This window comes from Coregonus clupeaformis, chromosome 1 (genome assembly GCF_020615455.1).
Source record: "Coregonus clupeaformis isolate EN_2021a chromosome 1, ASM2061545v1, whole genome shotgun sequence".
NCBI lineage: Eukaryota > Metazoa > Chordata > Actinopteri > Salmoniformes > Salmonidae > Coregonus > Coregonus clupeaformis.
The window spans coordinates 66,984,375-67,243,666 of NC_059192.1; the positions used below are offsets into that span (position 1 = coordinate 66,984,375).

Genomic DNA, 259,292 nt, shown 5'->3' on the forward strand with positions numbered 1-259,292 from the left:
TCCAGTCCCTGCTGAAGAGAAACACTCCCACAACAGGATGCTGCCACCGCCGTGCTTTACTGTAGGCATGGTGTTCTTTAGGTGGAAAGATGTATTGGGTTTTCGCCAGACATATCGTTTTGCGTTCAGGCCAAAAAGTTCAATTTTGGTCTCATCTGACCACAGCACCTTTTGTCACTTGGCCTCGGAATCTACAATGTGCTTTTTGGCAAAGCTCAAACAAGACTTGATGTTGCCTTTTTTGAGGAGTGGTTCTTTTCTTGCCACCCTCCCATAGAGGCCATATTTGTGAAGCGCTTGTGATATTGTGGTCACATGCACACATTGACCAGTCTTTGCCATAAAGGCCTGAAGCTCCTTCAAAGTCGCCATTGGCTTCTTGGTAGCCTCTCTGATCAGTCTCCTCCTTGCCCGGTCATCCAGTTTGCAGGGAAGGCCTGATCTATGCAGGGTCTGGGTGGTGCCATACGCCTTCCACTTCTTAATAATGGTCTTAACTGTGCTCCGAGGGATAGACAAAGCCTTTGAAATCGTTTTATATCCATCCCCTGACTTGTGCCTTTCCACAACTTTATCTCGTAGATCTTTTGAAAGCACCTTTCCGGCCATAGTGGATTCTTTGCTTTGAATTGCACTACTGCTTTTATTCTGAACTAATCAGTCAGGTCACTACAACTGATCACAGATGGAAGCCAATTAGCTTGATTTTTGATCTGGAAGGTGGTTGGTTATACCTCAGTTTGCAATTGCAATTCTAAGGGGGGTGGGGGAATTGTAAAAGTTATGTAGATTTTTTTTCCCACTTGGATATTGTGGGTTACTGTGTGTAAATAAAGCCGGAAAAAGTCAGATTTTATGTGTTTTCATTTCAGGCTGTAAGGCAACAAAAGGTGAACATTTTGAAAGGGGGTGGTGACTTTCTATACCCACTGTAGCCAAAATGTTTGCCTTGGGGTAAGTTGAGCCAATGACAATGGGGTAAGTGTTTTCTTCCCAGGCGTAATGCAAGGGCTGGGATATGAGGTTAAAAGTTTTTTTTTTTTTTAAGTACAAAGTGTTTGTTAGGTGTTTAGCCTGTGTTAAAAGATGCTTAAAATGATTAAAAGACAAACAAGTGATTGTGATTGTGTTGAATTGTGTTTGGGAAATAAAGATAGACATAGTTTTAATAAAGTATTGGTATTATTTCATTCAGTACTGACATTTAGTAGTCGTCTTAATATACGCTGTCCCGCAGCTCAAATTACCCCATACCCGAGGTAAATTGTGCCAAGAGACCACTTTTTTTGGACAAACTATGCTTTCAAAACTGAAATATTGGAATAAATTCTGATTATTTCCAGGGATACACAACATCCTGAAATATATGTAGATATCTTTGTTAGAAAGAATACTATACTGTATGTCCCTTGATGGAATGATGCTGAATGTAAAAAATTGCTCAACTTACACCCCCTAAGTAGAGACTATTTCCCTACATTAGGCTATACTTAATTCTTACAGAGTGCCATATCCATTCTGTAGATTTCATTTATCGCTCAGTGTTTGGAAACATAGCTCCCTAGGCTACTGAATAGACCTCCTGTGAAAAAGGGAAATTAAAATAATGTAAATCATGTCTGAGGAAGATAAAACAATTTTTAAAATGTCAATTTACTCCTCATTATTCATACTGTTGCGTTTGTTTATTCTTCTAAAATTAGATTTGGTTCTTTCATTAACTTCTGATTCATCCTGACCTGAAAAATATCTCCCCATATCTCCCTTCTCACTGCCTGAATACCTCTCCCCCCGCAATAACGTCTTGCCTAATGCTTCCGAAGAATTCTAAATGGTCTTATTAGTAATAAACATTTTGTATTGACTGATAATCTGCAGATTATAATTCATTTGATTAATAGTGCAAAGTAATAAGACAGTTGGTTCTTCCACATTAATGGTTTATCATGTGAGTTCTTTGCATGTTTGATGTAATAAAAAAAGATGGGACTCTCCGACTTACGTCTCCTCCATTTTTGGTGGAACAGACACAAATGCTTGAAGAGCATCATTTCAAAATGTAGGCCTACATCTCTGTGCTGTTTGGGACTTTCTTGAGTCATGTTGGGATGACTACCCTTGTAAAATAAATATGTACTTTGTTCAACTAAAGCATTGTGGAAAGGTTTATCTGCTTTTTTTTGTTTTTTGGACGGTCTAGAGCTGTGGTGGTCATGACATTTTGGCAGCCGGTAACTGTCATGCAAATAACTGCCAATGTCACGGTAATTGACCGTTAATTAACATAAACATGTTTAGCATCTCCGGGCTTCCACACATAGCATACAAGCCACCTTTGGAACATCTACATTTTAAATATGGCCTATATCATCACAATAAATCCATTATTTATTTTAGGCAGGTCTAAGTAAACATAATATCAAGAAAATGTAGCCTATTTCAGAACAACAGAATAATAGCATATTCTAAGTCATCCTTATGTGTCACGCCCTGGCTCTGGGGACACTTGTCTGTTGAGCCAGGGTGTGAGTTTCATTTGTTTTTCTAGTAGTTGTATTTCTAGGTTGGCCAGAGTGGTTCCCAATCAGAGGCAACGAGTGTCAGCTGTTGCTGGTTGTCTCTGATTGGGAACCATATTTAGACAGGCTGTTTTCCCACAGTGGTTGTGGGATCTTGTTCCAGTGTGGTTTGTGTTTAGACCGTGGACGTCACGTTATCGTTTTGTTGTTTTGTTCGGTTATTCACTAATAAAGAGTATGTTTGCCTTCAACGCTGCGCCTTGGTCCTCCTCTGTTCCCGACGATCGTGACAGAAGATCCCACCAGAACTGGACCAAGCAGCGGGTCCAGGAGCCATCGCCAGGGAAATCTCTGGCGGATATCCAGCGCCCTCGACTGGGTCAAGCCGGGTGAGCAAGAGAGGGGCTTGACGTGGAAGCAGAAGGGCGAAAGGCTGGCGAGAAGTATGGAGACCTGGTCCACGGGTAGGAGAGAAGCCCAGAAATTTTTTAGGGGGGGACTAACGCCGTGGACGACGGGGCAGCAGGAGACCGCGATAGAGCGGCCCAGCGGGTTGGCAGAGGAGGCCGCCAGGTTACGGGGGCCACTGGTCAAAGAGGGGAAGGAAGGTGTAGAGGCACGGCGAGAGGTACTGGGGTGTGTTACCAGTCCGGTCCGGCCCGTTCCAGATCATTGCGTAGGGCCAGTGGTGTGTGTCCCCAGTACGGTCCGGTCTGTTCCTGCTCCCCGCACCAAGCCAATGGTGCGCGTCGCCAGCCCGGCCCGTCCTGTTCCTGCTCCCGCACCAAGCCAATGGTGCGCGTCGCCAGCTCGGCCCTGCCTGTTCCTGCTCCCCGCACCAAGCCTATGGTGCGCGTCGCCAGCCCGGCCCGGCCTGTTCCTGCTCCCCGCACCAGGCCAATGGTGTGCGACGCCAGCCCGGTCCGGCCCGCTCCTGCCCCCCGCACCAAGCCTATGGTGCGCGTCGCCAGCCCGGCCCGGCCTGTTCCTGCTCCCCGCACCAGGCCAATGGTGCGCGTCGCCAGCCCGGTCCGGCCCGCTCCTGCTCCCCGCACCAAGCCAATGGTGCGCGTCGCCAGCCCGGTCCGGCCCGGCTCCTGCTCCCGCACCAAGCCAATGGTGCGCGCCGCCAGCCCGGTCCGTCCGGCTCCTGCTCCCCACACCAAGCCAGTGGTGTGGCGTCGCCAGTCCGGCACGGCCCGTGCCTGTTCCCCACACCAAGCCAGTGGTGTGCGTGCGCCAGTCCGGCACGGCCCGTGCCTGTTCCACCGGTGCCTGGTCCGGCACCGGTCAGCTGCTTCACGCCGAGCTAGAGCAATCCGCTCCACCAGTGTGCAGTCCAGCTCCGACAGCGGGCCAGACCGACCAGGGGTACTTTGGGGGTTGGAGAGGGGTAGGGATCAGGCCCGAGCCGGATCCGCCGCCAAGGCGGAGTGCCCACCCGGTCCCTCCCCTGTGGTATTTAGTTGGCACGGTCGGGGTCCGCGCCTTTAGCGGGGGGGTACTGTCACGCCCTGGCTCTGGGGACACTTGTATGTTGAGCCAGGGTGTGAGTTTCATTTGTTTTTCTAGTAGTTGTATTTCTAGGTTGGCCAGAGTGGATCCCAATCAGAGGCAACGAGTGTCAGCTGTTGCTGGTTGTCTCTGATTGGGAACCATATTTAGACAGGCTGTTTTCCCACAGTGGTTGTGGGATCTTGTTCCAGTGTGGTTTGTGTTTAGACCGTGGACGTCACGTTATCGTTTTTGTTGTTTTGTTCGGTTATTCACTAATAAAGAGTATGTTTGCCTTCAACGCTGCGCCTTGGTCCTCCTCTGTTCCCGACGATCGTGACATTATGTTTGGCCCTGATCTGGCTATGCCATATGGGTGTGGGCTACACTAGTTAATTTAGCAGATAAGATTTGATTATAATTCTCGAGGCATTATTTTATTTTATAGTAAGAAGAATACAATTGAACAAAGCTGAATAAAATAGAAAGGATATTTTTCCCAAATGATTCTGTGTTGAGCGGTTAACAAAGTGATTTTTAATTTTTATTTATTTAACCTTTATTTAAAGAGGCAAGTCAGTTAAGAACTAATTCTTATTTACAATGTCGGCCTACCCCAGCCAAACCCGGACGACGCTGGGCCAATTGTGTGCCGCCCTATGGGACTCCCAATCACGTCCGGATTGTGATACAGCCTGGAAAAGAGGTCCTCTTACATGCTTAATTTATAGTTATTTATGCAACTTTAGTTGTGATACAAACCTTAGGCTATACACTGAGTGGACAAAACATTATGAAGTAGACTGACCAGGTGAATCCAGGTGAAAGCCATGATCTCTTATTGATATCACTTGTTAAATCCACTTCAATTAGTGTAGATGAAGGGGAGGAGACAGGTTAAAGAAGGATTTTTAAGCCTGTAGACAATTGAGACATGGATTGTGTATGTGTGCCATTCAGAGGGTGAATGGGCAAGAAAAAATATTTAAGTGCCTTTGAACAGGGTATGGTAGTAGGTACCAGATGCAGCGGTTTGTGTCAAGAACTGCAACGCTGCGCTCAACAGTTTCCCGTGTGTATGAAGAATGGTCCACCACCCAAAGGACATCCAGCCAACTTGACACAACTGTGGGAAGCATTGGAGTTAACATGGGCCAGCATCCCTGTGGAACGCTTTCAACACCTTGTAGAGTCCATACTCCAACGAATTGATGCTGTTCTGAGGGCAAAAGGGGTGGTGCAACTCAATATTAGGAAGGTTTTCTTCATGTTTTATATACTCTGTGTATGTTTAGATTTTTAATACATTCTAAGGCTGGATGATGCGACTCTAATGATGATTTGAAAAAAGTTGCATGAAAGGCAGATGCTCTGCTCTGTTTCTTGCGCAGGTGGGACACACTTCATCAGTCTCTCATTCACAATTTGACAAGCTTTTGATAATAATCTCACCCATCACACTATTCTCAATTTAATCTGGTCTTTATATATATAGCCTACTAATATATGTGTATGAAGGTAAAATAGAGACATAAGTGTACAAGAATGTAAAGTATGATTTGCACATGTAAAATATGAGTTGCACCTGTATAATCAGTTTTGTAGTTGAACAAAATTTATTTTGAGAATAAATGCAACAACACTCGCAAGCACATAATGTGATGTGTGAATAAATACAACAACACTTGCAAACATGTAACTTGAAGTAACATGTAATCTTCATCTTTGAATCAAAACTACATTTGCCGATGTCGAATCTGTGCGCTCTGAGTTTTGTCACTAATTTAGCGATTAACCTCTGCCAAAAGTTTTGTAGTTCTGTGCTTGTAAGAGCTGCTCTGCAAGCAAGCAGCAGAGAAAACATTACAGCTCTGGTGGGCAGGGTTTTTTCTTCTGACCAATCAGGTGAGGTGTTGTCATTCTGGAACGTGCTTTCACGTTTCACAGGGTTCTGATCTGGAAGCATGTAGTGTACAAGAATGTAAAGTATGATTTGCACATGTAAAATATGAGTTGCACCTGTATAATCAGTTTTATAGATCAAGTTTGTTAAAATTACTAGCTAAATTATATTCACAGAATTTGAAAGCTACAGCAAAGCGTTGGTGAGGAAGAATTAAAATGAGTGTTTCCACATACCATAACCGCTACAATGCTGATGCTAGATAGGTAGCCTCTTTTCTATTGAAATTACATGGCTGGTTAGCTAGCTAGCTAGTGTCGTAGAAATTCACCACTAAGGACTCAAATTCAAAGTAAACAAAGCATTCTTTATTATCACGGCCGGAGAGGTTCACAAACTCAATACAAGCTTGATGAAAACTCTGAAAAGGGCGTTCCCTTTCAGTCCTTATATACTGCTACACTGACAAGCTATATAAGCATGATTTACATTATTAATTATTAACGTTGGTTCCTGCATGTGACTGACTGATACCTCATGAGGCTTCTTCTCTCAAAGCTGAGACCTTGAAACTGAGATACTCCCTTTGGTTCCCAGAGCAATGTTGTACTGCCAAATTGCTTATCGGTGATAGTGTGGATTTAGTCAATCAGTCACTAGCATGAACCCAACCAAGTTGGTTATTAGAAAAGCAGCATTGTGCTAAACATACGATCTGATACACACAGAGACATTTCCATCCCTTTATCACTCTGTGATAACTATTGTTAAATTTTAAGCTAAGCATTCAATTATTGCTTAAACTATCAAAACATTTCTATTAAAAGTAAAACCAGACACTTTATCCTTTCAAACCCTTCATTCTGGGTTGTACAATCTAACTAGTAACTGATCCTTATTCCATAGCCCTTTCCCTTGTAAAACCATTGCAGTAGAATGGTTTAACTTAAGACCTTCATTTCATACTGTTACACACATGATTTATTACACAATTGCATTCATTTAAATTCTATCATCATGAGTAGGGTCTTCATTGAGTTCCTTATAGTCCTCATTATCTTCATTATTCTCATTAGCAAATGGCATTTCTTTAAGGCAAATCAAACTAACAGTCTCTCCTGCAGTTTCAGAAGCAAACATAATAGTTGCTGAGACAAAAGAAGAGCACAGAGCCGTAATATGCCACTTAGCAGACGCTTTTATCCAAAGCGACTTACAGTCATGCGTGCATACATTTTCTTTGTGTATGGGTGGTCCCGGGGATCGAACCCACTACCCTGGCGTTACAAGCGCCATGCTCTACCAGCTGAGCTACAGAGGACCACAGAGCCTTACGACACAAAATCAATGTTATCACACACAAGGACAATTACTCCCAACATGGCCCATTTTGCAAGGTTCACAGACTATGATTCAAACATAGTTGACAGCCAAGCTGTCACCTCCCACTCGTTATCTTCATTGCCAGAGTAGTTTCTAGCGGTTTCTGTTAATGACATTTCAGCTGGAGCTTTTTACTTTCTCTACCTCCTTCGGGTTCCTAAGAGAGTGACAGCAAAATACTTGAAAAGAAAAAGAAGTATTAGTAATGCGTTAAGCTATGCATAATCATATATGGCAAAAACCGAAGTTTGATAACATGACGATTCCCACTCTCCCTTAGCCTGACTCTATACCTTTGGGATACTGTTCTGCTGGGGTCCACAAAAATGAAGGCTCTAAAAACACCAACTCATGCTTTTACCCAGGCTTCCCCGTCAGGCTACAGGTGTACGAGAGGTGTTCGCACGCCATATCACCCTCACTTCGCCCTCTATTTGCATGCTATGTGCAGTCAGCTAGTATAATTATTGTTTTCCCAATCAAGCCCTTCTCCCTCATGAGTCTAGGATGTACAATGAATCTCTGTGGCTAGGCAGGTCGTGTTATCGTCCCAGCCCAAGTCCAGAATCTTTGTACTCCTCCACATATCTCCTGGTCTTCTTATCAGTCAGGAGAAACCTTGAGATTAGGAAGTGCACATTCTTGCAGCCTGCCGCAGTCCACTAGTTTCAGAGACAGGCCCCCTTTGTACTTTGCCTCCAGCCACAAAAACATTTGCACATCAATCATTGCATCTAACCAATAAAACATTAATTACTACTTCTAGACCACTTAAATAGTTATAAACATACTAAAACGTGCTCAAGTTAATTAGTCAGTTTCCAACAATCCCTCATCTGGAACAATGATCACTCACAGGTTCCACGCCACCTAGAAAACATATTGGCTTGAACACAGGGAAGAGAGAGAATACATGTTTAATAATTTCACACCACCCTTGATGAGAATGAGATTGGGGCAAGGACCACAAAGCCCCTACTATCAATGTCCCAATTATGGTTAGCCCAAGCTACAATCTACTGGGTTTATTGAAAACCTCCCTCTCGGAAGACACAAAAAAATAAGGTTTCCCTTGGAGGAACCCTCCCTAGACTCACTGGATTCAGAAACCACCTGCAGGATGAGCAGCGCACCCTCCCCTCACTTAGTGCTCTCCTCACAGTTTAGAGTTAGCGCCCTGTCTCTCCTTTTTGCCTTTCCAAATCATAATTAGAACTATAGATAAATTATCCAACCCATATTTGGAATGACAGTCCCTAGTACTTCACGTTGAGTCTATCACTCAAATTTAAGACCCTCAACTTAGCACACACCGACACTGACAGAATGTACAATTCCATACGGGAAATACATATACAGTATGTACTAACATTGACATACAGTATATTCATCTTATATTTCTAGCATTAACTTTTCTCATCACGGCCTCCATTTGTCCTTGTCTTACACTGTCGCGAATCAAAGAATTTTTTTTTTTTGTCACATGCGCCGAACACAACAGGTGTAGACCTTACCGTGAAATGCTTATTTACAAGCCCTTAACCAACAATGCAGTTCAAGAAATAGAGTTAAGAAAATATTAACTAAATAAACTAAAGTAAAACATAAAATAAAAAGTAACACAATAAAATAACAATAACGAGGCTATATACAGGGGGTAATTTGTACATGTAGGTAGGGGTAAAATGACTATGCATAAATAATAAACAGTGAGGGGGGGTCAAAGTAAATAGTCCGGGTGGCTATTTTATTAATTGTTCAGCAGTCTTATGGCTTGGGGGTAGAAGCTGTTAAGGAGTCTTTTGGACCTAGACTTGGCGCTCCGGTACCGCTTGCCATGCGGTAGCAGAGAGAACAGTCTATGACTTGGGTGACTGGAGTCTTTGACTATTTTTTGGGCCTTCCTCTGACACCGCCTAGTATATAGGTCCTGGATGGCAGGAAGCTTGGCCCCAGTGACGTACTGGGCCGTACGCACTACCCTCTGTAGCACCTTACGGTCGGATGCCGAGTAGTTGCCATACCAGGCGGTGATGCAACCGGTCAGGATGCTCTCGATGGTGCAGCTGGGGACCCATGCTAAATCTTTTCAGTCTCCTGAGGAGGAAAAGGTGTTGTCGTGCCCTCTTCACGACTGTCTTGGTGTGTTTGGACAATGATAGTTTGTTGGTGATGTGGACTCCAAGGAACTTGAAACTCTCGACCTGCTCCACTACAGCCCCGTCGATGTTAATGGGGCCCTCCTTTTCCTATAGTCCACGATCAGCTCAGTTGTCTTGCTCACATTGAGGGAGAGGTTGTTGTCCTGGCACCACACTGCCAGGTCTCTGACCTCCTCCCTATAGGCTGCCTCATCGTTGTCGGTGAACAGGCCTACAACTGCTGTGTCGTCAGCAAACTTAATGATGGTGTTGGAGTCATGCTTGGCCACGCAGTTGGGGATGTACAGGGAGTACAGGAGTGGACTAAGCATGCACCCCTGAGGGGCCCCAGTGTTGAGGATCAGCGTGGCAGATGTGTTGTTGCCTACCCTTACCACCTGGGTGCGGCCCGTCAGGAAGTCCAGGATCCAGCTGCAGAGGGAGGTGTTTAGTCCCAGGGTCCTTGGCTTAGTGATGAGCTTTGTGGGCACTATGGTGTTGAACGCTGAGCTGTAGTCAATGAACAGCATTCTCACATAGGTATTCCTTTTGTCCAGGTGGGAAAGGGCAGTGTGGAGTGCGATTGAGATTGCGTGATCTGTGGATCTATTGGGACGGTATGCGAATTGGAGTGGGTCTATGGTTTCCTGGATGATGAGGTTGATGTGAGTCATGACCAGCCTTTCAAAGCACTTCATGGCTACCGACATGAGTGCTACGGGGCGGTAGTCATTTAGGCAGGTTACCTTCGCTTTCTTGGTCACAAGGACTATGGTGGTATGCTCGAAACATGTAGGTATTACAGACTCATTCAGGGAGAGGTTGAAAATGACAGTGAAGACACTTGCCAGTTGGTTCGCGCATGCTCTGAGTACACATCCTGGTAATCCGTCTTGTGAATGTTGACCTGTTTAAAGGTCTTGCTCACATCGGCTACGAAGAGTGTGATCACACAGTCGTCCGGAACAGCTGGTGTTCTCATGCATGCTTCAGTGTTGCTTGCCTCGAAGCTAGCATAAAAGGCATTTAGCTCATCTGGTAGGCTCGCGTCACTGGGAAGCTCGCAGTTGGGTTTCCCTTTGTAGTCCGTAATAGTTTGCAAGCCCTGCCACATCCGATGAGCGTCAGAGCCGGTGTAGTAGGATTCAATCTTAGTCCTGTAATGATGCTTTGCCTGTTTGATGGTTCGTCTGAGGGTATAGCGGGATTTCTTATAAGTGTCCAGATTAGTGTCCCACTCCTTGAAAGTGGCAGCTCTAGCCTTTAGCTTGATGCGAATGTTGCCTGTAATCCAAGGCTTCTGCTTGGGATATGTACACACGGTCACTGTGGGGATGACGTCGTCGATGCACTTATTGATGAAGCTGGTGACTGAGGTGGTATACTATGAATCCCCAAACATATTCCAGTCTGTGCTAGCAAAACAGTCCTGTAGCGTAGCATCTGCGTCATCTGACCACTTCCGTATTGAGCGAGTCACTGGTACTTCCTGCTTTAGTTTTTGCTTGTAAGCAGGAATCAGGAGGATAGAATTATGGTCAGATTTGTCAAATGGAGCGCTTTGCACCCGTCTCTGTGTGTGCACTAAAGGTGATCTAGAGTTTTTTTCCCCTGTGGTTGCACATGTGACATGCTGGTAGAAATGAGGTAAAACGGATTTAAGTTTGCCTGCATTAAAGTCCCCGGCCACTAGGAGCGCCGCTTCTGGATGAATATTTTCTTGTTTGCTTATGGCATTGTACAGCTCATTGAGTGCGGTCTTAATGCCAGCATCAGTTTGTGGTGGTAAATAGACGGCTACGAATAATATAGATGAAAACTCTCTTGGTAGATAGTGTGGTCTACAGCTTATCATGAGTTACTCTACCTCAGGTGAGCTATACCTTGAGACTTCTTTAATATTAGACATCGCACACCAGCTGTTATTGACAAATAGACACACACCTCCACCCCTCATCTTACCAGACGTAGCTGTTCTGTCCTGCCGATGCAGTTTTTAATGTCCCGTTGGTAGGATAATCTTGAACGGAGATAATTCAGTTCATTTTCCAATGATTGCACGTAGGCCAATGGAACGGATGGTAGAGGCGAGTTACCCACTCGCCGACTAATTCTCACAAGGCACCTCAATCTCCACCCCCCTGTATTTCCGTATTTTCTTCACACTAATTATGGCGATTTGGGCCTGTTCTCTGGGAAGCAGTATATCCTTCGCGTTGGACTCATTAAATAAAAAATATTCGTCCAGTACGAGGTGAGTAATCGCTGTTCTGATATCCAGAAGCAGTACGAGGTGAGTAATCGCTGTTCTGATATCCAGAAGCTCTTTTCGGTCATAAGAGACGGTAGCAGCAACATTATGTACAAACAATCAATGTCCAGGGAATAATCTGATTTTCCCAAGCAGACTAATCACCCTGAGCCGCCACCACCATCCTTTACGGTCCATTTTCCGACCAGTGCACCAGCATTATGAGAGAAGTTTGGACATGATCTCTCTCCATGAACACCATTGTTTCAGCCGGTTAGAGGCTCACACTGTTCTCTGTCAAATTATCCCTTCCATGCATCTAGATGCCATCTGTGGTCACCTTCGCCATAACCTCAAGAGAGGACATTTTTTACATTTTAGCAGATACATTATTATTTATTATTTTTTTTCATACTGAATTGAACCCACAACCCTGGCGTTGCAAACACCATGCTCTACCAACTGAGCTACATCCCTGCCGGCCATTCCCTCCCCTACCCTGTCGCGGCCGGCTAAGACAGAGCCTGGATTCGAACCAGGACCTCTAGTGGCACAGCTAACACTGTGATGCAGTACCTTAGACCACTGCGCCACTCGGGAGGACAGACCAGAATAACAGTTTAGGGCATTTCTGATTCAGGAAATCCAGCCAAACTATTCACTGTATGACTAATTATTACATTCCCAATATTCTTAATCAAAATGTCAAAGAGAATAACAACACACTATTGAAACCATTTTTCAAATTGGCTTATACTCCCTTATCATTTTGCGACCTCACCGCAGAGTTACAGGGTCAGGGAGTTAGAGGGCTAACCCTTAGGGAGAATTCCTGACCATACAGCAGACCCAATCTGGTGAGATTTGTACTGAAGCAAGACAAAAACAAAACAAACAAAACAACAACAGCAATACACTTCTTCATATTTATCAGCATTTACATATTACACTTAAATCTCACCCAATGTCTCTAGCCTTTCTAGCGAGGGTGATCAGGCCTCACCAGAAAGTCAGGACAGAAGTCATTCAACACCATTAAGTGAGTGTTCTTTCCCTTTTCTTTCCCTGTCCTTCAGACTAATTATTTAAAGACATTTCAAACATTTCAAACATTCTGGGTTTTTCAGTGCATTTCTTTTCAGGAGAACTCACATTTGTGCAACTAAAATTCGGAATATAGATACTTCAGAACATTTCATTTGTGTGCCCTTTAATGTGCACCCTTTCTAACCCATGAAGAACCTCCTAAAACCAAATAAAAAGATCCCACACAATAAATCAGACACTGTATTAACATCACTAACAAATATTCATAACAGGTGGGTTGTGTGTGTGTGTGCTGACTTTTGTGGTAAAACGTAGGGCAAAAACAAACAAATGGAAATCCAGTCAAACTATTCACTGTATGACTAATTATTACATTCCCAATATTCTTCATTAAAATTTCTAAGACACATGTCAAAGACAATAACAACACACTGTTGAAACAATTTTTCAAATTGGCTTATACTCCCTTATCACTTAATTGGGACCTCCCTTTACGGACAGATCTGGGTACCTTTATACTTAATAGAACTGCAGAATTTCACTAACTGCTCTTCCCAAGGCAATGGCCTCGGGAACATTTCAAAGGGAGAGATAGGGACACCCCATCCTCTCCTAAAAGAGAAACTAAACATTTTGTTAGTTTTCACTTTGCCAAATCTTAATCAGCAGCAAAAAGGTTTTAGTTACAGACAAAACAAAACATGATAACTTCTGTTCACAGGGAGGCCACTGTCCTCCCTCCACTCTTTTGTGTTTTAATCCACCCCAACGTTTACTGTATATACTATTACCAGTCTCCGTTGGATATTCACTATTTGCTTCACACTCATGAATGTCTACTATTTTAAGATTCATATGCACTAAATCTGGACAGATCTACTCATTAACAACATTTTCTAAGGTAATTTTAGGTTTGGTAACCCCAATACTGACGCTTGACACAATTGCTTTTTTAAACTCTACAATTACAATTGTTTCTTTAACTCTACAAACAATTACTCACATTCTAATTACAATTGTTTCTTTAATTCTACAAACAATTGATAATCGGCAATACTGTAGTTGTTGTAAAATACAGTCGTATCTCCCGTCCATATCAATGTTGTATTTTGTGTCTTAGTAATTACATTCTTTCTTTTATAATACAGGAGTTTAGATATGAATTCTTCACAAACTCCTCCTTCACACTAGTGTTCTATTCATACAATAATAGTAATAGTAATCTCTCCTTTCATATCTTCACACATCACAGAAACGTTATCAATCAAAGTCCACACAGAACTTTCTTAGGTATTCACATTCACACCACCAGCAACGATCAGCACAGCGCAGCCAACATGAGAGGTACCAATGATCATGTTCTTACTCTAACTTTTTAATGGTCCTGTCAATGCCTCACTACCTGTAAATGGCCGGTGGTGGTGGACAGAACCCCTATATAACGTTACCAATCGAAGTCCATACAGAACTTTGTGCAGTTCACACAGAACTTGCTTAGGCATTCACACACACACACACATTCCCTTCCTAATTACACGCATACACATCACACACCATTCACACAGAATGCCTACACAGAACATTTGTTCAGTTCACACAGAACTTTCTTAGGTATTCATTCAGACAATCACACACCATGCACATACACTCAAGACACTATTTCCCGCTTATTGTTGCATCTTTACGAAGTTCACACAGAACCTTCGCCTAGTTCACACAGAACTTGAATCTCTTCTTAAACACCATTACTTCATTTAAATGGACTTTCTGAAATCAGTTGAGCTGTCTTTCTAGGTTTCGTGGATGTTGTGTTTCCTCCCGGAGTGTGTCCGGCAGTGGTCTGTTACAGGCGGGTCCTCGTCCTCTTTGGTGAGATGGGAATCTCCCTCTTACGCCTTCTGAAGAATGCGCCACCGGTGTTCCCTCGCAGGCCTTCACTGCTGGATCACGCCGAAAAGATCAAACATCCTGTTACGTGACGCCAGAATTGTCGTGGAAATTCACCACTAAGGACTCAAATTCAAAGTAAATGAAGCAATCTTTATTATCACGGCCGGAGAGGTTCACAAACTCAATACAAGCCTGATGAAAAGGGTTCCCTTTCAGTCCTTATATACTGCTACACAGACAGTTATATAAGCATGATTTACATTATTCATTAACGTTGGTTCCTGCATGTGACTGACTGATACCTCACGAGGCTTCTTCTCTCAGAGCTGAGACCTTGAAACTGAGATACTCCTTTGGTTCCCAGAGCAATGTTCTGGGCGTACTGCCAAATTGCTTATCAGTGATAGTGTGGTTTCCTCCCATATACAATCAATCAGTCACTCGCATGAACCCAACCAAGTTGGTTATTAGAAAAGCAGCATTGTGCTAAACATACGATCTGATACACACAGAGAAAATGTCCATTACACTAGCATTAGAGCCTTCTGGCTAGCCTGTATCTAGAGGTTCTTATGTCGTGTAACAGAGCAATAGGTCTAGCTACGTAGTTGAGACTAACATTAGTTTAGAAAATAATTGTTTGCTCCGTGTATATCTGGTGTGTAGTTGGTTGGCTTTGTTAGTTAGCAAGCTGAGATCTCTGCTCAAGTTGGATAAAGTTAGCTAGCTTGCTAATAATGTTTTGAGAAAAACAGGCTAGCTCCTTGCAGAATCAAGACAGGAGAGGATGGGGAAGAAGATTTGATTGCTTCATCTGACTGATGCAATGCCCAGACGAGATGAGACCTAACTGCTACAGAGATAAAAAGGTGAGCTCTCTCAGATTCTATCTTGATTAGATAGCTAGATGTCAATGTTTGAACCAATGCAATTATATTCATTTTATTGGCTTGCTATATGAGCAGCTTTTTCTGAAAATGTTTATCTGATATAGCTAGTTAGTTGTTGTGGTTCTAGTGTGCCGGGGGCCAGGGTCAACTTGTCTTATCTAGACCCGTATTCACAAAGTGTCTGAACATTTACATAACAATGGCTAACTGTGAACTTTAACACCTTTACATTTTAGTCATTTAGCATACGCTCTTATCCAGAGCATTCATCTTAAGATAGCTAGGTGGGATAACCACATGCTGTATCAAAGTCATAGTAAGTAAATTTTTCCTCAATAAAGTAGCTATCAGCAAAGTCAGAGCTAGTACAGGGGGAAAAAGTAAAGTGTGAGTGTTAGTTCATGAAAGGTGTATTTTATGAGTGTTTTCTTTTTTTGGGGGGGGGGGGGCCAGCCAACAGCGATTTGCAGTAGTCCAGAAGGGAGATGACAAGGGCCTGGATTAGGACCTGCAGCACTTCCTGTGTGAGGTAGGGTCGTACTCTACTAATGTTGTAGAGCATGAACCTGCAGGAGCGAGTTACTGTTTTGAAGTTTTCAGAGAATGACAGGGTGTTCTCCATGGTCACGCCATGGTTCTTTGCACTCTGGGAGGGTAACACCGTGGAGTTGTCAACCATGATGGAAAGGTCTTGGAGTGGGCAGGCCTTCCCCGGGAGGAAGAGTAGCTCTGTCTTGTCGAGGTTGAGCTTGAGGTGGTGGGCCGACATCCAAGCTGAGATATCTGCCAGACACACAGAGATGCTTGTTGCCACCAGGGTGTCAGAAGGGGGAAGGAGAAAAGTAGTTAAGTGTCATCCACATAGTAATGATAGGAGAGACCATGTGAGGATATGACAGAGCGGCCTGCGAGGTAGGATGCAATCCAAGAGTGTGCAGAGCCTGACACGCCCAGCACTGAGAGGGTGGAGAAGAGGATCTGATGGTTCGCGGTGTCGAAGGCAACAGATAGATCTAGGAGGATGAGAACATAGGAGAGAGAGTCAGCTTTGGCAGTGCGGAGAGCCTCCATGACACAGAGAAGAGCAGTCTCGGTTGAGTGACCCGACTTGAAGCCTGACTGGTTAGGGTCAAGAATATCGTTCTGAAGTCAGAGCTTTGTGGTTTGGAATCTCCGTGCCACTTACATTCGTGGGCGCCTAGCCTACTTCGGCTTCAAGAGGCTTTGTGAGTTTCAGCTATCAATCACACTGTCTGTATGAATAACTCTTTCAGATCATCTTACACCATGTGCATTTCCCCCCTGTGTTTGCAATCTCTTTCACACTGGCAAAACAACCAGAGAAAGCACAGCACACTAACAAGGGTCTAACAATGTCTTGATGAGTTTCTGTGCTACTCCAAGATCACGCGGTAGATCCATGAACATTCTTCTTCACCAAGCCAATTATCTTCAGTTATCGTCACAGCCGTGTATATCCCCCCTCATGCCACTCCACTGGACTTTGTGCAAACTGGAAACCGCATATCCTGAGGCCACATTTATTGTAGCAGGGGATTTTAAAAAAGCAAAAAAATGCTACCGAAGTTCTATCAACACACTGCCTGTAGTACTTGCGCTTTAAAAACTATTGACTATTGTTACTCTCCCTTCCGGGATGGCTACAAGGCCCTCCGCCGCTCTCCGTTCGGCAAATCAGATCACGACTCCATTCTGCTCCTCCCTTCCTGTAGGCAGAAACTCAAACAGGAAGGTCTATTCAACGCTGGTCTGACCAATCGGAATCCATGCTTCAAGATTGTTTTGATCATGCGGACTGGGATAGGTTCCGGGTTGCCTCTGCCCTATCCCATCTGGACAAGAGGAATACCTATGTAAGAATGCTGTTCTTTGACTACAGCTCAGCCTTCAACACCATAGTACCCTCCAGGTTCATCATTAAGCTCGGGGCCCTAGGTCTGAATCCCGCCCTGTGCAACTGGGTCCTGGACTTCCTGATGGGCCGCCCCCAGGTGGTGAAGGTAGGAAACAACACCTCCACTACGCTGATCCTCAACACAGGGGCCCCACAAGGGTGCGTGCTCAGCCCCCTCCTGTACTCCCTGTTCACCCATTACTGCTTGGCCACACACACCTCCAACTCAATCATCAGATTACCAACAATGACAAGAAAGCCTACAGAGAGGAGGTGATGGCCCTGGCAGAGTGGTGCCAGGAAAATGACCTCTCCCTCAACGTCAACAAAATGAAGGAGATGATCGTGGACTTCAGGAAGCAGTTGAGGGAGCACGCTCCCATCCACATTGACGGGCCGCAGTGGAGAAAGTGAAAAGCTTCCTCGGTGTACACATGGCTCATTCATCACAAAACCCACTGATATTGCCAATTACTTTAATGATTTTTTTTATTGGCAAGATTAGCAAACTTAGGCATGACATGCCAGCAACAAACGCTGACACTACACATCCAAGTATAACGGATCAAATTATGAAAGACATGCATTGTAATTTTGAATTCCGTAAAGTGAGTGTGGAAGAAGTGAAAAAATGATTGTTGTCTATCAACAATGACAAGCCACCGGGGTCTGACAACTTGGATGGAAAATTACTGAGGATAATAGCGGACGATATTGCCACTCCTTTTTGCCATATCTTCAATCTAAGCCTATAAAGTGTGTGCCCTCAGGCCTGGAGGGAAGTAAAAGTAATTCCGCTACCCAACAACAGTAAAGCCCCCTTTACTGGCACAAATAGCCGACCAATCAGCCTGTTACCAACCCTTAGTAAACTTTTGGAAAAAATTGTGTTTGACCAGATACAATGCTATTTTACTATAAACAAATTGACAACAGACTTTCATCATGCTTATAGGGAAGGACATTCAACAAGCATGGCACTTACACAAATGACTGATGATTGGCTGAGAGAAATTGATGATGAAAAGATTGTGGGAGCTATTTTGTTAGACTTCAGTGCGGCTTTTGACATTATCGATCATAGTCTGCTGATGGAAGAATGTATGTGTTATGGCTTTACACCCCTGCTATATTGTGGATAAAGAGTTACCTGTCTAACAGAACACAGAGGGTGTTATTTAATGGTAGAATCAGGATTTCCCCAGGGCAGCTATCTAGGCCCCTTACTTTTTTCAGTCTTAACTAATGACATGCCACTGGCCTTGAGTAAAGCCAGTGTGTTTATGTATGCAGATGACTCAACATTATACACGCCAGCTACTACAGCGAGTGAAATCACTGCAGCACTTAACAAAGAGCTGCAGTTAGTTTCAGAATGGGTGGCAAGGAATAAGTTAGTCCTAAATATTTCAAAAACTAAAAGCATTCTATTTGGTACAAATGATTCACTAAACCCTAAACCTCAATTAAATCTTGTAATAAATAATGTGGAAATTGAGCAAGTTGATGTGACTAAACTGCTTGGAGTAACCCTGGATTGTAAACTGTCGTGGTCAAAACATGTTGATACAACAGTAGCTAAGATGGGGAGAAGTCTGTCCATAATAAAGCGTTGCTCTGCCTTTTTAACAACACTATCAACAAGGCAGGTCATACAGGCTCTAGTTTTGTCGCATCTGGACTACTGTTAAGTCGTGTGGTCAGGTGCCACAAAGAGGGACCTCAGAAAATTACAATTGGCTCAGAACAGGGCCGCACAGCTGGCCCTTAAATGTACACGGAGAGCTAACATTAATAATATACATGTAAATCTCTCAAGGCTCAAAGTGGAGGAGAGATTGACTTCATCACTACTTGTTTTTGTAATAAGTGTTGACATGTTGAATGCACCAAGGTGTCTGTTTTAACTACTAGCACACAGCTCGGACACCCATGCATACACCACAAGACATGCCACCAAAGTTCTCTTCACAATCCCCAAGTCAAGAACAGACTATGGGAGGCGAACAGTACTAAATAGAGCCATGGCTACATGGAACTCTATTCCACATCAGGTAACTGATGCAAGCAGTAGAATCAGATAAAAAAAACAGATAAAAATACACCTTATGGAACAGCGGGGACTGTGAAGAGACATACACACAGGCACAGACACACATACATATGATAAGACACGCACTCTACACACACGTACACATTTTGTATTGTAAATATGTGATAGTGGAGTAGTGGCCTTAGGGATCACACTAAATGTATTGGGTAAAGTGTTATGAAATGTAATGTCATATATTTTAAATTGTATATAACTGCCTTAATGTTGCTGGACCCAAGGAAGAGTAGCTGCTGCCTTGGAAGCAGCTAATGGGGATCCTTAATAAATACAAATACTCAAGTGTTTCCATTATTTTGGCAGTTACCCATAGTTGTACAAATACAAATACTGACACTCTGAAATGGTCCAGGAGGCTGAAGAAATTCAGCTTGGCCCCTAAGACCCTCATAAACTTTACAGATGCACCATTGACAGCATCCTGTCAGCCTGTATCACCGCCTGGTACGGCAACTGCACCGTCCGCAACCGCAGGGCTCTCCAGAGGGTGGTGCGGTCTGCCCAACGCATCACCGGGGGCACACTGCCTGCCCTCCAGGACATCTACAGTACCCGATGTCACAGGAAGGCCAAAAAGATCATCAAGGACATCAACCACCCGAGCCACGGCCTGTTCACCCCGCTATCATCCAGAAGGTCAGTACAGGTGCATCAAAGCTGGGACCGAGAGACTGAAACACAGCTTCTATCTCAAGGCCATCAGACTGATAAATATCCATCACTGGGTGGAGCCCTGCCCTGAACTTAGTCACTGTCACTAGCTGGCTACCACCCGGTTACTCTACCATGCACCTTAGAGGCTGCTGCCCTATGTACATAGACATGGAACACTAGTCACTTTAATAATAGAACACTGATCACTTTAATAATGTTTACATACTGTTTTACTAATTTCATATGTATACAGTGTATTCTAGTCAAGGCCATCCTATTCAACTATTGCTGTATGTATACTATTCTATCCTACGCATTCTACAGATATACTAAATATTCTATCCACATGCTGTCCATTAATGTCTATACATCCCATATATATATATATATTATTCCAAAATGGATTAAATAGTATTTTTTCCCCTCATCAATCTACACACAAACCCCATACTGACAAAACGAAGTGTTATGAATGTGGAAAAAGTAAAGGTGTCTGAATACTTTCCGAATGCACTGTATATACAGTTGAAGTCAGAAGTTAAAAGTTGAGGTCATTAAAACTTGTTTTTCAACCACACCACAAATGTCTTGTTAACAAACTATAGTTTTGGCAAGTCTGTTAGGACATCTACTTTGTGCATGACACAAGTAATTTTTCCAACAATTGTTTACAGACAGATTATTTCACTTATAATTCACTGTATCACAATTCTAGTGGGTCAGAAGTTTAAATACACTGAGATGACACTGACTTTAAACAGCTTGGAAAATTCCAGAAAGTGATGCCATGGCTTTAGAAGCTTCTGATAGTCTAATTGACATCATTTGAGTCAATTGGAGGTGTACCTGTGGATGTATTTCAAGGCCTACCTTCAAACTCAGTGCCTCTTTGCTTGACATCATGGGAAAATGAAAAGAAATCAGCCAAGACCTCAGAAAAACAATTGTAGACCTTGTGAAGATGCTGGAGGAAACAGGTACAAAAGTATCTATATCCACAGTAAAACGAGTCCTATATCGACATTACCTGAAAGGCCGCTCAGCAAGGAAGAAGCCACTGCTCCAAAACCGCCATAAAAAAGCCAGACTACGGTTTGCAACTGCACATGGGGACAAAGATCGTACTTTTTCGAGAAATGTCCTCTGGTCTGATGAAACAAAAATAGAACTGTTTGGCCATAATGACCATCGTTATGCTTGGAGGAAAAAGGGGAAGGCTTGCAAGCCGAAGAACACCATCTCAACCATGAAGCACGAAGGTGGCAGCATCATACTGTGGGGGTGCTTTGCTGCAAGAGGGACTGGTGCACTTCACAAAATAGATGGCATCTTGAGGAAGGAAAATTATATGGATATATTGAAGCAACATCTCAAGACATCAGTCAGGAAGTTAAAGCTTGGTCGCAAATGAGTCTTCCAAATGGACAATGACCCCAAGCATACTTCCAAAGTTGTGACAAAATGGCTTAAGGACAACAAAGTCAAGGTATTGGAGTGGCCATCACAAAGCCCTGACCTCAAACCTATAGAAAATGTGTGTGTGAGCAAGGAGGCCTACAAATCTGACTCAGTTACACCAGCTCTGTCAGGAGGAATGGGCCAAAATTCACCCAATTTATTGTGGGAAGCTTGTGGAAGGCTACCCGAAACGTTTGACCCAAGTTAAACAATTTAAAGGCAATGCTACCAAATACTAATTGAGTGATGAAATAAATAAAAGCTGAAATAAATCATCCTCTCTACTACTATTCTGACATTTCACATTCTTAAAATAAAGTGGTGATCCTAACTGACCTAAAACAGGAAATTTTTACAAGGATTAAATGTCAGGAATTGTGAAAAACTGAGTTGAAATGTATTTGGCTAAGGTGTATGTAAACTTCCGACTTCAACTGTACATGGACTATCTGAGTTAACCTTGTATCATTGACCTTTTTATTTTTGTCTCTATGCACACTCACAGGGCCCTTCACACAGACACACTCACTCTATCATCTGCTCCCTCAAACATAACATGCACATACATTTATACATGCACACACATTTATACTGACACGCACACCCATTCACATACAAGCTGCTGCTACTCTGTTTATCTTATATCGTGATGCCTATCACCTTATCCCTATACATATCTACTTCCATCACTCCAGTATCCCTGCACATTGTAAATATGGTATTGGAACTGACCCTGTATATAGTATGCTTACTTACTTACTTACTGTGTTCTTCATATTTTTTCTTGATTATTGCATCATTGGGTTTTGAGTTTGCAAGAAAGGCATTTCACTGGACTTGTGCATGTGAAATTAAAACGTGAAACTTTTCCTGGGAGGGGGAGTGGTGTATCCAGGGAGGAAACTAATATTCTACAATTTTATTTGTGGTCTTATGCTGCCATCTATTGTATGTATTTAGCAATTGCAGTACATACCTGTTTTTAAACAACGTGTTGATAAGACCATCAAAAAGTTTCTATACCTATGGTCACTGAATAAAGTGTATATCCTTACTGAAGTAGTAATTACTAAGAATTGCAAAATATAAAATATTTGCTAGTTCATTATCACTCATAACCATAAAATAACCAATTATAGCATAACAATAAAACTGACGGGCCATATGCATAAACCAAAAACAACATACATTTAGTAAATTATTTTTAAAAAACGATTTATTTAGATGGTTAACATTATCTGCCAAAATAACACCCCTTTAACATATAAACACAGACACTGGACACAGACACTGAAAATTCATTTTTTAAATAAATCTGGTAGCTCTCAAAAGAGCCTTTGCTTTGCTGAGCAGTTCATTTTCACAAGTGTGCTGCCTGCCATGCCATCAGAAGAGTAGAACTGTGAAATGAATGAAAAGTTATTAAGTTATTGTCACGTTTTCACATAGAGGCCTAGTTCAAATCACAACATTTTAAACACAAACAAGGCAAATGGTAGCAGAGAAATAGTAAGCTGGTTAAATAAGACTGCTCTTAAAACTTTTAGACTGCCATTGTTTTGAGGAAAAAGGGACATGTCTGTCTATTTCGCCAAATATCTACACCATTTTAATCAGGATAACCTACAGTGCATTTGGAAAAGTATTCAGACCCCTTGACTTTTCCCACATTTTATTACATCTGGCCACTCTATCGTAAAGGCCTGATTGATGGAGTGCTGCAGAGATGGTTGTCCTTCTGGAAGGTTCTCCCATCTCCACAGAGGAACTCTGGAGCTCTGTCAGAGTGACCATCGGGTTCTTGGTCACCTCCCTGACCAAGGCCCTTCTCCCCCGATTGCTCCGTTTGGCCGGGCGGCCAGCTCTAGGAAGTCTTGGTGGTTCAAAATGTATTCCATTTAAGAATGATGGAGTCCACTGTGTTCTTGGGAACCTTCAATGCTGCAGACATTTTTTGGTACCCTTCCTCAGATCTGTGCCTCGACACAATCCTGTATCAGAGCTCTACGGACAATTCCTTTGACCTCAATGTTATTTGGAATTTTATTTGGATCCCCATTAGCTGTTGCAAAAGCAGCAGCTACTCTTCCTGGGGTCCACACAAAACATCAAACATGACATAATCCAGAACATTAATAGACAAGAACAGAACTACATAAATTTTTTAAAAAGGCACACGTAGCCTACATGTCAATACATACACACAAACTATCAAGGTCAAATAGGGGAGAGGCGTTGTGCAGTAAGGTGTTGCTTTATCAGGGGTTTTTTTAAACCAGGTTTGCTGTTCATTTGAGCAATATTTAATAATGGCTCTATATAATATTGTACGCTTTCTTGAATTTGTTCTGGATTTGGGGTCTGTGAAAAGACCCCTGGTGGCATGTCTGGTGGGATAAGTGTGTCAGAGCTGTGTGTAAGTTGACTCCGCAAACAATTTGGGATTTAACACATTGTTTCTTATAAAAAGAAGAAGTAATGCAGTCAGTCTCTCATCAACTCTTAGCCACGAGAAACTGGCATGCATAGTACACTGCTCAAAAAAATAAAGGGAACACTTAAACAACACAATGTAACTCCAAGTCAATCACACTTCTGTGAAATCAAACTGTCCACTTAGGAAGCAACACTGATTGACAATACATTTCACATGCTGTTGTGCAAATGGAATAGACAACAGGTGGAAATTATAGGCAATTAGCAAGACACCCCCAGTAAAGGACTGGTTTTGCAGGTGGTGACCACAGACCACTTCTCAGTTCCTATGCTTCCTGGCTGTTTTGGTCACTTTTGAATGCTGGCGGTGCTTTCACTCTAGTGGTAGCATGAGACGGAGTCTACAACCCACACAAGTGGCTTAGGTAGTGCAGCTCATCCAGGATGGCACATCAATGCGAGCTGTGGCAAGAAGGTTTGCTGTGTCTGTCAGCGTAGTGTCCAGAGCATGGAGGCGCTACCAGGAGACAGGCCAGTACATCAGGAGACGTGGAGGAGGCCGTAGGAGGGCAACAACCCAGCAGCAGGACTGCTACCTCCGCCTTTGTGCAAGGAGGAGCAGGAAGAGCACTGCCAGAGCCCTGCAAAATGACCTTCAGCAGGCCACAAATGTGCATGTGTCTGCTCAAACGGTCAGAAACAGACTCCATGAGGGTGGTATGAGGGCCCGACGTCCACAGGTGGGGGTTGTGCTTACAGCCCAACACCATGCAGGACGTTTGGCATTTGCCAGAGAACACCAAGATTGGCAAATTCGCCACTGGCGCCCTGTGCTCTTCACAGATGAAAGCAGGTTCACACTGAGCACGTGACAGACGTGACAGAGTCTGGAGACGCCGTGGAGAACGTTCTGCTGCCTGCAACATCCTCCAGCATGACCGGTATGGCGGTGGGTCAGTCATGGTGTGGGGTGGCATTTCTTTGGGGGGCCGCACAGCCCTCCATGTGCTCGCCAGAGGTAGCCTGACTGCCATTAGGTACCGAGATGAGATCCTCAGACCCCTTGTGAGACCATATGCTGGTGCAGTTGGCCCTGGATTCCTCCTAATGCAAGACAATGCTAGACCTCATGTGGCTGGAGTGTGTCAGCAGTTCCTGCAAGAGGAAGGCATTGATGCTATGGACCGCCTGTTCCCCAGACCTGAATCCAATTGAGCACATCTGGGACATCATGTCTCGCTCCATCCACCAACGCCACGTTGGACCACAGACTGTCCAGGAGTTGGCGGATGCTTTAGTCCAGGTCTGGGAGGAGATCCCTCAGGAGACCATCCGCCACCTCATCAGGAGCATGCCCAGGCGTTGTAGGGAGGTCATACAGGCACGTGGAGGCCACACACACACAACTGAGCCTCATTTTGACTTGTTTTAAGGACATTACATCAACACCAAGTAATAATTAGTCTCCTCAACTTGTTCAACAGCCACACCATTCATTACCAGATTCAGCTGAGGTCTAGAACTTAGGGAATGATTTGTACCAAATACAATGTTCTTAGTTTTAGAGATATTCAGGACCAGTTTATTACTGGCCACCCATTCCAAAACAGACTGCAACTCTTTGTTAAGGGTTTCAGTGACTTCATTAGCTGTGGCTGCTGACGCTTATATGGTTGAATCATCAGTATACATGGACACACATGCTTTGTTTAATGCCAGTGGCAGGTCATTGGTAAAAATAGAAAAGAGTAGAGGGCCTAGAGAGCTGCCCTGCAGTACACCACACTTTACATGTTTGACATTAGAGAAGCTTCCATTAAAGAAAACCCTTTGAGTTCTATTAGATAGATAGCTCTGAATCCACGATATGGCAGTGGATGAAAAGCCATAACACAAACATTTTTTTAACAACAGGTTATGGTCAATAATATCAAAGGCTGCACTGAAATCTAACAGTACAGCTCCCACAATCTTCTTATTATCAATTTCTTTCAACCAATTATTAGTCATTTGTGTCAGTGCAGTACATGTTGAGTGCCCTTCTCTATAAGCATGCTAAAAGTCTGTTGTTAATTTGTTTACAGAGAAATTGCATTGTATTTGGTCAAACACAATGTTTTCCAACAGTTTGTTAAGAGCTGGCAGCAAGCTTATACGTCTGCTGTTAGAACCAGTAAAGGCTGCTTTACCATTCTTGGGTAGCGGAATTACTTTGGCTTCCCTCCAGGCCTGAGGACAAAGACTTTCCTCTAGACTCAGATTAAAGACATGACAGATAGGAGTGGCTATTGAGTCAGCTACCATCCTCAGTAGCTTTCCATCTAAGTTGTCAATGTCAGGAGGTTTGTCATTACTGATCAATAACAATTTTTATACCTCTCCCACACTAACTTTACAAAATTCAAACTTGCAATGCTTTTCTGTCATTATTTGTTTTTTTTATGCATGAATTTGATGGCTCACTGTTCATTGTTGGCATTTCCTGCCTAAGTTTGCCCACTTTGCCAATGAAGTAATCATTAAAATAATTGGCAACATCAAAAGGTTTTGTGATGAATAAGCCATTTGATTCGATGAAAGATGGAGTTGAATTTGTCTTTCTGCCCATAATTTCATTTTACACCAAAGTTATGTTTTCCATCATTCTTTGTATCATTGATCTTGGCTTCATAATACAGTTTCAAAATCTTTTTGTTGAGTTTAGTCACACAATTTCTCAATTTGCACTAAGTCAGCCGGTCAGGTGTGCAGCCAGACTTATTAGCCACTCCCTTTGCCCAATCTCTTTCAACCATACATTTTTTCAATTCCTCATCAATCCATGGAGCCTTAACAGTTCTAACAGTTTCTTAACAGGTGCAAGTTTATCAATAATTGGAAGAAGCAATTTCATAAGTTCATCAAGTACAGCGTCTGGATGCTCCTTATTAATCACATCAGACCAACAAATATTTTTAACATCATCCACATAAGAGTCACAGCAAATTTTTTGTATGATCTCTTATACACTATTTTAGGCCCAGCTTTCCTGGATATCACCACTATATTGTGATCAATGCATCCAATAGGTACAGATTCAGCTTTAGAACAAAGTTCTACAGTATTAATAAAAATGTGATTGATACATGTGGATGATCTTGTTCATGTAGTGTTTGTTAACACCCTGGTAGGTTGATTTATAACCTGAACCAGATTACAGGCACTGATTACAGTTTGAAGCTTCCTCTTGAGCGGACCGCTTGATGAAAACCAGTTATATTCAGGTCCCCAAGAAAGTAGACCTCTGTTTACATCACATACACTATCAAATATTTCACACATATTATTTCGGATACTGACTGTTAGCACTTGGTGGCCTATAGCAACACCCCTAAAGAAAAGGCTTTAGTTATGCCAAGTGAACCTGCAACCACAACACTTCAATAACACTTGACATAAGAACTTCTAAGCATTACAGGGATGTGGGCCTGTCACCTGGGCCGGTGGGGGGTTTTCCAGTCCTGTGGGCGTGCTCCACCTCAATCTTCCTGGGGTCCATCTTCAATTTCTCAGAGATAATTTCCCTCACTTTGTCCTGAGACTCCGTCCAGGTCTCATGTAGAGATTCTGCGATTCCGTCCACAACCATGTTGTTCCACCTTGGTTGTCCCTCTGATTTCTCCGTCATTGTTATCATGGATTCACACACAGAACTGATATCCTCTCTCAATGATTTACAGATTTATGTCGTCATTTATCCGTTCTCCTGTTTCAACTCATCGAGCTGACCCTGGGAGAACTGCAAACTGTTCTTCAGGTCCTGGACCTCTTTGGTCAGGTTGTCCATTTATTTATTAGTTACTCCACCAGTATTTGGACAAAACACTGTTTTCTTGTTGTTGCAACAACTCTTTTTGTTTGTTTAAAAGATCCTTCACCTGTGATATAGAGACACCACTGTCCTCAACGGTACTCCCGCCAGTTTTGGTCTTTGTCATGGTAGCTAGCAACATAGGTTACGCTGTTACTCCTCGCAGTTCCAGACAGGGCAGGTCACAGGGAATATTGAAAACAATAACAAACAGCAAAGATCTAGACAGCCACAAACCCGGGACAATCTGTGGTCCCAGCCACAGTGGCTAACTGCATCGCGGGCTGCATTCAAGCCCTCAAGAAAACCCAGCTAGCTTGATAGGCAGCAAGCTAGGCTAGCTGCTACACCAAATAGCTCCTCAGACCCGGCCTTGGTCGGCAGGATCACCGGACAGAGAGTAGCAGTCCCAGCAACTGATGCCAACTGCATTGCGGGACCAAACTCAAAAGTTAGCTAACTAATAAGAAACTTTTCAATTCACTTTCAAAACAACAAACTTTCCAAAACAAACCGAGCTCTCACTCGTTCCTGGTTCAACAGGAAGTGTGATCTTATGTGAAGTTAAGACATCGCTTTAACACTATGTCAGTGGTTCTTCCAACACCAGTCCACAAGATAGGCAGGAAGACATTCCGACCCAGCTTCAATGAGACCAGAAATTCCTTGATTGACTTGCAGCCTGTAAGCTTAAATAGTGGATAGGCATAGGGAGATTGATGGGGAAATTAGATGATAGCATGTGTAAACCTTGAATGAAAGGAACAGCATTCCAAAATCTGTTATGCATAACTGCAATATCCAAGACATTAAGTAGGTTTCCATCCAATTTGCGACAGATCTTAATGCGAATGTTCTACCGGAGATGTGTTTTAGCAGATAAAAGGCTGTGCACGATGACGTAGTGCACATAAAAATAACTTTAATGGGTTTCCATCACATTTTCAACGCTACTGATGGTTTTGTCAAAAAAACTGTTGAGTTTTATAGCAAATGTGCCCACTCTGGTCTTGGCACATGCACTCTAGCTGACAGCTCGCACATACAGTGGGGGTAGACCATCTACAGTTGTGGTCAAAAGTTTTGAGAATGACACAAGTACTGGTCTTCACAAAGTTTGCTGCTTCAGTGATTTTAGATATTTTTGTCAGATGTTACTATGGTATGCTGAAATATAATTACAAGCATTCCATAAGTGTCAAAGGCTTTTATTGACAATTACATTAAGTTTATGCAAAGAGTGAATATTTGCAGTGTTGACCCTTCTTTTTCAAGACCTCTGCAATCCACCCTGGCACGCTGTCAATTAACTTCTGGGCCACATCCTGACTGATGGCAGGCCATTCTTGCATAAGTTTGTCAGAATTTGTGGGTTTTTGTTTGTCCACCCGCTTCTTGAGGATTGACCACAAGTTCTCAATGGGATTAAGGTCTGGGGAGTTTCCTGGCCATGGACCCAAAATTTCAATGTTTTGTTCCCCGAGCCACTTAGTTATCACTTTTGCCATATATATATTTTTTTCACCTTTATTTAACCAGGTAAGCCAGTTGAGAACAAGTTCTCATTTACAACTGCGACCTGGCCAAGATAAAGCAAAGCAGTGCGATAAAAACAACAACACAGAGTTACATATGGGGTAAAACAAAACAAAGTCAAAAATACAACAGAAAATATATATACAGTGTGTTCAAATGTAGCAAATTATGGAGGTAAGGCAATAAATAGGCCATAGTGCAAAATAATTACAATTCATATTAACACTGGAATGATAGATGTGCAAGAGGATGTGCAAATAGAGATACTGGGGTGCAAATGAGCAAAATAAATAACAATATGGGGATGAGGTAGTTGGGTGGGTACAGGTTCAGTGATCGGTAAGGTGCTCTGACAGCTGATGCTTAAAGTTAGTGAGGGAGATAAGAGTCTCCAGCTTCAGAGATTTTTGCAATTCGTTCCAGTCATTGGCAGCAGAGAACTGGAAGGAATGGTGGCCAAAGGCGGTGTTGGCTTTGGGGATGACCAGTGAGATATACCTGCTGGAGTGCATACTACGGGTGGGTGTTGCTATGGTGACCAATGAGCTAAGATAAGGCAGGGATTTGCCTAGCAGTGATTTATAGATGACCTGGAGCCAGTGGGTTTGGCGACGAATATATAGTGAGGGCCAGCCAACGAGAGCATACAGGTCACAATGGTGGGTAGTATATGGGGCTTTGGTGACAAAACAGATGGCACTGTGATAGACTACATCCAATTTGCTGAGTAGAGTGTTGGAGGCTATTTTGTAAATGACATCGCCGAAGTCAAGGATCGGTAGGTTTGTTAACACAGTGTCCAATGAAGGGCCAGATGTATACAAAATGGTGTTGTCTGCGTAGTGGTGGATCTGAGAGTCACCAGCAGCAAGAGCGACATCATTGATATACACGGAGAAAAGAGTCGGCCCAAGAATTGAACCCTGTGGCACCCCCATAGAGACTACCATAGGTCCAGACAACAGGCCCTCTGATTTGACACATTGAACTCTATCTGAGAAGTAGTTGGTGAACCAGGCAAGGCAGTCATTTGAGAAACCAAGGCTATTTAGTCTGCCAATAAGAATGCGGTGGTTGACAGAGTCGAAAGCCTTGGCCAGGTCGATGAAGACGGCTGCACAGTACTGTCTATTATCGATCGCGGTTATAATATCGTTTAGGACCTTGAGCGTGGCTGAGGTGCACCCATGACTAGCTCGGAAACCGGATTGCATAGCGGAGAATGTACGGTGGGATTCAAAATGGTCGGTGATCTGTTTGTTAACTTGGCTTTCAAAAACTTTCGAAAGGCAGGGCAGGATGGATATAGGTCTGTAACATTTTGGATCTAGAGTGTCACCCCCTTTGAAGAGGGGGATGACCGCGGCAGCTTTCCAATCTCTGGGGATCTCAGACGTTACGAAAGAGAGGTTGAACAGGCTAGTAATAGGGGTTGCGACAATTTCGGTGGCTAGTTTTAGAAAGAAAAGGGTCCAGATTGTCTAGTCCAGATGATTTGTAGGGGTCCAGATTTTGCAGCTCTTTCAGAACATCAGCTGTCTGAATGTGTGAAGGAGAAGCGGGGGGGCATGGGCAAGTTGCAGCTGAGGGTGCAGAGCTGGTGGCCGGGGTAGTGGTAGCCAGGTGGAAAGCATGGCCAGCCGTAGCAAAATGCTTGTTGAAATTCTCGATTATTGTAGATTTATCGGTGGTGATAGTGTTTCCTAGCCTCAGTGCAGTGGGCAGCTGGGAGGAGGTGCTCTTATTCTCCATGGACTTTACAGTGTCCCAAAACATTTTGGAGTTAGTGCTACAGGATGCAAATTTCTGTTTGAAAAAGCTAGCCTTTGCTTTCCTAACTGCTTGTGTATATTGGTTCCTAACTTCCCTGAAAAGTTGCATATCGCGGGGGCTGTTCGATGCTAATGCAGTACGCCACAGGATGTTTTTGTGCTGGTCAAGGGCAGTCAAGTCTGAGGAGAACCAGGGGCTATATCGGTTCTTAGTTCTGTATTTTTTGAATGGGGCATGTTTATTTAAGATTGAGAGGAAATTACTTTTAAAGAACAACCAGGCATCCTCTACTGACGGAATGAGATCGATTTCCATCCAGGATACCTGGGCCAGGTCAATTAGGAAGGCCTGCTCCCTAAAGTGTTTTAGGGAGCGTTTGACAGTGATGAGGGGTGGTCGTTTGACCGCGGACCCGTTACGGACGCAGGCAATAAGGCAGTGATCGCTGAGATCCTGGTTGAAGACAGCGGAGGTGTATTTAGAGGGTAAGTTAGTCAGGATGATATCTATTAGGGTGCCCATGTTTACGGATTTAGGGTTGTACCTGGTAGGTTCGTTGATAATTTGTGTGAGATTTAGGGCATCCAGTTTGGATTGTAGGATGGCCGGGGTGTTAAGCATATCCCAATTTAGGTCACCAAGCAGTACGAACTTTGAGGATAAATGGGGTCAATCAATTCACATATGGTGTCCAGGGCACAGCTGGGGGCTGAGGGGGGTCTGTAGCAAGCGGCAACAGTGAGATACTTATTTCTGGAAAGGTGGATTTTTAGAAGTAGAAGCTCAAACTGTTTGGGCACAGACCTGGATAGGCTAACTCCACCCCCTTTGGCAGTTCTATCTAGACGGAAAATGTTGTAGTTGGGGATGGAAATTTCAGAATTTTTGGTGGCCTTCCTAAGCCAGGATTCAGACACTGCTAGAACATCAGGGTTGGCGGAGTGTGCTAACACAGTGAATAACTCAAACTTAGGAAGGAGGCTTCTGATGTTAACGTGCAGAAAACCAAGGCTTTTACGGTTACAGAAGTCAACAAATGATAGCTCCTGGGGAGAAGGAGTGATACTGGGGACTGTAGGGCCTGGGTTAGCCTCTACATCACCAGAGGAACAGAGGAGGACTAGAATAAGGATACGGCTAAAGGCTTTAAGAACTGGTCTTCTAGTGCATTGGGTACAGAGAATAAAGGGGCCGTTGTAGAATAGATTCAGGGCATTATGTACAGACAAGGATATGGAAGGATATGAGTACAGTGGAGGTAAACCTAAGCGTTGGGTAACAATGAAAGAGATGGCATCACTGGAGGCACCAATTGAGCCGGTCTCGGTGTTGTTAGGCTATGGTTCAACCCAGCACTCAGAGAAACAACACGACAAAGGGAGTGGAAGAAACAAAAATATTTAATCAAAGTTAAAATTGTCTTAGTCCAAAAACAACTGAAGTAAAGGAACAGAGTGGGCTAGTCGGCTCCGGAGGAAGGAGAGGCTGAGGCAGGCAGGCAGGCAGGCAGGCAGGCAGACCGACAGGCAGGAAGGCAGGCAGGTTGGGAGATATGTCCGAAACTAAAGACAAAACAAACGACAGGTTAAGGAGAGTGGAGAGCCAGGCTGAAGACAAAGACAAAATAACTTTACTGGTGAGCCAAGTTACCGCTCTGGTAAGAACAACGATCTGGCGCCGGTGGAGAGCCATGCCCAGGAATAAGTAGTGCAGGTTGATGAGAGAATAGGATGCAGCTGTGTAGGCAGGAATCACTGGAAACAACCCGCAGCTGCACAGGAGAGGCAGATCCTGAGCACGCCCCTGATCCACTCCAGACACACCCACATAAAGGGGACAAACACACATACAGATACAACAGAAAAAGAGGGGACAAAACAAGGAGGAAGGGAAACAGAAAAGGGAGAGACAAGCTGCCCACATAACAGTACCCCCCTCAATGGTCGCCACCTGGCGACCCACCAGGCCTGTCAGGGTTGTCGTGATGGAAGTCCGTGATCAGCTGAGGATCCAACACAAAACGCTTAGGGACCCAAGACCTCTCCTCTGGTCCATAACCTTCCCAATCGACTAGGTATTGGAGACCCCTACCCCGCCTCCGAGAGTCCAGGAGCCTACTGACGGTGTAGGCCGGATGGTCGTCAATGAGGCGAACAGGTGGAGGTGGATCAGCCGGCGGACACAAAAGGCTGGAGGACACAGGTTTCAGTTGGGAGACGTGGAAAGTAGGGTGTATCTTCATGGCTGAAGGCAACTTCAAACGAACCGCAGCGGGGTTAATGATGGACTCCACCACAAACGGACCCAGGTACCGAGGAGACAGCTTGCGTGATTTGGTACGAAGAGGTACGTTCTTAGATGACAGCCAAACCTCTTGACCAGGATGAAACACAGGTGCGGGAGTCCTGCTCCTATCCGCTGTTGTCTTGTTCCTGTCGGTGGTCCGAAGCAATGCTTCCCGAGCGTCGCTCCACACTCTCTGGCAGCGGCGGAGGTTCTCCTGAACCGAAGGAACAGCCAATTCCTTCTCCTGAGCAGGAAACAGAGGGGGTTGATAACCCATGGTAACCTCGAAGGGTGAAAGACCGGTGGCAGAGGCGGTGAGGGAGTTGTGGGCGTACTCTATCCAGGGCAGATGTTTGGCCCAGGATGATGGATGTTGAGCAGCCACACAACGAAGGGTTGCTTCGAGGTTTTGGTTGGCTCTTTCTGTTTGACCGTTGGTCTGGGGATGAAACCCTGAGGACAGACTAACGGAAGCACCCAAAGCAGAACAGAAAACCTTCCAAACACGGGAAGTAAACTGTGGGCCTCTATCAGATACGATGTCCACAGGTATTCCATGGGGACGGAATACATGTTGGACTAGGAGGTCCGCTGTCTCACTGGCAGACGGTAATTTTGGTAATGCTATATAGTGGACAGATTTAGAGAATCTGTCCACAATGGTAAGTATAGTATCATTACCTTCAGACTTGGGTAGGCCGGTGACAAAATCCATGGCAATGTGGGACCAGGGACGGCTGGGAACTGGGAGGGGTAGCAGCAGCCCCGACGGGGACTGATGGGAGGCTTTGCCCCGAGCACAGGTTGAACAGGCTGCCACAAAAGCCCGAACGTCAGTTTCCATTGAAGGCCACCAAAAATGTCTCCTAAGCAGCGTCAACGTGCGTCTCATCCCAGGGTGACCAGCAAAACGGGAGGTGTGAATCCACTGCAACACCTGAGACCGGACCGTCTCGGGAACAAAGAGTAGGTTGGGAGGTCCATCACCCGGTCCCGGGTCCGTGGCAAGTGCAGTCTTCACAAGAGACTCGATCTCCCACTGAACAGCCGCCACGACGCATGAGGAAGGCAGGACTGCCTCAGGCTCGCTGGTCTCCGAAGGGTCAGCAAACTGGCGGGACAAAGCATCTGGTTTAACATTTCTTGACCCCGGTCTGTATGTAAGAATAAAGTTAAACCTACTAAAAAACAGGGCCCATCTGGCTTGGCGTGAGTTGAGTCTCTTAGTGGCTTGGATGTAAGCCAAGTTTTTGTGGTCAGTCCAGACCACAAACGGCAGTTCAGCTCCATCCAGCCAGTGCCGCCATTCTTCCAGTGCAAGCTTGACCGCCAGCAGTTCCCGGTTTCCAACGTCGTAATTCCGTTCTGTGGGTGACAATTTCTTGGAGAAAAAAGCACAGGGGTGAAGCTTTTGGTCAGTGGGGGAGCGCTGGGAGAGGACTGCTCCCACACCTGAGTCCGACGCGTCCACCTCCACAACAAACTGCAGAGAGGTATTGGGGTGTATCAACACGGGGGAGGTGGAAAACAGTTCCTTCAAAACCCCTACCGCCTGCTCCGCCTCAGGGGACCACCGAAAAGGGACTTTAGGAGATGTGAGTCTTGTAAGGGGTGCCACCACTCTACTAAAACCCTTAATGAATCTACGGTAGAAGTTAGCAAAGCCCAAAAATCGTTGAAGTTGCTTACGGGTGGTGGGTGTGGGCCATTCCGTCACTGCCCGGATCTTCTCGGGGTCCGCCTTCACCTGCCCGCTCTCAATTATGAATCCAAGGAACGATGTAGACTGTTTGTGGAACTCACACTTCTCTGCTTTGACGTACAGCTTGTTCTCCAAGAGCCGTTGAAGGACTTGACGGACGTGTGACTCATGCTCCTCGGGTGACTTGGAAAAACAAGAATATCATCCAGGTATACAAAGACAAAACGGTTCAAAAATCCCTAAGAACATCGTTCACCATGGCTTGGAAAACCGCAGGGGCATTTGAAAGCCCAAAGGGCATGACCAAATACTCAAAATGTCCCAGTGGAGTGTTGAAAGCGGTTTTCCACTCATCTCCCTTTCGGATTCGGACAAGGTGATAAGCATTCCTGAGGTCGAGCTTGGAAAACACTGTGGCGCCATGCAGAGGTTCAAAAGCTGAGTTGATGAGTGGAAGGGGATACTTGTTTTTAACAGTTATGTTGTTTAAACCCCTGAAATCGATACAGGGGCGTAACGACTTGTCCTTCTTTTCCACGAAAAAGAAACCTGCACCCAAAGGAGACGACGAGGGACGGATTATGCCCGAGACCAGAGAATCACCAATGTACTGCTCCATTGCCTCTCTTTCCGGTCGGGACAGATTGTATAACCGACTAGAGGGCAAGGGAGCACCAGGAAGCAGTTCAATAGGGCAATCATAAGGCCTATGTGGTGGTAGAGACAGAGCCTTGTCCTTACTGAAAACCTCCGCTAAGTCATGGTATTCTTTGGGGACAGATGACAGATCAAGAGGAGCTGAGGGAGGAGTTGGGTTACACTTAGTGGGGGGAACCGCTGACCTCAGGCACTCGGAATGGCAGTTAGTGCTCCAACTGAGAATGGTGTGACGTGTCCAATCAATTTGTGGGTTGTGAAGAGCCAACCAGGGGAAGCCAAGGATTAGGGAGGTGGCTGAGCCAGACATAACTCTTAGCTGAATGCTTTCACAATGATTGCCAGAAATCACTAGGGAAACGGGGGTGGTTTGATGAGTTATCTCCGCGAGGAGGCGCCCATCAAGGGCTGTGACCCGAATGGGGGTAGGTAGTGGCTCCATGGGGATACGAGCTTGTGTAACGAACTGGTGGCTAATAAAGTTATCTTCTGCACCTGAGTCTATGAGAGCTGAGAGTGGCAGGGAATGACTCTGGAAACGTAAGGTTACAGGTACTTGTAATCGGGGAATGATGGGTTCAGGATCTAACTCTGGGCTCGCAAGTAGACCCACCGTTACGAGCGAGCCTTGTCTTTTGGCCGCTTAGGGCATGTAGCCAGAATGTGTGTGGCGTCTCCACAGTACAGGCACTCACCCGCCTGGAGGCGCCGTTGCCGCTCTGCTGGAGGTAGTCGAGCTCGACCCACTTGCATAGGTTCCTCCTCTGTGCTCGGGATGGAATCAGGAACAAGAAGCTGCCGACTCCGGAGAGGCGAGACTCGAGTGGTTGAAGGCTGGGGAACTCGTCCTCCTAGATGTGGCCGATCGCCTCTCTCCCGACGCCTCTCCCGCAACCGATTGTCTAGCTTGATGGACAGGGAAACGAGAGAATGTAAATCATGTGGCTCATCACGAGCAGCCAGTTCATCCTTAATGGCTTCATTCAAACCGTTTAGAAATGCTCCTTGAAGTGCCACATTGTTCCACTTGGAGTCCGCTGCCAACGTCCAGAACTCAATAGAGTACTCTGCCACACTGTTAGAACCCTGCCTCAAATTAAAAAGTATCTTGGAGGAATTACCCACATGGTCAGGATGGTCAAAAACAGTCTTCAATTTAGCAGAGAAATCAGCAAAAGTCAATCCAGTCAAAGTTTGATCTGAGCACACAGCCTCAGCCCAAACCAGAGCTTTCCCTCTTAACAGCCCCAGAACATAATGTACCTTAGATGAATCAGTAGAAAACGACAGTGGTCTCTGCCGAAAAATCAAGTCACACTGAAGCAAAAATCCCCGGCACTTGTCCAATTCTCCATTGAACGGTTCAGGCGACGTGACAGGGGGTTCCCGACGGAACGAAGCCTGCCTAGTGTCCGAGGAAACAACTTGGGGTGCATCAAACTGGGGGTCAGAGAGAGATGGAGAACTGATAACAGACAATTTAGAGACGTGTGTAGTTAACTGAGTCACCTGGTTCAGCAGTTGATGATTATCTTCCACAAGAGTCCGAATCAACTGGTCATGCTGTCCTAGTAACGTTCCTTGAGCCTGGATAGCTTGTTGGAAGCTGTCTTTGTTTGCCCCGTGCTGTTTCTCTGTTGGGTCCATGGCCAGATCGTTCTGTTAGGCTATGGTTCAACCCAGCACTCAGAGAAACAACACGACAAAGGGAGTGGAAGAAACAAAAATATTTAATCAAAGTTAAAATTGTCTTAGTCCAAAAACAACTGAAGTAAAGGAACAGAGTGGGCTAGTCGGCTCCGGAGGAAGGAGAGGCTGAGGCAGGCAGGCAGGCAGGCAGGCAGGCAGGCAGACCGACAGGCAGGAAGGCAGGCAGGTTGGGAGATATGTCCGAAACTAAAGACAAAACAAACGACAGGTTAAGGAGAGTGGAGAGCCAGGCTGAAGACAAAGACAAAATAACTTTACTGGTGAGCCAAGTTACCGCTCTGGTAAGAACAACGATCTGGCGCCGGTGGAGAGCCATGCCCAGGAATAAGTAGTGCAGGTTGATGAGAGAATAGGATGCAGCTGCGTAGGCAGGAATCACTGGAAACAACCCGCAGCTGCACAGGAGAGGCAGATCCTGAGCACGCCCCCTGATCCACTCCAGACACACCCACATAAAGGGGACAAACACACATACAGATACAACAGAAAAAGAGGGGACAAAACAAGGAGGAAGGGAAACAGAAAAGGGAGAGACAAGCTGCCCACATAACAGGTGTATATGGGGGATGGAACAAAGGAACTATTTGAGGCAGTTTGAGAGGGACTTGGGGTTCTACAGTGAAATTGCATAATAAGAACTAACTGGAACAGCAATAGGCAAGGCATATTGACATGGGAGAGAGGCATAAAGCAATCACAGGTGTTATTAGAGAGAGCTAAGACAATCACTGGTAATGGCAATACAGTTTGGGCTGAGGCTAAACAGATAAACAGGACAGGGTACCGTGTAAAGGAACAGTCCAGCAGGCATCAGCTGTGCAGCTGAGTGATCATAAGGTCCAGTGAACAGCAATATGTGAGTCCGAGAGCAGTTTGAATTGGTACTACAGTACAGCGATCAGGAAGCACGGCTGTCGTTTGCGTGTGCTAGCGGGTCGGGGCTAGCAGGTCAGGGCTAGCAGATGGATCTTCGTGGTCGTCGCAACGGGAAGCCTGTTGAAACCAGACGATTACTTCGGCAAACCAATCGTGATGGATCGGCGGGGCTCCGTGTCGACTCTAGGAGGTCCCGTCCGGTTGACAGAGAGGTAGATAGCCGGGAGATGTGCCTGACTCAAGGCTAGCTCAAGGCTGATTAGCCAACAACAACGTTCATTTGGTTGCAGCTAGCTAGTTGCGATTATCCAGTGTTAAAGATCCAGTGATTCAGTGATTCCAGCAGAAAATCCGATAGGTTCTGGGTCGATAACGCGCTGTGCAGACAGTGCAGACTGGCCGATAATAGTCCAGGCTAGAGCTGGCTGGTAGGTAGTGCAGGCCACGGACAATGGTGAAAAACCACTAACTGTGGCTAATAGCAAGTAGCTAGTTAGCTGGCTACTCCCGTCCGGTAGACAGAGAGGTAGATAGCCGGGATATGGGCCTGCTCGAGGCTAGCTCAAGGCTAACTGATGCTTGTTCGGGGGCAGTGGTGATTATCCTACAGCAACATCCATTTGACATCCATTCGGTTGCGGCTAGCTAGTTGCGATCCGGTGTTAAGGTCCAGTGATTCAGTTATTCCGGCAGAAAATCCGATGTTCTGGGTGAAAACCGCTAACGGTGGCTAATAGCAAGTAGCTAGTTAGCTGGCTGCCTAGTTTCAACTGGAGATTCTAGATAAAGGTGAGTAAATAATAGAATCCGTTCTACATTGAGTGAGACGGGTTGCAGGAAAGTATATTTAGTAGAAGGATGAAAAATGTGATAGGGAAATATATACGTAAAATACTAAAATCAGGCTATTTAAATGGACACACAAGAGAACATGACCGCACTGCTACGCCATCTTGGAATACAATCAGATGGCAAGGTGCTCCATCATGCTGTAAAAGGCATTGTTCGTCACCAAACTGTTCTTGGATGGTTGGGAGAAGTTGCTCTCGGAGGATGTGTTGGTACCATTCTTTATTCATGGCTGTATTCTTAGGCAAAATTGTGAGTGAAGCCCACTCCCTTGGCTGAGAAGCAACCCCACACATGAATGGTCTCAGGATGCTTTACTGTTGGCATGACACAGGGCTGATGGTAGCGCTAACATTGTCTTCTCCAGACAAGCTTTTTTCCCGGATGCCTCAAACAATCAGAAAGGGGATTCATCAGAGAAAATTACTTAACCGCAGTCCTCAGCAGTCCAATCCATGTACCTTTTGCAGAATATCAGTCTGTCCCTGATGTTTTTCCTGGAGAGAAGTGGCTTCCTCGCTGCCCTTCTTGACACCAGGCCATCCTCCAAAAGTATTTGCCTCACTGTGCATGCAGATACACTCACACCTGCCTGCTGCCATTCCTGAGCAAGCTCTGCACTGGTGGTGCCCCGATCCTGCAGCTGAATCAACTTTAGGAGACGGTCCTGGCGCTTGTTGGACTTTCTTGGGCGCCCTGAAGCCTTTTTCACAACAATTGAACCTCTCTCCTTCAAGTTTTTGATGATCCGATAAATGGTTGATTTAGGTGCAATCTTACTAGCAGCAATATCCTTGCCTGTGAAGCCCTTTTTGTGCAAAGTAATGATGACGGCACGTGTTTCCTTGCAGGTAACCATGGTTAACAGAGGAAGAACAATGATTTCAAGCACCACACTCCTTTTAAAGCTTCCAGTCTGTTATTCTAACTCAATCAGCATGACAGAGTGATCTCCAGCCTTGTCCTCGCCAACACTCTCACCTGTGTTTACGAGAGAATCACTGACATGATGGCAGCTGGTCCTTTTGTGGCAGGGCTGAAATGCAGTGGAAATGTTTTTTTGGGATTAAGTTCATTTTCATGGCAAAGATGGACTTTGCAATTAATTGCAATTCATCTGATCACTCTTCATAACATTCTGGAGTATATGCAAATTGCCATCATAAAAACTGAGGCAGCAGACTTTGTGAAAATTAATATGTGTGTCATTTTCAAAACTTTTGACCATGACTGAACGAAAATATAAACGCAACATGCAACACTTTTTACGTTTTACTAAGTTACAGTTCATATTAGGAAATCAGTCAATTGAAATAAATTCATTAGGCCCTAATCTATTGATTTCACATCTTGGCAGGGGTGCAGCCATGGGTGGACCTTGGAGGGCATAGGCCCACCCACTGGGGAGCCAGGCCCAGTCAATCAGAATTAGTTTTTCCCCACAAAAGGGCTTTATTACAGACAGAAATACTCCTCAGGAAACGTGGTTAATGTTGTGTAAATAAACCTATGAGCCCCAGCCTCAAATGAATGGAAGATGTAGGCATAAAACAGGGATTGGGTGTTGATTGATGTAAATGGCTATAAAGTATACAAATTAAAGTGTGCGAGATGGAATTGTCAGTGTGCCTCCATGCTTTGCACAAGTCCTCATATTCTAAAATCAAAGGATTTCTCAAAAACAGGCTGGGACAAACATGGTTGAGTACCTGCACCAGGCGGAGGTGACCAGACCCTACCCATTTGTGTTGGCTCTTGGGGACAGCTCACAGGTATTTACAGTCATTAGTGGACAGGCATTGGAGCAAGGTACACTGCTTTGGGCACTGGATCTGTGCTTCAAGTCCTATTATGTGTTTGATATCACCTTTCCCAAACTGTGTACCCCAGCATGGGAATTCCTACAGACCACAGTGTATCAGGTGCCAGCAACAGAATCCCTCGCAGTAAGACTGTAGTGAGCATGTCTTTGTTCCACTGAACAATAGTGAATAAGTATCTGCTCTTGTATGTAGTGTGAGAAGTGACAGGAGAACGCACAACCCTCCGGCTGATGTGTTCCTGTGAATTAATAGATCAGTGGATGGATGAGCCACGAGTGTCTCATTCCAATGCTAATATGCTCTTAAGGCACTATTTATAGCTCTGTTAAATTGACTTTTTATGCATTTATTCCTGCTTCTTCCCTACAGTACGGTATGTGGCTCGTTTGCCTTTAGTTCAACTACTGGAGCGTGTTCTGGTATGCTTTCATTCTATCACATTTTATTTTAAATACAAATTTTACATTTTGGGGATTGTGAAAGTGCTTTATGAATGAAATACAGTAATTACTTAAGTAATGAGTCATTAGTCCATTTCCTTAGTAGTGACCATCAATGTAGTATTTTACACTTGTTCTCTGTGTAACAATGTATGAACCCGACCCAAATGTAGACCATTATTGTATGGCAAAATGGTATGATGTGTGTGCTGTCACCTAAGATAGCTGAAGTGATTAGTTCTGGCACTGTCTGATAGACAGATCTGTGTTAATACCACTTAAGACAGACATTTTCGCACGCACGCTTTCTTTTTCTCAGATTGCAATCAGAGTGTGCACATCAAGTTCAGCTGAGGCTTTAGTCTGATGTTTGGACTGTTTGGTTCATGAAATAATATTTTAAAAAAGTATAATTAATCCTATCTTGTGAAATAATACAGACAATAGGGCTTTGTCTCAATGTAATATTTAAAAAATGTATATATTGTTGTACATGGTGGACAATTCTCTGACGTGATGTTCTGAAATGCAGACAGTACAAATTCATTATTTAAAATTCAACATTATATCTTGATTGTTTGGGGAAGGGAGGGGTGGGATGGTAGAGAAGGAAAATATATGCAAGCAAAATGTAAATTAGGATGACACTGAAAATAACACAAGGATTACATAAAGAATGTCTCAGCTGCTGGGTCAATCCCCCAACCCAATGTGCTGGGTTTATGTCACAACCCAACACACTGGGTTGTTTTAACCCAGCAAAACAGTGAGGGAAAAAAGTATTTGATCCCATGCTGATTTTGTACTTTTGTCCACTGACAAAAACATGATCAGTCTATAATTTTAATGGTAGGTGTATTTGAACAGTGAGAGACAGAATAACAACAAAAAAATCCAGAAAAACACATGTCAAAAATGTTATAAATTGATTTGCATTATAATGAGGGAAATACGTATTTGACCCCTCTGCAAAACATGACTTAGTACTTGGTGGCAAAACCCTTGTTGGCAATCACAGAGGTCAGACGTTTCTTGTAGTTGGCCACCAGGTTTGCACACATCTCAGGAGGGATTTTGTTCCACTCCTCTTTGCAGATCTTCTCCAAGTCATTAAGGTTTCGAGGCTGACGTTTGGCAACTTGAACCTTCAGCTCCCTCCACAGATTTTCTATGGGATTAAGGTCTGGAGACTGGCTAGGCCACTCCAGGACCTTAATGTGCTTCTTCTTGAGCCACTCCTTTGTTGCCTTGGCCGTGTGTTTTGGGTCATTGTCATGCTGGAATACCCATCCACGACCCATTTTCAATGCCCTAGCTGAGGGAAGGAGGTTCTCACCCAAGATTTGACGGTACATGGCCCAGTCCATCGTCCCTTTGATGCAGTGAAGTTGTCCTGTCCCCTTAGCAGAAAACCCCCCCCAAAGAATAATGTTTCCACCTCCATGTTTGACGGTGGGGATGGTGTTCTTGGGGTCATAGGCAGCATTCCTCCTCCTCCAAACACGGCGAGTTGAGGCCAAAGAGTTCCATTTTGGTCTCATCTGACCACAACACTTTCACCCAGTTCTCCTCTGAATCATTCAGATGTTCATTGGCAAACTTCAGACGGGCCTGTATATGTGCTTTCTTGAGCAGGAGGACCTTGCGGGCGCTGCAGGATTTCAGTCCTTCACGGCGTAGTGTGTTCCCAATTGTTTTCTTGGTGACTATGGTCCCAGCTGCCTTGAGATCATTGACAAGATCCTCCCGTGTAGTTCTGGGCTGATTCCTCACCGTTCTCATTATCATTGCAACTCCACGAGGTGAAATCTTGCATGGAGCCCCAGACCGAGGGAGATTGACAGTTATTTTGTGTTTCTTCCATTTGCGAATAATCACACCAACTGTTGTCACCTTCTCACCAAGCTGCTTGGCGATGGTCTTGTCGCCCATTCCGGCCTTGTGTAGGTCTACAATCTTGTCCCTGACATCCTTGGAGAGCTCTTTGGTCTTGGCCATGGTGGAGAGTTTGGAATCTGATTGATTGATTGCTTCTGTGGACAGGTGTCTTTTATACAGGTAACAAACTGAGATTAGGAGCACTCCCTTTAAGAGTGTGCTCCTAATCTCAGCTCGTTACCTGTATAAAAGACACCTGGGAGCCAGAAATCTTTCTGATTGAGAGGGGGTCAAATACTTATTTCCCTCATTAAATGCAAATCAATTTATAACATTTTTGACATGCGTTTTTCTGGATTTTTTGTTGTTGTTATTCTGTCTCTCACTGTTCAAATAAACCTACCATTAAAATTATAGACTGATAATTTCTTTGTCAGTGGGCAAACGCACAAAATCAGCAGGGGATCAAATACTTTTTTCCCTCACTGTATAGTCTAATTTACCCAGCAGTTGGGTCAAGCGCTCAACCCAAGGCACTGGGTTAGAAGCACAACCCAAACCCACCGGGTTGATTTAATCCAATGCTTTGTTTCTCCAATATTGACCCAGCACTGGGTTTTCAAAATTACACAAATTAGATTATTTTTAAACCAGTATTTTTTTTGAGTACCAATTTTGGAAAAAATTATATTATTTGCCATATTAGGCATAACTCAATTTCTACCCTTTAAGATGCCAAACTATAAATTGTTTTCAGTATCCTAATTTGGTTTGTTTTGTGTTTTCAAATTGTTTCAGTGCATGCATTCAACAACCTTTGGACGAAGGACTTCAACAGGGCCGCCATCTCCAAAGTTCACTCAAAAAGGCAATAGTTCTGAACTGTGTTTGATTTAATTTTTTATTGTTTTAATTATAAAAACGTTTTAAAATTATCTTTTAAACTTCCATTGGTTGAAATATATTGCTCAGTTATCAATTGGCTCATGTAAATAATTATGTAGTTGTCCCTTTAAACATCCTAAGGTCAACATCCCCATAGTGTTCACATTTCTCTCATGTACAGCACCAGTCAAAAGTTTGGACACACCTACTCATTAAAGGGTTTTTCTTTATTTTTACTATTTTTAACATTGTAGAATAATAGTGAAGACATCAAAACTATGAAATAACACATATGGAATCATGTTGTAACCAAAAAAAGTGTTAAACAAATCAAAATATATTTTATATTTGAGATTCTTCAAATAGCCACCCTTTGCCTTGATGACAGCTTTACACACTATTGGCATTCTCTCAACCAGCTTCATGAGGTAGTCACCTGGAATGCATTACAATTAACAGGTGTGAATTTGTGGAATTTATTTCCTTCTTAATGCATTTGAGCCAATCAGTTGTATTGTGACAAGAGGAGGGGGTCTCCCTACTCTGGAACACTCTCTAACACATACAGTGGGGGAAAAAAGTATTTAGTCAGCCACCAATTGTGCAAGTTCTCCCACTTAAAAAGATGAGAGAGGCCTGTAATTTTCATCATAGGTACAGGTCAACTATGACAGACAAAATGAGAAGAAAAAAAATCCAGAAAATCACATTGTAGGATTTTTAATGAATTTATTTGCAAATTATGGTGGAAAATAAGTATTTGGTCAATAACAAAAGTTTCTCAATACTTTGTTATATACCCTTTGTTGGCAATGACACAGGTCAAACGTTTTCTGTAAGTCTTCACAAGGTTTTCACACACTGTTGCTGGTATTTTGGCCCATTCCTCCATGCAGATCTCCTCTAGAGCAGTGATGTTTTGGGGCTGTCGCTGGGCAACACAGACTTTCAACTCCCGCCAAAGATTTTCTATGGGGTTGAGATCTGGAGACTGGCTAGGCCACTCCAGGACCTTGAAATGCTTCTTACGAAGCCACTCCTTCGTTTGTTTGGGATCATTGTCATGCTGAAAGACCCAGCCACGTTTCATCTTCAATGCCCTTGCTGATGGAAGGAGGTTTTCACTCAAAATCTCACGATATATGGCCCCATTCATTCTTTCCTTTACACGGATCAGTCAGTCCTGGTCCCTTTGCAGAAAAAACAGCCCCCAAAGCATGATGTTTCCACCCCCATGCTTCACAGTAGGTATGGTGTTCTTTGGATGCAACTCAGCATTCTTTGTCCTCCAAACACAACGAGTTGAGTTTTTACCAAAAAGTTATATTTTGGTTTCATCTGACCATATGACATTCTCCCAATCCTCTTCTGGATCATCCAAATGCACTCTAGCAAACTTCAGACGGGCCTGGACATGTACTGGCTTAAGCAGGGGGACACGTCTGGCACTGCAGGATTTGAGTCCCTGGCGGCGTAGTGTGTTACTGATGGTAGGCTTTGTTACTTTGGTCCCAGCTCTCTGCGGGTCATTCACTAGGTCCCACCGTGTGGTTCTGGGATTTTTGCTCACCGTTCTTGTGATCATTTTGACCCCACGGGGTGAGATCTTGCGTGGAGCCCCAGATCGAGGGAGATTATCAGTGGTCTTGTATGTCTTCCATTTCCTAATAATTGCTCCCACAGTTGATTTCTTCAAACCAAGCTGCTTACCTATTGTAGATTCAGTCTTCCCAGCCTGGTGCAGGTCTACAATTTTGTTTCTGGTGTCCTTTGACAGCTCTTTGGTCTTGGCCATAGTGGAGTTTGGAGTGTGACTGTTTGAGGTTGTGGACAGGTGTCTTTTATACTGATAACAAGTTCAAACAGGTGCCATTAATACAGGTAACGAGTGGAGGACAGAGGAGCCTCTTAAAGAAGAAGTTACAGGTCTGTGAGAGCCAGAAATCTTGCTTGTTTGTAGGTGACCAAATACTTATTTTCCACCATAATTTGCAAATAAATTCATTAAAAATCCTACAATGTGATTTTCTGGATTTCTTTTCCTCAATTTGTCTGTCATAGTTGACGTGTACCTATGATGAAAATTACAGGCCTCTCTCATCTTTTTAAGTGGGAGAACTTGCACAATTGGTGGCTGACTAAATATTTTTTTTCACCACTGTATATATATATATATATATATATATATATATATATATATAAATATTATTTATAGCATCCGTGGACCACTGAAAAAAAACCTGTAAATAAAAGCACAACTTCGGCACTGGAATGTGAGATTAATGCTGTTGTTATTATAGGAAAATGTATGAAGAAATATATATAAATTGGTATTGTTCTCAACCGTTGTCTCTTTCATTTTTACATTAGATAACACATACCTATTTTGCTATCTGGAAGTAGCCTTAAGTGGTATTATTAACAGAAAACTTTTCTAAATGTAGATTTTTCATACTATTTTGAAAAGTACAGTGATTGCACACATGCTATGCATAATAGTAGTTATTTATATCCTATTAAGGAAATACAAGAGTTATAAAGACTGCACATGCCACTTCTGCCATGTGTTCCCATTTGCTGCTGGTTTAGAACAGGCCTGCCCTAAAATGGCCAACAAATTGTTCCATTCTGATGTATAGGGGCTCTCTAACATCAGCCTATCTAGTATTCTATATGTATGGTTTTCGACCAGAAAACACACAAACATCTTACCTGTTGAGGCAACCAATGTTAACTCTTGAAGCTTCTTCCTCAACCTTGTATTCACACTATTGGTATGCACAGCCTCTTCTACAGGTGCAGCTCAATAAATTAGAATATTGTGGAAAAGTTAAGTAATTTAAATAATTCAATTCACAAAGTGAAACTCATATCGTGGATTAATTACACAAAAAGTGAAATAGTTCAAGCCTGTATTTGTTTTAATCTTGATGATTACGGCTTACAGCTCATGAAAACCCCAAATTCAGTATCTCAGAAAATTAGAATATGACATAAGACCAGTGAAAAAAGGAAATTTAATACAGACATTTCGGCCTTCTGAAAAGTATGTTCTTGTACATGCAGTCAGTACTTGGTTGGGGCTCCTTTTGCATGATTCACTGAATCTATGCGGCGTGGCATGGAGTTCATCAGCCTGTGGCACTGCTGAGGTGTTATGGAAGCCCAGGTTGCTTCGATAACGGCCTTCAGCTCGTCTGCATTGTTGGGTCTCGTGTCTCATCTTCCTCTTTGTGGGGCTCTATTTTCTTATAACTGGATGTGATGCCTAGCTTAGAAAGAATGCATTAATGATTAAACATAATGGGTTTGTACTGTACTGATATAAATTGTTTCACATAGCAAGCTGTGATTCATGTGAGGAACGTTGGGGAGTAGGGGGAGATAAGAACTTGTGTCTCACATACACGAACACTGCCTCTTTGTTAAACTGCGCTCAAGGACGTGTACTGCAAAAAGGTGCTGACTCTACAAGTTGTGATGATAACAACTTATGCCTGGCAACAGTGTGCAACAGTGAAGCGCCAAGGGGCTAGGACCAGCCTGTGCGCCAACGATAGGCTGAATAAGTCTAAACCACGCTCAGTCTCTACTCTGATTGGCCAGCAGGGAGCGGGAACTATCTCTGTCAGAGTATTTGAAGAAGAACTTAGAACAATGGATCAGTTCTCTGAGTGCCCTGCGTGGTATTTCAGTGGACCCGTATATACGAACATCATATTTACCATTGAAGTGTTTTGCATTAATTAAAATACTAGTCTATTTTAGAAGACGTGTATTGACCTCTTTTGTTCCTAATACCAGATTTGAATTGACGCAACTTAACATCTTCCTCTATGGGGTTCAGATCAGGCGAGTTTGCTGGCCAATCAAGCACAGTAATCCCATGGTCATTGAACCAGGTATTGGTACCTTTGGCAGTGTGGGCAGGTGCCAAGTCCTGCTGGAAAATGAAATCAGCATCTCTATAAAGCTTGTCAGCAGAAGGAAGCATGAAGTGCTCTAACATTTCCTGGTAGACGGCTGAGTTGACTTTGGACTTGATGAAACACAGTGGACCAACACCAGAAGATGACATGGCTCCCCAAATCATCACTGACTGTGGAAACTTCACACTGGACTTCAAGCAACTTGGATTCTGTGCCTCTCCACTCTTCCTCCACACTCTGAGACCTTGATTGCCAAATGAAATGCAAAATTTACTTTAATCTGAAAAGAGGACTTTGGACCACTGAGTGACAGACCAGTTATTTTTCTCCTTAGCCCAGGTAAGACGCTTCTGACGTTGCCTCTGGCGTGTGGTGCCAGGACAACAACCTCTCCCTCAACGTGACCAAGACAAAGGAGATGATTGTGGACTACAGGAAAAAAAAGAGGACTGAGCACGCCCCCATTCTCATCGACGGGGCTGTAGTGGAACAGGTTGAGAGCTTCAAGTTCCTTGGTGTCCACATCACCAACGAACTATCATGGTCCAAGCACACCAAGACAGTCGTGAAGAGGGCACGACAAAGCCTATTCCCCTCAGGAGACTAAAAGATTTGGCATGGGTCCTCAGATCCTCAAAAATTCTACAGCTGCACCATCGAGAGCATCCTGACTGGTTGCATCACCGCCTGGTATGGCAACTGCTTGGCCTCTGACCGCAAGGCACTACAGAGGGTAGTGCGTACGGCCCAGTACATCACTGGGGCAAAGCTCCCTGCCATCCAAGACCTCTATACCAGGCGGTGTCAGAGGAAGGCCCTCAAAATTGTCAAAGACTCCAGCCACCCTAGTCATAGACTGTTCTCTCTGCTACCGCGACGGCAAGCGGTACCGGAGTGCCAAGTCTAGGTCCAAAAGACTTCTCAACAGCTTCTACCCACAAGCCATAAGACTCTGAACAGCTAATCATGGCTACCCGGACTATTTGCACTGCCCCCCACCCCATCCTTTTACGCTGCTGCTACTCTGTTAAGTATTTATGCATAGTCACTTTAACTCTACCCACATGTACATATTACCTCAACTACCTCAACTAGCCGGTGCCCCGCACATTGACTCTGCACCGTTACCCCCTGTATATATAGCCTCCCTACTGTCACTTTATTTTACTTCTGCTCTTTGTTTTTCTCAACACTTTTTTTTTTTTTTTTTTTTTTTTTTGTTGTTGTTTTATTCTTACTTTTTTGTTTAAAATAAACGCACTGTTGGTTAAGGGCTGTAAGTAAGCATTTCACTGTAATGTCTGCACTTGTTGTATTCGGCGCATGTGACCAATAAAATTTGATTTGATTTGATTTGATTTGAGGAGTGGCTTGACACGAGGAATGCGACAGTTATAGCCCATTTCCTGGATATGTCTGTGCGTGGTGGCTCTTGATGCACTGAGTCCTGCCTCAGTCCACTCCTTGTGAAGCTCCCCCACATTTTTGAATGGCCTTTGCTTGACAATCCTCTCAAGGCTCCGCTTATCCCTGTTGCTTGTGCACCTTTTCCTGCACACTTCTTCCTTCCACTCTACTTTCCATGAATATGCTTGGATACAGCACTCTGAACAGCCAGCTTCTTTAGCAATGATCTTTTGAGGCTTTCCCTCCTTGTGGAGGGGGTTGATGACTGTCTTCTGCACAACTCCTGAGTGGCGCAGTGGTCTAAGGCACTGCATCGCAGTGCTAACTGTGCCACTAGATCCTGGTTCGAATCCAGGCTCTGTCGCAGCCGGCCGCGACCGGGAGACTCATGGGCGGCGCACAATTGGCCCAGCGTCGTCCAGGGTAGGGGAGGGAATGGCCGGCAGGGATGTAGCTCAGTTGATAGAGCATGGCGTTTGCAACGCCAGGGTTGTGGGTTCGTTTCCCACGGGGGGCCAGTATTTAAAAAAATATGTATTCACTAACTGTAAGTCGCTCTGGATAAGAGCGTCTGCTAAATGACTAAAATGTAAAATGTAAATGTAAAAACTGTCAAGTCAGCAGTCTTCCCCATGATTGTGAAGCCTACTGAACTGGACTGAGAGACCATTTAAAGGCTCAGGAAACCTTTGCAGGTGTTTTGAGTTAGTTAGCTGATTAGTGTGACACCTTGAGTCTACAATATTGAACTTTTTCACAATATTCTAATTTTCTGAGATACTGAATTTGGGGTTTTCATGAGCTGTAAGCCGTAATCATTTAGATTTTAGTCATTTAGCAGACGCTCTTATCCAGAGCGACTTACAGTTAGTGAGTGCATACATTTTTTTCCCATCAAGATTAAAACAAATACAGGCTTGAACTATTTCAATTTTTGTGTAATTAATCCATGATATGAGTTTCATTTTGTCAATTGAATTATTGAAATTACTTAACTTTTCCACAATATTGTAATTTATTGAGCTGCACCTGTACATACTCTGCCACAGTGTCATTGACCATCCATCCACATTACCGTATTTAGTCAAATCAAATCAAATTTTATTGGCCACATGCGCCGAATACAACAGGTGCAGACATTACAGTGAAATGCTTACTTACAGCCCTTAACCAACAGTGCATTTATTTTTAAAAATAAAACAACAACAAAAAAAGTGTTGAGTAAAAAAAGAGCAGAAGTAAAATAAAATAACAGTAGGGAGGCTATATATACAGGGGGGTACCGGTGCAGAGTCAATGTGCGGGGGCACCGGCTAGTTGAAGTAGTTGAAGTAATATGTACATGTGGGTAGAGTTAAAGTGACTATGCATAAATAATTAACAGAGTAGCAGCAGCGTAAAAGGATGGGGTGGGGGGGGGGGGGGGGGGGGGAGTGCAAATAGTCCGGGTAGCCATGATTAGCTGTTCAGGAGTCTTATGGCTTGGGGGTAGAAGCTGTTGAGAAGTCTTTTGGACCTAGACTTGGCACTCCGGTACCACTTGCCGTGCGGTAGCAGAGAGAACAGTCTATGACTAGGGTGGCTGGAGTCTTTGACAATTTTGAGGGCCTTCCTCTGACACCGCCTGGTATAGAGATCCTGGATGGCAGGAAGCTTGGCCCCAGTGATGTACTGGGCCGTACGCACTACCCTCTGTAGTGCCTTGCGGTCGGAGGCCAAGCAGTTGCCATACCAGGCAGTGATGCAACCAGTCAGGATGCTCTCGATGGTGCAGCTGTATAATTTTTTGAGGATCTGAGGACCCATGCCAAATCTTTTCAGTCTCCTGAGGGGGAATAGGCTTTGTCGTGCCCTCTTCACGACTGTCTTGGTGTGTTTGGACCATGATCGTTGGTGATGTGGACACCAAGGAACTTGAAGCTCTCAACCTGTTCCACTACAGCCCCGTCGATGAGAATGGGGGCGTGCTCAGTCCTCTTTTTTTTTCCTGTAGTCCACAATCATCTCCTTTGTCTTGGTCACGTTGAGGGAGAGGTTGTTATCCTGGCACCACACGGCCAGGTCTCTGACCTCCTCCCTATAGGCTGTCTCATCGTTGTCGGTGATCAGGCCTACCACTGTTGTGTCGTCGGCAAACTTAATGATGGTGTTGGAGTCGTGCCTGGCCATGCAGTCATGGGTGAACAGGGAGTACAGGAGGGGACTGAGCACGCACCCCTGAGGGGCCCCTGTGTTGAGGATCAGTGTGGCAGATGTGTTGTTACCTACCCTTACCACCTGGGGGCGGCCCGTCAGGAAGTCCAGGATCCAGTTGCAGATGGAGGTGTTTAGTCCCAGGATCCTTAGCTTAGTGATGAGCTTTGAGGACACTATGGTGTTGAATGCTGAGCTGTAGTCAATGAATAGCATTCTCACGTAGGTGTTCCTCTTGTCCAGGTGGGAAAGGGCAGTGTGGAGTGCAATAGAGATGGCATCATCTGTGGATCTGTTGGGGCGGTATGCAAATTGGAGTGGGTCTAGGGTTTCTGGGATAATGCTGTTGATGTGAGCCATGACCAGCCTTTCAAAGCACTTCATGGCTACAGAAGTCAGTGCTACGGGTCGGTAGTCATTTAGGCAGGTTATCTTAGAGTCCTTGGGCAAGGGGACTATGGTGGTCTGCTTGAAACATGTTGTTATTACAGACTCAGTCAGGGACATGTTGAAAATGTCAGTGAAGACACTTGCCAGTTGGTCAGCACATGCTCGGAGGACACGTCCTGGTAATCCGTCTGGCCCTGCGGCCTTGTGAATGTTGACCTGCTTAAAAGTTTTACTCACATCGGCTATGGAGAGCGTGATCACATAGTCATCCGGACCAGCTGGTGCTCTCATGCATGCTTCAGTGTTGCTTGCCTCGAAGCGAGCATAGAAGTGGTTTAGCTCGTCTGGAAGTCTTGTGTCACTGGGCAGCTCGCGGCTGTGCTTCCCTTTGTAGTCTGTAATAGTTTTCAAGCCCTGCCACAACCGACGAGCGTCAGAGCCAGTGTAGTATGATTCAATCTTAGTCCTGTATTGACTCTTTGCCTGTTTGATGGTTCATCGGAGGGCATAGCGGGATTTCTTATAAGCGTCCGGGTTAGAGTCCCGCTCCTTGAAAGCGGCAGCTCTACCCTTTAGCTCAGTGCGGATGTTTCCTGTAATCCATGGCTTCTGGTATGTACGTATGGTCACTGTGGGGACGTCATCATCGATGCACTTATTGATGAAGCCAGTGACTGATGTGGTGTACTCCTCAATGCTGTCTGAAGAATCCCGGAACATGTTCCAGTCTGTGCTAGCAAAACAGTCCTGTAGCTTAGCATCTGCGTCATCTGACCACTTTTTTATTAACCGAGTCACTGGTGCTTCCTGCTTTAGTTTTTGCTTATAAGCAGGAATCAGGAGGATAGCGTTATGGTAAGATTTGCCAAATGGAGGGAGAGCTTTGTATGCGTCTCTGTGTGTGGAGTAAAGGTGGTCAAGAGTTTTTTTTCCTCTGGTTGCACATTTAACATGCTGGTAGAAATTAGGTAGAACGGATTTAAGTTTCCCTGCATTAAAGTCCCCGGCCACTAGGAGCGCTGCATCTGGATGAGTGTTTTCCTGTTGATTTATGGCCTTATACAGCTCATTCAGTGCAATCTTAATGCCAGCATTGGTTTGTGGTGGCAAATAGACAGCTATGAAAAATATAGATGAAAACTCTCTTGGTAAATAGTGTGGTCTACAGCTTATCATAAGATACTCTACCTCAGGCGAGCAAAACCTTGAGACTTCCTTAGTATTTGATTTTGTGCACCAGCTGTTGTTTACAAATATACACAGACCGCCACCCCTCGTCTTACCGGAGTCAGCCGTTCTATCCTGCCGATGTAGCGTATAGCCCGCTAGCTGTATGTTGTCCATGTCGTCGTTCAGTCACGACTCGGTGAAACATAAAATATTACAGTTTTTAATGTCCCGTTGGTAGGATAACCGTAATCTTAGGTCATCCAATTTGTTCTCCAATGATTGAAGATTGGCTAATAGGATTGATGGGAGCGGCAGTTTACTCGCTCGCCATCGGATCCTTACAAGGCACCCCGACCTACGTCCACGATATCTCCGTCTCTTCCTCATGCGAATGACGGGGATTTGGGCCTTGTCGGGTGTCTGTAGGATATCCTTCGCGGCCGCCTCGTTGAAGAAAAAATGTTCGTCCAATACGAGATGAGTAATCGCTGTCCTGATATCCAGAAGCTCTTTTTGGTTATAAGAGACGATGGCAGAAACATTATGTACAAAATAAATTACAAATAACGCGGAAAAACACACATAATAGTACAATTGGTTAGAGGGCTGTAAAATGGCAGCCATCTTCTCCGGCGCCGTTCGTACTGTTCACCAATTGTCAGCCACCAATTGTGCACGTTCTCCCACAATTGGAGAGAGGCCTGTAATTTTCATCATAGGTACACGTCAACTATGAGAGACAAAATGAGGAAAAAAAATCCAGAAAATCACATTGTAGGATCTTTAATGAATTTATTTGCAAATTATGGTGGAAAATAAGTATTTGGTCAATAACAAAAGTTTCTCAATACTTTGTTATATACCCTTTGTTGGCAATGACACAGGTCAAACGTTTTCTGTAAGTCTTCACAAGGTTTTCACACACTGTTGCTGGTATTTTGGCCCATTCCTCCATGCAGATCTCCTCTAGAGCAGTGATGTTTTGGGGCTGTCGCTGGGCAACACAGACTTTCAACTCCCGCCAAAGATTTTCTATGGGGTTGAGATCTGGAGACTGGCTAGGCCACTCCTGGACCTTGAAATGCTTCTTACGAAGCCACTCCTTCGTTGCCCGGGCGGTGTGTTTGGGATCATTGTCATGCTGAAAGACTCAGCCACGTTTCATCTTCAATGCCCTTGCTGATGGAAGGAGGTTTTCACTCAAAATCTCACGATACATGGCCCCATTCATTCTTTCCTTTACACGGATCAGTCGTACTGGTCCCTTTGCAGAAAAACAGCCCCAAAGCATGATGTTTCCACCCCCATGCTTCACAGTAGGTATGGTGTTCTTTGGATGCAACTCAGCATTCTTTGTCCTCCAAACACGACGAGTTGAGTTTTTACCAAAAAGTTATATTTTGGTTTCATCTGAACATATGACATTCTCCCAATCCTCTTCTGGATCATCCAAATGCACTCTAGCAAACTTCAGACGGGCCTGGACATGTACTGGCTTAAGCAGGGGGACACGTCTGGCACTGCAGGATTTGAGTCCCTGGCGGCATAGTGTGTTACTGATGGTAGGCTTTGTTACTTTGGTCCCAGCTCTCTGTAGGTCATTCACTAGGTCCCCCCGTGTGGTTCTGGGATTTTTGCTCACCGTTCTTGTGATAATTTTGACCCCACGGGGTGAGATCTTGCGTGGAGCCCCAGATCGAGGGAGATTATCAGTGGTCTTGTATGTCTTCCATTTCCAAATAATTGCTCCCACAGTTGATTTCTTCAAACCAAGCTGCTTACCTATTGCAGATTCAGTCTTCCCAGCCTGGTGCAGGTCTACAATTTTGTTTCTGGTGTCCTTTGACAGCTCTTTGGTCTTGGCCATAGTGGAGTTTGGAGTGTGACTGTTTGAGGTTGTGGACAGGTGTCTTTTATACTGATAACAAGTTCAAACAGGTGCCATTAATACAGGTAACGAGTGGAGGACAGAGGAGCCTCTTAAAGAAGAAGTTACAGGTCTGTGAGAGACAGCAAATCTGGCTTGTTTGTAGGTGACCAAATACTTATTTTCCACCATCATTTGCAAATAAATTCATAAAAAATCCTACAATGTGATTTTCTGGATTTTTTTTTCTCAATTTGTCTGTCATAGTTGACGTGTACCTATGATGAAGATTACAGGCCTCTCTCATCTTTTTAAGTGGGAGAACTTGCACAATTGGTGGCTGACTAAATACTTTTTTCCCCCACTGTACCTATTGAACTGTTACCTCCAACTGTTTGATCAAAAGTGAGTTTAGTAACTGTAACTTAGGGCAGAAACACTGAACCTCAACAAACCAATACCAGATGGGAAGAGGTGAATTAACAGGGTTTACGCAGCCCTAAATCTGTCCACTGTAAGCAGATCATTAATTATTGTGAGGAGTTTTTGTATATGGGGCAATGAGTAGGGCTGTGGCGGTCACGAAATTGTCAGCTGGTGATTGTCAAGCAAATAACTGCCGGTCTCATGGTAATTGACTGTTAATTAACTTAAACACATTTAGCATCTCCTGGCTTCCACGCACAGCCTACAAGCTACTGATGCAGACCTTTGGAACATCTACATTTAAAAAAGTCTAATAAATCCATGTAATATAAAGAAACATGATATGAAGAAAATGTAGTCTATTTCAGAAGAACAGAAAAGCATACTGAGTTGCCCTTATGTTAGGTCCTGATCTGGCTATGCCATATGGCTGGGGGCTACACTAGTTCATTTAGCAGACAAGATTTGCTTAGAATTCTGTGGCATTATTTTATATTATAAAGAATACAATTGAACAAAGCTGAATAAAATAGAAAGGATATTTTCTCCAAACGATGAGGGAGTGCGCACATGCGGCTATTCTGTGTTGAGTGGTTAACAAAGAAATAGGTACTCCTATATGCTTAATTTAGAGTTATTAATGTAACTTTAGTTGATCTACAAACGTTGGGCTATATGTTTTGATTTTTGATACACTAAGGATTTGAAAAAAGTCACTTGAAAGGCATGAGCTCTGCTTTGTTTTTTTTTGCGCAGACTGTACACACTTCATCAGTCTCTCATTCACAATTTGACAAGCACTTGATAATGCCTCGAATTTCCGGCGGCATCCCCTTTGTGTGGACGTAATGCACCCTAAAAAAATTCATGCCTTTTGCGGCCAGTGGCCGTTGTGCCCTGGGCTAAATGTAATAATTATAATTTCCTTCTCCCAGAGTGCTGCGTGCTCCAAAGCACCTCTTACTCACATGGCTCTCCATCACGTGATCGGGTCTTTATCACAGGCTACAAGTGAAGACAAACACATCAGGGAAGCAACTGCGCCCGTCCTTATCCAATTCTGAGGTACATATTGGAAGAACTGTCCACATTTACTTTTCGTCAGCCAACAAGATGAGTGGGACTAATGAACAGCAAAAGCAAAAGTTGACCTATTCTATTCTGTGCAATAAATAAATATTCCAAACATATCAAAGACAGTTGTGGGATGCGATAGATCCCAAATTAATACAACCACTAGCATCCCAAAAACTTTTTTACGCAATGAGGCTGACGCAACAGATCAGAACGTTTAGCTTAAAATGTTAATAAACTATTAGGCTATTTGTGATAAACATATAGGCCTATGGGCTAAGCTACGAGGTGCGCGACTATGATCCGAAAAAGTAGCCAAAAAAGGTATTGTTTCTTGCCTTAAGCTGGGCATCATTCACAAGTGATAATATATAATTCACAAGGGATAGGCTAATATTGTCACCCATCAGACTATTCTTGATTTAATCTTGTCTTTACATACACTAAATAATATATGTGTGAAATTTGTTTTGATTTAGAATGGACCATTATCATGCATCTGTCTCGAAACAGGGGCGAGGGAAAAAATACATGTAATCTATGCACTTAAATAGAGAATGGAGGACGCTTTTCCCGTGGTTAATTTTCATGCCTGCCAGGTAGGCAAAGTGTTTGATTAGATTTTCGATTACATTTGCATTGATAGAGTGACAATAGAGTGCTGAGTACCAGGCAGTTAGTAAGTTTGGTAGGCTACTAATGACCATCAGCAGCATCAGAGCTTGGAGAAGCCTAATCACCGTGACTAAACGGTCACGTGGAATTTGACTGCCTTCATGACTCATGACCGCCAGTGTGGCAGTAATACGGTCACCGCAACAGCCCTAGCAATGAGTGTCGAATTTAGTAAAGATAAAAATGAAATGCTATTTTGATACATGAGGCTTATTTGATCTAATAGAAGTTTCGTAATACTTAGGTTGTTACGAGTGTACAGATATACAGTGCCTTCGGAAAGTATTCGGACCCCTTGACTTTTTCCACATTTTGTTTTGTTACAGCCTTCTTCTAAAATTGATTTTTTTTTTTATATACTCAATCTACACACAATACTCCATAATGACAAACAAAAAACAGAAGAAATGTTTGCTAATTTATATATAAAAAGGAAATATCACATTTACATAAGTATTCAGACCCTTTACTCAGTACTTTGTTGGAGCACCTTTGGCAGTGATTACAGCCTCAAGGCTTCTTGGCATACCTGTATTTGGCGAGATTCTCCCATTCTTCTCTGCAGATCCTCTCAAGCTCTGTCAGGTTGAATGGGGAGCGTCGCTGCCCAGCTAATTTCAGGTCTCTCCAGAGATATTTGATAGGGTTCAAGTCCGAGCTCTGGCTGGGCCACTCAAGGACATTCAGAGACTTGTCCCAAAGCCTCTCCTGTGTTGTCTTGGCTGTGTGCTTAGGGTCGTTGTCCTGTTGGAAGGTGAACCTTTTCCCCAGTCAGAGGTCCTGAGCGCTCTGGAGCAGGTTTCCATCAAGGATCTCTCTGTACTTTGCTCCGTGCATCTTTCCCTCGATCCTGACTAGTCTCCCAGTCCCTGCCGCTGAAAAACATCCCCACATCATGATGCTGTCACCACCATGCTTCACCATAGGGACGGTGCCAGATTTCCTCCAGACGTGACGCTTGGTAATCAGGCCAAAGAGTTCAATCTTGGTTTCATCAGACCAGATAATCATGTTTCTCAAGGTCTGAGAGTCCTTTGGGTGCCTTTTGGCAAACTCCAAGCGGGCTGTCATGTGCCTTTTACTGAGGAGTGGCTTCCGTCTGGCCGCTCTACCATAAAGGCCTGATTGGTGGAGTGCTGCAGAGATGGTTGTCCTTCTGGAAGGTTCTCCCATCGCCACAGAGGAACTCTGGAGCTCTGTCAGAGTGACCATCGGGATCTTGGTCACCTCCCTGACCAAGGCCCTTCTCCCCCGATTGCTGTTTAGCCAGGTGGCCAGCTCTAGGAAGAGTCTTGGTGGTTCCAAACTTCTACATAATAAATTATACAAATTCAACTTCAATATCTACACATCAAAGTCAAAACCAAATACAAATTATATATCTCACTAACTTTTACCAAGACGGGTTAAGTTTTGTTTCTTGGTGCTAATCGTCAGAGATTCTACCTGCTCATTTGACCTATCAGTGGTTCTTGCCTGTAGGCCCCTCTCACCCTCGAAAATGTCTTTCTCCCCCTCTTCGCTCCACTGCCTGACAACAGTAATCACACTTCATCCCTAAAGATAACATACTCTAACTGTATGCATGCATGCACTCCCACACTCACAAGTTTTCAAGTCATGCTGAGATAGACTAACAGACCGATTTTCATGCAATGTGTCTTTATTAAGAATGTGCCTTGGAAGGATACAAGTATTTCTAGTGCCAGGTTTTCTTATCCATGTGATTTTGGTTGTACTTCTATACAATTGTCATACATCAATGAAAATCAACAACATGCCAATATCCACAGAGATTATAGTAGCCAATGGTAATACAAAGACTGCAAAGGCTAATTAACAAAGACTAGCAGACTACCTCTCCTGTCCACATTATAAGAGCTATAATGTTAACTCATAACAACTATGAAGACTCCACAATATATACGTTATCTTATCTGCAGAATAATATCAACTCTTGATAACAATTTTAACATCTAAATACTAACAGACGGGAAAAATGCCTAATACATTAATCAATACAGAAATTTTGCAGTAGGGTAGAAATTGCTGTTGATGGACTTTGAGGTCAAGGCATAGTAGTATCTAAATTAAAAGGTAGTCTCAGAGATGACAGATGCGTTAAGTAAACAGCGTAGTGGGTAAATTTCTGCAACAACTAAAGAGCGTTGAAGCGTGAGGCTCAACTTCTCTGCTGTTTTAGTTCTTTGGCTACCACTAACAGCCTAGAAACTAACCTGTGCACATGTGCAGATACTGTGTGTGACTGTGTGAGAGCGAAGCCTTGCATCTTGCTCATCTCAATGTTTGCGGTGCTGCTTGTGGCAACTTCCTTTCGTCTACCTTTAACTTAAAGTTCCAATTTAAGAGAATTACCAATCAAAAGTGTTTGGGCAACAGGAGTTGTGGGAATGAAAGGTAGATACTAATCAGAAATTAGGCTTGGATTAAAGGGTAGGTTCACTTTTTTTAATCCATCAATTTATTCACTTAATTGTGCCGTTGTTGATTGAACATTTTAAGTGCAGGGTAAAACATTTCTTTATTTTAGCCACCGCTAAACAAAAAAACTATAGGAGTAACAGGGGCATAATTTGCATGTTCGAAATTTGTGGATAAATCACTTCACGTAACTTCAAACCAAATCATTAAACACGTTACCATCCACAGTTACGACAGTAAAGTCATACCGTATTTAAAAAAAAAAAATCACTACAGCTGTGATGGAAACAGGAAGTTTCGGTACAATTTTATAAATGCAGACAGATAATAGGTTCGTTCGATGTGGTGGGATCTTTTTGTGTCGGTAAAATTAAATATGCGGTGGTAATACCTTATACAAATATTGATATAATAACCATCATATCGAAGTAAACTTGGAGTCACGTGATGATATGGTGTGTGGTCCTCCCACTACAACTCGGGGAAACCATGCAGTTTATTAGGCTACAGATTAAATAAACTATGAACTTCATAGGGTGGTGAAAGTTCACGGTGATGAGAATGACACCCCTTCCCAATAAATAGAGGGTCTTTTTCTGGTGACATGATGATCGATGCTTGACTGTCGTTTGAAAAATAAAAAATATTCTCGCTCTTATCCATAATAATCTCATGTAGAATAGCCTATCTGCACAGTCTACCTGCACTGTATGTGCGAGCTGTTGGCTAGAGCGCACATGCCAAGACCAGAGTAGGCACATTAGCTATTAAATGCAACAGTTTGTGACAAAAACTATCGGTAGAGTTAAAAATGCGATGGAAACACATTGAATTAAGCTTTAAAAATTAAATTGCGTACACTACATCATCACACACTGATTTTTATCCGCAGAAAGTCCGTGAAAAATCTGTCACCAAATGGTTGGAAACCTAGCTACTGACTTCATTTCAGTTGATTTGGCCACACCATTTTTACCATCAACAATGCCCCTTTTGCTTCCATTGTTTTCTGGTTAGCAGTGGCTAAAGTTAGCTGTGGCTATTTAAACAAATCTGAACCCTGCACATCAATTCCTGGATCAATCGGCAACACAATTAAGTGAATAAATCAATGCAAATGTCAAGTGAACTGAACCTTCCCTTTAATGTCCACCACTAGATACCCAGCATGGGGATCAGATACCCACTTGATTAAATCAGAAAGATAACAGATTATGTTCTCTGGGTCCCCATACACTAGATACCCAGGGTTCTTACCGTATTGCCAGTATCACCAAACTGAAGACTGGCAATTCATTTTATTGTGACCAGCCACAGCAGTGCAGTGACTATGTCATTTGGTAACCAAATAGCTATGCATGGACACACACCACGACCATCTGTCATCGACAGCGCCGTACTTCAAAAGCATAATCAGCATCAGATTATGAAACTTGTGGTTTAAAATCTGATTTTGCAAATGATCCTTTTTTACAAACATTATCAATAAGGTACAAGAAATAGCGTTTCACTGATTCACAATGACAGAACTTTAACAACTCATTGATGTTGTAAATAACCTGTTATGGTGGTTTGTTTTGAGGTTTTTCCACTTCTCGTCAGCAATGCTCTCATTCATTAACAGTCTAAAAGGCCCATCCTCAGTGTGGAAAATGGATATAAAGTAACTGAATTACATATTTTGTGTTCCTCCTGCCACCAATTTCGCATCCATTTCACCTTATTTTCAGGTCCTAAGCCAAACACATGGAGATATATATTGCGGTCACCAAAAGCTTTTAAGCACAATGGCACATCTTTCTTTTTTGGGCACAATTGTGTCCTTTACTTGGACTTTGCTTCGTGCCCAATAAATATTTATCCCTTCCATCTTCTCAGCAGTCAAGGGTGTTGGTGAGCGTCATTCCCTCCTGCCCTCGCTCTTAAATACAAAATGGCTAACAGTAGCCTGAAAGACAGGAAGGATATACACTGACTGAAACCAGAATATAAGCCTATTCAGAAATGAATGGGGAATTCTTCCTCAGAAATTAATTTATTCTTTGAGTTTCCAATGCAAGGCAAATCCCTCAAGCACCTTCATATACCGATGGGATTTTATGCCAAGCTGAATTTCTGATGTGTCTTTTCGTCAGGGCAATGAAGGATGGACTTAGCAGACATTTTGTTGGCCTCCAATGTGGTAGGTAGTCAAGCTGTGAAGCAATCCTCCCAGTTTATCTCACATTGATCACATCTCCTTTAAACAATCTCTTCAGTTGTTGTTGTCATCCTTTCTCAATACATCTCGTTTTGGTCTGTCTCTCTGATCATGGCCAGTGGTTGAGGTAATGGCGCCTTGTGAAGGACAGTGTTCAGTGTTGGTCAGAATACAAAGTAAGGAATTAGTCTGATCGTCTGTTTCCCCACTGCATGATTCATCATTGGAGAAGCCCAGACCAGTTTGTAGCAGAAGCGTCTTGCATATTGGTTTTTCATTAACAAAGGATTAGATAATATCAATTATAAAAGGTACGTAATATCAGGTGTATAATATTCATAGCATGTCCAGGTAATGACTACACAGTAAGAGAAGGTAAAAAGGAACCTTCAGCTAGATAGATCCTGTTTCCGGATATCCAACTGTTAGATCCTGTTTCACGGCAAGACGATACTCAGGATTTCACATTTACTAAAAAAAAGAAGGAACACATCAGCAGTTAGTCGAGCAATTTTTCATTCTGCCAGCTCAATATGTAAGTAGAAGCAAACAGAGCTACAGAGAACAGTTACATAATGTATAAAAAACGGCCACCGGCCCTTTAACTCCAGTTGCGTGTACAATATGCTAGTTTTAGTTCCAGTCGCTGCTCTCAGCGAGTTCATTAGGACATCTCTTTGGCTTAATAAGACCCGATGGGATGGAACTTTTTAAACATTCGAAAACAGCCAAAGTACTGTTGTTAAGCATTTTATTGAACTTTAGTGAACTAAACAATCCCACATGGGTAATTTCATTTGACTGAGCGACCCCGTTTACGGCTGTGTGAGTATGTTTGGAGTGAGCCAGTGGACACACACAAAAGTCCTGGGCCCAGTCTCCCAAAAGCATCTTAAGGCTAAGTATATTGTTAGAGCCTACGTAGGAGCATCATTAAATCTCTGAGCTGTTTACCAAAACTATTGTTACCAAAGCTGCACTTACATTTTTGTTATTTAGCAGACGCTCTTATCCAGAGCGATTTACAGGAGCAATTAGGATTAAGGGCCTTGCTCAAGGGCACATACAGATTTTTCACCTAGTCGGCTTGTGATTCCAAGCAGCGACCTTTCAGTTACTGGCCCAAAGCTCTTAACCGCTAGGCGTCCCACTTGAAAACGCTTGTTATTTACCGACTGCCTCAGACTGCTAAGTGAGTCGTTAGATGCATTTTTGCTCTTTCGCGTCACTTTATACACAGAAGATCTCCGCTAAACATAGAATCAAGCTGTTTATCTGTCTCTCTGTCAACATGACCACCGATAACTTCGGAACGAAGTTGACTACAAATACAAAGTTGCCAATGTCTTTGCAATTGTTACGAGCAAAGGATAAAGATAAGTGTCCAATGAAAACCGAGATAACTGCCTTAAAAAATAAACAGTATAGGCTACATAAGCGTATATATTAACATTTTTGTTTAAATCAATTTCATGTTCAGTCAACTGAGTTCTATTTAACTAAATGTAGGCTACACTTTCTGTAATCTTGGCCTCAACATATTTCATGATCTGCCAAATCTGTGATTTTGTGCATTAGAATAAGCCACCTCAATATTTGCAGCCATGTAGGTGATAACATCTCTCGGAGCTGATCCATCATCAGTATTGTGAAATAATTATAATGTTAAGGTAAGATTTGAATGGAGAAAGCTGATCGGAGAGCAGCGCTGCCTTTCCATCCTATCAGTATCGACACATGCTCCAACGACACACTTAGCGAACGTTCTTTCTGCGTGAAGTTTTGGGAAGCATGTTACATTTCCGGAAGTTGTCGGAACGATGTATCGTTAAAACACTCGTAAGCCTAAGTTCCATTACTATAGGCAAACTGGGCCCTGTTTGATGACTCTAAAATGCAGCCTTCCTTCCTCCCTGTAGATCAGGGCTGTCAAACTCATTCCATGGAGGACAGTGTCTGCTCATTTTTGTTATTGCCTTTTAGTTAGTCTCCAATGAAGACCTAGACGACCACATGAGGGGAGTTCCTAACTAATGAGTGATCTTAATTTATCAATCAAGTACAAGGGAGGGGTGTAAACCCGCAGACACTTGGCCATTCATGGAATGAGTTTGACACCTGTGCTGTAAATGACCAATGATATTTAAGTGATTGGATGATTAGATAAGTGAAATCAAAGTGATCGCCCTATTGCTTCTGTGAAGGACATCAAACCCTCATAAGTCCCATAGGCCCCTGAGACCAAGTCCATGCATTAGCTCTGGGAGCTAACACAAGTCTTCAGGTCTCAGGCATGGTTACTCATCACACAAGCGTAATTAACAGAACCCTTTTTGCTACACTTTCACTAATCCAAATCAGACCTCAAGGAAGGAAGGAGGATTGCATTTCAAGTCATCGAACAGTGCCAGCCAAGGGATTTATTGTAAAGGCTTTGAGATTTCTGGCAGGATTCTTTAAATGAATAGAGCAGGGCCCGTATTCATAGTCTTGAGAAGGAGTGCTGATCTAGGATCAGTTGTCTTAAAGATCAAAGACAAAACAGATTCTCGATCAGCACTCCTACTCCGACTCTTTATGAATACAAGCCAACAGAGGTTGGCCAACTGTGATACTCACTCGCCAGGTTTACGATGCAGGCAATGATGATGACTGTCCCTCCTATCAGTGACACTGTAGAGAGCATCCTGGCGACACGACCCAATCGGCGGGCTCCATCCAGGTTGCCCTGCTCCAGACTGTTCTTGGACTAGGAGAGGAGGAAGGAAGAGGTTGGTTAGTTATGGACTGCTTAAAGGGCCAGTGCAGTCAAAAACATTATTTTCCTGTGTTTTATATACACTACATGACCAAAAGTATGTAGACACCTGTCCGTCGAACATCTCATTCCATTATCATGGGCATTAATATGGAGTTTAACTGACTTGTTGGAAAGGTGGTATGCTATGACGGTGCCACGTTGAAAGTCACTGAGCTCTTCAGTAAGGCCATTCTACTGCAAATGTTTGTGTGCATGGCTGTGTGCTTGATTTTACACCCTTCAGCAACGGGTATGGCTGAAATAGACAAATCCACTAATTTGAAGGGGTGTCCACATACAGTTGTATATACAGCGCATTCGGAAAGTATTCAGACCCTTTATTCTGAAATTGATTAAATTGTTTTTTTCCTTAATCTACACACAATGCCCCATAATGACAAAGCAAAAACAGGTCTTTAAAAATGTATGCAAATAAAAAACAAATTACTGAAATATCACATTTACATAAGTATTCAGACCCTTTACTCAGTACTTTGTTGAAGTACCTTTGACAGTGATTACAGCCTCGATTATTCTTGGGTATGACGCTACAAGCTTGGCACACCTGTATTTGGGGAGTTCCTCCCATTCTTCTCTGCAGATCCTCTCAAGCTCTGTCAGTTTGGATGGGGAGCGTTGCTGCACAGCTATTTTCAGGTCTCTCCAGAGATGTTAGATCCGGTTCAAGTCCGGCCTCTGGCTGGGCCACTCAAGGACATTCAGAGACTTGTCCCGAAGCCACTCCTGCGATGTCTTGGCTGTGGGCTTAGGTTCATTGTCCTGTTGGAAGGCGAACCTTTGCCCCATTCTGAGGTCCTGAGCGCTCTGGAGCAGGTTTTCATCAAGGATCTCTGTACTCTGCTCCGCTCATCGTTCCTTCGATCCGGACTAGTCTCCCAGTCCCTGCTTCTGAAAAACAGCCCCACAGCATGATGCTGCCACAACCATGCTTCACCGTAGGGATGGGCCAAGTTTCCTCCAGACGTGACTCTTGGCATTCAGGCCAAAGAGTTCAACCTTGGTGTCATCAGACCAGGGAATCTTGTTTCTCATGGTCTGAGAGTCCTTTAGGTGCCTTTTGGCAAACTCCAAGCGGGCTGACATATGCCTTTCCCTGAGGAGTGGCTTCCGTCTGGCCACACTAACAAAGACCTGATTGGTAGAGTGCTGCAGAGATGGTTGTCCTTCTGGAAGGTTCTCCCATCTCCACAGAGGAACTCTGGAGCTCTGTCAGAGAGACCATCGGGTTCTTGGTCACCTCCCTTACCAAGGCACTTCTCCCCCGATTGCTCAGTTTGGCCGGGCGGCCAGCTCTAGGAAGAGTCTTGGTGGTTCCAAACTTAAGAATAATGGAGGCCACTGTGTTCTTGGGGACCTTCAATGCTGCAGAATTTTTTTGGTACCTTCCCCAGATCTGTGCCTCGACACGATCCTGTCTTGGAGCTCTACGGACAATTCCTTCGACCTCATGGCTTGGGTTTTGCTCTGACATGCACTGTCAACTGTGGGTTCCTTATATAGACAGGTGTGTGCCTTTCCAAAACATGATCAATCAATTGAATTTACCTCAGGTAGACCCCAATCAAGTTGTAGAAACATCTCAAGTATGATCAATGGAAACAGGATGCACCGGAGCTCAATTTCGAGTTTCATAGCAAAGGGTCTGAATACTTGTGTAATAAGGTATCCCTTTTTTTACGTTTGCAAAAAATTCTAAAAACCAGTTTTCGCTTTGTCGTTATGGGGTATTGAGTGTAGATTGATGAGGATAAAAAAATTGTTTAATCAATTTTAGAATAAGGCTGTAACGTAACAAAATGTGGAAAAAGGGAAGGGGTCTGAATACTGTATATTTCCACACTATGAGGTTGGAATAATATCGTGAAATTGTGAAAATGAATGATAATGCCCTTTTAGTGTAAGAGCTGTTTGAAAAGACCACCTGACATTTCAGCCTGTTTTGGTGGGATGGAGTTGTGGCTTTCCATGGTGACCATGCTGTAAATTAGTTAATAGACCAATAAGAAAAATGATTCCAAACCTCTGCCAATAACAGCTATTTTCCAGCTTTCACCTGCCCACTCAGACCACTCCCAGATAGCTCTAGTAAACAACTTGCTTGAGAAATTGCACTTTGCTGAGAAGCTATTTTTGTTTCTTTTTGACCAGAAAGGTACTTAATTGTTACCCAGAAATGGTTTGATAGAGATTAAAACAGATGCATTGGACCTTTAAAACTAACAGCACAAGGTATTCTGAAGCCAAACACAAAGCTGGTAGCCTGGTCCCAGATCGGTTTGTGTGCTCTTGCCAACTCCTATGGTCATGAAATAGCATGACAATGACCAGAGGTTGGCTATACAGCACAAACAGATCTGGGACCAGGCTACAAAGCTGGTGCTAACCGTCAATAACAACACTGCAGTCTAAGACGAATAGAAGTAGTTTCTGATGAATATGAAACCACAAGCATAAAGGCAACGGTCTTCAAAGCTCTACTAAAAATAGTATTTAGCAAACATTGCACAACATTGTAGATACTTTGACACAAAAATGTGACAGAAAGAGGAACAGTGGTTTAGCGGTAATCCTGCAGTTCAATCCCCGGTCCTGCCACTCCCTTACCGTGCTATATCCTTCTTACCAATCTACATTTCTAACCTGTCAAAAGAAAGAGGCTTACCATAACAGAGTAGACAAACCCCACAATGTTGATTGGCCAGACAGGGCAGAAGCAAGCCAGCACGGCCAGTATTAGGTAGTCTTTGGGCTTGGCTCTGTCGATGGGCGGGTTGGTGGCAATGCTGGAGTGGCGTGAGATGGAGGGCCGCGGGGAGAAGGCGGTGTAGCCGATGGAACCGGCACGACTCCCCTTCCGGGTCTTGCTGTTGTGGGGGTGATGGGAGTAAGAAATGGACTGCTGCCTTCTGGGCGGTGAGGAGATGACTGGGGAGGTGGTGTCAGCAGGGGCTGGGAGGATACCATTACCTAGAGAGGGGGGGGGATGAAAAGCATCAGTAAACGATTGAACTAGTGTCCCCTGAGCACTAGTAGGCCAGAATCGTAAGTTAAATGGATTTGACATTCCCCAAACCAACCGTCCAAGCAAGCGTATGCAGCACAACTGTCCTGGATTCCGCAGGCACACCATTAACTTAAATGAGTCCGAGCATAAAAAGCTTGGGCTGTGTGGTCTAGTGGTTAGTGCCGCAGACCCTGGCACAAAATACCAGAATCGGCATGGGGTCGAATCCGACCCAGTGCCCTTCTGACTTGCAACTCTCCTTACTTTCCTGTCTTCTCTCCACTATCCTATGCACCAATAAAATATGTAAGGAGTGGGACTGCGCCACTGCCTAAAAATGTTCTCAGGCTTACTGTTCTCCATTTTCTCGTTGATCACAATGACCAGTTCCCCTGCCTTGGTTTGGCTCAGGCAGGGCCCAAAGCTGGTGGTGGTGCTATGGATCTCTTGTTCCTCCATCTCTGGTGGGGACTTGACAGTCACAGCGATGATGGGAGCTTGGCTTGACAACGATGCATCTTGGTCCAATAGTGACGGCTGTTCCTCGCATGGCCAAATGGCGGTGGCTGGGTTCATGTTTGTATTCAGAGCCATGTTGATAACAAAGGACTTTGCTTGTGGGCTTCTGCTTACCTTCTATACACCTGGGGGGTAGACAAAAAGGTTGAACAATGACAAACAAAACCTGCTTACCAACTATTGTTTACACTCTGTTCAGAGCAATTTGGGATTTTACTTATTGAATCCATACTCACTGGCATATGAGCGCACAGTATAATCATAACCTCCTTTAGTATCCCCGGGGACTTGGGGTCTGACCAGAAATTCTGACCAGTTCTTTTCAATGCTCCGCTTATGTAATAGTACATTTAACAGGAAAGGCTATGAGGCCAAACAGCTATTTTAAACAACGATCTGGACCTTTGCAGCTCAGGGGAGAATTATCCCAAAAAAATAAACAAATGTAAAAATGTATAATAAAAAAATGTAGGCATCAATTTATTATTCAATACAAAAAGGTATAAAAAGGCAGATGGGTCACGTTTTATTTTAAAGAATGCTAATAATATTATTGGCAAAAGGGTTTTGTGCAGGTGTGCACAGACCTGCTAGTATTTCTTGATGTGTACATAACCACTATCTGAGCACAATGGGGCATATGATTGCAGGCTATTTAGCACAGAATAATGGGACAAAAAATTAAAATAGGTAACATAAGGTTACAGGGACAAAGCCACAGGGAAGAGTGGAGACATATGGAAGGAGTGAAAGGGGAGGGGGATTATACATCTACAATTATGGGCTATAGCCTTGGACACACGTAACCTATTTGAAGGAATAGGCGAAATATAAAAAGCAAACGTTTACCAAAGGCAATGACTGTGGCAAAAAATAAAAATAAAATAAAAACACGATGCACATGCAGCAATGTAGGCTTGCATGAAAACATTAAAAAAAACGGGATAGGACACAAGTAGCCAAATTCTCAATTCAAAGCGGTTATCACGACCTATTGGCATTCTACACAAGCATATTTAGGATAACAGCATAAGCAAATTGCCGATGGTGAAATATTATAAACTCACCTTTAATCCAACTGATTCTTCAAAATACCCGAAATGACCCGTGATTTTGCATGACAGTATTTTCATAAGCGAACCAATTGCATTCAGCGATTAATTATTCGTTACAGCCTTCAGTATGGCTGCATGCGCAACTCTTTAGTATGTTCCCCAAATACGCGCATCTCTTTTGTATTATTCTGGAAGACGTGTACAGTACAGTACTGAATTACGTGATGGAGCGCCCTTTCGAAGTGCTGCGCCTCGGGGGTGGGGAGGGTGCAGAGAATGTGGATCAGATAAGAGGGGGAACGCGTGAAATGAATACACTGAAATCAACCCAGCCTTCGTGCAGTGGGAGGGATGGATGGACGGCGCAGCATCCGACAGAAACGCATCCTTTCTCCCCCCACTCGAGCGCTGAAACATTAATTTAATTTCCGAATGCCACATTTACGTGATAAAACGATTGCCAACTGTTTATTTCAACACCTTCCCATATTAAGGTAGGTGTAATAATTAGGGTTATCAAAATGGAGATATCCTTCCACGTGTTCTGCTACTGTCATATTTCACCAATGGTCATATTATTTCGAAGTGTTGTTGGCTATACATTTTTACAAGTAAGCCACATCATTGAACAACAACACATACCATTAATATGGCAAATCGATAAAAGTAGAGACGTTTATTGAACGGCAATATTGCGCCATCGGCTGGAATAGCGCAAATACTACAAAAACATATTAAAATAAAACAAGAACAAATATCACATTCTCGTGAAATATAATAAAAAGTAATCCTAGTAAACGCTTGCAGACCTACTCATATAAGAGGTGTACACACACACATACAGTGGGGAGAACAAGTATTTGATACACTGCCGATTTTGCAGGTTTTCCTACTTACAAAGCATGTAGAGGTCTGTCATTTTTATCATAGGTACACTTCAACTGTGAGAGACGGAATCTAAAGCAAAAATCCAGAAAATCACATTGTATGATTTTTAAGTAATTCATTTGCATTTTATTGCATGACATAAGTATTTGATCACCTACCAACCAGTAAGAATTCCGGCTCTCACAGACCTGTTAGTTTTTCTTTAAGAAGCCCTCCTGTTCTCCACTCATTACCTGTTTGAACTCGTTACCTGTATAAAAGACACCTGTCCACACACTCAAACAGACAGACTCCAACCTCTCCACAATGGCCAAGACCAGAGAGCTGTGTAAGGACATCAGGGATAAAATTGTAGACCTGCACAAGGCTGGGATGGGCTACAGGACAATAGGCAAGCAGCTTGGTGAGAAGGCAACAACTGTTGGCGCAATTATTAGAAAATGGAAGAAGTTCAAGATGACGGTCAAACAGTTGAAGTGTACCTATGATAAAAATTACAGACCTCTACATGCTTTGTAAGTAGGAAAACCTGCAAAATCGGCAGTGTATCAAATACTTGTTCTCCCCACTGTATCACCTCATACAGTTCTAAATGCAGAGTCAGAGTGGTATATAATCATTACAGAAAATGTAACAAAAACATTTTTTAAAATGGTTACAGAGAAAATAAAATGGCAAAATATTGGAAGGCCAGGAAGAGCAGACAAAGACCAGATAGCAGAATCACTTCCCCATCATGCTGAGAATGTTGGCCTGTGAATGAAAAGAGAAAACAGTCAGGCACCATCAAAGCCTTGTTTAAGGCTTTATTCTTTAAATGGACCAAGAGGACACCTGAAGCCTAATGGCCAAACGATAGTTAACGCCTGGGTTGTAATCATTAGTGTAATGTACACTGTAGCAAAACGCTTCGCAGTGGAAAACGAAAACAAGCGTTCAGGTAGTCCCTCACGTTTTGGACCGTTTGTTTCAGTTTTATTCCTAGTGAATACAACCCTGGGCATATCTTACACCTGGGCCATTCAAGTCTGCTACAGCAGTGTTTTAAGGTGTTCCACAAATACTCCAGAGAACATTGGGTTTTCAATCCATTGGGTTATCACTACAATTCATGCTTAAAAATCCATCAAAAGGACTTCCCAGCTAACAACAAACATTCCCACAACTTTAGAGAACGTTCCCTTAAGTCTCAATAGGTCATTACCTAATGGTTTCATAGGAATGTTCCAGTGCTGTGCAAGGACTGTTTCCAAGAAACCATTCCCTAAATATCAAACAGAACCTACCCAGAACGTGGTTACCATGTTCTCAGAATATTCAGTATTAATGTTCTAGATATGCCTCATTGGAACTTTGCAAGAATATTCCAGTGTAGTTTTCTGAGGGTTAGGATAATATTTCATCAACATCACACCAAACACACACAGAACATGGTTTCCATGTTCTCAGAATATAAGATATTAATGCTCTAGACACGTTTCATGGGAACGTTGCAAAAACATTCCTGTGTCCAAAGACGTTTAAAACATAGGATGTTCTGTCATGGTCCCCTGGATGTTTTTGTCTAGTTCCCAGTTTGTTCCGGGGACATCCCTAAAGACGTTTTTAGGCCATCGCCTGATGGTCCCAAAGAAATGTCACCCCCCCCAAAAAAAAATGACTTGTTTCTTCACACACCACACCTTGTTACTATTGCCGAGCACATTAGGGCCCTAATTGGTGAACCACGGATCCATTTACAGCTCTTTGTCAGTTGGCAAGGTTACGGACACCCACACCCAAACACAAACAGTGCTTTTACCATACAATGTTTTCAACTTACACACTTGACATACATCATTCCATTGTGCATGTTCATTTATTCAGTAATTATTATTCAACATGTCCTCACCTGGGATTTGAACTCGCAACCTCTTGGTTCACAGCATTCCGATCTTCCTGCTATGCCACCATGTCTGTGTCTAGTTGTCTAATGTTGGTGGTGCATATTCCTCCGTTTTAATGTTACTCCTTTTTATTGAGTGTACTTTTAACAGAGCTGAGATTTACTTTGAATTGCAAAGTGTACCAATATAGGTGAAATCAGTTATTGACACAGACATGGTGGCGTAGCAGAAAAATACTTGTTTTAGAGATTACTAATGTTACGGTCCCCAAAACAACAATATTTTTTTATACATGTAATTTAAAATACTGTAGAGTTTCATTCATTCCTATGGAGGACTGCTCCTACTGGGGAGTGCCAATTTGGCCGACTGGTGGCTTCAAAGCATCGCAAAGGCCAATACATAGCATCAGCAACCCAATGTTGAAAGCACTGTTTGTGTGTGTGTCCCTAACCTTGCCAACAGACAGAGCTGTGAATGGATCACTGGTTCACCAATCAGGGCCTTGATGGGCCCGGCAACAGTAACATGGGGTAATGTGTAATGAAACAAGTTTTTCTATTGGAACCATCAGGTGACACCCAAATATCTTCTTTAGGGACATCCCCGGAAGAATCCGCAAACTAGACAAAAACCTCCATGGGGCAATGACAGAATGCCCTATGCTTTAAACGTCCTTGGACACAGGAATGTTATTGCAACGTTCTAATAAAATGTGTCTAGAACATTATCTCATATTTGGAGAACATGGCTACCATGTTCTGTGTATGTTTGGTATGATGTTGATGGAATAACCCTAGCCCTCAGAAAACTGGACACGAATGTTCTTGCAACGTCTCATGAAACGTGCCTAGAAAATTAAAATGGGATATTTTGAGAACAATTTTGTTTGACATTAAAGGGATTCTCCGGTACTTTTGTATACTTTTTAGCCAATAGTTCTGAAAGTAGAGCTCACGAGGCAAAAGTGGTTCCAGAAAATTGCGTACTACGTCATATGTGCAGATATATTGCACAATGTTATTGCTCTCGCTCTGCTCTGGGTGAATCATGTGCATCTTGCTAGCTGTCACTCATATGGCTGAAGCTCATTGGTTGAACTCTACTTGCTAGGGGGCTGGCCCACGTGTGGGGAAAATGGAGCAGCACAGCATCCAGAAAAACAGTTGCATTCAAACTAGGGATTTTGTGGCCAATTGAAGTAAAACAGTAATTCAGCCCATGGATTATGCATGTATGAACTACACATTGACACATCCTGCCCAAAGCGGGACGTTTCAAAAATACTTAGCATTTATTTAAGAAAATGTGCTCCTAACTCTAACACCAAAACATGCTAAATAGGTTCTCAGAAGGTTTTTGCTAACATTGCTCTAATGTTCCCATAACTAACGGAAAACTGAACACTCAAACATCAGGGGAACATTACAAAAACCGTCTCTGTCCCTAGAATTGTTAGCTGAGATAGCAGCGACGCCCGGCAGCATTAGACTGAATTCTACAATAGATTTCTCACCATTTCTCTTATTTACTGAAGACTGACTGGAGCATAAGCCATGTTCATACCCTGACACTATCAGTAAGACTTCCTGTTCACAAGTGTTGGGGCATTTTATTTTTTTAAGTGTTACATTTTGTTGCAAACATCTATACAATGTTACATTTTCAAACCAAAACATCAAAAGGCAAGACAACGGAATGATTGTTTTTTCAGATTACCATACCACAATGAAAGATGAGAAAAGAGTATAGAGACTACACCAGATCTATTCTATGGACTCTGCTTGTCAGTCTTACTTTAATGAAGGAGGAGAGTCTTTTGGCTGTGATTCCCTCGATTTTGGTTAGATCCTCCAGCTGGAATAGAGAGGGATATTGGCATTAGAACCAGAATGAATGAAATGCAAGTTAATTGTATGTACAGTGCATTCGGAAAGTATTCAGACCCCTTGTCTTTTTCCACATTTTGTTACGTTACAGCATTATTCTTAAAATGGATTAAATAAAACATTTGTCAATCTATAAATAATACCCCATAATGAAAGCGAAAACAGGTTTCTAGAAATGTTTGCAAATGTATTAAAAATAAAAAGCAGAAATACCTTATTTACATACGTATTCAGACCCTTTGCGATTAGACTCGAAATTGAGCTCATGTGCACCCTGTTTCCATTGATCATCCTTGAGATGTTTCTACAACTTGATTGGAGTCCACCTGTGATAAATTCAATTGATTGGACATTATTTGGAAAGGCACACACCTGTCTATAGAAAAGGTCCCAAAGTTGACAGTGCGTGTCAGAGCAAAAACCAAGCCATGAGGTTGAAGGAATTGTCCGTAGAGCTCCGAGACAGGATTGTGTTGAGGCACAGATCTGGGGAAGGGTACGAAAAAATTTCTGCAGCATTGAAGGTCCCCAAGAACACAGTGGCCTCATTCTTAAATGGAAGAAGTTTGAAACCACCAGGACTCTTCCTAGAGCTGGCTGCCCGGCCAAACTGAGCAATCGGGGGGAGAAGGGCCTTGGTCAGGGAGGTGACAATGGTCACTCTGACAGAGCTCCAGACTTCCTCTGTGGAGATGGGAGAACCTTCCAGAAGGACAACCATCTCTGCAGCACCCAACCAAATCAGGCCTTTATGGTAGAGTGGCCAGACGGAAACAACTCCTCAGTAAAAGGCACCTAAAGGACTCTCAGACCACAAGAAACAAGATTCTCTGGTCTGATGAAAACAAGAGTGAACTCTTTGGCCTGAATGCCAAGCATCACGTCTAGAGGAAACCTGGCACCATCCTTACGGTGAAACATGGTATTGGCAGCATCATGCTGTGGGGTTGTTTTTCAGAAGCAGGGACTGGGAGACTAGTCAGGATCGTGGGAAAGATGAACGGAGCAAAGTACAGAGAGATCCTTGATGAAAACCTGCTCCACAGCGCTCAGGACCTCAGACTGGGGCGAAGGTTCACCTTCCAACAGGACAACAACCCTAAGCACACAGCCAAGACAACGCAGGAGTGGCTTCGGGACAAGTCTCTGAATGTCCTTGAGTGGCCCAGCCAGAGCCCTGACTTGAACTCGATCGAACATCTCTGGAGAGACCTGAAAATAGCTGTGCAGCGACGCTCCCCATCCAACCTGACAGAGCTTGAGAGGATCTGCAGAGAAGAATCTCCCCAAATACAGGTGTGCCAAGCTTGTAGCATCATACCCAGGAAGATTCGAGGCTGTAATCGCTGCCAAAGGAGCTTCAACAAAGTACTGAGTAAAGGGTCTGAATACTAATGTAAATGTCATATTTCCTTTTTTATACATTTGTAAAATATGGTTTTTGATTTGTCATTATGGGTTATTGTGTGTAGATTGAGGGGGAAAAAAACAATTTAATAAATGTTCAAATAAGGCTGTAGCGTAACAAAATGTGGAAAAAGTCAAGGGGTCTGAATACTGTGTGTGTGTGTGTTCGGAAAGTATTCTGACCCCTTGACTTTTTCAACTCGTGACTTTTATTGAAAATAGCTATGATCCGCTTTATATCTTAATGTAATGACATGAAAAACATTTGCTGATTATTTTCAATGACTTATCAATAGCTGTAGCAAGTTGTCCAGTGTAGGAAATCCTCACTGGTATGCTAGTTGATAGAAAGACCCATTACCAGAATGCTGACAACATTTGCACAAAATAATAGCGAAAGCACAGACGCTGTTAGCTAAATGCTAACGGGCGAAAACGAACAATCTAATTGCAAAGACAGGCATATCCAGCTCATAAAGTTATACAAGCATAGCTAGTAGCTACCAAATATTATTTTCTGTGAGTGTGGACATTTACAAGCGAAAGTGAACAAGATAAATTGTGCAAATGAACAAAGTTGTAATGCATGCTTTTCTGAAGGAAGAGCAGCATGTGTACACGGAGCAGAGAGGGGAAGAACGGAGGAGAAAAAAAAATGCTAGTACGAAGCACAGGGGAAAAAATGGGCAACTGTACAGATAACTAATCCACAGGTCTTTGACTTCTGGCAGAAAGCCATTCTAAGATATGATGGAACATTTTTTGTAGTGAATTGCATACAAGTGTAACTTCACCTCATGTGCGCAGCACACAGAGACTTGCCAAAAGATATAGAACGCTTTGGACTCACCAGCTCCCGCTTTCTCCCGTTGTGCAATTTACAATCAAACACGTGACTCCCTCAACAATTCTGGGGAACTAAGGTAAGCTTTATAATGTAAAATAATGTGACAAGTGAAATGAAGAACGCAATCTGCTTCATCTCCTAAGGGATTGCACAAGTTGACTGCAGATATTAACTTAAAAGGATCTACAAATATTCAAATGTATTGAAAAACATCAAATAAATAGTTTGGACGGTATTGAAAAACCATCCCGTGGCTTTTTCTAAATACCCCGGTATATGGTATTTACGGTATACAGCCGAAGCCTAGTGACAGTAACCAAAGGATAATCAAAAACCTGTGTGTACACACCCAAAAGATACAATGCTTATCTAGAGGCAACACAAGTGTAAATCAAGTAAAACAAACAGCTTGTGACAGCAAGTAAGCACGACATTCTCAAAACCCCTTTGGTTCCATTGCACTTAAATGTATATTAAACCTAGGACTCACATGCCACAAAATGCCCCATGCAATGCCCCTTATAACTATTGTCTGATCCGTTTATGTTGTGTTTGAACCGTCTGTGATGCTGGTGTCACTGGTATTAGATGTTCTTACTTTTTACAGTGTAACTGGGTGCCTTGAAAGGACGGCGCTTCAAATAAAATGCCTTGTTATCATTCTGATGAAGGCCAAGATGGCAAGATGGCCGAAACATTGGTCTCAATAAAGGATTTGGCAAGAGCTACGCCTGTTCCCCCCCACTATCATTAAAAACATTTAAACAAAAATTGTCTAGCTGTAAAAGCCTAAACTTAATATGGGCCCAAACAACACAGACCTGGGTGAACGCTCCTTGAATCTCCCTCCAGCCCAGGATGAGCTTGGCCTTCTTGTCCCCAATCTGCTGCAGGCCCTTCAGGTCTTTGAGGGACCCGGAGTTGAGCACCTGCAGGATCTTGTGTCGGGACTGGTCCAGCACCGACTTGTCCAAGTGAGACTCCCAGCCGGCGTCCTTCACATTCTCTTTTCCCTCCGGGACCTGAGAGCGAGAGAAGGTGGAGGACAGAATGAAAGAGACATGTATATATCAGTAATTTTTTTAACCTACATATTACAGTGCACACTGACAAGGGACAAAGGGTTGAGAACAGCTGTTTAATATTGCATTGTGAGAGATAATGTTATGTGGCTTTGTTCCAATAGTCACACTAGCATTACCACTTAGCATCAATCAATGTATTGGGTGTGCATGCTAAGAGGTAGGCTAGTGTGGTTATTGGAATGAAGCCAGTTTCATTTTACATAGTCAAACATTGATGCCGTTGCTGACCTCACTCTGCTCCAGATTCTTCTTGAAGCAGACAGACGGCTTTTTGACCACCGGACACTGCTGGAGAGGTTGTAGCTGGGACACTGAGGGAAAAATAGATATTGTTACACACACACACACACACCACATAGTAGATTCCTTTCCTTACAATACTACATACAGGACAAAGCATAGACCCTGGCTATTTACAGAGCAGCAAATTAAACATTTATATAATAAGTGCTATATGAACGTGCCAGAAAACGTGCTTAAGCGAAAGACATGGTAAGATGCTCATTGGAAATGCACTGCTGCCAGACCCCAAGGTGCTGAAGTGGCTAAAGATTGTATTAGTCATCATTATTTGATTGGTTTGGGTTTTGGCAGATTAATAGGCAGACTGAATGGTCATATCAAGTTTCCGCTCTAATCAATAGCCTTACTGTTTTACAAGACATTGCGCCATACGATATCAAATATTGACAGTTAAAAGGGATAGTTAAGCCTATTTTTTTAGGATTGGGTGAGTTGTCTACATGCCAGTTGTGACGGCATCCACAAAAATAACCCTTACAAAACTTTGCTTGAAGTTACTTTGAGGCGATGTTTTGGCATGAAATGCAGACAATGCATTTTGAATCCCAGCTTTTTTGGAATGGGGATACTAACCGTTAGCCAGTGGTACCTGGAGTTAAGTAAATAATATATTATCGTATATTGTCACTATGGGCATAAAAAGGTAAGGTGAATTTCAGCCAATCACGTTAAAAAAAAGATTAACCATACATTTAAAATTGGCAGGGTCATGTTCATTAGGCACTAAACGGAAGAAAGCGGACTAAAAGAGGGAGGGACTACCTGAAATTAATAAGAAATGCTATTTTTCAGTTTCCGTTAAGAAACATTTTAAGCTGTTTTCAATTGTGTGCCCTAATAAACACGACCCAGATGTGTTAGAGAGGTTAGGGTTAGAGAGGTTCCTGGGGTAAAAGCGCCGGATTAGTGGGTAGGTGGGCTCACTGACCTTGTAGAGGCAGCACAACGGCCTGCTGTTTTTTGGGTTTGGCTGCCGTGGACTGTTTTCTGTGTAGTGGGGGTAGATACGTCCTGAAGAGGGGCGAGTCTCCCGATGACCCACTGTCCGAGCTGTTGTGAGAGGCGCCATTTCCTGCCACTTTGAGCACCTTGGCTTTACTTTCAAACTCCTTCTGCTTCTCTTTCAGCTCCTGCACACACAGCAGTTCACCAGTGAGTTTTGTAGCCATATAATTACATATTAGAACTAACAGGATCTCTGTGATTGTGGGACAATGCACATTAAATCAACATTTCTGTAAATGTGCCAGATTTAGTCCAGCCAGCTAATCTTCCTATTTACTGTGTAGGTGTTTCAGTATTTAGAATTCACTATTTGAATTTCATGAAACTTTCGGAGGTGGCTACTGACCATTCCTTTGGATTCCTCATGTCTAACTATTGTTTAAAAAAAAGTATAGTCCAAATCGGATGTTAGGTACCATATTTATTGAATATTATATGAATTTGAGGTATTTGAGGTAGATATGTACATGAAGGCAGGGTAGTGACTAGGCATCAGGATAGATAATACTAAGAGTTAAATAAAGAACAGAGTAGCAGCAGCATATAATGCGTGTAAAAGTGTGTGTGTTTGTGTTGTGTCAGTATGTGTGGGTTTGTGTCAGTGTAGTGTGTGTATATAGTGTGTCACCCCCTCCTCCAAAACTTCACCTCTGGCAGGCGTTTCAGGTCACTCACGACCAAAACCTACCGTCAACTGAAAAGATTCTTCCCTCGGGTTGTGGCCCTCACCAACCGGCCCATAGAGACTAAAGGACTATGCACTCTATGCGGCACACCGCATCAAGCCATCTCTGAACTGTACACAAAATAACTGGACTATACTGCATTGGCACTCTGCTCATCTCTGTAATTTTAGATAGTGCCTTCAGAAAGTATTCACACCCCTTGACTTTTTCCACATTTTGTTGTGTTACAATGTGAATTTTAAATGGATTACATTTAGATTATCTCACTGGCCTACACACATTACCCCATAATGTCAAAGTGGAATTATGTTTTTAGAATTTTTTACAAATTAATTAAAAATGAAAAGCTGAAATGTCTTGAGTCAATAAGTATTCAACCCCTTTGTTATGGCAAGCCTAAATAAGTTCAGGAGTAAACATCTGCTTAACAAGTCACATAAAAAGTTGCATGGACTCACTGTGTGCAATACAGTGTTTAACATGATTTTATAATGACTACCTCATCTCTGTACCCCACACTTACAATTATCTGTAAGGTTCCTCAGTCGAGCAGTGAATTCAACCACAAAGACCAGGGAGGTCTTCCAATGCCTCGCAAAGAGCAGCACAGTTTTGGTAGATGGGTAAAAATAAAAAAAGCAGACATTGAATATCCCTTTGAGCATGGTGAAGTTATTAATTACACTTTAGATGGTGTATCAATACACCCAGTCATTACAAAGATACAGGCGTCCTTCCTAACTCAGTTGCCAGAGAGGACGGAAACCGCTCAGGAATTTCACCATGAGGCCAATGTTGACTTTAAAACAGTTAGAGTTTAATGGCTGTGATAGGAGAAAGCTGAGGATAGATCAACAACATTGTAGTTACTCCACAATACTAACCTAAACGACAGAGTGAAAATGAAGCCTGTACAGAATAAACATATTTCAAAACATGCATCCTTTTTGCTATAGAATAATGTGCAAATATTGTACAATCCAGGTGTGCAAAGCACTTAGATACTTACCCAGAAAGACTTACAGCTGTAATCGCTTCCGAGGGTGATTTTAACATGTATTGACTCGGGTGCGTCTTTATTTGTACTATTTTTACATTGTAGTGCTCAGCATATGTGGGAACTCCTTCAAGACTGTTGGAAAAGCATTCCAGGTGAAGCTGGTTAAGAGAATGCCAAGAGTGTGCAAAGCTGTCATCAAGGCAAAGGGTGGCTATTTGAAGAACCTCAATATTTATATAAATATAAAATGTTGATTTGTTTAACACTTTCTTGGTTACTACATGATTCCATATGTGTTATTTCATAGTTTATGTCTTCACTATTATTCTACAATGTAGAAAATAGTAAAAAGAAAGAAAAACCCTTGAATGAGTAGGTGTGTCCAAACTTATGACTGGTACTGTATGTATTGAACATTTAAGCTATGGCAAATAGGGAATAGGCCATTTGGCATGTCGCCCTGCTGTGTGCTCACTGCGCTGCGCTGTTGGGTACTGCAAGACTCCGGCGTTGCAGTCAAGTTCAAATATGCTAAACCATAGTTTGTGAAATCACGACGTGGTCACCATCGACGAGGACTGTCAAACATCATCGATAGACGATGCAATTGTAAAAATCACCCAACCCTAATTCCATCTAGACAGTACCCCATCACCGACTGAAGTTGCATCTCTGGCAGCCTTTCCAAATAGTTAATATTTTCTTTTTGAATTACTTGTAAACTTCATACTTTTTATTAGTTCCAATAGGCCTTGAGTGTTGTTGGATGGTTGCTTTGACAATCGCTGAGGCTTTATTTGTCTGTTAACTTTGAAAACACTATTTCAGATGCAGCAGGTTTAGCTACTTATCTAGCCATCATTGCTAACGTTAGCACCAAAGATACAGGCTGAGAGATTAGGATTCCTTAATGATTTGCCTTTAAATTTCATAATAAATATGTTCTTCTAACAGGCCTACATGTTGTTTGGACTGTTTAAGACAGTCGCTAAGATGAAACTTGGCTGTTATTGTTGCAAACACTATTATTTAGGATGTAGCATGCGAAATAGATACAGTAATGCATAAGTATTCAGACCCTTTACTCAGTACTTTGTTGAAGCACCTTTGGCAGTGATTACAGCCTCGATTCTTCTTGGGTATGACACTACAAGCTTGGCACACCTGTATTTGGTGAGTTTCTCCCATTCTTCTCTGCAGATCCTCTCAAGCTCTGTCAGGTTGGATGGGGAGCGTCGCTGCACAGCTATTTTCAGGTCTCTCCAGAGATGTTAGATCGGGTTCAAGTCCAGGCTCTGGCTGGGCCACTCAAGGACCTTCAGAGACTTGTCCTGAAGCCACTCCTGCGTTGTCCTGTTGGAAGGTGAACCTTCGCCCCAGTCGGAGGTCCCGAGCGATCTGGAGCAGATTTTCATCAAGGATCTCTCTGTACTTTGCTCCGTTCATCTTTCCCTCATTCCTGACTAGTCTCCCAGTCCCTGAAAAACATCCCCACAGCATGATGCTGCCACCTCCATGCTTCACCGTAGGGATGGTGCCAGGTTTCCTCCAGACGTGAGACTTGGCATTCAGGCCAAAGAGTTCAATCTTGGTTTCATCAGACCAGAGAATCTTGTTTCTCATGGTGTGAGAGTCTTTAGGTGCCTTTTGGCAAAGTCCAAGCAGGCTGTCATGTGCCTTTTACTGAGGAGTGGCATCCGTCTGGCCACTCTACCATAAAGGCCTGATTGGTGGAGTGCTGCAGAGATGGGAGAACCTTCCAGAAGGACAACCATCTCCACAGAGGAACTCTGGAGTTCTGTCAGAGTAACCATCGGGTTCTAGGTCATCTCCCTGACCAAGGCCCTTCTCCCCCGATTGCTCAGTTTGGCCAGGCGGCCAGCTCTAGGAAGAGTCTTGGTGGTTCCAAACTTCTTCTATTTAAGAATGATTGAGGCCACTGTGTTCTTGGGGACCTTCAATGCTGCAGAAATGTTTTGGTCCCCTTCCCCAGATCTGGGCCTCGACACATCCTGTCTCGGAACGCTTCAGACAATTCCTCCGACCTCATGGCTTGGTTTTTGCTCTGACATGCACTGTCAACTGTGGGACCTTATATAGACAGGTGTGCCTTTCCAAATCATGTCCAATCAATTGAATTTACCACAGGTGGACTCCAATCAAGTTGTAGAATCATCTCAAGGATGATCAATGGAAACAGGATGCACCTGAGCTCAATTTCGAGTCTCATAGCAAAGGGTCTGAATACTTATGTAAATAAGTTTTCTATTTTTTATAAATGTGCAAACATTTATGGGGTATTGTGTGTAGATTGATGAGGAAAAACCTTTATTTAATCAATTTTAGAATAAGGCTGTAACGTAACAAAATGTGGAAAAAGTAAAGGGGTCTGAATACTTTCCGAATGCATTGTTTACTAACAGCATAATATCTGGTTATAAAGTGGTGGAATTGTCCTTTAATGATAAGGTGTGTAAGGGAGTTTGTTTTTCCACAAGCCTTTTTCAAATGGCAAATTAATGAAACTGTAAACACATTGGCTAGCTAGCACACTAGAGCCAGCTAGCACACTGAACAACTAAATCAAATGTTTATAGCTATTATCTGTCTAAACTGAAAAACCCTTGCTCGAGTTGCGATGTGATTTGCAGCTGAAGTTTTTTGTAAAAAAATGTAAAGTAGACTAATGATTCTGATGAAAATATGCTCCTGGCCTTATTCCAAAACGGCATCTTGCGGCTGGAACACATACAAATGGGGTCCGACATTATTGACACGCTTGATAAAGAAGAGCAAAAATGACTGTGTAAAATAATTCAAATACGTAGCTAGTGGGAAATTACATTATTTTATACTAATACGATTGCTCAGAGAAAGACATTTTGTTAAACAAGTAATTTAAAAAAATCTAAAAAAGGCAGGTGTCAAAATTATTGACACCCCTGTTTTCAATACCTCACCTTACGAGGATAATGGCACAGAGCCATTTTCTAAAATGTATTATGAGTTGGAGAACATATTGGGAAGGACCTCCATACAGAAGAATCCTTCCAGATCCTTGATATCCTTCGTCTGCGCTTATGGACTACCCTCTTCAATTCAAACCACAGCTTTTCAATGGGTTTCAAGTTCAGAGACTGAGATGGCAAATGTTGATTTTGTGGCCAATTAACCATTTCTTTGTGGATTTTGATGTGTGCTTGGGGTTATTTGGGCAGCTACAAAGCAGATTCCACCTGCCCCACTGTTCAGTTTATCTGCCCCGGGCCATCAGCAACCGTTAATGTCAACCCCTGCATGGTATGTCCTTGTATGTAACAATGTCACACAGATAATTTAATACAGACAAAGCTTTTTCATTGTTAAAATAGGCATACCATCCCCCCCAAAATGAAGACTCACACAAGTGATCGAATACTAACGTCCGTCCAGATATTCAAATAACCGTGCCCATCCCTAGTTAGAATGCTAATATTCAGTGTCTCATGACAGTTCGGTCCTATTAACTAGGAAATCAGCTTGTACACTATTCTGAGTGTGTGTGTGCGCGCGTGTGCGTATATGCTCTGTGATAAAGGGTGCATGCTCTTTACCTGGATCTCTCTGTGCATGTTGAGTCTTTCCTTTACTGGGGTGCCCATCAACAGCTTCTCCAGAGCCATCAGCCGGTTCAATATAGATGGGTCTGTGGGGCTGAGAAAGAGATGAGAGAGAGAGCGAGAGATAAGCAGGGGAAAGGGACAATGAGAAATGTGGGACTAAGCTCAGATAGAAGGGAGCTTACAAATTTGCTCAGTAAGGAGACAAAAAAAGAGAAAGAGCCCATGCCTAGTAGTAGAATGACATTGTTGTGAGTACAGTAACACACAAAAGGCATAGAAAATACAGATTTGTCTCTTTCTATAAGGGTCGCCAACAGGCACAGCAGTCAGTGGGGTGTTTGTTACAGGGAGATAATTCCTTTCAGCACCAGCTACCAAATCCTGGCCTACTGCACTGAGGCCAAAACCTGTTAAGATGCTTTCAGAGACAGAGGATAGATACAGATGGATTTACAGTCATGTGAAAAAGTAAGTACATCCCCGGAAAGTGGTCTTTTTATTTGGACACATGGATAATTGAGCTAAATTTCAACCATATTCATTGATAAAGGTAACCCAATTTAACAAATCACAAAAATGCAATTTCCTTTTGCGGAAAAAGTTAGTACACCACTACCTTTACCATCACATAAAATGGCTAAAATTAGAAATCAGGTGCACCAAAACAGGTGCAAATTATTAGAAAGTCAGAGTAACTTGAGAGGGTCCAGCCTTCCATAAAGATTAGAAACTTGGTCTGTTTGGTTTTAACCATATGGGTGTGTGGTAACAGAAAAATATTATTGATGCCCATGAGTCTGGGAGGGGTTACAATTCAATTTCCAAGCAATTCGAAGTACATCATTCCACTGTCCGACGGAACATCTACAAATGAAGAAAATTCCAGACCACTGGCAATCTAGCTAGGACAGGTCGTCCCACCAAATTCTGCCCAAGAGCTGACCGAAAGATGCTCATAGAAGTCTAAGAACCCCAGGGTAACATCAAGGGATGTACAGACCTCTCTTGCCACAATCAATGTCGAAGTGCATGAGTCAACTGTCAGAAAGAGACTACACAAACTTGGCCTACATGGGAGATCAGGAAGGAAGAAGCCTCTGCTCTCAAAAAATTATATCAAGACACGACTGACGTTTGCCAGACAACACCTGGGTAAAGACCAAAACTACTGGAACAATGTGCTCTGGACAGATGAGTCAAAGGTGGAGTTGTTTGGTCGCAATGCCAGATGCCATGTTTGGCGAAAACGAAACACTACCTTTGAACAGAAGAACATCATACCAACCATAAAGCATGGAGGCGGTGGCATTATAGTTTGGTGCTGCTTTGCTGCCTCAGGAGCTGGCCAACTTGCCATCATTGAGTCAACCATGAATTCCATATTTTACCAGATAATTCTTGAGGAGATTGTGGCCATCTGTCAAAAAGCTGAAGCTGAATCGAACATGGATCTTGCAACAACAGGACAATGATCCAAAACACACAAGCAAAGCTACAACAGAATGGCTCAGAAAGAAGAAATGGCGGGTTATGGAATGGCCGAGTCAAAGTCCAGATCTCAATCCTGTCTAAATGCTGTCGGGGGACTTGAAGCGGGCCGTGCAAAGCCCTCGAACATGACACAGTTGAAGCAGTACTGTAAAAAAGAGTGGGCAAAAATTCCTTCCAGTTGATGTAAGCGACTGATAGACAGTTACAAGAAACGGCTACATCAAGTTATTTCATCCAAATGGGGCAACACCCACTATTGAAGCTATGGGTGTACTTATTTTTTCCGCACTATGGAATTGCATTTCTGTAGATTTTTCATGAATAAATTATTGCAAAGTAGAATCTTTGTGTCATTTGTTAAATTAGTTTACCTTTATCTGTCAATAGTGTTGAAGCGAAGATTACATATCCATCTGTCCAAATATGTACAAAGAAAACTTTCCAAGGGGGGGTACTTACTTTTTCACATGACTAACTAATCTGTTTCATGGTAGTGACAGTGAGTATGTTTATATGCACACTAATAATTCGATATTAAACTGATTATGGCAGATTATGCAGTAGTCCTGTAAACACCTTAATGTGCTTATCTTATTCGGCGTAAGGTCAAAATCGACCTAAGCATACGCCGATTAAAACACCTGGTTTCCTGAGATATATCTTTCGAATTATTAAGACATGTAAACATCTTAAAATCGGCGTTCCAGCAGTGTATTTGATCTGCGCATGTGCTAGTACCAGCCGAGCGAGCCTCCCTCTTTAGCACGAGGGAAGTGTGTTCGGAACAACTGAATGTATGCGTCTTAGAAGTAGTTTTCACATACAAACTACATGTTACGAACTCAGAATCAAATATGCTTCCCAAAAATAACATGTTAGCTGTGGTAGAACGTTAATTTTGATTGGCAATTTTCTGCATTTATCAGACTGCCATCATGTAGCCTGATTTCAGATGTGTCCATGTAAACAGGGTTATTAGTTCTTCTTGCAAAGCATGTAAACGTTTTAATCGAACTATTATATTAAATCTGACTATGCACACAATAATATGATTATGTGGATGTAACCGCACTCAATAACACTTTGACATATTCCAACATTATAAAGTCAACCTTCTTACAACTAGCTACTTCAAAACTGTTATGTTATTAAGCTTTCAACATACAGTAAATATACCAGTCAAAAGTTTGGACACCTACTCATTCAAGGTTCTCTTTTATTTTTACTATTTTCAAAACTATGAAATAACACATATGGAATCATGTTGTAACCAATAAAGTGTTAAAACAAATCAAATTATGTTTTAGATTTTAGATTCTTCAAAGTAGCCACCCTTTGCCTTGATGACAGCTTTGCACACTCTTGGTATTCTCTCAACCAGCTTCACCTGGAATGCTTTTCCAACAGTCTTGAAGGAGTTCCCACATATGCTGAGCACTTGTTGGCTGCTTTTCCTTCACTCTACGGTCCAACTCATCCCAAACCATCTCCAATTGGGTTGAGGTCGGGTGATTGTGGAGGCCAGGTCATCTGATGCAGCACTCCATCACTCTACTTCTTGGTCAAATAGCCCTTACACAGCCTGGAGGTGTGTTGGGTCATTGTCCTGTTGAAAAACAAATGATAGTCCCACTAAGCCCAAAAGGGATGGCGTCCTTTAGTAGTGGTTTCTTTGCAGCAATTCCACCATGAAGGCCTGATTCACGCAGTCTCCTCTGAACAGTTGATGTTGAGATGTGTGTTACTTGAAGCATTTATTTGGGCTGCAATTTCTGAGTCTGGTAAATAATAAACTTATCCTCTGCTGCAGAGGTAACTCTGGCTCTTCCATTCCGGTGGTGGTCCTCATGAGCGCCAGTTTCATCATAGCGCTTGATGGTTTTTGTGACTGAATGATAGTGGGACTAAGCCCAAACCAGATGGGATGGCGTATCGCTGCAGAATGCTGTGGTAGCCATGCTGGTTAAGATTGCCTTGAATTCTAAATAAATCACAGACAGTGTCACCAGCAAAGCATCCCCACACCAACACCTCCATACTTCACGGTGGGAACCACACATGTGGAGATCATCAATTCACCTATTCTGCGTCTCACAAAGACACGGCGGTTGGAACGAAAAATCTCAAATTTGGACTCATCAGACCAAAGCACAGATTTCCACCGGTCTAATGTCCTTTGCTCGTGTTTCTTGGCCCAAGCAAGTCTCTTCTTCTTATTGGTGTCCTTTAGTAGTGGTTTCTTTGCAGCAATCGACCATGAAGGCCTGATTCACGCAGTCTCCTCTGAACAGTTGATGTTGAGATGTGTGTTACTTGAACTCTGTGAAGCATTTATTAGGGCTGCAATTTCTGAGGCTGGTAACTGTAATGAACTTATCCTCTGCAGCAGAGGTAACTCTGGGTCTTCCTTTCCTGTGGCGGTCCTCATGAGAGCCAGTTTCATCATAGCACTTGATGGTTTTTGCGACTGCACTTGAAGATACTTTCAAAGTTCTTGAAATTGTCCGTATTGACTGACCTTCATGTCTTAAAGTAATGATGGATTGTAATTTCTCTTTGCTTATTTGAGCTGTTCTTGCCATAATATTGACTTGGTCTTTTACCAAATAGGGCTATCTTCTGTATACCACCCCTACCTTGTCACAACACAACTGATTGGCTCAAACGCATTAAGGAAAGAAATTCCACAAATTACCTTTTAACAAGGCACACCTGAAATGCATTACAGGTGACTACCTCATGAAGCTGGTTGAGAGAATGCCAAAAGTGTGCAAAGCTGTCATCAAGGCAAAGGGTGGCTACTTTGATTTCTTTAACACTTTTTTGGTTACTACATGATTCCATATGTATTATTTAATAGTTTCAATTTCTTCACTATTATTCTACAATGTAGAATAATAGTAAAAATTAAGAAAAACCCTTGAATGAGTAGGTGTGTCCAAACTTTGGACTGGTACTGTATATAACACCTTGATTAAACAAGGAAATTACTTAGCTAAAGGCAAAGGAACATTTATTTATTTATTTTTGTCATTTAGCAGACGCTCTTATCCAGAGCGACTTACAGGAGCAATTAGGGTTAAGTGCCTTGCTTAAGGGCACATCGACAGATTTTTCACCTAGTCGGCTCGGGGATTAGAACCAGCGACCTTTCAGTTACTGGCACAACACTCTTACCCACTAAGCTACCTGCCGCCCCACAATTACATATTAGTTATGGTGAACTGGGTCAGGAGTGTAAATTAAGGATGCACTGATATGGACATTGAGCCAATATTGATCATTTCTTGGCCATAATGACCAACACTGACACCAATATGTTTTTCTATAATTCTCGGCTAATACGGAAATGAAGACTGATATATTGTGCAACCCTATTTGCACAACTAGGTTTTCTATAGTTTATGTTGCTATAGTTAATTTTTTGTGTAGGGAAGCTATAGATTGTGTTCAATAGGGAAGGTATCCAACCTGTGCAGCTGTGCAGGCTCCTCCTGGTCGGTCTTCTTCACATTTTTTAGCTTCTTTTTCTGGGGCTCACCAGACCGCCCAGCCTCCTGCTCCTCCCTGGATCTCTTCACTGTAGCACAGAAGGGAGGGGACATCAATGACATTACATATAAAAATTAATGTTGCAAAATCCTGGGGCCTCATTTACAACCACTGCGTTAAATTTAACACCAAGACTGCGCATGCACAAAAAACATTGAGATTTAGTAACTTGGCGCACGCCAAACATACCCATTTCCCGTTATAAAATCAGACCTGTCGTAAAAACTTGCGCGTTATCGAGATTATAACTCGCCCATAATTCACCTTTTATAGTGACAATATTGCCATTATTTGCTGTACATTTTGGACCTACTGGAATTAGGCCAAGACAGTATCTAAAGGAAATAGCAATAGCGAACTTGATCAAATGTCTTTGGGAAGTGTTTCTGAAAGACCAAAACAATTGCAAATTGTTGTGGACTTTTAAACAGATCGTTTGAATGCAATAATGGTTTGCATTCACTTTTTCCCAAACCTAAATATGCTGCACTGCCTGCAAATTCTGAAACATTTTCCAAAGAAAAATCAGAGTAAACTACAGTAGGCCTACACACTTCAATGCAAAAGATCAACTGTCTGTTCACCTGTATGTTATAAACCCCCCTCCCTGTTGGATGCATATAGCAAAAACTATAAATTATAATAGCCTATCTAATAGGCCCAATTAAATGAGATGTGCATGGTCAAATGTTGTATGGCTACTACGGGAATATAAACTCAACCGTCACAACATGACCAGAAATGGTGAAGAATTTATTCTGCAATGGTTATGATATATGTATTATGCTTATAAATTAAATAATTGTCTACTCGAGAAACTTGACATTACAATATTCATACGTAGGTCTAGCTTACAAACATCAATGGAAAGGGTGAAACTTCTACTCAACGTTAAACTGCGCTTCGGATCGCATAGAGCAAAATAATTGAAATAGCTTATCTATTTACTACCGTGACGTGGGTCCAATTAAATGAGAGATGGGACGAATGGTAGCCTATACTAACTTGTTGTAGGCCAATAGGCTACTTCTCGAGTAGTCTATGAAACCACTACAGTCAGAAAAGGTGAGGAATATATTCTGCAATGATCATGGAAATTAAATAATAGGAAATATGCCTATTTCTAATTATTTTTTAATGCAAAGACAAGAAAAATTAAGTTTCACTCTTCTCACTAACGGCAAATGTTTCTCACTAACGTCAAGTTCAGTTTTTATAAATGTCAATTTTCTCAAAGTTCCCAGGTTTTTCTGAAATCTTGGTAAGAGGGTTCCCTCCTGGCTTATTCCCTCCGGTTTCTGGGAATCATCCAACTGGGATTTCTGAAGAACCTTTGAACAGTTTCCGTAATACATTATAGCTTACTAGTGTTGCACAGTACTCTGTAAATTCTGTATAAATACAAACTGTTCCGTACTAGAATTTGTTACGTTCGGTACTTTTTTCAAATGTGTCTCACTTGATTGAGAGGATCAAGTCTAAATGAGTGCAGCCCCTTTAAAGCGCGAAGAGCAAAGTGCCTGCTCCATTTACTCATTCATTGCTAGAGTTGTCTGGGCTGCATTGTTAGCTCCCCACTCATGCTGCACAGAAGTTAACACACTTGAATAATGCAACATGGCATGTAGAAATGTTGAAACTGTTCATTACTGTTGGCAAAACAATGTCCATACAGGCTAGAACACTTTTACAATGCAAGATGATCCCGGTAGCTTCCAGCTTTAATTGTAGGCCAACTTTCCTTGCAAGCTTACAGCAGAATTCACTAAAACCTCGATCAATTCTTAGTCTACCTCGACTCACGTCTGGCTTCTACTAGATTCCATAAGCACAGTCAGATTCCACAGCCACATTCTGCCTCGCTAATGAGCCATTACTTTCTTAAAGAGACTGCACACACTTTTATAAAAGAGAATGCTTCTATGCAAATGTTGTTGATCAGTACAATAAAACAATATGTTCTAGCAGTTGCCAATATAAGAAGTCCTAAATGGACATATCATTTTTCAAATGTAATGATACTGAACACAAAAGATGTCCAACGATTGAACAAACAGAGCCAAGTTTATCTGTCTGGATCAAGTGTCATTCTGTGACTTTGGCTAATACGCCTTTTTTGTTGTTGTAGTATCGAGTATCGTGACGTATCGAGATACTAAACCTGGTATCGAACTCAATATTCTGGTATCGTGACAACATTACAGCTTACATATAAACAGCAGGTAGAATTACAGTGATCCCTGCAATGCACATGAATTATTTAAACATAGTTAAACTAACTGAATCACAAATGATACATAAACAATTAAGAACTTCCAGGAAAAAGTGGTGAATCATTTTGGCTCCAAAATCTATAAATCGTGCTGTGCCATATTACTTGCTGTCTGCAATGAATGCTCCCATAATATGAAGACCTCCGACATTCATCACCCTTTCTCACCTTGTACAGACGGCATGGTCACCGTCTCCCGCACGAAGGGCTTGTTGACAATCTGCTTGGACTTTGCGGCAAAGTTGAGTGCTGTGAAGGTCTCAAAGTAGTATGTGTACTCGGGCGCGATGTTGGTGATCATGACCGAGTGGGCCGAGCCACCCAGCGAGTCCTGCAGAAGCCGCGTCAGCTTGCTGTCGCGGTAGGGCACACGCCCACCGCCGGCCACGTTGAGCGAGTCCACCACCTTGCTGAGGGTGAAGAGGGAGAGGTTGATGGCGCCGCTCTCCTTGAGGCGGATGCCCTTGTTGCCCGTACGCCGGTTGTCCTCCGAGCCGGCCAGGTCCACGAGATAGAGCTTGCCTGTCTGCTGCCGGTGCGGGGGGTTGCGCTGGGTCCGCACCACCTGGGGAGAGGGAGAAGGAATTATTAACTTTTATTTATTCAGGGGAGTCCAATTGAGACCAGGGGTCTCATTTTCAATAGTGCCCTGAGGACATAAAAGAAAAGATAAAACTACAACATAGAATAAGAAGATACAATAACAAGTACATTAGAACATCAAACATCACAGCAATCATAAGTAAATCAATCAAAACAATTGCACACCTCGAACTCATTTGTCAAAGTTTTAAACTGCTCTAGTGGCACAAGGAAATCCAAACGTAATGAATTTTGTAAGTGATTTCAAAAATGTGGAGCGTTAAAACTAAAAGCAGATTTACCTAGTTAGGTGGAGACCTGAGGAACCTCAAGAGTTAAGCAACCCTGTGAACGGGTTTGGTATCTCATGTTTTTATTCTTTAAGAACTAAGTTAGGTAAGTGGGAAGCTTGTATAGTATAGCCTGGTAAACAAAAAGGTAGTAATTAATTGATCTACAGGTCTTTAAATGAGAACAAGCCAACCTTTTGATACAGGATGCAGTGAGGAGTATTATAAAAGTGTCACCTGTGATAAAGCGAAGGGTGCTATGGTAGAAAGCATCAAGGTTTAATAGTAGTGGCTGCTGCAATCTGGTAAATGGTGTCAACATAGTCAAGAACTGGCAGGAAAGTTGACTGTACAATCTGCTTCCTGCTATTTAGCAAGAGGCAAGATCTAGTTCTAAAAAAGAAGCCCACTTTAACATCTTAGCTTTTTAACTAGCTCATCCATATGTTTTTTTAAACATTAAATCTTTGTCAATCCAAATGGCCAGATATTTATAGGCGGGAACCCGATCGATGGGAGAACCATCCAATGAATAAATATGTAGTCCATCAAAAAAATTGAGAATTAGAGAACATACAGTGCCTTCAGAAAGTATTCATACCCCTTGACTTTTTCCACATTTTGTTGTGTTAAAGCCTGAATTTAAAAATGGATTAAATAGAGATTGTGTCACTTGCATACACACAATACCCCATAATGTCAAAGTGGAATTATGGGGCACTCTGTTCACAACGTTGACATCAGCAAACTGCTCGCCCACACGATGCCACACTGCCAAATTCTCTAAAACGACATTGGAGGCGACTTATGGTGGAGAAATTAACATTACATTCTGGCAACAGCTCTGGTGGACATTCCTGCAATCAGCATGCCAATTGCACGCTCCCTCAAAACTTGAGACATCTGTGGCATTGTGTTGTGTTACAAAACTGCACATTTTGTCTAGCAATGATCAACAACCAACTTGACAGAGCTTGAAGAATATTAAAAAGAAAATGATTGTACAATCCAGGTGTCCAAAGCTTTTAGAGACTTACCCAGAAAGACTCACAGCTGTAATCACTGCCAAAGGGGGTTTGAATACTTATCTAAATCAAGAGTCATATTTTTCATACATTTTTAAAAACAAATATTATAATTTTTCTTCCACTTTCAGAGTATTCTGTCAAGGGGTGTGAATACTTTCTGAAGGCACTGTATATTTAGTCTTGTCCGCATTAAGGACAAGTTTTAAACCAACTAGGGCTTTCTGTAAGGTAACAAAGTCAGATCACAGCTCTAATATAGCCTGGTCAACAGTTGAGGCAATGGCATACATAAGTGTCATCTGAATACAGATTAATATTACAAGTTAACAGATAGACCAATATTATTTATATAATTAGTGAAGAGAACACATCCCAATACCGACCCCAGCACTTGAGTCATTTTCTATTAAAAAGGTATCTTTACTTTTACTCAAGTATGATAAATGGGTACTTTTTCCCAACACTGCTCTTTCGCGGGTAGCAATGTATAAACCTGGCAATGCTTCAACCGCAAAATACTTGCGGCTTGGTAGCTGATATATTTGGGGTCAATTGTGTTTAGCAGCTTTTTGAAACCAGGCTTTTTCACTGTATAGATGGGGACCATATATTTTGCTATGTGATAGGTCACCACATCTTATATCCTTCCACCTCAAACTTTTCTTGTCATATGGAATGACGTTTGAAAATGATGCAGCTATGGTATATTTAAGCAATAAGGCCAGAGGAGGTGTGGTATATGGCCAATATACCACGGCTAAGGGCTGTTCTTATGCATCTTAAGTGTCTGGACACAGCCCTTAGCCGTATATCACAAACCCCTGAGGAGCCTTATTGCTATTATAAACTGGTTACCAACGTAATTAGAGCAGTATAACTAAATGTTTTGTCATACCCGTGGTATACGGTCTGATATACCATGGCTTTCAGCCAATCAGAATTCAGGGCTCAAACCACCCAGTTTTAATGTCTTTTACCAGACGTTTTGGGAGTGGGACAACTGGAAGCATCAGCATCGCATAGTTTCACCCATTCCACTGAGTGTTTCTGTCTCAGGTGCTGGAAGAGGTTAGTTATGCTGCCACATTTCGTAGCAATTGTCTTTCGACACACTTTGCACAGGACATTGATTTGCTGAACATCTGACCTCTCAAACCCGAACCACTTCCATATGACAGAACAAACATTGATACCATTTCTGGGAATTATTTCATTCTCACAAGTGGCTGAGCTGGCTTCCTCATTGTCCATTTTGGTAGAATGCCTGTTGCTACACTTCATTGGCATGGTAACAACTTGGGAAAGGCTGTCCAGGATTGTGATTTGTGGACAACTTTTGTGCATGTGCTGTGACACCGTTGGGGCATGGTTCGGTTCACTATGGGCTGACAGAGGGCAAGATGCCACATTTGCCAACGTTATAACGTAACCCCTCGTAAAAACAACAAAACCTCGATTCTTGTGATACAGTCATTTGGCATATTGCACAAAAACAAATTTGAATTAATCAAATTCAATTGATATATCGCCCAGCCCTAGTATCATGTGACAGAGGAAAATATCAGTTAGAAATTAAGTCAGAAAGAGGGGAGATGCATCAACTAGCATGGGTTATTAATATGACTAGGATTATGCCTTTGGCTCCTGGACAATAAAATAACGTTGATTTGAAAACTAATATAACATGAGAAAAATTCTGGTTTCAATGGCATATTAGCCTAAGTGCTTATAAACTAATTCCCTCAACATTTCTATGGTCGTATTTTGGCTAGGCTACTTTGAAACGAGGTAAGACATGCTTAATAAAATGACATAAAACGTCCAGGTTTTAAACAATTAAGTTAATCGTTAAATAGGCCTAGTTTTTGTGTTGTTATGTGTTAACATTAAGACTACGTTACCCAGCAAGCTATGCGAGGGTAGGGGAGATGAAGTATGCCTTGCATGGCTACACAAGGATATTGCTAGCTGAAGTATCTGTTTTTTTAAAAGTAGTTAAACCTACACCCCGGTTTGTCATTATACAAGGAACAAACATAAGTTTCAAAATGCTGAGCGCCTCCGCTCAGATTCAAGGTGGGTGATGTGTGGTGCGCAACAGGCACTCTCCTTCACTCTCCAGTCTTGTGACCATTTGATCTGAACGAACTGTGCCTCGAGTATGTCGACAGAATCAAGCCTTTACACGTTAAATGTTAATTATCCTTCATTATATTTGTCAAACATATTTATGTAATTAAAAGTCTCATTAAAGTTTGTCTACATTTTCTGCCGCCTTCCTCATGTCAGCATTGGTTTGGACATGAGGCTGTAGCCAATATGCACATAGGCTTTTTTATTTATGTACGCCTAAATGAACAATAGATTAATATTATTCCAATGTTTGTCTCTCTGATCAAATTCTGATCGGAGTATTCGTTTGATATTGTGATTGATGTTCGATTTTTTGTTACTTGTTCTGGACAGGATGAGACAAGTGTTAATGTCAAGCCCTGATGCGCTCTTGAAAATTGTGTAAATAAAATTAAGTTATCAGAGGCAACTCTCATCTGGCTATAGGCTACCTGCTGAACAGGGCTTACAATAGATTTTATTTTGATTCTTCAGGTTCACCATCAGCAATAGTTTTGGTAGTTTTGCTTTAGGCTAAACAATCAGTGTATACGGTAATCTTGAGATATACAGGGTAAAATTGATAATTTCATAACTGAGGACATAATCACTTTGAGAAGCAAAAGCGGGAGGAGAAAAGAAGCTCACTAAAAACTTCCAAACGGCCAAAACCATTTGATTTTGAGATGGGGTGAAATCCAAAGTTGTGCTACATACACACACAGTATTCAATGGCTATGTCATAGATACTTTTTTTTTTACAATAAACATTGATACATTACTAGCCCAAACACTTAATCTGCAAAAATGACAAGGGTATTTAAAGTTGAGGCGAGTTGGTTTAGTTATCAGCCGAGTTAGATTTAGCTCAGTACAAATATCTCTCAGCCAATCTGATACTGGCATCAACCAATCCAGATTAAAAATCACCCAATATTAATAATTCAGATTTAGCATAGACCGTAATTCAGACAATTTGCTTACAGCACAAGGCAGAGCGATAAATTCCCACTAGAGTCAGTTGGGCATTATTACCAAGGCCCACATTTAGAATTAGACATTCAAATTGAGGAGGAAAAGAGGAAGGGGAAAATTGGGAGAAGGATAAATGTATGGAAGGAGTATGGAGGGAAAGAGGAAGGGAGGGTGGGGAATCATTTCGTGCTCTATGGCTCTGCTACAGAGATCTCTAAATCTTTGTTCAGACTGCAAAATATGAGTTGCCTTATTCACTAGCCACACTGACTGTTATTAAGGACAGAGGTCTGTACCTCCCCGAGAGTGTCCCAACAGGCATAGCAGCAGCAACCAGAGGGGTGTTACAAGGAGATAATTGTTTTCAGCAACCCCATCCTGGTCTACAGCACTGAGGCCAAGACCTGTTAAGATACTTTATGTAATCTATCTATCCATCTATCTATGTCATGTTATGTATCTAATACTAAGTAATTCATGGGAAACCTGTATCTAAAATATAAACTATGGGAGTCAGTGTGTGTAGAAACCTTGATGAGCAGAATGGCGTGGCTGCGGCTGGAGCGCTGGTTGAGCTTGGTGGAGGCCGTGGTGCGGTTGAGGCTGGCAGGGATGAAGTGAAAGTGGAAGTCTGAGAAGGAGGAGAGGGGCGTGTGGGTCAGGCCCGGGATGAGGATGTTCCTGTCCTTGTCCTCCCGGATGGGCAGATCCTGAGCACTGGGGGACAACAGGTCCAGCACCTGGGACAGGGAAGGAGGCAGGGACAGACCATGAGATGTCAAAACACTGCCATAAAAAGTCTCAATAGAATAAACCCAAATCATTGAGTCAACATTCGTTTCACCTTCTATTCCCTGTGTCCTCCTCTCTCTTCGCCTCATTCTCAAAAATGCATTGGAGAGGATCTAAGGTCCCTCCCCTCTGACTTTCTCCTCTGATGTGTTTTAAGGAGGCGAAGAGAGGGGGCGAGGAACAACGAATTGATGAAGGACATATTTGCAAACACATGAAAGCACTCACGATGCATCACAATAAATACCTGCAACAATTATAACCAAACAAAACAGCTAAGCATATTTCATAAAACATCAGACCACCCAGTCCTACCTTCTCGTTGTATATTTCCAGGTAAGACATGCCGATGCTGTAGTCCCAGCCTTCGTCCTCCCTCTCCTTGGCTTTCACCAGGTTGAAGACACCTCGGACCGCCCGTGGGATCACCCCTGGCTGCTCCTGACTGCCCAGCATAGTGTGGGTCTTCCCTGGTTGAGGAGGTAGAGAAGCAGGCTGTTGGTGCTGGCTGGTGGATAATGGAGCTTGCTAGCATGCTTCCAGATATAAAATATTGCAGCTAACCACTAATGTTTAGCCATTACTGATCATGCAAATTAGAGTAGTGGTTTTCAACCCGTGATCCGTAGACAGTACCAAATGCATTTATTTAAAAAAATAGATTTCCCCCCCCCATTTGTAATAACATGCCTTTAATGTTACATTCACTGCTAAAACAGACTCGAAATTTAAAGGAAAAGGTTGGGAACCTCTGCATTAGAGTATACACAAAGCTGCACATATGTACATCGCTGATGAGCATTAGAGCAGATCTAGAAACATCAATGATATATGCCCTGTGTAGCTCAGTTGGTAGAGCATGGCGCTTGCAACGCCAGGGTTGTGGGTTCGATTCCCACGGGGGGCCAGTATGAAAAAATTTATGCACTCACTAACTGTAAGTCGCTTTGGATAAGAGCATCTGCTAAATGACTCAAATGTAAATGTTATAGAAGAGCAAAAAATGCAGTGGAAGGCCGTATAGGGCCAATCTTATGAGTGTGAAAGTACTGATGCTTAACCTGAAATCAGCCTGTGGCAGCAACTCATTGACAGTACCTTTCATCGCCCTCAAAAGGAATACATAAAGGAGAGCCCTTTGACATACCAGCTCCTGTTGGGCCGTAGGCAAAGACGCTGGCGTTCTGTCCTTTCAGTATGTGGGGTAGAATGGGCTTCACTGAGGATAGGAACACCTCCTGTTGAGTTGTCTCCTCACTGTGGAAGACGTCAAACCTGAAACCACCACAGAATTTTAAGGGACAGTCAGTGGGACATGTTGCTTGTGGTATTTTGGGCTAGATACCAACACACACACACACACACAGGAACTAACATGGGACCACACAGAAGTGAAAGGAAGCAAGTGATCCATCTGGTCCCCCTCTTCTATGTTAAACCACATTTGGTTTTTAAGCAAGTATGAAAATATATTGGCATGTGATTACTAAAGGTTGAAATTGTATCATGCAAAAAGCCACCGACTGGTATTGCAGAGTCTCTGTGGCGTTCCTCCAGTTGATTATCTCCAGTGTCTCCGTATCCAGTCTTCTGACGCAGGCCCCCTCGCCCTTCTCGTCCTGCTTGTGCATATAGGGCCGTAGGCGCACGGCAACCCGAACCCTGGATGTCTGTTTGGTTCCTTTCACAACCTCAGCCACGCGCTGGGCCGCCATGTCTATGAAACAATAAATGCCCTTTGCTTAGCTAGAAAATGATAAGGAGAGTCGAATAAAGTATTCACACCACCAGTAGCTAGCTAAACGGGCGAATAGTAAAACACGGTCGGCCAGCTAACGTTAGCTAGCAAACAAGCTTGAAGCACATAGGGTGGTAGACCGCTGGCTATCTTTGTTATTAGATGACGTTAGCCAGTTCAGTTGTCGAGAAACTAGAGCGAATAAAATACTCAACCTTACCGATAGTTTACTCCGGTTCTCTATAAAATGTGGTTTGTATAAAAAGTTCAAGATGTTTGCTCAAATAAATGATGCCAGACTTGTTTGCTAAAAAGGACTTAAACGATCGTAAAATGGCCTTCCGCCCAATATTTTCAAAAGATAGAGCGCAGGGGCTGTAACCAAACTGAGCCAATCGACACTTCTTCTTTAGTGGGGTTTATCGGCGGTTGGCAACCAATCGACACTCTTGGTCGTATGACGTAAACTTCCCCCACCACTTCCTCATCCCCAAAATTAAATATAAAAAATCCCGTAAATGTTGCAATGTACAAGTAAGCAATATAACATAATGTTGGCCGATATGAATATTGTTACCTGAAATCATGAAGCTTGGAAATGAATAATAATGTTTGGGTGCATGGGTTCCTTACGCCCCGCCCACACTGTCTGAGTCTCGTTTCTCCAGAAAATGGCGCTGTGTTTACGTCTGTGTGTCTTTCATCTGCTTAGTTTTGAATGTTTAGACTTTTGATGCATTTATCAATTACTAACCGGTAAGATAATTTGCGTTGTCTACCAGATCTATCTGCGGAAACAAACTGACCATTGGATTAAGGTATCTAACGCAATATCTTGCAATAGTTTCTTACAGTGACAATTCCAATGCATGTTCCTGCTAACTAACGTAGTTAGCTAGCTGACTAAACTCCACTCCCTGGTGAAGGAAGTTTATGATGAACTCCACCAACGGAGTGAAGCAGAGACCAGGCTTTGTGGAATTCAGCTCCGACTACATCGATTCGCCCAAGGTACTTTAAACATGTTTAATTCTGAAAAGCTTAACTTGTACCAATATTTGTCCTCATTGTAGTTGCATGGCTTTGTTTGTTTGCTGAAATCCATACTTTTTCAATAATTGTTTGCTCATTGCTGTTGATCTAAGATGGCAACTCAGCGCAAATGCGCATGTGCCAATTGAATCTCAACAAGGAAACCAGTCCGTGGTTGTATTTGATTAACGTTTATTGAAAAAGTATGGATTTCAGCAAACAAAGAAAGGCACGCAACTACAGAGGACAAGCATAGGTACAAGGTAAGTGTTTCATAATTCAATTATTTTTACGTATTGACCTTCGACTACAATTGATTTGCCTGACTTGAATTCCACAAAGCCTGGTCATCAGAAACTTATTCACCATGGAGTGCAATTTAGTCAGCTAGCATACAGTTGACTTAGTTAGCTGACTTTATTAACATGTAACGTTGATGTGTAGCTAGCCTAATAGAGGCAAGACAAACATATTTTCACGATTTCACTAATGTCATCCAAATTAATCAATCATAGCATATTTTTGGGCTCATTCAGTAGTTTTTACCTGATTAAGTAGAATTCTGTCCAAATTAATAATCGATATGCTGAAATACATTGTGATATGTTGAAGACCAAGACATAAAATACTCCTATACACATGTCAGATGTGTGCTCAGATGACTTGTATTTTGCTAATATTTGCAAAGCGGTCACTCCAGACTGAAATTGATTAGCTTGCTTTACTGTAATTAATAGTGTGCGCGCAAATTAATCACTCACATCGATATTGTATTGAAATCAACGGAACTTGGAAAATACCCGCGGCAACATTTCCAGTTTAAACTCTTTGATTACTTTGATCAAAACCTCAAATAAACTTGGGTATACTACATATACCAGTCGATAGATGAGGACCTGTAGTAGCCATTTATCAACGTATATCTCTGTGAGAAAATGTTTTCGGTAGAAAGAAGAAGAAAATAAAAATAAACAATGCTTTTTCTGACTGGATAATTTCAACAAATCACCCCCTCACATCGGTTTTAAAAAGCTACAGGGTTTAGGAGGAGCTCAGACGTTTAGGAGGAGCGCCCACATTTTTTCTTGCCACTGTGGTCTGAAAATAACAGCTGCGTTCTAAATCCCTCTACGGACTGGCACATATGAGAAACTGATACTAAACCAAAGATATTGATCTGTTTTAAGCAATCGTTTTTGTTAGCTTGTGATGACTATCAACTTTTATACTAACATTACCAATCTAAGGTAAAAAGGATGTGTATTTCCTGTAATTCTTGTGTGGTGAAACGTTTGTCTGTGTAATGTAGTAAAATGTTCTGTCCACCATGGAGAAATTAGCATAATATAAAATAATTAATAATGTCAAAATAATCAATATTTCGATATAGGATGATAGTAAATGAAGCACATTAACATATTTTTACAACAATTACATCTACAATGCCTTCAGAAAGTATTCACACCCCTTGACTTTTTCCATATACAGGATCCCCTGTAGCTCAGTTGGTAGAGCATGGTGCTTGCACTCACTAACTGTAAGTCGCTCTGGATAAGAGTGTCTGTTAAATGACCAAAATGTAAATGTAAAATGTTGTTACAACCTGAATTTTAAAATGGATTAAATTGAGTTTTTTGTCACTGGCCTACACACAATACTCCATAATGTCAAAGTGGAATTATGTTTTTGGACATTTTTACTAATTAATTGAAAATGAAAAGCTGAAATGTCTTGAGTCAATAAGTATTCAACCCCTTTGTTATGGCAAGCCTAAATATGTTCAGGATTAAAAATGTGCTTAACAAGTCATAAGTTGCATGGACTCACTCTGTGTACAATAATAGTGTTTAACATTATTTTTTAATGACTACCTCATGTCTGTATCCCACACATACAATTATCTTTAAGGTCCCTCAGTTGAGCAGTGAATTTCAAACACAGATTCGACCACAAAGACCAGGGAGGTTTTCCAATGCCTCGCGAAGAAGGGCATCTGTTGGTAGCTGAGTGAAAAAAAAAAAAAAATGCAGATCTTGAATATTCCTTTGAGCATGGTGAAGTTATTAATTACACTTTGGATAGGTGTATCAAAACACCCAGTCATTACAAAGATACAGGCGTCCTTCCTAACTCAGTTGCCAGAGAGGAAGGAAACCGCTCAGGGATTTCACCATGAGGCCAATGGTGACTTTAAATCAGTTACAGAGTTGAATGGCTGTGATAGGGGAAAACAGAGGATGGATTAACTACATAAAAATAAAAAAATAAAATAAATTGGTCATTTAGCAGACGCTCTTATCCAGAGCGACTTACAGGAGCAATTAGGGTTAAGTGCCTTGCTCAAGGGCACATCGACAGATTTTTCACCTAGTCGGCTTGGGGATTAGAACCAGCGACCTTTCGGTTACTGGTACAACGCTCTTAACCACTAAGCTACCTGCCGCCCAATTACATTGTAGTTACATTGTAGTTACTCCACAATACTAACATAAATGACAGAGTGAAAAGAAGGAAGGCTGTACAGAATAAAAATATTCCAAAACATGCATCCTGTTTGCAACAAGTAATCATAGCAAGTAATACTATAAAAATGTGGCAAAGCAATTAACTTTTTTGTCCTGAATACAAAGTGTTATGTTTGGGGAAAATACAACACATTACTGAGTACTGCTCTCCATATTTTCAAGCATAGTGGTGGCTGCATCATGTTATGGGTATACTTGTAATCATTAAGGTTTTTCAGGATTAAAAAAAAAACGGAATGGAGCTAAGCAAAGGCAAAATCCTAGAGGAAAACCTGGTTCAGTCTGCTTTCCACCAGACACTGGGAAATTCATTAATTTTTCAGCAGGACAATAACCTTAAACACAAGGCCAAATCTACGCTGGAGTTTCTTACAAATAAGACAGTGAATGTTCCTGAGTGGCCAAGTTACAGTTTTGACTTAAATCTATGGCAATTTGACCGAGCTTGAAGAATTTTAAAAAGAATAATGGGCAAATGTTGCACAATCCAGGTGTGGAAAGCTCTTAGAGACTTATCCAGAAAGACTTACAGCTGTAATCGCTGCCAAGTGTGCTTTTTCCTTTTGCAAACATTTCTAAAAACATGTTTTCACTTAATCTTTATGGGGTATTGTGTGTAGATGGGTGAGTAAAAACAATTTTGAGTTCAGGCTGTAACACAACAAAATGTGAAATAAGTCAAGGGGTACCTTCTGAAGGCACTTTATTTCTTATTACTTTAACCATGGAGACATATTAAAAGTGTTCCTAAACAGAATTTAACCAGGCACTGTAGACTAGAGCTTCCATAGGGACTGCGGAGCTGGCTGAATGTTCGGCGTCCATGTAATAGCTAGGCTATTTTTCGGACCCGAAATTGCGCCATAAGCTGTGTTGAAAGACATTTTCTCAACATAGATCATGTTTTTTTTTTATATGCATGTCTTCTGTCCTAGGAGTGGGTTTGTAGCAAACATTACTGTTACTGGTGCTAACATGTAACTCAACTCAAACTCTCTCTAGCATAGTAGCAACATCAAGATAATGCAGGCTGCAGAGGCTACTACAGACTCCTCACTGAGAGAGGGAATAGAGGCGCTCGGAGTGGGGGACACTGAGAAAACCACTGGTAGGGAAGAGGAAGGTGAGAAAAACAAAGACGGGACAGATGTGGCAGCTGCAAAAGCAGAGGAGATCAAATCAGAGGATCCAAAAGGTAGGCCCCTCTGGGGTAACGCTAACTACACATTCACAACTTTATGGGAAGAAAGAAGCCTCTACCTAGCTAGCTGTTTAAGTCCTAAGTGTCCTCAATGGGCTCTATTTTCAGATGGTGTTAAGCCAGCACAATTGTCAAACGCACGCTCGTTTGCAATTTTGACCTGTTAAAGCCCGCGCTCTTCTGTTTTCAAGCCCTAGCACCAGGATTGGTAATTTACCTGTCTTATATGAGCTCGCTTGCGCTGAGGTGGGAGGGGAGGGGTGTCAATATCTGAGATGTGTCCTTAAAAAGGTGCGTCAAAGTGCCAATTTCAGTATGCGCTGGTGGGGATATTTAAGACTAACCGAAAGCTGATCTTAGTGGTTGGTTAAGGCATGGATTTTGACAACAAAAGTGTAGCCTATCCAGCAGTGACGACACTGCCCATATGCACATGGAACAAGATATGTGCTTTTTGTGGCCGTAAACCTCGTATTTAGAAACATAAAAAACGTATCTTTTTTGTTTTTCATAGCCTCCTCTCAACGAAGGCAGTTTTTTTGTCATGCCCAACGCATTCGCCAAATAGTCAAGACTATCGATAAAGGGTTTTGCTCGTGAGACCACTTTGAAATAAATCTTAATCACCAAAGCTTTATTCAAAGATACATTTTGGTAGCAGCAAAACAGTGAGCGGACATCCCCTTTTTATCTATGTAGGCTATTACATTATATTAGCCAGCTCCTGTTATTATTTTGGATGTGTGTAAAAAAATAAAATAAATACTCTTATGTAGGCTGTATGCCCATCATGGAACGAGAGATGAGATAATCTGGTGACACTCCTATTTAGAAACATTTTGTTATTTCCTGTAACAATTGCTTGTTTTTTTGTTTGATAAAAAAAAGCTCTTAGTAGGCTACCCTTACCCAACTATAACGAAAGCTGGTTCAACAGCAATGTGTCTGTCTTATCCTGGCCATGCATTAGCCAAGTAGCCTATCCATAAATGTTTTCTAAATGGTCTACTCGTGAGACTTTTTTGCCGACATCCTTTTGCATTATTCACAATTCACATAGGCCTACCTGCAGTGCATACTCCATTCAGCTTGAATCCATCCCCATTTCCAAAGAGCGCCTCTTGTCCGGCTACCAAAGACGCGAAGGCCTAGGATATATCTTGCTTATTGAGAACATGCCTCACACATACAATACCATTTACGGGAGACTAGTATTTTTTATTTGAGAAGTGCAATGCGTGAAGGCCTATACTCGTTGAAGCCAGTTACAACAATGTTGACTGTCAACACTCCAAACATATTGAGCAAACACTGTTCTTGTAAAAAAAAAAAATTCCGCTATCACTCGTTACTGTAGCCTATGCTATTTAACCCCTTACACTCGTGGGAATTGGCTAAATTGAGATCTTTCTTTCAGAAGAAATATGGAAATGCATAACCATGGTAGCAATTAAAAGGGAACAGTTTGGCGATTATGTGACAGTTATTAGACAAAAGTTGAGGACACAACAGTTCACCTGCCAGAAGACTGAATCCAAACATTACACTATTGATTTTATGTGCGTTTTACATTTATACTGTACTTTTCACCGCATATTGTGTTGATAAAGAAATCTGAAAATACTCTAGATACATTCAGTAGCATAAGAATATTCCTGGAAAACTTTGGGTAGGTGCAACATAAGACAAATATTGCAAGATTTTGAGTGTGTACGGTTTAAGTAATTTCAATGCACCTTTATGATTCAAAGAAGAGTCTTCAACTATAAGGTGCTTTTTTGACCTCTCCTAGCTGTGCGGTTGAGGAAGTATAGAAAGCACACTTGTAGATGTTTTGTTTGGAACACAGCCCTGCATCTCCGCCTTTACACAATTTACTGTTGTTGTTTACCCAATCCAAAAATGGTCCATTATAAATTGCAATCTGGGTCAGGTGGGTATAATTTGAAAGCTTGTTCTATTGCCAACATGACTAGCTAAATTATAAAATACGATATTACAGTGTTAGGCTTTCACTAGGTAATTCAGAGAAGCAGATCGTAATTTTGGTGAGCATAGAATGGAGTCATGAGTGCATTCAGATGCGTGTTCCGCAGCTAATTTTCTTCACAATACAACAAATATAACCTAATTCTGTTCAAAACAACCCAGGATATAATGCCATGTCAGCTTGTAACTGTACATCAAACATAGTGATCATAAACGTTGACACTGTATATTACATTAGTTTTATGATTATGGAAATGTGAAGTGCACATTTAGACTCACAGATGTTTGGCTTGCTTGTATGACATCAAAGCTGTATTTATTATAATCCTCAACGTCTCATCCTTCAAAATACATAGATTCCTTGTAATATTACAGCATTTCACTCACTCAGACAACAAAACGTTTGCTAAAGTTGCCCAATTAGCGGGAGGGATGGGGGCAACCTCTTGTTCAGAACGGCTGTCAGTCAAAACCCATACAGAGCTGTGAAGCGGAGAATCTGTACAGCCACTGCGTTCCAATTTAGCCACTTATCAGTGTCAAAATCTGCCATTTTCAACCCGTATACTGTTATGAGTGTAAAGGGCTACTAATCTGTAGTATCAATCCACAATAGACTAGGACGAGAATATTCCGTGCCCTCAGCCGAATTGGCGTTCATGACCATCAATAACCTACAGACCTTCAGACAAACGCATGCAGTATTAAGCCATGGAACGCCTTGATTGACCAGTGAGTGGCCAAGCCCTTGTCACAACTACAACTTGTTTATTCACTAAGACCCAGCATTTCGTGTCACTGTCAGCAATTGCGCTCATAATAACGGCTGTGAAAATAGCACAAATATCTCTGGCACACCCCCAGACCTATAGCACTACCGCCAGCACTTAGATTAACCATAGCATTAGTATTGTTAAAACATAGAGCCTCTTGTCTATTGCCATAGACATCCCGCGAGCAAATACAAAACATACCTGGGTCTTTCTTGAATTGCGGTGTCATTTGGGCATGGCATTTTGAAAAAAATGAACTTGTTATGTTTTATTTGTAATATATTTGGGTACATCTTCCCATTTTTAAATCAACTAATATGGCAGCTTAATGGCTTTAAATGTATCATTATAATAACATTGTGCCACCAGTAGGAGTAGTAACACCAATGACGGTAACACCAATGTCAAATTTGAGGTCATTGAGGATTTTCTTAAATGGCCACAAATGCTAAGGTCATTAACCCTTTAATCATATCACTTTAGTAAATTATTTTCAATCATTTAGCTCACAATGTAATTTCCCTTCATTTAAATTGAGTAACACCAATGACACTTTGTATTTAGACACACCAAATTATCAATGGAATCCTCTAATTTGACATAATAAAAGGTTGCGATTTAGCGAATAATTTTATTTAATCTAGGCCCCTACCTCGATAACAGTTTGCCACTGGAGGGGATGGTCAATGTCCTTGTATATCTTTCTAAAGAGTGATAACGGTAACATCAATGAAATTAAACTTAGGGACACATTATATTTGTAAAAAACATGCATTTTAATAGCCTTCTTTGTTTTATTGATCTACAGTATACAATATATTAAAGACGTCCTCCAGCGATTTAACCTTTACTGTTGAAAAGCGATATACCAAGTATAAATACAGTAAAGTACACACACTAAAGGTATAAAAATAGTTTTATATTTTAGTCATTTAGCAGACGCTCTTATCCAGGGCGACTTACAGTTAGTGAGTGCATACATTTTCATACTGCACCCCCCACCCCACCCCACCCCCCACCGTGGGAAACGAACCCACAACCATGGCATTGCAAGCGCCATGCTCTACCAACTGAGCTACAGGGGAGTTTTGAGCAAAATAATGTTTTTTGGACACAACTGTAAACTTCTAGGAGTAGGGCATTCAAGGAGTTGGTCTGATGGGAATCCTTGATGCCATCGGCCTCCCCCTTGCTTGAGGAACAATAGAGGAGCAATAAAGAACAAAAGAGGAAAGGGCCACCCCCCCACTTGTGCTATGTCCTGACTTACCTGGACCACCTATTGAGATGTGCCTTTTAAGTAAATCAGGTGTTAAAAGGAGACTAGAGTGCCACTTTAGGCCTACCTTTGTTTACTTTCTAGCATTCAAAATAATAGATGGATATCTCTTAATCCCAAAAAACATGTCGCTACAACTCTACTGGGTCACTACTGGGACAAGCCAATTTGCTTTCCTTAAGTACTTTAAACAATGCATAAACATAACGTTTTGCCATATTAACGGAGACAGAAAAACAACATCAATGCATTTGAGACACATGTTAATGTAGTTTAAAAATATATCTCTTTAGGTTTTAGTACTTTGGTACTATAATTAAAAAGGAAAGAAAATAAATAAATCGATGACATAACAAATCACCATTGTAGACCCTTGGTTATGTGGGAGGTATTTTTTTAATTGCAGAGAAGTAAAATAAAATAAAAACGAGCTTCCGATTTTGACGCACAAAACCATTCACAACAAGTCTGATTAGTGGTCCCCCCCACTTTTCATGAAATATTTGCATAACGTCACAAACGCTGCTGACAAAGCGAATACAATACCCCATAATGACAAAGCGAAAACTGGTTTTTAGAAATACTGTATTTACATATTTGGAGAGGCACACACCTGTCTATATAAGGTCCCACAGTTGACAGTGCATGTCAGAGCAAAAACCAAGCCATGAGATCGGAGGAATTGTCTGTAGAGTTCCGAGACAGGATGTGTCGAGGCACAGATCTGGGGAAGGGTACCAAAACATTTCTGCAGCATTGAAGGTCCCCAAGAACACAGTGGCCTCCATCATTCTTAAATGGAAGAAGTTTGGAACCACCAAGACTCTTCCTAGAGCTGACTGCCCGGCCAAACTGAGCAATAAAGGGAGAAGGGCCTTGGTCAGGGAGGTAAGGAAGAACCCGGTGGTCACTCTGACAGAGCTCCAGAGTTCCTCTATGGAGATGGGAGAACCTTGCAGAAGGACAACTATCTCTGCAGCACTCCACCAATCAGGCCTTTATGGTAGAGTGGCCAGACGGTAGCCACTCTTTAGTAAAAGGCACATGACAGCCCGCTTTGAGTTTGCCAAAAGGCACCTAAAGGACTCTCAGACCATGAGAAACAAGATTCTCTGGTCTGATGAAACCAATATTGAACTCTTTGGCCTGAATGCCAAGTCTCACATCTGGAGGAAACCTGGCACCATCCCTACGGTGAAGCATGGTGGTGGCAGCATCATGCTGTGGGGATGTTTTTCAGCGGCAGGGACTGGGAGATTCTTCAAGAATGGAGCCGGAGAATAAAATAATTTGTAATTTATGATGTACATAATGTTTCTGCCACCAAAAAGAGCTTCTAGATATCAGGACAGAGATTACTCGCCTCGTATTGGACTAAGATTATTTATTCAACGAGTCGGACGCGAAGCATATTCTACAGACACCCGACAAAGCCCAAATCCGAGACAGAGATATCGTGGATGTAGGTCGGGGTGCCTTGTAAGGATCCTACGGCGAGCGAGTAAACTGCCTCTTCCATCAATCCTATTAGCCAATGTTCAATCATTTGAAAATAAATTGGATGACCTAAGATTAAGGTTATCCTACCAACGTGACATTAAAAACTGTAATGGCTGAACAATGACATGGATAACATACAGCTGGCTGGATATACACTACATCAGCAGGATAGAACGGCTGACTCCGGTAAGAGAAGGGGTGGCGGTCTGTGTATATTTGTAAACAACAGCTGGTGTATAAAGTCTAATATTAAGGAAGTCTCGGGGTTTTGCCCGCCTGAGGGTAGAGTATCACATGATAAGCTGTAGACCACACTATTTACCAAGAGTGTTTTAATCAAAAATTTTCATAGCTGTCTATTTACCATCGCAAACCGATGCTGGCACTAAGATTGCACTCAATGAGCTGTATAAGGCCATAAGCAAACAGGAAAACGCTCATCCAGAGGCAGCGTTCCTAGTGGACGGGGACTTTAATGCAGGGAAACTTAAATCCGTTCTACCTAATTTCTACCAGCATGTTAAATGTGCAACCAGAGGGAAAAAAACTCTAGACCACCTTTACTCCACACACAGAGACGCATACAAAGCTCTCCCTCGCCCTCCATTTGGCAAATCTGACCATAATTCTATCCTCCTGATTCCTGCGTATAAGTAAAAACTAAAGCAGCACCAGTGACTCGGTTAATAAGGAAGTGGTCAAATGACGCAGATGCTAAGCTACAGGACTGTTTTGCTAGCACAGACTGGAATATGTTCCGGGATTCTTCCGATAGCATTGAGGAGTACATCATATCAGTCACTGGCTTCATCAATAAGTGCATCGATGACATCATCCCCACAGTGACCATACGTACATACCCCAACCAGAAGCCATGGATTACAGGCAACATCCGCACTGAGCTAAAGGATAGAGCTGCCGCTTTCAAGGAGCGGGACTCTAACCCGGACGCTTGTAAGAAATCCCGCTATGCCCTCCGACGAACCATCAAACAGGCAAAGAGTCAATACAGGACAAAGATTGAATCGTACTACATCGGCTCCGACTCTCGTCAGATGTGGCAGGGCTTAAAAACTATTACAGACTACAAAGGGAAGCACAGCCGCGAGCTGCCCAGTGACCCAAGCCTCCCAGACGAGCTAAATCACTTCTATGCTCGCTTTGAAGCAAGCAACACTGAAGCATGCATGAGAGCATCAGCTGTTCCAGATGACTATGTGATCACGCTCTCCGTAGCCAATGTGCGTAATACTTTTAAGCAGGTCAACATTCACAAGGCCGCAGGGCCAGACGGATTACCAGGACGTGTACTCCGAGCATGCGCTGACCAACTGGCAAGTGTCTTCACTGACATTTCCAACATGTCCCTGACTGAGTCTGTAATACCAACATGTTTCAAGCAGAACACCATAGTCCCTGTGCCCAAGGAAGCAAAGGTAACCTGCCTAAATGACTACCGACCCGTAGCACACACGTCTGTAGCCATGAAGTGCTTTGAAAGGCTGGTCATGGCTCACATCAACACCATTATCCCAGAAACCCTTGACCCACTCCAATTTGCATACCGCCACAACAGATCCACAGATGATGCAATCTCTATTGCACTCCACACTGCCCTTTCCCACCTGGACGAGAGGAACACCTACGTGAGAATGCTATTCATTGACTACAGCTCAGCGTTCAACACCATAGTGCCCTCAAAGCTCATCACTAAGGACCCTGGGACTAAACACCTCCCTCTGCGACTGGATCCTGGACTTCCTGACGGGCCGCCCCCAGGTGGTAAGGGTAGGTAACAACGTATGCTGCTGCTACTCTGTTTATTGTCTATGCATAGTCACTTTAACTCTACCCACATGTACATATCGACTAACCGGTGCCCCCGCACATTGACTCTGTACCGGTACCCCCTGTATATAACCTCAATACTGTTATTTGATTTTACTGCTGCTATTTAATTTTAAAACTGCTTGGTTAAGGGCTTGTAAGTAAGCATTTCACTGTAAGGTCTACACCTGTTGTATTCGGCGCATGTGGCAAATGAAATTGTATTTGATTTAGTCAGGATCGAGGGAAAGATTAACAGAACAAAGTACAGATAGATCCTTGATGAAAACCTGCTCCAGAGCGCTCTGGACCTCAGACTGGGGCGAAGGTTCACCTTCCAACAGGACAACGACCCTAAGAACACAGCCAAGACAACGCAGGAGTGGCATTGGGACAAGTCTCTGGGACAATGTCCTTGAGTGGCCCAGCCAGAGCTCGTACTTGAACCCGATCTAACATTTCTGGAGAGACCTGAAAATAGCTGTGCAGCGACACTCCCCATCCAGCCTGACCGTGCTTAAGAGGATCTGCAGAGAAGAATGGGAGAAACTCCCCAAATACAGGTGTGCCAAGCTTGTAGCGTCATACCCAATAAGAATTGAGGCTGTAATCACTGCCAAAGTTGCTTCAACAAAGTACTGAGTAAAGGGTCTGAATACTTATGTAAATGTGATATTTCAGTAATTTTTTAAAAATTATAATTTATAAACCTATTTTTGCTTTGTCATTATGTGGTATTTTGTGTAGATTGATGAGGGGAAAAAACTATTTTAATACATTTTAGAATAAGGATGTAACGTAACAAAATGTGGAATCGATGTGCCCTTAAGCAAGGCACTTAACCCTAATTGCTCCTGTAAGTCGCTCTGGATAAGAGCGTCTGCTAAATGACTAAAATGTAAAATGTAAATGTGGAAAAATTCAAAGGGTCTGAATACTTTCCGTGACACGTAGTATTTAAATGTTTATTACATATACACTGTATGTCCCTTATGTCATAATATACTGTATGTTACCTTATATGTTCATATATTTACATTTACATTTTAGTCATTTAGCAGACGCTCTTATCCGGAGCAACTTACAGGTAGTGAGTGCATACATTATTATTTTTGAAATTTTTTCATTGTAGAATAATAGTGAAGACATCAAAACTCTGAAATAACACATATGGAATCATGTAGTAACCAAAAAAGTGTTAAACAAATCAAAATATATTTTAGATTCTTCAAATAGACACCCTTTGCCTTGATGACAGCTTTGCACACTCTTGGCATTCTCTCAACCAGCTTCACCTGGAATGCTTTTCCAAAAGTGTTGAAGGAGTTCACACATATGCTGAGCACTTGTTGGCTGCTTTTCCTTCACTTTACAGTCCAACTCATCCCAAAACTTCTCAATTGAGTTGAGGTCAGGTGATTGTGGAGGCCAAGTAATCTGATGCAGCACTCCATCACTCTCCTTATTGGTCAAATAGCCCTTACACAGCCTGGAGGTGTGTTTTGGGTCATTGTCCTGTTGAAAAATAAATGATAGTCCCATTACGCGCAAACCAGATGGGATGGCGTATCGCTGCAGAATGCTGTGGTAGCCATGCTGGTTAAGTGTGCCTAAATAAATCACAGTGTCACCAGCAAAGCACCTCCACACCATCACACCTCCTCCTCCATGCTTCACGGTGGGAACCACACATGCCGGAGTACCGTTGTCGAGGACAGTGGTGTGTCTCTATCACACGTGAAGGATCTTTTAAACAAACAAAAATAGTTCTACAAGCTGTTGTTACAACAACAAGAAAAAGGCTTGAAGTGCTTCGTCCAAATACTGGTGGATTGGACTAATAAAAGAATGGACGACCTGACCAGAGAGGTCCAGGACCTAAAGAACAGTTTGCAGTTCTCCCAGGGGGTCAGCTCGATGAGTTGAAACAGGAGAACGGCAAGATTACAGCAATCTGTAAGTCATCAAGGCGTAACAACATGGTTGTGGACGGAATTGCAGAATCTCCACGAGACCTGGACGGAGTCTGAGGACAAAGTGAGAGAAATTATCTCTGAGAAATTGAAGATGGACCACAGGAAGATTGAGGTGGAGCGCGCCCACAGTACGGGAAAACCCACCACCGGCACAGGTGACAGGCCCAGGCCGATAGTGGTCAAGTTACTGAGGTTCAAGGACAAATGAGCTGTTCTGGAAAGAGCCAAGCACTTGAGAGGAACATAAATCTTTCTCAACAAGGATTATCCTGAAGCTGTGCGCCAGAAGAGGAAATAACTTATCCCAGCCATGAACGCTGCCAGAGCGCGTGGGGACATTGCTTACATCCGCTATGACAGGCTCATTGTCCACCCTCCCTCCCAAAAGCCTGGAAGGGATGAGAGAGCCTTCAACCCCGCAGCGCGCACACACACACACCAATTTGATTAATGGACTGCTGAATGTATATTTATTTATCTTGCTATTATGTCTATCTCTGATAAGCTACCCAGGAAAGGGCTGGAAATAGCCCATATTAATATATTTAGCCTTAGAAATAAGGTTCATGAAATAAATACAGTGGGGAGAACAAGTATTGATACACTGACGATTTTGCAGGTTTTCCTACTTACAAAGCATGTAGAGGTCTGTAATTTTTATTATAGGTACACCTCAACTGTGAGAGACGGAATCTAAAACAAAAATCATTGTATGATTTTTAAGTAATTAATTAGCATTTTATTGCATGACGTAAGTATTTGATACATCAGAAAAGCAGAACTTAATATTTGGTACAGAAACCTTTGTTTGCAATTACAGAGATCATACGTTTCCTGTAGGTCTTGACCAGGTTTGCACACACTGCAGCAGGGATTTTGGCCCACTCCTCCATACAGACCTTCTCCAGATCCTTCAGGTTTCGGGGCTGTCGCTGGGCAATACGGACTTTCAGCTCCCTCCAAAGATTTTCTATTGGGTTCAGGTCTGGAGACTGGCTAGGCCACTCCAGGACCTTGAGATGCTTCTTACAGAGCCACTCCTTAGTTGCCCTGGCTGTGTGTTTCGGGTCGTTGTCATGCTGGAAGACCCAGCCACGACCCATCTTCAATGCTCTTACTGAGGGAAGGAGGTTGTTGGCCAAGATCTCGCGATACATGGCCCCATCCATCCTCCCCTCAATACGGTGCAGTCGTCCTGTCCCCTTTGCAGAAAAGCATCCCCAAAGAATGATGTTTCCACCTCCATGCTTCACGGTTGGGATGGTGTTCTTGGGGTTGTACTCATCCTTCTTCTTCCTCCAAACACGGCGAGTGGAGTTTAGACCAAAAAGCTATATTTTTGTCTCATCAGACCACATGACCTTCTCCCATTCCTCCTCTGGGTCATCCAGATGGTCATTGGCAAACTTCAGACGGGCCTGGACATGCGATGGCTTGAGCAGGGGGACCTTGCGTGCGCTGCAGGATTTTAATCCATGACGGCGTAGTGTGTTACTAATGGTTTTCTTTGAGACTGTGGTCCCAGCTCTCTTCAGGTCATTGACCAGGTCCTGCCCTGTAGTTCTGGGCAGATCCCTCACCTTCCTCATGATCACTGATGCCCCACGAGGTGAGATCTTGCATGGAGCCCCAGACCGAGGGTGATTGACCGTCATCTTGAACTTCTTCCATTTTCTAATAATTGCGCCAACAGTTGTTGCCTTCTCACCAAGCTGCTTGCCTATTGTCCTGTAGCCCATCCCAGCCTTGTGCAGGTCTACAATTTTATCCCTGATGTCCTTACACAGCTCTCTGGTCTTGGCCATTGTGGAGAGGTTGGAGTCTGTTTGATTGAGTGTGTGGACAGGTGTCTTTTATACAGGTAACGAGTTCAAACAGGTGCAGTTAATACAGGTAATGAGTGGAGAAGAGCTGTGAGAGCCGGAATTCTTACTGGTTGGTAGGTGATCAAATACTTATGTCATGCAATAAAATGCAAATGAATTACTTAAAAATCATACAATGTGATTTTCTGGATTTTTGTTTTAGATTCCGTCTCTCACAGTGTACCTATGATAAAAATGACAGACCTCTACATGCTTTGTAAGTAGGAAAACCTGCAAAATCGGCAGTGTATCAAATACTTGTTCTCCCCACTGTAACATGCTAACATCAGATATCATTCATATATTAGCCATTTCTGAGACTCACTTAGATAATTCATTTGATGATACAGCAGTAGCAATACAAGAATATAACATCTATAGAAGAGACAGCAATTCTTATGGGGGAGGTGTTACTGTATATATTCAGAGCCATATCCCTGTAATGCTTAGAGAAGATCTTATGTCAAGTGTTATTGAAGTGTTGTGGTTGCAGGTTCACTTACCACATCTAAAGCCTTTTCTTTTGGGGTTTTGCTATAGGCCGCCATGTGCGAACAGTCCGTATCTAAATAATATGTGTGAAATGCTTTATAGTGTATAGAACTTTTTTCTAAAGCTGTATCCGTACCCATTGGATGCTATATCCAAGAAAGCCAAAGTTCCAACAGCTGGGCCTAAGATAGTGTATATGAGATCATACAAAATGTTTTGATGTGGATGATGTAAAACATATTTGTTGGTCTGATGTGATTAATAAGGAGCATCTAGACGCTGCACTTTGATGAATTTATGAAATTGCTTCTTCCAATTATTGATCAACATGCACCTGTTAGGAAACTGACTGTTAGAACTTTTAAGGCTCCATGGATTGATGAGGAATTGAAAAACTGTGGTTGAAAGAGATGGGGCAAAAAGAGTGGCTAATAAGTCTGGCTCCACATCTGACTGGTTGACTTACTGCAAATTGAGAAATGATGTGACTAAACTCAACGAAAAGAAGAAGAAACTGTATTATTCAGCCAAGATCAATGATATAAAGAATGATGGGGGGAAAAAAACTTTTGAGTACTTTAAATGAAATTATGGGGCAGAAAGACAAATGCAACTCCATCTTTCATTGAATCAGATGGCTTATTCATCACAAAACCATTTGATGTTGCCAATTTATTTTAATTATTACTTCATTGGCAAAGTGGGAAAACTTAGGCAGGAAATGCCAACAATGAACAGTGAGCCATCATATTCATGCATAAAAAAAAAAAAAATAAGAAAGAAAAGCATTGCAAGTTTGAATTTTGTAAAGTTAGTGTGGGAGAGGTGGAATAATTATTGTTATCGATCAATAATGACAAACCTCCTGGCATTGACAACTTAGATGGAAAGCTACTGAGGATGGTAGCTGACTGTATAGCCACTCCTATCTGTCATATCTTTAATCTGAGCTAGAGGAAAGTCTTTGTCCTCAGGCCTGGAGGGAAGCCAAAGTAATTCGGCAACCCGAGAATGGTAAAGCAGCCTTTACTGGTTCTAACAGCAGACGTATTAAGCTTGCTGCCAGCTCTTCGCAAACTGTTGGAAAACATTGTTTGACCAAATACAATGCTATTTCTCTGTAAACAAATTTAACAACATACTTTTAGCATGCTTATAGAGAAGGGCACTCAACATGTACTGTAAGTCGCTCTGGATAAGAGCGTCTGCTAAATGACTAAAATGTAAATGTAAATGTACTGCAGCCTTTGATATTATTGACCATAACCTGTTGTTGAGAACTTGTGTTACAGTGAGGGAAAAAAGTATTTGATCCCCTGCTGATTTTGTATGTTTGCCCACTGACAAAGAAATGATCAGTCTATAATTTTAATGGTAGGTTTATTTGAACAGTGAGAGACAGAATAACAACAAAAAAATTCAGAAAAACGCATGTAAACATTTTTATAAATTGATTTGCATTTTAATGAGGGAAATAAGTATTTGACCCCCTCTCAATCAGAAAGATTTCTGGCTCCCAGGTGTCTTTTATACAGGTAACGAGCTGAGATTAGGAGCACACTCTTAAAGGGAGTGCTCCTAATCTCAGCTTGTTACTTGTATAAAAGAAACCTGGGAGTTGTGATCATCATCCACAGAAGCAATCAATCAATCAGATTCCAAACTCTCCACCATGGCCAAGACCAAAGAGCTCTCCAAGGATGTCAGGGACAAGATTGTAGACCTACACAAGGCTGGAATGGGCTACAAGACCATCGCCAAGCAGCTTGGTGAGAAGGTGACAACAGTTGGTGCGATTATTCGCAAATGGAAGAAACACAAAATAACTGTCAATCTCCCTCGGCCTGGGGCTCCATGCAAGATCTCACCTCGTGGAGTTGCAATGATCATGAGAACGGTGAGGAATCAGCCCAGAACTACACGGTAGGATCTTGTCAATGATCTCAAGGCAGCTGGGAAAAGCAAAGGAAACTGCAAAGGAAACTGAACTAAATGACTATCGCTCCGTAGCACTCACCTCTGTCATCATGAAGTGCTTTGAGAGACTAGTCATGGATCATATCACCTCTACCTTACCTGTCACCCTAGACCCACTTCAATTTGCTTACCGCCCCAATAGATCCACAGACGATGCAATTGCCATCACACTGCCTTATCCCATCTGGACAAGAGGAATACCTATGTAAGAATGCTGTTCATTGACTATAGCTCAGCATTTAACACCATAGTACCTTCCAAGCTCATCATTAAGCTCAAGGCCCTGGGTCTGAACCCCACCCTGTGCAACTGGGTCCTGGACTTCCTGACGGGCCGCCCCCAGATGGTGAAGGTAGGAAACAACATCTCCACTTCGCTGATCCTCAACACTGGGGCCCAAAAGGGTGCGTGCTCAGCCCCCTCCTGTACTCCCTGTTCACCCATGACTGCGTGGCCAAGCACGCCTCAACTCAATCATCAAGTTTGCAGACAACACAACAGTAGTAGGCTTGATTACCAACAATGACAAGACAGCCTACAGGGAGGAGGTGAGGGCTCTTGGAGTGTGGTGCCAGGAAAATAACCTCTCACTCAACGTCAACAAAACAAAGATGATTGTGGACTTCAGGAAACAGCAGATGGTGAACCCCCTATCCACATCGACGGGACTGCAGTGGAGAAGGTGGAAAGCTTCAAGTTCCTTGGCGTACACATCACAGACAAACTGAAATGGTCCACCCACGCAGACAGTGTGGTGAAGAAGGCGCAACAGAGCCTCTTCAACCTCAGGAGGCTGAATAAATTTGGCTTGGCACCTAAAACCCACACAACTTTTACAGATGCACAATTGAGAGCATCCTGTCGGGCTGTATCACCGACTGGTACGGCAACTGCACTGCCCGCAACCACAGGGCTCTCCAGAGGGTGGTGCGGTTTGCCAAATGCATTACAGAGGGCAAACTACCCGCCCTCCAGGACACCTACAGCACCCGATGTCACAGGAAGGCCAAAAAGATAATCAAGGACATCAACCACCCGAGCCACTGCCTGTTCCCCCGCTATCATCCAGAAGGCGAGGTCAGTACAGGTGCATCAAAGCTGGGATCGAGAGAATGAAAAACAGCTTCTATCTCAGGGCCATCAGACTGTTAAATAGCCATCACTAGCACATTAGAGGCTGCTGCTGCCTATTGAAATCACTGGCCACTTTAAGAAATGAAACACTAGTCACTTAAATAATGTTTACATATCTTGCACTACTCATCTCATGTATATACTGTATTCTATAATATTCTACTGTATCTTAGTCCATGCCGGTCTGTCAAGGCTTGTCCATATATGTATATATTCTTCAATTCCATTCTATACTTAGATTTGTGTGTATTGGGTATATGTTGTGAAATTGTTCGATTTTACTTCACTGTCGGAGCTAGAAGCACAAGCATTTCACTACACCCGCAATAACATCTGCTAAACACATGTATGTGACAAATAAAATTGTATTTTATTTTATTTTATTTTATTCAATGGTTGTAAAGATGGGGAGAGGTCTGTCCGTAAGAAAGAGATGCTCTACTTTTTTGACACCACACTCCAAAAAGCAAGTTCTGCAGGCTCTAGTTTTGTCTAATCTTGATTATTGTCCAGTCGTGTGGTCCAGTGCTGCAAGGAAATACCTAGTTAAGCTGCAGCTGGCCCAAAACAGAGCGGCACGTCTTGCTCTTCATTCATCATAATCAGAGGGCTGATATAAATACTATGCATACCAGTCTCTCTTGGCTAAGAGTTGAGGAGACTGACTGCATCACTTAATCTTTTTACAAGAAACATTAATGTGTTAAATCCCAAATTGTTTGCATAGTCAACTTAAACACAGCTCTGACACACACACTTACCCCACCAGACATGCCACCAGGGGTCTTTTCACAGTCCCCAAATCAGAACAAATTCAAGAAAGCGTACAGTATTATATAGAGCCATTTATTGCATGGAACAGACAAAGCAACACCTCACGGCACAACGCCTCTCCCCTATTTGACCTAGATAGTTTGTGTGTATGTATTGATATGTAGGCTACGTGTGCCTTTAAAAATGTATGTAGTTATGTCCTTGAGCTGTTCTTGTCTATTAATGTTCTGTATGTTTCATGTTTTGTGTGGACCCCAGGAAGAGTAGTTGCTGCTTTTGCAACAGCTAATGGGGATCCTAATAAAATACCAAAATATTCTGCGTCTCACAAAGACACGGCGGTTGGAACCAAAAATCTCACATTTGGACTCATCAGACCAAAGGACACCTTCCACCTGTCGAATGTCCATTGCTCGTGTTTCTTGGGCCAAGCCAAGTCTCTTCTTCTTATTGGTGTCCTTTTAGTAGTGGTTTCTTTGCAGCAATTCGACTATGAAGGCCTGATTCACGCAGTCTCCTCTGAACAGTTGATGTTGAGATGCGTCTGTTACTTGAACTCTGAAGCATTTATTTGGGCTGCAATCTGAGGTGCAGTTATTATTCTAATGAACTTATCCTCTGCAGCAGAGGTAACTCTGGGTCTTCCTTTCCTGTGGCGGTCCTCATGAGAGCCAGTTTCATCATAGTGCTTGATGGTTTTTGCGACTACACTTGAAGAAACTTTCAAAATTCTTGAAATGTTCCGTATTGACTGACCTTCGTGTCTTAAAGTAATGATGGACTGTTGTTTCTCTTTGATTATTTGACCTGTTCTTGCCATAATATTCCACCCCTACCTTGTCACAACACAACTGATTGGCTCAAACCCATTAAGAAGTAAATAAATTCCACAAATTAACTTTTAAGAAGGCACACCTGTTAATTGAAATGCATTCCAGGTGACTACCTCATGAAGCTGGTTGAGAGAATGCCAAGAGTGTACAAAGCTGTCATCAAGGCAAAGAGTGGCTACTTTGAAGAATCTCAAATATGAAATATATTTTAATTTGTTTAACTCTTTTTTTATTTACTACATGATTCCATATTAGTTATTTCATAGTTTTGACGTCTTCACTATTATTCTACAATGTAGAAAATAGTAAAAATAAAGATAAACCCTGGAATGAGTATGTGTGTCCAAACTTTTGACTGGTGCTGTATGTTTCGGGAGCATTATTTCAGTGATACTTGTAGTTATGGTAATAAAACATTATAACAAATGACACAAAAAAACAAAAACTTAATTTAATTCTATTCATTTTTTCTTAAATTTTTTCTTTCCTTTTGTTGCATCCGGGAAGCGCTCCATGACAGCATCTGTGGCGGGAAAGCAACAAATATAAGATAAAGAGCACATAGAACAGTTAGGGTTTGGGGTCTTAAAATTAAATAATAATAATGTGAAAAGTTTATCAGATTTAGTTTAATAAGAAATCCTTGACCATGTAATGCCCTATTTGTAATGATTGATAGGTAAATTCAATTAAGGGATAGTTCACTTTTTTACACCTTATAGTCAGTCAGATGGTTCCTTACACTGAAACTAGTCTATGGGCCAGGAGAAACTGTAATCCATGATTTACAGTTGTTTAAATAGCCAGTATTAACTTGAGGGGATTTAAGCCACCAACATTGAACTTTGACAAATTGCACCCATCACCCCCATAGTTTTTTTTGTTAGCCATCTGACTATAAGGTGTAAAAAACTTAACTATCCCTTTAACATCCTTCAATTTATTGAATTGAAATTGACCCCAACCGTGTTATGGTGTATTACCTTTTTTAATGGGATACTGCGAGATTTTGATATTTAGGTTGTTTTTCTGCTTGCCCAGAGTCAGATGAAACCATGAATAAACAATGTGTCTCTGCGTGCAGTTTGGAGATTATTGAAGTTAGCATATCGTTAGCTTAGCACAATTGCTAGAAATCTTCCAGTATATTAACCAGCAGATCACAACGTTGTATCTGTGTCAATGGCGCTGCCCATGTGTTCACAGATGCCATAATGAGACAGATACAATGCTGCGATCTCTATACATCTCTATGCGACAACAGGACAGAGCATGAGGAAGTGGATAGAATCTTGTTTCTTTTGATTATTAGTCAAATTAACAAATGTATAAAATATTGATTACTATGTATAGCTTCATAAGACTGTAAATGACACACCACCCAGCTTTGGAGTTGTTGAAGGTCTGTTTTTGAGAGGAGCTGGCTACTGTGGGAGACTTGCAGTACCGTAATTGCGCTAAGCTAACTATGTGCTAACTTCAATAATCTCCAAACTGCACGCTGAGACATAAAAATGGCTTCCATGAGTTTGTCTGACTCTGAGAAAAACAACCTAAATCTTGCAGAATCCCTTTAAGCCATGTCAGTGTCTGGAATAATATTCACCATTCTTTCTGCCATGAGTCATTTATAAGTCATATTATTTTTACATTTTACATTTTAGTTATTTAGCAGGCACTCTTATCCAGAGCGACTTACAGTTAGTGAGTGCATACATTTTAAAAACAATATCATGACGATACCCGCACACTGTCAAATGCTCATTTGCAATCGATGATTAAAACGTACTCACCAATTATTGCGGTCACGTTTTCAGGATCTAATCTGTCTTTTTTCTCCCCATCTTCTCCCCTTATAGTTTTGCCACCTACAATTGTTCCAAAAAAAAGTTCAACGTGTCAAATAATTATCCAAAGGCATAATGCCACAGCCCGATTATTTCAATTTGAGTTAGGTCTGAAGATGACTCTGGCTTAGCTGTACAACGCTACAAATATTACATACATATAACGATTGTCCCATAGAATTAGAATGGCTAGAACGGTGTTGGTTTAAGTGAACAGCAAGTAGACACTTTTTCACAGACAATGTATCTCCGACCCAACACCTGTTATCCTTATACAGTGCATTCGGATAATATTCAGACCCCTTGACTTTTTCCACATTTTGTTACGTTACAGCCTTATTCTAAAATGGATTCAATTGTTTTTTTCCCTCATCAATCTACACATAATACCCCATAATGACAAAGCAAAAACAGGTTTTTAGAAATGTTTGCAAATTTGACGAACTGACGCGTTGGAAAGGTTGCATCCTATGACGGTGCCACGTTGAAAGTCACTGAGCTCTTCAGTACGGGCCATTCTACTGCCAATGTTTGTCTATGGAGATTACATGGCTGTGTGCCTGATTTTATCCACCTGTCAGCAACAGGTGTGGCTGAAATAGCCGAATCCACTAATTTGAAGGGGTGTCCACATACTTTTGGTGATGTAGTGTAGCTCAGGCACTAGGAAGCTCTCTCATCCATTTACAGTTGAAGTCGGAAGTTTACATACACCTTAGCCAAATACGTTTAAACTCAGTTTTTCACAATTCCTGACATTTAATCCTAGTAAAAATTCCCTGTCTTAGGTCAGTTAGGATCACCACTTTATTTTAAGAATGTGAAATGTCAGAATAATAGTAGAGAGAATGATTTACTTCAGCTTTTATTTCTTTCATCACATTCCCAGTGGGTCAGAAGTTTACATACACTCAATTAGTATTTGGTAGCATTGCCTTTAAATTGTTTAACTTGGGTCAAACGTTTCGGGTAGCCTTCCACAAGCTTCCCACAATAAGTTGGGTGAATTTTGGCCCATTCCTCCTGACAGAGATGGTGTAATTGAGTCAAGTTTATAGGCCTCCTTGCTCGCACACGCTTTTTCAGTTCTGCCCACACATTTTCTATAGGATTGAGGTCAGTGCTTTGTGATGGCCACTCCAATACCTTGACTTTGTTGTCCTTAAGCCATTTTGCCACAACTTTGGAAGTATGCTTGGGGTCATTGTCCATTTGGAAGACCCATTTGTGAACAAGCTTTAACTTCCTGACTGATGTCTTGAGATGTTGCTTCAATATATCCACATAATTTTCCTTCTTCATGATGCCATCTATTTTGTGAAGTGCACCAGTCCCTCCTGCAGCAAAGCACCCCCACAGCATGATGCTGCCACCCCCGTGCTTCACGGTTGGGATGGTGTTATTCGGCTTGCAAGCGTCCCCCCTTTTTCCTCCAAACATAACAATGGTCATTATAGCCAAACAGTTCTATTTTTGTTTCATCAGACCAGAGGACATTTCTCCAAAAAGTACGATCTTTGACCCATGTGCAGTTTCAAACCGTAGTCTGGCTTTTTTATGGCGGGTTTGGAGCAGTGGCTTCTTCCTTGCTGAGCGGCCTTTCAGGTTATGTCGATATAGGACTATTTTTACTGTGGATATAGATAATTTTGTACTTGTTTCCTCCAGCATCTTCACAAGGTCCTTTGCTGTTGTTCTGGGATTGATTTGCACTTTTCACACCAAAGTACGTTAATCTCCAGGAGACAGAACGCGTCTCCTTCCTGAGAGGTATGACGGCTGCGTGGTCCCATGGTGTTTATACTTGCGTACTATTGTTTGTACAGATGAATGTGGTACCTTCAGGCGTTTGGAAATTGCTCCCAAGGATGAACCAGACTTGTGGAGGTCTACAATTTTTTTCTGAGGTCTTGGCTGATTTCTTTTGATTTTCCCATGATGTCAAGCAAAGAGGCACTGAGTTTGAAGGTAGGCCTTGAATTACATCCACAGGTACACCTCCAATTGACTTAAATGATGTCAATTAGCCTATCAGAAACTTCTAAAGCCATGACATCATTTTCTGGAATTTTCCAAGCTGTTTAAAGGCACAGTCAACTTAGTGTATGTACACTTCTGACCCACTGGAATTGTGATACAGTGAATTATAAGTGAAATAATCTGTAAACAATTGTTGGAAAAATTACTTGTCATGTACAAAGTAGATGTCCTAACCGACTTGCCAAAACTATAGTTTGTTAACAAGAAATGTGTGAAGTGGTTGAAAAACAAGTTTTAATGTATGTAAACTTCTGACTTCAACTGTATATGCAGAGGATGCAGTCTTATACTCAGCTGGCCCCTCCTCAGATTGTGTTAAACGCTCTACAACAAAGCTTTCTTTGCCCTTGTTCTGAACACCTCCAAAACAAAGGTCATGTGGTTCAGTAAGAAGAAAGCAAAAACCCCTCTTTTCAGTTCACTGTAGCTAGCGACTGGAACGAGCTGCAAAAAACACAAACTGGACAGTTCTATCTCCATCTCTACATTCAAAGACTCAATCATGGACACTCTTATTGACACTTGTGGCAGCTTCGCGTGATGTATTGTCGTGTCTACCTTTTTGCCCTTCGTACTGTTGTCTGTGCCAAAAAATGTTTTACCATATTTGTGCTGCTACCATGTTGTGCTGCTAGTCTGTTGTCATGTTGTGTTGCTACCATGCTGCGTTGTCATGTGTTGCTGCCATGTTGTGTTGTCTTAGTTCTCTCTTTATTTAGTGTTGTGGTGTCTCTTGTCGTGATGTGTGTGTTCCTACATTTCAATTTTTATTCCCAGCCCCCATCCCCGCAGGAGGCCTTTTGCCTCTTGGTAGGCCGTAAAATAAGAATTTGGTCTTAATTGACTTGCCTAGTTAAATAAAGTTTAAATAAAAATATTAGCACCCAGGCCAGGAGCTAGTACTTTGATGCACAGCATTTGGCCATCATAACTGTTGATAAATGCTACTTGTAGCCATCAATGAGCTTGTTGCACTTTTCTACTGGCAATTTGCCCACTCTTCACCTGTGTTTGAGGGGTGCTTTAGTTTAGAGTCTAGACCAACTGCTGTCTTCAGATCTTGCCATAGGTTTTCGATGGGATTCAGATCTGGACTCATTGCTGGCCACTCCAGAACAGTCCAGAATTTCTTCCTTAACCTTTCCTAGATGCTTTTTGATGTGTGTTTGGGGTTGTTTTCCTGATGAAAGACCCACAACCTTCGACAGAGACCCAGGTTTTGGACACTGGGTTGAACATTGGACTCCAAAACACCTTGATAATCTGCTGATTTCATGATACCTTGCACATTCAAGGCCTTCCACACCAGAGGCTGCAAAGAAACCCCACTGCATTATCGAACCTCTGCCATGTTTGATTCTTTGAATGCTTAATTAGGTCGTCGGAAAACCTAGCTCTGATCTGCATTGCCAAAGAACTCTAATTTTGGTTAATCTGTCCACAGAACAATTTCCCAGGATTTATGCTTGTTTAGGAGGGTTTTTGCAAAGTGCAATCAGACTTTCTTGTCTCTCTTTCAGGTGGTCGCTTAAATTCATTGTAGCCTTCATACACTGAACAAAAATATAAATGCAACATGCAACAATTTCAAAGATTTTACTGAGATACAAGGAAATCAGTCAATTGAAATACATTTATTAGGCTCTAATCTATTAATTTTACATGACTGGGAATACAGTATGGATTTCACGACTGGGAATACAGATATGCATCTGTTGGTCACAGATACCTTAAAGAAAAAGTGGGGGCGTGGATCAGAAAACCAGTCAGTATCTGGTTTGACCACCAGAGCGACATCTCCTTCGCAAAGAGTTGATCAGGCTGTTGATTGTGGCCTGTGGAATGTTGTCCCACTCCTCAATGGTTGTGCGAAGTTGCTGGATATTGGCGGGAACTGGAACACAGTGTCGTACACGTTGATCCAGAGCATCATGCTCAAATGGGTGACATGTCTGGTGAGTATGCAGAACTGGGAAATTTTCAGCTGCCAGGAATTGTGTACAGATCCTTGCGACATTGGGCTGTGCATTATCATGCTGAAACATGAGGTGATGGCGGCGGATGAATGGCACGACAGTGGGCTTCAGGATCTCGTCACGGTATCTCTTTGCTTTCAAATTGCAATCAATAAAATGCAATTGTGTTCGTTGTCCATAGCTTATGCCTGCCCATACCATAACCCCACCGCTACCATGGGGCACTCTGTTCACAACGTTGACATCAGCAAACCGCTCGCACACACACGTCTGCCATCTGCCTGGTACAGTTGAAACTGGGATTCATCCGTGAAGAGCACACTTCTCCAGCGTGCCAGTGGCCATCGAAGGTGAGCATTTGCCCACTGAAGTCAGTTATGACACCGAACTGCAGTCAGGTCAAGACACTGGTGAGGACGACGAGCACACAGATGAGCTTCCTTGAGACAGTTTCTGATAGTTTGTGCAGAAATTCTTCGGTTGTGCAAACCCACAGATCATCAGCTGTCCGGTTGGCTGGTCTCAGACAATTCTGCAGGTGAAGAAGCTGGATGTAGAGATCCTGGACTGGCGTGGTTACACATGGTCTGCGGTTGTGAGGCCGGTTGGACGTACTGCCAAATTCTCCAAAATGACGTTGGAGGTGGCTTATGGTAGAGAAATGAACATTAAATTATCTGGCAATGGCTCTGGTGGACATTCCTGCAGTCAGCATGCCAATTGCACGCCCCTCAACCTGAGACGTGGCATTGTGTTGTGTGACAAAACTGCATATTTTAGTGACCTTTTATAGTCCTCAGCACAAGGTGCACCTGTGTAATGATCATGCTGTTTAATCAGCTTATTGATATGCCACACCTGTCAGATGGATGGATTATCTTGGCAAAGGAGAAGTTCTCACTCACTAACAGGGATGTAAACACATTTGTACACAAAATTTGAGAGAAAAGCTTTATGGGTACGGAACATTTCGGGGATCTTTTATTTCAGCTCATGAAACATGGGACCAACACTTTACATGTTGCGTTTTTTATTTTTGTTCAGTGTACATAGGGCCTATGCAAGCATACGAATTATGGATTAATAGTAATTAACTTGTAATTTACTCATCGATCTCTTTACTGTTCCCTTGCACAATTCACGCATCACCACTGCCATCTCCACTGGCCTCTCTGTCTGATTCATCTGTTTTTTTCCAGATGGAGACAAAGGTGGAGATGCGATGGAAGGAGAGGGGCAGAAGGGGGAGATGCAAGCAGACAGCAAGATGGAGGGAGGCGATAGAAAGCAGGTGGAGCGAGAGTGGGAAATCACCTATAGCGATGACGAAATCGAGGACCCCAAAAACTGGATGCCCCCTCCCGACGAAATCAAAAGACTGTATGAGCTCCTTTCAAAAGGGGAGAAGCTGGAACTGAACTTTGTGCCCTTTCCTCGAAGACCGCCTACACCTGAGAGGACCCCCTCACCCGAGAGAGATGATGAGGACGAGGCGGCAAAAGAGAGGGAGAGGGAGGATAGAGAGCGCAAGTGAGTTGTGTATTTGTTTATATCTAAGGTTGGTTATGTTCCCTTCTAGCTCTGGTCCAGGAGGACTACAGTAAACAGAGTTGTGTTCATTGTGGTACGCAACGGAAAACCAAAATGAGTGTTTCTTATTGGACAAGTCTAGGGGCTCTATTTTCGGCTGCCTCTGAGGCGCTAGTGTCAAACACACTTTAGTTTGCAATTTCGTCATGTAAAAACTGGCCCACTGGCATTTTCCACCCCTTACGCCAGGTTCGGCAATTTACCTTTCTAACGTCAGCTCGCTTGCGCCGAGGCTGGAGGAGTGGAAATATGAGGTGTGTCCTTAACGTGTGGCAATATGCCAATTTCAGTCAGCGCAACTATGGATATTTAAGACCGACCAAAAGCTGGTCTTAGCGGTAACGCAATTGGTTATGGCATTGATTTTGTCAGCGGAGGCGTACAGTAGGCTTATGTATATCACCAATGTTTTATTAAAATATCACGAGCAGCAAAACAGTCAGACATTTCCCTTTATTATTTAGATTGGACATTATTTTCGTCCAGCTTCTGTGAAAAGTTTGGACTCATTATGTGCGATGCCCAATGCATGAAATGTATTAGTGACTAGGGAAGCGTGTTTATGAACATCAAGTTATTTAACAATGACTTATTGTTTTTCGTTTATCATTTTGTCAAAAAATGCATCTTCCACTTTCCTCTGAATCGCGGGAATTCCGATCGCTGTCCGAGGTTCTGAATCCGCTTCTAAGATATTTGCCTGTTTGTTATTTTACCTTTCACGTGGCAAAGTCACTACTGGCCATTTCAATGGCGATGGTAGGTCATAGCTACTGTGCTTTCAGAAAATATTCACACCCCTTTACTTTTTCCACATTTTGTTGTGTTACAACCTGAATTTAAAATGGGATTACATTTAGATTTTTTTGGTCAATGGTCTACACACAATACCCCATAATGGAATTATGTTCTTCAGAAATGTTCCTAATTAATTACAAATGCAAAGCTGAAATGTCATAAAGTATTCAACCCCTTTGTTATGGCAAGCCTAAATAAGTTCAGGAGTAAAAATGTGCTTAACGAGTCACATTAATAAGTTACATGGACTCACTGTGTGTGAATAGTTTTTAACATGGTTTTTGAATGACTACCTCAGTCGAGCAGTGAATTTCAAAAACAGATTCAACCAAAGTAGACATTGAACATCCCTTTGAGCATGGTGAAGTTAGTAATTACACTTCGGATGGTGTATCAATCCACCCAGTCACTACAAAGATACAGGCATCCTTCCTAACTCAGTTGCTGGAGAGTAAGGAAACCGCTCAGGGATTTCACCATGAGGCCAATGGTGAATTTAAAACAGAGTTTAATGGCTGTGATGGGAGAACACAGAGGATGGATCAACAACAGGTGTAGTTACTCCACAATACTAACCTTATTGAAAAACATGCATCCTGTTTGCAACAAGGCAGTAATACTGCCAAAAATGTGGCGAAGCAATAAACAAATACAAAGTGTTATGTTTGGGGCAAATCCAATTCAACACATTGCTGAGTACCACTCTCCAGATTTTTAAGCATAGTGGTGGCTGCATCATGTTATGGGTATGCTTGTAATCATTAAGGTTTTTCAGGATAAAAAAAGAAACGGAATGGAGCTAAGCACAGGCAAAATCCTAGTTCATTCTGTTTTCCACCAAACACTGGGAGATGAATTCACTTTTCAGCAGGACAATAACCTAAAACACAAGGCCAAATCTACACTGGAGTTGCTTACCAACAAGACAGTGAATGTTCCTGAGTGGCCGAGTTACAATTCTGACTTAAACCTACTTGAAAATCTATGGCAAGACCTGAAAATGGTTGTCTAGCAATGATCAACAACCAATTTTACAGAGCTTGAAGAATTCTGAAAAGATTAATTGGCAAATGTTGCACAATCCAGATGTGGAACACTCTTATAGACTTATCCAGAAAGACTCACAGCTGTAATCGCTGCCAAAGGTGCTTCTACAAAGTATTGACTCAGGGGTGTGAATACTTATGTAAATTATGTTTCTGTATTTCATTTTCAGTAAATGTGTAAACATTTCTAAAAACAGGTTTTCACGTAGTCATTATGGGGTATTGTGTATAGATGGGTGCAATTTTTTTACTGGCCCAGTCATGACGGTGAAGATAAATGTATTTTTTCTTTTAAAGTACATTTCTTGCAACTATGCACATTTTTCCATGGGGCGTAGAGAAAATTTCGAAATTTTGCCATGGGGCCTAAATACTTTTTCCTTTTTAAAGCAAATTTCCTGAAATTCTACACATTTTGCCATGACTTATGCCATGTTAATATGCTATCTGAGTGAGTGACAAAAAATAAATGGGGGACCCCTGGAAGTCAAGGCCCCTGGCCACGTGCCATGCGTGCCCGGTCGGTATTCGGCCATGATTACTACAAGTTTAGATAGCTGGCTAGACTAACTTACCAATCTAAACATTGTTAGCTGACATGGCAAATTGTCTGACTGTCATGCACAACCAAATTTCGAAATTGCACCTTGTGTATTCTAACTCTCAACAGTAAGTTGAGACCACGACTGAGTTTCGACTGGTCAGGGGCCCCGTTTTGGAAATTGAGGGCTGCCAGTTGCCCATCCCTGACTCAATGTGGACTGCAAACATGTTCAACATATTTAGCAAATATGGGATAGGCCTACATTTGTTATTTTGTTTCTGTAGGCCGGCGTTTCCCAAACTCGGTCCTGGGGTGCACGTTGTGGTTTTTGCCCTAGTATTACACAGCTAATTCAAGTAATGAAAGCTTGATGATTAGTTGATTACTTGAATCGGCTGTGTTGTAGTGCTAGGGTAAAAACCAGAACGTGCACCCCTTGGGGTCTCCTGGACCAAGTTTGGGAAACACTGTGGTAGGCTATTTAACAAAATAGGCTATAAATAGACTAACATTCGAATTGGAGTTGCTGACAACGCAATACGTCTGTAAATACACAACTTGAAGCAACCACATATTTAGCCATGGAGCAAGTTCTGATTGGCCAGTGAGGGGTCAAGCCTGATATACCTACAACTTGTTTATTCATCAAAACCTAGCCCTTTCGCACCACCGCCAGCTGCTGTGCCCATAATTCCAGTTGTGAAAATATTTGACACACCCCCAAACCTATAGCGCTACCGCCAGTGCTAAGATTTACCATTGCATTAGGTTTGTTGAAATAGAGCCCTATGTAGTCTCTCCCTGTTTTTCAGCGTTTTTGTCTATTTGGTTCCTAATGAACTCAACCCTGGTTTTTTTAAAGATTAAAATATGGCAGTATGGATGACTTGTATTTTCTTTCTTTGTCAGGGCCCCATCTCCCACAGAGTTTGATTTTGATGAAGAGCAGATACAACAGACTCCAAAAAATACTTTTATCAACCGACGCAGGACACCAGGTATGATACTTACTTCTCATGACACTTACTTCTCATGACTTTCACTTACCTCATTCTTTGTTTTGGAAGATACCTTTCATTCCACAGTATCTCTCAGCAAAATGTCTGAGGACACAACTCTTCTTGAACTTAGGATCTACAAGCACTTACCTATTACCTAATAGAGTGATTTTCAAAAAGCAATTTGATGAGATTCAATTTGACTGAACCGGAGTGCAATGAGCTATGGCCCGGCATGTCACCAGCTAAAACTGGTGCTGGGCGGAGCACCCTGCTCAAATTAAACAGTAATCTGCGCAACCGGGGCATAATTGTCAAGAAGGTGGCATGATGCATTGTTCATAAAGATACATGTACACTACATTACCAAAAGTATGTGGACACCTGCTTGTTGAACATCTCATTCAAAAATCATGGGCATTAATATGGAGTTGGTTCCCCCTTTACTGCTACAACAGGTTCTACTCTTCTGTTGGAACATTGCTGCGGGGACTTGCTTCCATTCAGCCACAAGAGCATTAGTGAGGTTGGGCACTGATGTTGGGCGATTTAGGCCTGGCTCGCAGTAGGCGTTCCAATTCATCCCAAAGGTGTTCGATGGGGTTGAGGTCAGGGCTCTGTGCAGGCCAGTCAAGTTCTTCCACACCGATCTCGACAAACCATTTCTGTATGGACCTCACTTTGTGCACAGGGGCATTGTCATGCTGAAACAGGAAAGGGCCTTCCCCAAATTATTGCCACAAAGTTGGAAGCACAGAATCGTCTAGAATGTAATTGTATGCTGTAGCGTTAACATTTCCCTTCACAGGAACTAAGGGGCCTAGCCGAACCATGAAAAACAGCCCCAGAGCAATATTCCTCCTCCACCAAACTTTACAGTTGGCACTATGCATTTGGCAGGGAGCGTTCTCTTGGCATCCACCAAACCCAGATTCGTCCATCGGACTGCCAGATGGTGAAGCGTGATTCATCACTCCACTGCTCCAGAGTCCAATGGCGGCGAGCTTTACACCACTCCAGCCGACGCTTGGGCATGAGGACCTTAGGCTTGTGTGCGGCTGCTCGGCCATGGAAACCCATTTCATAAAGCTCCTGACGAACAGTTCTTGTGCTGACATTGCTTCCAGAGGCAGTTTGGAACTCGGTAGTGAGTGTTGCAACCGAGGACAGACGAGTTTATGCGCTTCAGCACTCGGCAGTCCCGTTCTGTGAGCTTGTGTGGCCTACTACTTCGCGGCTGAGCCGTTGTTACACCTAGACGTTTCCACTTAACAATAACAGCACTTACAGTTGACCAGGGCAGCTCTAGCAGGGCAGAAATTTGACGAACTGACTTGTTGGCATCCTATGAGGGTGACACGTTGAAAGTCACTGAGCTCTTCAGTAAGGCCATTCTACTGCCAATGTTTGTCTATGGAGATTGCATAGCTATGTGCTCGATTTTATACACCTGTCAGTAACGGGTGTGGCTGAAATAGCCGAATCCACTAATTTGAAGGGGTCTCCACATACTTTTGTATATATAGTGTATCTAGCATAAAATGTATGCCCTAATTTTCTAACTAGTTTTCATTCGAAAGGCAAAGCCATGTGTTTTTATCAAGATCAAACACTGTTTTTCACGCGTGGAGTAAATTATTACTCCATGTGCTTGATCTCCACGTGCTTGACGTGAGTTTGAGCCAATTTCGCTGTCTGCTTCAGCGGGGTACCCGGCTCATGCCCGGAAGGCAGCCTGGTTAGTAGTGCTGAGCGATTAGTGCTTTTTGGAGGTCGTTTTGGTTAGATTATGAAAAAATAATCACAGGTTTTATATTTCGGTTTACGATTATTTACATTAAATGGACTATGCATTATGTGGGTTGAGTGCTGTAACACAGAATACATTAATAGAAGTCCCATGATGGTAGTGACTGCCCATTACTGCCACTTATTAACCAGCATTTGTTCATATTATTTAAATAAAATATTGTTAGTGTATATTACATTTGTTTTATTTGATGACTTTATTTCATTCCAAGTCACTCATCTCTATAGAGCTGCTACCTGTGCTGTCTGACAAAATCACTATTTTGTAGTGCTTAAAAGTAAATAAGGCATACTGCTGAATACCACATATCAATCACTTAGATCATGTATTTTCAGGTAGATACCTCGCGAAGCAACAGCTGCTATTGATCATCTCACGATTGCGCATTCTTCGCTCTTCTGCAGCAGGCGTAAAATAAACACAGACCAGACATGTAGAGGCGCAATGGATTATGGTCATGAGTTAAACTATGTCGAATATTGGCCTGTTGGAAACTACAACTCCCTACTATATCGCACAGTTCAGGCTGGATCTGATTAATCTCTAGAGAAACTGTGCGATGTGTGCATTGAGCTCACAGAAGAAGAAAAAACTAAAATAATTGACCTGACGTAGGTCCGTTAGTTGTTTAAAAACAAAAAAATATTACCTAAATTTCAGTTACTCGCTCAGCACTACTGGTTAGCAAACAAATATGATCACTTTCAACCCGGGAGTAACTCCACCTGAGCTAAAACTAATACCCTCAGTGGTTGACAGCAGTTAACCATTACCCTAATTTTTTGGTTTATTCATCCTCTTTTCGCAGGGTCCTCGGCTCGGTCCTCTGTCAAACGGGAGGCTAGGTTGGACAAGGTACTGTCAGACATGAAACGCCACCGCAAAATCGAGGAGCACATTCTCCGGACTGGACGAGACCTCTTCAAGAGCGAGAAGAGCAGCCGAGCCGGGCCCGAGGAGGCACTGTCTCCCAACAGTCAAAAAGAGCGAGAAAAGGAGAGGGAGAGAGACAGCGACCCCAGCAAAATCTTCTCGCCAAGACAGAGGCGATACTGAGACAGGACTTTACAAGAGGAAGGAACTGCAGGCCAAGAGCTTCGAGGCTTGATTTTTTTTATGCCATTACCAATTTTGTATGATTGTGCGTTTTGTATCCTTGTAATAAACATTTTACTCATTATTTTTTTTTATAAATCAGTGTCTTGATATACAACACCCAGACAAGTTCAGGACAGAGGAGTATATTTTAGCTATGAGTTAACAATATAGCCTTCATAAGGCTCAGAAGTGTATACGGTATAAAATATGTATGCATAAATATGCATTCAATTCAAAACCACAAATAAATAAAATACTTACAAATAAATAAGCATAGCATATACAGTAAATCAGTTGAAATACATTTTTCCCCCAATGGCAAGAACCCCTAAACATATGGAACAGAAAGGTATAGTTTATCGCCATCTAGACATTATTATTGCCCCATCTTCTTTCTTGCATCCAAGGTTACTGGACCATGTTTGTTTTCCTAGTAAATTTTTTTCCATGTTCAGGGAAGTATAGTTATGTTGGTAGGAATCCAGGAGACAGGTTTTCTGAGTGAATAGGGCTCCTGAAACCAGTGGCTCAATGAAATTTGCTCAGTACAAACAAGAAACTGAAGAAGCAGAAACAGACTTGACTCCTAAAGTAGTTTCAAGAGTCTTAAAAAGGTCAACCTATACTAAATGCTACCAAGACAGTGTATTGATTTATATTATGGTCGATTTAAGCAATTCACTAATTACAGCAGTGGTAATAAAATGTCCCTTGTTTTTGATTAAATATTATTGGGCAGACTACTATTGTGTAAGGTCAGCCAATGACTGACAGTATGTGGAAATTCATTTTTTTTTTGCACTGGCACTAACTCATTTACCTAATATGCTTCAACACCACTTAGTCAAAAGTTAACTAAGGACCCACATGGGCATAGAAACCCAAAGGCCCACAAAATGTGCCATTTATTTTGTTCCTCAATGTTCAAAATTACATTCTCTACACTGAATAAAATAACACTGTTGCAAGGTGGCAGAGTTTAACTGCCAACAGGTGAAATGATTCATGCATTTGCTACCTGAACTACTGGAGATCAAAATGGATCAAAAATAAATAAAAAAAGAAACAATGGGAGATCAGAAACAGAACTACAACCCAAATCAACGTGAAGCTAACACTGACACAGGAATTACTAAATGTTTTTTGGGGGGTATGAACACTTGTCACATTCTCAGTCCAAGGAAAAATTAAATATTCCACATTAAAATAAATGAACAAAATGTAGTACACAAACAATTGAGATAAGGCAGCATAATACAGTCTTATCAGATTACCTCCCTTCTACGCTGGTTACATTTGTTAAGAGTGTACAAAGGATACAGATAAACACTAACAAGTCAAAATACTGCTCGGCAAGGATGTTTCTTCTTCGTTACTAAGCTGAATTAGACCTTTCTATCTACAGCAATGTACTAAACATACCAGTATAATACATTCCTAACTCCTGTGCTAAACTTATCTCCTAGGCAAACAGGATTTTATTTGATCTACATGAGGCCGGTCTCCACTTCTCGATTGCTATACTTCTTTCAGGCTAATCTCTCTTTCTCCATTCTCAACGTGCATCTGATGACTTTGTTGTGTGCTGTTCAATGTGCAAACGCTCCCTTCGATTCCTTTATTCGCACAAGCAGAATATCGGGATTGAGTATAGATTCTGGCAACAAAGACAGTACCATTTGAAGCATTTCTTTTTTTACGCTTGCGAAACTCATGTTTGTTCAAAGTCTCACATCACCTTTCAACTTCACCCACCGGTACATTCTCCCCACCTCCTTCCTTACCTCTCACCCTCCCTCCCACTTCTCAGTGAGAGCCTGACTTCTGCTCTGTGGCATGAGTGCTGTACCCATTGGAGGGCTGAGACGGCGCCTGTCCGTCCAAGTCTTCCTTGGCGGTGACCGGGGGCCTCCGGGAGCGGTAAGAGCCAGTGAAGAGTCGCAGGGCCCCTCGGCAAATGAGGGAGAACCAGTAGACCTGGGGGGCCATGAGCATAGCTGCGCCCAGGTTAACTTGCCAGGGCACGTTGAAAGGAACCATGTAGAAGGGAATGGACGTGTACCTGGAGGGGGGATTATAAAGAGAATGGGCACATGGGGGCTTCAGAGTGGCCACATACATAGATCCAACAAAAGGGGGGAGCCGGGGCATTAAAGGGATAGTTAACCCATATTTCATCACTTTCTTATTTTCATCAGTTTACCTGAAATGGCTCAATTTGACCAAAATTAGTTGCCTGATGACTCATCCTGAATTTAATTTTGCTGCTCTATCAATCGCTCTATACATCAGTCTGAACCTGCTATCCTATAAGTATTTTGTGCTGAGGCCAAAATGACGTGATTCGTGTAGGCTGTCTCTGGCCCAATCCATCGGTTTTTGGGAACAACCAGAACAATTTGAATGTGTCTGCATTTGAGAAGTTAGTGGGTGTGGCGTTTGGCCGGAGTGATGTGGATGGGTAGCCAGGCTACTAAATGAGATCCACACACACTTACATTTTCACGCTATGCTCCCATTGATGTCAATACAGTTGAAGTCGGAAGTTTACATACACCTTAGCCAAATACATTTAAACTCTGTTTTTCACAATTCCTGACATTTAATCCTAGTAAAAATTCCCTGTCTTAGGTCAGTTAGGATCACCACTTTATTTTAAGAATGTGAAATCAGAATAATAGTAGAGTGATTTATTTCAGCTTTTATTTATTTCATCACATTAGTATTTGGTAGCATTGCCTTTAAATTGTTTAACTTGGGTCAAACGTTTCAGGTAGCCTTCCACAAGCTTCCCACAATAAGTTGGGTGAATTTTGGCCCATTCCTCCTGACAGAGCTGGTGTAACTGAGTCTGGTTTGTAGGCCTCCTTGCTCCCACACGCTTTTTCAGTTCTGCCCACACATTTTCTATAGGATTGAGGTCAGGGCTTTGTGATGGCCACTCCAATACCTTGACTTTGTTGTCCTTAAGCCATTTTGCCACAACTTTCGAAGTATGCTTGGGGTCATTGGGCCTCATTCACCAACCGTTCTTACAAAGTAATGTGTTCTTAAACCCCACTTATGCACTTTTTACGAAGATTCTGATATTCACTAATGTTTTCTCATCTTGGATTTGTTCTTAGCTAAGAACAAAATCCACGCACACTCAAGAGCATTCTTACGCACATTTCAGCGGGAGTTAGCAGACCGGGTGGGCATATCACAGCCATCCATCAGCCGCGCTCTCCCACGAGTTGTGGACAAAAGCTGCTGGTCTGCACAACGTAATCGGGGCAATAGACTCACGTGCGCATTAAGGCACCCTCACCAGACCCATTCCCATACCTCAACCGCAAGGAATATCACTCAATGTACAAGTCATCTGCGACTCCGACAACCATCTCTTGAACGTGGTCTCCCACTTCCCAGGAGGTGCACATGACTCGTATATTTTGCAGAACAGTTCTGTGGGAATGCGCCTGGAACAAGGAGCTGCTGGAGACGCATGGCTCATTGGTAAGCATCGTTCAGTAATTTCAAATTCCAATTGTTGGTTTCAAAAATTGGGTTTCTTCATTAATGACATTAATGACTAGGAGATCGGGGGTATGCCCTTGCGCCCTGGCTAATGACGCCACTAACAAACCCTCAGACGCACCAAGAGGCCTCTTATAACCAGAGGCACGCACGCACCCGCTCCACCATTGAGCGAACCATTGGTATTCTGAAGGGACGCTGGATGTGTTTGGACACAGCAGGTGGTAAGCTGCTTTACAAGCCAGAGAAGGTGAGTAGGACTACTTGTTTTATTCAGGTTTGAAAAATGGAGAACATGTTGTAGAATAATCTAATTCCAACAATTAATTTTATTTAGTTTTTCTAGCTTTTGATCATCTTTACACCGTTTTTAGGTTTGCACAATAATCATGGCCTGTTGTGTGTTACACAACATCGCTATGAAGCGTGGTGTTCCACTTCCACTTCAGCCACCACACCAGGATGTGCATCCTGACCCATTGCTGGGACCAGACAACAGACTTGGCGTGGAAGTCAGACAACAAATAATTTCTTGTTTTTTATTTGTTTTGTCCTTTAAATACCACAAATTAAACACATGAAATGACAGGTTTCAGTGCGCGTTCTTTATATTTTTAAATGTGTGTTTATGTTTTTGAGTGTTTCTGATATTGTGGCCAGAGTAGAAGCAATTTCACAGAGACTTTGCGCAATCCGCTCCTGGTTATCCAAGACCGCATCGGAGATGACACATGCAGTTGGACGGGACCTGGGGGCACATACAGAGGCAGGCCTACTGCAGGAAGGCCAAATGGTGTCAGGTTCCTCTTCACAGAGGGGTTGCCTGGATTGGAGATCTGTAAATAACAAAAACGATACTGTTTGTTCAATATAGGCCTAATGCAAAAGCAATAGGATTTCAAACGAGGACTCATTCACAGTCATAGGCCCACATTTGGTTTGACAAACTGGTGTAAAATTCCTTTCCAATGGTTTCACCATTGCTTTCAGTTAAATTATGGCATGCAATTGTATAAATTCAGAAAGACTTGCTTACCGTCTGATTCACTGGTGGGAGATGGCCTTGGAGGATATTAAGCTGTTGATATAGGGCCCTGGTCAGTGTCCAGTTGCTCCGCTGAGTGCCGTCTCACCAATAATGGCCCCGAAGCGCTGGTCAATCTCAGATAACTCAGGGCCTGCATGCCCCCCTCCAGTGGTCATTTACATTTACATTTATGTCATTTAGCAGACGCTCTTATCCAGAGCGACTTACAGTTAGTGCATACATTATTCTTTTTTAAAATTTTCATACCCCATGGGAATCGAACCCACAACCCTGGCGTTGCAAACGCCATGCTCTATCAACTGAGCTACCTCCCTGCCGGCCATTCCCTCAGTATATGTCTCGTGTTTGGCAATGGATTTTTTGGTCTCTGATTTTAAGTCAAACCATTTCTTTTTTACATCTTCAATTGAGCGACGTTGTCCAGAAACAGAGTTCACGGAATCCGTGATCTCCTTCCATGCCTCCGTTTTGTTGGTGGCTTTAAAACCACTGGAAACACTACTAAATATTATGCCTCGTTTGGCAATTACCTGTTGCAGTAGAATTTCTATTTCAGAATTACTGAAGTTCCTTTTTCGTTTGGTGATCGGTGGACCACCACCGTCTGTGCATCTTTTGGACATTCTCCAACTTTTCTTGCACACGGCCCTGAAGTGTCATGTCCTTATATGGGAATTTCAGGGGCGTTTTCTTATGCTAATTAGGAACAACTGGCACACGCTTTCAATTACGAAGACGTGGGATTCATCAATCCTAAGAACACGGGTGCGAACAACTCTGTTGTTTAAGAACATGTCATGAATCCGACGTAGACTTTTCTTAGGGAGTTTATTAAGAACAAAGTTTAGAAAATTCTTAGGTAGATATTGGTGAATGAGGCCCATTGTCCATTTGGAAGACCCATTTGCGACCAAGCTTTAACTTCCTGACTGATGTCTTGAGATGTTGCTTCAATATATCCACATTTTTCTTCCTCATGATGCCATCTACTTTGTGAAGTGCACCAGTCCCTCCTGCAGCAAAGCACCCCCACAGCATGATGCTGCCACCCCCGTGCTTCACGGTTGGGATGGTGTTCTTCGGCTTGCAATCCTACCCCTTTTCCTCCAAACATAACGATGGTCATTATGGCCAAACATTTCTATTGTTGTTTCAACAAACCAGAGGACATTTCTCCAAAAGGTACGATCTTTGTCCCCATGTGCAGTTGCAAACCGTAGTCTGGCTTTTTTGTGGCGGTTTTGGAGCAGTGGCTTCTTCCTTGCTGAGCAGCCTTTCAGGTTATGTCAATATAGGACTCTTTTTACTGTGGATATAGATACTTTTGTACCCGTTTCCTCCATCATCTTCACAAGGTCCTTTGCTGTTGTTCTGGGATTGATTTGCACTTTTCGCACCAAAGTACGTTCATCTCTAGGAGACAGAACGAGTCTCCTTCCTGAGCGGTATGATGGCTGCGCGGTCCCATAGTGTTTATACTTGCGTACTATTGTTTGTACGGATGAACGTGGTACCTTCAGACGTTTGGAAATTGCTCCCAAGGATGAACCAGACTTGTGGAGGTCTATATTTTTTCTGTGGTCTTGGCTGATTTCTTTTGATTTTCCCATGATGTCAAGCAAAGAGGCACTGAGTTTGAAGGTAGGCCTTGAAATACATCCACAGGTACACCTCCAATTGACTCAAATGATGTAATTAGCCTATCAGAAGCTTCCAAAGCCATGAATTTTCCAAGCTGTTTGAAGGTACAGTCAACTTAGTGTATGTAAACTTCTGACCCACTGGAATTGTGATAGTGAATTATAAGTTAAATAATTTGTCTGTAAACAATTGTTGGAAAAATTACTAGTGTCATGCACAAAGTAGATGTCCTAACCGACTTGCCAAAACTATAGTTTGTTAACAAGAAATGTGTGGAGTGGTTGAAAAATGAGTTTTAATGACTCCAACCCTAGTGTATGTAAACTTCCGACATCAACTGTAAATTATCCATGCAAAAGCCAGAGTTCCTTGCGCTTATCTCAACTCTGAATCTGGCCCTAAGAGTACATGGACTCCAAATGATGAAAGTATTATGAAACGTAGGTGAACTATCCCTTGGCAGCCGCCCAATACAATGCTGCTCTCTTCACAAGCCCCGAACCCTGATAGAAGAGTTAGAAAAATAAGAGATGTGACCAAATCACCACGCACATCAGTCCTTTAAGCTCAGCATGGAAGCAGAGCGTGATAGAGAGTGAGGGACAGACAGAGAGACATACCTGCCATACACGTAGTAGAGGTAAGGGAAGAGGAGGACTCGACAGATGAAAAAAGTGACCAGCATAGTAGCCCCATTCACTTTGTGCAGGAGAGTGTGTTGCTGTTTGTACTGAGAGGAAAAAGAGGGAGAGAAAGAATGAGAGAGGAGAGAAAAAAGGAGAGAGAGCAAGCAGTACAGATTGGTGAAAGCCGAAAAATAGTTAATAGGGCTATTGCTCTACTTTGCATGGACACCAAAAAGTGGAAAATGGAGGACAAAGTATACTTGTCATGCTTCAAGCCAAAGCCGGGCTTGTATAGAATACAGTGCTTTAAGGTGTGGGAGAAAAACATGTCATTATACACAGTATATTCTGCAAAGCATTTATCTGTTTCCACCAGCTTGCTAGACTTCTTTTCTGCTCCAGCAAGCTAAGCGTTGTATCGACAGCTAGCGCAACTTTGACAAGACAACACTGAGAAGATTATGATAACAGTTCAACGTTTGAAAACCTCAACATTGTCATTTCACATCATACAATTATCATTTTTATCTATCAAATGTATAACACCACACTGTCCTGTGTAGTTTGCTTTAAATGGTTCCCAACTCTATACCACACACTGTAGGGCAGGAAGGGGAGGGCACGGGTGGTGTGTGATCTAAAGGGAGGGAGAGAGGTGGACAGGCAGATATTGTATCCGCTGTTAAATCCAGTACGAATACAGGGGGCTATATTCAAAGGCTAACAGATGAGCCTCAGATGTCAGTAAAAACAGCATAAAGTGCATTCGGAAAGTCACTGGGAGACTAGTCAGGATCGAGGCCCAGATGAACGGAGCAAAGTACAGAGAGATCCTTGATGAAAACCTGCTCCAGAGCGCTCAGGACCTCAGACTGGGGCAAAGGTTCACCTTCCAAGAGGATAACAACCCAAAACACACAGCCAAGACAACGCAGGAATGGCTTCGGGACAAGTTTGAATGTCCTTGAGTGGCCCAGCCAGAGCTCGGACTTGAACATCTCTGGAGAGACCTGAAAATAGCTGTGCAGCGACACTCCCCATCCAACCTGACAGAGCTTGAGAGTATCTGCAGAGAACAATGGGAGAAACTCCCCAAATACAGGTGTGCCAAGCTTGTAGCGTCATACCCAAGAAGACTCAAGGCTGTAATCGCTGCCAAAGGTGCTTCAACAAAGTACTGAGTAAAAGTAACTGAATACTTATGTAAATGTGATATTTCCGTTTTTGTATTTACATTTGCAAAAAAATCTACAAACCTGTTTTTGTTTTGTCATTATGGGTTATTGTGTGTAGATTGATGAAGAAAAAAACATTTAAATCAATTTTAGAATGAGGCTGTAACATATCAAAATGTGTTAAAAGTTAAGGGGTCTGAAAACTTAACGAATGCACTGTAGGTCAACCTTCAGCAAGACACTGCTGTACTACTGTACACACACTCCACCACTACAGATGCAGATATGTGAAAGATCACCTACAGTTGCATATGAAAGATACACTGAGTATACCAAATATTATGAACACATTCCTAAAATAGAGTTGCACCTCCTTTTGCCCTCATAACAGCCTCAATTCGTCGGGGCATGGACTCTACAAGAAGTCGAAAGAGTTCCACACAGATGCTGGCCCATGTTGACTCCAATGCTGCCCACAGTTGTGTAAAGTTGGCTGGATGTCCTTTGGTGGTGGACCATTCTTGATACACACAGGAAACTATTGAGCATGAAAAACCCAGCTGCATTGCAATTCTTAACACAAAATGGTGCGTTTTTTTTGCGTTCCAATTCATCCCAAAGGTGTTAGATGGGGTTGAGGTCAGGGCTCTGTGCAAGCCAGTCAAGTTCTTCCACACCGATCTCGACAAACCATTTCTGTATGGGCATTGTCATGCTGAAACAGGAAAGGGCCTTGCCCAAACTGTTGCTACAAAGGTGGAAGCACAGAATCGTCTAGAATGTTATTGTATGCTGTAGCATTAAGATTTCCCTTCACTGGAACTAAGGGGCCTAGCCTGAACCATGAAAAACAGCCCCAGATCATTATTCTTCATCCATCAAACTGTACAGTTGGCACTATGCATTTGGGCAGGTAGCGTTCTCCTGGCATCCTCCAAACCCAGATTTGTCCGTCGGACTGCCAGATGGTGAAGCGTGATTGAGCACTCCAGAGAACATGTTTCCACTACTCCAGAGTCCAATGGCGTCGAGCTTTACGCCACTCCAGCCGACACTTGGCATTGCGCATGGTGATCTTAGGCTTGTGTGTGGCTGCTCGGCCATGGAAACCCATTTCATGAAGCTCCCGACGAACAGTTCTTGTGCTGACGTTGCTTCACGAGGCAGTTTGGAACTCGTAGTGAGTGTTGCAACCGAGGACAGGCGATTTTTACACGCTATGCGCTTCAGCACTCGGCGGTCCTGTTCTGTTAGCTTGTGTGGCCTACCATTTCGCGGCGGAGCCGTTGTTGCTCCTAGACGTTTCCACATCACAATAACAGCACTTACAGTTGACCGGGGCAGCTCTAGCAGGGCAGAAATTTGATGAACTGACTTATTGGAAAGGTGGCATCCTATGACGGTGCCACATTGAAAGTCACTGAGCTCTTCAGTACAGCCATTCTTGTTAAAGCACCTTTGGCAGTGATTACAACCTCGATTCTTCTTGGGTATGACGCTACAAGCTTGGCACACCTGTATTTGGGGAGTTTCTCCAATTCTTCTCTGCAGATACTATCAAGCTCTGTCAGGTTGGATGGGGAGCGTCGCTGCACAGCTATTTTCAGGTCTCTCAAGAGATGTTCAAGTCCGGGCTCAGGCTGGGCCACTCAAGGACATTCAGAGACTTGTCCCAAAGCCACTCCTGCGTTGTCTTGGCTGTGTGCTTAGGGTCGTTGTCCTGTTGGAAGGTGAATCTTCACCCCAGTCGGAGGTCCTGAGCGCTCTGGAGCAGGTTTTCATCAAGGAGCTCTCTGTACTTTTCTCCATTCATCTTTCCCTTGATCCTGACTAGTCTCTCAGTCCCTGCCACTTAAAAACATCCCCACAGCATGATGCTGCCACCACCATGATTCACTGTAGGGATGGTGCCAGGTTTCGCTTGGCAATCAGGCCAAAGAGTTCAATCTTGGTTTCATCAGACCAGAGAATGAGTCCTTTAGGTGCCTTTTGGCAAACTCCAAGCGGGCTGTCATGTGCCTTTTACTGAGGAGTGGTTTCCGTCTGGCCACTCTACCATAAAGGCCTGATTGGTGAAGTGCTGCAGAGATGGTTGTCTTTCTGGAAGGTTCTCCCATCTCCACAGAGGAACTCTGGAGCTGTGTCAGAGTCACCATCTGGTTCTTGGTCACCTCCCTGACCAAGGACCTTCTCCCCCGATTGCTCAGTTTGGCCGGGCGGCCAGCTCTAGGAAGAGTCTTGGTGGTTCCAAACTTCTTCCATTTAAGAATAATGGAGGCCACTGTGTTCTTGGGGACCTTCAATGCTGCAGAAATGTTTTGGTACCCTTCCCCAGGTCTGTGCCTCGACACAATACTTATGTAAATAAGGTATGTTTTATATTTTTTATACATTTGCTTTAAAAAAAATAAAAAATAAAGGTTTTTGCTTTGTTATTATGAGGTATTGTGTGTAGACTGATGATAATGCTTCGTTTTTTTAAATCAATTTTAGAATAAGGCTGTAACGTAACAAAATGTGGGAAAAGTCAAGGGGTCTGAATACTTTCCGAATGCACTGTATAGACATTAATGGACAGTATGTTGATAGAATATGTAGTATATCTGAAGAATACGTAGGATAGAATAGTATATGTACAGAAATAGTTGAATAGGATGGCCTTGAATAGAATACAGTCTATACATATGAAATGGATAAAACATTATGTAAACATTAATAAAAGTGACCAGTGCTCCATGTCTACATACATAGGGCAGCATCCTCTAAGGTGCAGAGTTGAGTAACTGGGTGGTAGCCAGCTAGTGACAGTGACTAAGTTCAGGGCAGGTTACTGGGTGGAGGCCGGCTAGTGATGGCTATTTAACAGTCCCATGACCTTAAGATAGAAGCAGTTTTTCAGTCTCTCTGTCCCAGCTTTGATGCAGACCGCACCACCCTCTGGAAAACCCTGTGGTTGCGGACGGTGCAGAAATCCTTCAGCTTCCTGAAGTTGAAGAGGCGCTGTTGCGCCTTCACCACTCTGTGTGGGTGGACCATTTCAGATAGTCAGTAATGTGTATTCTGAGGAACTTGAAGCTTTTTTACCTTCTCCACTGCGGCCCCGTCGATGTGGATGGGGGTGTGCTCCCTTTTCTGTCTCCTGAAGTCCACGATCAGTTCCTTCGTTTTGTTGACGTTAAAAGGAAAAGGTTATTTTACTGGCACGACTCCGCCAGGGCCCTCACCTCCTCCCTGTAAGCTGTGTCGTTGTTGTTGGTAATCAGGCCTACCACTGTTGTGTCGTCTGCAAACTTGATGATTGAGTTGGAGGCGTGTGTGCGCAGCCTTGTGTGGCCCGTGTTGAGGATCAGGTGTTGTTGCCTACGTTCACCAACTGCGGGAGGCCCGTCAGGAAGACCAAAGGCCCTAAGCTTAATGATGAGCTTGGAGGGTACTATGGTGTTGAAGGCTGAACTGTAGTGAATGAACAGCATTCTTACGTAGGTATTCTTCTTGTTCAGATGGGATAGGGCAGTGTGCAGTTCGATGGCGATTGCATCATCCGTGGATCGATTGGGGCGGTATGTAAATTGCAGTGGGTCTAGGGTGTCGGCTAAGGTGATATGATCCTTAAATTAGCCTCTCAAAGCACTTCATGATGGCAGAAGTGAGTGCTACGGGGCTAGAGTCATTTAGTTCAGTTACATTCACTTTCTTGGGTACAGGAACAATGGTGGACATCTTGAAGCAAGTGGGAACAGCAGATTGGGATAAGAAGAAATTGAATATGTCCACAAACACTCCAGCCAGCTGGTCTGCGCATGCTCGGAGGATGTGGCTAGGGATGCCGTCTGGGCCGGCAGCCATGCGAGGGTTAACACGCTTAAAATGTCTTACTCACGTCGGCCACGGAGAACGAGAGCTCACAGTCCTCGGGAGCGGCCCGCGTCGGTGGCAATGTGTTATCCTCAAAGCGGGCGAAGAAAGTGTTTAGTTTGCCCGGGAGCAAGACGTCGGTGTCCACGACTTGGCTGGTCTTCCCTTTGTAATCCATGATTGTCTGGAAATCCCTTGAATTGCGACTCTATTTTGTCTCTGTACTGTCGTTTTGCCTGTTTGATTGCCTTACAGAGGGCATAACTGGACTGTTTGTATTCAAACATATTCCCAGTCACCTTGACGTGGTTAAATGCGGTGATTCGCACTTTCAGTTTTGCGCAAAGGCTGCCATCTATCCATGGTTTTTGGTTTGGATAAGTTTTAATTTTCACATTGGAAACAACATCCCCTATACACTTCCTGATGAACTCAGTCACCGTGTCAACCTGGAACATATCCCAGTCCACGTGATCAAAACAATCTTGAAGCATGGATTCCGATTGGTCAGACCAGCATTGAATAGACCTTAGCACGGTCCATTCACTTCCTGTTTGAGTTTCTGCCTATAGGAAGGGAGGAGCAGAATGGAGTCGTAATCTGATTTGCCGTAGGGAGGGCGGGGGAGGGCCTTGTAGACATCCCGGAAGGGAGAGTAACAATGGTAGAGAGTTTTTGAAGCAGAGTACTGCAGGCAATGTGTTGATAGAACTTCGGTAGGTTTTTACTCAGATTTGCTTTGTTAAAGTCCCCAGCTACAATAAATGTGGCCTTAGGATATGCGGTTTCCAGTTGGCACAAAGTCCAGTGTAGTTCCTTGAGAGCCGCCGTGGTATCGGCTTGATGGGGAATATACACGGCTGTGACAATGACTCAGGAGGTAATGCGGTCGGCATTTGATTGTGAGGTATTCAGTGTTCTAGGTGAGGTGAACAAAATGACTTGAGTTCCTGTACGTTACCACAATCACACCACGAGTAGTTAATCATGAAACATACACCTCCACCTTCTTCTTCCCGGAGAGCTGGCTGTATGGACGGGGACAGTATATCCGGTGAGCGATATGATTCCGTGAAACAGAGTATGTTACAGTCCCTGATGTCTCTCTTGAAGGAGATCCTCCCCCTGAGCTCATCTACTTTATTGTCCTGGGACTGAACATTAGTGAGTAATATACTCGGAAGCGGTGGATGGTGTGCACGCCTACCGTGTTGGACTAAAAGTCCACTCTGAATACCTCTTCTCTGCCGGCTGCGTCTTGGAGCAACCTCTGGGATAAGTTCATTCGCCTTGGGGGATACGAAAAAAGGATCCAATTCAGGAAAGTCGTATTTCTGGTTGAAATGCTGGTGAGTTACTGCCGCTCTGATATCCAAAAGTAATTTCTGGCTGTATGTAATAACACAAAAAAACGTTCTGGGCTAATAATGTAAGAAATAACCAAACAAAAAAAAGAATACTGCAAAGTTGCTTAGGAGCTAGAAACAGAGCGGCCATGTCTATCGGCGCCATCTTGATACTTTCGAGTAAATTAGACCAACGTATGCCTGTGCGCAGCGCCTCCAAAAATGAATCTATCAGCACTTCACTCAGTGCGCACAGCTCCCCTGCCAGGCAGTGTCGCTGCACGAGGTGGGATATAGGATTCGTATATCTTTGTGCAATAACAGCTCTGAAACAAAACAGCAGAAATACTTTGAAAACAGCTACTGCAGCATTTTTCTGCTATAAATCGCAACTCGCACATGTGCTCATACTTTTGACTATTTTTATTCACGAAGGTAATGCTCACACTGTAGAGCCCTGCAAATTAACCACCCACCAACGTGGCTGGTGAAATAGACATTCTTACCCGCCAATACCTAAAGTTACCCGCATTTGGCTGGTGTTCATTTTATGCCCTACCATTCACCCTCTGAATGGCACACATACACAATCCATGTGTCAATTTTCTTAAGGCTTAAAAATCCTCCCCTTCATCTACACTGATTGAAGAGGATTTAACAAGTGACATCAATAAAGGATCATTTGATTCACCTGGTCAGCCTATGTTATGAAAAGAGCAGGTGTTCTTAATTTGTTGTATACTCAGTGTACTGTAATGTGCTGTAATTGATGTAAGTCATATTACAGATGTGCTGTTATACACGACACACACAGGCATAGATGGCACATGACAGAGCGATGAGCCACATGCCAGGAACCAACAGTCCAATTAGGTCTCTGTTTGAGAAATTGAAACACAAGTGGGACACCTAGAGATGTGTGCACTTCAAAAAGTACTCCGAACACAATAGTTTAGAGATGTTCAAAAACTGAAGTACCTGGATGAGGATCTTTCCCAGACAGACCCACGGAGTGCTGACTTCCGCCAAGAACATGACGCCTTGGAAGTAATCCCCCTTGCCCTGTCGCCAGAACTGGGGGAAAGAGGAAGAAGACAGTTGGCAGCCATTCATTGAAAGTCATGTTTTATCATCATGAATAAGCCTTCAACAAACCCTTTTGCCAGTGTAAAGTAAGCCTTGTCCATAGGGCAGGAGCCTTTATGCTGTTTTTGTAGCATGATGCAGCTTGATGTACAAGTACACCCCCTGGACAGGAGGCTAGTCTGTCACAGGGCCTTACCCCCAATCCATCTGTATCCCTAATGCTCAGTACCAAGCAGAGAGGCATCAAGTCGATTTTTTGAGTCTTTGGTAGGACTCGACCGGGGAATCAAACATCCAACTTCCCAATATCCAGGCGGACACCCAAACCACACGGCCACAAGGTTTTGCCTGTGTACCCTACCAAATATCTTTAATAATGACACACACAAGATACTTCCAATAAACACTCACTCACACGTCATTCTCCCAGCATTTGCATGTTGTCATTGGGCAACAGTTACCACAGAGATGGGGAAGCACACGGTGACCATGACGACGTGGTGGAGCACCATGAGGAACTCGCGGCGCAGGTAGCTGGTCAGGGCCGCACCCAGGGGTTTGGCGCCGCTGTCTGCTTCGTGACCCTTGATGCGCAGCTTGTACCAGTAGCACATGAACATGGCGTAGATGTCGTACACAAAGTAGGGCACGGCAAAGAGGATGTAGGCGCTGGTGAGCCAATGCCTGATACAAAAAAGAAAAATAGGTCGAAAAAAGGGGTTACGGTAAGGTAACCTAGTTGAACAGCGGGCATTCAATAAGCAAGGCTACAATATTTGGATTTGATTCATTCGTATGTAAAAAGGTTTTACAAAAGGGGGGTTACAGCAAGGGTTTTCTGGGTGGGGAAGGACCAATGGGTGGGTTTCCGTGTGGGTCCTGCTTTTTGTTACATATCCATGGGGTCATCAACACTAAAGATAACAATTATATAATTAACATTCCTTTCTGAAAAATTATGGCAACACTAGCTATTCTCTCTTGGAATGTGAAAGGCCTAAATTGTCCTATCAAACATTCGCACTCTCTCGATATCCTTTGCCTTTTTTAATGTGTATACTCCAAATTCATATGATCCTATGTTTTTTGATTCTCTGAACAGAATATTGTTAGGATTAACTGAATTCCAACTGGTTATTGGGACAAACATGAATGTCATTTTGGACATGCGGGACAAAATCTACAGCATCTTCAGAAGGTATTCACATCCCTTGACTTTATAAATGTTTTGTTGTGTTACAAAGTGGGATTAAATTGGATTTTATTGTCTACACAAACGATCTACACAAAATACTCTGTCAAAGTAAAAAATAAATATATATATTCTAAATGGAAAATAAAACACTAATATACAGTGGGGAGAACAAGTATTTGATACACTGCCGATTTTGCAGGTTTTCCTATTTACAAAGCATGTAGAGGTCTGTAATTTTTATCATAGGTACACTTCAACTGTGAGAGACGGAATCTAAAAAACTCCAGAAAATCACATTGTATGATTTTTAAGTAATTAATTTGCATTGTATTGCATGACATAAGTATTTGATCACCTACCAACCAGTAAGAATTCCGGCTTTCACAGACCTGTTAGTTTTTCTTTAAGAAGCCCTCCTGTTCTCCACTCATTACCTGTATTAACTGCACCTGTTTGAACTCATTACCTGTATAAAAGACACCTGTCCACACACTCAATCAAACAGACTCCAACCTCTCCACAATGGCCAAGACCAGAGAGCTGTGCAAGGACATCAGGGATAAAATTGTAGACCTGCACAAGGCTCGGATGGGTTACAGGACAATAGGCAAACAGCTTGGTGAGAAGGCAACAACTAATGGCGCAATTATTAGAAAATGGAAGAAGTTCAAGATGACGGTCAATCACCCTCGGTCTGGGGCTCCATGCAAGATCTCATCTCGTGGGGCATCAATGATCATGAGGAAGGTGAGGGATCAGCCCAGAACTACACGGCAGGACCTGGTCAATGACCTGAAGAGAGCTGGGACCACAGTCTCAAAGAAAACCATTAGTAACACACTACGCCGTCATGGATTAAAATCCTGCAGCGCACGCAAGGTCCCCCTGCTCAAGCCAGTGCATGTCCAGGCCCGTCTGAAGTTTGCCAATGACCATCTGGATGATTCAGAGGAGGAATGGGAGAAGGTAATGTGGTCTGATGAGACAAAAATATAGCTTTTTGGTCTAAACTCCACTCGCCGTGTTTGGAGGAAGAAGAAGGATGAGTACAACCCCAAGAACATGGAGGTGGAAACATCATTCTTTGGGGATGCTTTTCTGCAAAGGGGACAGGACGACTGCACCGTATTGAGGGGAGGATGGATGGGGCCATGTATCGCGAGATCTTGGCCAACAACCTCCTTCCCTCAGTAAGAGCATTGAAGATGGGTCGTGGCTGGGTGTTCCAGCATGACAACGACCCGAAACACACAGCCAGGGCAACTAAGGAGTGACTCCGTAAGCAGCATCTCAAGGTCCTGGAATGGCCTAGCCAGTCTCCAGACCTGAACCCAATAGAACATCTTTGGAGGGAGCTGAAAGTCTGTATTGCCCAGCGACAGCCCCGAAACCTGAAGGATCTGGAGAAGGTCTGTATGGAGGAGTGGGCCAAAATCCCTGCTGCAGTGTGTGCAATCCTGGTCAAGACCTACAGGAAACGTATGATCTCTGTAATTGCAAACAAAGGTTTATGTACCAAATATTAAAGTTCTGCTTTTCTGATGTATCAAATACTTATGTCATGCAATAAAATGCAAATTAATTACTTAAAAATCATACAATGTGATTTGCTGGATTTTTGTTTTAGATTCCGTCTCTCACAGTTGAAGTGTACCTATGATAAAAATTACAGACCTCTACATGCTTTGTAAGTAGGAAAACCTGCAAAATCGGCAGTGTATCAAATACTTGTTCTCCCCACTGTATCTTGATTAGATAAGTATTCAACATGTTACAAACACCTTTGGCAGCAATTACAGATGTGAGTCTTTCTGGGTAAGTCTAAGAGCTTTGCACACCTGGTTTGTACAGTACTTGCCCATAATTTTTTTAAACCTTCTTCAAGCTCTGTCAAGTTGGTTGTTGATCATTGCTAGACAGCCATTTTCAAGTCTTGCCATAGATTTTCAAGCCGATTTAAGTCAAAACTGTAACTAGGCCACTCAGGAACATTCGATGTCGTCTTGGTAAGCAACTCCAGTGTATATTTGGCCTTGTGTTTCAGGTTATTACTAAAAGGTGAATTTGTCTCCCAGTGTCTGTTGGAAAGCAGACAACCAGGTTCCTCTAGGATTTTGCATGTGCTTAGCCCTATTCCGTTTCTTTTAATCATAAAAAACTCCCTAGTCCTTGCTGATGACAAGCATACCCATAACATGATGCAGCCACCACCATGCTTGAAAATATGAAGAGTGGTACTCAGTGATATGTTGTGTTGGATTTGGCCCAACATAACGTTTTGTATTCAGGACAAAAAGTTCCTTTGACACATTTTTTGCAGTATTACTTTAGTGCCTTATGGATGCATGTTTTGGAATATTTGTATTCTGTACAGGCTTCATTCTTTTCACTCAGTCATGTATGTTAGTATTGTGGAGTAACTACACTGAACAGAAATGTAAAAAACGCAACATGCAACAATCTCAATGATTTTACTGAGTTAAAGTTCATATGAGGAACTCAGTCAATTTAAATAAATTAATTAGGCCCTAATCTATGGATTTCACATGACTGGGAATACAAATATGCATCTGTTGGTCACAGATACCTTAAAATAAATGGGCCTCACAATGGACCTCAGGATCTCGTCACGGTATTTCTGTGCATTGAAATTGCCATCGATAAAATGCAATTGTGTTCATTTTTACATTTTAGTCATTTAGCAGACGCTCTTATCCAGAGTGACTTACAGTTAGTGAGTGCATAAATTTTTCATACTGGCCCCCCGTGGGAAACGAACCCACAACCCTGGCATTGCAAGCGCCATGCTCTACCAACTGAGCTACAGGGGACCTGTTCAGGGGTGTTCGTTGTCCGTAGTTTATGTCTGCCCATACCATAACCTCACCGCCACCATGGGGCACTCTGTTCACAACATTGACATCAGCAAACCGCTCGCCCACACCACACCATACACATGGTCTGCGGTTGTGAGGCCGGTTGGACATACTGCCAAATTCTCTAAAACGATGTGCTAGAGAAATTAACATTCAATTCTCTGGTAACAGCTCTAGTGGACATACTCCCTCAAAACTTAAGACATCTGGGCATTGTGTTGTGTGACAAAACTGCACATTTTAGAGTGGACTTTTATTGTCCCCTGCACAAGGTGTACCTGTGTAATGATCATGCTGTTTAATCAGCTTCTTGATATGCCACACTTGTCCTATAGATGGATTATCTTGGCAAAGGAGAAATGCTCAGTAACAGGGATGTAAACAATTTTGTGCACAAGATTTGAGATAAGCTTTTTGTGCATATGGAACATTTCTGGGATCTTTTATTTCAGCTCATGAATCATGGGACCAACACTTTACATGTTGCGTCGAGTGTACAATGTTGTTAATCTATCCTCAGTCATCTCGTCACAGCCATTAAACTCTAACTGTTTTAAAATCGTCATTGGCAGTTTCGTTCCTCTCCGGCAATAATAATAAGACCAACTACTAGCCACACGCAGCCAAGGCTCTCCAACATATTCTCTCTGATTACAGCCTCATTGATGCCTGGCGAGCACATAGTCCAAAAGCAAACGAGTACATTTTCTACTCAAACAGGCATAAAACATTCTCCCAATCAACTTTATATTATCTGCAACTCTATTTTCTTAAATTAAGACAGACATTCAACATATGAGCTTGTCTGATCACCATGCCTACTACTGCCAATTTCAAATTTCAGAATCTCCTAAAAGAGCCACAAGATGGCGTTTCAAAGTTTCATTATTGCAAAATCCTACATTGTGATGAATTTGAAATTGAACTAAATGAATTCATAATGCTCAATAAAAATTCAGTCAATGACCCCCGAATTCTATTGGATGCCACCAAAAGGTTTTATAAAAAATTATGCAACTTCATCTGCATCTGGGTTGAATAAATCACAATTAAATAAGATAATTGGAAATGTTGGTTACTGCGTTAGAGCGTTCTCAACCAACCCTTTTTTCAGACCAGGTAGCTATTACTCTTTCCAAAGTCAAGACAGAACTTAATTTATTGATAAGACAGAGAGCAGGATTTGTCATCCATTTAGTTAGGCTCAACAATTACTTCTATGGTAATCGTCCCAGGTCGTTTACTGGCCAACAAGCTTCGCAGTAATGATCAATTAGCTGATATAGCAACTATTGAATCTGAAACTGGGGAATTACTATCAGAGCCCAAATTAATCAAAGATTCTCCCGCTTCTGTAAAGAACTATACACCTCTGATTGTAAATCCACACCAAGTCAGACTAAGTGCGAGAAACCGGTAAATATATATATTTTTAAATCTATGAACAGCATGACGTGAAATGGAACTTCAATTATATGTGATGTTTAAATCTGGCTTATCTACGGGCCAAGGCCTACTCTTGGATGGGGACAGACAGCGCATTTCAGTATAGAGCGCAGTTCACAATGCAAGTAGGCCTATCATCTCATCATGGTAACTTTTTTCTTGTGAAAAGTAGGACAACATTTGCTGCAGAATAGCCTATGTATCAGTAATATAAGGACTGAATGCGCGTTTCATTTACACATTTCCATCTGGCTTTAGGGGGTCACCTTACTTTTTCATTGTAAAGTAGATTAAAAAAAAAAAAAAAAAAAAAACTGTATTTCCCAAGATTTATCACAACATTTTAGGACTACATATAGCAGCTTTTTAAAGGAGTCTGCTTTGTGTGTTCTTTTTCCCCCATGAAAAATCAAGTATTACTGCATCACGATACTGGTATCGGGACAACCCTACTACTCCCAAGGTACAAAAACCATTGACAAATTATGATTCTGAAGTTAACAATTCACTTAAAACATTTCTAGTGTGGCCTGAAGTAAAACATCGCTCAAGGCTGAATGAGAATTTAAAAAACTTGCTTTTCTTTTCTCTTCACTCTATGCTATAGTCGACATCATTTTGTTATTATTTTTATAGGTCTGATATCTTGTCTCTTTCTGGGGCGTGTTCATTAGGACAAGAAACTGAAAATGTTTTGCAACGGAAAACAAAAGTAATAATTTCTCCCTGTTTATCCGTTTTCTTCCATTTTAGTGACTCAAACATACCCCTGGTCTGTTTTACAAATTTTACTGACTGAGCTTTACAGTAACAACAATTGTCAGAAGGACGAGGTGAATTTCTACACTTACTGATCCTCGATGATGTCATCACAGGAGGAGGCAATGATGTAACCAGCTGAGGAGGCCATGATCGCCTGAACAGAGGACACTAACCTGAGAAAGACCAGCAGGAGAAATTAAACATTAACATTGTTTATAACATCAGACTTCAATTGCTAAATGTCTAGTAAAATATTAATGTTGTGTAAATCCAATTTTTACTAAAATGTCATCCATGAGCCTACGTCATTATCAGAAATAACCAAAAGTCATCACAGGACAGAATTTGTGTTGATTCATTTTGTGTAGTAGCCAATGGTTCCATCTCAATTAGTCTTTCCGCGATTCCTTGTATCATATCTCCTCGCTTCCTTCTCAAATGTATATTGAAAGAGAAAGTCCAAGGTACCTCACCTCAGACCTTCTTCTCCAATGTGTTGAGAAGGCAAGGAGCGAGAAGGCAAGGAATTGAGGAAAGATTAATTGAGAAAGAGCGCCTACATACAGTGAGGGAAAAAAGTATGTGATGCCCTGCTGATTTTGTACGTTTGCCCACTGACAAAGAATTGATCAGTCTATAATTTTAATGGTAGGTTTATATGAACAGTGATAGACAGAATAACAACAATAAAATCCAGAAAAACGCATGTCAAAAATGTTATAAATTGATTTGCATTTTAATGAGGTAAATAAGTATTTGACCCCCTCTCAATCAGAAAGATTTCTGGCTCCCAGGTGTCTTTTATACAGGTAACGAACTGAGATTAGGAGCACACTCTTAAAGGGAGTGCTCCTAATCTCAGCTTGTTACCTGTATAAAAGGCACCTGTCCACAGAAGCAATCAATCAGAATCCAAACTCTCCACCATGGCCAAGACCAAAGAGCTCTCCAAGGATGTCAGGGACAAGATTGTAGACCTACACAAGGCTGGAATGGGCTACAAGACCATCGCCAAGCAGCTTGGTGAGAAGGTGACAACAGTTGGTGCGATAATTCGCAAATGGAAGAAACACAAAAGTACTGTCAATCTCCCTCTGCCTGGGGCTCCATGCAAGATCTCACCTCGTGGAGTTACAATGATCACAACAACGGTGAGCAAAAATCCCAGAACCACACGGGGGGACCTAGTGAATGACCTGCAGAGAGCTGGGACCAAAGTAACAAAGCCTACCATCAGTAACACACTACGCCGCCAGGGACTCAAATCCTGCTGTGCCAGACGTGTCCCCCTGCTTAAGCCAGTACATGTCCAGGCCCGTCTGAAGTTTGCTAGAGTGCATTTGGATGATCCAGAAGAGGATTGGGAGAATGTCATATGGTCAGATGAAACCAAAATATTACTTTTTGGTAAAAACTCAACTCGTCGTGTTTGGAGGACAAAGAATGCTGAGTTGCATCCAAAGAACACCATACCTACTGTGAAGCATGGGGGTGGAAACATTATGCTTTGGGGCTGTTTTTCTGCAAAAGGACCAGGACGACTGATCCATGTAAAGGAAAGAATGAATGGGACCATGTATCGTGAGATTTTGAGTGAAAACCTCCTTCCATCAGCAAGGGCATTGAAGATGAAACGTGGCTGGGTCTTTCAGCATGACAATGATCCCAAACACACCGCCCGGGCAACGAAGGAGTGGCTTCGTAAGAAGCATTTCAAGGTCCTGGAGTGGGCCTAGCCAGTCTCCAGATCTCAACCCAATAGAAAATCTTTGGAGGGAGTTGAAAGTCCGTGTTGCCCAGCGACAGCCCCAAAACATCACTGCTCTAGAGGAGATCTGCATGGAGGAATGGGCCAAAAGACTTACAGAAAACGTTTGACCTGTGTCATTGCCAACAAAGGGTATATAACAAAGTATTGAGAAACTTTTGTTATTGACCAAATACTTATTTTCCACCATATTTTGCAAATAAATTCATTAAAATTCCTACAATGTGATTTTCTGGATTTTATTTTCTCATTTTGTCTGTCATAGTTCACGTGTACCTATGATGAAAATTACAGGCCTCTCTCATCTTTTTAAGTGGGAGAACTTGCACAATTGGTGGCTGACTAAATACTTTTTTCCCCCACTGTATGTGTGAGCGTATATATGTGTGTGTGTGTATATATGTGTGTGTGTGTGTGTGTGTGTGTGAACAAGTATTTGATACACTGCCGATTTTGCAGGTTTTCCTACTTACAAAGCATGTAGAGGTCTGTAATGTTTATCATAGGTACACTTCAACTGTGAGAGACGGAATCTAAAACAAAAATCCAGAAAATCACATTGTATGATTTTTAAGTAATTAATTTGCATTGTATTGCATGACATAAGTATTTAATCGCCTACCAACCAGTAAGAATTCCGGCTTTCACAGACCTGTTAGTTTTTCTTTAAGAAGCCCTCCTGTTCTCCACTCATTACCTGTATTAACTGCACCTGTTTGAACTCGTTACCTGTATAAAAGACACCTGTACACACACTCAAACAAACAGACTCCAACCTCTCCACAATGGCCAAGACCAGAGAGCTGTGTAAGGACATCAGGGATAAAATTGTAGACCTGCACAAGGCTGGGATGGGCTACAGGACAATAGGCAAGCAGCTTGGTGAGAAGGCAACTACTGTTGGCGTAATTATTAGAAAATGGAAGAAGTTCAAGATGACGGTCAATCACCCTCGGTCTGGGGCTCCATGCAAGATCTCACCTCGTGGGGCATCAATGATCATGAGGAAGGTGAGGGATCAGCCCAGAACTACACGGCAGGACCTGGTCAATGACCTGAAGAGAGCTGGGACCACAGTCTCAAAGAAAACCATTAGTAACACACTACGCCAGGGGTGTCAAACGTCCGGCCCGCGGGTCGGATCAGGCCCGCAAACGGGTTTAATCCGGCCCGCGAGATGATTTTGTAAAGTATAAAAATGCGCTGCAATTTTTCAATAAAATAAACTGCTGTTCCAATTGCGTCCACTGGATGGCGCAATAGCAATTGTGTTAAGCAAGCAAACTGTTTATACCGGGGCAGAGCAAGTAGGTCAAGTCTGTGTTTACTCACAGCCGAGACATCAGTGAAAGCTAGCTACCTCATTGCTAATGAAATCGCAGTGGCTTCAAAACCATTTAGTGAGGGTGAATTCGTAAAAACATGCATGATGAAGGCAGCGGAGATTGTGTGCCCTGAAAAGCGTCAGGCTTTTGTAAATATCAGCCTGACAAGAAACACAGTTGCAGACAGGATTTCCGATCTTTCAGTGGATTTGGACAGCCAGTTGAAGCAAAAAGTAAAGTCATTTATTGCGTTTTCGGTTGCAATTGATGAAAGCACGGACATTACAGATGTTGCACAACTGGCCATTTTCATCCGCGGAGTTGATGACACATTGACCGTCACCGAGGAGTTCGTGGAGTTGGTGCCGATGACAGATACAACGACAGCAGCTGATATTTTTACCGCACTCGTCGGCGCGCTGGACAGGGTCGGAGTGGACTGGTCCCGCGCTGTCAGCCTGGCTACAGATGGTGCGCCCACAATGATCGGGAAAAAAGCAGGCGTTGTGACAAAGTTCAGAGAGAAAGTGCAATCTGCAAATGGAGGACGTGATTTTTTGACTTTTCACTGTATTTTGCACCAGGAGGCTTTGTGTTGCAAGTCATTAAAGATGGATAAAGTCATGACGGTGGTCATCCAAACTGTTAATTTCATCCGATCCAGAAGCCTGAATCACCGTCAGTTTGACAGCCTTCTCAGAGAGAAAGACCACATCTATGGCCTGCCATACCACACTGAGGTAAGATGGTTAAGCCGAGGTGCTGAGGCGTTTCTTTGATTTACGAGACGAAATTGAACAGTTCATGGAAGAAAAGGGCAAACCAGTGTTAGAATTTCATTCCGCAGAAGGATGCAGGACCTTGCATTTATGGTGGATGTTACAGAGCACCTGAATAACTTGAACAAACAGCTGCAAGGGCGCAACAAAGTTGTCACGCAGTATTATGACAGCATACGTTCTTTCAAGTTGAAGCTGTCATTGTGGGAGACGCAACTTGCCGGTGGTGATGCAGCTCACTTCCCCTGTCTGAAAAATGTGTGCGCGACCCAACATGTGGCAGACATGAAGCGGTTCAAAGATAAAATAACGGGACTGTTACGGGAGTTTGAGCAACGCTTTCAGATGTTTGGTGAACTGGAGAAAGACTTCAACGTTTTTTGCTCGCCATTCACCGTGAATCCCTTTGATCTGCCCGTCAGCATCCAACTTGAAATAGACTTGCAGTGTGACTCGGATTTGAAGGGCAAATTTGCCGCAGCTGGCTTGGACACATTTAATCAGAATCTCTTGCCAGGTTACCCCAACTTGACAGCCCTCGCTGCAAAACTGTTGTGCATGTTTGGAACCACATATCTTTGTGAGCAAGTTCTCTGTAATGAGCATAAATAAAAGAAAGCTGCGCTCAAGGCTCACGCACAAGCACTTGAATCACATCCTGAAGTTGGCTGCCACTCAGGATGTGACGCCTGATATTGATGCGCTGGTGAAAGCTAAAAGATGCCAGGTATCAGGAGTCAAATAAACTATGCAACCCCACTTAAAGTGCTACATGAGACACCCTGATATAGTTCTGTGATCTGTGATATACTTCTGTGAATCACTGAGGCATTGTGTGTTTGTGTGTTCTTTGTCCTCAGAACTTTCAAATAACTTGGTGTTTTATGATTAATAGTGATGTTGTGCTTTTGGACACACTGTCCTCAGGCTCCAGCTTTATGTTTACATGTTGATGTGCTATTGTTTTTAATTGATTTTATTTTATTTGTATATTTAACCTATTCTTGACTCTGTGGTTCTTGCACTTGTTTGGGGAACAGGATTTCATTCTTTTTATCTACATTTCTGCCTGAGAAATGACCCCCTGATATAGTTCTGTGATCTGTGAAACAGTTCTGTTAATCACTGAGGCATTGTGTGTTTGTGTTCTTTTTCTTTAGAATTTTCAAATAAACTTGACGTGTTTTATGATTAATAGTGATGTTGTGCTTGTACTATTTTGGACACACTGTCCTCAGGCTCCAGCTTTATGTTGTATGTTGATCGTATTAAAACAAAGAAAACAATCTGAAGTTGTTGTTTTTAAGTTATATATACACCATGATTTTTCCGGTCCGGCCCACTTGGGAATAGATTTTCCTCCATGTGGCCCCTGGGCTAAAATGAGTTTGACACCCCTGCACTACGCCGTCATGGATTAATATCCTGCAGCGCACGCAAGGTCCCCCTGCTCAAGCCAGCGCATGTCCAGGCCCGTCTGAAGTTTGCCAATGACCATCTGGATGATCCAGAGGAGGAATGGGAGAAGGACATGTGGTCTGATGAGTCAAAAATAGATATTTTTGGTCTAAACTCCACTCGCCGTGTTTGGAGGAAGAAGAAGGATGAGTACAACCCCAAGAACACCATCCCAACTGTGAAGCATGGAGGTGGAAACATCATTCTTTGGGGATGCTTTTCTGCAAAGGGGACAGGACGACTGCACCGTATTGAGGGGAGGATGGATGGGGCCATGTATCGCGAGATCTTGGCCAACAACCTCCTTCCCTCAGTAAGAGCATTGAAGATGGGTCGTGGCTGGGTCTTCCAGCATGACAACGACCCGAAACACACAGCCAGGGCAACTAAGGAGTGGCTCCGTAAGAAGCATCTCAAGGTCCTGGAGTGGCCTAGCCAGTCTCCAGACCTGAACCCAATAGAACATCTTTGGAGGGAGCTGAAAGTCCGTATTGCCCAGCGACAGCCCCCGAAACCTGAAGGATCTGGAGAAGGTCTGTATGGAGGAGTGGGCCAAAATCCCTGCTGCAGTGTGTGCAAACCTGGTCAAGACCTACAGGAAACGTATGATCTCTGTAATTGCAAACAAAGGTTTCTGTACCAAATATTAAGTTCTGCTTTTCTGATGTATCAAATACTTATGTCATGCAATTAAATGCAAATTAATTACTTAAAAATCATACAATGTGATTTTCTGGATTTTTGTTTTAGATTCTGTCTCTCACAGTTGAAGTGTACCTATGATAAAAATTACAGACCTCTACATGCTTTGTAAGTAGGAAAACCTGCAAAATCAGCAATGTATCAAATACTTGTTCTCCCCACTGTATATATACACACACACACACACACACACATACATAAGGATACATATATACATATACATACACACACACACACACAGTCGTGGTCAAACGTTTGGAGAATGACACAAATACTAAATTTTCACTACTTAAGTTACTTAAATTACTACTTAATTACTATTTAAGTTACTACTTAAATTTTTTTACTTAAGTTTGCTGCCTCAGTTTTGATGATGCCAATTTGCATATACTCCAAAATGTCATGAAGAGTGATCAGATGAATTGCAATTAATTGCAAAGTCCCTCTTTGCCATGAAAATGAACTTAATCCCCCAAAAACATGTCCACTGCATTTCAGCCCTGCACAAAGGACCAGCTGCCATCATGTCAGTGATTGTCTCGTTAACACAGGTGAGAGTGTTGACGAGGACAAGGCTGGAGATCACTCTGTCATGGTGATTGAGTTAGAATAACAGACTGGAAGCTTTAAAAAGGAGGGTGGTGCTTGAAATCATTGTTCTTCCTCTGTTAACCATGGTTACCTGCAAGGAAACACATGCCGTCATCATTGCTTTGCACAAAAAGGGCTTCACAGGCAAGGATATTGCTGCTAGTAAGATTGCACCTAAATCAACCATTTATCAGATCATCAAGAACTTCAAGGAGAGAGGTTCAATTGTTGTGAAGGCGGCGTCAGGGCGTCCATTAAAGTCCAGCAAACGCCAGGACCGTCTCCTAAAGTTCATTCAGCTGCGGGATTGGGGCACCACCAGTGCAGAGCTTGCTCAGGAATAGCAGCAGGCAGGTGTGAGTGCATCTGCATGCACAGTGAGGAGAATACTTTTGGAGGATGGCCTGGTGTCAAGAAAGGCAGCAAAGAAGCCACTTCTCTCCAGGAAAAACATCAGGGACAGACTGATATTCTGCAAAAGGTACAAGGATTGGACTGCTGAGGACTGGGGTAAAGTCATTTTCTCTGATGAATCCCATTTCCGATTGTTTTGGGCATCCGGAAAACACCTTGTCCGGAGAAGACAAGGTGAGCGCTACCATCAGTCCTGTGTCATGCCAACAGTAAAGCATCCTGAGACCATTCATGTGTGGGGTTGCTTCTCAGCCAAGGGAGTGGGCTCACTCACAAATTTGCCTAAGACCACAGCCATGAATAAAGAATGGTACCAACACATCCTCTGAGAGCAACTTCTCCCAACCATCCAAGAACAGTTTGGTGACGAACAATTTCCATCATGATGGAGCACCTTGCCATAAGGCAAAAGTGATAACTAAGTGGCTCGGGGAACAAAACATCGACATTTTGGGTCCATGGCCAGGAAACTCCCCAGACCTTAATCCCATTGAGAACTTGTGGTCGATCCTCAAGAGGCGGGTGGACAAACAAAAACCCACAAATTCTGACAAACTCCAAGCATTGATTATGCAAGAATGGGCTGCCATCAGTCAGGATATGGCCCAGAAGTTAATTGACAGCATGCCAGAGCGGATTGCAGAGGTCTTGAAAAAGAAGGGTCATCAACACTGCAAATATTGACTCTTTGCATAAACTTTATGTAATTGTCAATAAAAGCCTTTGACACTTATGGAATGCTTGTAATTATACTTCAGTATACCATAGTAACATCTGACAAAAATATCTCATAACACTGAAGCACCGAACTTTGTGAAGACCAATACTTGTGTCATTCTCAAAACTTTTGACCACGACTGTACACACACACACACATACAGTGGGGGAAAAAATTATTTAGTCAGCCACCAATTGTGCAAGTTCTCCCACTTAAAAAGATGAGAGAGGCCTGTAATTTTCATCGTAGGTACACGTCAACTATGACAGACAAAATGAGAAGAAAAAAAATCAAGAAAATCACATTGTAGGATTTTTAATGAATTTATTTGCAAAATGATGATGGTGGAAAATAAGTATTTGGTCAATAACAAAAGTTTCTCAATACTTTGTTATATACCCTTTGTTGGCAATGACACAGGTCAAACGTTTTCTGTAAGTCTTCACAAGGTTTTCACACACTGTTGCTGGTATTTTGGCCCATTCCTCCATGCAGATCTCCTCTAGAGCAGTGATGTTTTGGGGCTGTCGCTGGGCAACACAGACTTTCAACTCCCTCCAAAGATTTTCTATGGGGTTGAGATCTGGAGACTGGCTAGGCCACTCCAGGACCTTGAAATGCTTCTTACGAAGCCACTCCTTCGTTGCCCGGGCGGTGTGTTTGGGATCATTGTTATGCTGAAAGACCCAGCCATGTTTCATCTTCAATGCCCTTGCTGATGGAAGGAGGTTTTCACTCAAAATCTCACGATACATAGCCCCATTCATTCTTTCCTTTACACGGATCAGTCGTCCTGGTCCCTTTGCAGAAAAACAGCCCCAAAGCATGATGTTTCCACCCCATGCTTCACAGTAGGTATGGTGTCTTTGGATGCAACTCAGCATTCTTTGTCCTCCAAACACGACGAGTTGAGTTTTTACCAAAAAGTTCTATTTTGGTTTCATCTGACCATATGATATTCTCCCAATCCTCTTCTGGATCATCCAAATGCACTCTAGCAAACTTCAGACGGGCCTGGACATGGACTGGCTTAAGCAGGGGGACACGTCCTGCACTGCAGGATTTGAGTCCCTGGCGGCGTAGTGTGTTACTGATGGTAGGCTTGAGATCTTGCGTGGAGCCCCAGATCGAGGGAGATTATCAGTGGTCTTGTATGTCTTCCATTTCCTAATAATTGCCCCCATAGTTGATTTCTTCAAACCAAGCTGCTTACCTATTGCAGATTCAGTCTTCCCAGCCTGGTGCAGGTCTACAATTTTGTTTCTGGTGTCCTTTGACAGCTCTTTGGTCTTGGCCATAGTGGAGTTTGGAGTGTGACTGTTTGAGGTTGTGGACAGGTGTCTTTCATACTGATAACAAGTTCAAACAGGTGCCATTAATACAGGTAACGAGTGGAGGACAGAGGAGCCTCTTAAAGAAGAAGTTACAGGTCTGTGAGAGCCAGAAATCATGCTTGTTTGTAGGTGACCAAATACTTATTTTCCACCATATTTTGCAAATAAATTCATTAAAAATCCTACAATGGGATTTTCTGGATTTTTTTTCCTCCATTTGTCTGTCATAGTTGACGTGTACCTATGATGAAAATTACAGGCCTCTCTCATCTTTTTAAGTGGGAGAACTTGCACAATTGGTGGCTGACTAAATACTTTTTTTCCCCACTGTACAGTATCTCACAAAAGTGAGTACACCCCTCACATGTTTGTAAATATTTCAGTATATCTTTTCATGTGACAACACTGAAGAAATGACACTTTGCTACAATGTAAAGTAGTGAGTGTACAGCTTGTATAACCGTGTACATTTGCTGTCCCCTCAAAATAACTCAACACACAGCCATTAATGTCTAAACTACTGGCAACAAAAGTGAGTACACCCCTAAGTGAAAATGTCCAAATTGGGCCCAATTAGCCATTTTCCCTCCCCGGTGTCATGTGACTCGTTAGTGTTACAAGGTCTCAGGTGTGAATAGATAGCAGGTGTGTTAAATTTGGTGTCATCGCTCTCACACTCCCTCATACTGGTCACTGGAAGTTCAACATGGCACCTCATGGCAAAGAACTCTCTGAGGAGCTGAATAAAATAATTGTTGCTCTACATAAAGATGGCCTGGGCTATAAGAAGATTGCCAAGACCCTGAAACTGAGCTGCAGCACGGTGGCCAAGACCATACAGCGGTTTAACAGGACAGGTTCCACTCAGAACAGGCCTCGCCATGGTCGACCAAAGAAGTTGAGTGCACGTGCTCAGCGTCATATCCAGAGGTTGTCTTTGGGAAATAGATGTATGAGTGCTGCCAGCATTGCTGCAGAGGTTGAAGGGGTGGGGGGTCAGCCTGTCAGTGCTCAGACCATACGCCACACACTGCATCAAATTGGTCTGCATGGCTGTCCTCCCAGAAGGAAGCCTCTTCTAAAGATGATGCACAAGAAAGCCCGCAAACAGTTTGCTGAAGACAAGCAGATTAAGGACATGGATTACTGGAACCATGTCCTGTGGTCTGATGAGACCAAGATAAACTTATTTGGTTCAGATGGTGTCAAGCGTGTGTGGCGGCAACCAGGTGAGGAGTACAAAGACAAGTGTGTCTTGCGTACAGTCAAGCATGGTGGTGGGAGTGTCATGGTCGGTCTGGTGCTGCATGAGTGCTGCCAGCACTGGGGAGCTACAGTTCATTGAGGGAACCATGAATGCCAACATGTACTGTGACATACTGAAGCAGAGCATGATCCCCTCCCTTCGGAGACTGGGCCGCAGGGCAGTATTCCAACATGATAACGAACCCAAACACACCTCCAAGACGACCACTGCCTTGCTAAAGAAGCTGAGGGTAAAGGTGATGGACTGGCCAAGCATGTCTCCAGACCTTAACCCTATTGAGCATCTGTGGGGCATCCTGAAACGGAAGGTGGAGAAGTGCAAGGTCTCTAACATCCACCAGCTCCGTGATGTCGTCATGGAGGAGTGGAAGAGGACTCCAGTGGCAACCTGTGAAGCTCTGGTGCACTCCATGCCCAAGAGGGTTAAGGCAGTACTAGAAAATGATGGTAGCCACACAAAATATTGACACTTAGGGCCCAATTTGACATTTTCACTTAGGGGTGTACTCACTTTTGTTGCCAGCGGTTTAGATATTAATGGCTGTGTGTTGTGTTATTTTGAGGGGACAGCAAATTTACACTGTTATACAAGCTATACACTCACTACTTTATATTGTAGCAAAGTGTCATTTCTTCAGTGTTGTCAAATGAAAATATATATTAAAATATTTACAAAAATGTGAGGGGTGTACTCACTTTTGTGAGATACTGTACATACACATACATACATACATACATACATACATAAATATATACACACACACACACACACACACACACACACACACACACACAGTTGAAGTCGGATGTTTACATACACCTTAGCCAAATACATTTAAACTCAGTTTTTCACAATTCCTGACATTTAATCCTAGTAAAAATTCCCTGTCTTAGGTCAGTTAGGATCACCACTTTATTTTAAGAATGTGAAATCAGAATAATAGTAGAGAGAATTATTTATTTAAGCTTTTATTTCTTTCATCACATTCCCAGTGGGTCAGAAGTTTACATGCTACCAAATACTAATCGAGTGTATTGCCTTTAAATTGTTTAACTTGGGTCAAACGTTTTGTGTAGCCTTCCACAAGCTTCCCACAATAAGTTGGGTGAATGTTGGCCCATTCCTCCTGACAGAGCTGGTGTAACTGAGTCAGGTTTGTAGGCCTCCTTGCACGCACACGCTTTTTCAGTTCTGCCCACAAATGTTCTATAGGATTGAGGTCAGGGCTTTGTGATGGCCACTCCAATACCTTGACTTTGTTGTCCTTAAGCCATTTTGCCACAACTTTGGAAGTATGCTTGGGGTCATTGTCCATTTGGAAGACCCATTTGCGACCAAGCTTTAACTTCCTGACTGATGTCTTGAGATGTTGCTTCAATATATCCACATAATTCTTCTTCCTCATGATGCCATCTATTTTGTGAAGTGCACCAGTCCCTCCTGCAGCAAAGCACCCCCACAGCATGATGCTGCCACCCCCGTGCTTCACGGTTGGGATGGTGTTCTTCGGCTTGCAATTCTACCCCTTTTTCCTCCAAACATAACGATGGTCATTATGGCCAAACAGTTCTATTGTTGTTTCATCAGACCAGAGGACATTTCTCCAAAAAGTAAGATCTTTGTCCCCATGTGCAGTTGCAAACCGTAGTCTGGCTTTTTTATGGCGGTTTTGGAGCAGTGGCTTCTTCCTTGCTGAGCGGCCTTTCAGGTTATGTCAATATAGGACTCGTTTTACTGTGGATATAGATACTTTTGTACCCGTTTCCTCCAGCATCTTCACAAGGTCCTTTGCTGTTGTTCTGGGATTGATTTGCAATTTTCGCACCAAAGAACGTTAATCTCTAGGAGAGAGAACGCGTCTCCTTCCTGAGCGGTATGACGGCTGCGTGGTCCCATGGTGTTTATACTTGCGTACTATTGTTTATACAGATGAATGAGGTACCTTCAGGCGTTTGGAAATTACTCCCAATGATGAACCAGAAATTTTTTTCTGAGGCCTTGGCTGATTTCTTTTGATTTTCCCATGATGTCAAGCAAAGAGGAACTGAGTTTGAAGGTAGGCCTTGAAATACATCCACAGGTACACCTCCAATTGGCTCAAATGATGTCAATTAGCCTATTAGAAGCTTCCAAAGCCATGACATCATTTTCTGGAATTTTCCAAGCTGTTTAAAGGCACAGTCAACTTAGTGTATGTAAACTTCTGACCCACTGGAATTGTGATACAGTGAATTATAAGTGAAATAATCTGTCTGTAAACAATTGTTGGAAAAATTACTTGTGTCATGCACAAAGTAGTTGTCCTAACCGACTTGCCAAAACTATAGTTTGTTAACAAGAAATTTGTGGAGTGGTTGAAAAACAAATTTTAATGACTCCAACCCTAGTGTACATACAGTACCAGTCAGTCAAAAGTTTGGACACACCTACTCATTCAAGGGTTTTTCTTTATTTTTACTATATTGTAGAATAATAGTGAAAACATCAAAGCTATGAAATAACACATATGGAATCATGTAGTAACCAAAAAAGTGATCAACAAATCAACATTTATTTTATGTTTGAGATTCTTCAAATAGCCATCCTTTGCCTGATGACAGCTTTGCACACTCTTGGCATTCTCTCAACCAGCTTCATGAGGTAGTCACCTGGAATGCATTTCAATTAACAGGTGTGCCAAGTCCATATTATGGCAAGAACAGCTCAAATAAGCAAAGAGAAGCGACAGTCCATCATTACTTTAAGACATGAAGGTCAGTCAATATGGAACATTTCAAGAACTTTAAAAATGTCTTCAAGTGCAGTCGCAAAAACCATCAAGCGCTATGATGAAACTCTCTCTCATGAGGACCACCACAGGAAAGGAAGACCCAGAGTTACCTCTGCTGCAGAGGATACGTTTATTAGAGTTACCAGCCTCAGAAAGTACAGCCCAAATAAATGCTTCACAGAGTTCAAGTAACAGACCCATCTCAACATCAACTGTTCAGAGGGGACTGTGTGAATCAGGCCTTCATGGTCAAATTGCGGCAAAGAAACCACTACTAAAGGACACCAATAATAAGAAGAGACCTGCTTGGGCCAAGAAACACGAGCAATGGACATCAGACCGGGGGAAATTTCAAACCGCCGTGTCTTTGTGAGACGCAGAGTAGGTGAACGGATGATCTCCACATGTGTGGTTCCCACCATGAAGCATGGAGGAGGAGGTGTGATGGTCTGGGGGTGCTTTGCTGGTGACACTGTGTGATTTATTCAGAATTCAAGGCACACTTATCCAGCATGGCTACCACAGCATTCTGCAACAATACGCCATCCCATCTGGTTTGGGCTTATCATTTGGTCTTCAACAGGACAATGACCCAAAACACCTCCAGGGTGTGTAAGGGCTACAGTGAGGGATACACTTTTTTTTTTTGTTATTCTGTCTCTCACTGTTCAAATAAACCTACCATTAAAATTATAGACTGATCATTTCTTTGTCAGTGGGCAAACATACAAAATCAGCAGGGGATCAAATATTTTTTTCCCTCACTGTATTTGACCAAGAAGGAGAGTGATGGAGCGCTGCATCAGATAACCTGGCCTCCACAATCACCTGACCTCAACCCAAATGAGAAGTTTTGGGATGAGTTGGACTGCAGAGTGAAGGAAAAGCAGCCAACAAATGCTCAGCATATGTGGGAACTCCTTCAAGACTGTTGGAAAAGCATGCCAGGTGAAGCTGGTTGAGAGAATGCCAAGAGTGTGCAAAGCTGTCATCAAGGCAAAGGGTGGCTATTTGAAGAATTTCAAATCTCAAATATATTTTGATTTGTGTATCACTTTTTGTTACTACATGATTCCATAGGTGTTATTTCATAGTTTTGATGTCTTCACTATTATTCTACAATGTAGAAAATAGTAAAAATAAAGAAAAACGCTTGAATGAGTAGGTGTGTCCAAACTTTTGACTGGTACTGTATATATGATCCCCACTTTTCCTCATCTCTCACCTGGCTGACACTATGACCGCATCCCCTTCGCTCCACCTCAGTGCAGGGATGTACTTGAGGCATTGCTTAGAGAGCACATACAGGCCTGGAAAGAAGACAGACCCGGCAGCCAGGATGGTCAACATGGTCCAACGTGTTTGTCTTGGTGGCAAAGTTCAGCAGGTAGTCTGGTCTTTGAGACCTTTCTTCCCTCTGAAAATGGAAGCACCGAGATCAACAATTTCAAAACAAGCAGGCAACTAATGCACTAATAAAGTTGTTTCCTTTCTTTTATCATGTGTCGCCAAAGGGACACAGACGATTAAGTGGGAAAGGGGCATTGGGACAAAAATAGCACCAGCACAGAGTGGAGAAGAGGGTATTTGTTAAATTTACAAAGGGGCAGAGAGGGTTAGTGCATGTGGATGATGGTGGTGATGCTGAGGGCTGGATGTGGTGGCTGGTGAGTGATTTTCATAGATGAGGAAGCTCATTGTGCTAACATGACAGGGTGGCCATCTAAGGTCATTATGAACCTTATCACTACTAGGGCTGTGGCGGTCACAAAATTTCGTCAGCCGATGATTGTCAAGCAAATAACTGTCGTCTCATGGTAATTGACCGTTAATTAACATAAACACATTTCGCATCTCCTGGATTCCACACATAGCCTACAAGCCATTTAAGTATAATAAATCCATGTAATATAGCATACACCTTCACAATAAATCCATTATTTATTTTAGACAGATCTAGAGACACATTATATGAAGAAAATGTAGTCTATTTCAGAAGAAAATAATAGCATACTCTGAGTTGTCCTAATGTTAGGTCCTGATGTGGCTATGCCAAATGGCTGTGGGCTACACTAGTTCATTTAGCAGACAAGATTTGCTTATAATTCAGTGGCATTATTTTATACTATTTTATAGCAAGAAGAATACAATTGAACAAAGCTGAATAAAATATAAACATTTTCTTCAAACGATTTGAGGGAGTGCACACATGCGGCTATTCTATGTTGAGCGGTTAACAAAATAGGTACTCCTATATGTTTAATTTAGAGTTATTAATGTAACTTTAGTTCTACAATCGTTGGGCTATATGTTTGGATTTTTAATACATTATAAGGCTGCATGATGACACTAATGATGATTTGAACAATTTTGCTTGAACGGCATGTGCTCTGCTTTGTTCTTTATACAGGCTGTACACATTCCAAGTCTCTCATTCACAATTTGACAAGCACTTGATAATGCCTCGAATTTAAAGGTGGCATCCCCTTTGTGGCCGTAATGCACCCTAAAAAAATCCACGCCTTTTGCGGCCCGGAGTGCTGTGTTGTGCTCTTCTCCCTGAGTGTGCTGCGCAATCCGAAGCGCCTATCACTCACATGGCTCTCCGTCACGTGATCGGGTCTTTCTCACAGGCTACAAGTGAAGACAGACACATCGGGGATGCAACTGTGTGCATCCTTATCCAATTCCGAGGTGCATATTGAAGATATTGGAAGAACTGTCCACATTTACTTTTCGTCAGCCAACAAGATGAGTAGGCCTAATGAACTTCAAAAGCACTAGCCTATGTCAATCTACTATCCCCCATAATACAAAAGTTTACCTATTCTGTGCAAGAAATAAATATTCCAAACATAGTCTGGGACAGTTGTGGGATGTGATAGATCCCAAATGAATACAACTACTAGCATCAAAAAAACATGTTTTATGCAATGTGGCTGACGCAACAGATCAGAACGTTTAGCTTAAAATGTTGATAAACTATTAGTCAATTTCTTCACATTATAAGCGCAGCAATGCGCATATGGTAGTACGCTATAAGCGCAAATGTTCCATTAGCGGGAAAACCCCATTATCAAAAGTGACCGCAAATGTAGGTGCCCTCCTGGACACCTACAGTACCCGATGTCACAGGAAGGCCAAAAAGATCAAGGACATCAACCACCCGAGCCACTGCCTGTTCACCCCGCTATCATCCAGAAGGCGAGGTCAGTACAGGTGCATCAAAGCTGGGACCGAGAGAATGAAAAACAGCTTCTATCTTAAGGCCATCAGACTGTTAAATAGCCATCACTAGCACATTAGAGGCTGCTGCTGCCTATTGAAATCATTGGCCACTTTAAGAAATGGAACACTAGTCACTTTAATAATGTTTACATATCTTGCACTACTCATCTCATATGTATATACTGTATTCTATAATATTCTACTGTATCTTAGTCCATGCCGCTCTGTCAAGGCTTGTCCATATATGTATATATTCTTAAATTCCATTCCTTACTTAGATTTGTGTGTATTGGGTACATGTTGTGAAATTGTTAGATATTACTTGTTAGATATTACTGAACTGTCGGAGCTAGAAGCACAAGCATTTCGCTACACCCGCAATAACATCTGCTAAACACGTGTATGTGACAAATACGATTTGATATAATGCTTTTATTATAAAGGTGCATTTTTATGGTGAAAATGATCTTCCCCAAACTTGAAACCCACGCGCTGCTTACATATGCCAGTTAGGCTCTACACCCCTTGTAAAGCGCATTAATGTGCTTAATTTTAAGAAGTTATTTGGCCACTTTAGTTGTGATACAAACCTTATTAAAACATATATTGGCTAGGCTAAATGAGGTGTGCGACCATGATTCGAAAAAGTTGCAAAAAAAGGCATTGTTTCTTATACTGGGCATCATTCACAAGTGATATTATATAATTCACAAGTGATAGGCTAATATAGTCACCCATCAGGCTTTTCTTGATTTAATCTTGTCTTTACATATACTAAATAATATATCTGTGACATTTGTTTTGATTTAGAATGGACCATTATCATGCACCTGTATCGAAAACAGGGGCAGCAGAAAAAAATGTCATCTATGCACTGAAATAGCGAATGGAGGACGCTTTTCCCCGTGGTTTATTTTCATGCCAGCCAGGTAGGCTATACTCCTGTTGTATATATAAGCAATGTGCTTAGTATTACGAGAGTTGAGAAATAAATATTTGGCCTAGCTTATAGAAAGCTGATGGGATCCTGGTCTTTTTATATCACTTTGGAAATGTTGCGCAACATGAGCTCTCATGAAGTGTTTGATTACAATTGAGATTACATTTGCATTGATGTCAGAGTGATTAGAGGGACAATAGAGTGCTTAGTACCAGGCAGTTAGCAAGTTTGGTAGGCTACTAATGACCAGCATCAGAGCTTGCAGAAGCCTAATTACCGTGACTAAACGGTCATGTGGAATTTGAATGCCTTCATGACTTGTGACCGCCGGTGTGGCGGTGATACGGTCACCGCAACAGCCCTAATCACTACCAACTCAGGCCTGAGGCATGCACGTTGATCCCACACAATGCAGCATGGTTGCTCCGACTAGACGTAACATAGTCAACGTTTTTTTGAGTACCTCCTATTCGTATGAGGTTACGAATGGTCGGTTACTTAAGACAGAAGGTTACTTAAGCCATAAACGAAAGGAGGGAGGTTGGTTGGGGAGGATGGGTGGGCGTATAGGCCTAACGGTAACTTTGCAACTACTTGCGGTGGCTGCTCTTTCACTACAATACAGTACAGCAATACAAAAATAGTAGCCTACTGGAGCGCATTTCATTTATTTACCCAAGAGAGTTTAGTTACATATATGGGCTTTTATGTTTCTGTCGTCCGCAATGTGCTGTAGCCTATATATCATAGGTAATATATTGGATATCAGCACAATCATTTGGGCTTTTTTTGGGCTTGGGCTCATAAAATGTATTTAATGTAGGGCTCAAATGTATTTAATGTATGGCTCATCAGGCTCAGGTAGCACCAGGCTTGAATTTTCATGCGGATCAAAGCCATACATATTTATATGCTTTAGAATGACACAAATACCGGGTTACCCGGGAGAAAAGTGGTTTCTTCCTCGGGATGGAACATTTGTAAAATACTGGGAAAATATTCAACCCTAGTGTGTATTGATGGGGACAAAGTAGTAAAATGTTGGCTTATCACTGACTAGTGTATGTCCAACAGACGAATCCTGCTGCTGCTGATGACCTTGACACCAGCTTTAGCAGTACAGATCCTGGGATCAAGCTCAAGATCATCTGATTCAGAAGAGGGAAAAAAACAGGGCTGGCAAGACCCAAAGTGTATAGTCTATGTCCAAGGTCATGGAGCTCATGAAGTTCTGCCAGACCACCTGATATTGCCTAAGACAAGACGAGGTTCACCAGCTGAAGAACATTCAGGAACTTGACTTGAGCGCTCAGCCAACACAACATCCATATTCAGTTAGACTGATGTTGTAGTGTAATATAGAATGCCTTGTATGCTCACAACTGCATTGTGGTATAGATCTTGCTACCTCTTGTACATAGTGTATGTTTATAATGGAGTACAATATAAAATATTATATTTTTTACAAGTGTACTGACAAGTGACTAAATGATTCCAGCTGCATCAGAACCCAATTAAGTGTTAAATTCAACTTCTAGATCAATTGATGAAATGTATTTGGAAGTACAGTGCCTTGCAAAAGTATTCACCCCCCTTGGCGTTTTTTCCTATTTTGTTGCATTACAACTTGTAATTTAAATGGATTTTTAATTGGATTTCATGTAATGGACATACACAAAATAGTCCAAATTGGTGAAGTGAAATTAAAAACGTACTTGATTCAAAAAATTATAAAAAATAAATAGCGGAAAAGTGGTGCGTGCATATGTATTCACCCACTTTGCTATGAAGCCCCTAAATAAGATATGGTGCAACCAATTACCTTCAGAAGTCACATAATTAGTTAAATAAAGTTTCAATCTAAGTGTCACATGATCTGTCACATGATCTCAGTACATATACACCTGTTCTGAAAGGCCCCAGAGTCTGCAACACCACTAAGCAAGCGGCACCATGAAGACCAAGGAGCTCTCCAAACAGGTCAGGGACAAAGTTGTGGAGAAGTACAGATCAGGGTTGGGTTATAAAAAAAAATATCCTAAACTTTTAACATCCCACGGAGCACCATTAAATCCATTATGTAAAAAATGGAAAGAATATGGCACCACAACAAACCTGCCAAGAGAGGGCTGCCCACCAAAACTTAGGGACCAGGCAAGGAGGGCTTAATCAGAGAGGCAACAGAGACCAAAGATAACCCTGAAGGAGCTGCAAAGTTCCACAGCGGAGATTAGAGTATCTGTCCATAGGACCACTTTAAGCCGTACACTCCACAGAGCTGGGCTTTAAGGAAGAGTGGCCAGAAAAAAGCCATTGGTTAAAGAAAAAAAGACGCAAACACGTGTGGTGTTCGCCAAAAGGCATGTGGGAGAATCCCCAAACATATGGAAGAAGGTCCTCTGGTCAGACGAGACTACAATTGAGCTTTTTGGCCATCAAGGAAAACACTATGTCTGGCGCAAACCCAACACCTCTCATCACCCCAAGAACACCATTCCCACAGTGAAGCATGGTGGTGGCAGCATCATGCTGTGGTGATGTTTTTCCCATCGGCAGGGACTGGGAAACTTTTTGTTACATTACAGCCTTATTCTAAAATGGATTAAAAAAATTATACTTATGTAAATAAACTACACACAATAACCCAAAATGACAAAGCGAAAAAAGGTTTAGAAATGTTTACAAATGTATTTAAAATAAAAACAGAAATACCTTATTTACATAAGTATTCAGACCCTTTGCTATGAGACTCCAAATTGAGCTCAGGCGCATCCTGTTTCCATTGATCATCCTTGATATGTTTCTACAACTTGATTGGAGTCCACCTGTGGTAACGTAAATTGATTGGACATGATTTGGAAAGGCACACACCTGTCTTTATAAGGTCCCACAGTTGACAGTGCATGTCAGAGCAAAAGCCATGAGGTCGAAGGAATTGTCCGTAGAGCTCCGAGACAGGATTGTGTCGAGGCACAGATCTGGGGAAGGGTACATTTTATATTTTTAGTCATTTAGCAGACGCTCTTATCCAGAGCGACTTACATTTTTCACGGTACCAAACAATTTCTGCAGCATTGAAGGTCCCCAAGAACACAGTGGCCTCCATCATTCTTAAATGGAAGCAGTTTGGAACCACCAAGACTCTTCCTAGAGCTGGCCGCCCGGCCAAACTGAGCAATCGGGGGAGAATGGCCTTGGTCAGGGAGGTGACCAAGAACCCAATGGTCACTGACAGAGCTCCAGAGTTCCTCTGTGGAGATGGGAGAACCTTCCAGAAGGACAACCATCTCCGCAGCACTCCACCAATCAGGCCTTTATAGTAGAGCGGCCAGACGGAAGCCACTCCTTAGTAAAAGGCACATGACAGCCCACTTGGAGTTTACCAAAAGGCACCTAAAGACTCTCAGACCATGAGAAACAAGATTCTCTGGTCTGATGAAACCAAGATTGAACTCTTTGGCCTGAATGCCAAGCGAAACCTGGCACCATCCCTACGGTGAAGCATGGTGGTGGCAGCATCATGCAGTGGGGATGTTTTTCAGCGGCAGGGACTGGGAGACTAGTCAGGATCGAGGCAAAGATTAACGGAGCAAAGTACAGAGAGCTCCTTGATGGAAACCTGCTCCAGAACACTCAGGACCTCAGACTGGGGCGAAGGTTCACCTTCCAACAGGACAACTACCCTAAGCACACAGCCAAGACAACACAGGAGTGGCTTTGGGACAAGTCTCTGAATGTCCTTGAGTGGCCCAGCCAGAGCCCGGACTTGAACCCGATCGAACATCTCTGGAGAGATCTGAAAATAGCTGTGCAGCAACACTCCCCATCCAACCTGACAGAGCTTGAGAGGATCTGCAGAGAAGAATGGGAGAAACTCCCCAAATACAGGCAATACCCAAGAAGACTTGATACTGTAATCGCTGCCAAAGGTACTTCAACAAAGTACTGAGTAAAGGGTCTGAATAATTATGTAAATGTTATGTTTTTTTATTTAATAAATTAGCAAACATTTCTACAAAACTGTTTTTGCTTTGTCATCATGGGGTAGTGTGTGTAGATTGATGATGGGGAAATGTAATCCATTTTAGAATAAGGCTGTAAAGTAACAAAATGTGGAAGAAGTCAAGGGATCTGAATACTTTCCGAAGGCACTGTACTTCTCATTTTACTTTTAATTCCATCTTCCATTGACTAGATAACCTCCTAACTTGCTTTGTCACACAAGGAGGCTCTATAATGGCGCTTTGATGATTTGTGATTGGCCGAAAAACAACAAGCTACAGGCGCCACTCTGCATAGGCTATTCTAGTTGAGCAGTGGAGAACATACTATAAACTTTTTATCCACAACTCTTTGTCCATCGCAGTTGTAATCGACTGAAGCCAAAATGTTCCAAACTGGAGATTTAAACAATGATGGAGGATCCTCCAATTCTGGTTTATCGACCCCACCACTCACCATGTACACAGTTCCAGGCTGCGCCTCACAAAATGATAGTTTGAAAACAGCCAGTTAAGATTTGAATTTTGATTGCAACGTGCACATAGGCTGTAGTTGTTTTAACGGAATAGCCTACAATGTCTTTTCAGCTCAGATTTACCCACGAGGCAATGGCATCCAACGCAGCGTAGGCATAGCCTATAGGCCTAGTGTTTTATTTATTTTTAATCAATATTTTTGTATGTATTCATTCGGATTCACAGTGTGGACCAAACCGAGGTCCCTGTACCGAACGGTTCAGTAAAAATACGTGTACTGTTACAGCCCTAGTAGAGTCTAGTACTGGTCGCCCCCACTAGCACAGTAGGCGGGAGGCTGGGGCGACATCGTGTGCTAGCTTTGGGGCGGCAGGTAGCTTAGTGGTTAAGAGCGTTGTGCCAGTAACTGAAAGGTCGCTGGTTCTAATCCCCGACCCGACTAGGTGAAAAATCTGTCAATATGCCCTTGAGCAGGGCACTTAACCCTAATTGCTCATGTAAGTCGCTCTGGATAAGAGCGTCTGCTAAATGACTAAAATGTCAATGTGTACTGGAGAAAATCGTTCCCGACAGGCGGGGTCAAAGGACACGGTCGACCGATCGTCCCCGCTAGCACAACCCTGTGTAGTAGTTAGCAACACCGTATGCTTGCTAGTTAGCTAAAACACGGTGTCGCTCCCGCCTGCTGTGTACCAGTCCTCCTTAGGACTAACTGGCTGAACAACTGCTCTCGCAGTCGTTAACAGAACTGCGGGGAAACAGTGCCCGACAGGCCTACCAGAGTACACTCCAGTCAAAACTGTTCGCTGCTCTGGCACCCCAATGGTGGAACAAGCTCCCTCACGACGCCAGGACAGCGGAGTCACTCACCACCTTCCGGAGACATTTGAAACCCCACCTCTTTAAGGAATACCTGGGATAGGATAAAGTAATCGTTCTACCCCCCCCAAAAAAAAAAAAAACATTGTAAAGTGGTTATCCCACTGGCTATAAGGTGAATGCACCTATTTGTAAGTCGCTCTGGATAAGAGCGTCTGCTAAATAATGTAAATGTACAGCTAGCTAACTGCCGTTGTCACCCTCGCCCCTTCTTCAGTGGGGTTTATCGGCGGCTGGCATCCAACGCTATTGTGCATTATCGCCACCTACTGTACTGGAGCCGCGCACCCCCGGCCAGTCCTAATTTAAAAATTGATCAATAGAACGGGGTTCCTGCACATGCAGGAATGACCCGAATTGGGGGCCGCAATTGCACCTTTCTCGGTCAAACTCATCGTCAATATCTCTAACGCACAGATATGGGGCAAGAAATTGTAAATTATTAAATAAATTGTATATTATTAGTCCACTGGACCCATAATTTATTTTCTCTGGAAACGGAAGAGCTCCACAAAATAAGCATATGAATAGCCATGTGGGTCAATGGTAGCTAGCTGGTTGGCTAAAGACGAGAGTCGGTGCATTGTAAATACGCAATGCGCTATCGTGCCATCTCGAATTAAATGCAGATAAGATTACTTGCATGCTGGCTGACCACTTATTTAGATAACTAGTTATATTTTGGTTATTGCACAGCTTTGAGCTTACAAAAAATGTAATACTTTAAAACATGACCAGCTTGCTGTAGCATCAGTGGACTTGTTCACACAGGCTAACGTTAGTTACAGCTACCTAGCTAATGAACAGTCACAGATAAAAAAGGAAATCTTTGGCAGTGATGTTCCATCACACATGGCAAAATCAGGCAGTAAGCTATACTGCCGGCTAGATAACGTATGCTAAATTATCTAGCTAGTGTTAGTTCAACGACAATATACACGTTCTTTATAGAACACGTATAAAACCAAGGGTACATATTGAATCTCAATAGTACCAAAAAATGGTGGTAAAAGGACAGAATACAGTACAATAGCTAGCTAGAAAGCTAATATTTAGCAGCTAGCTAACACTGACCAGTTAGCAACATTACTAACAATGCCTTTTCAGTGCATCGAGTTGAGCACGAATACCTAGCTAACTAAGCCAAAACACCACGAACGTTTGAAAACCAAGCCAAGTAGTTAGCTAGCTCGCGTGATGTGGGTAGGTAGCTAACGTTAATTCTAATATTACCATTAGACAACTCACGTTAGTTCACTCCTGTTCTGGCCTAGCCAAAAAGGACCAGTAGCGGTAGCTAGCTAGCCACTTGGCTAACACAAACATGCTAGCTAGCTAAATCGAAATGAATGGAACGAAGTTAGGGAGATTTACATAGATATTTTGCAGTCGAGTCAGCGGCCTGTCGAAACTCGTGTCCTGGAAAAAGCGATTAGCGAAGTCCCGGGGGTGCCCGTCTGGATGATCCACATGTTCTAACTGTTAGTTTTTGACCCCAAATATATCTTACAATAAAAGTGCTGTGCAAGGGCTTCCAAAATTTCGATTGTTACTCCTTCCAAAAGATTTCGACCAGCAAGTGACTGTGCCTGGCGACGCTCTAGCACCTCAGCTGGACAACATGACGGTTTGCAACTGTAAAAAAACAACAAAAGATACTCCAGATGTTGACTGCTAGCACATTGCTTCAGGATAACACAAAACTTGCCTCTCCTAGATTTGCGGATAGCAAAAGCTAGATAAATGTGGTCTGGCAGCAACAGTGTTCAGGGGCGGATTGGCAATCTGGCAGATGGGCTGGACCATTTTTTTGTTGACGCATACAAAAACATGTTTTTTTATATAAAAAATAAAACAATGAAAAAAGGTGACATGGCTGACGGCCCATGGGAATGTTAAGATTTTTTATTTTAGATTTTTGCGCAATTTCTGTTATACTAATCTATAATGAGCCTTTGGCTGGTCAGTGGGCAACGGCCGGTTTTTCTGATAGGCTGAGCTGAGGTCACACAAACATTCAAAGTCAAACGCTGCATCAGCAAATAGACCTGCTCCGACTCTGTCATCAGTTAGACAGCCAAGATCATGGATCATAAAAAACGGAAAGGGTGCATATAAACGTAGAAAGAGCACATTCTACATTGTCACCTCACTCAAAACTTCCTATTTTTTGGGCAGCTAAAACTATGATTTGGTCAAACAGTAAAGTGCATTATCATGATTCTTGTAATGAAAGTGTCTGCCCTGCCCATGTGCCTGCCCACTCTCCTCTCCCCCATGCGCTCAACAGAAAAATGTGATCTGATCGTATAACATTTCAAAATGCAATTGCAGAAATTTCTGGAGTCCTATTTGGGCAGTAAAATATAGCAACTATAATTAATTGTCAACCCAAAATGTATGACAATCAGTAAATTAGGTTGCACATAAAAATATATTGAATCATTAATTCCTGCTTGGACGTGTTAGATGAAATAACTTATTTCTTGAATACCTAGATAGTCTATTTATTATACTTTCATTATTTGGGTCTGACCAAATCATGATTTGGGTGCAACGAAATCATGGGCTGGTGCCACCAACTGTAAAAGTTAGTGGCACCAGTGGAAAATGTTAGTCTGGAGCCCTGTAACAGTAAGTAGGCTGTGGCTGCAAATATGAAGTTTTCGGTCCCGCCCACCCCTCCAGAAACCTCTTTCTCAAAGCTAAGGATCCGGATCACATTCTGCGCATGTGTTATTTGACGCACACTACATAGCTGCTGCTCATACTCCCCCTCCCTTCACATTTCTTTCTTTACTCACCCTCTTCTGAACCATGATGATGTAGCCTATCTCTGCCTCATATTTCTGAACAGCTGAAATAAACATTCTATGGTGATTTGAACGACCATTCCAAAGTGCCTTCGGAAAGTTCAGACCCCTTGACCTTTTCCACATTTTATTCCATTTATTTTTTTATTTTATTCTCAGGAATCTACTATTTTTATTTTTATTTATTTGTTACATTTTTTTGTCATTTAGCAGACGCTCTTATCCGGAGCGACTTACAGTTAGTGAGTGCATATATTTTAATGTATTTTCCATACTGGAATCAAACCCACAACCCTGGCGTTGCAAATGCCATACTCTACCAACTGAGCTACATCCCTATCATGATAATCTACACAGAATACCCCATAATGACAAAGCGAAAACAGGTTTTTAGAAATGTTTGCACATTTATTACAAATAAAAAACTGAAATACCTTATTTACATAAGTATTCAGACCCTTTGCTATAAGACTAGACATTTAGCTTAGGTGCATCCTGTTTCCATTGATCATCCTTGAGAAGTTTCTACAACTTGATTGGAGTCCACTTGTGGTAAATTAAATTGATTGGACATGATTTGGAAAGGCACACACCTGTCTATATAAAGGTCCCACAGTTGACAGTGCATGTCAGAGCAAAAACCAAGCCATGAGGTTGAAGGACTTGTCCATAATGCTCCGAGACAGGATTGTGTCGAGTCACAGATCTGGGGAAGGGTACCAAAAAATGTCTGCAGCATTGAAGGTCCCCAAGAACACAGTGGCCTCCATCATTCTTAAATGGAAGAAGTTTGGAACCACCAGAGCTGGCCGCCTGCCCAAACTGAGCAATCGGGGGAGAAATGCCTTGGCCAAGGAGGTGACCAAGAACCCGATGGTCACTCTGACAGAGCTCTGGAGTTTCTCTGTGGAGATGGGAGAACCTTCTCTGCAGCACTCCACCAATCAGGCCTTTATGGTAGAGTGGCCAGACGGAAGCAACTCCTCAGTAAAAGGCACACGACAGCCTGCTTGGAGTTTGCCAAAATGCACTTAAAGACTCAGACCATGAGAAACAAGGTTCTCTGGTCTGATGAAACCAAGATTGAACTTTGGCCTGAATGCCAAGTGTCACGTCTGGAGGAAACCTGGCACCATCCCTACGGTGAAGCATGGTGGTGGCAGCATCATGCTGTGGGGATGTTTTTCAGCGGCAGGGACTGGGAGACTAGTCAGGATCGAGGCAAAGATGAACAGAGCAAAGTACAGAGAGATCCTTGATGAAAACCTGCTCCAGAGCGCTCAGTACCTCAGACTGGGGCGACTGTTCACCTTCCAACAGGACAACTACCCTAAGCACACAGCCAAGACAACGCAGGAGTGGCTTTGGGACAAGTCTCTGAATGTCCTTGAGTGGCCTAGCCAGAGCCCGGACTTGAACCCAATCGAACATCTCTGAAGAGACCTGAAAATAGCTGTGCAGCAAAGCTCCCCATCCAACCTGACAGAGCTTGAGGGGATCTGCAGAGAAGAATGGGAGAAACTCCCCAAATACAGGTGTGCCAAGCTTGTAGCGTCATACCAAAGAAGAGTTGAGGCTGTAATCGCTGCCAAAGGTGCATCAACAAAGTACTGAGTAAATGGTCTGAATACTTATGTAAACCTGTTTTTGCTTTGTGTGTAGATTGATCAGGGATAAAAACAATTTAATCCATTTTAGAATAAGGCTGTAACCTAACAAAATGTGGAAAAAGTAAAGGGGTCTGAATACACAACATGCAACAATTTCATTGATTTTACTGAGTTACAGTTCATATGAGGAAATCAGTCAATTGAAATAAATTCATTAGGCCCTAATCTATGGATTTCACATGACTGGGAATAAATTGAAAAAAAAGGGGGCCTCAGGATCTCGTCACGGTATTTGTGTGCATTCCAATTGCCATCGATAAAATGCAATTTTGTTCGTTGTTTCGTTGTCCATAGCTTATGCCTGCACTCCGTTCACAACGTTGACATAAGCAAACCGCTCACCCACACCACACCATACATGTGTTCTGCGCTGGTGTGGACATACTGCCAAATTCTCTAAAATGACGTTGGAGGCAGCTTATGGTAGAGAAATTAACATTAAATTATCTGGCAACAGCTCTGATGGACATTCCTGCAGTCAGCATGCCAATTGCATGCTCCCTCAAAACTTGAGACATCTGTAGCATTGTTTTGTGTGACAAAACTGCACATTTTAGAGTGGCCTTTTAGTGTCCCCAGCACAAGTTGCACCTGTGTAATGATCATGCTGTTTAATCAGCTTCTTGATATGCCACACCTGTCAGGTGGATGGATTATCTTGGCAAATGAGAAATGCTCACTAACAGGGATGTAAATAAACTTGTGCAAAAATGTGAAAGAAATAAGCTTTTTGTGCTTATGGAACATTTCTGGGCTCTTTTATTTGAGCTCATGAAACATAGGACCTACACTTTACATGTTGCGTTTATATTTTTGTTCAGTGTATTATGAAGGCTATACAACCTTCTCTGTCTGTTGTGATGGATATTGCAGTTGCACAAGCATGACACAGTCCCTACACATTGCATTGGAGCAAAAACTATCTGCGTTTTGTGTGATTATGTAAGCTAATAATAGCCACTTGCCAGAGTTTCTGAAAAAAAGAACACTTCTATTTTGACTGCCTGTCTGCCTCCTGCTTAGCCAATGCTTGCAGTGATGATGAAAAAAGAACATTCAAATTGCTAATTAGACTGTGTGTCTGTGTCTTGCTTGTGTTTGATATTCTGAATAGATTCAGTAGCTGCATGTAACTCCCCACTTGAGTTTTGCATTGGGGCAAAATAACTATCTGTGTTTTAACCACACACAGGCCCTACTAACTACTATTTCGCTTCTCAATGATCATGCAAGTACCGCACAAGTAGGCTACCTAGCTGTTCCACCTCTGGGCAGCCAAAGTTCTAGACAGCGGAGCGGTTATCTGACAATGGGCGAGTTCGTTTTGCATCGCCCGGAGCACTATTATTCCTTACGTTGTTTGTCAACTACTGCTTTAGACTGCCAACTATTTGTGATGATACTTTTCATAGTTATGCTAACATATCGTAGCGAGAGTTGCTGAAAAATGAACTAGCCAATGTTTGCAATGATGATGAGAAAATAACATGAAATCGCTATTTCCGAGTGGCGCAGTGGTCTAAGGCACTGCATCGCAGTGCTAGCTGTGCCACTAGAGATCCTGGTTCGAGTCCAGGCTCTGTCGCAGCCGGCCGCGACCGGGAGACCCATGGGCGGCACACAATTGGTCGAACGTAGGGGAGGGTTTGGCCGGCAGATATGTGGGTTCGTTTCCCACGGGGGGCCAGTATAAAAAAAAACAAAAAAAAAACATGTATGCATTCACTAACTGTAAGTCGCTCTGGATAAGAGCATCTGCTAAAATGTTAATGTATTTTGACTGTCTGTGTATTTGTTTGTGTTTGATATGCTTGCCTAAATAGCTGCAAACAACTCAGCAGCTAAGAAGAAGATGAAATCACTAAACTGTCTCTGTGTAGCGCTTATGTTTGTAATACTGTTACAACGGACAACAAAGATTGTACGAACATTTTGATCATGTTAGTTGTATACAGTTGTAACATGCAACTGATCACCACAAGCTTCAGTGCCTACGAGCTTAGATAACGTAACCACTCGATTTTACAGGAAAGCATGAATGTCCTTTGATAGTCCATTATAGGGGCATTTAATTATGGGCAGGCAGCCATGGTCCGGTGAAATTTGCGTGTTATGACCAATAATCTTACACAGTGGTCATGAGCCATGGCGATAGTTTTTAGTTTTGCCTATGTCAGGATCTGGCCATTTATGATGAGCCTATATGCTACATCAATAATTAGGTGTGATATAAAAACGGAGTTCTGTCCACGGACCTATGATGTGTCCTTTGAAACTCTCCGATGCGCAAACGTAAGTAAAGACCTGATGGTCGGTCTCTCCTTGACTGCATCACTTTCAGTGACAGTCGCGGGGTAAAGTACCTCACAGTTCCACAACCAAGTTGGCAATGCTATTAGGCTATGGTTTACAATGTTTATTTATCAAAATATGTAGGCTACTATGCAGTTACAATGCAAGGACGCAGAGCGTCTCGCCGTCGGATAAATTGCTTCCCAGCGATTTCACAAGTTGGTATTTTTGCAGTAACCTAACCTTGATTGTCAGGGAAATGTTTAGTAGAAATATAGGCTACTTTGACTGGAAAATTAGCCTACGATACGAAAAAGCTACTAATGAATAGGCCAAAAGTGTAGCCTATGCATTTAGTGAAATTAATGATTAAGGACGGGGTTTATGCAGGTTTTCGGTCTCTATATCAGTGGTGTCGGTAAAATGGTAATGTATCCATATTATGTAAAATGTATGCACTCACTAACTGTAAGTCGCTCTGGATAAGAGCGTCTGCTAAATGACTAAAATGTAAATGTAAATCCATAGGCCTATCGAAAATTATGCATCTGGCCCAATGGAGGCTGGACTGAAAAACGACTTTGATTTAGGGCCTATAATTGGACACATAAACATTGTAAACCATAGCCTAGCCTACCTCATTGCAAATTTGGTTTTGGAAGTGTGAGGCACTTTTCCCGGGACTGTCTGTCTAGAGAACACTGAAGGTGACACAGTCCAGGGGAGGCCGATGGATCAGGGCCTCGTTTCCCAGTTGCGACATTATGTATGTTTAACTGAGATCTTCTGTGTATAAAGTGACGCAGGAGGGCAAAAAAAGCATTTAACGACGCACTTACATGGTGACCAGACCGGACGCGTCACGTGCGTTGCAAAATAAATGTACACATACATGTGATTCAATCATTGCACCCACACTGCTCACGCGCGTATGCGTGGCTAGGCGCTAAAATAGAACTTGGTTATATTTGTGATGCTCAACTCACTGCAAGTCCTGCCTCTCCCAACTCCTCATTGGTTTTTAGGAGCATATACCCACATGGGTGATTGAAAGATGAACTGAGGTCCACACTCCAGTCGGTGGTGGTAATACATCCTAAAGTTGGTTGCCAACCAACATTTAAAGTCCAAAGAAGAAGAAGAAGCCTGAACTTTCTTTACCGTTTTATCTGTGGATTAATTGTTGGAGTAGAGGACCTTGTGCATTTCAGGTAAAATAACAACCCAATGTTTATATCCCCAGGACAAATTAGCTAGCTAGCTAAATTGCCATACATGTTTAATGCTTTTGGACCTGTCCCCAAGTTAATATAGTTGGTTCAGAGTTCGTTTTGATATTTCAACCTGCATGTCCTGATTGTGTCTGTTGTGGGAGGAAAAAAATCAACTTGTGCTCTTGCGGTCTACTCAGCATGTTAGCTGTTCTATGAGTGGTCTGAGGCAGGCGTTAGATAAAGAGCGCTTTCAAGAGCAACGTTAAACGATGATTTGGAGAAACGGCTCGGAGATTTAATTATGCTACTACAAAGATTCGATGAACTTAACCTTAAGATGCTTTTGGGAAACCGGGCCCTGATCTTTTTTTTTTTTTGCGCGCGTGCGGTCAGCATGTAGCCTATGTTTTTGTTGTGCATTGACCCTGTCAAATAAACGTAATAATAAAAGTGCAAGTAAAAGTGCAAGGCTGTTAGAGGCTGCACCTCAGCACTCAGCGAGTTGCAGCGGGTTGGTCGGCTGATTGAGGGAGACAAGGTGGAGTATCAGCCTTAGTGTCTCCTCTTGTGGGACCCTGGAGTATTTCTGAAGGATAGCCCCATCATTGTGAGTCTGCAACTGGCTCAGGTTGTGGCGAATATGCGCATTTATATACACCAACTGACTGCGTGGTCGGCGCCGCCAGTTATGTTGGAGAGCAAAAATCCTCTGAATAGCAGCTGTTGGTGTTGTCATCTTCAGGACAGGAATACCGGCTTACTTAACGGAGGAATAAACACACATGTTCATCGTTGGTGTTTCAACCAGAACGCGGGAAAATGCCCTCTCTTTATTTTCGCACATGCGCAGTTGTACATCTCTCATAGGGCATAACTGTACCAGTGTAAGAACACAATTTATAACATGTTAGTCTATATGTTAACACCCCCACTTGCTCTTATACTGTACAAGTCGTATTCAACCTAACTATCAACACATTTAGCTTACAGTTATACATCTCACAAATGTCAGTTTACATTCCAAACATATAACCCAATAATTTTTCATTTTTGAACTTCGTTACAGGTTTAGTCAAAACATCTGCAACCATGTCTGCCGTTGGACAATATTCAATACTTATTTTGCCATCACTGAGCGCAGATCGAATGAAATGATATCTGATGTCAACATGTTTACATCTCTGACGACATACTGGGTTCTTTGACAGAGCAATTGCACCTTGGTTATCTTCAAAGATTGTTACTGGTGCATATTGGCACTCACTATCCATCTGGCCCAATAACTGTACAAGGTACAAACTTTCTTGTGTAGTAGCAGCCAGTGCCATGTACTCTGCTTCACATGTAGATAGAGCTACTGTTGGCTGCTTCTTAGACCTCCATGAAATAATAGGTCCACATTTAGTTAAACTAAAACAATACCCTGTTATGCTTCGTCTGTCACTTTGATCTGCTGCCCAATCAGCATCACTATATGCTACGAGGTTGAGTTTTTCCACCCCCTTTTTGTAACACAACTCCTGATTCATTGTCCCCTTCAAGTACCTCAACACATGTTTAGCTGTTATCCAGTGTTGCTCTTTTGGTTCTGATAGGTATTGTGACAGCTTGCTGACAATCCAACTGATATCCGGTCTTGTACATGTCATAACATATATCAAGCTGCCTATCACTTCACGATACCTTTTTGAATCAATAGGTTCACCATCACCATCAAAGTTTGTTTTTTTGTTCACATGGTGTTGACCTTGTTTTACAGTCTGACATACCAAACCTTTCCAGTATCTTGGTTATGTACCTTGTTTGGCTCATCTTTATTTTCCCTTCACTTTGTGTAAAATCAATGCCTAGGAAATGTCTAAGCCTCCCAAGATCTTTCATCTTAAATTTTTCACTTAACATTTCTTTTACACTTGTGAGTGAGTCACTATCACTAGCAGCGATAATTAGATCATCGACCCAAATTATCAAAATGATCCTTTCTGTTGCAGTTTGTTTTGTTGTAAACACAGTGATCAGCTGGGTTCTGTGTAAAACCATTTTCACTAAGGTGATCATGCAACATTTTTGTTCCAGTTCCTTCCTGACTGTTTCAGGCCGTACAGTGACTTGTTCAGTTTGCAGACTAGTTGCTCACCTGTATCTGACCTGACTTCAAAACCCTCTGGTTGCTCCATGTACACTTCACAGTCAATAGGAGCATGTAGATATGCTGTTTTGACATCCATCTGATGTAACTCTAAGTCATACTGAGCTGCTAGCTGCATCAAACAACGTACTGATGTCATATTTGCAGTTGGAGAAAAAGTCTCCTTATAGTCTATTCCTGCCACTTGACTATATCCCTTTTGCAACATATCTTGCCTTGTATGTCTCAGTCTCATCTGAATTGTTTTTGACCGCATAGACCCACCTGCCCCCCACTGCATTTTTACCCTCTGGCAGTGTGGTCAATGTGAATGTATCATTTTCCCTAAGGGAATCCATCTCCTCCTTCATAGCAGTAGCCCAAATCTCTGATTTTGGTGAAATCATTGCTTCTTTGAAGGTTTGTGGTGCATTGCACATTACTCTGTAGCAGTAGTCAACACTAGGTGGTATCTGGTCATTACATTTACATTTTACATTTTAGTCATTTAGCAGACGCTCTTATCCAGAGCGACTTACAGGAGCAATTAGGGTTAAGTGCCTTGCTCAAGGGCACATTTACGTCATTTAGCAGACGCTCTTATCCAGAGCGACTTACAAATTGGTGCATTCACCCTATATCCAGTGGGATAACCACTTTCCCCAAAAAAATTTTTATTTTTATTTTTTTGTTTTTGGGGGGGGGGGGGATTACTTTATCCTATCCCAGGTATTCCTTAAAGAGGTGGGGTTTCAAATGTCTCCGGAAGGTGGTGAGTGACTCCGCTGTCCTGGCGTCGTGAGGGAGCTTGTTCCACCATTGGGGTGCCAGAGCAGCGAACAGTTTTGACTGGGCTGAGCGGGAACTATGCTTCCGCAGAGGAAGGGGAGCTAGCAGGCCAGAGGTGGATGAACGCAATGCCCTCGTTTGGGTGTAGGGACTGATCAGAGCCTGAAGGTACGGAGGTGCCGTTCCCCTCACTGCTCCATAGGCAAGCACCATGGTCTTGTAACGGATGCGAGCTTCAACTGGAAGCCAGTGGAGTGTGCGGAGGAGGGGGGTGACGTGGGAGAACTTGGGAAGGTTGAACACCAGACGGGCTGCGGCATTCTGGATGAGTTGTAGGGGTTTAATGGCACAGGCAGGGAGCCCAGCCAACAGCGAGTTGCAGTAATCCAGACGGAAGATGACAAGTGCCTGGATTAGGACCTGTGCCGCTTCCTGTGTAAGGCAGGGTCGTACTCTCCGAATGTTGTAGAGCATGAACCTGCAGGATCGGGTCACCGCCTTGATGTTAGCGGAGAACGACAGGGGTGTTGTCCAGGGGTCACGCCAAGGCTCTTCGCACTCTGGGAGGAGGACACAACGGAGTTGTCAACCGTGATGGCGAGATCATGGAACGGGCAGTCCTTCCCCGGGAGGAAGAGCAGCTCCGTCTTGCCAGGGTTCAGCTTGAGGTGGTGATCCGTCATCCATACTGATATGTCTGCCAGACATGCAGAGATGCGATTCGCCACCTGGTTATCAGAAGGGGGAAAGTCATCACACTTCACTTTACACTCATAGTCTTTTAAGTACTGGGGCTTCTTCCTCTCTCTGTCTGGATAGCGTGGACTCTGACTATCTGAAGTCTCGATTTGCACATCTTGTGTCTCTTCGGAATTTTGATCTGCCATCTTGGCTTTTGGCATGGGGGATTGAAATCTCTCCCCATGAAGATCATCACTCATTTCCAAATCTGTCTGAGTTTGGCGTTCGACTACACCTTTTGTAACGAACTTGACTAATCTGTTTTTAAGAACTTTTCCAGTGTCTGGGTAGTAGACTAGGTATGCTGGACTATTTTTATCATACCCAACAAAAATACCCTTTTCACATATTGAGTCCAACTTTTTCTTGTTCTGTCTGTATGCATAGCAAACAGATCCAAATTCTTTCATCTTTGAAAGATCAGGCTTTCTCCCAGTAAACATGTAGCGTGGAGTCTGTCCTACACACTTATTGTAACACCTATTGCGAATTACTGCAGCAGTCATTACAGCATATGTCCACAATTTCTTTGGTAGGTTGCTCTCAAGTAGCATGCATCTTGCCATTTCAAACAGTGTTCTCCAATTTCTCTCAGCAGTCCCATTTTGATGGGGTGAGTAAGGGGCTGAAGTTTCATGTCTTATGGCATTCTTACTGAGCAGTGACTGGAACTCTTTGGCTGTGTACTCTGTGCCATTATCTGACCTGACACACTTTATTTTTCCATAAGGGGCCACATCAGCAATAAACTTCTCAGTAGCTTTTACAGTATCACTTTTTGCTTTTAGGAAATACACAAAAACTTTCCCTGAATAATCATCCGTAAATGCTAGAGTATATCTGAACCCATCTTTCGCCTCTGGCTCAATAGGGCCAGCCAAATCAGTGTGCACAAGCTCAAGAGCTGCTTTTGCCTTTTCATCAGGCTCTCTGTTTCTGCTCTGAACAAATTTTCCCTGTGTGCAGATTTCACAGTTGAGGGTAGATTTGTCAATCTTACCTGTGATTTTCATTCCCTCTGTCACATTTTCTAACTTTGACACATCCTCAAAATTACAGTGGCCAATAATTTTGTGCCATGTGTGAATATCATAGTACCCATGACATCCATCATCATTTTCATCACTTACAGTGTTAAGATAGTAAAGTCTATCTTACTCCTCGATGTCAAAAGTGGTACCGTTCTTGTGGATGTGCTTGTTACACCCCTGTCGAAAGTTGACTGAAGCTCCGTTGGCTGTCGCTGCTTTAACAGAGAAAATGTCCTGTGGAAACGACGGCACGTACAGCGCCTTCGTCAGCGTTGTTTTCACCCGACGACCCGTGTTGTCTCTCAGGTAAACCTCCGCTGCACCTCTCCTCTCCGCGACACCATTCGTTCTTGTTCCGTCAGCCAGCTCCACGGAATGTTTTTCCGGTTTGAAAGTCTCGTCAAACTCCTTAAACTTCCCGATGTCCGTGACTATATGTGACGTTGCTCCCGTATCAACCATCAGCCCTTTATGTTTCAGTCCACGAACCTGACAGTCACTTATTTTGAATGCAAATGTGTGGCCTTCAGCATCTGTTGCTTGTTTCACATTGTCTCTTCTTTTTCGTCTGCAATTTGCGTCAGTATGAGTGGAGCGCTTGCAAAAACTACACCACTGTCTCCGTTCTCTGTGCTCTCCAGTAACAGTACATTCCCGGGCCTTGTGCCCTTTCTGGCCACAGTTGAAGCAGGTTATCTCGGTCCCTTTATCTCTTCCTCTTGGCCAGCTAACTTTAATGTTACTTGCCTTCATCACGTTGTCGTCAGTGGAAATGGCGCTAAACTTCTCGGTGCTTTCATAGCTCCTCAACTTGGTTTTGAACTTGCCGTAAGTTGTCGGCTCGTCACTCTGCGTTATGTGGATGGCAAACGGCTTAAATGATTCGGGCAAACCTTTCAGAATCATTGCAATCAAGAGCCCGTCACTTAAAGTCTCTTCAGCATTCCTCAGTGCTGTAATAGCCGTCTCAGCACGAATGATATAATCCGTAACACTTTCGTCACTGGCTTTCTGAAGAGAAGTTAGCTCAGTGTAGAGGCTAATCACACGTGGCTTCCCTTTACCTGCATAATGTTCCCTCAATATCTTCAACGCTTTTCTCCCATCATCTGCTGCTTCTCTCATTATCAGGGAAAGACTTTTATCATCCAAAACCTGTATCAATTCGGCGTAGGCTTCTTCATTTTTCTCTCCGTCTTCTTCATCTTCATCCACGCTCAATATGGTGGCCTTTAGCCCTAGCAAACGCAAGTGTCCCAAAAACTTCGTCTCCCATAACTCGTAGTTTTTTTCATCTCCGTCGAAACATAATCTATTCCATCGGCTTCCATGTTCCCTCCTGGGCCCATAACCTGTTGGTGCTGTCATCTTCAGGACAGGAATACCGGCTTACTTAACGGAGGAATAAACACACATGTTCATCGTTGGTGTTTCAACCAGAACGCGGGAAAATGCCCTCTCTTTATTTTCGCACATGCGCAGTTGTACATCTCTCATAGGGCATAACTGTACCAGTGTAAGAACACAATTTATAACATATTAGTCTATATGTTAACAGCAGCCATATGCTGTAGTGTTGTTGTTCTGCTGACGTCTGACAATGCCTTGGCATTTATAGTGTTCCAGGTGTTTCCAATTTGTACCGGATAAGATTCAGCTTGGGTTAAACTAAGCTTGACAAATAGTTACAAATACATATTTCAAATATTACATTAGATCCTATACATTACCCAAATGAAACACTTATCATCGTATGATCATGCCCATTCACACAAACATTTATACATTGTTTTAGAATTATATCTTGTGAGGTAGGGCATTAAATAAGTCCAATGATGCACTTTGGCTGCTCTACGAGTGGTCTGGATCACTTGTAGATGTGCAAAGGTTTTTAAGAACCACGTTACTAACGAAGGCTCTGGGAAACACCTCGGCTATACTAATGATCCATCGTAAGATGGTTCTAACGATGATCTTAACGCTACGAAGGCTCTGGGAAACGAGGCACAGGGCCCGGTTTCCCAAAAGCATTTTAAGGCTAAGTTCATCGTTAGAACCATAGGATCCCTGCTTTTGGGAAACCGGTCCCTGGTCTTTACGCACGGTTGCGCATGAGAGTTTCAAAGGGCGTGTCATATGCATGGGCAGAGCTCAGTTTTTATATCATACCTTATTATTGATGTAGCGTATAGGCTCATCACAAATGGCCAGATCCTGACATAGGCTAAACTAAAAACTGTTCTCCGTGGGTCATGACCACTGTATTGATCAGGGGTGTCAAACTCATTCCACGGAGGGCCTAGCGTCTTCGGTTTTTTGTTTTTTCCTTTCAATTAAGGCCTAGACAACCAGGGGAGGGGAGTTCCTTACTAATTAGTGATCTTAATTAAGTAATCAAGTACAGGGGTGGAGCGAAAACCCGCAGACACTCAGCCCTCCATGGAATGAGTTTGACACGTCGTATAGATCATTGGTCACGACGCGCGAATTTCAGCGGACCCATGTGGTTATGTTGTCTAAGCTTGTTGGAACTGAAGCTTGTGGTGATCCGTGGCATGTTATTGAATATATCCATAATTATGTAGGCTACAGGTTAGTGCTTATTTCAAAAGTTGTGGAAGTGACTGTCTTAACTGACCTAGGCCAATTTGGACTCAGGACTGGTCACATGACCCACTACGGTGACTGTCAATCATCAAATCAATGGAATAACATTTTATATATAAAAAAAAACTTTTATTCGATTTCATATGCAGATCTAAAACATTTATCATTTTCTGTGTTGTCAAGAAGCCACGACTATGGTGCATGGGTTGAACCAGAACCTATAATTAAAAACACAACATTTGAATAATCAACTCATTATTCTGTTTCTTATTATTTTATATTTCCTTTAGACAATAAAAACAAAAAACAAAATCGTGTATGTGTTGTTTGATTTCAGATTCAAATCAAATAAACGAGGAATGACCCTTTACTCGTTTTTTAAAATCTTGTCAAGTAATAGGAAATATGAATTGGCCAAAAAGTACATGGACCCTGGCCCAACCATACATTCATACATTGTGCCCCTGGACTGAGAGGATATAAATGCAATATGTAGCTTGATGGAGAAGGCTAAAGTTAACTAGCTAACATTGCCCATGAAATGAAGTTAGTCTAGCGAGCAAGCATTTTAGCCAGGTAGCCTAGGACAACAAAACTAAAAGCGTGTACTGTATGACAGTCATAGACTGTTTCGTCAACATGAAAGAGAGGCGGATGGCATTGGCATTTCTCTACAAGTAGGGTGAGTCAACATGTTTTTTCTACTTGCATGAACGCAGGTATGCACACACACATACATAACACACATACAAAACACACACACACACACACACACACACACACACACACACACACACACACACACACACACACACACACACACACACACACACACACACAATTCAATAGTTGTTCAGTAGTCTGAAAATGTCGGAAACATTAATTTGCTTGACCATGTTGTAGGTCATGTAACTGTTTGTTACATGCAATATGATTTGTGGACTTCACCAGAGGTTGCTCTCCGGTTTTGTGATGAAACAAAGGTGTGGTTGAATTTATTCTGCCACTGTGTCTTATTATTGCCTAGGCCTTAGGCCTATATATCAAGGTCGCAAGGCATATGAACTAACAGGTTATAGAGCAAACAATGCTATTATCACAACACATACAGTACTAATAAAAAGTTTGGACACACCTACTCATTCAAGGGTTTTTCTTAATTTTTTACTATATTCTACATTGTAGAATAATAGTGAAGACATCAACACTATGAAATAACACATATGGAATCATGTCGTGACCAAAAAAGTGTTAAACAAATTATTCAAAGTAGCCACCCTTTGCATTGATGACAGTTTTGAGGTAATCACCTGGAATGCATTTCAATTAACAGGTGTGCCTTGTTAATAGTTGATTTGTGGAATTTATTTCCTTCTTTTTGAGCCAATCAGTTGTGTTGTGACAAGATAGGGGGGTATACAGAAGATAGCCCTATTTGGTAAAAGACCAAGTCCATATTATGGCAAGAACAGCTCAAATAAGCAAAGAGAAACAACAGTCCATCATTACTTTAAGACATGAAGGTTAGTCAATACGGAACATTTCAAGAACTTTGAAAGTTTCTTCAAGTGCAGTCGCAAAAACCATCAAGCGCTATGATGAAACTGGCTCTCATGAGGGCCACCACAGGAATGGAAGACCCAGAGTTACCTCTGCTGCAGAGGATAAGTTCATTAGAGTTACCAGCCTCAGAAATTGCAGCCCGAATAAAAGCTTCACAGAGTTCAAGTCACAGACACATCTCAACATCAACTGTTCAGAGGGGACTGTGTGAATCAGGCCATGGTCGAATTGCTGCAAAGAAACCACTACTAAAGGACACCAATAAGAAGAAGAGACCTCTTTGGACAAGAAACACGAGCAATGGACATTAGACCGGTGGAAATGTGTCCTTTGGTCTGGAGTCCAAATATGAGATTTCTGGTTCCAACCGCCGTGTCTTTGTGAGACGCGGTGTGGGTGAAACGGATGATCTCCGCATGTGTAGTTCCCACCGTAAAGCATGGAGGAGGAGGAGGTGTTATGGTGTGGGGGTGCTTTGCTGGTGACACTGTCTGTGATTTATTTAGAATTCAAGGCACACTTAACCAGCATGGCTACCACAGCATTCTGCAGCAATACGCCATCCCATCTGGTTTGGGCTTAGTCCCACTATCATTTGTTTTTCAACAGGACAATGACCCAACACATCTCTAGGCTGTGTAAGGGCTATTTTACCAAGAAGGAGAGTGATGGAGTGCTGCATCAGATGACCTGGCCTCCACAATCCCGACCTCAACCCAATTGAGATGGTTTGGGATGAGTCAGAGAATGAAGGAAAAGCAGCCAACAAGTGTTTAGCATATGTGGGAACTCCTTCAAGACTGTTGGAATAGCATTCCAGGTGAAGCTGATTGAGAGAATGCCAAGAGTGTGCAAAGCTGTCATCAAGGCAAAGGGTGTCTATTTGAAGAATCTCAAATCTCAAATATATTTTGATTTGTTTAACACTTTTTTGGTTACTACATGATTCCATATGTGTTATTTCATAGTTTTGATGTCTTCACTATTATTCTACAATGTAGAAAATAGTAAAAATAAAGAAAAACCCTTGAATGAGTAGGTGTGTCCAAACTTTTGACTGGTACTGTAGGTTGCAATATTACTTTGTTTTCTGGCTTGGCTTCCCCAGTGACTTTACCCACAATAGTCTATGTATTATGTTGATTTCTGCTATGAAGTACAGTATCTGCCTGTCCCTGTTTTGCTGTCGACTGCTGTGTGAGCAAGCCATATGGAGCCAGATACCTGCCAAATGGTTGAACGTACATATCGTTAGGATCGTAAGAAAATCCACACGTAAATTGTTAGGATCGTAAGAAAAGCCATGTGTGAAACATGAAACGTAACCGTTAAATTAGATCTGTAAACGTAAAAACACGATGTTACGACTATGAATGAACATTTACACCTTAAATTCTTACTTTACGTCTCCCTTTTCTCGGTTACAGATCCTTTTTTATACGTACAAACATTTGTCAGGAATGTGGCATTTGCAAAGTCATGTAACCTAATGAATCACACTTTTTCCAGTATTTGGGAGCATGGACTGTACGCCTTATATTAGGCATTTTGACTGTTGTATTTGCGAATTCCACTCTGTATGTAGGCTTGTTATAGCCATTTGCGTTACACAACCCCATCACATAGAGGCTATATCCATATAAATAAATGAGACAAAACAAAATATTGATTAACCTGTCCTGAGCGAAATATCCAAGGGGTCTCAAATGGTCAAGACTATCTATAGCCTATTCTTATTGCCAGATCTGTTTTCCCTATCAGCCACTGCATGTGCTTCTTCAACTATTTTGTTTATCATTTATTTAGAGGCCTTTGAGCTAGGGTCTCTTTTTAAGGGGTGGCCTATAATAAAAGCAGTTATAAAACACAAATTATTAAAACAATTATTCTGCAAGACACCAGTACCCAAAATGATAGCTTAAATTTCAATGCCTACAAGTTGAAGGCCTATTTTTTTTATTTGGACAGGCCTAATATTTTTTATTTATTAAAGTGATAGGCTAAAGAACTTTGGAGAATTTAGATATTTTTGAATACACATGGATTTCAATAAACAAATGGAAAAGACTAATCTATTCTCTTTGATTTAGTTCCTATTGCAACTCAAACAAATGACAGAATGGATGACATACTCACTGACTGAACTGAATGAAGGATAAATTAATGTTCAAATATGTTGGAATGATGAGTTGCAGGCATCATGCATGCTCTGCACTTTATTTGGCTAGTAGGCAAATAGAGTCATTATACCCTAATGTAGGCCTATGGCTACATGCCTACAGAAGGGCATCTTATGAGGCTGAGGGGTGCTTTTCCGAAGGCACATTTGTACTGTGGTGCTGCATGGAGATCACAAGCTCTTCAACTGGGCAGCAGTGTCGCGATGGAGGGAATAGCCTATACGGAGACAACCTAAGACCACTGAGTTTTTGTAAAGTGTGGGAATAAGCTTATGCCAGACTTAGCCTACGTTTAACCTCTCCCTTGATCTTCATGACCCGATTCATCTAAATCTTGGAAATTATGTTAAATTCATATTAACCCCTCCTACAGAATATGTTTTGGCAAGATTTTAAGTAATGAAATAAATGTCAAAATATTCAATAAAAAAATATTTTGTGTGGCAAAGACTCCAGTGGTCATACATAATTCATAGATTCACCAAACATCTATTATTATTCTGTTTCATTATTCCTGGTATATACTACTGGTTATGATTGCAGACAGAGCCCAGAGAATGGGATGGTGCAATATTGAATTAGTCATATGTTGATAAGGTGCATGCATGGGGATGTCCACGTCACCCAGAGATATGCCCATGCTGTACATACACCTAGCGGACTGAAACTTCACTGTTGTAGGCATAATACAGTTAGTGCTATCTAGACTTGCGGTGGCAAACAAATCCATTACATTAGCTACCTAAATGGGAAGTAAACTCAACTGAGGAGTAATACAGAATAGAGACTTGAAAACATGCAGGATACCTCTTTACGGTTTCCCTAACTTCCGTTTTTTTAATACTATGTTATGCTTGTTCGTGTAGCACTCCTCACAGGCCGTTTGGTGTACGTTTTTTGTTGTTTTGAGATGAAACTGCCAAAACTCTGAAAGGTATTATTGTATGTTAGAATTGCAACACCAGATTTGTTCAAGCCTAAAATGTTAGTCCGTAATCGTAACATGGTGTTTGTATGTTCACAGATGAAATTTCACGTTTACGTTTCATGTTTCACGCATGGCTTTTCTTATGATCCTAACAATTTACGTATGGATTTTCTTACGATCCTAACAATACATACCTTCAACATTTTGGCAACTATCTGGCTCCATAAAGCCACTCTCACTCCCTCTCCCCACTGTATGCAGGGAGGAGGGAGAGATGCATTCCGAGAAGCACAAGCATATGACCGTTGCTCAAAATGCAATTGCAGCAAAAATACAGTTTTCAAAGCAACTACTACTGTTCCAATTACAGAGAGTATAGTCAAAGCTTTCTGTGAGTATAACATGTATTTCTCACCTCTTAATATTGTGTTCATCGCACCACTTTACACCAGAATAGGCTGTATTTAAGCAATAAGGCACGAGGATGAGTGCATCAGATCCAGGTAGGCTGCACAAGTGGAACAAATTGCAATGACTCCAGTGATATTGTCATTTCAACATATTTATGTAGGAAGGGGGGGGGCAATTTTATGAATATTCATGAGTCTCTATAGGATTGGTAGAGCCTTTTTGAGTACGTGACATCATACAGATGCTCTACAGAGCCATCTGTATTGTTATGCTGCGTTTAAAACAACTGTAACTCGGAAATCTCAGACTTCTGACTTCTGACTGGGGAAAAAAAGATCTCAGACTGGGAAAAATAGTTTTGAATGGTCATCCAACTTGGAATTCCAAGTCGGAAACTCAGGCATCTTTTTAGAGCTCCGACGTTCCGACCTGAAGGTCACTGATGTCATGATTTTACCTTGTTTTTTTCAGAGTTCCCAGTTGTCTTGAATGCGGCACAAGCACCAACTGAATGACTTGGGAAACCCAGCTTCAGCTTGATCACCAATTTAATTGGGAAATAAATGAAAGCCTCACCAGCTAGCTACCAATCTATTTTAGTTTCACTGTCCGATCATTCAAAAAATGAGCCCCCTAATTGTTATTTTTACCTTTCCACAAATGGTTGCTTGATATGAGCAAGTTAACCTGAATGTATCAAAGAATAAGTCATGCGTCCACGATTAGTTAGTCTCTCTCTCACGCTCTCTCTTGCTCTCATGCTTGCTCTCTCACACACACGCATGTATTGTTTGTTTAGTCTCTTGCTATTTATGGTCTCCTACCCTATCCCAGTAAATAGTTTTGCTGTTTTGTAGAAATGAGAAGAATAAACTCCATATATTTTGTTCAGGCGCATTGTAGGTGTCAACACAATGTGGCCGTCAGGTTCCAAACAGCCAATGACAGAAGACTGTCCAAGAACACCTGCTGCGAGGAAAAGATGACCTGTACCCTGCTGACATGTGCCGACAAGACTGGAAGATTGAGCAGGTGGGTCAGAGATTCACATGTCTAATAAGCTTGTTTGTCAATCCAGTTATCCACTTTGTTTTCTGACTCAATTTGAATTGTTTTGTGTGTGTGGTTGGTCCTAGGAGCAAAGACCCTCATCTTCCGGAATATTTGCCCGTTGTGTGTGTGTACAATGTACACAACCACAACATGTTTGTGGCAGACGCCCTCGGGCACAGGGATGTGGGTGCCAAAGCCATAGAGACGCTGATCCAGCTCTTTGAAATTGTGCACTCTCACTCATCTACAGATGGAGTACGGAGAGGACTACATCTTCACCTCAGCAAACAGATCCTTCTGTCCAGACCTCCAGTTCTGTTACCGGTAAGTTCATATTTTTTAAGGAAGGTGCCTGAGAAACTGGGTTATCTTTTTAGAATTCAGGACAGTCTTGTGTTATGATGATTATGATCATTTCCTTTTGTATCGTGGTAAGTGTTGCAGTATTAGTAGTAAACAGGTGTTGGAAATTGTGGACACATCATTGTGCTACTTTTGCACAGACTGTACCACAAAGTGTTCAGGCACAAGTATGGGGAACAGAATGGGCCTGAGATGCTCTCAGCCCTAGAGAGGCAGGTTGAAGAGTATAATCTTAAGTGCAGCGAGATCTGCACCAAGATTGAGAAATCTTCTGGAGGATCCCTCTCGTGGCTATCTGCTCCGCACTATTGAAGCATGTCTATCAGACCAGCCACAGCAGGGAGCTCTGCTTCATCGATTCCTTTGGGAACATGGACAGAAAAAACGACCAGGTTTTTCTTCTCCTTACCCACTGTGATGGAACATTTTATGTTGGTGCTTTTCTATTTACAATGGGGAGAACAAGTATTTGATACACTGCCGATTTTGCAGGTTTTCCTACTTACAAAGCATGTAGAGGTCTGTCATTTTTATCATAGGTACACTTCAACTGTGAGAGACGGAATCTAAAACTAAAATCTAGAAAATCACATTGTATGATTTTTAAGTAATTCATTTGCATTTTATTGCATTACATAAGTATTTGATACATCAGGAAAGCAGAACTTAATATTTGGTACAGAAACCTTTGTTTGCAATTACAGAGATCATACGTTTCCTGTAGGTCTTGACCAGGTTTGCACACACTGCAGCAGGGATTTTGGCCCACTCCTCCATACAGACCTTCTCCAGATCCTTCAGGTTTCGGGGCTGTCACTGGGCAATACGGACTTTCAGCTCCCTCCAAATATTTTCTATTGGATTCAGGTCTGGAGACTGGCTAGGCCACTCCAGGACCTTGAGATGCTTCTTACGGAGCCACTCCTTAGTTGCCCTGGCTGTGTGTTTCGGGTCGTTGTCATGCTGGAAGACCCAGCCACGACTCCATCTTCAATGCTCTTACTGAGGGAAGGAGGTTATTGGCCAAGATCTCGCGATACATGGCCCCATCCATCCTCCCCTCAATACGGTGCAGTCGTCCTGTCCCCTTTGCAGAAAAGCATCCCCAAAGAATGATGTTTCCACCTCCATGCTTCACGGTTGGGATGGTGTTCTTGGGGTTGTACTCATCCTTCTTCTTCCTCCAAACACGGCGAGTGGAGTTTAGACCAAAAAGCTCTATTTTTGTCTCATCAGACCACATGACCTTCTCCCATTCCTCCTCTGGATCATCCAGATGGTCATTGGCAAACTTCAGACGGGCCTGGACATGCGCTGGCTTGAGCAGGGGGGACCTTGCGTGCGCTGCAGGATTTGAATCCATGACGGCGTAGTGTGTTACTAATGGTTTTCTTTGAGACTGTGGTCCCAGCTCTCTTCAGGTCATTGACCAGGTCCTGCCGTGTAGTTCTGGGCTGATCCCTCACCTTCCTCATGATCATTGATGCCCCACTAGGTGAGATCTTGCATGGAGCCCCAGACCGAGGGTGATTGACCGTCATCTTGAACTTCTTCCATTTTCTAATAATTGCGCCAACAGTTGTTGCCTTCTCACCAAGCTGCTTGCCTATTGTCCTGTAGCCCATCCCAGCCTTGTGCAGGTCTACAATTTTATCCCTGATGTCTTCACACAGCTCTCTGGTCTTGGCCATTGTGGAGAGGTTGGAGTCTGTTTGATTGAGTGTGTGGACAGGTGTCTTTTATACAGGTAACGAGTTCAAACAGGTGCAGTTAATACAGGTAATGAGTGGAGAACAGGAGGGCTTCTTAAAGAAAATCGAACAGGTCTGTGAGAGCCGGAATTCTTACTGGTTGGTAGGTGATCAAATACTTATGTGCAAACCTGGTCAAGACCTACAGGAAACGTATGATCTCTGTAATTGCAAACAAAGGTTTCTGTACCAAATATTAAGTTCTGCTTTTCTGATGTATCAAATACTTATGTCATGCAACAAAATGCAAATTAATTACTTAAAAATCATACAATGTGATTTGCTGGATTTTAGTTTTAGATCCTGTCTCTCACAGTTGAAGTGTACCTATGATAAAAATTACAGACCTCTACATGCTTTGTAAGTAGGAAAACCTGCAAAATCGGCAGTGTATCAAATACTTGTTCTCCCCACTGTATACATTTCTGTGTTCTATGTTTGTGCTTTTATAATAACCGTTTTCTGTGTTCATGCAAGTGACTGATTGAACGAATCCTCACTATTATTATCTGCAATTTGGCAGTACACCCAGACCCTTGTTTTGAGAACAAAAGATATCTCAGTTTCTAGGTCTCAGCTTAGAGAGAAGAAGCCTCGTGAGGTATTGGTCTGTCACATGCATGATCCAGTATTGGTCGGTCACATGAATGAAGCAAACGTTAATGATTAATTTATTATGAATACGCTAAATCATGCAAATATAACTTGTCTGTATATAAGAGATCTAAAGGGACTGCCCTGAGAGAGCTCCTGACAGAAGTTCACTATGGTGCATCAAGTTTGTTGGAACCTCTCCAGTTAACTGATAATAAACAATGATTCATTTAAGATTGACTTCGACTGTCCCATGTGTAAGAATTTCCACAACAATTGGGCGTCACAAACTAGACTATTGATTCTGCCTGCGGAGCTTTCCAGTGGGGTTCTGCGAGGAAAGCCGGTGGCGCATTTTATGAAGCGTGAGGAAATTCCCGTCTGACCAAAAGACGACAAGACCCGCCCAGAACAGACCCTTACTGTGAGCTGCCCAGGAGGAGTCACATCATCCGCAAACAATTGAGGGACGGCAACTGAATTTCAGTAAGTCAATTTAAATGAAACGGTATAAAAATAAATAAAAAATAAAATAAAATAAAGGAGAGTAACGCATAAAAAGGTACCCATAGTCTTATAGAGAGAAGGCAATTCACTCGTTTTATGAGAAGACTAGAGCGAGGGCGTAACGGTAACATGGAAAGCCCCGCTGACAGCTGTCTGTAGGCATTTATAAGAAATATCTACGTGGTCTGCAGCCACTAACAATAACACGTGGTGTTATTAAATATGTATAGGAATTACATATGGTGCGTAGCAAGTAACGACAAGAAAATCGTTGAAGATGCACATGGGGTAATAAGGGAGATTACCGAGTGTGTTTGGGAATAGTACTAAGTGAATGTGGATGTGAAAGTTGTGTGATTGTGAGATATGACATATTAACCTTTTCACACGTACCAACAAACGGGTGTGATCATTCTACAGTGGTCCATGCAGCGTAGCTCAAACCGGTGTGATTAGAACGCTTATTTAGAATGTCCAGTTTCAATTGACGCAACAGTCAGCATTTAAGCTAGCCACACTGTTTTTTCACAGAAACATTTTGCACAAACACAGTCCTTACAAAGTCCTGAATGTGACCAGTTTATTTTTGGATGCAATGTTCAGACATTCACAGAGGTAGCGACAGCATACACAATCATCCAAACCGAAAAATTTAGGCTACATTAGTCCTAGCGCTAACTGAGGAAAGATTGACGTAACACAAGCGGTCATATTTAGATAACTCTCGGCTGTCAGAAACCACAATATGAATTAGCTAATAGCAGTTACTATTTATATTTCATCACATCACGGGTGAGCTCACCATTGATCGAAATAACTGAGTAAAACACTTTCTAGAAATCGAAAGTAATCCGACGATGGGTAGTTTAAACTCGTCACCATGTTTGTTTTTTTGCATCAACCAAAGATAATAAGAGGAGACAAGATAAGTTTGATCTGTTTGCAGGTTGAAGGGGGTGTGTCTTCTACGATCATTCACTTCCCTTCATTCACTTCCGGAAGTTTACCCTTCACCTCATTATAACATCTTTGGTCTGACAGACGTTTACGTGACACCCAGAATGCATTGTATAATGTCAACAAACATGGCGCCACACATAGCTGGCAAATAGCTTAGCATTAGCTCACTATAATCAGTACAACCTTCAAAAAAGTATTTTACACACTTCCTAGGTGTCCATTACAATGTATGCAATAATCGGAATGCATTTTTTGTCACCAGTACTTGAAAACGTGAATAAAACTGTAAATACATTATGCTCCATACATACATACATACTGTATGCTACAGTAGAAACGACAACATGATATACAGAAAATAAGGCACTTACATTGATAGGAACGCACACATGTCCAAAGTTATTATTTGTAAGGAAAACAAGAAGGAAAGCAATGCGAGCGCCTGCCAGAAAATGTGCCAATTCGTGCAAGACTGCGCAAATGTCTGCATAGGCTACTTAATCTGCGGGAACATTGGTGAAGTGCATGGGCTCTCCTCGAAGAGAGAAGTTTGTCCGGCTCAGTAAAGCCTCAAACGTAAATTGTCCGCAATGCTGAAATGGGCTATTTCTACGTGAATTAATGAGGAGGTGGAACACACCTCAATTCAAACTATTGTTAGAAAATAAAACTTGTTAAAAAAGAATTTGAAATGGACAAGTTAAAACAGCCTATAGATAATGTCCTGTTGCGTAACAATCACATTTTGGAACAGTGAGTGCATTCTGACATCACGTGCATAAAACAACTCACGCTGGGGCAACCGTTAGAGATATTTGGAACTCACCTGTGAAAAGGTTAAGCTGATTGAAATATGGATAATAAATGGATTGAAATTAGTACTATTAACCCTTTGATGCGTACGATGACATATTTGTGATCATTGTTGAGTGGTCCCTGCAGAGTACGATCTCAAATATGTGATTGGAACAGTAGCAACAGAACGTATGACGCAACAAATGCGTGTAAACATAATCTAAATATTTTTTTGTACTGATGGAAAATAAAGTTCTTAAACTTTATTCCTCAATTTTACCTTTTTATTATAAAAGATAAATGCGAACACGGAACACATCCACAGCCAAGCTCATTCCATAAACCAGTCTAAATAACAGGTTGCGCTGTCAAAAAAACTAAAACATAAGTTAGCGACCTAACAGCTAGACTAGTTTACAATATACCACATCTCTGGTGAGCACAAGAGACTAATGTAATGTTGTTTAGAAAATAAATGCGTGTCAGCTAAGCTAACAGCAGCTAAATTCTTTATGATGGCAGCCATGTTTGTTTACGTTTGACAAACGAAAACTCCCAAATCCCAGAATGCCATTCACTATAATGCCGCATTCAAAACAACTGGGAACTCGGAAATCTCAGACTTCAGTGATTTCAAAACAACTGGGAATTCTGAAAAAAATTCGCTCTGACTGGGAAAAATAGATTTGAACGGTCATCCAACACGGAATTCCAACTCTGGGCTTCTTTCAAGAGCTCTGACTTAATGACCCGAAGATCACTGATGTCATGATTTTACCTTGTATTTTTCAGAGTTCCCAGTTGTTTTGAACGTGGCATAAGATGCAAATAAACAAAGTCAAATATGGCTGCACCCATTGCCCGGAAAATATCAACTTAGTTTGGCCACTTTTCAGCATATTACAAATCTGCATGAGCTTGTTACAGTGTATGCAAGAACCGGAGCACATGACTTGACAAGTTGTTTACAGTTTTTAACCAATCACAAAGCAAATCAAATTTTATCACCTCACAGATCATCACCCAAATACAAGCCTATTGCCTAGCTTAGCCATAGCGCGAACAGGGTTGCCAGATTTGGTTAAAACCATTTTAGTGGGGTTTGTGGGGGGTTTTCGGGTGCATGGGGGGGGATGGTTTCACCATCAGTGAAATGTATACCTTCCTGATCACGGTGCTGCTGATGGGGCTAGTGAGGAATGGCTCTGTGAGGGACTACTGGACCACTTTGTGAACAACGCCACTGCCAACCTCGCCGAACCCCTTCACAAAATGAGGAATGTCCTGGGCAGCTTCACCAGGGTATTTGGAAGAGTGTTTGTTCCTCACAAGGACTTGTGCATTGATGAGTCTCTCATGGCTTGGAAAGGAAGGCTTGCATTCCGCCAATACATCCCATCAAACCGCCACAGATTTGGAGTCAAGTTCTTTGTTCTATGTGACTGTCTGACAGGATATGTACAGGACCTGATCATCTACACCGGCGCCACCACAGATATAAGGCATTTTGAGGGTCTTGGCATATCTGGATCAGTTGTGATCACCATGCTGCAGCCTTACCTCAGAAAGGGGCACACTGTATTTGTTGACAACTGGTACAGTAGCCCTGCCCTTTTCCAGTACCTTTTTGAGGGAGAACACAGGGGCCTGTGGCACAGTGAGATCCAACAGGAAGGGGATGCCAATATTCAAAAAGAAAATGAGCAAGGGGGAGGTGGAATTCCAAACAAACAGGGAGATAATGGCAGTGAAATGGCATGACAAAAGCGATGTCCATGTTCTGTCCACTGTGCACACCTCCAAAATGTCGGACACAGGAAAACTGGACTATGTCACCGGAGAGAGGAAAATGAAGCCAGACTTTGTCTTGGAGTACAACAAGAAGATGGGAGCAGTTGACAAAGTGGACATGCAGAACAGTTTTGTTGAGTGTGCCAGAAAGTCCCTTAAATAAGCTATTTTTCCACCTAATAGATATAGCTCTCCTCAACGGCCACATTGTCCACCGGCAGGTCACAGGACAGGTGATCTCGTACCAGCAGTACAGGATAAACCTGATGCGGCAGCTCTTTGAGGACCACCACACTCCATCCGTCTGCTGAGGGCCGGCCTGCCTCTGACAATCCTCTACGCCTCAATGGACGCCACTTTCCAAGTAATGTCCCTCAGACCACCCTGCAAAGAAAAAGCACAAGGAGGCATTGCAAGGTCTGTCTACAAGCTATCCGACGACAGAAACAAAGGAAGTTGACCAAGTACGTGTGAGCCATGTGACACAGCCTTGTGTGCAGTGCCTTGCTTTGGCGAGTACCACACCCTGAAGAACTACTAAGTGGAAAGTAGGCTTATAGTGACTGATATAATTGTTGCTTTATGCTGATATTTAAAAAATATATAGTTGTAAAATGTATTGAAATGTATGACTTGAGGTGTTTGATGGGGGGGATTGGGGAATGTTCCCAAAAACATAGATATAACATATGTTTGTTTACCTGAAATGAAATACTTTGTTTGACTCCTGGGTTCTATTTCTGAAATAAAACAGAACAAGAAAAGTATGTAATTAACAATTGTAAAATGTATTGAAATGTATGACTTGATGTGTATGATGCATAGTGGGTGAGGGGGGGATTGGAGAAATGTTCTTAAAAGAAAACACACAAAAACAGATAGAAAAGTAACATGTGTTTGTTTACTTTGTTTGACTCCTGGGCTCCATTTCTGAAATTAAACAGATAAAGAAAAGTATATAATCAGCTTTTGTTATTCCTTGATTTGTAATGCATTCTCGCAATAATTTTCTATCATTTGGCCATTTTACCAAATGGTTGTTGGTTAGGGAAGATATGATTAGATTATTTCAATCAAATCATATTTTCCCTAGCCAACAACCTTTAGCCTAATCTGTAGACTACTTTAGACTAAAGAGCACGATTTGAGTTGTTACATTACGTTGACTTTTCCTAGGAATATACTGTATATATAGTAATACTTGAAGTTTATACAAATGTAACCACGTTTTGGAAGGAGAGCGATAACTGGTCCACCCACGTAACATTCAGCCCGTAGATGGCACCAAAGCATAAACCTAGATAATCCTATCTAGCTCCATAGTTTATGATAACCCATTATATCTACAACCTCGCTTCACTCATGACACGGTCTCTGCATACAATATAGCTGATTACACGCACGCACCATTCAATCTGATCGCCCACACAAACTACCTCACTTTGTTGCTTACATTACTTTGTCCACCACCCTGTTCTCATTATCCTCCACCTCGACCAGGCTAAAACCTATTAAAGCCATAATACTCACTGCATTTGATGAGAAATATCTTCCTCGCTTGGTGACGAGGCAGGCATCTGTAGGTGTGATGAGTGTGATGGAAGGAGTCAGGCGCAGGAGGGTAATCACAGAATACAGAGTTTATTCCGTCTTTACACACAAATGCGCTCAAATAGCCATAACCGAAACAGGCACAGGGGAAACTATCATCCCTGGCAATACACTGTAGAAACCAACAATACATAGGCACAGGGGAAAATGTACCCTGGCAACAAAATGTTACGAGTAGCTCCACCGAGCTACACTACTCTCACAATAAACATTCACCCACAAGGACAAGGGGGCAGAGGGAACACTTATACACAGACTAATGAGGGGATAAGAACCAGGTGTGTGTGATTGACAAGACAAGACAAATGTGATGATGGTAATTGGGGGCGGCAGTGGCTAGTAAGCCGGTGACGACGAACGCCGAAGCCTGCCCGAACAAGGAGGGGAGGCAGCCTCGGCGGCAGTCGTGATAATACGTGACATGATGATGAAATGTAGCCACCGCTGTAGCCTAGTTTTTCCAGGGGAGAATAAATGAAACTAATTTTAACAAATGAAGAAAAAGTATTTAGGATGCCAGCATTTCCCTTAGCCATGTTCGGCATATGTAATATATGCTCATACCCTGCTCTCACTTTTTGTATGCCACTATTGTATCAAATACACCGGATTTAGCGTCTCAGGTTTCCCGCCCTATCTCACACGCGCAGCCCCTCAGACAGGCTAATACCAAAGCCTCTTTCAGATAATAATACATGTAATATAGATGATAATAATAATTATACAGTTCTCAATAATACTATAGATACTCACTGCTACTAGGGCGGCAGGTAGCTTAGTGGGTAAGAGCGTTGTGCCAGTAACCGAAAGGTCGCTGGTTCTAATCCCTGAGCCCGACTAGGTGAAAAATCTGTCGGTGCCCTTGAGCAAGGCACTTAACCCTAATTGCTCCTGTAAGTCGCTCTGGATAAGAGCGTCTGCTAAATGACGTAAATGTACTACTATAGTAGGCTCGACAATAGAATGAGTAAAAATTCACCCAAGGCTGAAAAACGGCAATAGAACGTTGGCTAAGCTGGAACACTAGCGCGAGCCCATAGCAAATTAATTGAATCTAACGTTCGCAGAGCCTATTTTGACTGTAATTATGCTTAGAATTCCATTTTGCCTAAATGGCACCTAAAAATGTATACCTTTTCATTTTACCACTACAATCTGTTCTTAGGACGAAACTGAAAAATAACAACTTGTGTAGAAAGTAAACATCCACACCTCGATGGTGTCAACTGTGCTTATGTCTGCATAACGAGGAAGTAGGAAAACAATGGCAACTTCTGACTATTTCTGGTCTCGCTGACAACGGAGTACGCTGCCCAGCCTTACATAATTAGAAAGAGGAGATTGTCGTGATTAAAATGGTGCCCGACTTTTTAAAAAAAATAATAATAACATTGCGAGATATTTGGCAAAATAGACAGACATACCTATATTTCCCCTATAGGAAACAATGGGACGACCTCGAGTTCCATGAGTAATTTTTTGTTGTTGTAGACGTTTTAACTACCAGCAATTGGTTCAACCTGGGCAGGTCTCATTGCCAACAATAGCGAAGCAGGCATTGTGACATAGAACAATGGGCTGGGAATAGAACATTTGGAAGGTGAGTTGGTGCCACGGTGCTCAATAGAACTAATAGGAGCTGGCAGGGTGAAAAATGCCTTACAATAAGGCCTGTTTTTTCGTGATTACTTCAAAACTACGGCATGCAGCTGGGACATATGGTAATATTACAAAACTGGGCTCCACGGCGGATGCAATGAACTAGTTTTTATCCGAAAAAAAGCGTTGTTAAAAATGTAGTGTGTCCAGCCTAACTATAGGAAGAAAGTTTTATAAAGCCTCATATGAAGCAGACATTGCGGTATTGATACAATGAGGGCTGTAGAGAAGGCCGGTGACGACGAATGCCGAGCCTGCCCGAACAAGGAGAAGTGGCAGCTTCGGAGGGAGTCGGGACACAGAATGCCATTCACTATGAGACGCAAATAAACAAAGTAAAAGATGGCTGCGCTCATTGCCTGAAAAATATTAACTTAGTTTAGCCATTTTTCAGCATATTACAAATTGTTGATGTACTTGTTACAGTGTATTCAAGAACCGGAGCGCATGACTTGACAAGTCGTTTACCGTTTTTAACAAATCACAAAGCAAATAAAATGTTTCCACCTCACAGATCATCACACCAAATACAAGCCTACTGCCTAGCCTAACCGTAGTGTGACAGCTAAAGAGGGATGAAACCATTTTAGGGGGGTTTGTGTGGGGGGGGGTTAATTTCATTTGTGTGGGGTTTTGAAATCCATGGGGGGAAGGTATCGCAGGGGGATATGATGCAGGAAATATTACTATGATGGAGGATTTATCAATAAATGGGCGGCAAACACGAGAAGTTTATACACTAAATACAAATAAAAGGGGATCTGAGTTGGCAACCCTGAGGTACCAAAATTACAATCTGATGCCGTGTTCAAAACAACTGGGAACTGGTAAATCTCTGACTTCCGACTTCAGTGCGTTCAAGACAACTGGCAACTCGGGAAAAAACGAGCTCCGACTGGGAAAAAGTTTTGAACGGTCATCCAACTAGGAATTCCGACTCGGGAACTCGGGCCTCTTTCTAGAGCTCCGACTTTCCGACCTGAAGATCATTGACATCATAGTTCACAGTTGTCTTGAAAGCACCATAAGTCAGTCGAGTGAACTATCCCTTGTTATAACGTCTTTGGTCTGACAGATGCTTACATGACAACTGAGCGTGTAGCTCAGTTGGTAGAGCATGGCGCTTGCAACGCCAGGGTTGTGGGTTCGATTCCCACGGGGGACCAGTATGAAAAAATGTATGCACTCACTAACTGTAAGTCGCTCTGGATAAGAGCGTCTGCTAAATGACTAATAATAAATATAAATAAAAAAAACGTGTATAATGTTAACAAACATGGCGCCATATATAGCTTAGCATTAGCTCATCATAATCAGTACAACATTCAAAAAAGTATTTTACACACATCACAATCTATGCATGATTTGTCACCAGTACTTGAAAACGTGAATAAAACAGTAAATACATTATGATCCATACATTCATTCGGTGTGCTACAGCAGAAACGACAACACGATATACAGAAAATAAGCCACTTACTTTGATAGGAATGCACACATGTCCAAAGTCAAATTTGTAAGGAAAGCAACCATGAAGGCAATGTGGGCACCAGCCAGAAAATGTGCTGGGGGAAAACGTTTGTGCAAGGGCTGTTCTGACTAGAGATGCGCAATGTCTTCATACTTGATCTGGGGAAACACTAGGGAAGTGCTTGGGCTCTCATTGAAGAGAGAAGTTTGTCCGGCTCAGGAAAGCCTCAAACATAAATTGTCCTCAACAGTGAAATGGGCTACTTCTTATGTGAATTAACGAGGAGGCGGAACACACCTCAATTCAAACTGTTGTTAGAAAATAAAAGTTGTTAGAAAATAATTTGAAATTGACAAGTTGAGACATGGCCTATAGATAATTAGCAGGCAGCGTGCCTTGGTTTGAGGGCAGCGCGGGTAACTGTATTGTTGCGTATCAATCACATTTTGGAACAGTGAGAAATTCTGACATCACACGCATGAAAAAACTCATGCAGGGGCAACGGTTAGAGATATTTGGAACTCACGCGTGAAAAGGATAAGCTGATTGAAATTTGGATAACAAGATTGAAATATGGATAATAAGCTGATTGAAATTGGATATTAAGAGATAGAAATTTAGCTATAACGTACTGAGTGAATGAGAGCTGTCAGGGGACTAGCTCCAGTGTGAATGTGAGCTGAGTTTTCCAGTTCTGTGTGAGAGAGTTTTTCCATCTATAACGTTATCTAGGGGTTCCGTCCACCACCACTCATCGTAGTCTGGGACTACTAATAATAGCACGTGGTGTTATTGAACACAGTGTTGTTTTATATGTATAGGAAGTAGCGGTCTATAGGCATTTCTGAATTGTCTATGTGGTCTGGGACCACTGTCTCTGGGAGGCTAGAACCGTTGAAGATACATATGGTGCATAGATGCACATGGAGTGGTGTGGGTATGAATACCTAAGTATAGGTATATAGGGAAAATAATGAATACCCCAACCAGTTCTGTGTGAGTTGAATTTTAGATCTATAACGTTATCTAGGGGTTCTGTCCACCACCGCCCATCGATCTACAGGTAGTGAGCACTGACAAGAGAAACCATTGAAAAGTTTGAGAGGGTAACAGCTGAGATGGGTAAGGGCTGTAACAATGTTCATTGATGCGCTGTGGTCATTTCTGCGATGTGGACGTGAATAACTAAATATTTATAACATTATATAGGGATTCTGTATGTAGATATGAAAGAAGAGAGTATTATTCCCGAATATGCTGTTAAATAGAACACAAGTGAATATTTAAACCCCTGTATGAATAGAACACCAGTGTAGAGGAGGAATTTGTGATGTAACACAAATGTATAATGGGTTAGTAGAGATAAAGTAACATAATATTGAGTATAATGGGTTCTAGAGATAAAGATGAAGTAACAATAGAAATAATAATAATAATATACAACTTGCACACGTAAGTGGTGTAAAAAGAATTCTGAGAAATGTTCAGAGTGGTCCCTTTATGGATCATTTGATAAAGATAAGGTTAAAGCATTGTACGGGACTTGACTTACCCCTAACCAATAAAACTATAAACGCTTATGAGATTTCTTCCACCCTGGTAATACATTTTGAAATAAACCCTGTGACAGACCAATACCTCACAAGGCTTCTTCTCTCTAAGCTGAGACTTTGAAAGTGAGATATCTTTCGTTCTCAAAACAAAGGTTTGGGTGTACTGCCAAATTGCAGCTACTGATAGTGAAGATTCGTTCAATCAGTCACTTGCATGAACACAGAAAACGGTTATTATAAAAGCACAAACATAGAACACAGAAATGTATACAGTGGGGAGAACAAGTATTTGATACACTGTTGATTTTGCAGGTTTTCCTACTTACAAAGCATGTAAAGGTCTGCAATTTTTATCATAGGTACACTTCAACTGTGAGAGACAGGATCTAAAAGAAAAATCCAGAAAATCACATTGTATGATTTTTAAGTAATTAATTTGCATTTTGTTGCATGACATAAGTATTTGATCACCTACCAACCAGTAAGAATTCCGGCTCTCACAGACCTGTTAGTTTTTCTTTAAGAAGCCCTCCTGTTCTCCACTCATTACCTGTATTAACTGCACCTGTTTTGAACTCGTTACCTGTATAAAAGACACCTGTCCACACACTCAATCAAACAGACTCCAACCTCTCCACAATGGCCAAGACCAGAGAGCTGTGTAAGGACATCAGGGATACAATTGTAGACCTGCACAAGGCTGGGATGGGCTGCAGGACAATAGGCAAACAGCTTGGTGAGAAGGCAACAACTGTTGGCGCAATTATTAGAAAATGGAAGAAGTTCAAGATGACGGTCAATCACCCTCGGTCTGGGGCTCCATGCAAGATCTCACCTTGTGGGGCATCAATGATCATGAGGAAGGTGAGGGATCAGCCCAGAACTACACGGCAGGACCTTGTCAATGACCTGAAGAGAGCTGGGACCACAGTCTCAAAGAAAACCATTAGTGACACACTACGCCGTCATGGATTCAAATCCTGCAGCGCACGCAAGGTCCCCCTGCTCAAGCCAGCGCATGTCCAGGCCCGTCTGAAGTTTGCCAATGACCATTCATATGTAATGTGCCGAATTTATAAAATACATCGGTCAATTCAGAAGGGGAGAGATAAACAGTTATTATAACTAGGCTAGCACTGCCTATCATTCCACTGTCATTGGAAAATTCTATCCATAAGACTTCTGGCACCTGAGACAAAATAGACTGGGAGGCAGTGTCAGATCCCCACTCCTCCTGGGAGAGTGGTTCAATTTGCCTGCTTACTCATTGGTTTAATATCTCATCATTTGGGATATCAATGAAAACTCCACCAGGAGTACAATAAATTGTATCTTTAAGTTTAGTTAACAGAAAATCATGTTCAACATTCATTGGTTCTAATTATAGTTGTATTGGTTAGGGGTAAGTTAAGTCCCGTCCAATGCTTTAACCTTATCATACCTCAAATGATCCATAAAGGGACCACTCTGAACATTCCTCAGAATACTTTTTACACCACTTACTGTCAGAATGCGACGGTGAAATGCGGTAGGCGAAGTCAAAAGCAGGACACAGAGCTTACTGGAAACGTACTTTACTCGAAAGTAACCAGAGTAGAAAAAACAATCTCCACATAAGGAGGATAAACAACCCGCACACGAACACTGCCGATGACGAAAATACAATAACACACAACACAATGAACGACAGAGGGTTAAATAGGGAATACAATACAACATAATGGGGAACAGGTGTACACAATCAGGACAAAACAAGTCAAACACCGAAACATAGATCGGTGGCAGCTAGTACTCCGGGGATGACGAACGCCGAAGCCTGCCCGAGCAAGGAGGAGGAGCAGCCTCGGCTGATTCCGTGACAGTACCCCCCCCCTTGACGCGCGGCTCCAGCCGTGCGCCGACCCCGGCCTCGGGGACGGCCAGGAGGACGCGGAGCAGGGAGAGTCGGATGACTCCGGTGGAAGTCCCTCAACATGGAGGGATCTAGAATGTCCCTCCTGGGGACCCAGCACCGTTCCTCCGGACCGTACCCCTCCCACTCCACGAGATACTGCAGGCCCCCCGTCCGACGCCTTGAATCCAAGATGGAACGGACTGAGTACGCCGGAGCCCCCTCGATGTCCAACGGGGGCGGAGGAGCCTCTCGTACCTCACTTTCCTGGAGTGGACCAGCCACCACCGGCCTGAGGAGAGATACATGGAACGAGGGGTTAATCTCCTCAGGACTTTAAAGGGCCCCACAAACATCCGACCCAGCTTCCGGCAGGGCAGGCGAAGGGGCAGGTCGAGAGCCAGACCCGGTCTCCCGGTGCATACACCGGAGCCTCACTGCGGTGGCGATCGGCGCTCGCCTTTTGCCGCCTGATGGCCCGCTGCAGATGGACATGCGCAGCGTTCCAAGTTTCTTCCGAGCGCCGAAACCACTCGTCCACCGCAGGGGATTCGGTCTGGCTCTGATGCCAAGGTGCCAGAACCGGCTGATAACCTAACACACACTGGAAAGGCGTAAGGTTAGTGGACGAATGGCGGAGGGAGTTTTGGGCTATCTCTGCCCAGGGAATATATCCCGACCACTCCTCATGCCGGTCCTGGCAATATGACCTCAGAAACCTACCCACATCCTTGTTAACTCTCTCCACCTGCCCATTACTCTCGGGGTGAAAACCTGAGGTAAGGCTAATCGAGACCCCCAGACGTTCCATAAATTCCCTCCAGATTCTAGAGGTGAACTGGGGACCCCGATCAGACACTATATCCTCAGGCACCTCATAGTGCCGGAAGACGTGTGTAAACAGGGCCTCAGCAGTTTGTAGGGCAGTAGGGAGACCTGGCAGGGGAATGAGACGGCAGGCTTTAGAAAACCGATCGACAACGACCAAGATCGTAGTGTTCCCCTGGGAGGGAGGAAGGTCCGTGACAAAATCCACCGATAGGTGAGACCACGGCCGTTGTGGAACGGGTAGGGGTTGTAACTTCCCCCTGGGCAGGTGTCTAGGTGCCTTACACTGGGCGCAGGAGGAAACATAAACCCTCACGTCCTTAGCTAAGGTTGGCCACCAGTACTTCTCACTAAGGCAGTGCACTGTCCGACCAATACCCGGATGACCAGAGGAGGGTGACGTGTGAGCCCAGTATATCAAACGGTCGCGAACCTCGAGCGGCACGTACCTCCGACCCTCCGGACACTGTGGAGGAGTAGGGTCGGAACGTAACGCCTGCTCGATTTCCGCATCCACCTCCCACACCACCGGTGCCACTAAGCAAGACTCCGGGAGTATGGGAGTGGGCTCAATGGACCTCTCCTCTGTGTCATATAGTCGGGACAGGGCGTCTGCCTTAGCGTTCTGGGACCCTGGTCTATAGGTGAGCTTAAATACAAAGCGGGAAAGAAACATTGACCACCTTGCCTGGCGAGGATTCAGCCTCCTCGCTGCCCGGATGTACTCCAGGTTACGATGGTCAGTCAGAATGAGAAAAGGGTGTTTAGCCCCCTCAAGCCAATGTATCCACACCTTCAGGGCTTGAACCACAGCCAGCAGCTCCCTATCCCCCACGTCATAATTGCGCTCCGCCGGACTGAGCTTCTTAGAATAGAAAGCACAGGGGCGGAGTTTAGGTGGCGTACCCGAGCGCTGAGACAGCACAGCGCTGATCCCAGCCTCGGAAGCGTCCACCTCCACCTGAAATGCCAAAGAGGGATCCGGATGCGCCAGCACCGGAGCCGAGGTAAACAAGTCCTTCAGACGTTTAAACGCCCTGTCCGCCTCAGCTGACCACTGCAGGCGCACCGGACCCCCCTTTAGCAGAGAGGTAATGGGAGCTGCTACCTGTCCAAAGCCCTCGATAAACCTCTGGTAGTAAATGGCAAAACCCAAGAAGCGCTGCAACTCCTTTACCGTGGTGGGAGTCTGCCAATTACGCACGGCAGAAACGCGGTCAATCTCCATCTCTACCCCTGACGCGGACAACTGATGTCCCAGGAAGGAGATGGACTCCTGAAAGAACAGACATTTCTCCGCCTTCGCATACAGGTCATGCTCCAACAGTCTACCAAGCACTCGACGCACCAGGGACACATGCTCGGCTCGTGTAGCGGAGTATATTAGAATGTCATCAATATATACCACAACACCCTGTCCATGCAAGTCCCGGAAAATCTCGTCCACAAATGATTGGAAGACTGAAGGAGCATTCATTAACCCGTATGGCATGACGAGGTACTCATAGTGACCCGAGGTGGTACTGAATGCTGTCTTCCACTCATCTCCCTCCCTAATGCGCACCAGGTTGTACGCGCTCCTGAGATCCAATTTTGTGAAGAATCGCGCCCCGTGTAATGACTCCGTCATACTAGCAATCAGAGGGAGAGGATAGCTGTATTTGATGGTGATCTGATTTAGACCACGGTAATCAATACACGGGCGTAAACCCCCATCCTTCTTCTTCACAAAAAAGAAACTCGAGGACGCAGGGGAAGTAGACGGCCGTATGTACCCCTGTCAAAAAGATTTGGTGACGTAGGTCTCCATAGCAGCCGTCTCCTCCTGAGACAGAGGATACACGTGACTACGTGGAAGCGCAGCGCCTACCTGGAGGTCTATCGCACAATCCCCCTGTCGATGAGGTGGTAATTGAGTCGCCTTCTTCTTACTGAAGGCGAGAACCAAATCGGCATACTCAGTTGGAATGTGCAAGGTGGGAACTTGGTTCGGGCTTTCCACCGTCGTTGCCCCTACGGAAACGCCTACACACCGCCCAGTACACTGATCAGACCATCCCTGGAGGGTTCTCTGCTGCCATGAAATGTTGGGGTCATGAGCTGTTAACCAGGGAAGCCCCAACACCACGGGAAACGCAGGAGAATCAATCAAATACAAACGTACTATCTCCTCATGACCCTCCTGCGTTTTCATCTGGAGAGGCGCCGTGACCTCCCTAATCAATCCTGACCCCAACGGGCGGCTATCTAGGGCATGAATGGGGAAGGGCACATCAACAGGTACGATAGGAATCCCTAACTTATAGGTGAACTGGCGATCGATAAAATTCCCAGCTGCGCCTGAATCTACTAGCGCCTTATGCTGGGAGTGAGGAGAAACCTCGAGAAACACCACTTTAATACACATATGATCAGCAGAGAGCTCTGGGTGAGTTGGGTGCCTACTCACCTGGAATGACTCATCAGTGCGTCGCCCACTGCCTCGATTCCTAGGAGACCCTCCCCAGCACCGACCAGCAGTGTGTCCTCTGCGGCCACAGTTGGTGCAGGGGACGGCCTCCCTCCTGGTCTCCCTCCTGGTCTCCCTAGCACCAGCACCCCCGAGCTCCATAGGGGTTGGCTCGGAAGTGCTGGGGGGTGGAATGGACGGCCCCGAATCCGGACGTCCGCGGGTAGCCAACAGGGTATCCAGGCGAATCGACATGTCCACCAGTTGACCAAAGCTGAGGTTGGTGTCCCTGCAGGCCAATTCCCGACGCATGTCCTCCCTCAGGCTGCATCTGTAGTGGTCGATGAGGGCCCTCTCATTTCATCCCGTGTTGGCAGCTAGCGTCCGGAAGTCCAGCGCGCTCCTCCTCCCCTGTCTAAGGTGGAATAGACGCTCACCCGCCGCTTTACCCTCTGGGGGATGATCGAATACTGCCCGGAAGCGGCGGGTGAACTCCGCATAGCTGACCGTAGCGGCGTCTATCCCACCCCATTCGGCGTTGGCCCACTCCAGCGCCTTGCCGGACAGACAGGAGATGAGGGCGGACACGCTCTCGTATCCCGAGGGCGCCGGGTGAATGGTTGCTAGGTAGAGTTCAACCTGGAGTAGGAAACCCTGACACCCGGCCGCGGTGCCATCATAAGCCCTCGGGAGCGAGAGCCGAATCCCACTGGACTCCGGAGATGGAATGATGGGTATGGCTGATGGTGGTGGTATCGTAGGAGGAGGTGTGGGCAAACCTCCACTCTCCCAAGGTGTCCATCACCCCTTGCATGGTGGTGCCCAGGTGCTGGATCATGGCCTCTTGGTGGATTACGCGCTCCTCCAGTGATCCACTTGGCACCGCCGATCCTGCTGACTCCATGAAGGTGTGTTATTCTGTCAGAATGCGACGGTGAAATGCGGTAGGCGAAGTCAAAAGCAGGACACAGAGCTTACTGGAAACGTACTTTACTCGAAAGTAACCAGAGTAGAAAAAATAATCTCCACATAAGGAGGATAAACAACCCGCACACGAACACTGCCGATGACGAAAATACAATAACACACAACACACAATGAACGACAGAGGGTTAAATAGGGAATACAATACAACATAATGGGGAACAGGTGTACACAATCAGGACAAAACAAGTCAAACACCGAAACATAGATCGGTGGCAGCTAGTACTCCGGGGACGACGAACGCCGAAGCCTGCCCAAGCAAGGAGGAGGAGCAGCCTCGGCTGATTCCGTGACACTTATGTACGTCTACGTGTGGGTGTGCAAGTTGTTTATTATTATTATTTTTCTATTCTTACTTCATCAGATCATTATAATAACCCATTATACTCAATATTATGTTACTTTATCTCTAGTAACCCATTATACATTTGTGTTACATCACAAATTCCTCCTCTACACTAGTGTTCTATTCATACAGGGGTTTAAATTTTCACTGTAGTGTTCTATTTAACAGCATATTCGGGAATAATACTCTCTTCTTTCATATCTCCATACAGAATCCCTTTATAACGTTATAAATCTTTAGGTTTTCACCTCCACACCGCAGCAACGATCACAGCGCAGCAGTCCTAGAGGTACAAATCTCTTTCATATTGAGGAAATCAGTGTCCGGGGGCTGTTACCCTCTCAAATATTCACTTAGTACTATTCTTAGTACACATTCACTTAGTACTATTCCCAAACACACTCTGTAATCTCCCTTATTACCCCATGTGCATCTTCAACGATTCTCTGTCGTTACTTCCTACGCACCATATGTATCTTCACTTAGACATATAGAATAGCACCTAGTGCACTTTATGCTATTCTCTACCAGTGGCTGCAGACCACGTAGAGATTTCTCTTATAAATGCCTACAGACAGCTGTCAGCGGGGCATGGTACCGTTACTTACCCTCGCTCTAGTCTTCTCTCTAAGACTAGCTCTAGCCTTCTTCCACGTCATATGTATCTTCAACGGTTCCTCTATAGTCTCTACAGTCACCATAGTCTCTACAGTATCTACAGTGGGGGAAAAAAGTATTTAGTCAGCCACCAACTGTGCAAGTTCTCCCACTTAAAAAGATGAGAGAGGCCTGTAATTTTCATCATAGGTACACGTCAACTATGACAGACAAATTGAGATTTTTTTTCTCCAGAAAATCACATTGTAGGATTTTTTATGAATTTATTTGCAAATTATGGTGGAAAATAAGTATTTGGTCACCTACAAACAAGCAAGATTTCTGGCTCTCACAGACCTGTAACTTCTTCTTTAAGAGGCTCCTCTGTCCTCCACTCGTTACCTATATTAATGGCACCTGTTTGAACTTGTTATCAGTATAAAAGACACCTGTCCACAACCTCAAACAGTCACACTCCAAACTCCACTATGGCCAAGACCAAAGAGCTGTCAAAGGACACCAGAAACAAAATTGTAGACCTGCACCAGGCTGGGAAGACTGAATCTGCAATAGGTAAGCAGCTTGGTTTGAAGAAATCAACTGTGGGAGCAATTATTAGGAAATGGAAGACATACAAGACCACTGATAATCTCCCTCGATCTGGGGCTCCAAGCAAGATCTCACCCCGTGGGGTCAAAATGATCACAAGAACGGTGAGCAAAAATCCCAGAACCACACGGGGGGATCTAGTGAATGACCTGCAGAGAGCTGGGACCAAAGTAACAAAGCCTACCATCAGTAACACACTACACCGCCAGGGACTCAAATCCTGCAGTGCCAGACGTGTCCCCCTGCTTAAGCCAGTACATGTCCAGGCCCGTCTGAAGTTTGCTAGAGTGCATTTGGATGATCCAGAAGAGGATTGGGGAGAATGTCAAATGGTCAGATGAAACCAAAATAGAACTTTTTGGTAAAAACTCAACTCAGTCGTGTTTGGAGGACAAAGAATGCTGAGTTGCATCCAAAGAACACCATACCTACTGTGAAGCATGGGGGTGGAAACATCATGCTTTGGGGCTGTTTTTCTGCAAAGGGACCAGGACGACTGATCCGTGTAAAGGGAAAGAATGAATGGGGCCATGTATTGTGAGATTTTGAGTGAAAACCTCCTTCCATCAGCAAGGGCATTTAAGATGAAACGTGGCTGGGTCTTTCAGCATGACAATGATCCCAAACACACCGCCGGGCAACGAAGGAGTGGCTCGTAAGAAGCATTTCAAGGTCCTGGAGTGGCCTAGCCAGGCTCCAGATCTCAACCCCATAGAAAATCTTTGGAGGGAGTTGAAAGTCCGTGTTGCCCAGCGACAGCCCCAAAACATCACTGCTCTAGAGGAGATCTGCATGGAGGAATGGGCCAAAATACCAGCAACAGTGTGTGAAAACCTTGTGAAGACTTACAGAAAACGTTTGACCTGTGTCATTGCCAACAAAGGGTATATAACAAAGTATTGAGAAACTTTTGTTATTGACCAAATACTTATTTTCCACCATAATTTGCAAATAAATTAATTAAAAATCCTACAATGTGATTTTCTGGATTTTCTTTTCTCATTTTGTCTGTCATAGTTGACGTGTACCTATGATGAAAATTACAGGCCTCTCTCATCTTTTTAAGTGGGAGAACTTGCACAATTGGTGACTGACTAAATACTTTTTTCCCCCACTGTATACTCTCTATAGTATCTACAGTTGAAGTCGGAAGTTTACATACACTTAGGTTGGAGTCATTAAAACTCGTTTTTCAACCACTCCACAAATTTCTTGTTAACAAACTATAGTTTTGGCAAGTTGGTTAGGACATCTACTTTGTGCATGACACAAGTCATTTTTCCAACAATTGTTTTCAGACAGATTATTTCACTTATAATTCACTGTATCACAATTCCAGTGGGTCAGAAGTTGACATACACTAAGTTGACTTTAAACAGCTTGGAAAATTCCAGAAAATGATGTCATGGCTTTAGAAGCTTCTGATAGGATAATTGACATCATTTGAGTCAATTGGAGGTGTACCTGTGGATGTATTTCAAGGCCTACCTTCAAACTCTTTGCTTGACATCATGGGAAAATAAAATAAAATCAGCCAAGACCTCAGAAATAAAATTGTAGACCTCCACAAGTCTGGTTCATCCTTGGGAGAAATTTCCAAACGGCTGAAGGTACCACGTTCATCTGTACAAACAATAGTACGCAAGTATAAACACCATGGGACCACGCAGCCGTCATACCGCTCAGGAAGGAGACGCATTCTGTCTCCTAGAGATGAAAGTACTTTGGTGCGAAAAGTGCAAATCAATCCCAGAACAACAGCAAAGGACCTTGTGAAGATGCTGGAGGAAACAGGTACAAAAGTTTGAAACTGCACATGGGGACAAAGATCTTACTTTTTTGAGAAATGTCCTCTGGTCTGATGAAACAAAAATAGAACTGTTTGGCCATAATGACCATCGTTATGTTTGGAGGAAAAAGGGGAAGGCTTGCAAGCCGAATAACACCATCCCAACCGTGAAGCACGGGGGTGGCAGCATCATGATGTGGGTGTCACGATCGTTTAATGATTCGTGGAACCAAGGCGCAGCGTGATAAGCGTACATTTTATTAAGTACTAAACTCACGACAAAACAACAAACAAAGGTTACACAAAACAAACCTTAACGGAACAAGATCCCACACCGACTAGTGCCAAACAGGCTGCCTAAGTATGGTCCCCAATCAGAGACAACGAGATAGAGCTGCCTCTGATTAGGAACCACCCTGGCCAACATAGATCTAAACGATCTAGAAAACACAACATAGAAAATATGACATAGAAACTCCACACCCTGGCTCAACATTTAAGAGTCCCCAGAGCCAGGGCGTGACAGTACCCCCCCACCCCAAAGGCGCGGACTGCGACCGCGCCACACAAACACAACAGGGTAGGGGCCGGGTGGGCATTCCGCCTCGGAGGTGGATCCGGCTCCGGGCGTGACCACCACTTTCTCTCCACCTCCCCGTTGCGCCCCTGGTCTGGTCTGACACCACTGACTGGAGCTGGACCCGACGACGGTGGATCGATCTGTACAGGCTCCGGACTGGAGCCGCTGGCCGGAGCTGGACCGGACCCCGGTGGAGCGGATTGCTCTGGCTCCGGAGTGGAGCAGCTGACTGGTGCCGGACCAGGCACCGGTGGAACAGGCACGGGCCGTGCCGGACTGGACACACGCACCACTGGCTTGGTGCGGGGAGCAGGAGCGGGCCGGACCGGGCTGATGACGCGCACCACTGGCTTGGTGCGGGGAGCAGGAGCGGGCCGGACCGGGCTGACGACGCGCACCACTGGCTTGGTGCGGGGAGCAGGAATGGGCCGCACCGGGCTGACGACGCGCACCACTGGCTTGGTGCGGGGAGCAGGGTACGGGCCGGACCGTGCTGACGACGCGCACCACTGGCTTGGTGCGGGGAGCAGGAACGGGCCGGACCGGCTGACGACGGTCACCACTGGCTTGGTGCGGGGAGCAGGAACGGGCCGGACCGGGCTGGCGCGCGCACCACTGGCTTGGTGCGGGGAGCAGGAACGGGCCGGACCGGGCTGGCGACCGCACCACTGGCTAGCGCGAGGGACAGGAACAGGCCGGGCTGGACTGGGAACACGCACCACTGGCTTGGTGCGGGGAGCAGGAACAGGCCGGACCGGGCTGGCGACAGCGCACCACTGGCTTGGTGCGAGGGGGCAGGAACAGGCCGGACCGGACTGGCGACGCGCACCACTGGCTTGGTGCGAGGGACAGGAACAGGCCGGGCTGGACTGGGAACACGCACCACTGGCTTGGTGCGGGGAGCAGGAACAGGCCGGGCTGGACTGGGAACACGCACCACTGGCTTGGTGCGGGGAGCAGGAACAGGCCGGACCGGGCTGGCGACGCGCACCACTGGCTTGGTGCGAGGGGCAGGAACAGGCCGGACCGGACTGGCGACGCGCACCACTGGCTTGGTGCGAGGGACAGGAACAGGCCGGGCTGGACTGGGAACACGCACCACTGGCTTGGTGCGGGGAGCAGGAACAGGCCGGGCTGGACTGGGAACACGCACCACTGGCTTGGTGCGGGGAGCCGGAACGGGCCGGGCCGGACTGTGGAGGCGGACTGGAGGTCTGGAGCGAAGAGCTGACACAACCCGTCCTGGCTGAATGCCTACTTCCACACAATACGTGTGAGGCATCAGCACAGGACGTACGGGGCTGTGCACTCGTAGTGGCGCTACAGCACGTGGCACTGGCGCAGGATATACGGGACCGAGGAGGCGTACTGGAGACCACAAGCGTTGAGCCGGCACACCCCGTCCTGGCTGAATGCCCATCTTTGCACGACACGTGCGTGGTGCTAGCACAGGACGTACAGGACTGTGCCGGAACACTCGCGGCACAGTACGTGGCTCCGCATAACACGGAGCCTGCCCAGTCACACGCTTCCTAGCCTGAGTACGGGGAGTTGGCTCTGCTCTAACCCTAGGCTCCGCCAACCACCCTTTTAGCCCCCCAAATGTTTTTTCTTGGGGCTGTCTCTCGGGCTTCCTCCTCGGCCGGTACCCTCTGCGTTGCCGCTGCTCCTCTCTATAGCGCGCCTCCACAGTCTCCTCCCAAGGACGGCGATACATTCCGGCCTGAATCTCCTCCCAAGTCCAGGATCCCTTCCCGTCCAGGATCTCCTCTCAGGTCCAGGCTGTCTGTTCCTGGACACGCTGCTTGGTCCTCTTTTGGTGGGATCTTCTGTCACGATCGTTTAATGATTCGTGGAACCAAGGCGCAGCGTGATAAGCGTACATTTTATTAAGTACTAAACTCACGACAAAACAACAAACAAAAGAAACGTGAAGTCCTAGGTTACACAAAACAAACCTTAACGGAACAAGATCCCACACCGACTAGTGCCAAACAGGCTGCCTAAGTATGGTCCCCAATCAGAGACAACGAGATAGAGCTGCCTCTGATTAGGAACCACCCTGGCCAACATAGATCTAAACGATCTAGAAAACACAACATAGAAAATATGACATAGAAACTCCACACCCTGGCTCAACATTTAAGAGTCCCCAGAGCCAGGGCGTGACAGTGGGTGCGCTTTGCTGCAGGAGAGACTGGTGCACTTCACAAAACAGATGGCATCATGAGGAAGGAAAATTATGTGGATATATTGAAGCAACATCTCAAGACATCAGTCAGGAAGTTAAAGCTTGGTCGCAAATGGGTCTTCCAAATGGACAATGACCCCAAGCATACTTCCAAAGTTGTGGCAAAATGGCTTAAGGACAACAAAGTAAAGGTATTGGAGTGGCCATCACAAAGCCCTGACCTCAATCCTATAGAAAATGTGTGGGCAGAACTGAAAAAGCGTGTTCGAGCAAGGAGGCCTACATACCTGACTCAGTTACACCAGCTCTGTCAGGAGGAATGGGCCAGAATTCACCCAATTTATTGTGGGAAGTTTGTGGAAGGCTACCCGAAACGTTTGACTCAAGTTAAACAATTTAAAGGCAATGCTACCAAATACTGAGTGTATGTAAACTTCTGACCCACTGGGAATGTGATGAAAGAATTAAAAGCTGAAATAAATCATTCTCTCTACTATTATTCTGACATTTCACATTCTTAAAATAAAGTGGTGATCCTAACTGACCTAAGACAGGGAATTTTTACTAGGTTTCAATGTCAGGAATTGTGAAAAACTGAGTTTAAATGTATTTGGCTAAGGTGCATGTGAACTTCCGACTTCAACTGTATATTCTCGCGTATCTACAGTATCTATAGTCTCAATAGTCTATGTAGTCCATAGTCTACAGCAGGGTTCTTCAATCCTGGTCCTGGAGGGCCGAAACACTTCTGTTTTTTATTTCTACCTGGTAGTTAATTGCACTCACCTGGTTTTCCCAGGTCTGAATTAGCCCCTGATTAGAAGGAGAGGATGAAAAACAGAGGTGTTTCGGCCCTCCAGGACCAGGATTGAAGAACCCTGGTCTACAGTATCTATACTCTACAGCAGGGTTCTTCAATTCCGGTCCTGGAGGGCCGAAACGCTTCTGTTTTTTATTTCTATCTGGTAGTTAATTGCACTCACCTGGTGTCCCAGGTCTGAATTAGCCCCTGATTAGAAGGAGAGGATGAAAAACAGAGGTGTTTCGGCCCTCCAGGACCGGAATTGAAGAACCCTGCTCTACAGTATATACAGTGAGGGAAAAATGTATTTGATCCCCTGCTGATTTTGTACGTTTGCCCACTGACAAAGACATGATCAGTCTATAATTTTAATGGTAGGTTTATTTGAACAGTGAGAGACAGAATAACAACAACAAAAAATCCAGAAAAACGCATGTCAAAAATGTTATAAATTGATTTGCATTTTAATGAGGGAAATAAGTATTTGACCACTCTGCAAAACATGACTTAGTACTTGGTGGCAAAACCCTTGTTGGCAATCTTAGAGGTCAGACGTTTCTTGTAGTTGGCCACCAGGTTTGCACACATCTCAGGAGGGATTTTGTTCCACTCCTCTTTGCAGATCTTCTCCAAGTCATTAAGGTTTCGAGGCTGACGTTTGGCAACTCGAACCTTCAGCTCCCTCCACAGATTTTCTATGGGATTAAGGTCTGGAGACTGGCTAGGCCACTCCAAGGCCTTAATGTGCTTCTTCTTGAGCCACTCATTTGTTGCCTTGGCCGTGTGTTTTGGGTCATTGTCATGCTGGAATACCCATCCACGACCCATTTTCAATGCCCTGGCTGAGGGAAGGAGGTTCTCACCCAAGATTTGATGGTACATGGCCCCGTCCATCATCCCTTTGATGCGGTGAAGTTGTCCTGTCCCCTTAGCAGGAAAACACCCCCAAAGCATAATGTTTCCACCTCCATGTTTGACGGTGGGGATGGTGTTCTTGGGTCATAGGCAGCATTCCTCCTCCTCCAAACACGGCAGGTTGAGTTGATGCCAAAGAGCTCGATTTTGGTCTCATCTGACCACAACACTTTCACCCAGTTCTCCTCTGAATCATTCAGATGTTCATTGGCAAACTTCAGACGGCCCTGTATATGTGCTTTCTTGAGCAGGGGGACCTTGCGGGCGCTGCAGGATTTCAGTCCTTCACGGCGTAGTGTGTTACCAATTATTTTCTTGGTGAATATGGTCCCAGCTGCCTTGAGATCATTGACAACATCCTCCTGTGTAGTTCTGGGCTGATTCCTCACCGTTCTCATGATCATTGGAACTCCACGAGGTGAGATCTTGCATGGAGCCCCAGGCCGAGGGAGATTGACAGTTATTTTCTGTTTCTTCCATTTGCGAAAAATCGCACCAACTGTTGTCACCTTCTCACCAAGCTGCTTGGCGATGGTCTTGTCGCCCATTCCAGCCTTGTGTAGGTCTACAATCTTGTCCCTGACATCCTTGGAGAGCTCTTTGGTCTTGGCCATGGTGGAGAGTTTGGAATCGGATTGATTGATTGCTTCTGTGGACAGGTGTCTTTTATACAGGTAACAAACTGAGATTAGGAGCACTCCCTTTAAGAGTGTGCTCCTAATCTCTGCTCGTTACCTGTATAAAAGACACCTGAGAGCCAGAAATCTTTGTGATTGAGAGGGGGTCAAATACTTATTTCCCTCATTAAAATGCAAATCAATTTATAACATTTTTGACATGCGTTTTTCTGGATTGTTTTGTTGCTTTTCTGTCTCTCACTGTTCAAATAAACCTACCATTAAAATTATAGACTGATCATTTCTTAGTCAGTGGGCAAACGTACAAAATCAGCAGGGGATCAAATACTTTTTTCCCTCACTGTATAGTCTCTCAGTGTCTATAGTCTCAGTAGTTTATATAATCATAAATGCTATGTGCTATGGGCTCTATAGTCTTGCCACTTCCCATACATATAATACTCAATAAATTGACTTACTGAAATCAGTTGCTGTCCCTCAATTGTTGGCAGATTATGTGTTTCCTCCTAGGCAGCTCACAGTAAGGGTCTGGGCGGGTCCTCGTCCTCTTTTGGTCAGATGGAAATTTCCCTCACGCTTCATAAAATGCACCACCGGTTTTTCTTGCAGACCCCCACTGGAAAGCTCCGCAGGCAGAATCAATGATCTTTTTCGTGACGCCAAATTATCGTGGAAATTCTTACACAGGGACACTCGAAGTCAATCTTAAATGAATCATTGTTTATTGTCAGCGCGCTGGAGAGGTTCCAACAAACTTAATGCACCATAGTGAAGGTCTGTCAGAAGCTCTGCTGGGGCAGTCCCAGCAGTTGTCTTATATACGGCTATACACAGACAAGTTATATTTGCATGATTTAGCATAATTAATTCATCATTACCATTTTGTTTAATGTGACTGACCAATACTGGTTCATAACATGTGACAGACCAATACCTCACGAGGCTTCTTCTCTCTAATTTGAGACCTTAAAACTGAGATCTTTTGTTCTCAAAACAAAGTTCTGGGCATACTGCCAAATTGTAGCTACTGATAGTGAGGATTCGTTCAGTCGGTCACTTGCATGAACACAGAAAACGGTTATTAGAAAAGCACATGAATAGAACACAGAAATTAGTTATTAGAAAAGCACAAACATTAAAAATATCCAGCACAACCTACTCAAGCGTTTAACTTGCTAGGTAGAGACTTATTATGGACAGAGCATCATGCCATCTACAGGGGACCGATAGACAGTGGCAGCCCAGTTAATACATATTGATCCCTCCAAAGCATTCAAATCAAATCAAATGTACATGTTAATCTTAAAATAATAGACATTTAATAAGTGTGATGCAGAAAGTGAATATCCAACAGAAATTGGTAATAAATATTAAGAGGTAACATTGTTATGGTAGACTAAAATTAAAACAATGCCTTCCAATATGGAGAAAGTTAATGTTTGTTTTGTTTTGTTTTAAACCTTGTAATAGGGGGAAAAGCAGAATGTTGTTTGAGAGTGATTCGTGTGTATTAGCAGTAGATTGAGAAGGTCTTCCTATTGGGAAGAAGGGAGTCCTAGTTGAAGGAAACAGATATGGAGACTAGTGAAAGTAACAAAGTGAATGGTAATTGGCTTTCAGATAGCACTCCAATAATGCAATATCTTAGTAATTTAAGAAGTAAGACATAGGGACTAAGCTTTGGGACTGATATTAAATTAGAGGCCGCTCACTCTTCAAGGCCTGGTCCTCTGCTCTCGTGTTTAAGTCATCTGTTGTTTGGGTTAGAGATAAGCTTCCTGTGGAACAATAGATAGCCGCCAGTACACACTGAACTCAAACAGTCTGTAAGAGAGACAGTGGGAAATTTGGGACAAAGGTATGAATAATTGAATAAGACACGTTTTTGACAATTTATTTCTCAATTCCATAGTTTGGGTAGCACCAGTGATTTAAGTAACAAGGTAATGTCATCTAAAACAATAATATTTTTCCATTACGTGCAACTGTGTCCAGAATGAAGTAGAGCCAAGTAAATGTTTTAAGTACCGAATATTGAGCTGATAAGCCAGCACCAACTTTTTGAAGGTCCTAGCAGATTTGTTGAACAACAGGTTTCATATGTTGACTAGTTTATGTCCCAAGGACAGTTTGTACATAATTATATTTCAATGCAACGGGTCAAACTGACAATGATTACAAGAGAGGGTCTCTGGGATTGTTTACTTTAGAAGGTGCCTATTTTTTCATGTTTATCAATGATTCTGTATCTCTCCCTTTGAAAGGGTTCCTAAGGCAAGTGCCTTAGGAGAGCAGTTAAAGGTACCCGGATCCAGCTGTCAAGGGAGCTCCCAAATTAAGTAAGGCCTGGCCATTTTGTTTGTTTTTACCCTACGATTTTTACTACACACACGCCAGCACCCACACACAACCCACCTGTTAATGAATATTTGTTAGTGGTTCATATTCTGTTTGATTTTAGTTTTAGTGGGTTTTTCACGGGTGAGAAAGGATGCAACTTAAAGGGTACAAAAACGAAATTTTCTGAAGTATCTATTGTCAGAGTTTTGGTTGCCAACATGTAAATTCTCTTGATAAGAAATGTACTGAAAAACCAAATTTAAACCTGATACACAAAATGTTTGAAATATCTTTAAATAATGTCTGAGGTACAAGAAACAAACACTCACTTAATAGGGCTGACTGACCTCTGACCTCTGTTCTGACTTCCTGGTGAGGCCTGATCACCTTCACTAGAAAGACTGGAGACAGGGTGAGATTTAAACACTAATAATTAGAAGAAGTTTATAATTTTTCAATATTCCTATATGTGATTCGGACCATGAGAAGGACAGAGAGAGAGCGCTGCCCCTGAATGAGGGACACCTGTCTCTAGTCTATTTTACCATTACCTTATGGGATACAATTATTTCCTTATGGAGTTATCAAGAGTTGTAATTCTATTTTGATTTGTTATTCTAATTTGTTTATTTTTGATTTAACAGGCAGTGTTGTTGTTGTTTTTTAACGCATGAATCACGATGTGAGTCATGTGTCCTAAGGGGGAATTACCAGTCCCCTGGGGCCCTGGCCCTTTGGTAAATATGCAAATTGATTGTCTTCACATATCTGCCTATAAAAGGAAGAAATATATGTTGGTAATGGTTGACAGTTACTCCAAATGGATTGAAGTTTTCCCCACCTCGAGTGATATACAGTGGGGAAAAAAAGTATTTAGTCAACCACCAATTGTGCAAGTTCTCCCACTTAAAAAGATGAGAGAGGCCTGTAATTTTCATAATAGGTACACGTCAACTATGACAGACAAAATGAGGAAAAAAATTCCAGAACATCACATTGTAGGATTTTTAATGAATTTATTTGCAAATTATGGTGAAAAATAAGTATTTGGTCAATAACAAAAGTTTCTCAATACTTTGTTATATACCCTTTGTTGGCAATGACACAGGTCAAACGTTTTCTGTAAGTCTTCACAAGGTTTTCACACACTGTTGCTGGTATTTTGGCCCATTCCTCCATGCAGATCTCCTCTAGAGCAGTGATGTTTTGGGGCTGTCGCTGGGCAACACGGACTTTCAACTCCCTCCAAAAATGTTCTATGGGGTTGAGATCTGGAGCCTGGCTAGGCCACTCCAGGACCTTGAAATGCTTCTTACGAAGCCACTCCTTCGTTGCCCGGGCGGTGTGTTTGGGATCATTGTTATGCTGAAAGACCCAGCCACGTTTCATCTTCAATGCCCTTGCTGATGGAAGGAGGTTTTCACTCAAAATCTCACGATACATGGCCCCATTCATTCTTTCCTTTACACGGATCAGTCGTCCTGGTCCCTTTGCAGAAAAACAGCCCCAAAGCATGATGTTTCCACCCCCATGCTTCACAGTAGGTATGGTGTTCTTTGGATGCAACTCAGCATTCTTTGTCCTCCAAACACGACGAGTTGAGTTTTTACGAAAAAGTTCTATTTTGGTTTCATCTGACCATATGACATTCTCCCAATCCTCTTCTGGATCATCCAAATGCACTCTAGCAAACTTCAGACGGGCCTGGACATGTACTGGCTTAAGCAGGGGGACACGTCTGGCACTGCAGGATTTGAGTCCCTGGCGGCGTAGTGTGTTACTGATGGTAGGCTTTGTTACTTTGGTCCCAGCTCTCTGCAGGTCATTCACTAGGTCCCCCCGTGTGGTTCTGGGATTTTTGCTCACCGTTCTTGTGATCATTTTGACCCCACGGGGTGAGATCTTGCGTGGAGCCCCAGATCGAGGGAGATTATCAGTGGTCTTGTATGTCTTCCATTTCCTAATAATTGCTCCCATAGTTGATTTCTTCAAACCAAGCTGCTTACCTATTGCAGATTCAGTCTTCCCAGCCTGGTGCAGGTCTACAATGTTGTTTCTGGTGTCCTTTGACAGGTCTTTGGTCTTGGCCATAGTGGAGTTTGGAGTGTGACTGTTTGAGGTTGTGGACAGGTGTCTTTTATACTGATAACAAGTTCAAACAGGTGCCATTAATACAGGTAACGAGTGGAGGACAGAGGAGCCTCTTAAAGAAGAAGTTACAGGTCTGTGAGAGCCAGAAATCTTGCTTGTTTGTAGGTGACCAAATACTTATTTTCCACCATAATTTGCAAATAAATTCATTAAAACTCCTACAATGTGATTTTCTGGGTTTTTTTTCTCAATTTGTCTGTCATAGTTGACGTGTACCTATGATGAAAATTACAGGCCTCTCTCATCTTTTTAAGTGGGAGAACTTGCACAATTGGTGGCTGACTAAATACTTTTTTTCCCCACTGTATTTGTATTGCTGTTGTTGTTTTCTTTTCTTTGTTTTTGTCTTGCTTCAATAACAAATCTCACCAGATTGGATCTGCTGGATGGTCGGGATTTCTCCCTAAGGATTAGCCCTGTAACTCCCTAACCCTGTAACTCTGCGGTGAGATCGCCAAGATGATAGGGGAGTATAAGCAATTAGGGGGGAAATAATGGTTTCAACTGTGTGTTGTTATTCTCTTTGACATTTGTTTTAGAAATCTGTATTAAGAATATTGGTAGTAGTAATAATTTGTCATACAGTAAATAATTTGTCTGGATTTCCTGAATCAGGTAGTAGTAATTGTCATGACTGTCCTGGGAGGATCCAAAATGGGTCAGATCAGGTTTGCAGGGAGAACTTCAACCAGACACCCTCCCACCCGCAGAGGGAAGTGCCGGGTTGACAGCTCACGCCCTGTCGTAAATTTAAAGAGAAGAAGACTCTCCCCCTCCAGTATTAATGAAAGGAATGTCTTTGTTAACAGACTTTTCCCGACGAAACTCTAACACGTTCAAAAAGTTAATACCGGAACAATATTTCTAATATAAGAATGATACGAGGTAATGATTAATACGTTTACTGTTTATCGATCTAATATTAGGTATTTGGTTGAAGATCTGATAACATTCAGTGTCAAAAATATAGTACATGTATGTATCGTCAAGTGAACATATAGTTACACTAAGCATAGATAGGGCCTGAGATCCAAGTGAATATATATTGATTATCTTTTGGCAGGTCAAGGGGGCACTTGTGCAATCATTGGCAATGAATGTTGTACTTTTGTCCCAGATCACTCTTCTAATATGACTGATCTCGCCGAATACATTGCCACTGTTGCTAAGAATAATTCCCACAACCAGAGTGGACGCCTGCAACTTGGTTGGAATCCCTGTTTGGAAGTTGGGGATCCCAAATTGCCAAATGGGCTGCAGTGTGTGTGTTTTTTCTTACTTTGTCTAAATGTGTTATTTAACATGCTGTGTATGTGTGTGTATTTTTGATAAATTCACTCCCGTTAATAGAAGGATAACCTTTATTATGATGATAATATTACCATACTAATTAGATTGTCTAACCCAGAATGAAGGGTGTGTCTGGTTTTTTTCTGTGTTGATTTCCCTTACTTTAATAGGAGTATAGAATATTTTGATATAGAAGCTAAAATCTAAATGCTTACATTAAAATGTAATGATTATTATCACACAAGTGATATCACACATCTCGTCTGACCATGTGTTCTCGCATACCCCGAGAGCATCTGGTCAGCGGGGTGGTGGCACAGGAATCCTCATCTCTCCCAAGTGGACATTCTCTCTTTTTCCCCTGACCCATCTGTCTATCTCCTCATTTGAATTCAATGCTGTCACAGTCACTAGCCCATTCAAGCTTAACATCCTTGTCATTTATCGCCCTCCAGGTTCCCTTGGAGAGTTCATCAATGAGCTTGACGCCTTGATAAGTTCCTTTCCTGAGGATGGCTCACCCCTCACAGTTCTGGGTGACTTCAACCTCCCTACGTCTACCTTTGACTAATTTCTCTCTGCCTCCTTCTTTCCACTCCTCTCCTCTTTTGACCTCACCCTCTCACCGTCCCCCCCTACTCACAAGGCAGGCAATACGCTTGACCTCATCTTTACTAGATGCTGTTCTTCTACTAATCTCACTGCAACTCCCCTCCAACTCTCCGACCACTACTTTGTATCCTTTTCTCTCTCGCTCTCCTCCAACACTACTCACTCTGCCCCTACTCAGATGGTAATGCGCCGTAGCAACCTTCGCTCTCTCTCTCCCGCTACTCTCTCCTCTTCCATCCTATCATCTCTTCCCTCTGCTCAAACCTTCTCCCTCCAATCTCCTGATTCTGCCTCCTCAACCCTCCTCTCCTCCCTTTCTGCATCCTTTGACTCTCTATGTCCCCTATCCTCCCATCCGGCTCGGTCCTCCCCTCCTGCTCCGTGGTTTGATGACTCATTGCGAGCTCACAGAACAGGGCTCCGGGCAGCCGAGCGGAAATGGAGGAATACTAGACTCCCTGCGGACCTGGCATCTTTTCACTCCCTCATCTCTACATTTTCTTCCTCTGTTTCTGCTGCTAAAGCCACTTTCTACCACTCTAAATTCCAAGCATCTGCCTCTAACCCTAGGAAGCTCTTTGCCACCTTATCCTCCCTGCTGAATCCCCCTCCTCCCTCTCTGTGGATGACTTCGTCAACCATTTTGAAAAGAAGGTTGACGACATCCGATCCTCGTTTGTTAAGTCAAATGACACCGCTGGTCCTGCTCACACTGCCCTACCCTATGCTTTGACTTCTTTCTCCCCTCTCTCCAGATTAAATCTTGCGACTTGTGATGGCCGGCCGCCCAACAACCTGCCCGCTTGACCCTATCCCCTCCTCTCTTCTCCAGACCATTTCCGGAGACCTTCTCCCTTACCTCACCTCACTCATCAACTCATCCTTGACCGCTGGCTACGTCCCTTCCGTCTTCAAGAGAGCGAGAGTTGCTCCCCTTCTCAAAAAACCTACACTCGATCCCTCCGATGTCAACAACTACAGACCAGTATCCCTTCTTTCTTTTCTCTCCAAAACTCTTGAGCGTGCCGTCTTTAGCCAACTCTCTTGCTATCTCTCTCAGAATGACCTTCTTGATCCAAGCCAGTCAGGTTTCAAGACTGGTCATTCAACTGAGACTGCTCTTCTCTGTGTCACAGAGGGTCTCCGGACTGCTAAAGCAAACTCTCTCTCCTCTGCTCTCGTCCTTCTAGACCTATCTGCTGCCTTTGATACTGTGAACCATCAGATCCTCCTCTCCACCCTCTCCGAGTTGGGCATCTCCGGCGCGGCTCACTCTTGGATTGCGTCCTACCTGACAGGTCGCTCCTACCAGGTGGCGTGGCGAGAATCTGTCTCCGCTCCACGTGCTCGTACCACTGGTGTCCCCCAGGGCTCAGTTCTAGGCCCTCTCCTATTCTCGCTATACACCAAGTCACTTGGCTCTGTCATATCCTCACATGGCCTCTCCTATCATTGCTACGCAGACGACACACAACTAATCTTCTCCTTTCCCCCTTCTGATAACCAGGTGGCGAATCGCATCTCTGCATGTCTGGCAGACATATCAGTGTGGATGACGGATCACCACCTCAAGCTGAACCTCGGCAAGACGGAGCTGCTCTTCCTCCCGGGGAAGGACTGCCCGTTCCATGATCTCGCCATCACGGTTGACAGCTCTGTTGTGTCCTCCTCCCAGAGTGCAAAGAGCCTTGGCATGACCCTGGACAACACCCTGTCGTTCTCCGCTAACATCAAGGCGGTGACCCGATCCTGTAGGTTCATGCTCTACAACATTCGGAGAGTACGACCCTGCCTTACACAGGAAGCGGCACAGGTCCTAATCCAGGCACTTGTCATCTCCCGTCTGGATTACTGCAACTCGCTGTTGGCTGGGCTCCCTGCCTGTGCCATTAAACCCCTACAACTCATCCAGAATGCCGCAGCCCGTCTGGTGTTCAAACTTCCCAAGTTCTCTCACGTCACCCCGCTCCTCCGCACACTCCACTGGCTTCCAGTCGAAGCTCGCATCTGCTAAAAGACCATGGTGCTTGCCTACGGAGCTGTGAGGGGAACGGCACCTCCGTACCTTCAGGCTCTGATCAGTCCCTACACCCAAATGAGGGCATTGCGTTCATCCACCTCTGGCCTGCTGGCCCCCCTACCTCTGCGGAAGCACAGTTCCCGCTCAGCCCAGTCAAAACTGTTCGCTGCTCTGGCACCCCAATGGTGGAACAAGCTCCCTCACGACGCCAGGACAGCGGAGTCACTCACCACCTTCCGGAGACACTTGAAACCCCACCTCTTTAAGGAATACCTGGGATAGGATAAAGTAATCCTTCTACCCCCCCTTACCCCACCCAAAAAAAAAAAAAAAAAAAAAAACATATTATTGTATATTGTAAAGTGGTTATCCCACTGGTGGTTATCCCACTGGCTATAAGGTGAATGCACCAATTTGTAAGTCGCTCTGGATAAGAGTGTCTGCTAAATGACGTAAATGAAATGTAAATGTAAATGTGATAAGAGGATGGAATGTGATGGAAAATATTATGTTGATGCTTTTCTATTATGTTGATGCTTTTTCTGTTCTATGTTTGTGCTTTTCTAATAACCGTTTTCTGTGTTCATGCAAATGACTGACTGAACGAATCCTCACTATCAGTATCTGCAATTTGGCAGTACACCCAGACCTTTGTTTTGAGAACGAAAGATATCTCAGTTTCAGAAACATTTAGAATATGAGACAGCAATACAGAATGTCATCTTTTATTTTAGGGTATTTTTATAGATATCTATTTTAGCATTTCACAATGAAAACACATGCAACTAGTTTGAAGAGTTTCAAAACCCCATTTGAAGAATTCATAAGCATCAAATTGATGATGTCACACCCCAGCTCATGACTGAAGGAGTAACAAGTTTGATGCAGTCCTTTTTTTACTTTAGAATTACCACAGCTATGTTACTTATTTGCTTTATGAAATGGTATTATAAAGTATAATATTTTAGTTTTATTATTGAATATATACAGTTTATATTATGTCTTTAACAGTTACAGTTCTGTAGACGCAACGACTTCAACAAGAGGACCTTGCAAACGATTGATTAAAAGATACATCATGTAATCATCTGTAGATATCTAGATTCTAGTTAATGTCTAGACTAACAATGATGTTACTGCACTCACTTGACAGACATAACCACTGGTTTGGAGAGAGAAGATGCAACCTCCAGTGCTCCTGACCACCAGCCTCTCACTGTGCCAAGCAACTCAGAAGGGGGTGAGGAAATAAGGCGAGATCTTACATTTGCTATTTTCTGTTAATATAGGAGAATATAATTGTATTACTACAGCACACATAAAATGAGTGTAAAAAACATTAGGAACACTTTCCTAATATTGAGTTGCACCCCCTTTTGCCCTCAGAACAGCCTCAATTCGTCGGGGCATGGACTACAATGCTTCCCACAGTTGTGTCAAGTTGGCTGGATGTCCTTTGGGTGATGGACCATAGCATTGCAGTTTTTGACACACTCAAACCAGTGCGCCTGGCACCTACTACCATACCCTGTTCAACATCCCGTGAACAAGGTAATTTGGGTACTTCAATGAGTTCGATCGCATTTTCTCCAGGCTTTTGACGGCAGTCATGGCACGCGCCTACTTTTCTCCTGTCCTTTGAAGGCACGCGCCTGGCTGAGGCTCTCAGAATCTATCTAATCACCACTCTTATGCTGTTGACCAATGATGCAGTGTTGTAGTCTGGAATACACCCCTAGCTGAAAGGGGGCGTGGCTTTGACTAACCTAGTTCAGGAGAGAAAAAATAAGCAACTGTAACTGTAAATCTCCATATTGGTATTGTTGCATTACTGCAGGAGTTCCCAAAAATGGCCCAGGTTGAAGATGAGAAGGTTAAGGTAACATAATAATTCCATGCAGAAGCGTTTGAAAATAAATGGGACCAGTAGTGTTGCTAGATTCTACAGGATTAGCATTGAAAACGTGACCAGCGTTTGGGAAATCCAGTAATAAAATGGCTGTAGATAAAAAATTCTAAATTCTAAATTAATAGAATGACAGTAAAGCAGTTATGCTATGTGTTTGCTGAGTTGTTAGCTGAAATTCACTACAATTGTGTTTATTTTTCACTTTGATGCTGAACTTTCTGTGCTGTTACCATTCACTCCTAGTCATTTCGAATGCGGAAGCTGGTCCCTTGTTGAATAGTGGCGTAAAGAGTTATGGGGTATTAGAATCCTCTTGTATTAACCAGTATATTTTGAACCTAGAAAATGGCTGAATCCAAAAACTGGCTGAAAGACCATGAACTCTGCGTGCATTAATGAGCTACATTTACTGGTGTCAAACCATATATGAAAACATGATACATATTTTGTAAGTTGAGAAACAGCCCTTTCAAATGATATGACAACATCAATCAAATGGTAATCAGTCACGAGAAAACACCTGTGAAAATATTTCTTATACAAAAATCTATGCTTTCCCCCCAAACAACTGCCATTTACGCAACCTCCTAATGAAGATAAAGAAACATTTAGAGCGTATTAAGTCTTCCTTATTTTGTAAGGATTGAAAATCTGGAATTAGAATAGTAATACCTTTTACTGTGACAGCCGTTTTAGTGAACAGTGGTATTTTTCTAGAATTTTATGGAATGTTCCGTTATCAGACACTTTCTTATCTCAATTGTATATTTACTAGATATCTGCACCAAAACATATTACATATGGCATTTAGTCTTGCATATGACAAGGAAAGACATACGCAAGTAATATAATATTAATAAATCAAGAGCTTTATTGAAATAACTTCATTGAGGGGTAACCTAGTGGTTAAGACCATTGGGGCAGTAACCGAAAGGTTGCTGGTTCGAATCCCCGAGCCGACTAGGTGACAAATCTGTCCCCTTGAGCAAGGCACTTAACCCTGACTCCTCCTGTAAGTTGCTCTGGATAAGAACATCTGCTGAATGACAATACAAATGTAATGTAAAAAGTACATCCTCTCATTCAAACCTGAAAACAAAGGGCAAGTTACATGGAAAATTTGAATTACAAAATATGATAAGAATAAGGCATATGGTAATTGGCTTTTAATAACTTCAATATCCTTTGTACATACATTCCACTAGGCCTATAGCCTAATACACAAAGAGTCAAAATAGGAACAAATTAAAAGCATGCAGGGGAGGCAAAATGACCAGTGACAAACTGAGCTACTGGGCGAAGACTAGAAGTCCATTTACTAGTGCCTATGTCTGCAATGAGTCACACTCCTTGGAGTGCCATAATCTAAAACAATTTCGGTCCTCTACGATGCTGCCCTTGTATTCTGGTGCAACACAAACAAACCACATCATATCCTCCTTTCTGTCGTTCCTGTAATAAAGCCAACAATTTCTAGAGTAGTCCTCCAGTACATTGAAGTTAACCTAGGCTGTGAGGGTGAGGGTGTGATTGTCCCTCAGCCCTGTCTGCAGCCTCAGCAGCATGTTGCCCAGTCTCTCCAGCTCCTGTCTGTCCTTGACACTGTGGGGACAGCTTCTATTGACTGCCTGGTGGACAGGTGACAGTCTGCCAGTGTCCTACAGAGAGAGAGAGAGAGAGAGTATTTTAATAAGCAGGCCTAATAGTACATAACAATAATACATCATTGACAGTTACCAGCTTGACCAGGATGATTTAGGCTAGTTACCAAGCTGACTACCAGCCTGAGCTTTCAAAAGTCATAGCTATTAAAGACGCCCATCAACGGCGTGTAATTTGCGTGCGAGAGTACACTGCACACATACACTGCGTAGCATATGCCAATGTAATTGGCATGAAAAGCCTTAATAAACAGTTGTATGTTCGCTATGTAGCCCCTGGGAATTATTGTTGCGAGTTCCTTTTGACTCACTTTATGTCCTATGGGAGCCACGGTACCAGGGCTAAACAGTTGTTTTGCTAGCTTCGTGAGGATGTTGTAGCTAATAAACCTAAGCCGTTTATAAACAACTAAGTCTTGTTCTTTCTACATAAACAGTATTCTCTCTTGAAATCGGAGCCGTCGACTTTTACGGCTGTAGCCTGCCTAGGCTATTATGATCGAAATCAGCAGAGGTAGGCTGCAACTGTTTTCATATATGTAGCCTATTTGACTGATAAACCTTAACTTACAGCCCCAGTACGTTTTAAACTAGCTACATATTTAGTCTACTTAGCATAGGGACTTAACATAGGGAAGATCATAACAATTCCTCTAATTCCTTTTCACAAATGACCCACACAATTTATCCGCTCATGTTACCAGCATTGCTCCGCATAGACGCAAGAAAAATAGACGTGTACACTGAACAAAAATATAAATGCAACATGTTGGTTTCATGAGCTGAAATAAAAGATCCCAGAAATGTTCCATATGCACAAAAAGCTTATTTATCACAAATGTGTTTACATCCCTGTTAGTGAGCATTTTCTCCTTTGCAAAGATAATCTGTCCAGCTGACAGGTGTGTCATATCAAGAAGCTGATTAAACGGCATGATCAGTACACAGGTGCACCTTGTGCTGGGGACAATAATATGTGCAGTTTTGTCACACAACACCACAGATGTCTCCAGTTTTGAGGGAGCGTGCAATTGACATGCTGACTGCAGGAATGTCCACCAGAGCTATTGCCAGAGAATTGAATGTTAATTTCTCTACCATAAACCGCCTCAAACGTTGTTTTAGATAATTTGGCAGTATGTCCAACCGGCCTCACAACCGCAGACCACGTGTAACCACGCCAGCCCAGGACATCCACATCCGGTTTCTTCACCTGCGGGATCGTCTGAGACCAGCCACCCGGACAGCTGATGAAACTGGGTTTGCACAACCAAATAATTTCTGCACAAACTGTCAGAAACCGTCTCAGGGAAGCTTGTCGTCCTCACCAGGGTCTTGAACTGACTACAGTTTGGCGTCGTAACCGACCTCAGTGGGCAAATGCTCACCTTCGATGACCACTGTCACGCTGGAGAAGTGTGCTCTTCATGGATGAATCCCGGTATCAACTGTACGAGGCAGATAGCGTGTATGGTGTTGTGTGGGCGAGCGGTTTGCTGATGTCAACGTTGTGAACAGAGTGCCCCATGGTGGCAGTGGGGTTATGGTATGGGCAGGCATAAGCTACGGACCATGAACACAATTGCGTTTTATCGATGGCAATTTGAATGCACAGAGATACCGTGGCGAGATCCTGAGGCCCACTGTCGTTTCTTTCATCCGCCGCCATCACCTCATGTTTCAACATGATAATGCACGGCCCCATGTCGCAAGGATCTGTACACAATTCCTGGAAGCTGAAAATGTCCCAGTTCTTCCATGGCCTGCATACTCACCAGACATGTCACCCAATGAACATGTTTGGGATGCTCTGGATCGACGTGTACGACAGCGTGTTCCAGTTCCCGCCAATATCAAGCAACTTCGCACAGCCATTGAAGAGGAGTGGGACAACATTCCACAGGCCACAAACAATAGCCTGATCAACTCTATGTGAAGGAGATGTTTTGCGTTGCGTGAGGCAAATGGTGTTCACACCAGATACTGATTGGTTTTCTGATCCACGCCGCTACCTTTTAAAAAAAGGTATCAGTGACCAACAGATGTATATCTGTATTCCCAGTCATGTGAAATCCATAGATTACTGATTTCCTTATATGAACTGTAATTCAGTAAAATCTTTGAAATTGTTGCATGTTGCGTTTATATTTTTGTTCAGTGTATATTTGGCTGTAACTGTATGAAAATACCCTGAAATAAAAGGTGACATTCTGTACTGTTACCTCATATGAAACAAATCCAAAATGCTGGACTATAGAGTCAAATTTAAAATGTTAGGTTCACTTTCCAAATTGATATGGTGAGGGCTGTATAACATCTCCAGTATTGATAATCAATCACATTTTGAACGAGTTGGGGGGCCTAGAGCCATGGTCCCCTGAGGGAACCTTTTGGAAAGTAAACGTTGTTTACATATGTCTGGGGTGGTTCCTGGGGTTGCCTGCAAATTATCTCTATATGGATGTGGTTCTGCATATCATCTTAGTTCATTGTGTGTGCCCCAAAAAAACTGATGCTGAGTCTGACCATGAACTTGCGTTGCAAAGAAGCCTCATGTGCCAGTGTTCTGGACAGTGCTTAATGAGCACAGCATATGGCTTGTCTATAGCCAGCACCATGGAGAGCGGCACTAAATTTTTATTTATTTTTATGTCCTGTTTGTGTTTAGGGTTTGCTTGTACAGTATGAACTGTAACTCCATAAAAAAAAGTTTCCTCACAGGAAAATAAAAGTTCCTTGTATTGAATGGTTAGCATATTCACTTTGGTCACCAATAATTGGTGTTCGACAGTCCAGCAGGTCTGTCGAATGATAACTGCCCCGGGAACAATTTCACAGTTGCCTTCCAGGTGCAGTGGAACATTTTGAGAATGGAGAGATATACAGTCAGGTCCATCAATATTTTGACATTGACCAAGTTATTATTTTAGCTGTCTACCACAGCATATTGGAGTTTAAATTAAATAATGAGGGTATTTACATCCAAATCGGGTGAACGGTGTAGGAATTACAGCACTTTTTATATACTTTTTAAGGAACCAAAAGTAATTGGACAATTGGCTGCTCAGCTGTTCCATGGCCAGGTGTGTGTTATTCCCTCATTAGTTAATTTACAAGTAAGCATATAAAAGGTCTAGAGTTTATTTCAAGTGTGGCATTTGCATTTGGAATCTGTTGCTGTTAACCCTCAATATGAAGTCCAAAGAGCGGTCACTGCCAGTGAAGCAAGCCATCATTAGGCTGAAAAATCAAAACAACCCTATCAGAGAGATAGCAAAAACATTAGGTGTGGCCAAATCAACTATTTGGTACATTCTTAAAAAGAAAGAACGCACTGGTGAGCTCAGGTACACCAAACGGCCCGGAAGACCACGGAAAACAACTGTGGTGGATGACAGAATAATTATTTCCCTGGTGAAGAAAAACCCCTTCACAACAGTTGGCCAGATCAAGAACACCCTCCAGGAGGTTGTCGTATCTGTGTAAAAGTCAACAATCAAGAGAAGACTTCACCAGAGTAAATACAGAGGGTTTACCACAAGATGTAAACCATTGGTAAGCCTCAAAAACAGGAAGACCAGATTAGAGTTTGCCAAAAAACATCTAAAAAAGCCTTACAGTTCTGGAACAACCTCCTATGGACAGATGTGACAAAGATCAACTTGTACCATAATGATGGGAAGAGAAGAGTATGGAGAAGGGAAGGAACTGCTCTTGATCCAAAGCATACCACCTCATCTGTGAAGCATGGTGGAGGTAGTGTAATGGCGTGGGCATGTATGGCTGCCAATGGAACGAGTTCCCTTGTATTTATTGATGATGTGACTGCTGACAAAAGCAGCAGGATGAATTCTGAAGTGTTTAGGGCTATATTATCTGCTCATTGGACGGCGCTTCACAGTGCAGATGGACAATGACCAGAAGCATACTGCGAAAGCAACCCAATACTTTTTTAAGGCAAAGAAGTGGAACGTTCTGCAATGGCCAAGTCAATCACCTGACCTGAATCCAATTGAGCATGCATTTCACTTGCTGAAGGCAAAATGCCCCAAGAACAAGCAGGAACTGAAGACAGCTGCAGTAAAGGCAGAGCATTGCCAAGGAAGAAACCCAGCATCTGGTGATGTCTATGGGTTCCAGACTTCAGGCAGTCATTGACTGCAAAGGATTTGCAACCAAGTATTAAAACTCACAATTTAATTTATGATTGTTAGTTTGTCCAATTACTTTTGAGCCCCTAAACTTGGGGGGCTATGTATAAAAATGTTCATAATTCCTACACGGTTCATGCAATAATTTTGACAAAACCCTTAAATTAAAGATGAAAGTCTACACTTAAAGCACTTCTTGATTGTTTCCTTTCAAATCCATTGTGGTGGCGTACGGAGCCAAAATGATGCAAATTGTGTCACTGTCCAAATACTTATGGACCTGACTGTACCTAAAAATGGTGATGTACAATTTGTAAAGGTGGATAGTGCAAAATAAATCAAGACGGTCTGGAGATGGGATGAAATATCTCATAGGAATATTATCAACAAGTACTACTTTGTAAAAAAAAAAATGATTACAATATTATGAATAAAATACAATATGGGGACAGTTTGCAAACTGCATCAAAAAATAATAAGTATTCCACAAATATATAGGAAGACCTCTTCAGAAGAGAATGGGGAAGAAACCCTTGTTTACACCCATTTATATCTGTCAGAAAATACACATGTTAATATTGGTTTAGAAAGGACCAGATGTTCACAGTAATAAGGTCACATGCTCTTCCATTTCCAGTAAAATAGAGATAAACTATTGTAGGGACTGTACATTTCATCATTATTATTATTAGTATCGGTGCAGAGGTATTACTTAGTGTGCAGCAACACACGCACAGGAGCCAGAGCAAAATACGATTACACAACACAGAGGGGTCAAGGTTACATGCTCATCTCACACGTAACATATTTTACAAGTCAGAGATACCAACACACACACTGTGTTACCAGCTGCATGCCACCACCCACCATTTTCACTGCACCTTATCTGACACAAAATCCAAACACTTTCTCTCTCAAGCATGTGACACACACACAGATAAATAATGGACACACCTCACCTCATGTGTTTACTCCTTTTACTTTTAATAGTCAAAATTACAAAATAATAACATGATCTCTATGCTTCATCTACAAAATAATAACATAATATTAATGATCATGGTAAGCATCAACTGTTTTTTTGCTCTAACTGTTCATAGACATGCATACGGTTGAGAAATATAAAAATATAATAATAAATACATCCCATTAGTATTCTTAATGAATCCATGACTAAGATTTAAAATAGTTCAGAATAAAATAATTAAAATGCAGTTGAGTACAATAAGGCATTACGATGTATCACAAGAGCTGTACAGGTTCCTAGAATAGAGGTATTATTTTTTTTTGCTTAATGCGGGAAACCTAAAATAACTTTCATAAATCACTACTTTTCTCAACAGGAAGAACAAGTCTCCAAATTAAATAATTCTAAGCATTTTTTAAAATATAACATACTGACACTAAACTGATTAAATGAAGCACTCCAGAACAAAAACAGGATTTGTTGAAAGCATACCAGGGGTGGGCCATCGAACGCTAGTAGTATAAAGTTCCTGGATATACTTATCTCGACACAACCTTTAAAGCCCTTCCATGACATCACTCTTAACCACTGAAAAAGTCAAACAACCAAAGATATCTGAGGAAAGGTGATCTTTCTCCTCAGATTCATGGAGAGCTGTAAGTCATAATATAAGTTGTGTTCAGAATGCTGTGTGCTATAGATGGTGGTGTTAATGAATGAGTTTTAATACGGTGGACTCGTTCAAGGAACAACTAAGAACACTATGGCAATAACAGTTACAAAGAAATAAAATGGCAGATATGGGTACAATTCATTTGACTGAATCAATCGATACTTTCTTAAAATATTTGTTTTCAACCATCTCTAGCGTAAGGGGGACTGCTGCTAACTTTCTTGTAGGTAGTCTTAGCTAGCTTCACTTTAATGCAAATGGTGTTTTTGAGGTGTCAGTGAACTGTGTCATGAATGTGGCTATACAGTAGCAGTAATAAGAATCTCCAGTATGTATTAAATGTGGTTGTGCCCAAAGAGGAAGACGCAGAGCAAATGCATCTTTACGAAACCAGTCTGAGCCTTCAGCGGATTAAACGTCAACATTTTTAAGGTGCTTGACACTCCTGAACTCAACTTTGCCAATTGTTTTCTCGCTCTACTGTACCTGAAACAAATCAATGTAGTTACACCCCTCCACTGTGCATAATCACCAATACAGTACCCACTGGGCACAGACATCAATTCAACGTCTATTCCACATTGGTTCATTGAAATGACGTGGAAACAACGTTGATTCAACCAGTGTGTGCCCAGTGGGTATGGGCTAACTTCCAGATCCAGCGTTGGCCCTATTTAAAACAGACTACCTCCATATGCTCTATGATTACAGCATTACGCAATTAAAACGTCGCGTCTACTCCTCTTCATTTCTGGAGGGTAGCAGCCCCTGACTTGTTATGTGCAATTCACCCCCTGAACATCTCATTCTTTCAGAATACACTCTTCTACACACCCCTTTGTTATATCATTTTCCTATTACTCCTTTAAATAATTCCCCAACTTACTACAAGGCTATCTTATGAATGTTTGGAGAAGAGAGCGACAAAACGGAGGCAAAATGAGAGGTGGTTGGTGAGACTGACATTGAGTTACAGTACATGGTGCATTACTAGCAGAGGGGAGTAGTTGCTGGGACTGAGGGAGAGAAAGGAGGGAGGGAGAGGGATAGAGTAGACAAGTCCACAGTGTCATAGGAGTCCTGAAAGCGTGAGAGTTCAGCCACGTTGAGGACACTCATGTCCGTATTTGTCGTTATCTAGCGTCATCAAATCAGCGTACAGGACATATAATGTCCACCTCATCCTCTCTCCACACTATTCTCACATACTTTCTCTCTGCCTCTTTCTCTCCCCTAAGCCAGACCCCTCTGTCCATTTCCCCCATTTTTCCTCTAGCTGTGGGACTTTTAACTGTGGCTCTCCCCTAAGCAAGCCTCCTAACCTCTCACTACGGGACTTAGGGACTCAAGTGGCTGAGGTTAAACTGCGGCTCTGCTCTGCTAACTGTGGGACTGAGGTTGGATGCTGGAGCAGTCCGACACCAGCAGGTCCACCACTGCGTTGCTGCTGACGTAGACGGTCGGGGCAGACACCATGTTGCTGAGGGACACGGAAGAGCTGGACGCCCCGCTAGAGGTAACAGGGCCGGAGGGGCCACCTTGGCCCCCAGTACTGTGGGTGCCCATGTGGCCCTGCAGCTGGGTGGGGGTCTTGCAGTGCACCCCGCACAGCTGGCACACAAGAACACCACTTGAGCCCATGCCGCCGAAGCCACCAGCACTCTCCTTCCACTCCTGGCCGTGGTGCTTTTGGGCGTGGACGCGCAGGTAGGTCAGAGTGGTGAAGCCTGGAGGAGACGGAGAGAGTTAGCGGTTAATGTCATTTTAAGCCTTTACAAGTAACGCTTTATAGAGTACGGTAGGCGGGCTAGAATGAAAACGTTCTAGATAATTATACGATTTTGTATGGAAAATTGTATTTTTAAATGTTTACTGATTATTTACAAAGTGTGTGTGTGCCAGGACTTGACTCAGTACTTGACAAATGTTTATTAACCATTTATTAACTTTGAATGTTTATTAACATCTTATAAACCACTTAAACTCTAAATGTTTGGTTATTTATTTATATATATAATTTTGTACTTTTACCCCTTTTTCTCCCTTACGGACTCGGGAGAGAGCCATGCGTCCTCCGAAACATGACCCTGCCAAGCCGCACTGCTTCTTGACACACTGCTTGCTTAACCCGGAAGCCAGCTGCACCAATGTGTCGGAGGAAACACCGTCCAGCTGGCGACCGAAGTCAGCCTGCAGGCGCCCGGCCCGCCACAAGGAGTCGCTAGAACACAATGGGACAAGGAAATCCCGGCCGGTCAAACCCTCCCCTAACCTGGACAACGCTGGGCTAATTGTGCGCCACCTCATGGGTCTCCCGGTCACGGCCGGCTGTGACACAGCCTGGGATCGAACCCGGGTCTGTAGTGACGCCTCAACCACAGCGACGAAGTGCCTTAGACCGCTGTGCCACTCGGGAGGCCGTGAAACATTTATTAACATCTTATAAACTATTTGTGAACCCTTTCATCAAACAATACGAGGTGTTGACAGACACTCACTGCGGTTACAGATATGGCAGGAGTGGTGCTGCGATTGGTTGTGCACCCTCATGTGATCGGTGATGTAGGCAGCCGACAGGAGCTTGCCGCAGATGTGGCACGGTACCTTCTCCTCGTGGCGGATCATATGAGCACGTAGCCGGTCCCTCGTGGCGAAGCTGGACTCGCACGTCTAAACACATCGAGAGTGATGAGGAATGACTGGTTATCAATAAAGACACAGAAGGCAGCAGTTTAATAGCAAAACAATCTCTCATTGTATTTAATTCAGGGTTGGGGTCAATTCCATTTCAATTCAGTCAATTCAGGAAGTAAACTCAAATTGGAATTTTGGTTTACTTCCTGAATTTAAATGGAATTGATCCCAATCCCGATTGTATTACAATGGATAGTTATGGTACGAAGGATTTAAGGTACAGAGAAACAAATCTATGTCTAAGAATGACTGTATTGAGATATGAGAGGTGTAAAAGGATATAAAGTAGCACAAACATCAAGTACCGGACACTTGAAGGGTCGTTCAGATGAGTGAACTTGTCTGACATGACTGTTGAGATGGTCAGGCCTGAAAGAAGTGAGAGATAGAAAGGGGTAAGACAACAAATACCTTGTTATAGACTTTCTCCAGCAGAAAATGTGGACACAAACTTTGTCAGATGTTTTTACACCGCAAGAGGTCTTCTATTGAGATAAGTTCAAGTCCCAGGCCATGTGTTGTGTAGATACAGCTACAGTGCCTTGCAAAAGTATTCATCCCTCTTGGCGTTTTTCCTATTTTGTTGCATTACAACCTGTAATTTAAATGGATTTGTATTGGGATTTCTTACACAAAATAGTCCAAATTGGTGAAGTGAAATGAAAAATATAACTTGTATCAAAAAATGTATAACGGAAAAGTGGTGCGTGCATATGTATTCGCCCCCAAATAAGATCGATCTGGTGCAACCAATTACCTTCAGAAGTCACATAATTAGTTAAATAAAGTCCACCTGTGTGCAATCTAAGTGTCACATGATCTGTCACATGATCTCAGTATATATATACACCTGTTCTAAGGCCCCAGAGTCTGCAACACCACTAAGCAAAGGGCACCAACAAGCAAGCGGCACCATGAAGACCAAGGAGCTCTCCAAACAGGTCAGGGACAAAGTTGTGGAGAAGTACAGATCAGGGTTGGGTTATAAAAAAATATCAGAAACTTTGAACATCCCACGGAGCACCATTAAATCCATTATTAAAAAATGGAAATATGGCACCACAACAAACCTGCCAAGAGAGGGCCACCCACCAAAGCTCACAGACCAGGCAAGGAGAGCATTGGTCTCTTTGTTGCCTCTCTGATTAAAGATAACTCTGAAGGAGCTGCAAAGCTCCACAGCAGAGATTGGAGTATCTGTCCATAGGACCACTTTAAGCCGTACACTCCACAGAGTTGGGCTTTACGGAAGAGTGGCCAGAAAAAAGCCATTGCTTAAAGAATAAAATAAGCAAACACGTTTGGTGTTCTAGATGTGCCAAGCTTATAGAGACATACCCCAAGAGACTTGCAGCTGTAACTGCTGCAAAAGGTTGCTCTACAAAGTATTGACTTTGGGGGGGGTGAATAGTTATGCACGCTCAAGTAGTTTTTTTGTCTTATTTCTTGATTGTTTCACCCAAAAAAATATTTTGCATCTTCAAAGTGGTAGGCATGTTGTGTAAATCAAATGATACAAACCCCCCAAAAAATCCATTTTAATTCCAGGTTGTAAGGCAACAAAATAGGAAAAATGCCAAGGGGGTGAATACTTTCGCAAGTGCCACAAACCATTATGAATGAAAAAGATAAGCTATAAGTAATTTCCATATTTTCGGTGCTTACAATTTCCATTCATCGACACAACCAATGGCATGGGATGTGGACTTATCTCGACTACTTTTGATTTTGGAATGTAATGTTCCTTTAAAGCAGCAATCAGCAGTAGAAACAATAAACTGTTTTCCCCACCCCTGTTTCGGTAAAATGCTGAGGGATGGGGCTGGAGAAATGTAACCACTCTCAAATTCATAGACAGAGCTATGGATGCAAGGACTGACCATCCATGATATAAAAATTATGTTTTGAGGCTATATAGTGTTTGTTTACATTGACTTTTTGTGGCTTCCATTCAGCCACAAGAGCATTAGTGAGGTCGGAAACTGATGTTGGGCGATTAGGCCTGTCTCGCAGTCGGCGTTCCAATTCATCCCAAAGGTGTTCGATGGGGTTGAGATCAGGGCTCTGTGCAGGCCAGTTAAGTTCTTCCACAGCGATCTCGACAAACCATTTCTGTATGGACCTCGTTTTGTGCACGGGGGCATTGTCATGCTGAAACAGGAAAGGGCCTTCCCCAAACTGTTGCCACAAAGTTGGAAGCACAGAATCGTCTAGAATGTCATTGTATGCTGTAGCGTTAAGATTCCCCTTCACTGGAACTAAGGGACCTAGCCCGAACCATGAAAAACAGCCCCAGACCATTATTCCTCCTCCACCAAACTTTACAGTTGGCATTATGCATTCGGGCTGTCAGACTGGTGAAGCGTGATTCATCACTCCAGAGAACGCGTTTCCACTGCTCCAGAATCAAATGGCAGCGAGCTTTACGCCACTCCAGCCGACGCTTGGCATTGCGCATGGTGATCTTAGGCTTGTGTGCGGCTGATCGGCCATGGAAACCCATTTCATGAAGCTCCCTATGAACAGTTCTTGTGCTGACGTTGCTTCCAGAGGCAGTTTGGAACTCGGTAGTGAGTGTTGCAACCGAGGACAGACGATGTTTACGTGCTACGTGCTTCAGCACCTGGCGGTCCCGTTCTGTGAGCTTGTGTTGCCTACGACTTCGCGGCTCAGCTGTTATTGCTCCTAGACGTTTCCACTTCACAATAACAGCACTTACAGTTGACCAGGGCAGATCTAGCAGGGCAGAAATTTGACAAACTGACTTGTTGGAAAGGTGGCATCCTAGGACGGTGCCACGTTAAAAGTCACCGAGCTCTTCAGTAAGGCCATTCTACTGCCAATGTTTGTCTATGGAGATTGCATGGCTGTGTGCTAGATTGTATACACCTGTCAGCAACAGATGTGGCTGAAATAGCCTTATCCACAAATTTGAAGGAGTGTCCACATACTTTTGTATATACAGTGCATTCGGAAGGTATTCAGACCCCTTGACTTTTTACACATTTTGTTACGTTACAGCCGTATTCTAAAATTGATTAAATTGTTTTTTCCCCTCATCAATCTACACACAATACCCCATAATGACAAAGCAAAAGCAGGTTTTTAGAAATTTTTGCAAATGTAAAAAAACAAAAAAATAAACGGAAATATGACATTTAAGTAAGTAGTCAGACCCTTTACTCAGTACTTTGTTGAAGCACCTTTGCCAGCGATTACAGCCTCGAGTCTTCTTGGGTATGACGCTACAAGCTTGGCACACCTATATTTGGGGAGTTTCTCCCATTCTTCTCTGCCAATCCTCTCAAGCTCTGTCAGATTGGATGGGGAGCATCGCTGCACAGCTATTTTCAGGTCTCTTCAGAGATGTTCGATTGGGTTCAAGTCCGGGCTCTGGCTGGGCCCCTCAAGGACATTCAGAGACTTGTCCCGAAGCCACTCCTGCGTTGTCTTGGCTGTGTGCTTAGGGTCATTGTCCTGTTGGAAGGTGAACCTTCGCCCCAGTCTGAGGTCCTGAGTGCTCTGGAGCAGGTTTTCATCAAGGAGCTCTCTGTACTTTGCTCCGTTCATCTTTCCCTCGATCCTGACTAGTCTCCCAGTCCCTGCCGCTGAAAAACATCCCCACAGCACAATGCTGCCACCACCATGCCTAACCATAGGGATGGTGCCAGGTTTCCTCCAGACGTGAAGCTTGGCATTCAGGCCAAAGAGTTCAATCTTGGTTTCATCAGACCAGAGAATCTTGTTTCTCATGATCTGAGAGTCCTTTAGGTGCCTTTTGGCAGACTCCAAGCGGGCTGTCATATGCCTTTTACTGAGGAGTGGCTTCCATCTGGCCACTCTACCATAAAGGCCTGATTGGTGGAGTGCTGCAGAGATGGTTGTCCTTCTGGAAGGTTCTCCCATCTCCACAGAGGAACTTTGTTGCTCTGCCAGTGACCATCGGGTTCTTGGTCACCTCCCTGACCAAGGGCCTTCTCTACCCGATTGCTCAGGGGGAGAAGGCGGCCAGCTCTAGGAAGAGTCTTGGTGGTTCCAAACGTCTTCCTTTTAAGAATGATGGAGGCCACTGTGTTCTTGAGGACCTTCAATGCACAGAAATGTTTTGGTACGCTTCCCCAGATCTGTGAGTCGACACAATCCTGTCTCGGAGCTCTACAGACAATTCCTTCGACATCATGGCTTGGTTTTTGCTCTGACATGCACTGTCAACTGTGGGACCTTCTATAGACAGGTGTGTTCCTTTCCAAGTCATGTCCAATCAATTGAATTTACCCCAGGTGGACTCTAATCAAGTTGTAGAAACATCTCAAGTATGATCAATGGAAACAGGATGCACCGGAGCTCAATTTCGAGTGTCATAGCAAAGGGTCTGAATACTTATGTAAATAAGGTATTTCTATTTTTCATTTGTAATACATTTGCAAAACAAATTTTAAAAACTGGTGTCATTATGGGGTATTGTGTGTTGATTGATGAGGGGGAAAAATTATTGAATCCATTTTAGAAGAATAAGGCTGTAACGTAACAAAATGTGGAAAAAGTCAAGGGGTCTGAATACTTCCCGAATGCAAAGTATAGTGTATCATATATTTGATTGCCCCTTTAAGCACAGTGTAAGCACAGTGTATCACTGAGGCACAAAGCAGAAGAAAACTGCCCTAAAAATGCAGTCAGAGGGAGAGGTACCATCTGAAATAAATAATTATGTTGCCTGCCCTAATGAACATGACCCTGCTCTCTGGCCTATAGTGTGCCACTCTCACCTGGAGAAAGCCTTGGCACAGTGGGGGCACACATAGGGTTTCTCCACGCCGCCTTGGTGAGAGCGCACGTGGTGGCTCATGCGGTCCTTCCTCTTGAACCGCTGCTGGCAGATGGGGCAGGAGAAGGGTTTCTCGTCCGAGTGGGAGAGACGGTGTCGGTTTAGATGGTACACGTCTCGGAAAGCCTTCCCGCACGTCTCACAGGCGTGGTTCTTCCGCACGGGGTTCGGGTTGGGGTTCGATGGCCGCTGGGGGGGATGAGTAGAAAGAGACGCGCTTACAGTACAAACATTGTTTTTTATGTATTGTAGTAGTCGATAATTACACATGCATCTGTGTAGATTATTGACATATTATATTGTCGCCTCTTTGTGTCTTTCTGAACCACGCAGACACACATGGCTCGCGACACCTAGATAATTTCTCTGGGCCATTTGCATAACATGCTGAATTCCCTTTATTGAAAATAAGGCTTTCCCACAATCTCCATAAAGACCATGCAAGAGGAACCTAAATTCTACTTTTCTTTTTCACGGACGACAACAACAACCTCCAGAAGCGCCATGACCCACCTGTACTGTCGCCCCCGCCGCCATGACGACAGCAGCAGGAGGAGCATGGGGGTTAATGCTAGCCACTACGCTCGCCATGGCAACCCCTTCGCCATCCTGACTACCCAGAGCTGGCTGCTGGGATGCCAGCATGCTGGGAGGGGGGAGAGGGGGAGGAACGGAGAGGTGGAGCAGGGAGAGGGGGACCGTATGCCTCTCCGCCCTCCCTCCCGACAACGCCTGCGCCGGCCCAGCGCCAGCCTCCTTCGCCCCCTCCTCCTGCTCCCCTGCTCCTGCTCGCCTCATGCGTACCCCGGTGTGGACCGACTGGTGCCGCCGCAGGTTGTAGTTGTTCTTGAACTGCTTGCTGCATATGGCACAGATGTGTGGCACACGGGCAGGCCGGGACGTTGTCTTCACTGTAGGACGAAAGAGCGGAAGAAGAGAGGGAATGAGAAATGAAGACAGGGAAATGCTAATTAATAATAATATCCTTATACATTCTAAATATTATGGTATGAAGACAGCCTAATGTATCATATTATGCTTATAACAGTATAACAGACATCTTGTTTAGCAATCCACATTACATCCTTTTCAACTTAATTGCGGATAAATGCTGAAAAAGCAATAGTATTTCTATGTATTTCACAACCCATGATTCTCTCACCAGGTAAGGGTTCTTCATTGAGGGCAGCAGTGTCCACCGTGGAAGGAGGCTGGGCTATGTTCTCTGTGGGAGGGGTCTGAGGAGAGGCAGTATGGACTGGTAAGAGTTCTGATTGGAGGGTCCCCTCCACTTGGTTTTGGGTGGGAGTAGTCTGGAGAAATAAACATAGGGCCATTAGCAGAAAGTCACTGCATTGTCTACCACCAACAGAATTTTGCTCTGCCAGGAGTACCCCTGAAGTACCCCCTCATTTGCATTTTACCAGTAAGGCTATTATCTCATGAGTCTTCTCAAGTACCCCCTGTGGATAGCCCAAGTACTCCCAGGGGTCCTAGTACCCCTGGTTGGGAACCACTGGTCTAGACTAGATGCTACTTTGCGTCACATAAATGTGCAGGCCCCGGAGCTGTGGGACACAAATTCTTCAAAAGCCCTTCTTCAGAAAAGCGCGCACACAAACACGACAACGAAGAAGGTCAATTAAGACTTACCTGGAAGAGAAAATTGCTCCAAGCAGCATCCATTTTGAACCAAATTGACTTAAGAGTATAAAGTCAGTTAAGTAATCCTGGTTGCGATTCGACAGTGAATCGTTTGCATATTGTTTAATCACCCTATTGGCGATTGAGGCGCGAAGATCTATGTTGACAGTATTAAAATGCAGCAAGAGTATGCTATCGATCATCCGAAAGGGACGTGCAACTATATAAAAAAAAAATATACTAATTCAAGCTATTCGTTTTCACGCAGGCGTTACGACTAGGCTGTCTGCCTGAGTGGAATTGCCTGCTCCAATAGTGGCCTATTTCTCTTTGACTCTGGTTTCTAACTTTAATTTAGCAAAGCATAATGATTAAAAAAACACATCTCTTGGCATTGATGACTTTCAAACCAAATATCTGTGTGCACGAAATCAATGTTATTTCTATAGCCGTAGTCATACATAATTGCTAGATCTGAAAATTAAATGAATGCATTTCACGCACAATGCTAACTATTATCAGTGTTATAATAAACGCATTTGAAAGAGTAGCAGTTCATGCTTTTTAATTTATTAATCTATTTTTCCGATTTCCCCCAATAGGCCAATCGGGTGTTTGTCGAAGCCTCGTTGTTGGATTCAAGCCCTGACCCTGGCAAAGAGCGCTCGCTCCGGGCCGCAGCCTATCTTTCCACCTCGGCTGTTCAATTGCGAGGATGTCATCTTTCTTTTTTTATCGCTCGCTCTCCCTCCTCCCTCCCTTTCTTCCTTTTCTTTTTAAATTCCTCTTTCTTCTCCCCCTCCTCTCCTTTTCTCGCACGGCTATGTCCCAGTTGCTCTAAAAGGGATCGGATTTATCTTCGGACACCCCCTTTCATTTCCGTCTCGCTCATAGAGCGTTTCCTTTCTGCCCCGCCTACTTGGGATTTCGGCCGACAGAAATTGCACTACAGTATTTTTCAGACCATCACAAATGGATCTCCGCCGTTGCTATATAGAGCTCCGCCACAGCGCACGCGTACTAGGAAAACGGTGAGAAAAACATTCCATACAAGCGCCTCTTAAAGGGCGGGACGCACGGACACAATTCTGGGGATGGCAGTGTCAGATATACAGCTCCGGGACAATAACAACATAGGCTATACTAGACACGACAATTCCCGGATATGAGAAAGTTTTGATAGCCTATCTGGTTCTTGGTTTGTATAGGCTACATAAACATGCAGGATGCTATTATCACAAAAATAACCCTTCAATCAATTTGGGAATATACTCAAGCCAAAGCAAATTAATGCACATTGTAATATATATATATAAAAAATTAAAAGACAGGAACACCAATGTTTATATCATTTAATTGTAATGTTTTATTACTTTGCTTTTACCCTCTTGTTCAACACATTTTAAAGACCCCTATTCTTTTTCTTCAAGCTTGGAATTGCCTGATTGGAATATTCAACTATGTTTACTGAAAATGTCCCGTTTTCAAACCATACAGTACAAGTCCACACAGAGCAGTCCATACCATCATCTAACCAGCTATTTATGTGGCAAATGAATTGGGATCTCTTCTTCCTGATGCCCATCATGATTTCCAAGACCTTAAGAAATTAAGATAGCACCCTCTACTGCAACCCCCTCCCCCCCCCTCCCATACCTATGAATTAGCATGTTACGTTACCATTGTAAAACCTACCATCCATCCACATATCAAAACCCACCAGTCTAATTTATATAAGGAGTTTCCTGCATGCACTGAGATTTCAACCAAGCATGAAGTATTAGGCTACAGGGGACTTGTCAAAGCTGGTGTTTTTGAGATTGTACAAACAGGGTGATCTTTTTTATTCAAAGGTACAGCATTTCAGAATCCCTAGATATAAACAGAGTCTTACCTAACTGAATGAGGCAAACCCCTTTAAGAAAGGGGAAGTTAAGTATTTTAGTAATATGGCCCTGGTGAGAGTAGGCCTAACTACACAAATGGTTGACAACCTTAAAACCTTAAAGCCTTAAAACTTACTTCAACTTGCAGCACAAGCTCACTGACAAGTGGCTCGCACCTTGCAATGATGGTGTGCACTTCGAGATTATCATCTAAGATTGTGCACCATTCTTTATCTTTGAACTCCATTTTGTTGTTCTTCATGCTAGATTATGTGTGGGCTCAGTAGAATAAATCATCATCATCGTGAAATCTCTAGAAAATTCACCTAACGTTTTCATTAAAAAATCCAACAAATGAACATAAACAATCCAGAAGAGGTTAATAATGTTCATGTCAACCAATGTTGCTTCTTTTGGATATGTCACGTTCCTTTTCATTGGGGTCAGACCTTTTACAAAGGTCACACAAGTGTTTTTAAAATGCAATAATGTTTGTCTACAAAAGTGGCAATATAACTAGACTGTATACCACTCAACCAACACATGTACACACATGAAAAATCAACAATTATTAATAAGCTATTATTAATAATCATTAATACCTGTTACACACACCATACCTGACAATTCAACAACAACAAAAATATCATCATGTATATATATTTTTTACACATTTCCAACCTTTCCCATAGTCAAAAGTGGCATTTTTCTTGCAAGATAAAAACACATTTTTGTACATGATTACAACAACTATATATGGATTAGTAATGGTAATATTGACCTATAGAAAATGCTTTCTTAGTCTAAATCCTGGGTTCAATACTCACTTGAATATATCAAAATTACTATGATCGTCGTCATTATTACTCTATAAAACCGATGACATTTTTGTCTTTATATTCCCTTAAATATTTACAATAAAGGTTAAAAAAAAATGTGGGACAGCTAGTGATCTTAAAGGTCCAATGCAGCTGTTTTTATCTCAATATCAAATCATTTCTGTGTAGCAATGAAGTACCTTAATGTGATTGTTTTCAAATAAAATTGTCAAAAAGAAACAAGAATAGCCATTTCTCAAGCAAGAATTTTGCTAGGACTGTCTGGGAGTGGTCTGAGCGGGGAGGGGAAAACTGAAAACTAGCAGTTTTTGGCAGAGAGGTTTGAAACGCTCTTTCTTATTGGTCTATTAACTCATTTGCAGTCTGGTGACCAAAACAAAACAAACAGAAATCTCAGGCAGTCTTTTCAAACATGTCTTACACTAAAAGGCCATTATCATAATTTTCACAATATTATTCCAACTTCAGTGTGGAAATATATCTACAATGCAAAAAGTGAAAGTTAAGCAAGCCTAAATATCTTACATTGAGTGATAATTTACTTAAAATTAATGTTTTTTTCTTGTTTTTTCTTACGAAGCTACATTTTCTAACATCATTGGCAGATAATTGTGCTCATTTTACACTAAAAAAAGTCTTAATACAAGTAATTTAACTTATTTCAAGATATTTTTCAAGAAGGTAAAATTATCACTCAATATAAGATATTTAAGCTTGCTTAGATTTCACTTTTTGCAGTGTAAAGCACAGGAAAATCAAGTTTCTGACTGCACTGGTCTTTAAATACCAGTTAAACTTGGACAACTAATACTGTACATCTCAAATGTGATTTTGGTCATGTTTACAAATGTTTTGTACATTTATATAATGCGTTGTAGCGACTCTCATGGACACCTATGTCATTTTAAAAGATAATAAATACACTACATCACCAAAAGTATATGGACACCTGCTTGTTGAACATCTCATTCTAAAAACAAGGGCATTAATATGGAGTTGGTCCCCCCTTTGCTGCTACAACAACCTCCACTCTTCTGGGAAGGATTTCCACTAGATTTCCACTGTTGGAACATTGCTGCGGGGACTTGCTTGCATTCAGCCACAAGAGCATTAGTGAGGTCGGGCACTGATGTTGGGCGATTAGGCCTGGCTCGCAGTTGGCGTTCCAATTCATCCCAAAGGTGTTCGATGGGGTTGAGGTCAGGACTCTGTAGGCCAGTCAAGTTCTTCCACACCGATCTCGACAAAACATTTCTGTATGGACCTCGCTTTGTGCACGGGGCATTGTCATGCTGGAACAGGAAAGGGCCTTCCCCAAACTGTTGCCACAAAGTTGGAAGCACAGAATCGTCTAGAATGTTATTGTATGCTGTAGCGTTAAGATTTCCCTTCACTGGAACTAAGGGGCCTAGCCCGAACCATGAAAAACAGCCCCAGACCATTATTCCTCCTCCACCAAACTGTACAGTTGGCACTATGCATTTGGACAGGTAGCGTTCTCCTGGTATCCGCCAAACCCCGATTCGGCCGTCGGACTGCCAGATGGTGAAGCATGATTCAACACTCCATAGAACGCGTTTCCACTGCTCCAGAGTCCAATGTTGGCGCGCTTTACACCACTCCAGCCGATGCTTGGTATTGCGCATGGTGATCTTAGGCTTGTGTGAGGCTGTTCGGCCATGGAAACCCATTTCATGAAGCTCCTGACTAACAGTTATTGTACTGACATTGCTTCCAGAGGCAGTTTGGAACTCGGTAGGGAGTGTTGCAACCGAGGACAGACGATTTTTACACGCTATGCGCTTCAGCGGTCTAGTTCTGTGAGCTTGTGTGGTCTACCTCTTCACGGCTGAGCCGTTGTTGCTCCTAGATGTTTCCACTTCACAATAACAGCTGACTGGGGGAGCTCAAGCAGGGCAGAAATGTGACGAACTGACTTGTTGGAAAGGTGTCATCCTATGACGGTGCCACGTTGAAAGTCACTGAGCTCTTCAGTAAGGCCATTCTACTGCTAATGTTTGTCTACGGAGATTGCATGGCTGTGTGCTCGATTTTATACACCTGTCATTAACGGGTGTGGCTGAAATAGCCGAATACACTCATTTGAAGGGGTGTCCACATACTTCTGTATATATAGTGTATGTCATGGATGACGGAAACTTTTTCTGGGACATTTTATTGTCCACACAAATGTCTTTCTTTCATTATTTTGAATGAAACCGAGTCTGTTTGTTGCCTTTTTAAACATTCTGTGTATTCATATTAATTTACATCAGCCATAATTCTCTCGTGGTCATCAAACCATCCCTTTAAGACTTTTTAAAGGCATTGGTGACTTCCCCAGCCACTTGTTGTTTTTTAACACATCTACAAAATAAACAAAAAACAATGTCAACAAATAACAGTTATAAACCAATAAAATGTGTTTCGAACAATAGCTACCTTTGAATGCAGACTAAAACCAGCATTTTTCCCTTTCTGAAGCCATATAACACATGTGCTTGCTAGATTATCACACTACATACAGTTGAAGTCGGAAGTTTACATACACTTAGGTTGGAGTCATTAAAACTAGTTTTTCAACCTCTCCACAAATTTCTTGTTAACAAACTAGTATTTTGGCAAGTCGGTTAGGACATCTACTTTGTGCATGACACAAGTAATTTTTCCAACAATTGTTTACAGACAGATTATTTCACTTATAATTCACTGTATCACAATTCCAGTGGGTCAGAAGTTTACATACACTAAGTTGACTGTGCCTTTAAACAGCTTGGAAAATTCCAGAAAATTATGTCATGGCTTTAGAAGCTTCTGATAGGCAACCGTGAAGCACGGGGGTGGCAGCATCATGCTGTGGGGGTGCTTTGCTGCAGGAGGAACTGGTGCACTTCACAAAACAGATGGCATCATGAGGAAGGAAAATTATGTGGATATATTGAAGCAACATCTCAAGACTTCAGTCAGGAAGTTAAAGCTTGGTCACAAATGGGTCTTCCAAATGGACAATGACCCCAAGCATACTTCCAAAGTTGTGGCAAAATGGCTTAAGGACAACAAAGTCAAGGTATTGGAGTGGCCATCACAAAGCCCTGACCTCAATCCTATAGAAATTTTGTGGGCAGAACTGAAAAAGCGTGTGCGAACAAGGAGGCCTACAAACCTGACACCAGCTCTGTCAGGAGGAATGGGCCAAAATTCACCCAACTTATTGTGGGAAGCTTGTGGAAGGCTACCCGAAAAGTTTGACCCAAGTTAAACAATTTAAAGGCAATGATACCAAATACTAATTGAGTGTATGTAAACTTCTGACCCACTGGGAATGTGATGAAAGAAATAAAAGCTTAAATAAATCATTCTCTCTACTATTATTCTGACATTTCACATTCTTAAAATAAAGTGGTGATCCTAACTGACCTAAGACAGGG

At 42.9% G+C, this 259,292-nt stretch overlaps 5 protein-coding genes and 1 long non-coding RNA gene across 17 annotated transcripts; 1 reads left to right on the forward strand and 5 right to left on the reverse strand.

Moving 5' to 3' along the window:
• Positions 1-59,128: 59,128 nt before the first annotated feature.
• prrt2 (proline-rich transmembrane protein 2) lies at positions 59,129-70,418 on the reverse strand. The gene is made up of 5 exons (XM_041884571.2): positions 69,541-70,418; positions 68,308-68,598; positions 67,613-67,917; positions 64,749-64,878; positions 59,129-62,600 (listed from the first exon to the last, which is right to left on the reverse strand). The coding sequence occupies exons 2-5, from the start codon at positions 68,546-68,548 to the stop codon at positions 62,584-62,586; spliced, it is 693 nt and encodes a 230-aa protein (XP_041740505.1). The 5' UTR covers positions 68,549-68,598; positions 69,541-70,418; the 3' UTR covers positions 59,129-62,583.
• A 500-nt stretch (positions 70,419-70,918) lies between these two features.
• kif22 (kinesin family member 22) lies at positions 70,919-99,387 on the reverse strand. The gene is made up of 13 exons (XM_041884578.2): positions 99,179-99,387; positions 98,745-98,937; positions 98,368-98,495; positions 97,536-97,690; positions 96,959-97,168; positions 91,610-92,006; positions 89,089-89,197; positions 84,118-84,217; positions 78,762-78,963; positions 77,759-77,841; positions 77,267-77,467; positions 74,100-74,159; positions 70,919-71,169 (listed from the first exon to the last, which is right to left on the reverse strand). The coding sequence occupies exons 2-13, from the start codon at positions 98,933-98,935 to the stop codon at positions 71,140-71,142; spliced, it is 1,866 nt and encodes a 621-aa protein (XP_041740512.2). The 5' UTR covers positions 98,936-98,937; positions 99,179-99,387; the 3' UTR covers positions 70,919-71,139.
• Positions 99,388-99,586: 199 nt separating this feature from the next.
• Positions 99,587-133,964, forward strand: pagr1 (PAXIP1 associated glutamate-rich protein 1). 5 transcript variants are annotated; one of them, XM_041884580.1, is made up of 6 exons: positions 99,587-99,776; positions 99,885-99,969; positions 103,518-103,710; positions 127,198-127,528; positions 130,886-130,974; positions 133,593-133,964. In XM_041884580.1, exons 2-6 carry the CDS (start codon positions 99,892-99,894, stop codon positions 133,838-133,840), a joined length of 939 nt encoding a protein of 312 aa, XP_041740514.1. In that variant the 5' UTR covers positions 99,587-99,776; positions 99,885-99,891; the 3' UTR covers positions 133,841-133,964. The 5 variants fall into 5 exon arrangements, with proteins under 5 accessions (XP_041740514.1, XP_041740520.1, XP_041740530.1 ...); XM_041884586.1 differs by lacking the exon at positions 99,885-99,969; XM_041884596.1 differs by lacking the exon at positions 99,885-99,969 and having other exon boundaries at positions 103,523-103,710.
• On the reverse strand, positions 120,572-178,903 carry tlcd3bb (TLC domain containing 3Bb). Of its 6 annotated transcripts, XR_006001886.2 has the most exons (9): positions 178,483-178,903; positions 168,809-169,000; positions 154,547-154,630; positions 148,640-148,862; positions 148,071-148,166; positions 140,711-140,820; positions 135,667-135,944; positions 121,929-122,003; positions 120,572-120,658 (listed from the first exon to the last, which is right to left on the reverse strand). XR_006001886.2 is itself a non-coding variant. In XM_041884614.2 (8 exons), exons 2-7 carry the CDS (start codon positions 168,931-168,933, stop codon positions 135,689-135,691), a joined length of 894 nt encoding a protein of 297 aa, XP_041740548.2. In that variant the 5' UTR covers positions 168,934-169,000; positions 178,483-178,903; the 3' UTR covers positions 120,572-122,003; positions 135,667-135,688. The 6 variants fall into 6 exon arrangements, 5 of the variants coding, with proteins under 5 accessions (XP_041740548.2, XP_041740551.2, XP_041740539.2 ...); XM_041884614.2 differs by having other exon boundaries at positions 120,572-122,003; XM_041884617.2 differs by lacking the exons at positions 120,572-120,658; positions 121,929-122,003 and having other exon boundaries at positions 135,558-135,944; positions 178,619-178,903.
• Positions 178,904-204,194: 25,291 nt separating this feature from the next.
• On the reverse strand, positions 204,195-208,407 carry LOC123492357. The gene is made up of 5 exons (XR_006661728.1): positions 208,325-208,407; positions 206,820-206,866; positions 206,195-206,219; positions 205,991-206,029; positions 204,195-205,673 (listed from the first exon to the last, which is right to left on the reverse strand). It is a non-coding gene; the product is annotated as an uncharacterized LOC123492357 (long non-coding RNA).
• A 34,892-nt stretch (positions 208,408-243,299) lies between these two features.
• On the reverse strand, positions 243,300-254,093 carry LOC121572592 (myc-associated zinc finger protein). Of its 3 annotated transcripts, none has more exons than XM_041884635.2 (7): positions 253,149-254,093; positions 252,658-252,808; positions 252,009-252,406; positions 251,437-251,684; positions 246,976-247,039; positions 246,475-246,646; positions 243,300-245,703 (listed from the first exon to the last, which is right to left on the reverse strand). In XM_041884635.2, exons 1-7 carry the CDS (start codon positions 253,179-253,181, stop codon positions 245,357-245,359), a joined length of 1,413 nt encoding a protein of 470 aa, XP_041740569.2. In that variant the 5' UTR covers positions 253,182-254,093; the 3' UTR covers positions 243,300-245,356. The 3 variants fall into 3 exon arrangements, with proteins under 3 accessions (XP_041740569.2, XP_041740566.2, XP_041740574.2); XM_041884632.2 differs by having other exon boundaries at positions 246,967-247,039; positions 253,149-254,092; XM_041884640.2 differs by having other exon boundaries at positions 246,967-247,039; positions 252,300-252,406; positions 253,149-254,076.
• Positions 254,094-259,292: the final 5,199 nt, after the last annotated feature.

Excerpts from the sequence above, each read along its gene's own strand:
- prrt2 (XM_041884571.2), bottom strand. The coding sequence starts at position 68,548 with ATGGCTCTGAATACAAACATGAACCCAGCCACCGCCATTTGGCCATGC. Across the intron at positions 67,918-68,307 it reads CAACGAGAAAATGGAGAACA|GTAATGGTATCCTCCCAGCC; the intron begins GTAAGCCTGAGA and ends CCCCCTCTCTAG. Across the intron at positions 64,879-67,612 it reads GGTTTGTCTACTCTGTTATG|TCCAAGAACAGTCTGGAGCA; the intron begins GTAAGCCTCTTT and ends CTCCTCTCCTAG.
- kif22 (XM_041884578.2), bottom strand. The coding sequence starts at position 98,935 with ATGGCGGCCCAGCGCGTGGCTGAGGTTGTGAAAGGAACCAAACAGACA. Across the intron at positions 97,691-98,367 it reads CTACGGCCCAACAGGAGCTG|GGAAGACCCACACTATGCTG; the intron begins GTATGTCAAAGG and ends CTCCTCAACCAG. Across the intron at positions 89,198-91,609 it reads GACCATGCCGTCTGTACAAG|TGAAGAGATCCAGGGAGGAG; the intron begins GTGAGAAAGGGT and ends TCTGTGCTACAG.
- pagr1 (XM_041884580.1), top strand. The coding sequence starts at position 99,892 with ATGATGAACTCCACCAACGGAGTGAAGCAGAGACCAGGCTTTGTGGAA. Across the intron at positions 99,970-103,517 it reads ACTACATCGATTCGCCCAAG|CATAGTAGCAACATCAAGAT; the intron begins GTACTTTAAACA and ends AACTCTCTCTAG. Across the intron at positions 103,711-127,197 it reads CAAATCAGAGGATCCAAAAG|ATGGAGACAAAGGTGGAGAT; the intron begins GTAGGCCCCTCT and ends GTTTTTTTCCAG.
- tlcd3bb (XM_041884614.2), bottom strand. The coding sequence starts at position 168,933 with ATGTTGACCATCCTGGCTGCCGGGTCTGTCTTCTTTCCAGGCCTGTAT. Across the intron at positions 154,631-168,808 it reads GCGGTCATAGTGTCAGCCAG|GTTAGTGTCCTCTGTTCAGG; the intron begins GTGAGAGATGAG and ends GGTCTTTCTCAG. Across the intron at positions 135,945-140,710 it reads CTCTACTACGTGTATGGCAG|GTACACGTCCATTCCCTTCT; the intron begins GTATGTCTCTCT and ends TCCCCCCTCCAG.
- LOC121572592 (XM_041884632.2), bottom strand. The coding sequence starts at position 253,181 with ATGGATGCTGCTTGGAGCAATTTTCTCTTCCAG. Across the intron at positions 252,809-253,148 it reads GGAGCAATTTTCTCTTCCAG|ACTACTCCCACCCAAAACCA; the intron begins GTAAGTCTTAAT and ends TTATTTCTCCAG. Across the intron at positions 247,040-251,436 it reads TGTGCCAAGGCTTTCTCCAG|GCCTGACCATCTCAACAGTC; the intron begins GTGAGAGTGGCA and ends CACTTCTTTCAG.